Source organism: Lingula anatina, chromosome 3 (assembly GCF_051362555.1).
Source record: "Lingula anatina isolate TDL-2025a chromosome 3, LinAna3.0, whole genome shotgun sequence".
Classification (NCBI taxonomy): domain Eukaryota; kingdom Metazoa; phylum Brachiopoda; class Lingulata; order Lingulida; family Lingulidae; genus Lingula; species Lingula anatina.
The window spans coordinates 402,745-648,343 of record NC_141769.1 but is presented as its reverse complement, the minus strand read 5'-3'; the positions used below and the strand labels follow the sequence as shown (position 1 = coordinate 648,343).

General features: G+C 36.6%; 7 protein-coding genes across 17 annotated transcripts; 4 read left to right on the top strand and 3 right to left on the bottom strand.

Moving 5' to 3' along the window:
• Positions 1 to 386: 386 nt before the first annotated feature.
• LOC106179525 (uncharacterized) lies at positions 387 to 38,600 on the bottom strand. 2 transcript variants are annotated; one of them, XM_087008229.1, is made up of 10 exons: positions 38,020 to 38,600; positions 19,642 to 19,757; positions 17,223 to 17,348; positions 16,847 to 16,978; positions 16,214 to 16,354; positions 10,264 to 10,398; positions 8,756 to 8,890; positions 8,382 to 8,516; positions 1,165 to 1,299; positions 387 to 615 (listed from the first exon to the last, which is right to left on the bottom strand). In XM_087008229.1, the coding sequence occupies exons 2-10, from the start codon at positions 19,712 to 19,714 to the stop codon at positions 602 to 604; spliced, it is 1,026 nt and encodes a 341-aa protein (XP_086864355.1). In that variant the 5' UTR covers positions 19,715 to 19,757; positions 38,020 to 38,600; the 3' UTR covers positions 387 to 601. The 2 variants fall into 2 exon arrangements, with proteins under 2 accessions (XP_086864355.1, XP_086864356.1); XM_087008230.1 differs by lacking the exon at positions 38,020 to 38,600 and adding an exon at positions 32,275 to 32,342 and having other exon boundaries at positions 388 to 615.
• Positions 38,601 to 41,714: 3,114 nt separating this feature from the next.
• LOC147762759 (uncharacterized) lies at positions 41,715 to 55,212 on the bottom strand. Its single transcript, XM_087009502.1, has 5 exons — positions 55,099 to 55,212; positions 45,798 to 45,932; positions 44,989 to 45,123; positions 42,942 to 43,076; positions 41,715 to 41,880 (listed from the first exon to the last, which is right to left on the bottom strand). Exons 1-5 carry the CDS (start codon positions 55,172 to 55,174, stop codon positions 41,720 to 41,722), a joined length of 642 nt encoding a protein of 213 aa, XP_086865628.1. The 5' UTR covers positions 55,175 to 55,212; the 3' UTR covers positions 41,715 to 41,719.
• A 33,457-nt stretch (positions 55,213 to 88,669) lies between these two features.
• Positions 88,670 to 199,131, top strand: LOC106166962 (uncharacterized). Of its 10 annotated transcripts, none has more exons than XM_087009533.1 (11): positions 88,670 to 88,954; positions 114,425 to 114,567; positions 167,691 to 167,864; positions 171,884 to 176,531; positions 177,906 to 178,009; positions 189,722 to 190,555; positions 193,887 to 195,032; positions 195,279 to 195,426; positions 195,735 to 195,836; positions 196,158 to 196,331; positions 197,247 to 199,131. In XM_087009533.1, the coding sequence occupies exons 1-11, from the start codon at positions 88,832 to 88,834 to the stop codon at positions 197,508 to 197,510; spliced, it is 7,860 nt and encodes a 2,619-aa protein (XP_086865659.1). In that variant the 5' UTR covers positions 88,670 to 88,831; the 3' UTR covers positions 197,511 to 199,131. The 10 variants fall into 10 exon arrangements, with proteins under 10 accessions (XP_086865659.1, XP_086865658.1, XP_086865667.1 ...); XM_087009532.1 differs by having other exon boundaries at positions 171,884 to 176,558; XM_087009534.1 differs by lacking the exons at positions 88,670 to 88,954; positions 114,425 to 114,567 and adding exons at positions 131,116 to 133,441; positions 165,339 to 165,407 and having other exon boundaries at positions 171,884 to 176,558.
• Positions 198,127 to 206,182, bottom strand: LOC106155137 (deoxycytidylate deaminase-like). The gene is made up of 5 exons (XM_013529815.2): positions 205,862 to 206,182; positions 205,360 to 205,459; positions 204,681 to 204,816; positions 200,316 to 200,529; positions 198,127 to 199,926 (listed from the first exon to the last, which is right to left on the bottom strand). The coding sequence occupies exons 1-5, from the start codon at positions 206,026 to 206,028 to the stop codon at positions 199,833 to 199,835; spliced, it is 711 nt and encodes a 236-aa protein (XP_013385269.2). The 5' UTR covers positions 206,029 to 206,182; the 3' UTR covers positions 198,127 to 199,832.
• A 1,288-nt stretch (positions 206,183 to 207,470) lies between these two features.
• On the top strand, positions 207,471 to 215,408 carry LOC106155135 (organic cation transporter protein-like). The gene is made up of 9 exons (XM_087007700.1): positions 207,471 to 208,558; positions 209,040 to 209,143; positions 209,509 to 209,663; positions 209,825 to 209,993; positions 211,138 to 211,371; positions 211,530 to 211,764; positions 212,906 to 213,096; positions 213,513 to 213,731; positions 214,599 to 215,408. Exons 1-9 carry the CDS (start codon positions 208,139 to 208,141, stop codon positions 214,732 to 214,734), a joined length of 1,863 nt encoding a protein of 620 aa, XP_086863826.1. The 5' UTR covers positions 207,471 to 208,138; the 3' UTR covers positions 214,735 to 215,408.
• Positions 215,409 to 216,834: 1,426 nt separating this feature from the next.
• Positions 216,835 to 221,493, top strand: LOC106169123 (organic cation transporter protein-like). The gene is made up of 9 exons (XM_087007694.1): positions 216,835 to 217,396; positions 217,627 to 217,719; positions 218,057 to 218,203; positions 218,340 to 218,560; positions 219,207 to 219,440; positions 219,584 to 219,798; positions 220,399 to 220,507; positions 220,669 to 220,887; positions 221,345 to 221,493. The coding sequence occupies exons 1-9, from the start codon at positions 216,977 to 216,979 to the stop codon at positions 221,478 to 221,480; spliced, it is 1,794 nt and encodes a 597-aa protein (XP_086863820.1). The 5' UTR covers positions 216,835 to 216,976; the 3' UTR covers positions 221,481 to 221,493.
• Positions 221,494 to 231,218: 9,725 nt separating this feature from the next.
• Positions 231,219 to 235,465, top strand: LOC147762758 (uncharacterized). The gene is made up of 6 exons (XM_087007404.1): positions 231,219 to 231,565; positions 231,844 to 232,155; positions 232,713 to 232,894; positions 233,763 to 233,935; positions 234,167 to 234,333; positions 234,625 to 235,465. Exons 1-6 carry the CDS (start codon positions 231,556 to 231,558, stop codon positions 234,672 to 234,674), a joined length of 894 nt encoding a protein of 297 aa, XP_086863530.1. The 5' UTR covers positions 231,219 to 231,555; the 3' UTR covers positions 234,675 to 235,465.
• Positions 235,466 to 245,599: the final 10,134 nt, after the last annotated feature.

Here is a 245,599-nt window from a genome sequence, read left to right as displayed (position 1 = left end):
TTTCCATGTGTTTGAAATCCCCCACAGCCATATGTATATCTTGTAAGCTTTTTATGTTTCCTCAATTCCGACTCTAGAGACCCCAAGACAACAGAGACCCCTTAAATAAGGGTCATTGTGTCATAATTATCTTCTCTGCCTCCTTGAGTAGCCATTGCCAACTTGCAACATCTCTATTAAACATGGTGCAAGGACGCTATTTAAAACTACTCCTCATTTTCTTGTGTGGAAAGAAGGCAATGCTTGTGACCACAAATGTCATTTATTATGACTGCTTAGTCATTTTAACTAAAGTCTTCAATTAATGGAATAAAACATGGAATCCAAATACTAGGACAGGCCTTGCTCTTTACCCAGAAAAATTTATTTTGGTAAGAAAGTCCAATTGAGTAGCCCTTTATCTCTATTGGCAACATAGAACATAAAAAAGTACCAAATGCAATGCCGTCAATGTTTTATTTTCATCTGTATGACACAAAATTCATACACTAAATTCAATGCTTCTGTAAAGAAATATTTCTTCCATCTGTGATTCTAAATAATAATACAGCTCTAGTTACCTTTTTTAGCAACAACTTCATGATATTGATTTTGGGAAAGTTTATACAGTGGTCCCTGCAAGAAATGAAAAAGTAAATGAGCAGTGTGATTTCATTTTGGTTCATTCATAATAAACCATTAAATATCTTAATGTATACTTCTTTTGCAAAAGAAAAAAAAAATAATGATAAAAAAAATAAAAATAATAATAATAATAATAAGTATAAAATAAATAAATTAAAAAAACTCTATCTTTAAGATAATGATAAAACAATGGTCGTTAAATGTTCGTTATTGAGTTCCTTACATTGAACAATTTTTTCAAAACTTTAGATGTGTAAACTGCAGACTACTAGTACCTGCAAATATTGTGCTGCTCATATTAAATAAATCAGGCTAAACATATACTTAATTGCAGGATCAAACCTTCATGCTTTATAAAACACAACAGCAATTTAATCAAAATGTTAATTACATACCATGGATCATTTGTCACAATACATGTTTTACCTAAAATTGAGTAAATTGAAAAAATATGAAGTTGATTAAGCTTTGATTATTTAAAATCACATATTTCTGACCCATTCAATCATCTGAATAATTCGTGGAACTCGTGGAACTCACTGTTGCAAGTAAATCCGTCCCCTTCATAACCTTGATTGCAAACACATTTGCGGCCCATAGCTTCAAAGCACTGATCAGTAGGCAATATTTGAGACGTATTTGAATCAATACACATGGCATTTGTATCACACTTCTCTGGAAATAAATTCAAAAAAGAAAAACAGTAAATTGACATCATTCAGCTTATAATCAGCATCATCATATATCTTGCTTACACGATATAATATCATCATTTTTATTAAAGAGGAAGTCATCTGGTCCCGGTCATGAAAACAAGTTTGCTTATGTGTACCTTTAAGGGTAAGGTCATCCTTAATTATCATCCAGATACCGAAAAATGAGTTTTTTCCTGCATCTAATTGTTCAATAATGCATCCATCTTTGTGCTGGTTCAAAACAATAAAAATCCCCTTGAAAATATAAAATATCAGCATTTATTAGTATCGCTGCAATGTATATCAGCATAGGTAATTCCAATGTAATCATCAGTTTAACACTGCTCTATTTTGACCTGAGATAGGAATCGGTGTGAGGCGTAACTCCATCCCTGAAGACTTTATCACAAAAAATGTGCCAAGGTCACCGGATTGTAGCCATCATTTTTGTTTTAATGGTTTCATTTGGGAGTTATGAGCCCCTAACTACAGATTTTCATTAAACAATGGCAAGGTTTCTTGCTAAAGGTAACAATATCCTTAAGCAGCTAAAACTTACTTAACTGGCGTCAGAGTTTGGATTAAACAGTGCCAAATATTGGGGCTGTTGATAGTGCTGTCATTCTTTTAATTTTATGCTTTAAACAAATTTTCTGCTTCCTTACTCTTTCATGGGCTTAGGAACTATAAAATTCATCAATTTATTACACTCTTCTATTCAATTTAATTTCTGTACGTTTTCAATATTAGGATGTTATGAAGTGTATGTCTTATGAATATATATATATATATATATATATATATATATATATATATATATATATATATATATATATATAATATTTTTTAAGAATTAAAATACCAGCAGCTGAGTAAGTCAAATGTCTCTTCAGGGTGTATAGACATACATGCACTTATGCAATCAGTTGACAGGTTTAAGAAATGGATGTCAATTTGTAATGATTCATGTGACATACAGTTACTCAAGATCAATTAAATGAGAAGACATTTATTAAGGATAATATATTCTTTTTATTCATTTAAAAATGGTGTGCTATCTAATAAGTTTTGTTATCAACGTATATCTAGGAGTCATTTGGTACCCATTCTGGTACACCTCTATACACATACAGCATTGGTAAAAAAGGTTGTCCCACCCCCATTTCCATGTACTTTTATTTACTAATGATCACCTTACAGCCGAAAATTGTTAGAAATAGCGCTTTTTATTACAGATACCGTGTCCTACATGATTAATGGTTAAAAAAATACAGAATAGTAAAAATATACGCATTTTATACCATTTAGTAAAATTTATAAAATGTACCCCCTCAAATCCACTGTTTCACTGTGACTTCTAGAGATGTAAAGAAATGTCTATTTTAATAGATTTAAAAATTGAAAAGATGCCATCAAATGTCACCAAATACAGACACCATTAGTATTAGGGTGTGCTTGTTAAAGGTCACGTGCCTAACAGCATAAGCGTCTACTGTGTACTGCAATTATCTCCTGTAGACGGCGCGACAAGCCTTCAACACAGGTAACAATTCTGTTATGTGGGATATTGTCCCATTCATCTAAAACAAGTTGGGGGAGTTGGTCCACGTTTTTATGGGTTTGGTTCTCCTTTGCATTGCACACTCCAATTCATGTCACAGTTGATTAGTACGTTTAATATCAGGGTTCAAATATGGTGGTTCCATCCTTAGAGCATTGTGCTTCTTCAACAAACACTTGCCAGGCGAGAGGTGTGAGCAAGTGTGCAGTCATGATAAAGCATGGAGTATACCCCAAAGTCGGTTCTTAAAGATGGAATGAAATATCAGCTAAGAATGCTACGTTCAGTGATCCCACAGGCACCTGAACCTGGCCATCCATCACTGGAAGGAAGTCGGTTTTGATGCAGAATCAAATTATTTCTTGTATCCCATTCATGGTCAAATGAGGGCCCCTAGACATGTTAAAAAATGCCTCTTGGAAGGGTGTGTGTAGGATAATATTGCCTGAGGTGTTAGATCAGTCCGCATTTGGAGAACATTCCAAGCCCATGGTATTAGTACATTGTTCCTTTTGGTACAAAATGTAACAGCGGCATTTTACTGTAACATTCTCAACAGAAATCTCACTCCATTTCCAAGAAGTGGCTTCAGGGATGCTACTGTCTTCATTGTGACAACGCACTTGCTCACAGCTCTCGTCTGGCAAGCAATTTGTTGCAGAATCAAAGGGCTCTGAGGATGAGACAACCATCTTTGAGCCCTGATATTAATCCTACTGAGCACCTGTGGCATTAATTGGAATGTGCACTACTTTACAGATAAGATCAAGAGCATTCGAAATGGTCTCATTTCGTATTCTTCTGTAGAAATCTCAGAAACCCCAGTTACCTGTACTCATGCAGTATTGACTGAGTTTTCACCTGTATCAGAAGAAGATGTTTTAGCATTAATGAAAAGCATGAATTCTAAATCTTCTGCCTTAGATCCTGTGCCAACACATATTATCAAAGAGTGCATTACTGTTCTGGCCCCAGTTATTTTAAAGATAGTGAATCTCTCTTTTACAACAGGCATCTTCCCATCCAACTGCAAAACAGCAATTGTTAGACCCTTGTTAAAAAAAACAAGGCCTGTGCAAACAAGTGTTTAAAAATTATCGACCAATATCAAAATTGCCCTTCTTAGGGAAGTTTCTTGAGAAAATGGCATGTATACAACTGAATAACTATCTAGCTCATAACAGTCTATATGGCAAGTTTCAATCAGCTTATAGAGAAGGACATAGCACAGAAACAGCTCTCCTAAGGGTTCATAATGACATCATGCTTTCCTTAGACAAACAAAAAGATGATATTTTAGTCCTTTTAGATCTGTCTGCTGCATTCGACACCATTGACCACAACATACTTCTGCACAAACTACAGTACTGATTTGGAGTAAATGATCTAGCACTTAATTGGTTAACCTCATATCTAAAAGATGGAACACAAAAGGTGTCAATTGAGTGGTTGCTATCAGAGCCCACTATTTTAGAGTATGGTGTCCCTCAGGGGTCTGTGCTAGGTCCATTGCTCTTCTCATTGTATATGCTACCAATACAAGACATAATAGTTAAACGTGGTCTCAACACTGTCATTTTTGCTGATGACACTCAAATTCATGTCACAAGTGAAAGTAATCGCTCCATGGCTATCACCTCAATAGAAACTTGTCTAGTTGAGATTCGGAATTGGATGAAAACAAACATGCTAGCACTAAATGATGGAAAAACTGAACTAATATGGTTTACATCAAGGTCAAAGTCAGACAGTGGAAATGCAATGAAATCTGATATTTGTATCGGTGGTGTCAACATCAATCCATCTAGCTATGTGAAAGATTTAGGTGTCACCTTTGATCAGTATGCAACTATGGATAGACGGATCTCTGAAATTTGTAAATCGGCATCATACTCACTTTGGCGAATTAGTAAGATACGTGACTTACTGACTGGACAAAACTTCAACTGAAAAACTAGTCCATGCTTTCATTACTTCTAAGCTTGATTATTGCAACAGTCTCTTATATGGTTTAGGCAAAAATCATCTGAACAAACTTCAATTAATTCAAAATTCTGCAGCTAGGCTGGTAACTAAAATGGGATGGAACAGCCGAGAGCATATAACACCTGTTTTGATGGAACTTCACTGGCTTCCAGTAAGAGAGAGAATTTTATTTAAAATTGTATGTGTCATTTTTAAAGCAGTCACTGAGAATAAACCACTTTATATCTCAGAACTTATGAAGCAACATCAGCATGGAAGAGTTACCAGGTCTTCAACTTTTAGTCATTTACTTTTAGAACACAGTGTCTTAGAGAAAAAAGCTGGTAAATTTTAAGGTGAAAGAGCATTTATGATATATGCACCCAAAGTTTGGAACACCTTACCCTCTGAAATACGAGCAGCAGGTGACATAGATACTTTTAAAAAGCTTTTGAAGACTCATATTTTTAGAATCGCCTATCAGTAACTATCATATAATTAATTTTAGTTTTTAATAAGGTGTACTGTAATTTTATGATTAATTTTAAATGTTGTCACTTTAGTTTCTTATCATTTTAGAATATGAAATATTTGGTTCTTTAAATTAGCTCTTAGTCCTTTAAAATTGTAATGTGTTCTTATACTAGTATTGTGTTATTTAGCTCTTTTAAGTGAATGTTGTAAGGCGCATTGAGATTTTTAATTTTTAGAAAAATAAATTATTATTATTAAAGGGATAATAACTCTTCATATGAGATCTATATTTCACAATAAAAACATTGTGAATAACTCATAGAAATATAATATATTCTGTTTAACCACAAAAACGGCAGTTATAGCTATTATTCTGATATCTGAGCTTGTCTTTAGACCACGTGACCTCCATTGATGGCTCTACTCTGTTAAAATCTCTTAAGACCCTATTGTAACATTTCTTTGGAGGACTTTACTAGCGATTCTTAAGAGATTTTAACAAAAAACCAAACTTTTTACAAAAAAACCAGGGACTAACTTTGAATGTAAAAAAGGATTCATTAACCATTGGTAAGTATGGGAAAATTGTTGTTCACTCCAGGAAAATTCATTTTTTGGCCGAAACGAAGACTTATTATCACTTTAAGTGATTCCCAAATAGTCTGGACAGATCCCGCCAAGCTCTTTAGGATGAATGGGACAATATCCCCCATAATAGAATTGTTACCCATGTTGAAGGCTTGTCGCGCCATCTACAGGAGATAATTGCAGTACGCGGTAGATGCACACGCTGTTAGGCACGTGACCTTTATTGAGCACACCCTAATGCTAATTGTGTTTGAATTTGGTGACATTTGATGGCATCTTTTCAATTTAATAGACATTTCTTTACATCTCTAGAAGTCACAGTGAAACAGTGGATTTGAGGGGGCATCTCTTATAATTTTTACTAAATGGTATAAAATGTACATATTTTCACCACTATTTTGTATTCTTTTTAACCATTAATCACGTAGAACATGGTATCTGTTATAAAAAGGACTATTTCTAACAAGTTACAGCTGTGAGGTGCTCATTTGTAAATCAAAGTACATGGGAATGGGGGTGGGACAACCTTTTTGACCAATGCTGTATACAGGGTTACTACTTAATATGCAATATTTTTTATCATCGTGTTTGAGTGCTATTTAAAATTTTCTCGACTTGATTCACCAAAAAAGTATGTCGTTGAGTGATAAAAATATCCAGTCTTCTGTTGTGAGGTATTTGGGTCAATAATATCAAATCTGACATAAGATGTCATTCAAAATAAAGGAACACCCCCAGAAAACCATATCAACAGTTTGATGTCAGTATTAACTTAAAGCTAAAATATTAATGAAAATTGTAGCCTCCGGGCAAGGATATGTTACACAGGTAAAGAACTTATTACAGTAAATCATGAAAAGTCATCAACAGTATGACCTCCAGCAGCCGCTTGCAGCGCCCTCATCTTATATGGCATACCCTGTGATAAGTTTTTCAGAATTTGGATGGGGATATCATTCCACGTAGTGATATTTGCCTGTCGCTGTTCATCACTATTTACCGGCCGATGACCATAGCTATTAATTCTGTTAGTTACTTCCACCCACAGATTTTCAATTGGGTTCATATCTGGGGAGTTTGCAGGCCAGTGCAGTTGCTGAACCCATTGGTTTTGAAGAAAAACAGTGATTCTGCGAGCTCGATGTGGGGGTGCATAGTCGTCATGGTACACAAAGTTGTTCCTGAAGATGACTCTTACAAAGGGAAGCATTGTTTGCTGTAGACTGTCTCTGTAGGAATCCTGGTTGAGGTTGCCTCCTAGAAAAAAACAACTGGTTTTGGGCACCGGCATGAAATGCTCCCCAAACAGAGACGTTACCACCCCCTGCTTACACCCTAGGCAGTACACAATCATCATTTTATGCCTCTAGTACACGTCGGCAAACACGGACCCGACCATCAACCCTAAAAAATCCATATCTGGCATCATCACTGAAAATGACGTGATTCCAGTGTTTTGGCTGCAAACGCACGTGGTCTCCAGCCCATTGCAGACGTCGCTGTATATGACCTGCTGTTAACAGTGGTTTCCCTACTGGTCTATGTGCAAAATAACCGGCTTGCAGTAATCTCCTGTTCACGATGGACCTTGGAACGGGCGTTTGAATGACATTCTGCCACTCTTTTTTGAGGACACTGGTTGTCTTTGTACGACCAGCACAGCGCACTCCAAGGAGAAGGTGAACCTGTCTTCTTGGTGTGATACGCGGACATCCTGGTCGAGGTATTGGAGTAGGTGCCCCTATTGTAACATTTCTTTGGAGGACTTTACTAGCGATTCCTGATAAACGCTGAATTGCCTGACAATGGCTGTCCGTTTCTGGCCATTTTCTCTGACAGCAAGAATCCCATAGTAAACTGCGTTGCTTAGCTGTCGAACCATATCTTCTCTAAGGTACCTGTCAAGTTTCAGAGTGATCCCTTTGTTGCTTCTCTAAATACAGCCCAAAGATTAACCAAACCCATGCATTTTTATACGAGGGCAGAAATTGCTGAAAAGACCACCCCTCACATTTCTGACCACAGAACATGCAACTGCATGCATCAATTGTTTCAAGAGTTGTGTGGTAATTAGGTAACACACTTGCCTACACAGGGAGTGACAACTCAGTTTTGGATTTAAAATAGTTAGAGAGAAAATAAATATTTTATAGAAAATTTACTCGCCAAAAAATGATACTCCATATTAAGTAGTAACCCTGTATGTATATCAGTACAAGTAAATTAATATGATCCACCTTGCTATCAAGTCAATACCTCATCTAGTACACATAAATGTATTTATTTTGCTTGAAGATAAAGATATTTGTATAGAAAGAGAGATTTATATGGGGAAACAAGAGGGGATAGATAAATAAAGGTCTGAGAACCATGCCTCACTGACAAGTAATATTTCAGATATAAACTTGTAGAGCCTGGGTAGCTAATTTCTGACCCTATTACATGTAGTAATGTGAGGAATTTATAAAACTTACTGATACAATTAACTCCGTCCCCTCCATATCCATGATTGCAAACACATTTGAATCCAAGATCTTCATTGCAGTGGTCACTAGGCCCTCTTTCACAACTGCCTGCATTAATACATGTGGCATTTGCCCCACAGCTCCCTGTAAATAAGATTTTGAAAATGCAAATTGATAATATTGCAGGATCAAACCTTCATGCTTTATAAAACACAACAGCAATTTAATCAAAATGTTAATTTTATACCATGGATCGTTTGTCACAATACATGCATTACCTAAAATTGAATAAATTGATAAAATATGAAGTTGATTAAGCTTTGATTATTTAAAATCACATATTTCTGACCCATTCAATTATCTGAAGAATTCGTGGAACTCACTGTTGCAAGTAAATCCGTCCCCTTCATAACCTTGATTGCAAACACACTTGCAGCCCATAGCTTCAAAGCACTGGTCAGGAGGCAATATTTGAGACGTTCTTAAATGAACACACATGGCATTTGCCCCACACTTCTCTGGAAATAAATTCAAAAAAGAAAAATAGTAAATTGACATCATTCACTATACATCAGCATCATCATATATCTTGCTTACACAATATAATGTTATCATTTTTATTAAAGAGAAAGTCATCTGATCCCGGTTCTGAAAACAATTTTGCTTATGTGAACTTTTAAGGGTATGGTCACCCTTAATTATCATCCAGATACCGAAAAATGAGTTTTTTCTTGCATCTAATTGTTCAATAATGCATCTATCTTTGTGCCGGTTCAAAACAATAAAAATCCCCTTGAAAATATAAAATATCAGCATTTATATTTTTTGCTGCAATGTATAAGCATAGGTAATTCAACTTTTACTATCAGTTTAACACATTTCTATTTTGAGGTGAGAAAGAAACTGGTATGAGGCGTAACTTCCTCCCTTAAGATTTTATCACAAAAAATGTGCCAAGGTCACCAGATTGTAGCCATCATTTTTGTTTTAATGGTTTCATTTGGGAGTTATGAGCCCCTAATTACAGATTTTCATTAAACAATGGCAAGGTTTCTTGCAAAAGGTAACAATATCCTTAAGCAGCTAAAACTTACTTAACTGGCGTCAGAGTTTGGATTAAACAGTGCCAAATATCGGGGCTGTTGTTAGTGCTGTCATTCTTTTAATTTTATGCTTTAAACAAATTTTCTGTTTCCCAACCCTTTCATGGGCTTAGGAGCTATAAAATTTATCAATTTATTGCAGTTTTCTATTCAATTTAATTTCTGTACATTTTCAATATTAGGATGTTATGACGTGGATATCTTATATATATATATATATATATATATATATTTTTTTTTTTTTTAAGATAAAATACCAGTAGCTGAGTCAAATGTCTCTTCCAGGTGTATAGACATACATGCACTAATCCAATCAGTTGACAGGTGTAAGAAATGGACGTCAGTTTGTATTGATTCACGTGACACACAGTTACTCAAGATCAATTAAATGAGAAGACATTTGTTAAGGATGATATCCTCTTTTCATTTATTTAGAAATGGTGTGCTATCTAATAAGTTTTGTTATCAACGTATATCTAGGAGTCATTTGGTACCCAGTCTGGTACACCTCTATTCTCGTATATGTATATCAGTACAGGTAAATTAATATGATCCACCTTGCTATCAAGTCAATACCTCATCTAGTACACATAAATGTATTTATTTTGCTTGAAGATAAAGATATTTGTATATAAAGAGAGATTTATATGGGGAAACAAGAGGGGATAGATAAATAAAGGTCTGAGAACCGTGCCTCATTGACAAGTAATATTTCTGATATAAACCTGTAGAGCCTAAGTAGCTAATTTCTGATCCTCTCAGTAATGTGAGGAATTTATAAAACTTACTGATACAATTAACTCCGTCCCCTCCATATCCATGATTGCAAACACATTTGAATCCTAGATCTTCATTGCATTGGTCACTAGGCCCTCTTTTACAACTTCCTGCATTAATACATGCGGCATTTGCCCCACACCTCCCTGTAAATAAGATTTTGAAAATGTAAATTGATAATATTGCTTCATTTTAATCATGATTTGACTTGCTTTAACATAACATCACTTAATCACTTGAATTATGTAAGTATGTTATCAAACAGGAAGTCTTCTGATACCAGTATGTAGAAACAAGTTTGCTTTTTCATGGCAGATGTATTGCTTGGAGGGTTCAGAAGATGGTTACCTCATGTAGATCAGGTAGTTACCAAGCATCAACAAATAAACCATTAAACAGGTCATTATGTGGCCTTGAGTTTTCTTTAAGCAACTTTACATAAATCGGACATGAACCATGGAATGGCAGATTGTGTTTTACGCATTATATGGTAGAATTATGAAAGTTTTCATTACAATATGCCTTATTAATTTAGATATTTGCATATTCCAGGTCTAAAACATTACATAATTTTTATTACTTGACATTATTTAAGGTTATATCATATTCACACCATTTATGTTACTTTCAGTAAAAGCAGTGTCACCAGCCAAATTTTGAGTACATACATATGTTTGTCCTTTACTTATGCTTTATTAACAGAGCATAATGTTTTCCTTCAAAAATATATGTTGATAACAAAATAACATTGAATAAATCAATGTAATGTTTCATGCAATATAAATATTGAACTGTTAGTTTGATCATTCTTAAAGGGAAAATAACTCTTCGTACGAGGTCTATATTTCACAATAAAAACATTGTGAATAACTCATAGAAATATAATGTATTCTATTTTACAGCAAAAACAGCAGTAATAGCTATTATTCTGATATCTGAGCTTGTCTTCAGACCACGTGACCTACACTGATGGCTATACTCTGTTATAATCTCTTAAGAGATTTTAACAAAAAAAAAAAAAAACAATACCATACTTGTTTGTCCTTTAATTATGCTTTAAACAGAGCATAATATTTCCTTCAAAGATATGTTGATAACAAAGTAACATTGAAAACATCAATGTTACGTTTCAGCTAATAAAAATATTGAAGTGTTAGTTTGATCTCTCCTAAACTATATGCCTAAGCATTTCATTACATAAACCCTTTAAATATATGCTTATTTACCCCTTTGGTACGTTCCAAGAGAGCTGGAGATAGTTGAGAATGCTTTACTGCCAAATAAAAAGAACCTGCAGGATTCATTTGTATACCGAGCGAGACCCAGATGGAAGCTGTTTGTGTAATGAAATGGAAAGCTTGAGGCAAGTAATTCTACGTCGGGGTAGTACATTTGTGACTGCCCAACTAGAAAAGCAGTCCCCTTTGCAGTCTGCTTGCAGTCTCCTTTACAGTCTCCCTATGGAGCCTGCCTTGCAGTCTCCCTAGAAGTCCCTGCTCCCATGGCAGTCTCTTTTGCGGGTATCCTTAAATATGGAGGGAGTCCCCTTGGCAGTCTTAATTTGCATTTTTGGAACGCGCTGCCAGGGGGACTGCAAGGGCAGTCCCTCCCCTAACGAAAAAGTCCTATAGGATCCTATAAGATCACAACCACAAACAGAATTCAAAGTGCTGGGTGAAAGATTAACACTTTCCAAGGCTCTATGGATCCTCTATGGATTCCTGACATAGCTTCTGGCTTAGATTTTTGAAACAGCTCAACGGTTGCCCGCTTAATACTGTGCTATGTATAGTTATTTGACCTGATTGAGCAAGCTGTAGGCGAACTGTTTATATCAAGCTGACAGTTAAGATAAACATGCCCCTGGCTTGAAATGAATTTGGCCTATTGAAAGTTACCAGTTAATTTTAATCACAAGCCCAACTTAATTTGATGCTAACTAACCATTCTCCAACATTGGCACAACGTATTGTATGAGTTTAATAATAGAATCGTAATAGAATTATATTAACAAATGTTTTAAGCTTTTAACTTATTCCCAAGGGAAAATTACAAATGTGACCAGTAAAGGTCTTCAGTCCCATGAGTCACACCTTAAAAAGATGCAGAAAATAGGTCATTTTCTCAATTTTGATACAATATTAAATAATACTTATAACAGCACAACCAAGACTTAAAGGGATAATAACTCTTTGTATGAGATCTACATTTGTATATTCTACAATAAGACATTGTAAAAAACTCATAGAAATATAATATATTCTGTTTTACCACAAAAATGGCAGTTATAACTATTATTCTGATATCTGAGCTTGACATTGCACCATGAGACCTCCACAGATGGATATACTCTGTTATAATCTCCTAAGAGATTATTACAAAAAAGAAAAAAACTTTTTAGAAAAAATTCACGGACTAACTTTGAATGTAGAAATTGATTCATTTACCATTTTTAATTATGGGAAAATTGTGGTTTACTCCAGGAAAATTCAATTTTTGGCCAAAACGAACAGTTATTATCCCTTTAAATTTAATCATTCACAACAGGTAACGTGGTGAAAAAAATTACATTTTCAGGACCATATGTGAGAGTTCAAATTCACATAATGAAAATCTCAATATGTGAAAAATGATGACAGTGCATAAAATAATATTACATAATGTTTAAAGACATAAAAATAAATACAACTGCTCATGTGGAAATACGGAAAATGCACAGCACTTCTGGAGGATGGGACTTAGAAGACACATTTTGAAGATGCTAGTGTTTGAAAAATAATAAAATTTTTTTTAAAGAAAACATAACAAAAAATTCCAATAAAGCTGCTATTCAAACTTTTAATCTAGCTGTATTAACATGATATGAATAACCCCACTGAGTTTGAGAAAAATAAGGTATTGTTATTCATCTATAGCATGTTGGCATAACACAATTTTTTTCTGTTGTAAATTTATTTGCAATATTAAACAACATTTACCTGCATAATTATCACCAAATCCTAATTATGTGACACAGTTAAGAAAGCTAAACCTATGGGACTTAACAGGGAAATCTCAACAGAGTGTTCTATGTAATCTCATTTAATGGCCAATTGAAAATTAATTACTAGGCAAGACTTTATTGACCTTAATTTAATTAGCGATCACCCAAGGGACAATTCCATAGACTGCCATCCATACAGTATCATCATATAGCACTCTATAGAACTGCATTGCTTACAAAACAGAAAACAATCACACTGATTTTCCAACACAAGATGCACTTTTCAGTAAGTACCACAAGTAACATGGTTTTCCTTTGATGGTCATCAGTGTCCAAAAAAGTTTTTTTTCCATTTTGATGCAATATTACATAATGCTTAACAGTATAATAACCATCAATTTTAAATAATAAAATAAAAGTATCATGGATATTCAGAAAATGTGACATGAAAAGGTCTTCAAGGCCATGGAAGTTAAGAGTCACACCTTCAAAATGCCAAAATGTAAACAAGAGACAACTGTACTGAAATGATTTTCTTACCATTTTCAGCACCTTTTTTACATAAAACAAAATAATCAATTTACTGTCATTTTTAAATGATCAACTAAAAAAATTGTTGACATAGGAAAAATATCAGTAGAACAATTTTAAATGTCTAATTTGCTCCATTCAGAGATTCTGAACATAGTGAATGATTGAATCTGACAAACTGTAAAGATATGATTTTATTTCCATTTTTGACACTTTATTACAAAATACACAATAACAGGTTTACTATCATTTTTATATAATCAACTAACAATATTGTAAAGATGCAGAAAATGTCAAAAGAACAACTTTACATATCTAATTAGTTACAAAATGAGACTGTTAATGTGCCTGAGGAAAAAACACTTATATACAAAAAAATGCATAACTTCACCAAAACTTAACAAACCAAGCTTATTTTCAAGACATAATCTGTATTTTAGTAACACTGGTCATTCCTGCAAATTTCAAGACAATTGGCCAATCAATTTTCCTTAAAATGTGTAATAGGTGTTGCATATATGCTGAAAAAGTGAAAAAACAGCATAACTTCCCTAAAAATGACCTGATCGTGCTGATTTTTGAACTTGACCTGCCTATTATGAATATTCATCAATTCTGTAAGTTTCAAGGCAAAAGGTAAAACAGTTTTCCACTTATCATGTTTTCAGTGTTGCATATATGCTGAAAAAAGTGAAAAAGCAGCATAACTTCCCTAAAAATGGCCCGATAATGCTGATTTTCAAACTTGGCCTGCAGATTATGAATATTCATCAGTTCTGTAAGTTTCAAGCCAAAAGGTAAAATGGTTTTCCACTTATCGTGCTATCGGTGCTGCATATATGCTGAAAAAAAAATGAAAAAACAGCATAACTTCCCTAAAAGTGACCCGATCATGCTGATTTTCGAGCTTGACCTGCGTACTATAAATATTCATCAATTCTGTAAGTTTCAAACCAAAAGAGAAAACGGTTTTCCACTTATCACGTTATCAGTAAAAGTGCACGGCGACGACGACGATGACGACAGACGCAGGTGATGGCTATATGTACAGACACAGATGTGTCTGTACATAAAAATGGAAATTTATTCGATCTGAGTTACCGGCTTGGGCACGCGACTCGTAATACATGTCAATAGAAGTTTATAGCTCTTATCTAAAGTTAATCTCTTTATCTTATCTCCTTTAATTATAGTAAAGTCTCAATAAAAATACAAGTCTGTCACGCAAAGTTAGGTATAAAATCAGGCTGCGACCTGGCAATAAACGAGTTTTGATTTTTGTAACTAAACAGTGGCATTACTCTTCTCTCCGGGCATAACCCAAGTCGGGAATCGCGTACCGTACCTATAGGATCTTTCAACGGTGGATTAGAGCCCCTAGCGTCTAGATTATACCCGCGGTATATCTAAGAAGTTAGTACAGTATGCATGTTGTCTGGGTAAAAACTGTCCATGATATACAATTTTAGTCAGTTGCCGGTTTCGATATGAGAGCTATACAGGTATAGTGGTGTCAAGGTGTACACAATCCTCTGAAAATGTCAGTTATTTCAGTTTCGTTTGCAGTCTCCTGCAAAATGTTTAAGTTATTGCAGCCCCCTTTGCAGACTGCCTTCTCAAGGAGAAAGCACACTGGAGCCCCAGACTGCAAAAGAGCAGTCTCCCTGGCAGTCTCTATGGCAACCTGGGCTCCCATGGGCAGCGGGGTCTCCCGTTTTAGCTGGGTGGTATTGTTAACGTGGGGGCTGTAGCAATAGTCCAAAGGTTCAATAGTCCGAACGTTGATTGGTGCGAATGTTCACTACAAAACCTTTGGACCAACGATGCCTGTAAAGGGGTCACCACCCTAGTGGTTCAGGGGCTTATTTATTAGGCAGCCAAGTTCACAATAGTAAACCTGACCATTTATTATTTTTATTATGACTTGCGAGTAACCTGGGGTGGAAATGATTTATAACATTGAATATTTTCATCACATGGGGTATATCCCCATTAAATATAGTGCAGTTCATTTTCATTTACTTACGGTTGAGAGATATTTCAAAAATTGTTGCTGTTGCAGCTGTTTTTATACAGCAGACATTTCTGCCACAGCTGATACCTGTATGTAGAGACAGACATGTAATCAACAAAAGAAGATTATAAAATAGTTTATTTCACCCAATGAGGACTGCTGGCATTTTGTTGCGTTAAACTGCACAAATTCAACTATGTGCAGCCGTGCCTGAAGTCTTAGGCATTGTAATTATGTAAAAACTGTGTACACAGAACTTGGATGAAAACTTAACAAACAAATATTTCAGATACAGAATCTCAGTACAGGAAGTGTCATCAACTCCTACACACAGGCTCACTTATATTATCTACTATTCCACCCCATCATTTCCATTATTTTAAATCACATATTTCCAACCATTTCTATTATCTGATGAATTCATAAAACTTACTTGTGCAGTTTATTCCATCTCCTGCATAACCAGAATTGCAAACACATTTGTAGCCATTTACATGTACTGCTGGACATTCCCGAGTATGCAATATTTTAGATGTGCCTGGATGAATACACAGGGCATTTGCTCCACATGTCACTGTAAATTAAGTTCCAAAAAGAAAAATGTAAGTTGATATAGTTTACTTTTAATCAACATCATTATATGACTTGATTATATAAAATATCACTTAATCATTTGGTCACTTGAAATGTGTTAGGTATGTCATCTGAATGAGGTCTGTAGAAAAACATTTTATTTCTGGTGGGTGCATTGCCTAGAATAAATGAATTCTATTTTGGACCAACGACCATTATACATTTTTAATTTTAAGAATTTATGACTTTAAAAATTCAGTATCTGTCAAATTCACAATTTCCTCACTAAAAAGATAAACTCCTTTCCGTGTCATTACCAAACGCGTTCATCAACATTGAATAAATGGTACCACACATATACATGTTGTAAATGAAGCAGATCAGGAGGGTCAAATGCAATTGCTATATTTATTTACTTAACTTCTGTCATTGTTAATTTTTTGCATTATAACCTGGAACGTTTTGCTTTTATGTACAGCCCTTATAATCTTACCTAAGTCACAATAGTCTCCATGAAAATTAGCAGTACACTTGCATGCCTGTTTGTAACTATGATGTATATTATCATATGACATTATGCAAGTGCCATTATTAAAGCAGGGGTATTCGCCAGGGTCACATTTGTCTGAAAAGGAATTTTGTAATACCAATTACATGTTATACATGCTATTTCAGTTTGCAAAGTTTATATTTATGAAATTTTATGATATTAGTTATTTTAATAATTTCTTCCAAGATGCCATTTATTTACAATTATTATGAATCCCAGTTTCATTTCTCGCATAAATTTCTCGCAGAAATATTTGCTGTTATCTACTGTCTTTATAATAAAAGGTCGGCATATCCAGAATTTAGCAGGCAAAGCTTACCATAATGGCAAATTATTCCATAATAACGTATGGGACAACTGCACTCGAAGTCTAATCCAAATTCAGATCCATATCCAGTGCGATTGCAAGACCCACCATTACGGCAAGGGTTAGGCTCACATGCGTCTGAATTATGATTAAACTAAAGAGTGAACTTTGCTTATGAAATGCCAGATATATAATTAAATGATGTTTATCTATATAAACGTAATTTTGTTGCTATTTATTTTTGTAATTTTTCTTGCACCATTTATATATACTGAACAAAAATATAAACGCACAAAACTAAAATGGTCGGTTGAAATGGATAATCATGAAATATGCCCAGCTTGATGGTTTATTTGTGAACTGATGGATTTGTTTGGATTAAGTATAGTGGTCTGGTTTCACTTGGCCGCTCCCAGTGAGTATACTCAAAGGTTCAGTTTTTACACCCATAAGACTAATGGAGCATCACAGAGTGGAGGTCAATCTGCAAGACCAATACACAGACACTCTCTACCGTCTAGGCAATAAAAGGGCACACCAAAATGTGTATTTCTGTCACTTGTCAACATGCCACAGATGTCTGGAACTGTGCAATCAGCATGTTCAGTGCTGGCTGGTCAGTATCAGAAGTTGCAGCATGCCTGAATGTGCATCATTCCACTGCCAGTCGTCTGGGAACACGCTTCAGAGACACTGGTAGCATTAGGAACCACCCTCATGCACCATGTCGCCCATCAAACACCTGTGGAATGTTCTGGATCAGAGTTTTCAGCCATCATGTTCCAGCTCTCGAGAATGTTTGCAAACTGCAAGTAGCACTCCAGGAGGGATGGGATAATATCCATCAGGCCTCTATTGACAACTAAGTGATGTCCATGCGCCGCTGGTGTACTGCTCTGCACAAATTTAATGGTGTCTGTGAACTCAGGATGTTGACCCCCATGGTGTATTTGATGCCATAACTCTTGGACTTTGCATTTAAACTTCCCCTAATGCTCTCAAAGTGATGTCTGTTCGTCGAGAAAAATATGCTGTTATTTTTGGCTATATATTCTAGTTCCATATATGAAAATAAATCTACATATTCTTTCGTGTGTTTATATTTTTGTTCAGTATATATATATATATATATATATATATATACTGAACATATATATATATATATATATCATAGCAAGGCATCAGTAGGCCTAAAATGATCTTAATCTTACTTTCAGATCACAAATGATTTACATGATCTTAGTCCAGGGGCGAAATCCAGGATAATTTGAAGGGGGGTCCGCGGATACAAAGCCACCCTCATCCCAGTTGGTGTGGGCCCGGGTTCAGGGGCTGTTGAAGGGCCCCGAAAATTTTTGGTATTTTAAAGGGTGAATGGTGCCATTGGGTATGGTTTAGTACTATAAATCAGCTTATAAAAATCTAATTCTAACGGAGGAGGAATATTATTATGATTAGTTTCATTTTTTTCAGGAACCGAACGGGGTGTCAGGACCCCCTGACCCCCACCTCTACATCCGCCACTGTAGAAATGATCTTACCTTGGACTGACTCTGCTTTTAAAATCAAACATTACCTCAACCTTCACAAAAACTAAGTAGCCTCCCGGGCCCTCACTCTGGGGGATACCTCCCCTTCACAATGGGGGAATGTGTGCGGGGAGACATTTATCCAATTATAGTCCAATAATAGATTTACTCATTTGTTAAGAAGATGTAAAATAATAAGTGTTCTGAAATTGCAGTTAAATTGCAGATAAACACCATTTGAAGCGCACTAGTGAGAGTGAGACTCACAACTGGCTGAAAAGAAATTTACTATTTAACCAATTACATACTTAACATTTCATTCAGTTTACAATTTAGCTACATCTTACATATAGGGAATTTAAGTATTAATATTAATCTAAAACATCCTCTTATATGTGTTTTGATGTCCACACTGTCACCATTCTTATAGTTCATCAGATTAATTTAAATTTACTTCACTTTCACAGTAAAACCTTTTTTTTACATTTGATATATCATTCATCATATTTCCTCTCCAACTCCCCTGAGCAAAAAACAGAATTAAACAAAACCAAAACTAATATAATTAATTACATTATCAATATGTTTTCCTGATGAGTAATGCAGTATAGACCTTTTATCCGTCAGTTTGGCCCCTTTATTTACATGTTCGGCAGAACAGTCCGTCAATCTACGTATATATATATATATATATATATATATATATATATATATATATATATATATATATATATATATATATATTCTCTGTCAGTCTTGTCCCTCTACTTAATTAATGAGTCTCTCTCTCTCTCTCTCTCTCTCTCTCTCTCTCTCTATATATATATATATATATATATATATATATATATATATATATATATACATTTATATATACTCTTTCAGCCTGCCCTTTTACTTACCTGATGAGACAGTGTGGCGGACCAAGACACACCCCATCAAAACCAGAAGAAGCCGCCAGAACAACAATCCCATCACTGATTGGCTGATTTTACACTTAGTGCTTTATACTTCTATGCTGGAATGAAACAAAATATGAACAGTTTGCTTATCTTTCTTCTGCAATATTTTACATCCTCAAGAAAATAAAGATGCAGAAAATATGTCATTTTGTCAATTTTGATACAATAATAAATAATGCAGTCAATCAACACTGAATTTTAATCATGCACAGGTGGCATGGTCAATAAAAGGAGCGGATCCAGATATATTTTCCTACAGAGTTCCAAATTATCTATGTTGATCCATCCTCCATTTTTGATGGTCTTCCTACAGAAAAAATAGAAACCCGTCAATGTAAACTTTAAAATCTGACCGTCTTTCAGAAGACCCAGAATATGGTCTCAATCCGCCTCTGCAATAAGATTACAGTTTCAGGACCATGAGAGTTCAAATTCAAATAAAGAATCCCAATATTTGAAAAATGATGACAGTGCATAAATAAATATAACATAATGTTTAAAGATATAAATACCAATACAACTGCTTTTGTGGAAATACAGAAAATGTGCAGAGCTTCAGGTGGATGGGAGTTAAAAGTCACATCTTAAAAATGCCAGTGTTTGACAAAAAAATTAAAAAGAAAACATAACAAAAATATTCGAATAAAGCTGCTAATCAAACTTTTACTTACTGTATTAACATGAATAACCCCATTGAGTTTGAGGATAATAATTCATCTATGACAATGATAATTTTTTGGAAAGCTTATTTGCAATATAAAACAACATTTACCTGCATAATTATCACTGCTTACTTATTATGAACACTTATTTGGCAAAGAATTTAACCTATGGGAGTTTACAGGGCAATACAAGTGGTGTTTTATGTAATCTCATTTCATGGCCACATGTATCTTAATTGAAGGCAAGTGACTTAATAGCCCTGAACTTAGCTAATGATTACCCAAGGAAAAATGACAGACTGACCACCCAAATGTGACTAGCAAAGGCCTTCAGGCCCATAAGTGACACTTTAAAAAGAGGAGAAAATAATAATACACAAAATAGGAGACTGTCAATTCTCATGCAATAATTCATTATGCTTAACTGCACAGTCAATATCAAATTTTGATTATGCACAACAGGTGATACCAATGAAAGTAAAAGCACAAGGCTTCAGACCCATGAGAGTTGAAGTTCACACTTAGAAAATGCCAGAATGAGAAAAATGAAAATTTCACAAATAATGCATAAAATTAATAAAAATGATAATCCAATAGAGCTGGTTTTCTAATTTGACCTGAGTATTATAAATTTTCAACAGTTCTGTACGTTTCAAGCCAAAAAGTAAAACGGTTTTTCACTTGTTATTGGTATTGCATACACGTATATGCTGAAAAAAGTGAAAAAATAGCATAACTGCCATAAAAATAGCCCGATCATGCTTATTTTCGAACTTGACCTGCGTATTATGAATATCCATCAGTTATGTATGTTTCAAGCCAAAAGGTAAATTGGTTTTCCAATAATCCTGTTATCAGTGAAAGTGCACTGCAACGATGGCGACGGTGACGACAGACTCAGCTGAAAAAAGTAATATGATACTGTCCATCAAATAACAATATAATATGGAATACTGACAAAATTAATTTAACTTGTATAAATCAAAACCAGGAATATATGAGAGGAATCAATATGAATACTTGCGGTTTTGCCTATCATCGAAGATAGTATAAAATCAAACACGATTGTGCATGATTTTGAGAAGATTGGCGTCAGATATAATGGTAGACCTGTCAGAACAGAGCTACAATGAGTGGAAATTACTGACTGACTTTATTGAACCAATTTTTATGCATAAACAAAAATCTAGTTGGCTAGTTAATGGTATAGGGGAAGACGGAGGCAGTGGCAGATTTAAGGTTTTGGGGTCAAGGTCGTCCTCACTCCTTCAATTTCTTTAAAAAATCACACCAATAGTCCTCCTTGGAAAATTAGAATTTTGGCTAGCAGAATCATAGTTGTTAACTGCACCAAATGGCACCGTTCAAATGGCAAAGTTCTAAAATACCAAATTTTGGGGGCCCTTAAGAGGGTCCCCGAAACCCCACACCAAGGAGGGGAGAGGGTGGGCTTCACATCTGCGGACCTCCCCCTTCCAAGAATCTTGGATCTGCCCCTGAAGAGTGCTCCATAATGTACATTTCATGATTTCTTACAGGGCTGAAACCTTCACATATATGCATACTGGAGCAGGATCAGCATTAAGAAAAAAACATTTTATTTATTCATTTTTATCCCCACACTTTTGAGACGAAATCCTGATATCAAATAATCCCGCCCATTCATCGACCATTACAGTTATGAAGTTGAAACTTGAGTGATTGGTAGACCTGGCATCAGGGCTATACATGGGCACTGTAAAATTTTAATGAACCTAGTTGTCCCTGGAGGGAGGTTAATTCTAATCTTTTCTCACAATGTGTTACCTGCAATCTCCTCCTAGACCATTAGAGTGAGGTAGTTGACAAACATACACTCTTGCCCAAAATGGTTGGTACACGGAAATTTTGGAATGCATTTTGCTCAATTTCTTTCATTGTTATTGTTATTACCAAAATTATGCCCTTTATATTGCTAAATATGTGAAGCTGGAGGATAAGCAAAGTGAAAGAGAAACAAAAAATGCAAATCTAAGATAAGCATTTATTTATTAAGGGTTTTTTCCTCATGCCCCCCCAAAATGTGTATTTTTTATACAACAGGTACAAGTGAAAAATTAAACATAAATTTGTACTGTGATTGCCAAATAATATGAAATTTGGGGAGATTGTAATGAAAACCCTTCAGACTTCATTATTAATCTCAGTAGCGGGAATACTTCACCGCGAGCTTGGATTATGGCCGCCAGACGGCGTGGCATACTGTGAACTAGAGTTACAGCAGTTTGGAGAGGAATTCTGGTCCATTCAACTTGAAGTGCATCTCGAAGTTGATCTAAATTTGCAGCGGAAGTTCCACTTGTGCTTAATTGGGTATGCATCTGCGCTGCTTGCTGGCTGTGGCTTTAGCTGAATGTTGTTTTGGTGGATATAGTCGTTAATTTAGCGGGCTGTATGGGGAGTTGCATTGTCATGTTGCAATCTAAAATTGTCTCTATATATCCCTCTTGCGAATGGCTCCAAGTTCTGTTAGAGAATGCCCCTGTATCTTGCAGCGTTAAGGTTTTCATTCAAAGAAGCAATGGGCAAGTGCCGTTGCTGCAAATGGCACCCCAAACATGTACAGAAACAACTCGTCCAGCTAATGTTTCTTGGATATTTTCAGTCAACACCCATTCTCCAACGAGTCTGTACATTCTCATTCTTCCATCTCTTTGATACAGTAGAAAACGGGACTCATCAGCAAGCACCATGCGATTCCAATGTTGGACCATAAGGTTACGGTTCTGCCGCGTCCACTGCAGCCTGTTTGCTCGATGTGCAGGTGCCGATAGTGGCTTCTTCAACATTCTTCTTGAAGGATAGTCGCGTTCCAACAGCCTGCGGTTTACCGTCTGGCGAGACAATCGAGCCAAATGTTGGGCCTGTTGCTCCAAGGCAATGGCTTTGGCAGTTTTGGCCCGCTCTCTTAGGTGCGCTACATGTACCTTGTATATACTGACGAAATTCGTGATCATCCCGATCATAAGAACATCTCTCCTGAGGAAGCTTCCCCCGAGAGCTTATCATATTTTGTTATTCATTATTTCATTTCTCTTTGCTGATTTATCCCTAAAAGTTGTATTTGATCTATCAAATCCAGTCCAATTCACAGTCGTCTCAAAAACCATTTTAAATTAATACAGATTGCTTGGAAGCGATATCAAAGTCTATATTTAAAACATGATCATTATTTCCATAAAATTGCAATTAATTATAATGAATAAGACTTGGTCAATTCCATGCTGTTTGATTATTAAAAGTTTGGCCGCGGCCTTGAATAATGCAACTCTGGTTGCAGCAACATAACCGTCTAGCATTTAACTTGTCGCTTGTACTATAGAAATTGTTAATCACAGTTGCGCTTACAATCTGGATTTTATAGGATACGTTTTAAGGTGTCTTCAGAGTAAAAATCATTTCACTGAAATCATGATACACAGTCAGTGTATTTTCAATTTTTATTTTTTCAATTAATAAGGTGTATTTTAAAATAAAGATTCCTTAGACGATCGCGATTTAGACTGCGGCAGTTTAAATAGATCGTAATGTTTATTACACTGATGGACGTAGTGCTTATGCATTGAATCAGCGTGTGCAGTGGTGCAACCAATCTTCAATTAATAAGGGAGTTGGAAGAACCAGCGGGTGACCGTTAAACGTTCTAATATTTAATCAACACTGAGCGGAGAACAAACAAAAAAAGATAAAGAGGTGTCACTCTATGCGCTGTTGGCCGGGGAAATTTCAACAAAGCCCGACTAACAACAATGTACGTCACGGCCACCTTCAATATTTCATCCAGCTAAAAGACGAAAACAAAAATACTTTAATACCAATGTTGACTGGAGATGCATTAGAACATTTTTTTATTTTATGAATAAGTATTGCCCCACAACTGATCGTAGTACATCCCGCGATACGATTTCGCTCGATAGACCCTGTCTAGAACCATTAGTAAACCATTAGTTTTAAACTACCTGTCATAAAAAACCTTGTTTGAAAAACTGAATAACTATAAGACCATTGTTATTTTGCAAGTTTAAGCAGCGATAAATATGTTGATATATAGCAAACATTATAAGTATGATGTGCTGTAATACGTATATAACAGGAGTACTTTTCTATTGATGATGATATCTTGCTCACAGTGGGTGACGAAGAGAGGGGGGTGGTTAAACCACGTAAGTGAAGAATCACTGCACATTAAACGTGCATCGTGTGTCACTTTTACACGGTTTCTGCTAATGAAAATGTATCATATCGCAATATACTGATTTCTTCATAGAAATTCATTTTTCACATGAAGATAAGTAAATCGCCGCAAGTCAAAAACGGCTATTTTGTTTTTAAGTTCTGGGATTTGACAGAGAAGGACAGGCCTGCTTTAGATGACAGCCGGATTCGGTTGTATTTGTATGGGGATTGCTACCAGTAATTAACACAGTTTTCACATGAAGTACCATTGAAACACGGTGGTCGAGAGATAACTCATGAGCAGAGGTCAGTATAACAAGCAGCATGGTGGCCAATAAGCTATTTAACCTTTTATGTAACCTCTTTCCAACCGCGGTGATGAAGGCTTTAACAAAGTTTTTTGGTTTCTCACTTCTTTGCTTAAGCACATCCCCCCCCCCCTCTTTTTTTCAGGACTCTGCAGCTGATAAAGGTCACTTGTTGACCGAAAAGCGCTTTCTGCAACCAGTCCAACCCCCCCCCTTTTTTTCGTTTCCCCCGCCGCACTGTGTGTATCTCGTACAGTCGGCCCTTCAGGTCAAACACAAACAGAGGCGAGACACCTCTCTCACAATATACCGAAGTGAAACAACAGCCGATAATATTGAATACGGCAATAAATAGTTATCTAACATAATTCGAATCAGAATTATAAGACGGACACGTTCTATCACCGTTGTCATCTCTTCACAAACACGTGATAACGCATCTAAGGGACTTTTATACTTCAATCTAAACTCTAACGTCCCAAAAGCAATCTCAAAGCTTTTAACCAGGGGCGCTGTCAAAACACACGTCCCCAGGGGCCCAGTCCTGGATCGTGTTATTTTGATAAGAGTTATTTTAACTAAGACATGAGCCGACCACCCCTAAACAACGAATATTAAATCGCAACTACAAAGCGGAGGATGTGGTGTGGTGTGAAGATAGCCACAGAGACAGAGTACAAAGTATATGTACAGGAAAAACGAGAGGATGAAGACAGTAAGTGGTTTTATTCCTTTTGTTATTTTCATGATATTCATTTATTTTCATTTTTAATAATTGATTATCAATGTGTGTTGATAAATTACCAAGTCTTTGATTTTATTACATTCTCCATGTCTGCTGTAGTGGTACATGCATTCTTGTAATTCTCAATCCTGATACTTTCTCTGAATTTTTTTTAGTCAGACATGCTGTTCCCTTTACTCAGTTATGTTTAACACGTCATTACACATTATATATATTTATATATATTTATATATATAGATATCTTTTCGTTATATCTGCACAAAAACCATTAAGAAAGACACCGCACTGGAAAAAGGAAAGGGCGATAGAGCACTGAACAAGAGGAAGGCGTTGAAATGGGCAACGGCAGAAATATCTGACGCGGGGGTCTGCCAGGCTAAAGAAGTGCTCAAATTGATGTGTGGAAAATAATTTACACGCAAGGGCGATTTGAGTCCACAGTTGTAGATTAGATATCACGGTATTCAACTTGAAAAATGTTAATATATCTCCTTTACGGTGATTAATTTTTATTTACTGTTTTTATATATATTGTTATTACAATGAGATCAGTACTTCTTATATTTGAACATATATTTGTATATTATTTTGCTGTGATCCCAAGTAAACTGATATATTTTAATTCAGGCCCAGTCTTGAAAGTTCAATTGGGGAGGGGAATGACCACAGTACGCGGGAAGCTAAATCATCAATACACAAATCATAGTGTATTATTATCTCACTGATAGTAGGCATTTTAAAAATATCCTGAAAATCACGTATCACCGGGTATAATGTCTTCGTTTCACGAAGAGCGGAGAATAAACAATTGCATTCACAAGTCGCGTGAATGGGGTGCTTCAAGAATCACGCTAAATAAGATGAACGTTTCACACACCTCAAGAAATAAATAGCTGTATTTTCTACAGATTTATTCTGAAAGTACATTTTTCTCTTAGAATTTGAGCAGCATTTATTTGATTTTGATTAAATACTTTAAGTTAGTCGGATATTTCAGGTACATTATGTGTTGCGTTTCTCTTCTTTTTAATTTTATTTTATGTTAATGTTATTTTATTTCTTTAGCCTACGCATTTTTTAGGGGTTTTGGTGACAATATTTCATCTTTCCTTGGAAGCTAGGCTTCATCGCCTTACTCAATGTGAACAAAAATACCTAATGAGTGTAATTTTTAAAACGGGGTCGGGCAATTAGGGCACACATAATTGGCATGTTATTTAACGAGCGGCCACTCTCTGCAAATACATTAAGTCGATGGATAAGTAGTAGTCGTTTTCGTTTTCATCATATGTTTACCAGATGTCTGATAAATAATGGAAAAAGCCTGACTACTTATGAATCTGTGACATTCCTGTAATTGTACTTTTGCTTAGATTTTGTTCTGGAAATTTAAATGTAGTTCGTATTTATTCGTATTTATTTGCGTAATTATTTTACTAGGTAAATTTTTTAATGGTATTCGCTATTGTTTAGGGTGTGCGTATAATGAGTGTACAAAATAATACATTAGTGTTAGATTACTTTCCACTTGTGAAAAATAGTAGCTGTATTGCGCTTTATAAACATAATTCCCACTGCATTGTAATGGTTATTGTTGTTTTTTTGCAATAAATTACTATAATTGAAGATTCACAAGCCTTCCTCTCATTAAAAGAAATGCTACATGAATTTGAAACATTATCAGTGCTATAAGTAATTGAAATAACTATAATCGTCCATATTTGATTAGATAAGGGTAGTAAAGACTTACCTAAAATCGCCTTTATTTGATCGGAAAGGGTTATAATGACTTACCTCATATCGCATTTACTTCATCGGAAAAGGGTTATAAAGACGTGTCAAAAATCGCCTATATTTGATAGGAAAGGAGTTGTAAAGAGGTTGTTTTTAGACGCCTTTACTTGATCGGAAAGACGTAGTAATAGTGCAACTACAATTTTAAGCTTAGGCATAAAAGGGTAGTAAACCCGTAGACCCTGACCTTTCCGGTAGAGCTTTACACCGTTGAAAAGGCTTGTAAAGAGAATATTCAGACCCATTTCCTGAAGAGTAAAACAGCTGAAAATTGACTTTTTGTGCTGTGACATTTGCATATGCAACCATCTAGTGCCGTATTATCATATCTGTAGGTCGCAGCATGGTCTCAGTAATCGGTAGACACAGTTACTAATATTGCAAATTTCCGCAAAAACTGACAGAACATGACAAACGCACCCCACCCCACCAGCACTGTCCCAAAACTCTGTGACATGTTTCACACACCCCAGACATTCCAGTCATAACCAGTGGAGAGTGACTGACTGAAAAGTGTTCATAGTACACATGCATGTTACTTAATGTCGAGCCAATTGCTGCAACGACTCCTTTTTTGTACCAAGTATTACGTTTTAGAAATAAGAGTAAAATATTCCAAAAAGTAAACTTATTTTCGACGTGTACCAACCATTTTGGGCAATAGTATACATGTATATTAGGCATATCAAAACTTCGAAGTTGCCATATACACATTAATTCCTGGTGATAGGCTGATCATTCCCCTGTGTTTCAAGTTTCCCGTTATATGCAATGTTTTCTAGCTGGAATCTGGAATTTGGAATTTTACACACCACACCCTCCCCCCTCGGTAGCTTCGCCCCCTCGTGTCCGCTTACTGCCCCCCCTGGCATTTTGCTCAGGCTACGGCCCTGAATTAAGTAGTGTAATTCCCTTTTTATGCATCTCATGTCACTCTATCTAAGCCACATAAGGGCACTGGTAGTTCGACTAAAAGCTTTTATCGATTTTATTATTTTGACTTGTGGCACTGTCAGCAGTAAATAAAGTTCATATTATTGCAAAACAGATCGTGGAGCAAGAAATGCAATCTTTACCTTCCAAACTCGATGGAAAGATCAGCAGAAGTTCAGTAAGATCTATACCTGTGTTTCATAGATTATTCAAAGGCATTTGACAAAATAAAATATGAAGACCTCTTCAAAACCTTTGGACAGTTGAACCTGGATTGCAAAAATCTAAGAATTTCACAAAACCTTTACTGGAAACAAGTAGCAACATAAAGATAGACAGTGAATGCAGTGAATTCAAACCAATCTATACAGGAGTAAAACACTGGATATGCGACGTGTGTCATCACCATATATCTCTTTAATATCTACTGGTACAGTGAAATGATTCTATGCAACATCTGTGATCATGATCATGATGGAGTGATAGTAAATGGCAAAAACATCAACAATCTAAGGTATGCAGACGACACAGTACATATTGCAGTCTCTGAAAAACAACTCCAAAGAATGCTCAATACAGTGTCAAAAAAAAAAAAAAAAAAAAAAACTGGTAACTTCCTAGAACATAAAGACTTCCTTGTAAACCTGCTGCAAACTCAAAGGTACAATTATGAACTAAGCATCAGTGGAGAGTGGATTCCCAGTAACACATAAAAACCACTTCTACTGTAGTTTCTTACACCACTCAAATAAATTTAACATGCCAAGAGATTAACTGAATAAATCCCTCGATCAGCCATAAAAAAGCTTTAGATGGCTCCTTTCCTTAAATTTTTGGTCAGAAATTTAAACTACTTATCTGACCTAATTTTCTGCCCCATATATATATACAGTATAGAAAGCTAGCAGAAAAATCCGTTCAAATATCACTTTTAGGGTAATATTGAAGAATGTATTTTGGTAATTCTCTTAGTTAAACTATTTGAAACTATTTGCTGGTATTTGGGTTAGTCTTTTGTGGCATAAAATTGAACTCATATGCATCTGTAAGATGTTATTGCAAAGTTGTTACTGGAGATATGTGTTTCTGTCCTCATTATAAAAGGCAGGTCTGGTTGTGCTTAGTGCAAGTAAGTCAGTTTACGATGTAGTTAAGTGACATTAATTCATTTAGTTGTCTATAAAAATTTGAAAAGTTATATATACGTATTAAGGAAGGTGTGTTAATTGGAGCTCACAATTAACTTATTATTGATTTTATCATCTGACTTTTCAGTTAGTAAAATGCACAGCCTTTGATATTTAATTCAATATTTATTTTAATATTTGTCTGAGTACAATGTAACAAATTAAATGGCATGACAAGATACTGTGCACTCATAAGGTTCCACATTCAGGTATACTGTATTTAATTAACAAGTACATAAACAATATATATACGATACTGCACAAAGACAATCAACTTAAACAAGGCAGCAAAGCTGTCAAATGTACAGACAAAAACAGAAAATAAAAATGCAGAAAATGGGTCATTTTGTCAATTTTGATGCAATAATAAATAATGCTTATAATAGCACTGTCAATCAACACTGAATTTTAATCATGCACAACAGGTAACAAGGTATATAACAGGAGCAGATCCAGAGGTATTTTCTGACAGTATTCCAAATTATCTTTGTTGATCCATCCTCCACTTTTGATGGTCTTCCAACAGAAAAAAATGATACCTGTCAATGTAAACTTTAAAATCTGACCGTCATCTGAAAGACCCAGAAGACGGCCTCAATCCACCCCTGCAATAAGATTACAGTTTCTGCACCATGAAAGTTCAAATTCACATAATGAAAATCCCAATATTTGAAAAATGTTGACAGTGCATAAAATAATATTACATAATGTTTAAAGACATAAGAACATATGCAACTGCTTATGTGGAAATACAGAATGTGAAGAGCTTCAGGTGGATAGGAGTTGAAAATGCCAGTGTTTGAAAAAATATTAAAAAGAAAACACAACAAAAAATTCCAATAAAGCTGCTATTCAAACTTTTAATCTTGCTGTATAAACATGATATGAATAACCCCAATGTGTTTGAGGATAATAAGGCACTGTTATTCATCTATAACATTAATGTTGGCATTACACAATTTTTTTTTCTTTTGTAAACTTATTTGCAATATTAAACAACATTTACCTTCATAATTATCACCGATTCTTAATTATGTGACACAGTTAAGAGAGCTTAACCTATAGGACTTGAATGGGAAATATCAACGTGTGTTTTATGTAATCTTATTTAATGGGCACTTGAAAATTAATTAGGCAAGTGATTTTATAGCTCTGAATTGAGCTAGCGATTACCCCAAGGGACAATTACCACCATCCATAAACAGTAGCCCCATATAGCACTCTATAGAGCTGCATTGCTTCCAAAGCAGAAAACATTCACACCTATTTCCAACACAAGCTGCACTTTAGTCCTATGAAACTTTTCAGTAAGTTAGAATATCATAAGTAAAATGTTTTTTCCATAATGGTCATCAATTGGCCAATTGATTTTCCTTGAAATGTGTTATCAGTATTGCATATATGCTGAAAAAAGTGAAAAAACAGCATAACTACCATAAAAATGGCCCGATCAGGCTGATTTTCAAACTTGACCTGCATATTATGAATATTCATCATTTCTGTAACTTATAAGCCAAAAGGTAAAACAGTTTTTCGCTTATCGTGTTATCGGTGTTGCATTTATGCTGAATAAAATGAAAAAATAGCATAACTTCCATAAATATGGCCTGATCATGCTGATTTTTGAACTTGACCTGCGTATTATGAATATTCATCAGTTCTGTAAGTTTCAAGCCAAAAGGTAAAATGGTTATTCACTTATCGTGTTATTGGTGAAAGTGCATGGCGACGACGACGGCAATGACGGCGATGACGACAGATGCAGGTGAAGGCTATATGTACAGACACATCTGTGTCTGTACATAAAAACAAAAGACAATTCGATTGAGAAGTAGTACCCTATATCTACCTTGCCTACATTATAATTGAATACTCTGTGATGAACAGAAGACAATTTGACATTTATATATGTTGCAAGCTGTCTTTCTCATCAGTCATCACACTAAATGAGTAAAATTTCAATTCATGAATAATCTATCTCTCTCTCGAAGTCAAAATTGTAGTAATGTTAATGACAGTTCTCTTAACCTCTGCAACAAGACTTTACAAGTACCAATGTCTCCAAATATATATTTTAAAATACAATATTATAGGCACTGGTTCACAACTGGATATGAAGGAAACAATATATTTCTGATCCAGATGTGTCATGCAATCTCAACTTGATGGTACATGTAAATTAAAAGCGAAAATTGCACTGATAATTTTTTCCTAATGACAAAATCTACCTCATCAGATCAGGCAGGAAGACCTCACAGTAGCAAGTCAGTTTTACTCTTATAATAGGCTGTGCCAGTGATGTGATAAAGCTTACCTCACCAGATCAGGCAGTAAGACCTCACAGTAGCAAGTCAGTTTTTCTCTTATAATAGGCTGTGCCAGTGATGTGATAAAACTTATCTCACCAGATCAGGCAGTAAGACCTCACAGTAGCAAGTCAATTTTACTCTTAGGCTGTGCCAGTGATATGATAAAACTTACCTCATCAGTTCAGGCAGTAAGACCTCACAGTAGCAAGTCAGTTTATCCCTTATAATAGGCTGTGCCAGTGACATGATAAAACTTACCTCATCAGATCAGGCAGTAAGACCTCACAGTAGCAAGTCAGTTTTACTCTTAGGCTATGCCAGTGATGTGATAAAACTTACCTCATCAGATCAGGCAGTAAGACCTCACAGTAGCAAGTCAGTTTTACTCTTAAGCTATGCCAGTGATGTGATAAAACGCACCTCACCAGATCAGGCAGTAAGACATCCAAGTGTCAAGTAGGTTTCACTGAATACTGGGACAGTGCTGCAGTGTTCCTCTTAGTGGAAGTAGCACACAAAAAGCCATCCAATCACAATCAAGTTCATTTGAATACATCTGTTCGTTTCCGCATCCAATTTTCCTAAACCATTCGCAGGTAATGTACAGACCCGCTTTTTCTGTTCAGCATGAAACATGTTTTATCCATTTCGAAAAAGGAGGTGACTTTTAGCAGTATGCAGTTTAATACTATATACCCTGAAATATATCATTATGTGACTTTATTTGAGTTCTTTAGTTCATTTTCTTCTTTATATATCAATGTATTGTATTTTGAATATCGTAAGGGACAGTGCTGATCAACACATTTATAATACTTACAAACAGGGTTCGTAATGTACTAATTAATTAAATTCATTTTACTTACTGAAGTACCTGAAAATAATTTTCAGCCATCACTGAGTTATCCTCATTGGTTGTAGATATAGCAGTGTGTTCAGATGATTTAACTATGACAATTGCAAATAAAGCCACCAAAATTTGCGTAGTTATAGACAAAGTGGTAAAGAACAATCCAACACCACCAATACCACTTAGGTGACATATTAACAGCAGGTATTGTTTATGTCCCCAGATGGTGGAGAACCCACCTTCTCTGGCTCCAGAGGTTGACCCTTTGGCCTAACCTTAAGATGGTCTGTATAGAGAACAGCATGGACAACACCATGGAACCAAAACAGCACAGATTTCACCCTAAAAACAACTAGTATGATACCGTGACAGCAAAATGACAATTATACTTTTTCTCAAGCAAAAAATGTCCATGAACATTATACTGTACAGGCCCGTAGCCAGCAATTTGAAAAGGTGGTTATTTTTCTGAAGAAGTGGACCTTTCACCCTGAAACCTCTGTGTACCTATAGATTAAATTTTACCCTGAGGGGACCTTTTCCCGGCAAAAAGGGGGTTCTTTCGAACCCACCTAATCCCCCTGGCTACGAGCCTGTTATATAATATAACTGTGTAACCTCTAGTTTTATATACAAGTTGTTTTAAGTCTAATTTTGACTACCAGGATATATAACCACCTTAACCCTCATCCACAAGGAAATGTAACCCTACGTAAACCCTGAAACCGGGCCTCGGAGGCCCGGTGTACCATGAAAATCTGACTCCCCTAAAATGTGACTCCCCAGTCAGATTTTCATAATGAAAATGTGACTCCCCCTATGAAATTTTGACTCCCCCCCCCCCCCCCCCAAAAAAAAAAAAAAAAGTTTGCAGGTAAAACGTTTCATGAAAAAAAAAATTAAAGATTTGTATTTTACCACCCAAGGAATCCCCTATGAAAAAGCTATTTATATGATATTTTATTATCATTCTGACATCTTTTCTTTGAGGATACTTTATGAAGAATATATTGAAAGTATTTGAAAGTTTGATGGTAAAAAATTGGGTGAAAAAGAAAAACACATGAAAAATAAGAAAAATTAAGGATTTGTATTCTAACACCAATGACTCCCCTATAAAAAAGCTATTTATTTGATATTTGATGATCATTCTGACATCTTTTCTTTTAGGATACTTTATGAAGAATATATTGAAAATAATTGTAAGTTTGAATGGTAAAATACTGGGTTAAAATTATTTACGAAATTCTTCATTTTCATATGCATGGGATTTGGACTCCTATGGACTCCCATTATATTTTCTGTTGTTTTTCTCATTTTTCCCAAAGCTGAATGAAAAATGGGGATTGATGATTTTAAATGGATAATAAATTTGCATTCTTGTACCCATAGGATTTTGACTCCCTATAGTCTTTCAAATATTTCCAATATAATCTTCATAAAGTAAAAGTTAAAGAAAGGTGTTGAAATGATCATCAAATATTAAATAAATAGCTTTTTTATAGGGGAGTTATTGGGTGATAAAATGCACATTTTTAATTTTCTTATTTTTCATTTTTTTGTATTTTCACCCAATATTTTACCATCAAACTTTCAAATATTTCAATATATCTTCATAAAGTAAAAGTAAAGATTTTGAAATGATCATCAAATATTAAATAGATAGCTTTCTCACAGGGGAGTCACTGGGTGATAAAATGCAAATTTTTAATTTTCTTATTTTTTCATGTTTTTTTCTTTTTTTTTTTTGTTTTTTCACCCAATACTTTACCATCAAACTTTCAAATATTTCCAATATAATCTTCATAAAGTAAATTTATAGGAAAGATGTAGAAATGATCATCCAATATCAAATAAATAGCTTTTTCATAAGGGAGACAATGGGCGGTAAAGTGCACATTTTTAATTTTCTTATTTTTCATGAAAATTTTCACCTGCAAACTAAAAAAAAAGTGCCAATGTATCTTCCATTTTACATACTTTTGTGGAGGGGGAGTCAAATTTTCATGGGGGGAGTCAGATTTTCATTATGAAAATCTGACTGGGGGAGTCAGATTTTCATGTTACAACGGTCCTTTGCTTGCTTTACCTCCACCTGGGTGAGTATACACTGTGTATGGAACATGCGAAAAAAATTTTTTTTCTCAAAATGGAAAGTTTCGCAAAGGTAGCGCAGTCTATCAGGTATGTAATAATGATAGATTTAAACTGATATCTGCATATCAGGTGACCAAGGTGACTGATTACTCATAAATAATAATTCCTCCAGGTCTTGAATCTTTCACAGGCAGATTTCATTGACCATACTGATAGTCATAGCACACATGATATTGCTTGTGTAAAACATTTGATAGCAAAGATATTTGAGGTTACATAGACTTATTTATCCCATGTGGAAGTAAAATTAACAAGGGACCGGGCCTCAGAGGCCCGGTTTCCAGGAAATGGGACTAACCTTTGGAAAAGTTAATTTCTACATATGGTGTAAATTATTTCAAAACTAATTATTAATCCATTGATGGGGTATAAGTTGCTTGAGGATTACATGAAAGGACCAGGCTCAAAACCTCATGCGAACGAAGAGAGAGCAAAAGATACTTGGGTCCGGGCCTGCGAGGCCCCTGAAAGGTGATTGAGGGTTAAATCATCATTGAACAGTTTGTACACTGTTTCAGGGACATTGACTAGAAACTCAATCTCTCTTAATATCAAGGTGTGCCATTAATATCATTCTCATGAGCCTTCTGGCTCAGGGGTGGACTCTCTGGTCTGACCACAAGATGCATGATCTGTACGGGAGCTTCTCAATAGTCCGAAGGCTCATTTGTCCAAAAAATCGTAACATTTTCACCAGTTTATTAATCAAGGGCCCTATAGTGAACATTTGGACCAATGAACCTGCAGACTATTAAACCTTTGCAGTATTGCTATGGCCCCATCTGAAGACAACATCATAGAGACACCAGGGAACCAAAACAGCACAGATTATACTTTTTCTCCAGCAAAAGAAGTCCAAGAACATTATGTTTTATTACATGTGTAACCTCCAGTTTTATATAAAATTGTTTGAAGTCTGATTTTGGCTTACGGGATATAAATAACCTTAAATCATCATGGAACAGTTTGTACACTGTTTCAGGGAGATTGACTAGAAACTCAACCTCTCTTAATGTCCATTTAAAATTGCAATGTGTGTCATGGATATCATTCTCATGAGATCTCTCTCTTCATTTGTATTAGCCCCTCTCTATTTTCTCTCAGTATAACAGTATGAAAGTTGGACTACAGCATTTCACCTGCATCTGTGATTTTTGCATGAAACATTTTTAAAGCAAAACCTTAATGGAACCAGAATAAGAGCATATTCATTTTAGTGTTGAATCCCCCCCCTTCTCTCTCTCTCTCTCTCTACCTGAAACATTAGCACATCCGTAGCTAGATTAAAAGCTTATCAACCCTATTATTTACTTTCACAAAATATTCTACCAGGACAACTAAATAACTAAGACAAAACCTATAGAAATGTCTGCATTACATCTCTGAATCTCATTACTTATGGGAAAGAAATGAAGCATTATATTTCCCTACGTAACAAGTACAGTACATAATGAAATAATGATATGAAATAAATAGCTGTAGAAATAACCTTTTATAAATAAGCAACATATTGGTATATATCAGTCGGTTAAGAAGATATCCACTTTCCTGGCAGCCCCTGTCCACAACCTAACATATAAGTGTGATATGTTTAATACTGGCTTCCCCTAAGTATACCGTCTTTTTTTCTGTACAGATGCAGCATATCTGTAAATACGGCCATCACCTGTGTCTGTTGTCACCGTCATTGTTGTTGTTGTTCTGCACTGCTTCAGCGATAACACAATAAGTTGTCACCTGAAAACCAGTGAGTTGTCATGAGCTGTTGTCTTCAAACTAACTGAACTGATGAATATAAGTAAAATATAGGCAAAGCTTGAAAAGCAATTTCATCTGACCATTTATGCAAAAATAATGCTGTTTTTAATACAGTAAGCTTGTCAACATTTTGATCTTAGTATGATTGTCACCTCGAGGACTCTCTTTCCAAATATTTGGTACTTGTGACTTAGTGCCAACACCTTAAAATCTGGTTAAATATTCTTTCTTAATGAATTCTTTATTTGAATCCATACTCTTAAAAAGCAGAAACATTGTTTGCCCGCAAGATAGATTATTTATTTACTGTACTTCTTTCTTATAAATAATTTTCCATATGGAAGATGTCTGTCACTTCTTCTTTGTGGTCTTCACTGCCGCCTTGGTCATTTTACCCGTCTCAATAAATTTTATTTATCTGATGAAAATTTTAGATAATGAATCCAGAAAAAAGGTACCAAAAAATCCCGGAAGCTATGTATTTAAAAAAGCAAAGGAGCACGTCTGAACAGAAATGATGAAGGCACTATCGCTAAAAATTACCGTTTTCAGGCCACACAGATGAAATGGCAGTTCGCGTACTACAGTCCCGGGTTTGTGATCGACATATTAACGCCCAAACCGTGATGTCATGGCGCAAACATTAAATAGTTGTCACGAGCACTGCAATGGAAATCAGAAATCGCAAACAGTAAATCTGCTCATCTAGCAGTGCGATATTTTCTTTTTTGATAGAGGACTTACTGCATTCCTGGACAGCGGTGACTTTTAAACTTTAAACCTCAATTGAGTAGCCCTTTATCTCTATTGGCAACATAGAACATAAAAAAGTACCAAATGCCAAGCCATCAATGTTTTATTTTCATCTGTATGACACAAAATTCATACACTGAATTCAATGCCTCTGTAAATAAATCTTTCTTCCAATTGTGATAATAACACAGATCTAGTGTCCTTTTTTAACAATTACTTCATGATATTGATTTTGGGAAAGTTTATACAGTGGTCCCTGTAAGAAATGAAAAAGTAAATGAGCAGTATGATTTCATTTTGGTTCATTCATTGTACACCATTAAATATCTTAATGTATACTTCTTTAACAAAAAAAAAAAAAGAAAAAAAAAAAACTAAATCTTTAAAATAATGATAAAACAGTGGTCGTTAATTGTTCATTATTGAGTTCCTTACATTGAACAAATCTTTCAAAACTTTAGATGTGTAAACTACAAAGACTCCTAGTACCTGCAAATATCCCAGACAGCCTCAGTAATCTGGCCCACGTCTGGCCCAGATCTGGCAACGTCTGGCAATATCTGGGCCAGATTTTGCCAGACACTTGCCAGATCTGGGCCAAGTCTGGCAAAGTCCACCCTGAGCTTCAGAGCTAACTTGACACTAACCTTTTCACTGTAGCCTATCTCCATCGTGTCAAGTAACCTCTGACGAAAATAGTTTGACCTATTTTATATAAGCCAATCGAATCCATGTTTCAAAATTTTTCACCAAAGTTTGGTGAAAACGCTGATTGGTTGATCGTCAATCGGCAATCCTCGGCTGATTCCGCAAGCTCCATACTAACAACATAGTTATTGTCGAGTGCGGAGACATCCGAGTAGTTCCGAGTGGTTCCGAGTGCATAACCGTACACAAAGAAAGCATGGAGTATATCGGAATTGAAACCAGAGCAGTATGATGCCCTGCATCATTATCTACTGAGGGATGATGTATTTTGCGTGCTGCCCACAGGTTACGGCAAGTCCCTGATATTCAGCCTTATCTTTGATTGGTCCGGATTTGAACAAAGCGCGCTTTGACTCGTTCGCGTTCATTGGCTAGATCGTTCAATGAGTCATTGAGTGCGGGCTTTAAATTTGATTGGCGGGCGGCGGGGGCACTCGAATCTGGTCAGAGGTTACTTGACACGATGGAGATAGGCTACAGTGAAAAGGTTAGTGTCAAGTCAGCTCTGAAGCTCAGGGTGGCAAAGTCTGGCATTTATGCCACATTTTGCCAGACACTTGCCAGATCTGGGCCAAGTCTGGCAAAGTCTGTCATTTATGCCACATTTTGCCAGATGCTGCCCAGACTTGGGCCAGATATGGTACTTTCATTTTCAATTTTTATTTTCTATTTATTTATTTTTTATTGACCAGTGAGCTGAATGCATTGAACTGACGTCATTTGATAAATTTTGATTTAATTTATCTCTCTCTTTTTTCTTCAAAGTCCCCTCATAAGTGTGCTATTTGTTTAATTTGACTTGACATTTGAATGAATTCACTGATCTAAAACTTTTTTGGACTACTCGTTCCGCTGTTGTAAGATTCCGCTTTTTATGCTAAGCCGGTCAAGGACCCGGATGTAGCGTTTCTTAGACTTATGGATATGAAAAAAGCACAAGCGTATCAAACTGATACAATTTCGTTGAGTGATTTGATTCGTGGTGCGATTTATTTCGAAGGCATCAACACTGGCGACGAGGATAAACACTAGTGCAAAACTGTGAGTCAAGTTTCTTTGAAAAAAATGGAGAAAAAATGTGAAATTACGGAATTCGAACCGTACAGAAGTCCGGAGACATTAGGGTCACGCTCGACGCGATGGCTAGACAGTTTAAACTCTTCGCTGACGGAAAAGATTGATCTTTTCAAAACCAACGAACGGCATGAATAATGAACAAAGATAGAAAATTAAAAATACATGACAAAGGAGACGCGCGCTTATGTTGTATTCAGCAGGGACAGGTGTACAACTTACAAGATATTTTCAGAACTCTCCCAAACACAGGTTAGAAACATGAATATACATAAGACAGTTAACGCTTTGAATGAAATTGGAACACCAGAAACTGAGTATGATGAAACTGAAGTCATTTGACAAACCAAGCCAGTCTAAACATTACGAGTTTAGACATGAAAAACGAAGTAGAAACTCCCTGACTGAGAAAACATGGAACGTTGGATCACTTTGCAAAACTCTGCAAAACTGAAACTATTATTCATGTAAATGACAGCTTTGAACATGATAATCCAGGAGTGCATATACATTTGGTGTGGGAACCAATGCACAGAAGACATGGAGGATATAGAGGAGGTGTTAATCTCAGTGTATTACCAGATTCAGGTGCATATTGTAATATCATTGATGAAAATACATGGAGAATGCTGAAGTCCAAGAAAAATAAATGTGGCTCTTGTGGAGGACCAGAAAACAAACAGTATTATTCATACACGTCTGAGAAACCTTTAAAAGTGAAGGGAACATTTGAATATGACGTAAAGGCAAGCAAAGGAAGAGACCAGTAGTAGTGAAAGGACATGGGATTTGATATGAGTTGATTAGTTTTGAGAATTTTCAGTGTGGTTTAAGGAATAAAAGTTGGAGTTCATATGCTATTCTGCAAATGTTTGAAAAGACATTTTAAAGACTGAACTGTCAATTAACATGTTTTGAAAGGACCGTTTCTCTCCAAGAAAGGAAGGGATGTTGTGTTTGGACTTGACATTTGAATGAACTTTTGTTAACTTGGTAGAGTTACTTGTTCCATTGTTAATTATAAGCTTGTCAAGGAGGCGGGTGTATCATTTCTTAGTGTTATGGATTTGAAAAAAGCGCAAGCATTGCAAACTGGTTCAATTCATTGAGTGATTTGATTGGTGATGTGATTTAATTCAAAAGCATTGATACTGGGGTTTGTTTTTGTGCACATGTAATTCTCTTTTAATTGTACATCTATATCTGTGCTGGAGTATACATATTTTTTTTTTCAGAATTTACATGTATGTACAGTATTGTAGCCAGCATGCAAGTTGAATTGAAACAGTTACTGCATGGTTATTTATAATTTTGTTATAACTCTCCATCATCTAAAAAAGAATGTTTTTTCATTCATTATTCAAGATTTATTCATTACAAAACTATATTCATTAGTGATTATTATTATTAATGATATGTTTGAATTAGTTTAAAAATGACAATGTATAATATTATTTAGGTTGAGGTGTGCAAAAATATTTCCCCCTCAAATCCCCCCCCCCATGTACATGCATAATTAATTACAATTTTTGTAATTTGTGTTAATTCAGATTCGATGAGCAGCTTTGTGTTGAAAAAAAAATTGTTGTTATAACTGTTTTCTTTACATGTATGTAAGTGACATTTCCTCCTGTTAAGTGTCTGTATATTTGCCTTTTTGCAGTGTGGTTTTTTTTTTTTTTTCAAACATACAAATTGTTTTGTACAAAAAGACAAGGAGTGGCCCTTAATTTGTTGCATGTTAGTTGCCAGCAAGGTTATATAATGTGTAATAATTTTGTTTAGGGTTTTAGCACAGAATAAATACTTGAATCTTGAGTCTTGTATGTCTTTTTTTATAGTTATCTTATTGAATAATTGAAAATAATTAAAAAAAGAAAAAAAAAAAAAAACAATCTGGGCCATATGTGGTCCATGTCTGGCCCTAATCTGGCCCACATCTGGCATGCCATACCTTTGCCAGATATTGCCAGATCTGGGCCAGATCTGGCCACATGAGCAAATGTGAAATAATAAAAAAAAAACAATCTGGGCCATATGTGGTCCATGTCTGGCCCTAATCTGGCCCATTTAAATATGATCTGGCCCACATCTGGTCCACATCTGGCATGCCATACCTTTGCCAGATATTGCCAGATCTGGGCCGACATCTGGCCACATGAGCAAATGTGGACTGGGCCAGATGTGGCAATGTCTGGGCCAGATCTGGCCCAAACATTGCCACATCTGGCCCACATCTGGCAAGCCATACGTGGGCCATACCTTTTGCCAGACATTGCCAGACGTTGCCAGATCTGGGCCAGATGTGGGCCAGATCACTGAGGCTGTCTGGGATTGCACTGCACATATTAAATAATCCAGGCTGAATATATACTGAATTGCAGGATCAAACCTTCATGTTTTATAAAACACAACAGCAATTTAATCCAAATGTTAATTTCATACCATGGATCATTTGTCACAATACATGTTTTACCTAAAATTGAATATGTAAATTGATAAAATATGAAGTTGACTAAGCTTTGATTATAATTATTTAAAATCACATATTTCTGACCCATTCAATTATCTGAAGAATTTGTGGAACTCACTCTTGCAAGTAAATCCGTCCCCTTCATAACCTTGATCGCAAACACATTTGAGGCCCATGGCTTCAAAGCACTGATCAGTAGGCAATATTTGAGACGTGTTTGAATCAATACACATGGCATTTGTATCACACTTCTCTGGAAATAAATTAAAAAAAGAACAATAGTAAATTGACATCATTCAGCTATTAATCAGCATCATCGTATATCTTGCTTACACAACACAATGTCACCATTTTTATTAAAGAGGAAGTCATCTGATCCCGGTTATAAAACAAGTTTGCTTATGTGTACCTTTAAGGGTATGGTCACCCTTAATTATCATCCAGATACCGAAAAAAGTGTTGTTTCTTGCATCTAATTGTTCAATAATGCATCTATCTTTGTGCTGGTTTAAAACAATAAAAATCCCCTTGGAAATATCAAATATCAGTGTTAATATTTATCGCTGCTATGTATAAGCATAGGTAATTCTAATGTAATCATCAGTTTAACACCGTTCTATTTTGAGCTGAGATAGGAATCGGTGTGAGGCCTAACTTCATCCCTGAAGATTTTATCACGTAAAATGTGCCAAGGTCACCGGATTGTAGCCATCACTTTTGTTTTAATGGTTTCATTTGGGAGTTATGAGCCCTTAAATAAATATTTTCATTAAACAAAGGCAAGGTTTCTGGCAAAAGGTAACAATATCCTTAAGCAGCTAAAACATATCTAACTGGCGTCAGAGTTTGGATTAAACAGTGCCAAATATCGGGGCTGTTGTTTTAATTTTATGCTTTAAACAAATTTTCTGTTTCCCTACCCTTTCATGGGCTTAGGAAATTAAAAATTTATCAATTTATTACAGTCTGCTATTTAATTTATTTTCTGTACATTTTCAATATTAGGATGTTATGAAGTGTCTTATCAATATATATAATATTTTTAAAGCATTAAAATACTAGTAGCTGAGTAAGTCAAATGTCTCTTCCAGGTGTATAGACATACATGCACTTATGCAATCAGTTGACAGTTTATTTGAAGATAAAGATATTTGTATAGAAAGAGAGGTTTATATGGGCAAACAAGAGGGGATAGACAAATAAAGGTCTGAGAACCATGCCTCACTAACAAGTAATATTTCAGATATAAACCTGTAGAGCGTGAGAAGCTAATTTCTGATCCTCCCAGTAATGTGAGGAATTTATAAAACTTACTGATACAAACAACTCCGTCCCCTTCATATCCATGATTGCAAACACATTTGAATCCAAGATCTTCATTGCATTGGTCACTACGCCCTCTTTCACAATTGCCTGTATTAATACATGTGGCATTTGCCCCACACCTCTCTGTAAATAAGATTTTAAAAATGTAAATTGATAATATCGCTCACTTTTAATCATGATATGACTTGCTTTAACATAATATCACTTAATCACTTGAATTATTTAAGTATGTTATCAAACAGGAAGTCTTCTGATACCAGTATGTAGAAACAAGTTTGCTTCTTCATGGTAGATGCATTGCTTGGAGGGTTCAGACGAAGGTTACCTCATGTAGATCAGGTAGTTACCAAGCGTCAACAAATAAACCATTAAACTGGTCATTATGTGTCCTTGGGTATTCTTTGAGCGACTGTACGTAAATCTGACACAAACCATGGAAATTACGTATCAATTGTGTTTTGCACGTTATATGATATAAGTATAAAGGGTTTCATTACAATATGCCTTATTTAAATTTAGATATTTGCATATTCCAGGTCTAAAACATTACATAATTTTTATTACTTGACATTATTTAAGGTTATATCATATTCACACCATTTATTTTACTTTTAGTAAAAGCAATGTCACCAGCCATATTTCGAGTACCATATGCCCCCATTATATATAGTGTAGTTTATTTTCATTTACTTTAAGGTGCGATATATTTTAGTTGTTACCGAGCATCAACAATGGCCAGAGGTGACTTCAGAGATGCTACTGGCTTCATTGTGACAATGCACTTGCTCACAGCTCTCGTCTGGCGAATGATTTGCTGCAGATACATAGGGCTCTGAGGATGGGACAACCATCTTTGAGTCCTGATATTAAACTTACTAATCAACTGTGACATGAATTGGAGTGTGCAATGCAAAGGAGAACCAACCCCATAAAAACGTGGACCAACTCCCCCAACTTGTTTAAGAAGTTTGGGACAAAATCTCACAAAACAGAATTGTTACCCATGTTGAAGGCTTGTCGCGCTGTCTACAGGAGATAATTGCAGTGCGCGGTAGACGCACACGCTGTTAGGCACGTGATCTTTTATGAGCACACCCTAATGCTATTTGTGTGTGAATTTGGTGACATTTGATGGCGTTTTTTCAATTTTATAGACATTTCTTTACATCTGTAGAAGTCACAGTGAAGCAGGGGATTTGAGGGGGTACCTCTTATAAATTTTATTTAATGGTATAAAATATGTATATTTTCACCACTATTTTATTTTTTAACCATTAATCATGTTAGACACGGTATCTGTAATAAAAAGCATTATTTCTAACAATTTACAGCTGTGAGGTGATCATTTGTATATAAAAGTGCATGGGAATGGGGGTGGGACAACCTTTTTGACCAATGTTGTGTGTCGGGCTAGTAAATTTGTGACTGGTATTGTTTTACTTAAAATGTGTGCATTTATGCTCTCAAATCTAAGGTTCGTGTTAGTATATTGCAATAATTGTTCATGACGCCAGTAAAGGGGTTACCACCCTGATGGTTCAGGGGCTTATTAATTAGGCAGCCAAGCTAACAATAGTAAACCAGACCATTTATTATTATAAATCTAAATTCAAAATCCACCGTCTGCACAGGGTGCAACTTCAGTAGGAAGTTCTATAAGTAAAATTATGAAAAAACACAATTAATTAGAAATACTTAGAATTCCGCTTAGAATGTATATTGTATAACTTCATATATGTACAATTTTCTTTTCTAATTTATTTACTAATATTACTATTTTTCCACATATATATATATATATATATATCATTACTGTGCTCAATAAATTATAATTATTATAATGACTTGCAAATAACCAAATAACCTGGGGGGAAAATAATTTATGGAATTGAATATTTCCATCACATTTCATGGGAAATATGTACTTTGGATATATCCCCACTTACATTGTCCACTAAGTAACCCCCATCATTTTCATTATTTAAAATCACATATTTCCAACCATTCAAGTATCTGTTAATTTCATAAAACTTACTTATGCAAGTTACTCCATCTCCTGCATAACCATGATTGCAAACACATTTGTAGCCAGTTTCTACTGGACATTCCCGAGTATGTGATATTTCAGATGTTTCTAGATCAATACACAGGGCATTTGCTCCACATGTCACTGTAAATAAAGTTCCAAAAAGAAAAATGTAAATTGATATAGTTTACTTTTAATCAACATCATTATATGACTTGATTATATAAAATATCACTTAATCGCTTGAAATATGTTAGTTATAGGCCTGGGTGACTGGGTGAGGTCTGTAAAAAAGTGTTATTTCTTTCCGGTGCATTACTGCATGAGAATGGATGAATTCTGTAATGGGCCAATGGCCATTATACATATCAAATGATCTTATTATTTTTGTTCTATCTATTATATTTCCACATTGCTACCTAGCTATTCGCTGCTATCTAGTCCTTAACCAATGCAGATATGTTAAGTCTTCAAGCAGGCAAAGCTTACCTACCTGGCATCAGAGTCTGATTCAAACAATTTTATGCCATATTATAATTATGTTAAGGTCTGTTTTCAGAGCTGTAGCACTTTTAATTTAAATACCTCTAATGGTAAATACATGCATTTATTAGTATACAGTCTTTCTTTATTAAAAAGGTAAAGAAACAGAATCTCAGTACAGGAAGTGACATCAACTCTAACACACAGTTGCACTGAAAAGGAGGCTCACTTACAGTACATTATCTACTATTCCTACCCCATCACTATTTCCATTATTTTAAATCACATATTTCCAACCACTTCAAAAAAAAAAAAAATAAATAAATAAAACTTACTTGTGCAGTTTATTCCGTCTCCTGCATAACCATAATTGCAAACACATTTGTAGCCAGTTTCTACTGGACATTCCTGATGATGCCCCATGTTAGATGTGGCTGGATGAATACACAGGGCATTTGCTCCACATGTCACTGTAGATTAAGTTCCAAAAAGAAAAATATAAATTGACATAGTTCACTTTTCATCAACATCATTATATATGACTTGATTATATAAAATATCACTTAATCATTTGGTCACTTGAAATGTGTTAGTTATGTCATCTGAATGAGGTCTGTAGAAAAACGTTTTATTTCTGGTGGGTCCATTGCCTAGAATAAATGAATTCTAATTTGGACCAACGACCATTATACTTATAGAATTTTAAGAATTTATGACTTTAAAAATTCAGTATCTGTCAAATTCACAATTTCCTCACTAAAAGGATGAACGCCTTTCTGTGTCATTACTAAGCGCATGCATCAACATTAAATAAATGGTACCACACATACATATGTTGTAAATGAAGCACATCAGGAGGGTCAAATGCAATTACTATATTTATTTACTTAACTTCTGTCATTGTTAATTTTTCTGCATTATAACCTGGAACATTTTGCTATTATGTACAGCCCTTATAATGTTACCTAACTCACAATGGTCTCCATGAAAATTAGCAGTACAGTTGCATGCCTGTATGTAACCATGTATATCATCAAATAACACTACACAAGTGCCATTATTAAAGCAGGGGCTAGCGTCACATCTGCCTGAAAAGTAATTTTGTAAAACCAATTACATGTTATACATGCTCTTTCAGTTTACAAAGTTTATATAAATGAAATTTAATTATATTAGTTATTTTAATAATTTCTTCCAAGAAAGCTTTTGTTTACAATTAATATAATTATAAATCCCAGTTTAATTTCTTGCATAACAACCTAGAAATATTTGCTGTTATCTACAGGCTTTAATCAAAGGTTGGCATTCTTTAGCAGGCAAAGCTTACGTATTATGCATCGTCCTCCAAAATAATCTATGGGACACCTGCAAAAGTAGTCTGATTCATTTCCAAATCCAAGTCTAATGCAAGACCCACCATTGAGGCAAGGGTTAGGCTCACATGGGTCTGGATAAGGATTAAACCAAGGTTCTAACCTAGCCTCTGAAATACCAGATATATAATTATATGATGTATATCTATATATGTAATTTTGTTGCTATTTATTATTTTATTTTTTGTACCAAAACTATTACAATTATACCGGTATCTTTATATTTTCACTAGTTCAGTCTGATGTTAAAAGTAATGTATATACATGATATTTTTAAAGATGTTTAAAAGACGTGTAGATTGATTTAGTAACATTTACTAAAGAAATGTTAAATTAAAGGTGGGCTCCATTTGTTAGTGTGTTATTTTAGTTATCTAGATTTTATACAGATTATAGGAAAAAGTCTGTCCTTTAATGTTTTGTTGACCTTTTGGGAAAATCTGTATTTTCTTAAGGATAAATTACAAAGAAAGGTGTGAATTAATAGCAAAACTTTGCTCTATTATCATCCCCGGATGTATTTTACAAATCACAGCTAATGAATTAGTGAAATACAAGTATATCCCATTTGCCACACCTGTAAGTATCATAATATCTGCCTTGATCTAAGACATCCCCTGCACATGCCGTACAAACAAACTGGCAGCTTGGCCAATTAACTTGGTCAATAAACTTGCCCATTATGCTGTTTACAATGCAAAGGCACCATAAAGAATCGGCCCAGCCAACATGGGGTCTGGGCTTTTTATGCATAGGACTAGATTTGGTCCGGGCCTTTGATATATATATACACACACACACACACACACACACACACCGCTCACCCCCCATTTGGAAGGAGGACCCCAGGGGGACCTGTGACATAAGTATGACATAACAGCATGTAATCATCGTGAAGGGGCCTCAGGTGGATCTGTTACGTAATATCATGTAATATTATAAATCATTACATAACCTTATTTACTATTACATAATCAACTCTTAGCATTTAAAGGGGGACCTGTTATGTAAGTGTGACGTAACAACACGTAATCATTTTGTTCAAATAGCCACTATTTCATATTTTTGAAAAACCCGAGAGATGTTCTCCAAGTACGAACCTTAGCTACACAAATGTACGGAGAAGCAAGCGGTTTTCTTGACGTGTTCAAACAGGCAACAGAAAAAACCAAATGGTTATCTACGACCGAACTTTTTTGTTCTGACTTTGTTGTGAAAATGGTTATTCCTTGTTCTTTCAGGTATGCCTGGAATTTTCTATTTGTAAATTCTGTTCTGGCATCTGTTTGTAGGATTGTCGGTTTTTGACCTCCGGCTAAAATATTGCTAAAATCTTGTTTGCTTCTCAAAGTTTAAAGTGACCATATCGTTTAAATTGAGTCGAACCCCAATCAAGTTTCCATCTAACGTGGTGAAAAACTTCCCGACTACATTTTCTTAAGCCAGTCCACACTGGTTTAGTCTTAATGTTGTTGATATGGAGACCTGACATTTTTGAGAAACAATCTAATGTACGGAAAGATTCTGAGAAAGAAGACCTATTACCATCTAATATACCTTGTAAGGGTGGTGTCATCAGCATACTGGGCTATTTTAAATTCGGTGTCACCAAGTTTTATTCCGCAAATATCTTTATTATTCTTTATCATGATTGTGAGAACCTCAGCACAAAGGAGAAAGATATAGGGTGACAAGTGGTCCCCTTGACGACAGCCCTTCAAAATTTCGAAAGAATCTGACAAGTGATTAGCGGTGAAATATTTGTACATGTGAGATTTCAAGGTTCTGTCAAACCGTTCGACGACCGAACTTTTTTGTTCTGACTTTGTTGTGAAAATGGTTATTCCTTGTTCTTTCAGGTATGCCTGGAATTTTCTTTTTGTAAATTCTGTTCTGGCATCTGTTTGTAGGATTGTCGGTTTTTGACCTCCGGCTAAAATATTGCTAAAATCTTGTAGCACGCTATCAGCAGTTTTTGATTTAATGGCCGCGGCCCACGCGTACTTTGAAAATACATCAATCACAGTTAACAAAAATTTCATTCTTTTATTGTACTTTGATAATTTGGTGAGGTCAGCTAAATCGGCTTGCCATTGCTGATCCGTACGACCAACAACAACGCGATTGGTACGGAATCGTTTTCTGATGCCAGCGTGTAGTGTATACGTATCTTGCTTGGCCAAAAACTCCTTAATTTGTTTCAGGCCGATTTTCTTTTATCTTTTCTCGCCACTTCATATAATTTCAATGCTCTTCCAAAACTAGCTGGATTGGAAGGGTCATAATATATTTTCTTTAAGTAACCATCTATCTTACTGTTTCCTGATGGTCTTTTTCTCATGATGACGTTTTTAGTTGTCTGCGTTTTGTTTCACACTACAGAGTAAAGTTTTGATGTAATGCCATATTCTTGTACATGTGCTAGGTTGTTCCTCAGTTTCTTTGTCGCATTCCGTTTCATCTCTTTGGTCATTGACTACATCTGTCTGTCCCTGACAACATGCAACTACACATCTTATTTCGTCGCACTCGATTTTAATGGATGGACTTGCCATAACAGTTCTCGAAGAATGCAAAATGTTAAATAGACACTTATTAAATAATGCCTTTTTTAAAACAGTCTCTGGAGTAAATATTTTTAACCAATCGGATCTACACAAAATCTAATCAGAATAGGGTATACGGCTTAGGCCACGGAGCAGGGTCCACTTCATCAAAGCCTATGTTCAACAGTGTTTTCATTGTACTGGGTGTGTAGTTAGATTTTTTTCTATCGGGACAAACTAATTCGTGTCGTTTTTCGGAGGTCAATGGAACATTTAGTGGGTTCTTGAGTCTCTTGTCAACGTTATTCATGGTACATTGTGGACTGTGGCACTCGTGTTCGACATCAGCTGCATCTTTCAATGGATCCTAGTTTCTAAGGCTTCATTCACATGCAATGTCTATTTTCTAAATTCTATTTTCTATTCGCAGTATGTCTTATGATCACGGTCTTTGCCCTGAATATCCCGCGGCTTAATTACTGGCAGCGCGAGCCAGTTACTTATAGTAATTTATAGTAACTGGCTCGTGCTGCCAGTTATTACGCGGTGGGATATTCAGGGCACAGACCGTGATCATAAGATAGCGCGAATAGAAAATAGATTTTTAGAAAATAGACATTCCATGTGAACAAAGCCTAAGACTGACCCGACAGTTAAAGCAAAGGACCGCTTCGTCTGTATTTGATGCCTCTTGATCCCTGTAAAACCCGCTGATGGCTAGAGGTATGGAGTTGATAAGAAATATACCGAGCCAGTTTAGATAACTGAGTATTCGATCGTCTTCCTTGCAAAAAGGCACTCGAGAATGCAAGGGATGATTTTCGGGAGCACAATCAGTGAATACTTCGCTGTCATCAATTCTTTAACTGCCTGGTGAAATTGTACATTTGTTTAAATATTCTGTTCAGTAACCAATCAGAAACGGGTGTTACCTGAAACTCGCTATTTGATCTTCCTCTTTCGCAAACGGTGGGTTCATCGTCATCAAATGTTAGATACGTTTTGATTTTGATTATAAACGAAATGGTTTTTATTTAGCCATCCATCCAACCACAAGTCAGTAACTATCTAAACCGATCAAAATAAATTAACGTTTTGCAATGAACCAATCAGACAAAGGTCTAATGTCTATATTCTGGTGTTTCTTGATTTCAGACATACCGCAGCCATGGCATACGCCTGTGAACACTGGGGAGAGATGTTTTGTTTGAAAAGGTCTCTATCTCGCCACAAAGGTGTGGCTCATGGCAATAAACACTTGAGCTGCGACATCTGCCACGCGACGTTTTATTGAACTGATCACCTCAACAGACGTCGACTGACGCACAACAAGAACAAACCCTTTGAATGTCCTACTTGTGGAAAGACATTTACAAGTGCAGACAACGCAAAAAATTTTAAATGACCAACACACCGCCTTTTATTTTGTATGGATTCTTCTTAAGAAACAGCAAGACGGGGGTGTTGCAGTACTACCATCCCAGCAGCAACAATCACTGTTTTTTTGAAGAACAGTTCATGATACAAAAGAGCCACCAAACTCGAAATGGGTGGTGGATATGGTCACCAACGCTACCCTTTATGTGACAAAACCTAAAGGTCACCCAATTGGAGCAGGTATACCTTTACCATATCACATTTTGAACAATCTAGATGTGATCGCACTGCAGGGAGATAATCATGGACCGTACAACAATAATTTGTGTATCTTCAGATGTCTCGCCTTGCACAGGGGCTGGCCTGTTCATGGACTTGAAAAAACTACCAAACGGTTGTTTGAAACATATGCAACAGAGACGGGATGTCGAAGTAAAACCCTTAAAGGCGTCCCTCTTCAAAAGCTTAACACACAAGAAGACATCTTTGAGGTGAACATCACAGCCTACGAGTTAGAGGAATGTGAAGATGGCAAAACCATTGCACAGCTTGTCCGTCGATCTATGACCAGGCACAAAGAGACAATGGTAGTAAACCTATACGAGCATCATTTTTCCTACATCAGCGACATGGGTAAATATGCCAGTTCTTTCTGCTGCTCGAAATATGACAAAATGTTTAAGCATAAAGGCGCCCTGCACCGAACAGACCTGTAACGGCACCATGGAGTACTGTTTCCCTGGGAAAGCATACGTGCCACAGCAAACAATCCTCGAGCAACTGGAAGACGAAGGCATTGTTGTCCCCGAGGAAGACTGATTCTACTGATATTGAGCCACATTCGACATCGAGTGCCTGTTGTCTAAACACGAACACCACGAACACGGCCAAAAGCTTCGCTTGGAAAACGAATACCAGTTTCTAAGTGTAAGCGTGTGCAGTAATGTGCCTGGATATGACAAACCCACGTGCATTATCTCCAACAGTCAGCCGGCAATAGCTGTGCAACAGTTCATCGCTGTCTTACAAAACATGAGTCGTGCAGCAGACAAGACAAGATTCAATTCAATAAGTTTGCCTGAGTTTTTGAAAAATTAGACCAAGAAATTGCAAAAGATTTGGAGAGCGAGACTGAGAACACGGACGATGACGATGGTGACGATGACACCGATTGAAAGGGACATTATTTAATTAAACTAAGCTAAAAATTCCGGAAGTATTTGAAAGAATTACCCGTGTTAGGGTTTAATAGCGGGCATGAAAAAGTTGTTTTTTTCCCACTGTTGTTAAATGCGGAAGCGACATGTTTGTGGTAAAATGAAACAACAACTTTATGGTGTTGATGTCTGATAGCCTTAAAATTTTGGATATTTGCAATTACCTAGCTCCGGTTTGTAGTTACTGGCAATTCCTTAGGGTGTTTGAGTGCAAAGAGTCCAAGGGGTTCTTTCTGTACGAATGGATGGCCTCCTTGGATTAACTCGAACACTCCGACATTCCTCCTCGAGAAGCTTTTTATTCCAACTTAAAACAAACCACCATTAGAGAAGAAGATTACGCATTGTGCAAACAAGTTTGGCGGGAGAACAACATGAAAACAATGCGTGATTTTCTTACATGGTATAACAATAAAGATGTTGTTCCAACGTTACAAGCTGTGGGCAAAATGTTTACCTTCAATGAAGAAAGAGGTATTGATATGTTCAAAGATGGCATAAGCGTGCCTGGGTTGACGTTAAAATACCTTTTTCAGAACGTGGGAGATGCCTATTTTACCCTTTTGGACGACAAAAATAGCCACCTGCACTATTTGTATAATACGCCATAGTGGGTGGACCCAGCATAATCTTTCATTGCTACCATGAGTGGAATAAGACCTTTATTACGAAGACAACCATGGAAACGAGTGGACAAGCACCGAAGGTATGCAAAAAATCATTGGTTACGATGCCAATGCTTTATACCTTTGGTGCTTGATACAACCCATGCTCACGGGCACACGTGAGGAATCTAGGTTCAAACGTGAATATTCCCATCATCGTGGTAGGGAAGCTACGATGTGGTTAGACTGGGTTGCCCATTCTGATGGCGTAAACATCAGACATCAATTCAACAACACCAAAAAGCGCGTTGGGTATCGTCCTCGTCTACCGGTTGATGGGTATTGTAAGAACTCGAAGACCATGTACCAGTACCATGGCTGTTATTTTCACGTCCACCATTGCCATCTCACCCAAAGAAATGACTGAACGTTTTTAGAATTTAACGAAACCAAAAAACTCTCAATGGAATCCCTACGAATCCAAACCGGAAAAAAAAGCAGATACAAAAAAAAAAATGTGGGTACAATTTAATAGAAATGTGGGAGTGTGAGTGGAAACGACTTCAACGTGAAAATGTTGACGTCCCCATGTTTGTCAACCGATACAAACTCCCCACGGAAAACAAATTGAGGCTAAAATTTGAAGAAATTGTACAAGCCATTCAAGGTGACGAATTATTTGGATTCATCGAGTGTGACGTAGAAGTACCATCGGATCTACGATCACGATTTTCCGAAATGCCTCCTGTCTTTAAAAATAGCACCATCACCCGAGATGACATTGGGCCTTTTATGAGAAATTTCACCGAAGAGAACAGCATCATGAAAGTTCCGAGACGATCATTGATTGGTAGTTTCTTTGGGGAAAAATCGTTTTGGCCACCCCTCTTTTGAAATGGTATTTGGCACACGGTCTTCGTGTTTTGTGGATCTATCAGGTAGTCGAGTACACGCCGAATGTCTGCTTTGAATATTTTGGTAACACGGTCAGCAAAGCTCGAAGAGAAGTAGACCAAGACAAATCAAAGACTATCATTGCCGACACCATGAAACTCATTGGCAACTCGGGCTACGGTAAGACGGTGACAAACAAAGAAAAACACCGCGACACCGAATACTGTGGAGAATCAAAGGCCTCGTAAAAGTGTGCAATCCTCGCTTTAGGCGCTTAGACCAAACAACTCAAAATACCTACGAAATAGAGTTGAATAAAAAAGTAATAAAATTTGATGTGCCTCTGCATATTGGTGTGATGGTGTATCAGTATACCAAGCTACGGATGTTAGAGTTTTATTACAACTTTATGATGAAATTCGTAGATCCGTCTGATTTCCAATATTGTGAAATGGACACGGATTCGGCATAGATCCACCTGAGGCCCCCTTCGCGATGATTATGTGCTGTTACGTCATACTTATGTCACAGGTCCCCCTGGGGTCCTCCTTCCAAATGGGGGGTGAGCGGTGCACATATACTACTTACATATATATATATATATGTAAGTAGTATATGTGCACCGCTCACCCCTTTACCACATCACATATATATATATATATATGATCATAGCAAGGCATGAGTATGCCCAAAATGGTCTTAATCAGCTCTTTCAGATCACAAATAATTTGACATGGTCTGGGCAGAATCCAGAATGATTTGAAGTTGGCGTGGAGTTAGCTGAAGTCACTGTAGAAATTGTCTTACCGTGAACTGACTCTGCTTTTAAAATTAAACATTACCTCAACCTCCACTGAGTTCTAGTAACCTCCCCTCACTATGGGGGATAACTCACCATTACAACGGGGGAATGTGTGAGGGGAGACATTTCTCCAATTATAGTCCAATAATAGGTTTACTCATTGATTGAAAATGTTAAATCGTTTGTGATCTGAAATTGCAGATAAATTGCAGATAAACACCATCTGAAGCGCAATAGTGACAGTTAGGATTGCAACTGGCTAAAAAGAAATTTGCGATTTAACCAGTTACATACTAAGCATTTTCATTTAGTTTACGATTTAGCTACATCTTACATATAGGGTATTTTATTATTAATATTAATAATAGATTATTAAAATATCCTCTTATATGTGTTGTGACGTCCACACTGTGACAGTTCTTATAGTTCATAACATTAATTTAAATTTACATCACTTTCACAGTAAAACCCTTTTTTACATTTGATATATCATTCATCATATTTTCTCTCCAACTTCACTGAATTAAACAAAACAAAAACTAATATAATTAATTACATTATACATTATGTTTTCCTGATGAGTAATGCAGTATAGACCTTTTATCCGTCAGTTCGGCCCCTTTTTTTTACATGTTTGGCAGAACATTCCGTCAATCTACGTATATATATATATGTATTCTCTGTCAGTCTTGTCCCTCTACTTAATTAGTGAGAGTCTCTCTCTCTCTCTCTCTCTCTCTCTCTCTCTCTCTATATATATATATATATATATATATATATATATATATATATATTCTTTGTCAGACTGGCCCTTTTACTTACCTGACGAGACAATGTGGCGGACCAAGACACACTCCATCAACACCAGAAGAAGAAGCCGCCAGAACAACATTCCCATCACTGATTGGCTGATTTTACACTTAGTACTTTATACTTTATGCTGGAATGAAACAAAATATAGACAAAATATGGACAATTTTTTATGCAACTTTTTTATGCAATATTTTACATCCTCAAATTGGTTGAAAAGGCAGCAAAGCTGTCAAATGTACAGACCAAAAAAAAAAAAAAAAAAAAAAACAGAAAATAAAAGATGAAGAAAATAGGTCATTTTGTCAATTTTGATGCAGAAATAAATAATGCAGTCAATCGACACTGAATTTTAATCATGCACAGGTGACATGGTCGGTAACAGGAGGGGATCCAGATACATTTTTCTACAGAGTTCCAAATTATCTCTGTTGATCCATCCTCCATTCTTGATGGTTTTCCAACAGAAAAGAAAATAGATACCCGTCAATGTAAACTTTAAATTTGACCGTCTTCCAGAAGACCCAGAAGATGGTCTCAATCCGCCTCTGCAATGAAATTACAGTTTCAGGACCATGAGAGTTCAAATTCACATAAAGAATCTCAATATTTGAAAAATAATAACAGTGCATAAAATAATATTACATAGTGTTTAAAGATATAATTACCAATACAGCTGCTTATGTGCATGGGAGTTAAAAGTCACATCTTGAAAATGCCAGTGTTTGAAAAAAATTAAAAAGAAAACATACCAAAAATATTCCAATAAAGCTGCTATTCAAACTTTTAATCTTACTGTATTAACATGATATCAATAACCCCACTGAGTTTGAGGATAATAATTAATCTATAGCAATAATGTTGGCATAACACAAAATAATTTTTTGAAAACTTTTTTTGCAATATTAAACAACATTTACCTGCATAATTATCACTGCTTCCTTATTATGAACACTTATTTAGCAGAGAGCTCAACCTATGGGAGTTTACAGGGAGATACAAGTGGTGTTTTATGTAATCTCATTTCATGGCCAAATGAATCTTAATTCAAGTCAAGTCACATAATAGCTCTGAACGTAGCTAGTGATTACCCAAAAAAAATTACAGACTGACCACCCAAATGTGACTAGCAAAGTTCTTCAGGCCCATAAGTTATACTTTAAAAAGAGCAGAAAATAATAATACACGAATAGGATACTGTCAATTCTCATGCAATAATACATTATGCTTAACTGCAAAGTCAACATCAAATTTTAATTATACACAACAGGTAATACCAAGATCACACTAAGAAAATGCCAGAATGAGAAAAAATGAAAATTTCAAAAAAAAAAAAAAAAAAAAAGGCATAAAATGAATAAAAATGATAATCGAATAGAGCCGTTTTTTTTTAATTTGACCTAAGTATTATAAATATTCAACAGTTCTGTTAGTTTCAAGCAAAAAAATAAAACGGTTTTCACTTGTTGTGTTATTGGTATTGCATATATGATGAAAAAAGGGGGAAAAATAGCATAACTTCCATAAAATGGCCTGATCATGCTGATTTTCGCACTTGACCTGCGTATTATGAATATCCATCAGTTATGCAAATTTTAAGCCAAAAGGTCAAATGGTTTTCCACTTTTCCTGTTATCGGTGAAAGTGCATGGCAACAATGGTGCTGTGACGACAGACGCAGCTGAAAAAAGTAAGATGATACTCTCCATCAAATACCAATATAATATGGAATACCAACAAAGTTAATTTAATATGTAGAAATCAAAACCGGGAATATATGAGAGGAATCAATTTGAAAACTTGCGGTTTTGCCTATCATCGAAGATAGCATAAAATCAAACACGATTGTGCATGATTTTGAGAAGATTGGGGTCAGATATAATGGTAGACCTGTCAGAAGAGAGCTACAATGAATGGAAATCTCTGACTGACTTTATTTTAGCAATTTTTATGCACAAACAAAAAACTACTTATTAACTAGTTTATGGTATAGGGGAAGAGGGAGGCCGTGGCAGATTTAAGGTGGTGGGGTCAGGGTCGTCCTCACTCCTTCAATTTCTGAAAAAAATCACACCAATGGTCCTCCTTGGAAAATTAGAATTGGCTTACAGAATCATAATTGTAAACTATACCAAATGGCAACGTTCAAATGACAATGTTCTAATATACCAAATTTTTTGGGGCCCTTAAGAGGACCCCCGAAACCCCACAGCAAGAGGGGGGGAGAAGGGTCGGCTTCACATGTGCGGACCTCCCCCCCCCCCCCTTCCATGAATCTTGGATCTGCCCCTGAATAGGGCTCCATAATGTACATTTCATGATTTATTACAGGGCTGAAACCTTCACATATATGCATACTGGAGCAGCTTTCCACATTGATTTTCCACTATTTCCTAGACCATTACAGTTAAATAAGTGAAACTTGAGTGATTGGTAGACCTGGCATCAGGGATACACATGGGTACTGTATTGCATGCCTGTACACCCCCACATCCTAAACCCAGAGGCCCAGGGATTGCTTACCCTGCAACATTACTCCCCTGCATAAATACTACCGGGCCAGTGCTGGACTGCAATGGGGAGAAGAAATGATGCAGGGATGAAACGATATGGGTACTCTCAAACATGTATTAATGCAGGAAAAGATAAATATGACCCTGACAATTTTGCAATGAAAATCAGTTTTATTTGGAATTATATGCCTTGCATATATACTCCTTCATGATTGCATCTGTTGAGCAATGTATCATGGATCACTTTGATCAAATCATACCGTAACATAGAGCATGTGCAACTGAATGAAAGAATTATTGAAATACTTGAGTGATTTATATATGACAGAAGGTTATTGAAATTAGGCCAAATAAAATTACTAAGCATCGACAAAAAGTTTTTTTCATGAAAATCAGCATATGTCTTGATTGGAAAATCTGCTAAGAATCTGTACAAGCAAAGGATTCCAGCATGTCTTCAGCTAAAACAGCCAGACGTCCAAATGATAGCTCGACAACTTGTTAGCTATAAACTCCTTGAACTTGATGTTACCTGTAGTACAGAGTACATCACATACAGTGATGTAACTACATCTCATTGTTAACACCATGAAGGACAAACTGGCTTAAATATTATTTTCAGTTTGAAAGAATAATTCATTGGATAAAAATACAGTTTTAGTTAGAAAACCATGGGACTTTTAATTTATTTACAAACACAACATGTGACTCAATATGAACTCAATATGAGCCAAATCCCATGAATGGATTACAAGCCCCATCTCATCTCTCTCTCCCGCCCTCTGACTTCTCCATCTTTTTCTCTCTCTTAATGAAATTAACTATATTAAAAGGTTTGACTACAGCACATTACACCAATGTATCTGCAGTTTTGCATTACAGATAAGTGAAACTGTTTAAATGAACCTCAGTGAGGGCATATCCAATTAAATAGTGTATTTCCCTTTCTATGCATCTCATGTCACTCTATCTAAACCACATAAGGGCACTGGTAGTTCAACTAAAAGCTTTTATCGATTTTATTATTTTGACTTGTGGCACTGTCAGCAGTAAATAAAGTTTATATTATTGCAAAACAGATCGTTGAGCAAGAAATGCAATTTTTACCTTCCAAACTCTGATGGAAAGATCAGCAGAAGTTCAGTAAGATCTATACCTGTGTTTCATAGATTATTCAAAGGCATTTGACAAAATAAAATATGAAGACTTCTTTAAAACCTTTGAACAGTTGAACCTGGATTGCAAAGATCTAAGAATTTTACAAAACCTTTACTGGGAACAAGTAGCAACATAAAAATAGACAGTGAATTCAAACCAATCTGTACAGGAGTAAAACACTGGATATGTGACGTGTGTCATCACCATATATCTCTTTAATATCTACTGGTACAGTGAAATGATTCTATGTATCTATTCTGTGATCATCATCATGATGGAGTGATAGTTAATGGCAAAAACATAAACAATCTAATGTAGCAGATGACACGGTACTTATTGCAGTCTCTGAAAATAACCCCAAAGAATACTCAATACAGTGTCAAAAAAATAATAATAAAAATAATAAAATAAATAATAATAATAAATAGAAAATAACAATAATAATAAAAAAACGAAATGCAAACTTTCTAGAACATAAAGACTTTCTTGTAAACCTGCTGCAAACTAAAAGGTACAATTATGAACCGAGCATCGGTGGAGAGTGGATTCCCAGTAACACAGAAAAACCACTGCTTCAATAGTTTCTTACACCACTCAAATAAATGTAACATGTCAAGAGATAAACTGAATAAATCACTCGATCAGCCATAAAATAGCTTTAGATGGCTACTTTCCTTAAAATTTTGGTCTGACCTAATTTTGTACTTATCTGACCTAATTTTCTGTCCCATATATAGAGCATAGAAAGCTAGCAGAAAAATCCGTTCAAATATCATCTTTAGGGCAATATTGAAGAATGTTTTTTGGTAATTCTCTTAGTTAAACTATTTCAAACTATATGCTAGTGGCATAAAATTGACCTCATATGCATCTGTATGATGTTCGTGCGAATTTGCTGCAAACTACAGGGTAGTTGCTTCAAACTTTTATTTTGCAGCAAATATGCTGCAATATTGCTGCAAACTTTTCATTTTACTAAGAATTATGTTATGTTATTTACTGGAGATCTGTGTTTCTGTCCTCATTATTAAAGGCAGGTCTACTTGTGCTTAGTGCAAGTAACTTGTCAGTTTATGATGTAGTTTAGTGACATTAATTCATTTAGTTGTGTATAAAAATTTGAAAAGTTATATGTATAATATAATATAATATAATATAATATAATATAATATAATATAATATAATATAATATAATATAAAGGAAGGTGTGTTAATTGGAGCTCACAATTAACCTAAAATTGATTTTATCATGTGGCTTTTCAGTTAGTAAAATGTCGTTTCATTCTTTTCCGTGTGCAGAGTTTAAAGCATTGAAACTGGGAATCTCTGTTGCAGTATAAAGCATTATCCAAAGATGAGTCAAGAGGCGAGTGCACAGCCTTTGATATTTAATTCAATATTTATTTTAATATTTGTCTGAGTACAATGTAACAAATTTAATGGCCTGAAAAAATCCTGTGCACTCATAAAGTTCCACATAGGCATATTAATTAGCATCTATTTAATTAAAGTAATAATCATATTACTTAACTGAGGACTAAGATGTTAGCAGATACTCTGTGCATTTTACAGGCTCACTACATGACGCATTTTTCAAAATACACAAACAATATATATATACAAAGACAATTAACTAAAAAACAAAGGACAATCCGTTTGAGAAGTAGTACCTTTTATCTACCTTGCCTACATTATAAGTGAATACTAAGTGGTGAACACAAGACTATTTAACATGTACATGTTTCAAGGTGTCTTTGTCATCGGTCATTAAAATAAATGAGTAAAATTACAAATTGTAGTAATTTTAATGACAGTTCTCTTTAACTTTCCAACAAGTACCAGTGTCTTTAAAGAAATATGAATACCAATATTTAAAAATGCTCACAATATTATAGCCGCAGGTTCACAACTGGATATGAAGGAAACAATATATTTCTGTTCCAGATATGTCATGTAATCTCAACTTGATGGTAAATTAAAAGCGAAAATTACACTGATTTATTTTAATGACAAAACTTACCTCATCAGATCAGGCAGTAAGGCCTCACAGTAGCAAGTCAGTTTTACTCTTCGGCTATGCCAGTGATGTGATAAAACGTACCTCACCAGATCAGGCAGTAAGACATCCAAGTGTCAAGTAGGTTTCACTGAATACCGGGGCAGTGCCGCGGTGTTCCTCTTAGTGGAAGTGGCACACAAGAAGCCATCTAATCACAATCAAGTTCATTTGAATACATCTGTTCGTTTCCGCATCCAATTTTCCTAAGCCATTCGCAGGTAATGTACAGACCCGCTTTTTCTGTTCAGCATGAAACATGTTTTATCCATTTCGAAAAATGAAGTGACTTTTAGCAGGTGTGCAAGTTAATATTATATACCCTGAAATATATCATTATGTGACTTTATTTGAGTTCTTTAGTTCATTTTCTTCTTTATATATCAATGTATTGTATTTAGAATATCGAAAGGGACAGTGCTGATCAACACATTTATGATACTTACAAACAGGGTTGGTAATGTACTAATTAATCAAATTCATTTTACCTACTGAAATACCTGAAAATAATTTTCAGCCATCACTCAGTAATCCTCATTGGTTGTAGATATAGCAGTGTGTTCAGATGATTTAACTATGCCAATTGCAAATAAAGCCACCAAGAACGATCCAACACCACCAATACCACTTAGCATCTTAACATCCTACAGCAGGTATTGTTTATGTCCCCAGATGGTGGAGAACCCACATCCTCTGGCTCCGGAGGTGAACCCTTTGGCCTTACCTTAAGATGGTCTGTATAGAGAACAGCATGGAGAACACCATGAAACCAAAACAGCACAGATTTCACCCTTAAACAACTAGCATGATATCATGACAGTAAAAAGGACAATTATACTTTTTCTCCCGCAAAAAATGTCTATGAACATTATATTATACAGGCCCGTAGCCAGCAATTTGATAAGGGGGTTATTTTTCTGAAGAAGTGGACCTTTCACCCTGAAACATCCGTGTACCTAGATTAAATTTTACCCTGAAGGGACCTTTTCCCGGCAAAAAGGGGGTTCTTTCGAACCCACCCAACCCCCCTGGCTAAGAGCCTGTTATATTATATGACTGTGTATAACCTCTAGTTTTATATAAAGTTGTCTTATTTTGACTACCAGGATATATATCCACCTTAAATCATCATTGAACAGTTTGTACACTGTTTCAGGGACATTGACTAGAAACTCAATCTCTCTTAATATCCATTAAATATTGCAAGGTGTGCCATTAATATCATTCTCATGAGTCTTCTGGCTCAGGGGTGGACTCTATGGTACTGACCCCAAGATGCATGATCTGTACGGGAGCTTCTCAATAGTCCGAAGGTTCATTGGTCTGAAAAATCGTAACATTTTCACCAGTTTATTAATCAAGGGCCCATTGGTCCGAAGGTTCTATAGTGAACATTTGGACCAATGAACCTGCAGACTATTAAACCTTTGGAGTATTACTATGGCCCCATCTGAAGACAACATCATAGAGACACCACTGAACCAAAACAGCACAGTTTATACTTTTTCTCCAGCAAAAAAAGTCCAGGAACATTATATTTTATTACATGTGTAACCTCCAGTTTTATGTAAAATTGTTTGAAGTCTGATTTTGGCTTATGGGATATAAATAACCTTAAGTCATCATGGAACAGTTTGTACACTGTTTCAGGGAGATTGACTAGACACTCAACCTCTCTTAATGTCCAATTAAAATTACAATGTGTGTCATTGATATCATTCTCATGAGATCTCTCTCTTCATTTGTATTAGCCTCTCTCTATTTTCTCTCAGCATAACAGTATGAAAAGTTGGACTACAGCATTTCACCTGCATCTGTGGTTTAAGTGCATGAAACATTTTTAAAACAAAACCTTAAAGGAACCAGAATGAGGACACATTCATTTTAGTGTTGAATCCCCCCCTTCGTTCTATCTCTCTCTACCTGAAACATTAGCACATCCGTAGCTAGATTAAAAGCTTATCAACTCCATTATTTACTTTCACAAAATATTCTACCAGGACAACTAAATAACTAAGAAAAAAACCTATATAGAAATGTCTGCTTTATACATCTCTGAATCTCATTACTTGTCCGAAAGAAATGAAGCATTATATTTTCCTACGTAACAAGTACAGTACATAATGAAATAATGATATGAAATAAATAGCTGTAGAAATAACCTTTTTATAAATATGCAACATATTGGTATATACCAGTTGGTTAAGAAGATATCCACTTTCCTGGCAGCCCCTCTCCACAACCTAACATATAAGTGTGATATGTTTAATATTGGCTTCCCCTAAGTATACTGTCTTTTTTTCTGTACAGATGCAGCATATCTGTAAATACGGCCATCACCTGTGTCTGTTGTCACCGTCATTGTTGTTGTTGTTCTGCAATGCTTCAGCAATAACACAATAAGTTGTCACCTGAAAACCAGTGAGTTGTCATGAGCTGTTGTCTTCAAACGAACAGAACTGATGAATATAAGTAAAATATAGGCAAAGCTTGAAAATCAGTTTCATCTGACCATTTATGCAAAAATAATGCTGTTTTTAATACAGTAAGCTTGTCAACATTGTGATTTTAGTATGATTGTCACCTCGAGGACTCGATGTATTTTATTAGTGTTAAGGTGGGGAGGGGGGGTTACGACCCCAAAGACCCCCCAAAATGCACCATTGAATACTGTCTGTAAATATCTGGTCGGACGTTTACACCACCATATTTTTCTGTGCAATTCAGAAGAAAAGGGCCGCATTTTGTTTTTTGTTTCGGTGATTTTATCATTTTGTGCCCTGAATTGAGAAAGGTAAGTAGCTTTGCAGGTTATGTAGACAAACTGGAATATTTTCAAAGGTGTGTGATTTGACCTTGAACATAAATTTTGTATCAAATTTGATTGTAGATATGAAGATTTTCTGAAAACTACCCTTTCATTTAAAGATAAATAACAGCAAAATACTGTTTTTCTGTTTTTTTTACTAATTTTTAAATTTTATTTCAAGAGAAGTTTTTTTGCATTTTGCCGACCTCTGGTTCAATTAATACTATGGAATCTGATTTGAGGTACTGTTATAATCTCAAAATGGCCACGGAATGGAAAGGTGTGGTACTGATGTGGAAGTAAGATATCGACAGGGGTGGATTCAGGATTATTTATTAATGTATTTTAAATCCATATTCTTACAAAGCAGAAGGGTTTTGTGCTCTTAGTAGTCTGGGTTTCTTTTTCAAAAAAAAAAAAAAAAATCTCCATTTATCATGTGACTTTAAAATTGGATCTCATCCATCATTACTAAAGGTTGACTTTTATATATATATATATGTTTGACAGTTTTACTGCTTTTTTTCCTGTATGGTGTCTGTCTTTTTGGCCAGCTTTGCTGTTAAGTCTAGTTTAATTATTTTTATTTTTTATTGATTTTGTGTGAGTACTGTCTAAACAAAATGTATGTGTCAAGTTTTATTCGGAGTTTTGAACAATGTGCTATGTTATTGAAACATTGAAAAACAATCCATTAAAGGCCCATTCCTCAGGATTTTCCTGCCAAAATGAATTGTTAGAGGTTCTTTAACCCCCCCCCCCCACAACCATATGTATATCTTGTAATCTTTCTTTAATTACCTCAATTCAGACTCTAAAAGGCAATAAGGACCCCTTAAATAAAGGTTTATCTGAAGAGTACCTTGTGTCATTATTATCTTCTCTGCCTCTTTGGGTAGCCATTACCAGCTTGTAACATCCCTATTAAACACGGCGCAAGGACATTATTCAAAACAAACCCTCATTTTCTTGTGTGAAAACAAGGCAATGCTTGTGACCACAAATGCCATTTATTATGACTGCTTAGCCATTTTAACTAAAGTCTTAAATTAAAAATGAAATAAATCATTGAATCCAAATACTAGGACAGGCCTTGCTCTTTGCCCCAGAAAAATATATTTTGGTAAGAAAGTCCAATTGAGTAGCCCTTTATATCTGTTGACAATATGAGAACATAAAAAAGTACCAAATGCCAAGCCGTCAATGTTTTATTTTCATCTGTATGACACAAAATTCATACACTAAATTCAATGCTTCTTTAAATAAATCTTTCTTCCATCTGTGATAATAACACAGATCTAGTTTTCTTTTTTGCGATTACTTCTTGATATTGATTTTGGGAAAGTTTATACAGTGGTCCCTGTAAGAAATAAAAAAGTAAATGAGCAGTATGATTTCATTTTGGTTCATTCATTGTATATCATTAAATATCTTGATGTATAGTATATTATTACTTCTTTTACAAAAAAAAAAAAAAATAATAATAATAAATAAATAAATAAATAATAAAAAAAGATAATAATAATAATAATAATAATAAAATAAAATAAATAAAAAATAAAATAATAATAATAATAATAATAATAAATATTTAAAATAATGATAAAACAATGGTCGTTAAATGCTCGTTATTGAGTTCCTTACATTGAACAAATCTTTCAAAACTTCAGATGTAAACTGATAAAATATGAAGTTGATTAAGCTTTGATTATTTAAAATCACACATTTCTGACCCATTCAATTATCTGAATAATTCGTGGAATTCACTGTTGCAAGTAAATCCGTCCCCTTCATAACCTTGATTGCAAACACATTTGCGGCCCATAGCTTCAAAGCACTGATCAGTAGGCAATATTTGAGACGTATTTGAATCAATACACATGGCATTTGTATCACACTTCTCTGGAAATAAATTCAAAAAAGAAAAACAGTAAATTGACATCATTCAGCTTATAATCAGCATCATCATATATCTTGCTTACACGATATAATATCATCATTTTTATTAAAGAGGAAGTCATCTGGTCCCGGTCATGAAAACAAGTTTGCTTATGTGTACCTTTAAGGGTAAGGTCATCCTTAATTATCATCCAGATACCGAAAAATGAGTTTTTTCCTGCATCTAATTGTTCAATAATGCATCCATCTTTGTGCTGGTTCAAAACAATAAAAATCCCGTTGAAAATATAAAATATCAGCATTTATTAGTATCGCTGCAATGTATATCAGCATAGGTAATTCAAATGTAATCATCAGTTTAACACCGTTCTATTTTGAGCTGAGATAGGAATCGGTGTGAGGCCTAATTTCATCCCTGAAGATTTTATCACGTAAAATGTGCCAAGGTCACCAGATTGTAGCCATCATTTTTGTTTAATGGTGTCATTTGGGAGTTATGAGCCCCTAAATAAATATTTTCATTAAACAATGGCAAGGTTTCTGGCAAAAGGTAACAATATCCTTAAGCAGCTAAAACTTACCTAACTGGCGTCAGAGTTTGGATTAAAAAGTGCCAAATATTGGGGCTGTTGATAGTGCTGTCATTCTTTTAATTTTATGCTTTAAACAAATTTTCTGCTTCCTTACTCTTTCATGGGCTTAGGAACTATAAAATTTATCAATTTATTACACTCTTCTATTCACTTTAATTTCTGTACGTTTTCAATATTAGGATGTTATGAAGTGTATGTCTTATGAATATATATAGAAAGAGAGATTTATATGGGGAAACAAGAGGGGATAGATAAATAAAGATCTGAGATCCATGCCTCATTGACAAGTAATATTTCTGATATAAACCCGTAGAGCCTAAGTAGCTTTTTTCTGATCCTCTCAGTAATGTGAGGAATTTATAAAACTAACTGATACGATGAACCCCGTCCCCTCCATATCCATGATTGCAAACACACTTGTATCCAAGATTTTCATTGCATTGGTCACTAGGCCCTCTTTCACAACTGCCTACATTAATACATGCGGCATTTGCCCCACACCTCCCTGTAAATCAGATTTTGAAAGTGCAAATTGATAATATTGCTCAATTTTAATCATGATATGACTTGCTTTAACATAATATCACTTAATCACTTGAATTATGTAAGTCAGTTATCAAAAAAGGAAGTCTTCTGATACCAGTATGTAGAAACAAGTTTGCTTCTTCATGGCAGATGTATTGCTTGTAGGGTTCAGAAGATGGTTATCTCATGTAGATCAGGTAGTTACCAAGCGTCAACAAATAAACCATTACACTGGTCATTATGTGTTCTTGGGTATTCCTTGAGCGACTTTACGTAAATCTGACACAAACCATGGAATTGCGTATCAATTGTGTTTTGCACGTTATATGATATAAGTATAAAGGGTTTCATTACAATATGCCTTATTTAAATTTAGATATTTGCATATTCCAGGTCTAAAACATTACATAATTTTTATTACTTGACATTATTTAAGGTTATATCATATTCACACCATTTATTTTACTTTCAGTAAAAGCAATGTCACCAGCCATATTTCGAGTACCATATACCCCCATTATATATAGTGTAGTTTATTTTCATTTACTTTAAGGTGCGATATATTTTAGAAGTTGTTACCGAGCGTCAACAATGGCCAGAGGTGACTTCAGAGATGTTACTGGCTTCATTGTGACAATGCACTTGCTCACAGCTCTCGTCTGGAGAACGATTTGTTGCAGATACATAGGGCTCTGAGGATGGGACAACCATCTTTGAGTCCTGATATTAAACTTACTAATCAACTGTGACATGAATTGGAGTGTGCAATGCAAAGGAGAACCAACCCCATAAAAACGTGGACCAACTCCCCCAACTTGTTTAAGAAGTTTGGGACAAAATATCACAAAACAGAATTGTTACCCATGTTGAAGGCTTGTCGCGCCGTCTACAGGAGATAATTGCAGTGCGCGGTAGACGCACACGCTGTTAGGCATGTGGTCTTTTACGAGCACACCCTAATGCTATTTGTGTGTGAATTTGGTGACATTTGATGGCGTTTTTTTTTCAATTTTATAGACATTTCTTTACATCTGTAGAAGTCACAGCGAAACAGTGGATTTGAGGGGGTACCTCTTATAAATTTTACTTAATGGTATAAAATATGTATATTTTCACCACTATTTTATTTTTTTTTTAACCATTAATCATGTTAGACACGGTATCTGTAATAAAAAGCATTATCTCTAACAATTTACAGCTGTGAGGTGATCATTTGTATGTAAAAGTGCATGGGAATGGGGGCGGGACAACCTTTTTGACCAATGTTGTATGTCGGGCTAGTAAATTTGTGACTGGTATTGTTTTACTTAAAATGTGTGCATTTATGCTCTCAAATCTAAGGTTCGTGTTAGTATATTGCAATAATTGTTCATGACGCCAGTAAAGGGGTCACCACCCTGAAGGTTCAGGGGCTTATTAATTAGGCAGCCAAGCTAACAATAGTAAACCATACCATTTATTATTATAAATCTAAATTCTAAATCCACCCTCTGCACAGGGTGCAACTTCAGTAGGAAGTTCTATAAGTAAAATTATGAAAAAACACAATTAATTAGAAATACTTAGAATTCCGCTTAGAATGTATATTGTATAACTTCATATATGTACAATTTTCTTTTCTAATTTATTTACTAATATTACTATTTTTCCATATATATATATATATATATCATTACTGTGCTCAATAAATTATAATTATTATAATGACTTGCAAATAACCTGGGGGAAAAATAATTTATGGAATTGAATATTTCCATCACATTTCATGGGAAATATGTAATTTGGATATATCCCCACTTACATTGTCCACTAAGCAACCCCCCATCATTTTCATTATTTAAAATCACATATTTCCAACCATTTCAAGTATCTGATGGATTCATAAAACTTACTTATGCAAGTAAATCCGTCTCCTGCATAACCATAATCGCAAACACATTTGTAGCCAGATCTTACAGTAACTGGACATGCCCGTGTATACCGTATTTCAGATGTGGTTGGATCAATACACAGGGCATTTGCTCCACATGTCACTGTAATTTAAGTTCCAAAAAGAAAATGTAAATTGACATAGTTCACTTTTAATCAACATCATTATTTGACTTGTTTATATAAAATAGCACTTTTAAAATCATTTGGTCACTTGAAATTTGTTAGTTATGTCATCTGAATGAGGTCTGTAGAAAAACGTTTTATTTTTGGTGGGTGCATTGCCTGGAATAAATGAATCCTATTTTGGACCAACGTCCACTATACATTTATTATTCTAAGAATTTATGACTTTAAAAATTCAGTATCTGTCAAATTCACAATTTCATCAATAAAAAGATAAACTCCTTTCCGTGTCATTACTAAACGCGTGTATTAACATTGAATAAATGGTATCACACATACATGTTGTAAATGAAGCAGATCAGGAGGGTCAAATGCAATTGCTATATTTATTTACTTAGGCTTCGTTCTCATGCAATGTCTATTTTCTATTTTCTATTTTCGGTATGTCTTATGATCACGGTCTGTGCACTGAATATCCCGCCGCGTAATTACTGGCAGCGCGAGCCAGTTACTTATAGTAACTTATAGTAACTGGCTCGCGCTGCCAGTAATTTCAACGAAGCCTTAACTTCTGTCATTGTTTTTTTCTGCATTATAACCTGGAACGTTTTGCTATTATGTACAGCCCTTATAATCTTATCATACTGACAATAGTCTCCATGAAAATTAGCAAGACAGTTGCATGCCTGTGTGTGATCATGTATATTGTCAGATAACATTTTGCAAGTGCCATTATTAAAGCAGGGGTTAGGGTCACATTTGTCTGAAAAGGAATTTTGTAATACAAATAACATGTTAAACATGCTATTTCAGTTTGCAAAGTTTATATTTATCAGATTTTATCATATTGTTTTTTTTTATAATTTCTTCCAAGAAAGCTTTTGTTTACAATTATTTCATTATAAATCCCAGTTTTATTTCTTGCATAACAACCTAGAAATATTTGCTGTTATCTACAGTCTTTAATAAAAGGTTGGTATATCCAGTCTTAAGCAGGCAAAGCTTACCATATTGGCATCGTTCTCCATAATAATCTATGGGACAACTGCAGTCGTAGTCATATCCAAATCCATGTGTAGAGCAAGACCCACCATTGAGGCAAGGGTTAGACTCACATGGGTCTATATAAGGACCAAACCAAAGAATGAAGCTAGTTCGAACTGAAATACCAGATATATAATTATATGATGTATATCTATATATATATGTAATTTTGTTGCTATTTATTTTTGTAATTTTGTACCATTACTATTTCACTTATACCGGTTTCTTTATATTTTCACTAGTTCAGTCTGATGTAAAAAGTAATATATATATATATATATATATATATATATATATATATATATATATATATATATATATATATATATATATAATTAAATGGTCTTAATCAGCTCTTTCAGATCACAAATGATTTGCGTGGGGTTAGCTGAAGGGTCCAGATTTTTTTGATATTTTAGAGGGCGAATAATGGTATTAAGTACAGTTTAGTACTTTAAATCAGCTATTCAAAATTCTAATTCCCGGGGGGGGGGGGATATTAGTGCCTGTTTTTTTTTTTCAGAACTAACGGGGGGGGGGGGGGGGGGGGCGGGGGGGCTCTAAATCCGCCACTGTATAAATGGTCTTACCGTGAACTGACTCTGCATCTAAAATCAAACATTACCTCAACCTCAACCTGAGGGGAGACATTTATCCAATTATAGTCCAATAACAGGTTTACTCATTGATTAAAAATGTAAAATCATTTGTGATCTGAAATTGCAGATAAATTGCAGATTAACACCAGCGCAATAGTTTTCACAGTTCTTACAATTATATATATAGCTGTATAAATTAGACTTATCTCTCCATTTTATTAAATAATGCCCTACGGCCGTTTCGGCCCTGAGGCCTCGTCAGGGTTTTGTTTTCGCCCCTGACGAGGCTTCAGGGCCGAAACGGCCGTAGGGCATTTTTTTAATAAAATGGAGAGATAAGTCTAATTTATTCGTATCTTTGCTTTTATATACCAGCACCCCACGGGCCGCCACCATGGGTGGAGCATTTTTTCATGGTGTATTGACTTCATTCTCCGATGTGAACCTGGCCTTTTTACTTACCTGATGAGATAGTGTGGTGGACCAAGACACACTCCATCAAAACCAGAAGAAGAAGCCGCCAGAACAACAATCCCATCACTGATTTGCTGATTTTACACTTAGTGCTTTATACGTCTATGCTGGAATGAAACAAAATTTGAACAGTTTGCATTTCTTTCTTCTGCAATATTTTACATCCCCAAATTTGTTGAAAACTCAGCAAAGCTGTCAAATGTACAGACAAAAAAAGAAAAAAAAAACAGAAAAACAGAAAATAAAGATGCAGAAAATATGTCATATTGTCAATTTTGATACAATAATAAATAATGCAGTTAATCAACACTGAATTTTAAGCATGCACAGGTGACATGGTCAATAACATTTTCCTACAGAGTTCCAAATTATCTTTGTTGATTTATCCTGCATTTTTGATGGTCTTCCGACAGAAAAAAATAGAAACCCGTCAATGTAAACTTTAAAATCTGACCGTCTTCCAGAAGACCAAGAAGATTGTCTCAATCCGCCTTTGCAATAAGATTACAGTTTCAGGACCATGAGAGTTCAAATTCACATAAAGAATCCCAATATTTGAAAAATGATGACAGTGCATAAAACAGTATTACATGATGTTTAAAGATATGAATACCAATACAACTGCTTATGTGGAAATACAGAAAATGTGCAGAGCTAACAGTCACATCTTGAAAATGCCAGTGTTTGGAAAAAATTAATTTGAATGACTTTATTAGAAAGAAACATAACAAAAATATTCCAATAAAGCTTCTAATCAAACTTTTACTTACTGCATTAACATGATATGAATAACCCCATTGAGTTTGAGGATAATAATTCATCTATAGCAATAATAATTTTTGAAAACTTATTTGCAATATTAAACATTTACCCGCAAAATTATCACTGCTTACTTATTATGATCACTTATTTGGCAGAGAGCTTAACCTATGGGAGTTTACAGGGAAATACAAGTAGTGATGTTTTATGTAATCTCATTTCATGGCCACATGTAGCTAAATTCAAGGCGAGTGACTTAATAGCCCTGAACTTAGCTAGTGATAACCCAAGAAAAAATTACAGACTGACCACCCAAATGTGACTAGCAAAGGTCTTCAGTCTCATGAGTCACACTTTAAAAAGAGCAGAAAATAATAATTCTCATGCAATAATACATTATGCTTAACTGCATTGTCAACATCAAATTTTGATTATGCACAACAGGTAATACCAATGAAAGTAAAAGCATAAGGCCTCAGGCCCATGAAAGTTCAAGTTCACACTTAGAAAATGCCAGAATGAGAAAAATAAAAATTTCACAAAAAAAAAAAAAAAAAAAAAAAAACATGCATAAAATTAATAAAAATGATAATCTGATAGAGCTGGTTTTCTAATTTGACCCGAGTATTATAAATATTCAACAGTTCTGTAAGTTTCAAGCCAAAAAGTAAACGGTTTTTCACTTGTCGTGTTACTGGTATTGCATATATGCTGAAAAAAAGTGAAAAAAAAAATAGCATAACTTCCATAAAAATGGCCCGATCATGCTGATTTTTGAACTTGACCTTCGTATTATGAATATCCATCAGTTATGTAAGTTTCAAGCCAAAAGGTAAAATGTTATTGGTGAAAGTGCACGGCAGCGATGGCGACGGTGACCACAGACGCAGCTGAAAAAAGTAATATGGTACTCTCAATCAAACACCAATATAATATGGAATACCGACAAAGTTTAATATGTAGAAATCAAAACCGGGAATATATGAGAGGAATCAATTTGAAAACTTGCGGTTTTGCCTATCATCGAAGATAGCATAAAATCAAACACGATTGTGCATGATTTTGAGAAGATTGGGGTCAGATATAATGGTAGACCTGTCAGAAGAGAGCTACAATGAATGGAAATCTCTGACTGACTTTATTTTAGCAATTTTTATGCACAAACAAAAAACTACTTATTAACTAGTTTATGGTATAGGGGAAGAGGGAGGCCGTGGCAGATTTAAGGTGGTGGGGTCAGGGTCGTCCTCACTCCTTCAATTTCTGAAAAAATCACACCAATGGTCCTCCTTGGAAAATTAGAATTTTGGCTAGCTGAATCATAGTTGTAAACCGTACCAAATGGCACCGTTTAAATGGAAACGTTCTAAAATAGAACGGCTTCACATCTGCGGACCTCCCCCCCCCCTTCCAAGAATCTTCGATCTGCCCCTGAAGAGGGCTCCATAATGTACATTTCATGATTTATTACAGGGCTGCAACCTTCACATATAATGATATATGCACACTGGAGTAGGATCAGCATTAATAAAAAATCATTTATTTATTTTTTTTTGTCCCCACACTTTTGAGACAAAATCCTGAGATCATGTAATCCCGCCCTTCATGGACCATTACAGTTAGGAAGTTGAAACTTTTGTGATTGGTAGACCTATAATCAGAGATGTGCATGTACTTTTCGGAATTTTAGTACACCTGGTGTTGGGTTGCCCCTGGGGGTGGTTGATTCTATCTTTCCGCATTGTTTTTCCACTATTTCCTAGACCATTACGGTAAATAATTGAAACTTGAGTGATTGGTAGACCTGGCATCAGGGATATAAATGGGTACTGTAAATTATTAATGAACCTAGTTGTCCCTGGAGGGAGGTTAATTCTAAATTTTTTCTCACAATGTGTAACCTGCAATCTCCTCCTAGACCATTAGAGTGAGGTAGTTGACAGACATACATAAATATTAGGCATATCAAAACTTTGAAGTTGATATGTACACATTAATTCCTGGTGATAGGCTGATCAGTCCCCTGTGTTTCAAGTTTCCCATTATATGTAATGTTTTAGGAGGAGATAGCAGAAATAAAAAAAACACCTGCTAATGACTAAATCTTGATATTGCTTACGCATTATGTAGTATAACATCAAAATAAACAATTCTGTGCACTGTCTGTGCATCTGACAGTTTTGCTGCTTGTTTTCCCAGCAATGTGGGGTGTGGCCCTTTATTAAATCCCTGTACACCCCCACATCCTAAACCCACATACCCAGGGATTGCTTACTCTGCAACATTACTCCCCTGCATAAATACTACCCGGACTGCAATGGGGAGAAGAAAGGATGCAGGGTTGAAACTATATGGGTACTCAAACATTAATTAATGCAGAAAAAGATAGATATGGCCCTGATAATTTTGCAATGAAAATCAGTTTTATTTGGAATTATATGCCTCGCATATATACTCCTTCATGATTGAATCTGTTGAGCTATGTATCATGGATCACTTTGATCAAATCATACCGTAACATAGAGCATGCGCAACTGAATGAAAGAATTATCGAAATGAATACTTGAGTGATTTATATATGACAGAAGGTTATTTAAACTAGGCCAAATAAAATTATTAAGTATCGAAAAACGTTTTTTCATGAAAATCAGCATATGTCTTGATTGGAAAATCCGGTACGAATCTGTACAAGCAAAGGATTCCAGCATGTCTTCAGCTAAAACACCAAATGATAGCTCGACAGCAATATGAACTCAATATGAGCCAAATCCCATGACTGGATTACAAGCCCCATCTCGTCTCTCTCTCCCTCTTCTCCATCTTTTTCTCTCTCTTAATCTAATTGACTACAGAACATTTCCCCAATGTATCTGCAGTTTTGCATTACAGATAAGTGAAACTGTTTAATTGAACCTCAATGAGGGCATATCCAATTAAGTAGTGTAATTCTCTTTCTATGCATCTCCTGTCACTCTATCTAAACCACATAAGGGCAGTGGTAGTTCGACTAAAAGCTTTTATCGATTTTATTATTTTGAAAAAAAAAAAAAAAAAAAAAAAAAAAAAAAAAAAAAAAACGAACTGCAAACTTGCTAGAACATAAAGACTTTCTTGTAAACCTGCTGCAAACTAAAAGGTACAATTATGAACCGAGCATCTGTTGAGCGTGGATTCCCAGTAACACATAAAAACCGCTTCTAGTATCGTTTCTTATACGACTCAAATAAATTTAACATGCCAAGAGATAAACTGAATAAATCACTCGATCAGCCATAAAATAGGTTTAGATGGCGCCTTTCCTTGAAATTTTGGTCAGAAATTTAAACTACTTATCTAACCTAATTTTCTGCCCCATTTATATAGAGCATAGAAAGCTAGCAAAAAATCCGTTCAAATATCACCTTTAGGGTAATATTGTCTTTTGGTAATTCTCTTAGTTAAACTATTTGAAACTTTATGCTGGTATTTGGTATAGGCTTTTGTGGCATAAAATTGACCTCATATACATCTGTAAGATGTTCTTGCAAATTTGCTGCTTATTACAGGAATACAAATTATGGAGATCTGTAAGATAAGATAAGATAAGATAAGATAAGATAAGAGTTTAATTAGCCAATTATAAAAATCGGAAATCATTTTCCTTTTGGAGCAATATACAGAGTAAAATAATAGAATAATACAATAAATACATAAATGTGTTACTGCCTTCAGGCCTGGTTGTGCTTAGTGCAAGCAACCTGTCAGTATATGATGAAGTTTAGTGACATTAATTCATTTAGTTGTGTATATAAATCTGAAAATTTATATATAATATAAAGGAAGGTGTGTTGGTGGGAGCTCACAATTAACTTAAAATTGATTTTATCATCTGACTCTTTAGTTAGTAAAATGTCGTTTCATTCTTCTCCATGTGCAGAGTTTAAAGCATTGAAACTGGGAATCTCTGTAGCAGTATAAAGCATTATCCAAAGATGAGTCAAGAGTCGAGTGCAGTGCACAGCCTTTGATATTTAATTCAATATTTATCTTTATATTTGTCTGAGTACAATGTAACAAATTTAACGGCCTGACAATATACTGTGCACTCATAAAGTTCCACATAGACATAGGCATATTAATTAGCTTGTATTTAATTTAAGTAATAATCATATTACTTAATTGAGGACTAAGATGTTAACAGATATTCTGTAGATTTTACAGGCTCACTACATAACGCATCTTTTTATTCACGAAAAACAGGACATTTACAACACAATAAGTGACAAAGACACCTTCCACACACCATTCATACACTGCTAAAAAAAAGAAAGAAAGCTCTTACAAATGTTGCCTTAAAATACATGTAGAATTTTTTTTAATAAAAGAAACTTAGTAGGCCTAGGCTACGACAAATGTTCTTTTCTATTCATATAAATATTTTTTCTATGCTTTCCCATTTTTTTCTTAGATCTTTTTCTTAGATGCCTTTTGAGGACCCAGTAGGTTTAAAGATTGAAAATCTATTTTCTTTTGCTTTTCCAAATACTTTTTGCTTCCACTTTTCACTTGGAAAATCAATGTTCAGCTTTTCCCTCCACTTGTCATGGATGTTAAAAGGTGTTGCTTCTTTATCTGAAATAAATTTCGGGTAAAAAAGCTTTGTGAATTTGTTTTTCGATTTTAATAATACGAGATTTTTATTTGTTATTGCTGCAAGGTTCTTTTGATACCCTCTTATAGCAGAAGGTAAAGCGCTGATGACGCCTTGATAGTCAAGGAAATTACAATCTATATTATATTCATCACAAAAAACGTCTAGACTTTTTACTGAACCAGCATTATCAATCAGGTCATTAACGTAAAGCACTCCTTTTCGAAACCAAGGTTTATAGAAGATTATCTTTTTATTGATCTTAATGTGATCATTTCCCCATAAAGGTTGTGCAAGAATATCATCCGGAGATGTTGTAGAAATTTCTTGCACAGAAGCCCATATTCCTAAAATCTCTTTCCAGAAAGTATTTAGTTTATTTATATTGCGTATAGACTGTAAGCCCTTCAGTGGAAGTAACAATACGTCAATTCCCCCGATTTCCGCAATATCATCCATCAAAAGAGTTTTCCACGAGGAACAATTATGTGGCTTTACCAATTTCTTTAGCCATATCAATGTAACGGCGTTACAGAAGGATTTTAATCCTTTAATCCACCGTTTTCATAAGAATAAATCATAAATAACATTTCTCTTGACTTTATCTATTTTACTGTTCCAGATAAAACAATAAAAAAACTCGCTCCAATTCTTTAAAGAAATGATTAATATTTAGTTATATTTGGATGATGGTAGGGAGTGCCAAGGATTTTAAAATAGTCACTTTACCTAGGAGTGAAATATGACGGAACGACCAATCATTTAACAATGATTTGATGGAATAAAATTTTTCTCTAAAAATTTCTTCATAAATGTCATCCTTTGCTAGGTTATACCAAATACCCAGTAGTTTAAATTTCCCACTATGATTCCAAAATATACTTTTAGAGGTTTGATACTCCTCACCACAGCCGCGCTTTGCTCCAATCCAAACAGCCTGGCTTTTTTTTCAAAATTTATTTTCAATCCTGAACATTGAGAGAACAATTCTAGCATATCCAGAGCTGCATTCAATGACTTTCTGTCATCTGCTAGATGGAGCGTGGAGTTAACTGCGCATTGTGTAATGGCGTATTATGAGTTATTCTGTAAGATCCCTTTTATGTTTTGATCAAATTTGACCGCAGCGCTGAGCAATTCTATGCAGATAATAAATATGTAAGGGGACAGAGGATCACCCTGTCTAACACCCCGAGTGACATTAAAGAATTCTGTTAGATGTCCATTATTTTCCACTGCAGTGGAAACATTAGAGTAAAGGGTTTTGAACCAGTTTTGAATACCTTCACTAAAATTAAAAATTTTAAGACACTGCAAAATATATGGCCACTCTACAGAATCAAAAGCTTTTTCGAAATCTAGCATTAATAAAATTTGTTAACAGATACTCTGTACATTTTACAGGCTCACTACATAACGCATTTTTCAAATACATAAACAATATATATGATACTGTACATGAGACAATAACCATAAAAACAAAGGACAATCCGTTTGAGAAGTATTACCTTTTATCTACCTTGCCTACATTATAAGTGAATACTAAGTGATGAACACAAGACAATTTAACATGTACATGTTTCAAGCTGTCTTTGTCATCGGTCATTACAATAAACGAGTGAAATTACAATTCATGAAAATCTCTCTCTCTCTCTCTCTCTCTCTCTCTCTCTCTCCCGAAGTCAAAATTGTAGTAATTTTAATGACAGTTCTCTTAATCTTTGTTCACTCTAATCACAAGTACCAGTGTCTCAAAAGAAATATGAATACCAATATTTGAAAATGCTCACATTATTATAGGCACGGGTTCACAACTGGATATGAAGGAAACAATATATTTCTGATCCAGATGTGTCATGTAATCTCAACTTGATGGTAAATTAAAAGCGAAAATTGCACTGATCTTTTTTTTTTTTCTAATGACAAAACTTACCTCATCAGATCAGGCAATAAGACCTCACAGTAGCAGGCCAGTTTTACTCTTAGGCTGTGCCAGTGATGTGATAAAACTTACCTCACCAGATCAGGCAGTAAGACATCCAAGTGTCAAGAAGGTTTCACTGAATACTGGGACAGTGCCGCGGTGTTCCTCTTAATGGAAGTAACACGCAAGAAACCATGCAATGACAACCATGTTCATTTGAATACATCTGTTCGTTTTTGCATTTAATTTTCCTAAGACATTCGCAGGAAATGTACAGACCCGCTTTTTCTGTTCAGCGTGAAACATGTTTTATCCATTTCGAAAAATGAGGTGACTTTTAGCAGGTGTACAATTTAATATTATATACCCTAAAATATATCATTATGTGACCTTATTTGAGTTCTTTAGTTCATTTTCTTATTTATATATCAATGTATTGTATTTTGAATATCGTAAGGGACAGTGCTGATCAACACATTTATAATACTTACAAACAGGGTTGGTAATGTACTAATTAACTAGAGGATCAGAGAGGCGATACCGCCTCCTGATATAGTACCACCAGCTGGAGCAAGCGCATTCATATGGAACCCGCCCCCCCCCACCCCCCACCCCCCCCCCCCAAAAAAAAAAAGACACCACCACCAGTCTTATGCTTGACAAGCTCTATAAAATGCAATCAACAAGAATTCGCAAAATATGCAAAAAAAATATAACCAAAAATGGTACAATCAAAATTCATTTTATCATAAAAAGTAGGTCAAAGGTCAATTTTAAAGTCACAGTTAATTGCCAGTATATGACTTCCTATTCAAGTTCAATAGTAACTATGGACCTATCTCTGCCAGTTTTGGAGATAAAAGGAAACCAAATTTTACAAAGTTCAATTCATGATGAAAAGTAGGTCAAAGGTCAATTTCAAGGTCACACTTAGATTGCCAGTATATGACTTCCTATTGAAGTGCAATAGTAACTATGGACCTATCTCTGCCAGTTTTAGTAATAATAATAATAAGATTCTTGTTTTGGAGATAAAAGGGAACAAACATTTGCAAAGTTCAGTTCATGGTGAAAAGTAGGTCAAAGGTCACTTTTAAGGTCACAGTAAATTGCCTCTAGTGACTTTCTATTCAAATTCAATAGTAACTATGGGCGTATCTTTGCCAGTTTTGGAGATAAAAGGGAACCAAAATTTGCAAAGTTCAAATCAGGATAAAAAGTAGGTAAAAGGTCAATTTCAAAGACACACTTAGATTGCCAGTAAATGACTTCCTATTCAAGTTCAATAGTAACTATGGACCTATCTCTGCCAGTTTTGGAGATAAAAGGAAACCAAATTTTACAAAGTTCAATTCATGATGAAAAGTAGGTCAAAGGTCAATTTCAAGGTCACACTTAGATTGCCAGTATATGACTTCCTATTGAAGTGCAATAGTAACTATGGACCTATCTCTGCCAGTTTTGGAGATAAAAGGGAACAAACATTTGCAAAGTTCAGTTCATGGTGAAAAGTAGGTCAAAGGTCACTTTTAAGGTCACAGTAAATTGCCTCTAGTGACTTTCTATTCAAATTCAATAGTAACTATGGGCGTATCTTTGCCAGTTTTGGAGATAAAAGGGAACCAAAATTTGCAAAGTTCAAATCTGGATAAAAAGTAGGTAAAAGGTCAATTTAAAAGACACACTTAGATTGCCAGTATATGACTTCCTATTCAAGTTCAATAGTAACTATGGACCTATCTCTGCCAGTTTTGGAGATAAAAGGGAACAAAAATTTACAAAGTTCAGTTCATGGTGAAAAGTAGGTTATAAGTCTATTTTAAGGTCACAGTAAATTGCCTCTAATGACTTTCTATTCAAATTCAATAGTAACTATAGGCATATCTTTGCCAGTTTTGAAAGTATAAGCATTAAAAAAGTTGCAAAGTTCAGTTTAAGGTGTAAAGTAGGTCAAAAGTCAATTTCAAGATCAGAGTAAGATTACCAGTATATAACTTCCTATTCAACTTCAATAGTAACTGTGGACCTATCTTTGCCAGGTATGGAGTTAAAAGGGAAATAAATTAGCAGAGTTCAGTTCATGGTAAAAAGTAGGTCAAAGGTCAATTTCAAGGTCACACTTAGATTGCCAGTATATGACTTCCTATTCAACTTCAATAGTAACTATTGACGTATCTCTGCCAGTTTTGGAGATAAAAGGGAACAAAAATTTGCAAAGTTCAGTTCATGGTGAAAAATAGGTCAAAGGTCAATTTCAAGGTCACATTTAGATTGCCAGTAAATGACTTCCTATTCAACTTAAACTATAACTATTGATCTATCTCTGCCAGTTTTGGAGATATAAGGGACTATATGTTACAATTCTGAGTTACAATAATGTGCCACCACAATGTACTTTTTAATACAGCATAACACGAAAACCGTATGAAATGCAAAAAAAAAAAACGGACACCACATCCAATGTTGGGCCTTACATGCTCTACAAAATGCGAAAAAGAATGGGTCTCTAGCATTAACGGTTTCTGAATTAGAGACAGTTTTCAGTTTCGGAATCTTATGGCCGCTACTCCCGTGAAAATGCACTGATTGACCCCAAATTCACGGAGATGAAAGATAACCCAAAGGGTAACACTTTCCAATAATATTATTGGTTAAGTCTGTGTAGTGTCTGAATAACACCGCAAATAATTTTTTTTTTTTGTAAAAAAATTTTTTTTTTTTTGAAAATTTTGGCCCCTTTGACCTTGGAATAAAGGTCAAAGGTCAAATCCAAGGGCATATTTGTAATGTACACATATGACTTTTGGAAGGCCGTCTGTACAAATTTTTCCCATAATTCCTTCCGTAGGGTAGATAATTGGTATTGAATTTTCAAAAATTTTGACAAGGGTGCATTTCAACGAGCGTCATGCCCAGGTCAATGCACCGACTGAGACAAAAACTGAGACAAAAAACTGAGACAAAACCCACACCCGCTGGGTCTAGAGGTTGACCCTTTGGCCTAACCTTAAGATGGTCTGTATAGAGAACAGCATGGAGAACACCATGGATACCAAAACAGCACAAATTTCACCCTAAAACAACCAGTATGATATCATGACAGCAAAATGACAATTATACTTTTTCTCCTGCAAAAAATGTCCATGAACGTTATACTGTACAGGCCCATAGCCAGCAATTTGAAAAGGGGGTTCTTTTTCTGAAGTAGTGGACTTTTCACCCTGAAACCTCCGTGTACCTAGATTAAATTTTACCCTGAGGGGGACCTTTTCCCGGCAAAAAGGGGGTTCTTTCGAACCCACCTAATCCCCCTGGCTACGGGCCTGTTATATTATATGACTGTGTTATAACCTCTAGTTTTATATAAAGTTGTTTTAAGTCTGATTTTGACTACCAAGATATATAACCACCTTAAATCATCATTGAACAGTTTGTACACTGTTTTAGGGACGTGACTAGAAACTCAATCTCTCTTAATATCCATTAATAATCGCAAGGTGTGCCATTAATATCATTCTCATGAGTCTTCTGGCTCAGGGGTGGGCTCTCTGGTCTGACCACAAGATGCATGATCTGTAGGGAGCTTCTCAATAGTCGGAAGGTTCATTGGTCCGAAAAAATTGTAACATTTTCACTAGTTTATTAATCTGGTCCGAAGGTTCTATAGTGAACATTTAGACCAATGAACCTGCAGACTATTAAACCTTTGGGGTATTACTATGGCCCCATCTGAAGCCAACATCATAGAGACACCAGGGAACCAAAACAGCACAGATTATACTTTTTCTCCAGCAAAAATGTCCAGGAACATTATATTTTATTACACGTGTAACCTCCAGTTTCATATAAGGGTACGTACGGATAAAATTTAGTCCCAAAATATTACACGTCCCTATACTCCCGTTACCGATAGATACATAAAGGAAAAACTGAAAAAAAAATCGTCTTTTTTTATTTATATACCAATAGATCCGATTTTTTACCACAGTCCTATGCACTTGCGTTCTTATAGATACGACGTCCACATAAACCCGCGTACTATAAATCCTATTGATCCACGTATTTTCATATCCAAATACCGATAGATCCATTACAGGTACACTATTGCTCAAAAAAGTTTGTTCTCGAAAATGCTCATAATTTTTATTTATATGCCAAGTTTACACTCCCGTTAATTTTGTATTTATTTATTTATTTATTTTTTTTTTGGGGGGGGGAGGCAGTGCGAGCAAGGGTAGCAAAAGCCAGGGGAAGATACATGAGCTAGTTATTGGCTGCAGCCCCCTCCCGCCCCCCCCCTTCCGACGGACCCTTGTAAACAACATAGTTTGTTTGGAAATGCAATTAATCGACAACTTTTACATAATTTAAGTAATGTGTAGGTTGGGAGAATTTGAAATCTGTCATAGTATCTCAAAAGACATCGTAAGAAACTCAAAATAATTGTAAAAGTGCTCTTGGATAGTTTGGATTGATGATTTAGAACAAAAATGGACTGGTAAAATTAAGTCCAGGAAAAACGCAGTTTACCCGGGTGTAAATTCGTTTTCTAAGGGTACTTGCGCCTTTTTAGAGCTTACCATACCTTCAAGGTAATAAATATCAGGTTGTAATTAAGTCAGATCACTAAGTGGGTCAGTACTCGCAGTCAATATATCACTTTAAAGACTCATACCTGTATCTCAAGTTGATATCGGCATTTTAGCCGATTATACGATGTCAGATAGATGGATCTAGCGGTACCTGGATCTAAAGATACGTGGGCTTATAGGAATCTGTTGGTGGATCTATCGGAACGTAAATTTAACGAGATGTAAATCTATTGAGACGCGTATGTATAGAGACTTATCTATCGGGACGAATATTTTATTAGGACGTTTATCTACATGTATATGGCGGACCCCTCATATAAAATTGTTTTAAGTCTGATTTTGGCTTACGGGATATATAACTTTAAATAATCATTGAACAGTTAACTTGTACACTGTTTCAGGGAAATTGACTAGAAACTCAACCTCTCTTAATGTCCATTAAAAATTGCAAGGTGTATCGGTGATATTATTCTCATGAGATCTCTCTCTCTCTTCATTTGTGTTAGCCCATCTCTATTTTCTCTCAGCATGGCAGTATGAGAAGTTGGACTACATCATTTAACCTGAATCTGTAATTTTTGCATAAGTGCATGAAACATTTTTAAAACATACCCTTAATTGAACTGCAATGAGGGCATATTCATTTTAGTGTTGAAAAGCTTATCAACTCCATCATTTACTTTCACAAAATATTCTCTCAGGTCAGGGAATTATATCGGATATAATTCCCTGCTCAGGACAACTAAATTACTAAGACAAAACCCTTGTAAGGTATAGAAATGTCTGCATTACATCTCATTATTTGTGTGTAAGAAATGAAGCATTATATTTCCCTGCGTAACAAGTACGTAATGAAATAATGATATGAAATAAATAGCTGTAGAAATAAGCTTTTTTAAATATGCAACATGTTAAGAAGATGTGTGAGATATCTGATACTGGCTACCCATAAATACTGTCTCGTTTTCTGTACAGACGCAGCATATCTGTACATGTGGCCATCACCCGTGTCCGTTGTCACCTTCATTGCTGTCGTTGCCCTGCGCTTCTTAAATGATGGCAAAATAAGTCCTCGCCTTCAAACTTACAGAACTGATGAATAATAGTAAAATATAGGTCAAGCTTGAAAATCAGTTTCATCTGACCATTTATGCAAAAATAATTCTGTTTTTAATACAGTAAGCTTGTCAACATTGTGATCTTAGTATGATTGTCACCTCAGGGACTCTTTTTTCCAAAGATTTGGTACTTGTCATTTAATTACCCAAACGTTTTTTTTTTCATGCCCACCCCCTCGGGCCCCTGCTTATCAAGACTGTTCAGATGATCATAGAGTGTCTGGGGCAACCCCACAGTCGGCATTTCAAATGGTCAAGACTGTTCATATCTTAAACCGATAAGGTGTGAACCGCTTTGGCTCCCGTGGTGCTCCATAACGTCCCAGGTGAAGTCAAAATCAGTGTAATGTCAGTATAGTGTAATCTCTCAGTAATCTCATTGTAAAACAAAATGAAAGTAAAAGCATATGAAGTCATCTAACTACTAGGAACTTTCCGGGCAGACTTATCAATAAAAGCGACCAAACTTGAATTGATTCAGTATATATCCCGCCATAACACCAAGTCATACATTGGCATATTAAGGGGGTTCTGAAGAAATATTCTTCCCTTGAAATTAGAATTTTGGTTAGCTAATTCATAGTTCTAAACCGTAACAAGTGGCACCGTTCTCCCTCTGAAATACCAATTTTTTCGGTCCCTTCGTTCTCTCGGCAGATATATACATGTTCAGCCAAACTGGCATTCCTTGTGAGAAAGCAGAAAGTTTCCATTGGATCCGTACCTTACCAACAAAGCTACAATGTTTCCTTGGAAAGTCCGCCTTCTTGGACACAGCAAGACATTTATATGTGGGATTCGAATTCCAAGATATTCAATGTGATTATTTTGCTCGAAATAATTTCTAAAATTTGCATTTGATTACTATATGAGGGGGGGGGGGCAGTCACGGCGGAGTCAGTAACATGCTTGGATGCAAAATAATACCAAACCATCAGCAAATCATTGTAATGGCAAGACATGGGTTCAAATCTCAGAAGACGCATGTCACCACATCAACGAGCTGACCCTGCAATCGAAAACAAATGCAGGCTGTCGTGTGTCCGGGCTAATTACCTTTTGCATAAAAATCCGGTATAGTTTAGAGTGAGTGATCTTTTTTGACAAGCTATCTGCTCGTTGGGATTATCAGCAAGAAAAGTTTTTTTCAAAAGTGACATTGCCGCTATTGCTTTACTTATGCTTTACCTATGGCACTGTTTGCCCTTTAAAACACCCCAAGGGGGCCGAGGGTCGGCTTCTTTTTCGAGTCATTCCTAAAAAGATTGGACCCCATTCAAATAATCCTGGATCCGCCCCTGGAGAGACTGTCAATTTAAAGGATTCTGGCCACGTAAAAATCCATTTCTCGAATTTTGATGATTCAGCACTCAATCTATACACTAGACGTTTTAATCAATCCCCACCATTTAAAAAGTATAAAACAATCTATTAGTAGAAAAAGAGCGTTTTAGTAAACGTCACCTCAATATGCAAAAATGAAGCAACAGACATGGGTCACATGTTACTGTGACGACATAGACGATAAAGGTCTTTGAGACTGAGCTGAGCTGCATGCTAAGTACAGACAGAGAAGTTTAGGAAAGTTGTGCTGAACGGGGTCGTGCAATTTCCGTTATGCCTCAGTGTGTTGCCGTGGGGTTCATCAAAAAAGCAGCAAAGGGTCTGGCATTTGCTGACAATCTTCTTTCTTTGTTGCACACCTTCTTTAACGCACAGCTTCCCAGCCAGCTAGCCATTGCCGGGCTGAAAACGCGAGTATCTGTCGAAAGTTCTAAGTTTTGTGCTCTGGATCCCATGCCAACATATATAGTGAAAGAGTGTATTAGTGTGTTATCTCCAGTTCTCTTGAGATTAGTAAATCTGTCTTTCTCAACAGGTATCTTTCCATCAAACTGCAAAACTGCAATTGTTAGACCATTACTTAAAAAGCAAGGGCTGTGTAAAAATGTCCTGAAAAACTATAGACCAATATCAAATCTACCCTTTTTAGGTAAATTTCTTGAAAAAATGGCATGTTCCCAACTAAGCAGCTATCTATCTGAAAATAAACTCTTTGGGAAATTCCAGTCTGCCTATAGAGAAGGCCACAGCACTGAGACAGCTCTACTTCGAGTCCACAACGACATAATGCTTGCCCTGGATAAACAAAGAGATGTCATTTTAGTTCTTCTAGACCTTTCAGCGGCTTTCGATACCATAGATCATAATATTCTTCTTCACAGGTTGCAGCATCGTTTTAGAGTGAATGGACTTGCACTTAGTTGGTTTACCTCTTACCTGAAAAACAGAACACAAAGGGTTTCAATAGAGTCGGTTTTATCTCAGACAGTTAACTTGGAGTACGGTGTTCCACAAGGGTCTGTGTTAGGTCCGATCCTATTCTCATTATACATGTTACCTGTAGAAGATATCATACTAAAGCATGGTCTGAACACTGTTATTTTTGCAGATGACACACAAGTATATATTACATGCAAGAGCAGCCAGTCTGCAACAATCACTTCTATGGAGACTTGTCTTGCAGAGATTCGAGAATGGATGAAAGTGAACATGTTGGCTTTAAATGATAGTAAGACTGAGTTGATATGGTTTACATCAAGGTTCAAGGCAAATAAAAAAAATGTAGCAAATGCCAACATTTGCATAGGAGATGTTCTTATAAAACCATCTAGTTCTGTAAAAGATCTGGGAGTTACCCTCGATGAAAATGGCACTATGGGCAAGCGTGTATCTGAAGTGTGTAAATCAGCATCTTATGCACTATGGCGCATTGGAAAAATAAGGAAAGTGTTAGATAACAAAACCACTGAAAAATTAGTACATGCATTTATATCATCAAGATTAGATTACTGCAATAGTTTCCTCTTTGGTATTTGTGACTATCAGATTAAAAAGTTACAAGTTATTCAAAACTCAGCTGCAAGACTGGTTTGTCAAATTAAGTACAATAGTACACACCATATCACTCCCATTCTGAAAGAATTACACTGGCTGCCTGTGAAGCAGAGGATTGATTTTAAAGTACTCTGTATTATTTTTAAGGCGATCCATTCACAAGGACCATTATATTTATCTGATCTTATCTGTTTTAACTTACCACGGCGGTCCACACGTTTTAATACTGAGAATGATTTTATTTTAGAACATTCTGTTTTAGAGAAGGGGTGCCTAAAAAGTTATGGAGATCGTGCTTTTATAATCTATGCCCCAAGAGTGTGGAATGGTCTACCAAATTTTATTAGGAAAACAGAAGACTTTGACAATTTTAAATCTCTTTTAAAGACCCACTTTTTTAATTCTGTCTATATCTCTTAGATTTTATTTTAATATATATATGTTTTTTTTTTTTTTTTAATAAGATTGATTTTTAGTAGTGTAAATTTTAAATGGTTTCCAATGAGAGTTTATGATTAAAATATTGTAGTCATTTTAATGATTTTAGTATATTAGCCATTATTGTAAGGCGCCTTGAGATAGAATGTAAGGCGCCATATAAGAATCTTATTATTATTATTATTATTATTATTATTATTATTATTATTATTATTATATTAAGGTACGGCAACGCGTTGCCGACGAGATCATGCAAGACCGTTCTTGCCGATTGCTCAGGACTTCTGCACATTTCTGTCGTAATAAGCGTAGAAGATAATGTGATTGACAGGCTCAGTCAAAAGTTTTTTGGTTTTCAATTTTTCATTGTATTTATTTTAAAGTCAGAGCGTTTAAAACACCACTTCTCGTCGAATTAAATTTTAACAAACATCTCTGCGATCGGCCCTCCAGTGATTTTCAATAGAATTTTTCTTATTTCGATCATTTTGCAATATAACCATTATAATGACAAAGTTTCTGATCTGCTGTGACACCTAAAAATTGAGAATTTGGTGGGTATTTTTTCATTTCTCTTTATTTTAGTTAAGAAATATTTATCTTAAAATGCTGTAAAAAATTTCACACACCAAATCGAATTTTCCTCGAATTTTCCCCGTGAAAAAAAAGTCTTACACACGCATCATTGATCGACCGGTCCCTTCACATAGATTCGGTTTTCAATACGATTTTTAAATAAAAAATTCTCTGTAAATATCTCTGTAAATAGGTTTACACCGCTATATCTTCCTGTGCAATTCAGGAGAAAAAAATCTGCTTTTTGCTTTTTGTTTCAAAGGTTTTATCGTTTTATGGCCTGAATTGAGAAAGGTAAGTAGCTTTGCCGGTTATGTAGACAAAGAAAATGTAACTGGGAAATCTTCAAAAGTGTGTAATTTGACTTTGAGCCTGTAAGCAGCGAGCCTGCAACTTAGGCATAAATTTTCTGATTTTGGACACAAAGATTTTCTGAAAACTATCCTTTCATCTTTAAAAAGATAAATAAACAGTTAAAAATAGTTTTTTTTTAAAAATAATTTTGTATTTTTTATTTCAAGACGAAAGTTTTTTTTTATTTTTCATTTTGCCGACCTCAGGTTCAATTGATTCTGTGATACCGGTAAATGATTTTGTGATTCTGTTATAATGTCATAATGGCTAAATGGGAAGACGTGGAAGTAAGAAATCACCTCCCACAAGCCATCAACTAAAAGAGTCAGTTTTGAAATAGACCTACAAATTTGTTGAAAAAGACAGACTGTTTCATTAGAGCTGTTGTGGTGATATAATGTTTGCATACGTGATTTTTCTTGTAAAGATGTCTTATGGAGAAAAGAAAAGTTCAAATGCGTTAGTTGTGACATGCAAGCAATGCGACGAACGCCCAACAAATGGGATGTATTTCAGAATGCTAATTGCATAATTAAGAATAGTATCACTGAGCATGCGCAGAGTCCCAATTTTCCTCGCCTTGCGTGACACACTTTCGGCATCGGGCAAACCATGAGTGAAACTTGGAAGTTGATCACAGACAAAAAACTTCGCCAAAAGTTGTGCCGGATTTACAAACAAGCTTCAGAACAAGTTTATGTCGATATATAGCGTTTTCAAAGCACACGAGCATGACAGAAGGGAGCAGACGACTGGAAGTACGGGCTTTGGAGGTAGTTTTGAAAGGGGGTAGTCCGTGGGGATTTTCTTTAAAGGGAGGTGCGGAAATCCGTTCAGCTTTAACAGTGTCTAAGGTGAGTTAGAACATGGTTATAATCTTATTTGTATGGATTTGATGTTATGTTTATTGTCAGATTTATCGTAGCGCTTGGTTGAGATCTGGATCACAGTGTAAAAGTCATTCAAACCAACTTTTATTCAGGCCTGAGAAAAAGTTCACAAGCGGCATTTCAACCGGACTTCGTCACGTTTTCTGCAATTTCAGTAAAACTGTGCAATGAGTCTTGCCATGGAACGCGCATTTTGTTGACATCATACGGTTGTATTTTGGTCTGTTTTAGGCAGATAAGAATATTTGCATCATAACCTGGTGGTTGAGATTCTCGAAATAGGTTTATCTACAGATAAATGTTTGTTTTGATTGAATAGATGAATGAATGGAATAATAGTAAATTTATAAATATAGTAAGTGCAGATAATGTAGGTTTTCATACATGATTTAGGAAGAGTGAGCTGTAATTTTGTTTTATCAGAAACATGATCTTTGTCATGTAGAATGACGAAACTGATGAAACTAAAATATTAAAAATAAAAATGATAAACCAATTTAAATAAATTTATATTTAAATAAAAAACATTTTAAAGATACGTAAAAGTTATATTAAAGAGAGAGAGCCCACATACATAAAGGCTAGTATTACACCCAGTATATTAGCCCCATTAAGAGAGACTGGACCCAGCTGAGCCCTAGATTTCCATACAGTGTTTGTATCCAGTGTTGAATTCACTGTGCCTCAGCTCCACCCAGTGTGATATACCTACATGTATACTGCCCTGGCTAATCCTTGCCTCTCTCATAACACTGGCTAAGCCAGGTGAGAGGTTTATGGAGTAAACTTGGTCAGGACGGGAAGGAGATTGCGCTGGTGTAACCCAGGGACACACCCCATGAATTGTTTTATCTTTCCTTGACATGTTTGCGATGTGATCAAAGACAATACAGACACCGAAACATTTTTATCAAATTAAAACTGGTTAAAAATACTATTCGTAGGCCCCATTCAAAATAGGGTACTAACTAGTCCAAGGGTCAAATATGGCAACCCAATACAAAGCTTGCCGTCTTATCCGCTAATACACACTGAATAGATATCCCGTGGGGAAGTATTCAAGTGGGTCGGCCATATTTGATCCTGGGACTAGTCAGTCCCCTATTCTGAATGGGGCCATAGTAGTATTTATTTCCATATATATGATTAAAATGTTCCCCCTGTAATCAGTTGACATATCAAAAAAAAAAAAAAATCTACAAATATCTGAAGCTAATGATTCTGTGTATCACAAATCTACTGTGCACTGACAGGGTGCAGATGAAGGGGTTCCCAGTGCTGGGGCATTTCTGTCCCCTTCTAACAGGGCCTTATCTTTCTTTATTGTGACTTTGATAAATTTGCAAGTAGTTAAAAAGAAAAAAAAAAATATAGAGTGCATCTTTTGTGAAATATTTCTAGTTGCTGGGGTTTAAGCGTATTTTTTACCTAGGATATGTTATGTGACGGCCAGGGACAAGGTACATTTAAATCAACCATGTTTTTATCCTCAATAAATAAAGTTTAATGAAAAAAAATTAATGCTGTGACATTTTATTTAAATGATATTAACAAAATATATAGTTTTTGAAAAAATGGTACTGCAAACCACAATATATGTTGTTGTTTGGTATTTTTTAAACTGGCAGTGATTTTTTTAAAATGAGAGTTTACATAACTTAAGATATTTGACTAATGCTTGAAAAAATGGGAGGAGGCTTGTAACTTGTGTCTTGTAACTTATGAAAGGGTTACTGCTTACTTAAAGATAACCTGGATCAGACAGTCCATAATGGTTCTGTTTGGCTTTCGCGTATTCCTGATATATCTTACCAAATGCTTATCACTAATTTGAGACAGTTGTGGAAAAAAAATGGTGTGAGGGAGGGAGAGTATAAAATATTTGTCCTTTTGTGTGTGTGTGTGTGTATGTGTGTGTGTGTGTGTGTGAGTGAGAGAGAGAGAGAGAGAAAGAGGGATGGGAGGTGAATTATCTGACAGTTGGCACAGATTTAAATACCTGGGTTGTCAAAGGGAATGCAAAGACACCATGTTTTGCTGTTTAAATGAAGCAAATTATTCAGACTCGTCTAAATGCACTCTATCATGCTATACACATAAACAGAAAGATGAAAGAATGAAAGAAAGAGAAATGTTGATAAACAGTTCATCAAAGGAAAATTTAAGCCGTGGGTAAACTCATCTCCACTCTGTCCAAGCATGGAATTCCAATATTTTGGTTGTCACAGTGCTTGCAAACATGTTCTAAAGATATCTCAGAGAGAGAGAGGAAGAGAGAGCATGTTCAGTAAGAGAAAAGATTTTTTATTCACAAATACTCCACTTATGTTGCGATAAGGTACATTGATACTGTTACAGAGATCTACTAACTACTGCACTAATCATTTTAAGCCTGGAGACAGCAATTTTTAGAGGGGGGTTCTTTTCCTGAAAAAGTGAACCTTTCACCCCCTTAGTTAACCCATTTTTGAGAATAGAATAGAAGATAGATGAAGTTTTGATTCAGAGTGCACCTTTTTGGAGGACAGTTCTATTGAAACTCCACTCCAGAACCCCCTGCCTACATAACCTGACTGGAAACAACATCTCCCCCAGTACAGTGTCTGGTCCTGGAATGTCACCAGAAATCTTCCATCTCAAATGACCATGATAGCCAGGTAGCAGACAGACTGATAGTACAGCAGTAGTATAGCTGTCATCCACCCTGACTGTCAGAGGTCACTAGGACTCCATCTGTTATAATGAGTAGTCTTAAGGCCGTATCCAGTGCCCCCTGGAACGCGGGGTACTGTCAGCTGCACTGGAAGGCCCATTCAGATGTAGACAAGTGTGGCTAATTAGCCAGTCCCATAGAGAGGTCCTGAGAAGGTGGCTTGATTTCCTCCCTTGACCACTGTCCACTTGAGTATGGATGGGTCACACTGGTCTAGGTGGCTGATAAAAACTTGAATCCTTGATTTTTTAGATAGGGAAAAAATTGGGAAAGTGGTGCTCTCAAATAGCATAAAGATTGAGTTAATAGATCAAAAATATGTATGGCATCCTGAAAAGTTTTAAAGTTTTAGGAAACTACATTTTAAAGTCAGCTACTAATATTTCCATTTGTGATATGATAAAAACTTTAATATGGATTTCTTTTGGATCTATAGTGTAAGATTGTGATATTCTTCATTTCAGGTTATTTTACATGAAAGTTATCAAGTTTGGAGGCTGTGCTTACTGTACTTTGGAAATCAACACCACTGCTGATATTTTGATTTATTACATAGATTCGTCAACCCATCATCTATTTTGTCAAAATGATGCTGCAATTTGAATGAGTTAAGGCATGTAGAAGATAAAAGTTAGAAAAGGAACGCTGACCCAAGCCGCCCTGTGTGTCGTCTTTAAGTCACCTGTACAAACTTAAAGCAGTCATGGTAAAATTGATGAATAATAATGATATAGAACTTTGCTTAACCCAGCGTTATGCCTTTCAGCTGTAAAATTCCTGTCTGATGGCTGTCAGGGTGAATCCATCTTATTGAAGCTTTGGACAATATGGCAGACGTCAGGGGGTGAAATGGATATAATGGCAGTGACCACAATCTTGTTAACTTTGAGTGTGAAGTAATATTTAATGTTGGAGAGATATTGAAATTTATGATATATTATTAGGAAGTTAGCATAGTGTTTTACTCTTGAGTTTTCTGCTTAAATATAAGTTGGTTTGCAGAAAAAAGAGCTTATTAGAAAATAAATATTGTAATTTTTTTAATGAATTAGAGTGGAACATTGTCTTAGGATGAAAAATGATGAAAGTGTCAATCTTTGACTCCGCAATATCAGGCAATATCTGGCAAACATAGACTTGTTCATTTAAAAGAGATACAGTTTTTTGCTAAAAGTCACAGTTTTCACGCATTTCACTCCTGTATTATTTCTTTAAAGGAAATAAATTTTTTTGGTGAAGTCTGTATAAGATCCTAATGAACCCTCAAGTAGGAACCCTGACAATATGTATGGAAGATTCTACCAGTTAGGCAGTCTTGGTGTGTGTGAATGAGTCATAGTGAGTTGATAGGGATACGGTAAACCACAGGTGACAGGTTTAGTTACAAAATGATTATCTTTGTTGGATTGGTGATATGTGGTCCACTTTGTAAATATATTAATAATAGAAGTGACGTTACTGTGTGACAGAGGATTCAACATTTTGGCTTGAGGGTTTTCATTATCTTTCTCAGGTGCAATGATGTCATATACAAAATAATAAAGCGAGAGAATGAATTAAGATGTAAGATCTGCCCTGAATAGTGTCTAAGGGAAATAATGAATAAAAACTATGTTTATGCATGTCACGTCCATGTGAGATAAAAAGTGGAATAGTGCCTGGTTATGATAATAAGATGATAAATATGTGCTCATTATTCATTTGGGTACAGAATGTTTTGTAAATGATATTCTCTTTTGAAAGTCAATAGCAATTTGGCTGGAAGGGATTTGTGCTAATATTCATTGTTGTGTTTATGGACTTTGAGCTGAAATAGGTGATGTGTATGTAGACATGATTGTATACCAACTACCAATAATGCATGCATACTTCAATAAAAATGGCAAAAACACTTAAATGTTGTTCTTAATATTACAGAACTGGTAAATGTGTAGAACATCTTTGTGAGTACTAGTCTAGACTGGGACCTTTGTCACCTTGGGAGTGATAAATGGGGAATAAAACCAAAATTAACCTTTCAAAATTAGCTGTCACATTCCATAAACCTAAAATACCATGAAAGAAAATTGAGATCGGGGGGGGGGGGGGGGGGGGGGGGGGGGGGGATGATGTGCAGAAAAGATGTTTAAATGGAGAATTAAGATAATTGAAAGTTTAATTCACTTCGGAATGCATTCTGATTTGATCGTTTTTATTTTAATTGTAAAAAATGGATATGATTGAAATGAAATGATACACGTATTAGCCTGTTGAAGCTCCTTGTTGATAATATGATATTATCATTGTAATTATCTGAACTATGTTCAACCATTCAAGATAAAAGTGCCCCAAAGTACAGAAATGATATCCAGAATTTTTCCATAAGCTGAACTACCAGGTTGGTGCAACTCGTATTTCCCAAGTTTGGCCAAGTGCAGATTAAATCCTCATAACAACATAGTCTTTGATATCTCAACATTGTGCTTATTTCTTCCTTGGTACGTACGCAATGGGTACGGGCACGCACAATAATCCCATGCCTTGAAGGTGTATACACACACACACATAGCCTATACACTTCAGTGAATGCTGCACATCTTCTAGTAGCATGCCATGGGGGTCTCCTGTGTCTTATGGAAGTGTAAATTTGGGATTAGTCTTTTGTTAATACAGTAGTTTTCAATGTTTTTGACCCACTCCAGCATTGGGCCTGGTAGTGAAGAGGTGCTTACAGCGTGTGAGGAAATATTTTCAGACTTAACTTTCAGTAGCACATGTTGAAGTACTTGAGGACAGTTTTATAAAGACTGTTTACACACAGACACTTGAGCTCTGTACGATCCTGGATCTGCTTTATCAAAGCTGTTTTTTAAAGGCATCCTGTACTCTGGTTCTCTCAAGGTGTTGAGAGAAGTTAACCCATAGTTTATTAGATACCATTGATTTAATCAAGCTATTTCATTTATGGATGTGAATTCACTGAACTAATGAAGATGCAATTAAGTAGCTGACACACCCGTGAAACTTCTGGTCAGATTATGTTGTATTTAATGATTACATCTTACAGAAAAATAAATGGATAAGTAGAAAAAAAAAACAAAAAATATTCATAAATAAATGTAAAAAAATAAGATAAATTAAAAAAAGATAAATTAGCATCAATATCCACTCTCCTCTTGATAGTAAATTTTGTGTTACCAACACGTTTTTTTTATCAGCCAAGCAAATAATTTGTCCAGTGTCCTTCTGCCTTGTTTATATAGTGCGGTGTTTGATAAAAGTTAGATTGTGTTGAATGAAAACACATCGGAAATATTTGAAGCCTGATAAGGTATCTAGCAAAGATACCCAAACTATTTCCCCTCTCTTTACATGATAAATATAGAACTTCTCTTATTTATTTTCCAAATAGGGAGATGGGTTATGTATGGTAGAAGTGACAGAATAACAATTGGAAACATTTATAATAAAATATTTTTCAGAATTTTTTTAACTGTGCCAAGTTTATGTGCATATATACTAGTACAGTTGTGGGTGGGGGTGGGCGTTACAGTTATTTTCCTGTTTCCACGGCTGTGTTTTTGTCCATTCCCGTGGATCAGCAAAAAGTTTGTTATTTTATGACTGTGGCTGCATAGTTAAGAGGTTTATTTTAAAATCATTCCTTGTGTATTCTGCTTAAGGGCAACAAAAGTATTTGGTTAGTTTGTTCAGTGAAATTACAAAACCATTTGGTTTCTTAGTGAACAATTTGGCAGGTATGACTTTGTACCTGGTTGGCAGAACTGTTTAGAGAGCAAACAAATTTGGAAAATTGATCTGCCTGATATTTGAAGTTGTTCACTGGTGTGTTCCTGGGGTAGAATTTCAGTCCTATGTGAAGTGGCATTGGAGTCCGGTACCAATTATTGTGCATCTCTGATTTTATATTTCTGTTTTCAGATGAGTTGCTGTGCATGGTGATTTTGATAAATAAGAGAAATTAATTTGAGGAAGAGCAGGAAAAAGAAGGCGGAAGATTAGTTCAGTGTATTCACGTGTAAAGTTGAAGTTAACATAACTGCTGTTTTGTTCTCTTCACTTTGGAATCACAGAAACAATCTCAACATTTGTATTTGTGTTTGTTGTAAGCTAGGTTATTAAGATTAATTAAGTGAGAGATGAGAGGAGTAATTTTAGTAATGAATTGCAAGTTATTTGGTCCAAACATACCTTTTATTTGAAGTGCTTTTTGCCAAACACAGAACACAGGGTATCAGAGTTATGTTGATTTGTTGCTGTATAGGTTACCATGGCAACTTTGCTTAGTGGTGACAGGACTGATTTTAGCAAAGATGGGAAAAAGCTTATTCCATCGCATTTTTGTTTTTAGTTTGCTAATTAAATTTGGGTTGGCTTTGGGGGCGTTCTACCCCCCCCCCCCCCCTTAGGATGTTGGGTACATTTAGACCAAGACCATCTTAACTGCTATCTAACAGAGCAGTTTTATTTGAGAAAAATTCTAGCCAACCAAAGCACTTCGCTGTGATGTTGATTTTTATTCTGAAATGACCCTGATCTTAGCATAGCTGTAGACTCATATGTCTATGCACATGTATATCATCATTATCATAATAATAATAATAGTAACAGGTGTGGCATATTTTGATATGCATGCACAATGCATACTTGGGAGTAAAGTTACAGTATTAACACTATAGTCTCTGTAGGACCAGGTAACCTGTTGATGTCCATGTCACCTTGTCACTGACTGAGAGCACCTGACACCTTTGTACCTGGGTCCTGGGTTAAATGACATTGGTTTAATTTCACTGTAATGATAATAATCAATGCAACTTGGTGATTAACAGTCTAATTACTTCAGTCATTTATTTGGGAACCAAATTGCTGACAGATTTTTAGTTAAAGAAATAAAATTTGTTAGGGGGGGGGTGGGCAATATCTTCAGGTGTTAGATAGAGGTTATGGCTCTGTTAAAAGGAGTTGACTGCATCACCCTAAACAGAGAAGTTGTATAGATACTGTACAACATCAAAATTGATGTGAAAATTCATGTTTTTTTTCATCAGCCTCAAGGCAATGTGTAGAAACTGTTTCATATCCACCAGATACATACTAGTATGACTGTGGACTCCTGCAGTGCTAGCAGAGGGCAGTTGTTATAGGGAACTAATCTGATTACTGACATTATAGACTGTTAATCCTGTTATAATCTTGGTGATAGAATATTTTCAATGACTGTGGTACATTGGCTGTGCACTCACTGCAGGGAGTTTGAACTGAAGTGTACTGGATAACTTCTGATTCTATTCTTCCTGGGGTCTGCCTCCTCTTTAAGTGGTTAAGGATTACTGAGTGACCCAAGGAGTGACCTTCAGGTGTCACTGTTAGATCTCATTTAAATTCAGGTGATTTCGGTGATTCTGTCAATCTTTCTGATACAAATCTGATATTTCATTCAGGGGTGTTTATAAAATTAGCTGATGATTTTTCATGTTTGTGAAGATAATTTGATACTGAAAAAACTTTCAAACAACAGCTGATAAAAAAAAACTTTCTTAAGCTTTTTTTTTTTAAAGTTGCAGGTAGCCTTAATGTACCCTATTGTGACACTACCTGTCCCCTCCCCCCTATCCTCTCCCCTCTCCTGTCCAGACTTTGTATCTTGAAGTTCTAGACGGTCTTATTGTTGCAGACTGTCCATTAAAGAAAAAAAATACAGGCATTGTTACTGTCCATAAGTGTGTTCACATTAGGTGTAGCTTAAACCAAACGTTGTTGAAATGATGTTACTATGCAACCAAGAAACTGTTTTGCTGAAGTATTTAACTCTAAAAGTTTGTCTACACTTAAAGACCAAAATATCAGTCTAATTTGACCCAAAATAAACCAAATGGTCTGTTAACATAAAATATTTTGCTTGCATTTTATACAAAAGATAAAGCTCATGTTTTAAACTGCTGTTGCCTAATTTAAGCAAATTGTCCTAAATAACTTCAGAATTGTTAGCTTAACTGTAGACTAAAAATTTATAGCAACTTTGAGTATGAAGTTATTTTATAAGAATAGGCCTCTCGTGATTGCATGAAGATCTCTTATGTGCTGAAGTCTTTTAAACACCACCTTCTGAGGGCGTCATCTTGTTCAAATGAGACCTGGTTGGAACACGATGTAAAGATGCCAGACAGGTCTCACAAAGGTAAAGTACTTGTCAGAATGATCAGATTAAGATTCTGACCACAAAAATGGACACCTTAATTGGTCAGCGGATTTGAAAAGAGTCATGTATTGGTCAACGGTGACTTAAAAGCCAGGAAGAAATGGGCGGAAATGGCTTCCCTAAATTGTTTATAGATAGTGAGTTCATTGGTAGTTTTGTCTCAGCACGCCTTATCCCAGAGGCATGTTATGGTAGGAGGCGTTCTGTAAATACTGATCAACAGTACTGAGGGGTGAAAACCCTGTCCTGCAGTCACCAACTAATAACAGTGTCGTGAACCTGTGATGTGCTTTTATTTGGGATGACTCTGAATCACGTTTGATCTATGCCCTTTTCAGGGCCACAAGAATTTGATTTCTGGTTATCAAAATAAACTTTTCTGTGTGGTTTGTCTTTGCATTGGTGTGTGTGATAGGAGTCCGAGGTTTCTTTATATAAGATGGTGTGGTAAAGAACACCTGAGTAATTCATGGCGTTTTTTTTTTTTTTTTTTTTTTTTTTTTTTGTGGTTTACATGCATGAGGACAGAAATGGTGAATCAGCCCTGTAGAAAGGAAGGGTGTTATGAATTATATTTCCAACATTTGGTTTAATGTGGTAAAGGTTGCAGGTGGGATGTTTTTGTTTCGTGTTTGAATAGAAAATCTTTCATGGCAAACATAACAAATACACATATTAAGCTTTTAACTGATGTGTGCATAATACCTCTGAAGTTCACTCTATATATACCAAAACATGTTGGTTCTTGCCCAAAGTGATTTTTTCATTTCCTCTGTTGTTCATCACATTAATGACTGTAGACAAGCTCAGGCATGGAACAATTGTTGCATTGTTTGGGTTTTATCTTTTTTCTTGTTTAAATTAACATTAATTCTGGCATGAGCTCAATTAACAAACATACTTGTTTATATGAATATTATTGCTGTACATAGTGCTTACATAGTGTTTACATGATGTACATTCATTATTTGAAGGACTTATGATTTTAAAAAGAAAGTAAAATTGAATGTTTGTAAAACAGATTAAAGTCATTTAGAAGGTACCATTATAAGTGGTTTTATTGGACAGGATGCCATATTAAGTAACAGATCTACAACCAAGTTGTATTTTAAAGGTACTTGATACTCATTTCTCAATTTAGATAAAAAAGATCAAGTCAAAATGTGAAAACGATATTCCAGTTACTAAAAGGATTTGGAAGATTTTCATTAAATATCCATTACAACTAATCTCAGGAAGATTTGGTTTCGTTGTTCCCAGCATATCAAAAATCACCCTAAAAAACAACTTCCATCTGATGATTATCTTATCATCAATTTTTTTCTTTTAAACCTTTTAGGTAATCTGCTTAAAAGTATGATTTCTGATCAACTTATTATCCAAATTATAATCTATAAGTTATTTAGAGTTTTCTTATATATAAGTGCATTCAGAACATATGATCTGTGGACCAACAGGTGACTTACTAAGGCTGACCCCACAAAAAAGCAATGTTGCTAATTTCCTGATTCCCCCCCCCCCCCCCCCCCCCCCCCCCACACGTGCCATCGCTGCAGGGACATAGCAATTAAACCTCTGAGCTGAGATTTTATCTGTGTAATAATGGCCCATGTGGAAGCGGGGGGGGGGGGGGGGGGGGGGGGGGGCATCAGGGGATTAGCAACATTGCTTTTAAGTGGGCTGGCCATATTAAATCCGCAGATCAGTTAGTCCATGGATCATCTGTTCTGAATGTGTTCTATGTAGATCAGTTTTTGAGATCTTAGATGTCTTGAAGTATTTGGGGAATTGTTCACAGTGGATCCTCAATCTCCATATTGTGTTTACACTTGTGTTAGGTTAGATATAGCCAGACGTAGCCTGCAGTAAAAAGTGGGATTTCCTGAAGGTAGAGAGTGATTCATTGATATCCTGAAACAATTCAGTTACTTTGCTAGAGGAAACAGTTTTCAAAGCATGTATTGACTGCAAAATTACTCATAAAATTGTTGTCATTTTCAAGGTTATGATATATGCTATAATGTTCTGCGCATTCCTGTGTACAAAAAATATCAGTGAAAACTGGGATTTAACCCTAAAATAATATTGAGTGAAAAAACAACTTGGGTGAATGGAGACAAGCTGATCTTTCAAACTGCATGTATCCAAACTCGCAGCTTTGCAGGAACACGCCATAATAACTCACAGATGGTGATTAGATCCTGTATTGAAACTTTGGTAAGGATGACAATCACTAGAATTTAACTCATGTGGCAATGACATAGAAGCATGCTATATTTTTTTATTCCTCAATGACATATTTACATCATCCAGGGACAGACCATTAATTAATGTAGACTCTGGATACATTACAGCATACCAACACACTCTGTTTACACAATACAACTATTTTCATAGACTTTTTCATAACAAATTGTCCCCAGATCCTAGAATAAATTTCCTTTTATTTACCTTGTCTCACCCTTGCAGACACATTTTGGGTGACAAATCTGTTTATCAGTTGTTATCATCTTGTAAAGGGAACATAATTGCTGTGTATTAAAGTTGACAAATGGCCATTTAAGCAGGAATGATAAACCCAGCACTCCCCTGGGATAGCAGGTTATTGAAGGGATTATATTATATTATATTATATCACTTCATGCAACCCAGGCCTGGATGGAATAGGGCTGTTTACACTGGATGCACTGGTGCAGACATTTGCAATCCTGGTTTCTCATATTGGTTGTTTGTATTTTATTGTACCACCAGCGTTAGCGCTGGCGGTACACATGGTTTCGGTCTCGTCCGGATCGTTCCGCCGGCTCCGCCGGCTCCGCCGGACGGCTACCGTTACCACTTCTCCTCCTAGACGGTAAGGCCCCCCATACCCATCTCATGGATTTAGGTCACCTATAATCTCAACTCGTTCCACGTAAAATTTGGGCTTTGTCGGTATTGGGGTCTGGGTGTGGCACTCATTGCAATGCACCCTTGTCCAAAAATGGCAAAATTAAATGCTAATTATCTACCCTACGGAAGGAGTTACGGGAAAATTTTCTACAGACGGCTTTCCAAAAGTCATATGTGTAGATTTCAAATATACCCTCGGATTTGACCTTTGACCTTTACTTCAAGGTCAAATGGGCCAAAATTTTCAAAAAAATGAAATTTTTTACGAAAAAAAATTTTTTTGCCCTGTTATTCAGACACCACACAGACTTAACCAATAATATTATTGGAAAGTGTTACCCTTCAGGTCATCTTTCATCTCCGTGAATTTGGGGTCAATCGGTGCATTTTCACAGGAGTAGCGGCCATAAGATACCGAAACTGAAAACTGTCTCTAATTCGGGAACCGTTAATGCTAGAGACCCATTCTTTTTTGCATTTTGTAGAGCATGTAAAGCCCAACACTGGAGGTGGTCTCGGTTTTTTTGTATTCCATACGGTTTTCGAGTTACGCTGTATCAAAAAGTACATATTGGTGGTGAAAGGAAAATGTACGGAAGCCCACTGGTGCCATATGTAGAAAAAAAAATTATCTCGAAATTTCGAGATACTATTTTGAAATTTGAACAAAAAAATTTACCACCAGCGTTAGCGCTGGCGGTACACATGGTTTCGGTCCCGTCTGGTCCGTTCCGCCGGCTCCGCCGCCATGTTACCGTTACCGCTTCTCCTCCTAGACGGTAAGGGCCCCCGTACCCATCTCATGGATTTAGGTCACCTATAATCTCAACTCGTTCCACGTAAAATTTGGGCTTTGTCGGTATTGGGGTCTGGGTGTGGCACTCATTGCAATGCACCCTTGTCTAAAAATGGCAAAATTAAATGCTAATTATCTACCCTACAGAAGGAGTTACGGGAAAAATTTCTATAGACGGCTTTCCAAAAGTCATATGTGTAGATTTCAAATATACCCTCGGATTTGACCTTTGACCTTTACTTCAAGGTCAAATGGGTCAAAATTTTCAAAAAAATGAAATTTTTTACGAAAAAAATTTTTTTTGCCCTGTTATTCAGATGCCACACAGACTTAACCAATAATATTATTGGAAAGTGTTACCCTTCAGGTCATCTTTCATCTCCGTGAATTTGGGGTCAATCGGTGCATTTTCACAGGAGTAGCGGCCATAAGATACCGAAACTGAAAACTGTCTCTAATTCGGGAACCGTTAATGCTAGAGACCCATTCTTTTTTGCATTTTGTAGAGCATGTAAAGCCCAACACTGGTGGTGGTCTCGGTTTTTTTGTATTCCATACGGTTTTCGAGTTACGCTGTATCAGAAAGTACATATTGGTGGTGAAAGGAAAATGTACGGAAGCCGACTGGTGCCATATGTAGAAAAAAAATTATCTCGAAATTTCGAGATACTATTTTGAAATTTGAACAAAAAAAATTTTTATCTCGAAATTTCGAGATAGCATTTTGAAATTTGAACAAAAAAAAAATTATCTCGAAATTTCGAGATAGCATTTTGATATTTGAGCAAAAAAATTTATCTCGAAATTTCGAGATAGTATTTTGAAATTTGAACAAAAAAAATGCTATCTCGAAATTTCGAGATAATTTTTTTTTTCAACATATGGCACCAGTCGGCTTCCATAAAAATGTGCAGTACGGTAATGGATAATAAATTTTGAACTCCGGAAAAATAAAACATAATGCTTGGCAAAGCAGACAACTTGTGGTCAAAAATGACATTATTTTATCAAATTTAAACTTCTGCAACTTCAGAGAACCTCCCATTTCAAGAACTTTGACCAAAATGACCTTTTCTTTATTTTAATTAATTTTTTCTGTAGGAAATTTATGGCACATTATGGTAACTCCAAAATTATAACATTTAGTCCCTTATATCTCCAAAACTGGCAGAGATAGGTCCATAGTTACTATTGAAGTTGAATAGGAAGTCATATACTGGCAATCTTACTGTGACCTTGACATTGACCTTTGACCTACTTTTCACCATGAACTGAACTTTGCAAATTTTGCTTCCCTTTTATCTCCAAAACTGGCAGAGATAGGTCCATAGTTACTATTGAAGTTGAATAGGAAGTCATATACTGGCAATCTTACTGTGACCTTGAAATTGACCTTTGACCTACTTATCACCATGAACTGAACTTTGCAAATTTTGCTTCCCTTTTATCTCCAAAACTGGCAGAGATAGGTCCATAGTTACTATTGAACTTGAATAGGAAGTCATATACTGGCAATTTTACTGTGACCTTGAAATTGACCTTTGACCTACTTTTCACCTTGAACTGAACTTTGCAAAATTTGCTTCCCTTTTATCTCCAAAACTGGCAGAGATAGGTCCATAGTTACTATTGAACTTGCATAGGAAGTCATATACTGGCAATTTTACTGTGACCTTGAAATTGACCTTTGACCTTCTTTTCACCATGAACTGAACTTTGCAAATTTTGCTTCCCTTTTATCTCCAAAACTGGCAGAGATAGGTCCATAGTTACTATTGAAGTTGAATAGGAAGTCATATACTGGCAATCTAAATGTGACCTTGAAATTGACCTTTGACCTACTTTTCACCATGAACTGAACTTTGCAAATTTTGCTTCCCTTTTATCTCCAAAACTGGCAGAGATAGGTCCATAGTTACTATTGAAGTTGAATAGGAAGTCATATACTGGCAATCTTACTGTGACCTTGAAATTGACCTTTGACCTACTTTTCACCATGAACTGAACTTTGCAAATTTTGCTTCCCTTTTATCTCCAAAACTGGCAGAGATAGGTCCATAGTTACTATTGAACTTGAATAGGAAGTCATATACTGGCAATTTTACTGTGACCTTGAAATTGACCTTTGACCTACTTTTCACCTTGAACTGAACTTTGCAAAATTTGCTTCCCTTTTATCTCCAAAACTGGCAGAGATAGGTCCATAGTTACTATTGAACTTGCATAGGAAGTCATATACTGGCAATTTTACTGTGACCTTGAAATTGACCTTTGACCTTCTTTTCACCATGAACTGAACTTTGCAAATTTTGCTTCCCTTTTATCTCCAAAACTGGCAGAGATAGGTCCATAGTTACTATTGAAGTTGAATAGGAAGTCATACACTGGCAATCTAAATGTGACCTTGAAATTGACCTTTGACCTACTTTTCACCATGAACTGAACTTTGCAAATTTTGCTTCCCTTTTATCTCCAAAACTGGCAGAGATAGGTCCATAGTTACTATTGAAGTTGAATAGGAAGTCATATACTGGCAATCTTACTGTGACCTTGAAATTGACCTTTGACCTACTTTTCACCATGAACTGAACTTTGCAAATTTTGCTTCCCTTTTATCTCCAAAACTGGCAGAGATAGGTCCATAGTTACTATTGAAGTTGGATAGGAAGTCATATACTGGCAATTTACTGTGACCTTGAAATTGACCTTTGACCTACCTTACAATGAACTTAACTTTGATTGCACCATTTTTAGTTATATATATTTTTTGCATATTTTGAAAATTCTTGTTGATTGCATTTTTACAGCTTGTCAAGCACAAGACTGGTGGCTGCACCCCTTATTTTGTGTATGTGGGGGTCTATACGAATGCGCTTGCTCCAGCTGGTGGTACAATATTCGGAGGCGGTATCGCCTCTCTGATCCTCTAGTTTCTTCATAGAATCTTGACATGATATAATGTGCTGATTGGACTGAACTTGGCAGTGCAGCCTTTTGTGACCCAAGTTTGCAAACTAAAGCTTCAGATGTGTGGTGTGGAGAAATAAGAAGTAGGGATAATTCTAATTGTGCATACCTCTGTGAAGACAAAACACAAATAGTAGTGATATCAAGAGACCTACATTCTTTCCTTGACTGTGTGTCCTGAAAATTCCATCACAATAAATTTATGAATGACTTGAGGTATCTTGTCTGTTATATTAATTAACAGTCAGGGTGATGCTGATTCAGGTTTTAGCATTTTCTTCCAGTGTAAACATGCCAGCCTTCTTTTCCATGGTGTTATACAATATCAACTAAGTGTTACATTACATTATGCAGTTATGTATTATAACATTAACCCAGTGGTTAGAGACATGGTATCCAGTGTATACAGTTTGGTCACCTCTAGTTCCAAAACCATGGGTCTTAATCCTGGGGTCTTAACCCTGGGGTCTCCTTCACAATACAACTTTATCTTCAAGCAATAATAACTCTTCCTTTGAGATTCAAAATTCCGCAAGAAATACATTGTAAACAACGCATGGAAATATATTATATTGCATTTCACCACTAAAACGGCCATTATTGTAGTAAAACTAAAATCTGTGCTTGTCAACAGGGCTTTCGATGCCTTTCTTCCCAGTCATCAAGGCATCCGTTGCTAATGACGTAAGGGTGTCACGCGGATTCTCGTGTTCATTCGAGACCAAAATAACATGCCGCGAAACACTTTGATGCAGACGCAGACGTAAGTTGCAAGTTTTTGTACAGTGCGTCAGATAACGAAAAGCCCAGAATGGCACACATTGTGGATATAAATGCATTTTTAACAAAAAGACAAATATATCTCATGAATCTAATATTATTATTATATAGTGTTGTTGTTGTCTGCTTTTCCCGCGGTTTTAAGTAGGTCACCAGTGACTATGCAATGTCAGAGAGGGCTCCGTCAGTTAAAATCTCTTCAGAGATTTAAAAAAAAAACTGTACGTTTAGGAAAAAAAAAAACCTGGATTTACTTTGAATGCAGGAATGGGGTCTTTGACTATTGCTAAGTACGGGAAAATTGCCGTTTTTTTCCAGGAAAATCCAATTTTTGGCCAAAACGAAGAGTTATTATGACTTTAAGTCTTAGGACTCATTCCCAATGTAACTATCATTGCACGTAGATGGATCCAACTCAGTGGGGACTCAGTATAACACGCCTCCTCTTGTTCTAAAGTACTCTTGCATCACGAAGTATTCTGTGTTGTACTCAATGCCAGGAGAAGTATTAAACTGTTGTCCTCACGTGTTTGTTGAGGACTAGGTAATCACACCTAAAGTATCTAAACACTCTGGTACCCGTAAGCCATAGAACCTCTGGTCCTAGCCCTGGGGGTAGAACACGTGGAAGGGGGGTCCCCCTTAGGTGGTGAGAACCAGATTTTAAATACAAGATGTTAGAGTTTGATCTGTGCAAAGGAACAATCTTTTGACTCACAATTCGGTATAACACATTCTTCATGTGTGGGAGGAATTTTGCTGCTTTTGTCATGAATAGGTTGGATAGCCAGCCTTTCCCATCCCAGTTGGATGTTCAGGGTTGTTATTATAACAATATGGCACGTTTGGAAGTGTCATGTTTTGTTGATTTTCAATTTTTCCACCTGATGTGCTTCTACTGCAGCCTCTTAACACAAAAAGGTAGCACTTGACTAGTGATTAAGAATTGAATTATTACTTAAAACACATTAGATAGTGAAGGAGTTGGGTAATAACCCATATCCAAGGTTCTAATGTTTGAGTTCAGAAACAGGCAGACGTCAATAAAGCTCAGGATAAAAGTTGTGTTGATTTTAAAACCTGTTTTTATTTAAACTAAAAAGGAAGTTGAATTTAGGAGCGGTTCAATTGTCTCTTTTTTCAACTACCTTTGATAAGTAGGATCTGTTAAATGAACTTGAAAATGGGGTTATATCCAATCTACTGCTTTACTTGATAAATCCTTTATCCAGGGACAAATGAAAAAGAACTCCACGACAAGGGGAGGATAAGGTGACACGCAGCTTTGGTTTTGCCAATCGTGAAAAGCTTAACATTCATAGGAGTGCCTGCGACAGAAGTCTTGAACTTAGATTTCTTTTTTGTAGGGACAACAGTAATTTTTTTATGGGGAAGATTAACTGTGTTCTTTTTTCTATGCTGTTTTTACCTGTCTGTCTGTCTGTTTACAAGTATGTCTGTATTTTTTGTAGACATTGGTCCATTTCTCCATCTGTCTGTGCGTCTGTCTGTCAGGCAGAGGACAGAGCTCTCACAGTGAGAGCGAGGTATAATAATCACACACAGTGAACAAGGGATAAATCTCAAAGATCCCCAGTTACTAGTATTTTGTGTTATATCATGTATTTGTTTGTCTAAGGAGGGATGTGGAATGCTACAAGAATTTGTTGTCTTACACAAGTACAGTGCAGTGTGCACAGAGTTGAACCAGATAGATTGCAATCAAGCCATGGATGTGCTAAGTTGCAGTGCATGCAAGGTGTAATGTATTCTACTTGTCCCCTCATTGACTTAACACAGACTGGTTTGCTTTGAGAGTAAAGCAGATAATCCAGTGTAAACACACCTTAAAGTATGTGACAAATTAATTTCCCCATCAACATTCCAGTTTTATGTAACCCAGGAAGATATCTGAGACTGTAGAAAGTTGTTGAACTTGGTGTTAAGGCGACTATAGTAAAGATAATATAGCAAAGTTATACAGGATTGCATGGCAGACAACTTTATAATAATGATGATAGAACAGAAAAAAGGGAAATCAAATAATAAAGTAAAATAGTTTATGAAAGAAAAGAATACTATGGGATACAATAGAACCTGTGCATGCTAGCATTGATGTATGTGGGTGCATGAATGTTGACAGAAATGAGGATTTAGGAATTCTGCATTTCAAAGAAAACTTCACACCTGAGCACTTTGGCAAATCCACCTTGTTACAAAGGATAAAGTTGTGGTGTCTTTCATTGTGAAATAAAACTGATTGTCTGTTTAATACTCCTGTCTTCTTTGCCTCCCAAACACATATTTCTGATATCTCTACATGTTAAATAATATGTTACATGACAATATGTGTTGCAAAACTGTACAACATTTACTCCCCAGCTGTACACATGTCTAAAGCCTAGTTCACACTCACATATGAGTGTACATTGGTTATTTATTGGCAGTTACATCAGTTCACTTTGGTGACGGTGGAATGTGACATGAATTGCAGCGTGATACTTGTACAGAGATTGTTGAAACTAAGAGCACAATAAATAGTTTGCTCAAGAATTTTATCAGGATTATGTTTGCCCTCATTGTTCACAGTGAGACATTCTGGTCGTAGCTTCAAGTTGTATTTAAAAAAGTGAAATATTTTGCTGACAACTTTAATTTGGTGAAATTTATGTTTCAATTGAATTGGGTAATGATTTGGAAATTTGCTGAATGCTTTGGTGACGGGTACGTACGGATAAAATTTAGTCCCAAAATATTACACGTCTCTATACTCCCGTTACCGATAGATACATAAAGGAAAAACGGAAAAAACATCTTTTTAGATTTAAATACCGATAGATCCGATTTTTTTCTGCTGTCCTATATATTTGCGTTCCTATAGATATGACGTCCTCATAAACCCACGTCCTTTAAATCCGCATACCTATAGATCCACGTATTTTTAGATCCAAATACCGATAGATCCATTACAGGTACACTATTGCTCGAAATGGTTGGTATACTACTCAGTACATAAAATGCACTTCTTTAAAACGGCAGTACGCAGTCAGCAATATATTATTCTACTAGATCGTTTTCACACAATACTCAGTGAAAGAACATAAAAAGAACAAAAGTGTGTTCTATATTTCACAACGCTTAATTACTGTTCTAGCGTCAGAACACTGTTTAAAGCGTTCTCAAAATGCAACATTCGAACACGTAAAAAGTGTTCTGAATTTACATGTAAATGTGTTCTAAACAAAACAAAACAAAAAAGAACATAAAAATGTGTTCAAAATTTCACAACGCAAGTTGATATGGGCCTTTTAGCCGATTACGATGTCAGATAGATGGATCTAGCGGTACCTGGATCTAAAGATACGTGGGTTTATAGGAATCTGTTGGTGGATCTATCGGAACGTAAATTTAACGAGACGTAAATCTAGTGAGATCTATTGTATGTATAGAGACGTATCTATCGGGGCGAATATTTTATTGGGACGTTTATCTATATGACAGACCCCTTGGTGACATGTTGTAGTTGTGACCTGTCTCTCTCTCTAACCCCCCTGTCTCTCTCCCCACCTCTCTTTCTCTCTCTCTCTCTTTCTTCCCACCCCTTCCTCTTTCTCTCTCTCAAAGACTTAATTCCACTGTACCATTGCACTGTGCTGCCTATCACTGTACTGGTATGTTATATTCTAGTGGTCAGATATTAGGAGGCTGAAGGAGTGTCAACAGCCATGTTGAAGACTATCAGAGCCTCAGATAAAGACCTCCTTCAATGTGAACATGGAAGTTTAGACATCAGGACATTGAACTGCTAATAAAGTTGCTGTCATAAGCTTGTCACACATATAGTGATAGGTTGATATGATCAGAGGATTATACATAGGACAGGGAAGCACCATGTTGTATTCGCGTCCTGTATGTACATGTATCTGTGACTGGGTTCCCGTACCTAGATCAATCCATCTGGGGAGTCTCACTAAATTGCTATCAACTGAACTGGCTTAAATGTCTGTCACGCCTACTGAATCAGCTATAAAGGGTAAAGATAATAACCCCCTAACAGCTTTACTAGGCATGACAGACATTTAAACCGGTTAGTTTGATAGCAATTTAGTGAGACTCCCCAGGGAGATAGATCGATCCAAATATCTGTGGGAATGGTCCCTGTATGTGTGTGTATATTTGTACAATTGTACCTAATACTTGTAGTTTCATGTGTGTGTTTATTATCTTTTGTTTGAAAAGAAGTTGCTTAAAATACATGGTTGTGAGTTGATGTGTATGTTTTAATGTTTATTATTTTGTACAAATGCTACCAGGTATAATTATATGAGTAATTAATGTCTTATAGTATTTTAATTCATCGTAATAACACATCTTATGTATCAGAATCACATAAAAGTGTACTTACAGTTTGAGGGGCGCATGTGTAATTTCAAAATAATAAAGCAGTGGAGACCTGTTGTGTAGGCACATCTATTGAATTTTTTATCAGCGGTTACTACATGATAAGACCTTCAAGTGTTCCTGCCAGACATTTTTAGTATTAAAAAGTTATCCATTAAGACATCTTGACAACCTCATAATGTCTATCAGTATAAAGGGTAGGATGTTGTTTTTTAATCAGCGAACTAAGATTAGGTCACACGATAAATAGACTGTGTTTGGCCTTGTAAACCCTGAAGGTAAAAAACAGTGCGGAAGACTTAAAGAGGATTTTGTGAACCTTTGTTATAGTTTTCAATAGAACTTATTGATTATGTTTGTTATATGGTTTAATTGTCCCTGTAAGTTGACTGTCATGATTTTAGTTTAAAAAAATAAGACAACTTATTGGCAGGGCTGAAACCCTTGCTGCTGATCTGTGTATAACTTAAAACATGATCATTAGCCAAAATGTAGTGGTAGGCAATGTAGGATGTGTGTGGTCATTTCCATTATGATATATGTAATGTTGAAATAAAACAATGCACTGTTGTATTTGTAGAATGAATATAGCTACCTTACATGAAGATGGTGATTTTGATGGTTTTCACATGCATGGCAAGATATAAAGACAGGATATGTGTTACTTAGAGTAATGTCTCTGATGCCCCAACTGTCATTTGGAATCCCTGTGAAGAAAGGTGTCTATTTGTTATTTTGCTCCTTTCATTAATAGTATACCTTTTGGGACTAGAAATATTTTCAGGTCACTATTTATGATGATGATGTTCTTAATAATGATAATAATAATAATAATGATAATAATAATGTATTTTGTTAACTTAAGGTGGTTTCCCACTCATAAAGTAGTAAACCTGTCCCTGTTTGATAATCAGTGAGTTTTAGACCAGTAGGGTGTGTCTGAACATTGCTGTACACAGAAAACTAAGTTTTACATGGAACATTCAAATCAAAATAGCAATCTGCATGTCGGTACATGTTAAAGATGTTGTCAGGATTAGGGGTATGATCTGCCCGTGGCAGTATCCTTTGGCATAATCTGAAGTTACATCTTATTACATCATGTGGTAGATGTTTATCACTTGAAATTGGCATCTTAATAAGTGTATTTTTGTTATTATGTATCAGTTTCTTCTCTATTTGCTGAGGTAGAACCTAGAATTAAAGTGATATTGGGTTTACAAATGTGGGGATGGAAATTGTTTGGTAATGATCAGTTTTGAAGGTGTTTCACATATAAATTTTATCAGTTTTTTCAAGTCCCTGGGAAGAGTTGTTTTTAAAACTGCTGTGATTTTGTTAGAAATGTTAAATATTCATTTCTTAGAAATGCAAAGAGAAGAAAAAAGAGAGAAAAAATGTTTTGATTCTTTGAAAATACTCTTTGAAAAAGTCAGTTGATGGATTGCTTCTAGGAAATAAACAAAATATTCATGGCAATGTTGTTTTTTTAATCATGTAGAATTATATCTGCTCTTTTATCCACTCACACACGAACACTGTAAATTTCATATAATAGCATATTTTACATTCTTTGGCAGCCAAGCATCTTAAAAAAAAAGACACCACCAAGATTTCTGCTGTGACAAACAAACCCCAAGTGTCAAGTGGAAGTGATTGATTGAGTTCTGCAGTGGTACAGGAGCGTGATGTATGGGCTCACAGAAAAAAAAATTAACCATATGAAGAAGAATATGAAGATGTAATTCAATTCCATTTTCACATGCAGACTCCCGCATCAAAAGTGGCTGGATTTCTTAAAGAGTTCTTTTAAAATATGAGTGTGTGTGGGGTAAACGTTTGATGATCTTTCTTTAGGATTGATTTTTAAATTGCCATGATGCAAAAATTCTAAGATTTAAACTAATAAAAACAAAAAAATTAAAGGTTCCATTCTTTTGGGCAGATAAAGTAAACACTAGAAACTGATGATTCATAGATGTGATAGCACAGAGAGAATCTATTATGTATATTTTTAACTGGGCAACTTATGCTGGTACCTTTCAATCTAGGGCCAAATTTCTTTTATTTGTGGTCCTGGCCCCAGAACCATTGTTAGTGAGGCTGTGCAAAGACCATTTGAAAGTGCTGCGTGTCTGTTGTGTAATGAGACATGGTTTGTCTACTGGCATGTCACCAGAATATGTCTGCTGTGTGGTATGTCTGTGTTGATGTAGATATTGACAGTCCCCTCTCCACCCCTCTCCCCCTCCCCCTCCCCCCCCTCCCGGGGACGTGTGTGTGTGTGTGTGTACGTGCCTGCTCATTGCTGTGTATGGGCTGTGTGTGTGTTTATGTAACAGATCTTATATATTTTTTACATAGGCACTTTTAAGACTCTGTTTATTTCACATACTAGTGATCAGAGAGTTTTTAAAGCTATGCAGAGAGTAAGGCTATATTCTAAATCTTCAGCTTATACCAAAAAGAAAAGCGTTTTCACATTCCAAGGTGACAAGTTATGGAGAGTGCAGTGTATGTAACAGAAGAACATCAGTGTCACTTTCCACGATGAAAACAATAAGGAAAAATGTGACACCCAATTGTCTAGCTGACATGTTTATGATCAAGTCGCTCTTGGACTGGATGGTCACACTTCACTTGGGGCGTCCTCTTTTCACGCTCTGTGAGCAGTGGCCAGGGGGGCATTTTTGACTGCCTGGGCCCTGTTGTGAGACGTCATAAGTTTAAAGAGTCCATTTAAGGTGACAGGTGCCAATTTTGAAATTAATAATAGCCAGGTGTGACTGTTATAGCTTCTATTGCATTGTTGTTGTCTGTGTCACTGTCATCATGGTATTTATGAGTTTGTGGATGAGTGTCATGGAAGAACTTTTCGTGGAAACTTGGTCAAATCTTTTAGACTAAAAATTTGTTAATTTTCACCTCATGATAATTCACAGTTTTGATCTGCTATATTAACTTTGTCTTTCTTGTTATCAAACAGATGTACTATTTCATTTAATTGGACTTTTTACTAACTTCTTGTGGGTTGGAGGGATGTAAAGTAAATTAAGTTTTTGGTCTAAAAAATTAAACCAATTTTTCAGCTTAAGCTCTTCTGTGTAGAAAATGCCATCATGTAATTACATGATTTACTAGGAAACTTAAGAAGATGTGTTTGGAATCGAGTGAAATGAAGTTTTGTAGAGCATAACCTTGACCTCAGACCCCGACCTGTGACCTCCTCTGCAGGTCAAATCCAACTTAATACCCTGCAAATATTGTAAAGTATAAACTGTCTTCAATAACAAATAGTGGTAGACGGGTTTTAAATATTTGCTTTCTAATTCAAACATGTTGGCAGGTATACAAGTATGTCCTTGAAGGTCCAGGAGAATAAAACTTGGTATGGTAAAAACTCTGAATTCAAACTAAATGAATTGATGTATTTGATGTATTTTCACAAAATCATGTTCTGTTGCATATACTGATTTTTAAATATATAATAATTTTGAAAAGCAAACTTTGTGTCATAAAGAGCATTTTTAAGAACAACTAGAAATTAAGTACTGAAAATATATAATAACTGGCAGAGGTAAGATGTTTCAAAATCTTTGCATACTAAAGTAAGTCATTCCAGCAGAAAGGTAGTGTCAAGTTAAAAACATCGTCTTCTGTTTAACAATGTTTTCATTTGTAATTGTGGGAATACTTTCAAATTGTACTTAATAGTGGAGGTTCAAGCAGAAGTAAAATATAAGAAAATGAAAAACTGAAAAATATCTTGTCAGTTTTTTTAAATGTTAGAAAGATAATGTTTCTCCATGACTTGTGTGCAACAGTTTTATTTTGTCCCCAAAAGAGTTGTGTTAAGTAGGACAAAACAATTACGTCATCTGTGAAAAAACTGTTTATGATCAGGCTTGACAGAGGTGTAACACATTGAATCATTGTTTGTTTTCTGGGACAACAAGAAAAAAAAGTTTTCTCACAAACAGGTATAAGTTGCACCTGAAGTCACATTGATAGTGCATCTTTTATTTGCTGTAGGTAGAAATTTTATGAATACTTTTGGAGCTGTAAATGTCAAGAAGAAAAGAGAAGAAAATTACCTGCAGCATAAGAAACCTGTTTTTTAAATGGTATTTAAGTGAGTGAGAGAGAGAGTGTGTGTGAGAGAGAGAGAGAGAGAGAGAGAGAGAGACAGACAGTGAGGGGTATGATTGTTGCCCTGCTATTTAGTGTATTAGATGATATATTAAATACCATGAGAATTAAGAATACACTCTTTCTTCAATCCTAAATTGCAGTAGCTGAGATCAAGATGAGATCACTGCAATGACAGACATTGTTTGACCAATCACTTATATCCTCTGCTGTATTAACTGTGGATTTACTACTAATAATATCTAAATTTCAAGTTTAATTTAATTTTCACAGACCTGCTGTAAGCAGTAACACCTACCATTACCTTTATTCCATCTCAGGACAGTGTAATATAACATATAGCACAGCCTTGGTTCTGTATTCTGACTTTTGCTCTGGTCAGAACACTGTGTCTGCTCGTTGTTCACAGGATGACTCCTGCCACTGCTATCACAGATATTGATTGAAGCAAATAATTTCTTCTGAGTTGTTTACAAATTGATTTATTATCATTGTTATTATTATTATTATTATAATTATTATTATTATTATCCCCAGGTTGAACCAGATGGTAAAGCCAATGGTCTACTGGAGGCCGGGGACATTCTGCTCAGCATCAATGACGTCCACTGCCGGTCACGTGCTGAGGCCATTCAGCTGGTCAAGAGTGCCTTCAACACCCTGACCCTCACCGTCTGGAGGTAGGCTGTCGTTTGCAATCTTGTTTGTGCCTTTTTTGTCATTTTGATAAAGTTATAGTGTTCTTGACTGGTTGCAGGAAATGGGGATCAAAACTAATATTTTGTCAAATTCCTTTCTGTTCTCTCATTTTCTGGTGTTTAACAGATTTCCTTTATTGTAAACCAAAATTATTGTGGGTTCAAATTACTGTTTTATTTGAAACCATTATGAATTTGAGAATAATCTTTGTTGGAATACTGCAAACACAAATGAGACATATTATGTACTAAAACTAGTCATTGATAACTCACTGATAAAATATTTGTTTCCTAACTTTATTTTCACACTGACTGTGTGCCAAGCAAAGATTGAAATAATATATATTATCATTTAAGATGTCATCTTATTGTCACTAACTCATTGTTTTTCAGTGTTGCTCTAATGTGTTACATTGCTTCTGTATTTCTGTGATTGCTGTTGTTGTGCTAGCTTGACATTGTGACCTGTCTCACCTAACACAATTGTGACTTGTCACCTCATCATGTCTGATTATATGTCACACTATACATATATTGGCCTCCTTTATAACAAATGCACTGTTCCAGTCAGTCTGGTTCATGAAAAATTGATGAAGAATTCATGTGATTTTGATAATGCATTTGTGAATTGAAAATGATATCTCTTTTATCTAGGTCTAAGTGAATTGAAGCAATGTTGTTTATTGTTCTTTTGAATTTTAAGATCAATTATTTTACATATCGTATCATTGATCTTGATGTGATATTTTTTTCCCACACTTTTCTGATCACTCATTAGCCGTGACATTTCTGGCATTCCACCTTTTAGTGCCCTGTATATATTTATCCATATGCTTAGGCTCCTCTCGGTAAGAGACCATTGCCCTTAAAAAAAGCATATTGGACTCTCTTCTTAATCCTCTTACCTGCCAAAGCATATTGACAAATACTGCATTATGAGAAGACAAACCTATGTTAATATTGCTAAACAACTCTGCATCAACAGCAGTGTGTAGAGAGTCTGGTCAGGAAACTGAATGTTGCTGAAAGAATTAGCACTGACATGTCACAGAGAGTTGCTTCAGAACCAGACACAGATTACACAGCCGTGACATCACTGAAGTGTGTACCTTTACATCAAGGACTGGTCTAGGGGGGCTGAAGTGCCCAAATTGACGCCTCCTTCATGTTAAAGTGGTGGAAGAAAGGAGGGGAAGTGAACTGTAGTAGATTTGGGTGAGTGAGGGGGGTGGGGGTGGTGGTGGGGGTGGGGGTGGGAGGGGTGTGGAGGGGGTAATCACTCTCTATCTTATGATGCACTAGATTCATAGTACCAGTATGCATAACACATTTTATTCTGTCAGATATAGGAGAGAACTGTTCTCCTTTTGTCTTTGAAGATTTTTTACGCAATGCATTGTGATCAGTTATTCCTTTTAATTCATTGCAATGAATAATAGACGATGGATATATGACTTCTGTATCAATACATATGGATATAATTTATACATAGGCATAGTATCTGTCTTTATGATGTAAAATAAGAAGCCTACATTTGATGGCGTAGAAGGAGACCGAGTGTGACACTTCATGTTAGAAAGAGACTGAGTGTGACACTTGTATATATATAAATCATGAAAAACTGCCTGTATCATACTATGCACAGGTGCACAAATCAGGTGCCATATTATCTGTAGTGATTTATTGGTGTGAACAAAGCTTTGACACATCTGTAAGAGTGATTATTAACAATATCAGCTATAATATATTTCTGGATGAACAACTCATGCTAAATTATTATATTTTTGTACACAATTGTCCCTCCATTTTTGACAAAGTTGCCACACATAATTTCTGTGAGGTGGCCAGTCTCTGGCAAGGATGACAGCGAAAGCACTCCACTTAATGTCAGTTGTGATGTCTGCTCATTTCATTCACCAGAGATGTCCTTGCACTGACAACCCTCTGTAAGCCTTGCTTTCATATGATTTATGTTGTAGTCAAATTTATATTGTTAATATCTTCTAATCGGTGTGTTATTTGAAGGAAGATTAAATTATTTTAACACACAAGATCACCAAGTTCAAATAATCAGAAAATCTCAAAATTATTCAGATAACTCGCCAGCCCACTTTTGCTCCTTCCATAACAGACTCCAGAACATGAGGACATCAGGTGGAAAGAAAAACAGGCGATAAATTAAAAGATCAGAAAAGTCTTTTATCCTTGTGATCAGTAATAAAAACGCTGGCAGAGAATAAAATACATAGCAGCATGTCTGCTGAGGTGAGTCATAGCATTCCTGGGTGTAGAAATCCAGGCCATTTCAGAGTTAAAAGTGGAGTTAAAAGGGGGAAAACAAATGAGGAGGACATAAATAAAGGATTTAATTTTGAGAGGGGTTCTTAACTTCTGACCCTAATTCAACAAACCTGGGCTTTTAAGTAGCGAGAGCAAGGTAAAAGAGGTGCTCCTTTTTGAAAGCGCCTGTCAGTTTGAAATGACATCTCTTTTCTGGATGCTGATCACATCTTAGGTGGCCATTAAATAGCTTTGGCCTTAAGTTAAGGTGACTTATTAACAGAAGTTCATCTTTGACGAGGTATTTTAACTATGTATATGTGTGTGTTGGGGGGGGGGGGGGGGAGGGGGGGGGTACAGGGTTAAAAGATTTGATCAATGGATTATTACAATTTCTGAATAAACCAAGAATTGAGCTCCAGATAGTAGAAAGCTAGGTTACAGAATTAGGAAGCCTGCTTGCTGTTTGGCACAAGACTTGAAAAATCATTTCATCACTTTTTCCCTGAATTCTTTCCTTGAATTGCCCTAGATGATATGAGATTTTGCTGTTAAACTGGATTAGAAGGTCTCCCAAGTTTACAAATATTTTAAAGGAATAGTTTATTTATTCTAAGGAAGATTTCATAACAGTTAACTTTCTCAGAGAATCAGATGGTTTATTAAATGTAAGGAGATTTCTACAGCATTTCAGTAATTTTGTTCTCCTTAATAAGTAACTTATGGTTAATGTTGTCATGCCATCTAGGTATCACTGGATTTGACACACACGCATGCATGCACACACACTCATGCACACACACACACGAGCCCATGGGCTCACACATTACAGTAATATATAATAATGAAAGAACACTAGCCTAAGGACAGAAATGTGATGTACGGAAGATACCAAATTGATAAAGAAACAATTGTATTCAAAACTCCACTGCAAAGTGAAAATGTTATAACAAAGAGGTGCCATGTAGAAGAATACCATTACACCTTAGATTTTATCATTACACAACCTAGGGGAAGATGAATGTTGTTCTGTGTATTTACTCCTTCACTAAACTACTCTTCAGTAACACCCATGTTCTTTGTGCCTTTGTCTCGCCCTTTAACTTCTCAGCCCGCGGAAGGCGACACAGCCAAAGGGCAATGTGAAGGAAAACACTACAAACACAAAGGGTAAACCACAAATGGATAATGCCTAATGATTCGATTTTCTGTCTAAATATCCACCAAAAATAATCGCATTGTTGCTTTATATCCATGAAAAATACCTGCATTGAAGTGATCTGTTTGCAGGTCCATGTGACCGATATTCTCCGCCAGGGTGTCGGCAAGGGTTGTGGCTTTCCACTAATTAGCTTTCAATGGTAGATAACTCGGGTGTGTGAATTCGGAGTCTCGCTACCCTGGATGTACGACAGGGTTTTATGGAGAACAAGGTGTCGTTTTTGAAGAGGGAGATGCAGCATTGTATTTCATCGTGAAGGAATTAAGATTTCTTAGCTCAGGTGCTCTGTTGTTTGCCTGTAAAGTTAAAAAGGAAAAATATCAAGGCAGAGTACACATCACAGGAGCATTTTTCTCTTTTCCTTTGTAGATCTTATAAAAACCTCCTTGTTCTCTTACCTGTGGATGTTTTAGCCAGGTGTGTCTCTTTGATGATGATGTGGACACAGAAACATGAGGAATCCTGCTACAATCATACAGTTATAACAAAAATAAAATAATTTATTTATTCCTTTTGTGTGATGGTAAACCATATATTTGACTAGCATGATCATCTTTCTGCTATGAATATTTAAGATTGTAGATGAAGTTTATAATTTATACACACTGCATTCCATCCAAGCCAGAGATAGACATTGATAACAACACAGGGGTTGGTCTTCCAGTGTGTATTGTCACAGAGTTAATATTCAAAATTTGCAAAATGTGTCTGAAAAGATCCTGAAGAATGGTAATTTTTAGGGTTGGTTGCACGCTGCTTTTTTAAGAGAAGTAATTCAGTTCAGTTAGCAAACATACATAAAATGCTGGAGGCCGAACATTGTTTATCTTGGGTATTGACTTGCGCCTCAATTGACGGGCAATTTCTTAAAATGAGGTCGCTTCTAACAAGTCATTTTTTGATTGATATTGACCCCCAATGACTGGCCTATACAAGTTGTGTGTGGAAGGTTTGAGAGAGAAATAATAACTCCTTGTTTGACGCTGTACTTCGTGTACGGAAAAACTGAATACCGTAGAGCATTCTTGGAGTATAAAGTGGAGCATTCTTAATCAGTCAAAGTGGAATGTATGCCTTCAAAGTTGAAATCCAGGTGCATTTTTAATAGGTCCAGGTGTTGTACTTTACTGAACCTGAGAGCCAGAGTTTCTTTAACCAAGCACCTACGACATTTTCTGATCTTTGTGGTTTAAACTGATGAACTTGATGGGGCGACACTGGAGACACACTACTTTTTAATGTCACCAGTCCGTAACTGGGGATGCTTGCTATTGTTGTGACACGAGAGAAACATGAAAGAGACACACATAGTGATACAGACAGACTAAAAAGCTTAACAAAGTGAAAATTTTTCCCAATTTCACACCTGAGCAACTAAAAGGAATCCTGCTCTTGATATATTGGTTGATACTGGTGCTTTCAACCTGGAGTGACACCATTGGCTGGTGACTTTCTTGGTTTGATCCACCTCTGTAGAAGAATTGCACCATCATATCGTATATCCAGTCAGAATGCCTGTGGATGAACGGCCGCTCATGACCAAACCTGGTTTTGTCGCCAGAATGCGTGCAAGCTGGGCTGAGAGGTGGGTTCTGACACACTGGCTAATTAGAGATGCCTGGGTTAATTAATGGACCTGTCAGCTTTTGTTTTGGTAATTTTTTGGAAATTTAATGAACAACTTTTATCCTTTTTACATTCATTATACCTAAAGGTATCCTTAATGATGATAGGTCACCAGAAAGAGTGGTACAGAAGTGCATACAGTTTAGATTGAGAGGGCATATAATATAAATAATAGAACAAGTGCTTGGTTTAATAAAATATGCATATACCATAGTAAGTCTACCATGTTTTAAGACGTATTTTTATACAGGATGTAAAAATACACTCACATATGAATTCACACACACACACACGCACACACGCACACGCGCTGCCTGATAAAATCTAAGTACCATCATACATTGCCATGGAGAACTACTGATTGCTGCGGAAACCATATGTTCATTGAAATGGAATTTTATTAGGAAAGTAGAACTTGTCAGTGTTTTGATATCTCTTTCTTTCCTAGCATATAGGGAGAATACTATATATTTATTGATGTGTTGTCTGTAATTGATGGAAGCACAAATATCAAATCATCTATTACAATACCTACTCAACAACTTGAAAAAAATAGTATTGATTATCTGCAGTTGTGAGACCTAGGATGTGAATACTCAGTGGAGATATCTGCAGGTTGGTTACCTGGTGGTTTTGTCAAGTTTGCAGTTACGTTGCATTACTGTTGAATGTCAGAGTTAAGTGTTATTATGAAGCAGTTTTCTCTCTGCTAGGAAGATAACAGATTACCTGCCAAGAATGATAATTTTTGTGGGGATTTTATGTTAGGATCTGATTTCAGAGTCTACGTATACCTGTGTCATTAATATATGGTATTAAATCTGTACTGAGGAAAGAATGACAAAGTTTACATGACAGAGGAAAGAATGACAGTAGTACAGGAGGAAGATAGTCACCTTATCTAGGAATTGAATCCTTAGCAAGGAGATCAAATTTGGTCAAGGAGGTCAATTTTGGTACTAATTATCCACGTGGTGAAGTCCTTTTCCTGTTCTCAAAATGATGCAGGTTCTTCTTTATCGTCTTCTTAGTGCACGCGAGAACAAGAACAAACAGAGAAGACAGAGGTAAGACTTGGAATGACTTTCTGTGTGGTTTTGTTTAAGACTCATTATCACTTTAGTGAATAGTTTGTTTTAGACAGTTTTCACTCCATTCTTGATCATATCACAATATTGGTGTCTACAGCACACTTGGGATTATATAGGATTTTCACTATACTGCACAGTGCTAAATACACAATATCATAATTGTATTTTGTTGGAAAATTTGTGAAAAAAGGGATTGAACAGATATTTTTGTGAGTTATTAAAACTGAAGAATCTTTTAGATTGGAGTACTGTCACAGGTGGGCTGTTTTAGATTCGTGAGTAATTATCTTGTCAGGAATTTGTTGTATTGGGATATTGCTCATTTATTGTCCTTTAGGTAATTTTGATTAATATAAATATTTCAGTAAATCAATTTCATTTTATTCAAACAAAACTGAAATGTTTACTTTATTTCAATTGGTAATCAAAAAGATGAAAAAAAAATGGACATTGATTTTTCTGAAAAGATTCCTGTATAATGGCATGGTGTTTGAAAATATTTCTCCTTTTGTGCAGTATGTCTGTCATCCATTGTGTTGTAATTATTGATAGTTGTATAATCAATGTGCAAGGAATGTAGGTAAACTCCGCCATTGTCATCATGTTATGTACGGTGTGATGATCAATACATGAGAGAGAAGATTGCACCTGGACAGTTGGTATAGAGATGGCATAAAAAATGAAATCAATATGAGGAGGAAACACTGCCTGGTGATTGAAATGTTAAATGTCTTAATGGATTAATTTTCCTGTTGGAATATTAATTTCCCGTCCCTTGTATTTATCTATGGTGTTGATCATCTCAGGTATGGCGTATTGATTAGTTCATGTCATTAAGATTATAACTGCACAATAGATGATGCCTATATGGGCATGTTGAAAAAAAAAAGGATATTATTTATCAGTATTAAGGGGGAAGTCTATTAGTGTAATAACTTTATGATATGGTGAGATTGGCTTATCATCTTTAAAGGCATCTCACCTGTCACATTTGAAGAGATGACCCAAGACAGAGATAACAGGAACACTGAACCATGCTCACTTAACACTACATAGCTTATGGAATGACATGAAAAACCACCAAACTTAAATACAAGTATCAGCAGAGAATTTTCAGAATACGTAGAGAAAGTATACCAATTTTTGGATAGGATTTGCCATAAGTGGCTTGGTATATTTGAGGTGACTTGGTATTGATATAACTTTCTTTCAACAGGTGCTTTAAAAACTTCATTGTACTTCTCGTCAGTTAGTCTTTCATTCATTCCTGTCCTAAGTGAAAATGCACAAACAGTGACCTGAACAAGGTTTCCTGAACAATTCATTTATAAACATGGCTGTCTTCTTTGAAACCAAACACTGTTCTTTTGACTTTTATTGAAATCTGATGCTTCTGTTGTTTTCAGTTTTTCTAACATAAAGAAGAGATTTCCAGTTTAGCTCTACAGTAAGCTTTGCTTTTGTGAAAAGGTGATGTGATATTCCCTCCTTTATTTCACTGATATAATGAATGAATCATATAAATACCTTGATGATGTTGGGTAGTAGGATAAGAAGGGGAGAGGAGACCACCCATTATGCCATGGTGCCATGGTGCTTGGCAAAGGAGTTCCTTCTTTCTTAATATGTTTATTTCTTCTCTTTAAGTTATTTTATTTATATATTTTTGTGGGTGGGTTGGTACATTTTAAGGAAATTTATGGCATGTTGTTTTTAAAAGAATATGTATAGCTAAAAGAAAGATAAGACAATAAACTAAAATAGATAAATAAATGGTCTTTTAGGAGAAAATTTATTGTGAATTTACTTACATGAAGTTTCCTGATCATTTTACCTGGTATTTAGCACTTACACAGCAAGCTAGTAAAACTATAAACCAAGACAGAATTCATGGTTCTCTTGTCTTCAGGCATTTGAATGCTTAACATTCAGATTTTAATCTTAATAACATGTACTGCTTCACAGTTGAACTGCCAGCTATTACCACAGCAATATTATGGGGACAGTCATTTTCTTCCTCCAATATAATATCATAAATAAGGAAAGTTAGACATATTGTACTTACAACTGCTGGTATAAGAGCCTGTCAGATAAGTATGGGAATTTTTAGAGAAATATTTAACTATATTGCAAGAGCTATAGATAATAATGATTATAGTGATGTAAATATTAATTTCTTATATAGTGCATTCCATTTTCATACATTTTAAATACACTTAACAATTAATATATAATATTTCAAATAATTATAGTACTAAATATAAACTTAATTCACAAGTTTAACAACAATCAAAAGACGAGTCTTCGGTTTTATATAACCTTGATATTTGAACAATAAAGAAAAAGTGCCTTCAACTTAATATATATGTGTGTGTGTGTGTGTGTGTGTGTGTGTGTATATATATGCTACAAGGAAAAAATTGAGACTTCACAACTTAATATGTCATTAACATTAATTAACAAGTTTAAATATGGAAATCACATAGTAGGTAATGACTTGGAAGTGTTGAGAGAAATGAGGAGGGGAAATCCCTTTGTGTGGGATGGGGGAAGCTTGAAATGAAGCCAGTGCTGACATCTATCCAATTTTTGTAGCTTTAGTAAATGAAATATGAACTAAGATTTGGAATAATTCTGCACTAGCACAGTTCAATAGAGTTAAAACTTTTGGTTTGCAGTGGTAGCCATGTTTAATTTCTTGTTGTAGAAAGGGTGCAATATTTTATTAAATTGAACAGCTACTGATATATCTCAAGTTTTGTCAAAGCCAACTAAATAGTTTAAAGGTTATGACAAAATTTTTGTCCAAAGTTTTGTGAAGCGGAGGGGGGGTGGGGGGGTGGAGCAGGGGTGGATGGAGGCCGTCTTCTGGGTCTTTCAGAAGATATTCAGAATGTTCAGTTTTACATTGATAGGCATCTTTTTTTTTCCTCTATCAGAAATGGAGGATGATGGGTCAACAAAGATAATTTGGAAGATTGTCAGAAATGTCTCTGGATTGTCGGGGGGGGGGGGGGGATGGGGGGGGGGGCTCTGTCCTGTCATCTGTCTACATTCCCAGTGTGACTTGTGGATATTGTTGTATCAGGAAGAGATCATGAAGACCCAAGGCAAGAGGGCTGCCAGTTTCATTTGATGGAGCATTTTATTTTTATGCTGAAGTCATTCTGTCATGATGATTCCAAAAGAAGAGGGATTTGTTCTAGAATAAATGACTAAAGTGGAAGAATTAGCCATTCACAACTCTGATAAAAAATATACAAATGATAGTGAACTTAAATAGTTCCACGTATTCATAAGCAAATCATTTCAAGTTTTTAAAGCAATAGATGATATGAAACTTCACAATGATCAAGCAATTCAAACATAAGAGCATTGTTTGGAACATATATATATGGCAACCATTGACCATAACACAATCAACAGACCTCCTAACTTCACCAGAATAGAAACTCCAGTGCTATAAATGGAGGCCTCTCCCTGCTAATGAGAAAATTATACACACAATGGAATGTGGGATGCTAATAATAGAATTAATCTGTCAAAACACTGAGGCGTAGCCTGGGCATCTATTCATGTTAAATTGTGTGTGATTGACAGAAATTTTGATTTTATTCCTTATTTCTTCTCTCTGTCCATCCTTATTAGTGTTTGATATTGGCGGTAAGCAATTCCCATTACCTGCTTGGTATGCCTCCTTATTGTCTAGCTTGACAGATTATGAATATATATGCCTTCCTTGTACGTTTATCTGGAAGAAACTCAAAAATTTTTTTATGATTGATATGATTTGACCAATAAAGATATATCTTTCAAGAACATAACCCACAGACCCATGAAGAGTGACATTCCACGTGGTGTTCTATTTAACTTGAGTGGGGGTTGGACATGGTACGGGGGGGGGGGGGGGGGGGGGGGGCAGGCTTCGCATATCATTAAGATAAAGAAGCCATAATGATGTGACTAATGGTAGTTCCAGGGTCTGATATTCACATGGGAAAGAGGGACCATGTTGGTGGATGGTTGGACTGGGTTGGAGCTGAATATTCAGTCATGATGTGATGAAGCATGCATTTTATGTACGTACCTCAGCAACATTTAGAAATCCCCCCTAGGACATACATGGAGGCAGCCTACAGTGGGAAAGAGATGTTTTTAACCTCTGACACAAATGTTGGCAGTGTTTGATGCATATGGGATTGAACTGTATCTTTTTCAGGTGATATATGTTTAAGAATAAGTGGCACATTTTTCACCTGCAGGAATTCCTTGCCTTTAGACAAGCACCTGCAGTTTTGTTTCTGTTCAAAGGACAAGATATTGTCACCTGTTGTACAATGTGGATGCGGCAGATAAATGAAATAATAAAGATTGTTACCTTCACTGCTGTCTGTCATGGTGAAGTCTCATGGACATGACACATACACATTAGAGTGATTTGTAACATTGCTGGAGGAATAATGAAGTCTTGTCAGGAACAAGTTGGGAACCTTCTGTTGTAGAGGAGCATTCTCCGTCATGGAGAGGAAAAAGTCAGAGATAGAAGAGGGTTGGTTGTGTTTTTTGTCCTCCAATTCCTGCTCTCACAACATCACATGTTGGTTTGGCAAGTAAGTAGCATATATGTGCAGAATGTTGTGAGGTATTTCAGTGCAATACTTCAGTGTTTTATGAAGGCTCTACGTGATGTGTGTGCATGTATGCATCCTGGCATATGTTTGTTAATTTATTGTATAATAATAATAAATAGCAATGATAATAATAATCTTAAATGGTCCTAACACATTTTTACACATAAAAGCTATAATTTAACTTAAGTGTATTTTCAGACACATGATTTTGTCAGGAAAATACAATGCTCTGTGAAGTGGTAGTTCATCAGTGTATGTGAGGATGTTTGTGCATGTTCATAATTAGTATGTGGATGTTTATTTGCAAACATGAGCACATGTTAATGTAGGTCTCAGTGGTATAACGTTTATCATGCCTCTTAGAAGATTTAGGCAGTAGAGCCATGAAGTCAGATTGGTTGATATTTATACAACAACCAATGTGATTCTCAAGACAATATCAGTATCAGTATATTGTGTATTTTCATCAGAGTGCATCTGTAATATGGACCTGTTATCATACTATGGAGAAATGATGTTACAACTTTGTTTTTGATCTTACCAAAAAGGGAGTTTTAAATTGGCTAAAATGTAATATCAGTAAACTTTTAGGGGGGAAATGCTTATATTATGAGTTAATGGTCCTCTTGAACCTCTCCCCCCCCCAACTTCCCCCTGTTCCAATAATGAGATTCATGCCATAGTTGCCCGAAGGTATAGAGGTAGAACTTAATGATTTGGATAATACTCCATTTGTTGAAGATGTGTCCACTGAGGAGCAAATGACTTGTCATTATCTAAATGAATGAAATAATGTATTCATTTGAAGTAGGTGACAACTACTTATGTATAATCTAATTTAGGTAACATTTTCCTTGTCTGAAACAACAAAGATAACAATAAATATTCCTGAGAACTTTCTTTAGGTTAATAACTGTAATATGCTTTCATATTTGTTTTTTTTTCTCCTCACAATTGAATTCCTGTTGCATTTGTACATTTTCTTATATTTGAAGCTTTAAAAACAATGCACAGTTTTATTGCATGTCCTATTTTTTAAAACAGAGCTCACATTTTAATGCGTATTTTATTTGTCCAATTGTTTTTCATTTACTATTTATTTCAACTCAAATATACATTAAAAGATATCCAGTATTTTTATCAAATGGACAGACATATTAACCTAGTTTAATTCAACAATTTATCTTTGTTTATTTCACATTTTTTCTGCAAGAGTTGGTTTCAATTTATTTATTCTGCCATTCTAATTGCCAAATCTTTTCATCTCACATTATTGTAGGGCAGGAATGCATTTTTGTAGGCATTTAGATGTTATTGTCAGCAATATGTCTTTGTTATTGGGGTTGTTTTTCTTCATTGTGACAACTCCTTGCTGATCTAGATGGGTTTTCAGCTACCAAATCTCATTGATGTGTGATTATGTATTCAAAAGGGAGTCTGATATTTCTTTTTTTTTATGAAATTGCAAATTTCACTCACAATCTTACATGTATGAACACATTTAATCACATACATGGGAAATTACACACACACACATACACACATACACATATACACACACACACACACACATACACACACATACACACATACACATACACACACACACACAATATTACTTTTATATTCATACTTTTAAGGAGAAATGACAGTAATTCTTTGCTAAAAAAAATGGAAAATGGCAATTTTTAATCAGTTCTTAATTTTCCATCAAAGAGATTCTCTTTGGTATTCGACTACATAAACACTAGAAAGATTAAACTTTCATGATTCAGCCAAAGAAATCAAAACAAAACAATAAGTAGTATAAGATTAGACCCTAAATGTTCAACTGTAAACATTCCTATAAACATTCTGCCTGTATACAGGTGAGAAGCAGGGGGGGTGGGGGTCAACACATTAGGCAGGTGAATGCTTTGAAGTAGCCTAACTCATAAACACACTGTAGACTAGCATGGTGTGCACACATTACTGGAATACCTATTCTGCTCTTAACTATTAGTGTTTACTGTAACTGGATGGTCATTTCAAGCCTAAGTTTACCTGTGTATATAGGTACTGGATCCACTTGAGATGACCAGATTAATGCTAGTGGTTAATAGGTCAGCTATTATGATACATACACTGGAGTGGAGTTGAGACAACAGAGCCTCATCACAGCCAGTGTCACAGGCAACAGAGCCTCATCACAGCCAGTGTCACAGGGGCAACAGAGCCTCATCACAGCCAGTGTCACGGGCAACAGAGCCTCATCACAGCCAGTGTCACAGGCAACAGAGCCTCATCACAGCCAGTGTCACAGGCAGCAGAGCCTCATCTCTCAGTTAGATCACTGCTGATTTCTTCTTGGATCAGTTACAACCAGTGCAAGAAGGCATTGCCAATATTTCATCTGCAGTGATCGAATTTTCATCCTTTTTCTCTCCTCTGTTAGAGCTTTATTATATTATTAGGAGAAGATTAACAGAAAGACAATGGAGTGAATCCATCGTCAAATGTTTAGAATTTGTATAGAATTGTTTACCCAGTGATATATTGTTTATGCCAGATGGGTTCACAGCATGGCAAAGCAATCGACTTTGATCAACTGAAAACAGCTTTTAAAATGAACACTGAGCAAGATGTAATGCAATCAACATGAGAGAGACCATTAAAGGTCCAGCTCATTATTATCCGTTATTTGGAAATCTTCCTCATTTTGGTCTGAGATGGTCCACTTGCCCCTCATCCCCCTCCCCCCCCCCCCACCCCAAAACATGCTTCCACCTATAGGCTGGTTTTTACTGTTGTTTCCAGTGAAGTCAGAAGATTTCATATTTTTCAATAAACTCATTGGTTTGTACACAACAGCGATGATCTGGGGTATAAATAAAAATATGATATGCTATAAAAATCAATGATTTGTTTGAAGTGTGTTGTAATTGTCTGCTGCAACATATGTGAATGATTTGTGAATAAAAAATATTGGCAATTACTTCAACTGCAGCCATGAAATAAATACCTTAAGTTTTTCATCACCAGATGAAAAGATATTATTAGAAGACTAAGTACATCCAGCTAAGATAATGGAGTCCAGTATTTTTAAGATTTATTGCAGTTATCTTAAAATGCTTTACCTTTGTGTACATTATTGATTGTAAGAGGTGGTAAACTGTGTCATATATCATCCATATCAGGGAAAAACTTGGGTATAGTTTTGATGTGGGCATTAACTGGGGAGTAAAGTAGGGTGTTTTTACATTGTCAGATCGTAAACTTTCCTTACTTATGCATTGAGTGGATGTGAGTCAAGAAAGAGATATTTTTGTTATTATTAAGTTTGCTGCTGTGCGTGTGTCTGTTAACGTTCAAAACTGAAAACATTTGATGTGGTCACAATGTTCCTCATAGCTTTGATTCATATCTGAGGTGGCAAAAACAAAGTTTGAAATTTATATGGTTTTTAACTTTGATTATTTGCATTTAACCTCATAGCAAAAGAAACCAATAAGCTTGTCAAAATTAAAGCTGTTCTTTTTTAAATAAGATGGCCCAATTGTAATCTCCAACTCAAGGGTCATAAAAAAACTTAAGTAGCAATAGAATTACAAATTAATGCTTTGATTCTTCTGAGTGGAAAACATTAATAAAAACTGTACCATAAATACATGAGTACCAAGCTGGGCAATGTTCTTTAATGTCAGTTGTAATTAAAAACGCCCCCATTTCCTGTAACGACATGGCTCCATTGCTACTAGAGACACATAAATTTTCAGCTGTCTCATTTTTACAAGTTCTCATACCTGTGGCATCAACTTTCACAGAGTTTACACTTGCTGCTTGGACCACCATAGCAACATTCCTGGTGCGGGCCAATTTTTGTTCAGACGGCAGTGTCATTGGTTGAGTGCTTTATCTCTGGCAGAGATTTTACACTCTTGATAAAAATTGAAAGATCTCAAAGTAGAGAGCATATTTGCCTGAGGGTGGGGGGGGGGGGGGAGTGCTACTGGGTCACCTGGGATAAGATTGGTAGAAGTGGGAGAGTTACTCAATAGATTTTCAATTTGAATACTGAAAATAAAATAATTTGGTGTAGTGGCGTCTGCGTCCCCTTGATGGCTGTCAACAGGGACAGCGAGGTGGGGTGTTTTGGGGACTTAATAGGATTATCTTTTGACAGGAAAAGGTCCAATTTGACATACAGGAGTAGAGTCCTATTCAGTCTGACGCCCAACTATGTGTGTAGAGTCTGTGATTTAATGTAGATTGAATCCTTATATCTCTGTCATTGTTAACATAACAACATAATGTTCATCCATATAAAGTAATTGAAGAATGTTAGTCAGTTCTTTTTTTTTGCCATTTTGGTGTTGATTTTTCTGTTGATTTGTTAGGATTTTGTGTATATTTACTACAAGTATTTGATGTTGTTATCAGTGTAAAATCTCTGATATGAGTTGTGTAATAGTTGGAGGGTGTGTCTGAGGGCTCCCAAGTACAAGTGTTAGACCAGGACTGGCTGGGGAGAAGGATGGATACTAGAATGGATTGCAATCAGTCAGAATATATGAATATCTATGACTTTTGCTTCATTGAATTATAATGTCCCATGTGAATGAACAGAAGCCTGCTGCTATACAGGTATCATCTTACTGGTCCCCGACCCCAGCCCAGAATAAACAAAAACTCTTTGGCGCACATGAAAAGTAGAAGAAAATGTGTAGTGGGTCGGAAGAAAGGGCCGTGTTATGATCAGGGGCCATTTACAGTCAATGTTTTCATATAAAGCAAAATAAGAAAAGAGGACATTCGGCAACTGAAGTGTACGTATCAAACCACTGGGTTCGCGCTGTACACTGAGTGACAGGCAGCCTCCGAGCAAAGCACGCTGGGACTTTTAAATTATAAAACACGCGACTGTCATTGCAGCACTTGTGCCACAGTGCGTCAGTGAGTTAGCACTTGACTGCGCAGTGGATGGGATATTACATGTAAGGTGCATTCTACTCAGCCACTACACTATCAGCATAAGGCAGTGGCTATACAATACAACAATCAGCTCACAATTGAAGAGAAAACATCAAGGTATAGCATAAGGTATCCGACAGGGCAAAAGACACCAGTCAAAACTTGACAATATAGTAGTCATAGAGGCTGACTGCATGGGTGGAACTTCATTGAGAACACCTCATTATTACCTTATAGACACCAGGAAGAAAAAGTTTTAATCAAGGATTTTGAATTCCTCGCACACAGTGTAAGCGTGAATCCAAAGTGCTTGCAGCGAGTGCATCAGGTGGTGCTGGAGGTATTATGGGAAGGTATTGATTCTGGTGGCGGCCGCGGCCCCGTGTCAACTCCCTCCAGCCATTGGGTTTGATCCTGTGATTGTGTAGTACTGTTACTGTGGCGTAACTTTGTCTAAACAGTCCATACCACCGAATAACAACTTGTTTGCTTTTGCTTCTCCCCTGAAGTGCATTGGATTGCGTGGCTCTAACTCAATCAAGTGAATAGCGTACTCGGGGGGACTTATAACTTACTGAGCTGCTGGAACAGAATTATTTTCACCAAATCTGAAAAGGGTCATTTGGCTGTGAGAGAAGAGCTGAAGAGAGACAAAACATAGGAAGTGAACTAAGAAAGTAGAAAGATTGGCAAGATTAGGCAGTTAGAGCCCTCTGCTGGACTTTTCAGGAACTACAGGTCCTGGTGATGTGAATGTGACATTACAGCTGCACAGTTTTAGCTTTTCCACAACAATACAGATAAAAGGTTCAGTAAGTCGGTTAAAGCTCAGTCGGACTTTGTCGATATCAAGTGATCAAAGTGTGAACGACTCAATCTGTGGCAATCCCTGCGATCAAAAGGATCTGCCATCTCGACCCAAGAGGGATTAAGCCAAGACGCCCTACCTGTTGGTTTGGCCAGGTACTTGTAATGACATCATTTAACCCGTCTTAATGAGAGCAACAGGTAAACCACTGGTGTGCTGTTATGACTGTTTGACCAGGAGGATTACAGACACAACCTGACTACCTTCAGGGAAAGGATGACAATTCTAAGGTGTACATCAAATCACTGTAGTTACTTTATCAGATTATTGACACAACAGGTTGGTGAATTGAAAATGGATATTTGGTTATGAATTTGTGAGGCTGTTTTAGGGATTTGGGTATACACTTTTTTAGGCTGCAGAAGTAACATTGCTTAAGCTCCAACCAGAGATAAGAAGTTGGAATGTGGATATTAAGTTTCTAGTCATGTGGAAACTATGTTGTATTTCAGCAATTTGATATAGAATGCTAACATGGTGGAATAAGCAGATTTCATATGCTCTAATACACCTGGAAGATATATATCAAAAATTCATTTTGTTTTCATGTTGTAGTCTGAATCAAGAACACACCTGTAACGTATGAAATTCTAAGTGTAGACTTGTGTTTTAACCTCCAGTTTAGTGATTGGTAACAGTTCATACAGGTGCTTGAAATTCTTATTGGACGAGGCATCCATAATACATCACCAGTATAAGATCACTGTTGATCCTGCGAGAATTGTTTACCACGCCTAATGAAATACTGTAGAAGTTGATAAATTTGATGCTTTTGAAACATAGTCACTAATTTGGGACGAGACTTTGCCCAGGTAACTATATTGCATCCACAGGTGAAAAAATTATGCAAATATAAAAAAAAAGGATAAAAGACTAAGTTATCTACCGACTTTAAATTACAACCGTGTCAGCGGAGAAATTCCTTTATAAGAAGAGTGAAGATTTCCCACATGATTAGAGAAGATTTGCTGTACTGGAAGCAATGTGCAGGAACAAGTAAACGTTCAGGCATTTCAATCAGCGCCATTAATTTGTAACAGTTTAACATACCACCAGGTGAAATACCTTTTATGCAAGAGAGGAGTGGAGAGACAGAAGTGCTTTGCCTTTCAGCCACATCAGCTCACAGCAAAGGTAATCGGCTGGGTTAGGAGATCATAAGTCACCTCTTCAAGAGAATTACCTGTCATATTCACTCGCCTCTGACATGAAGGGAGCAGGCAGGCTGCTACGGGAGAATTAAAGCCCATCTTAAGTTTCACTGACAACCAGATTAACTTGTAGGCTACATAAAGAAAACAGTTACCGGTGCCCATTTGTGGCCCATTGGAGAGAAAATGACTCTGGCAAGTTGATGTCTGAGCTATTGGTGCCCATCTCACACTAACACAGCTTGGCCTAGGTGGTCTCCACAGAAATGGTGACACTTTGGGTTGAAAATAAGTTGCAGGAGCAGGATATTACTGTACTAAAATTGTTAACTTTTGAAACAATGGTGAAAAGTGTGCTGACAGGTAAGGAACTGCACAAAGAAAATTAACTGTTGAAGGATAGCTGTTGTTGTAGACAAGCAGAGCTAGAGACGAAGGTTAAGCAGCGGCTTTGACTGGCAGACAACAGGGAGAAGAAATACGACAGGTGTCCCCCCCCTGTGATCAGACTGCTAGTAAAGGTCAACCAAGGTCCATCTAGAGGAATTTTATCGTTATCAAGACACAGATTAACCAGACACTTAGGATTTTAGGCTAGATTTCTTCTTGTCTGGACTGATATAATTATACAGCTTATCACAAGGTAGCAGGTAGAACGTATACAACGTTATCGTAAGTTATATATACAAGGAGCAACAGTTTGCTGATTCAAACTGAAGACTGCTCTCAGGGACTGGTGTGTCACAGCAGATTACGAAGATGAGAAAATTTACGAGTGGGTGAATTTGAGAGAAGGAAAGAAAAAAAGGACATCAAAATCTCCTCTCCTAGCTGGTAGCTTTGACAGCATGGGAGACGTTTAACACGGCAAGTTAATTTCCTAAGAAAGCTACTCTTAGCTCAGACTTAAGGAGGAAGTGAAGTGCTTTTACAATCATGATGTCAAACAAATTGGAACCCAAATCACCCAAGTGTGAGGAAAAGCTTCAGCAGCGGAGGAGACTTGCCATGGCTTTAAAGATTCAAGCTGTTCGCAAGTAAGTGTTTTTTGAGTGTACCAGAAAAAAAAATTACGCTATTTTTTAACACCCATGCTAGACACCCCATGTGTTGCAAATTGAAAAGAAATAAATAAATAAAAGTGGTGTCAGTATTTAAAAAGGGAGAATACTTTTTTCTTAATGAAGAGCATAAAGCATAAAGAGGGTAGACACCCTTAATGACAGTACGACTTGAGGTTAATAACTAATTATTCCATTAAGACTTAGAGAGTGGGTGTAGCAGTTTGTGAGGACACCTTGCTTACATTAGGAGGGAATGTAATGGGGATTTAATTGTAGAGGAAAATTGATATGCAAATTTTGGTGCTGGTTGAGAAAGGATTCCACAAAAGGAAAAGAAAAGAAAATCTGCCATAACGGCATTGTTCAAAGGATCAGAATATATTATTATCATGAAATTGAGAATGAAGTTGCATACAGGGACAATACAATCTATAAAATATGAGTGCTTTGATGGATTGAAAAAATATCAAACTTTTGCTAGTCCTTTCTCTTTGTAACTAGCACACAGTGAGTGGAGAATTCCTCAGGTGTGTAATAAAATTAGGAACGGGAAGCTCCAAGTTGGTTCTGGATCAGGTGTGGCAATATGAAAGTGTGAGGTGTTCCATTTCGCTGGCCAAAAATTCCTTTTGCCACTTGTGGCCATTGGACATAAATCACTGAACCAAGTGCTTTGAAGAAGTTTAACAACTTCAATTCATTTAAGTCCATTTGTCACAGTTATGGCTGCTTATTGTTTTTAATGTCCTTTAACATGGTCATTGTTATCACATAAAATGCAATAAATCTTTGATTGTGGTAGGGTAGGGTGTTGAGCTGATAGGTGCTGAGTTGGTGGAAACAGGTAGCACTTGTTCTTCTGACAGCTTCATGGCTGCCAATATTTTACTTGTTTACTGGGTCAAATTAGTCATTTCAAAAATTGAAATTCTTCAATTTAAACCTTGTGAATAGAGAGAGTTTTACCTGAATTACCTTTACAGCAAGATTGACACTGGCTTTGACTGTGTTGCTGGAATTTTTGTCTTTGTTTGTATAGAAATGTTATGAAAAGTGGGCTACAAACAGGGGGTTGCCTGGTATAAAAAGCTGCTGTTTTGATTGGTGCACTTCATCAAGAGCTTTATAGGTGCAGGGTAATCAGCCAAATATTTTCCTTTACTAGACAGCCACGGAATTTCTTTTTCATGTTTTGTACTGAATATGTTGACTGGAATATAGACTGAAATTATCAGCTATTCTTTAGTGCTTATGAATATTTCAACATTTGGCCCTACATCAGTATGTGTAATTGCTCTGTTGTAATACATGGTTAGGGCAAGCATATTTTTATGCCAGGGCCCCAGATATGTATAAGAAAATGACTGTAACTGTAGACTTATAATAATGCAACTGCATGACTGTCACGTAACTCCTGTGACATTTTTGAAATGTGGGGACCCCTTGGCTTCAGCAAATTAGGGGTCAGGATATATAGCTAGAGTGGGTCAAACCAGATTAATATGGTAATTATGTCAAAATTTTACACATTTCACTTTTTGAAATAATTTTCTTTTTCAAAATATATAATTTTTAGTCACACACATTGATGCAATTTCTGATGCAAATTAAGCCAAGTTATTTTTGAGGAATATAAAATCAACGTTTATTTTTGGACATGATTAAGTAATCTTTTTCAAATTTGTTGAATAATTACCTTATTTTGTTTTTTGTTACTGATTAAATACATCTTTTTATAGAGATCCTGTAATTGGGAAATGGCACACCTTTCGAAAAAAAAAAATTCATGGGATAGAAAAACAGGTAGAAGAATGTAAAATGAGCATGCTTGAGAAGTTATTGTGCTATATTTACTTCACAACTAAGAATGCCTGAAGATGTGATATAATGCTACTGATGGTTTTAACTAAAAAAATGGTGACATCTAATAAAGAAGCCAGAAGGAACAGTTCACCTGGAATTTCAATTTTTGTGACAAGAGAATGGTTTAAAATGAGGTAAATTGAGAGGAGCTGAGTGGTTGTTACCTAGGTATTGTTATAGGGTTTATTTGTGATGAAAGGGAGACAATTGAGGGCTGTGATGGCATGGATGTAAAAAGTAGGTAAAAATTGAGGGCTTCTCAAGAACTGTTGATGAGAATAATAGAGGAGTTGAAAAGGGATTGAAGTTATGTTAGTACTTGTAATCTAAAAAAGATGAGTTTTGTAATGATGTGATTGAAAGTTGATTGCAAAAAAAAAAAAAAAAAATGGATACCACCATTAAAATGTTTTGTGAATTTAATGTTTGTCCACCCCTGCAATAGGTTAACACTCAGTCGAATTACCAGCTCTGGTGTTCTTATTATGATTGTGTTTTTGTTCAACACTCTCTTCAGAAGGACTCGTAGCTTGCCAAAGGATGTTTAGGCAGGACAATTTAAGAAAACATTCACCAAGCACTGAAGCAGTGTTCAGAAGGATAATTTAGTTTCATGGATACAAGAGCTTTATTATCCTACAGCACAAATCAAATCATCCACAGCAAACATTGATATTTTTCTGCTGTGCACTTGATTTAAAAGCGCACGTTGTCGCATTCGGGTGTTTGTGTTGTTTTCTTGCCATGTTGGTGAAAGGCAGTCAGTGTAGCTTATAGAAGGACAGTTTGTGAGACAAGGTTGGACATGCAGTTGTATTATTGTTGATATAATGCTGGCTCTCATTTGTCAACAAGTATTAAGACTGGATTTCTAAAGTCCACTTTAAGTTAATTTAAAAGACAGGTGGTGTAGTGAGGAGAGAGGGGTTTGTTTTAGGTTATATCACAGAGTGTTCCTGTGACAGGAGCGGATTCAGAGATATTTTCTGACAGTCTTCCAAATTATCTTTGTTGCTCCGTTCTTCATTTTTGACCGTCTTCCGACAGAAAAAATTAGATACCCGTGAATGTAAACTTGAAAATCTGACCGTCTTCCGGAAGACCCAGAAGACGCCCTGAATCCGCCCCTGTGTGACGTGGCTTGGATTGATATTGATTGATTCTTATCAATAGATTTCACTTTGCCTATCCTCAGTTCTTCTCCTAAGTACACTTTACACACACACACACACACACAGTGTGGTACTTTATTGCATTTTATTTGCATTTTTGGTAACTGAAACTTGAGTGTGTTTCTCCCTGCCCGCTGGAAGCAATTACATTACCTTAAACACAGCAGTTGAAATGCTTTCTAGTTAATGTTTTTTCTCTGAAACAAAGATTGAAATCTGTCATTTTCAGCTGTGCTAGATTAGGAGTTGTATATCAATACAACCAACCAAAGGCATGGCCTGATATTTTTGTTAAAATTTCAACATTTTCTCTTCTCAAGACCTCACACAATGTGGTTTAAGCTTGTTTCCGTTTTTAAGCACTGCTCTTTTTTTCATTTGGTTTTTTGTATAAGAGAATTTGGTCGTCAATCTCCTTAGGTTATGCACTCTCATGAATGTCTTTGTATAATCTTATGTAAGTGGTAGTGTAAGAAAGGTATGAGTCATTGAACTATGTAAAGTCTGCTAACTTGGCCTTAATTGTTCTAATGTTTGTTATCAGTTGATAGGAGCTGGAGTAAGGAGGCAGTGGGTATATTAATTCAGGCTAGCTACATGTCTGCATGTTCAGCCAACATCATCAAATATTCGAGTTTAAGAGATCTATGACTTAATTTTAAGAAAAAATTCTGATTATGTGCGTCTGCCAAAGGTAAATGGATAAACTGGTGAAATATGTTATTTAATGAATAAATTGTTTAGATTAAAATTTACCTCTGCTATTATAAGACTTCAGGCCTACATTTTCATAAAAATATACTTCAGATGACTAGTACTTTATTTGTAATATATATATGTTTGTTTAATGATAATCCTTTATAATAATAATAATTAAGATATTAAGATACAAAAATATAAAGATTATATATAATTGATAAAGATCAGAACAAAAAGGCAGCCTAAACTTAAATTGAAAAAGAAATAATAAAAAAAAAAAACTTGGAATTTTTCCACATGGGTTGCCCCAGACAGGCTTTGAGATAGCCATCACCAAAATGACAGTTTGAAAGTCTTTTCTTCAGCCATTACTGGCAGTGCAACACAGTGTTAAGCTACAAATAGGAGATATATATCTGTGAAACACTACACGCTATACTGCATACACAGCGGAATTTCAATTGTTGACAAATTTTCCTTTGAAGTCTTTTTTCTCTTTTGTATTTTATTTTTTGCATTCATGCATACTTTACATTAAATTTCTTTTCTATCACAGAAATAAAGTTCTTGAATATATTAACTTAAAGATAATACTGAAACTATAAAATCGGAAAGGAAAATAAATGATTGGTCTAGTTGGGTTAAAGATAATACTGAAACTATAAAATTGGAAAGGAAAATAAATGATTGGTCCAGTTGGGTTGGTTCTTCCATTGTTACACCAGGGTTATGAAGGTATACATTCAAAGAATCCCATCAGAAGTCTAAGTTGCCACAAAACCCATTGAAGAAATCTGATGAAACGCCTTTAAGTCTCATTTCTGTGTTAAGTGGCCTGACTTAAAGAGTTGTATAGTTTGACCCTGGTATAGTTACCACCCTCTGTACTATCATCAAACTGGTATTTCCTTGTTCTTTATAAAATATAAACCATAACTGTCAAGCTATTAAATTTGTACTAGCTTCTTGCATGCATGTTGTCTTATCTGGACTATCTCAAAGTAGTTGAATTTTTATAAGAAAAGTGATGCAGCCAGTAGAAGTTATATCAAAAGGGGGTAGGTAAAAGTTATATCAAAAGGGGGTAGGTAAAAGGGAACAACACGAACAAAATTAGAATGCTGTGAGTTTTTATTTTATTTTATTTTATTTTATTTTATCTTTGGAAGGTGTCAACTGAATTTTATAATTTAAACTTTTTCAAAGTAATTTGTGCTGACATTTGCTGAATCAGATGTTAGAGTGCCTTACTGTATCAGTGACATATGCAACCTGGTGTTTTATGGGGTGTCACATTTTTTATGTCATTTTCCAACACAAATTCATTTTTTTCTTTGGAAGGGGGTTGTATTTTTTACTCTATGAAGTAATGACATTGAGTTCCTTCTCTATACGGATTGATAAAGCTGGGAAATGATGTAGTTTGGCAGTTTGTGTGAAAGTTGACTTGTTAAGAAATGGGTCCATTGTATTTTGCACCTTGTGGCATGTTTACTGGGTTCACAATGTAATTTATTTTTGATGGAGTTAGACATATCAAGTCATGCATATGGGATATTTATTAGATCAGTATTTCATTTTATTAACACTTTCTCAATTTTTATATTGTTATTTACTTTTTTTCACACAAAGTTTTTGAGTTCTGGGATTGTTAATGCTCCTCACAAAGAGGTAAGCATTGTGGAAAGGTGAAATCAGTTGCATAATCACAAATCCACATTCCATAAACATAAAAAAGACGTGTGTATACGCTTGAGTTGCTAGTCAGTTGTATGGCATTCTGATCCCTAAAGGCAAGTGACAGTCAAACATTGGCAAACATTAGCTATGGTGTACATGTTGTGAGTTGTGATTTGCCACAGAGGATCATGGGTAACCTACAGCATCAAACACAACGATACATCTCACAGCAATGAATAGTCTTTGAAGTATTTGTCAACATAACACGATGTTTCCATTGATATTAGATATCTGAACACGTGTTGGATGAAAGATGGGGTTGTCCTTGTAACTCCCACGGGACTGGGGTATTACTGAAGAGGACACCATTGCCTGCTATAACAGCAGTGTTGTATTATGATTGAAAGGCTGCTTTTTTATCAACTTTAACATGCAATCGCGTGTGTATATTTATATCTTTGATCTGCCTACGCTGTGTCTTACAGGGTAATGTACCTGACATATTTTATACCACAGTATGGGTCCATGTGGTCCTTAGAAACTTTTAGGATAAACTGTCTCTTCCACCATCTATCTTGTCTAGATGTCATTCAAGCATTTAAAAAAATAATAAACGTCTGTGTATCGGCTATTTTAAAGATTTTTTGAAAAACGATTGGATTTGATTCTTCAAACACAGTACATTTTGATACGCTATTGGAATTTAACTCTTTATGCAATACCAGAATGAGAAATGTAAAATATAGAGTTTAAGAGGTATGCAAATATGAATTTGCACAAAAATCTCAACTTGGCCCAAATGTATGTTTGTTCTAAAGCCTATAATTAGGTGTACGTATGACATGAGAGTACAGAAATAATAAATACTCAGATGTTATACATCTCAAATCTATAAAATTTTCATCAAAAACAACATGAATGAGACATAAGTATGATCAGAGGCACGTGAGTAGCTGTTGGCTGAAAGGTTCACATCATGGTTTACCAATTACAAGATCCCGTCTTTATTAACTGAAGGCTGAAACCAGGGAGTGGACATAAGGTCCACCAAAAAATGAGGCCAGCTTTTTATTACAATTTGATCTTAATTGACATGTCTGGCCTTAAATTGCTGCTGCTTTTGACATCAAAGCAACTGCTGCATCAAAGTTTTGTTGGATTAGACTTGGACATTTTTATAATTTAAGATATCAAGTTTCTGATGAAAATTGAAAGTTTTTTTAATGTGAAAAGAAAATTAAATCAATATGTTGAATTCTGCAGATTTGCTGAAATAAATATCCAATTTTCTTGGCAAATGACAAATGTGTTTTCTACTTGGAAGAAGTAATATATGACTAATATCATAAATACTAGTAAGAAGTGACAGTGAAAGGATGTTTAAGTCGTGTATTAGTACCAACCTGTGACTTCGACTTAATTTTTATTTATCTTTGAAGTATGTATTTTTTGGACAGAAGCTGCCGTGGTGACAGCCAGTAGAAGATGATATCACAGGTTATTTCTGGTACAAGGTGTGCTGACTAATTGCACCCATGTTAACCAGGGTAGACATCCCTTAGGCTTGTTTACATTTAGCCAAATGGTGTAGCCCCAGTTCAATCCAGGATTGGTAACATTTTTTTTTGCGTACATACTAAAAGGGTAAATGTAACTATTTGTCAATATCCAGTGACCTTCAGAGAGACTATATGTAAAAACATTTTGATTATTAGGTGGTTGGTTTAACATTTCTGCACACCAGGTGCATTATTGGAACAGAGCAAAGAAATTACATGTAAACCCTGCCCCAGACGTACCTGGACCCCAGTAGCTTTGTTTGTGGCCATTTTGTGGTTTTTCTCTCTATCCTAGCAATGGGGACAGTCGAGATAGGAAAATATTCTGAAATTCCAAACTATTTGCTCAGCAGAACATTAATTCTAAATGAACCAGAAACTATAGAAGTTGAGTTTGCCATGTAAACATTAGGTTGGAGACATCTGGGGTCTTGTCTGGAGACTCCATGCTACACTTAATGAACTATTAGAATTGAAGTCCATCAAGTCTTTAAGACTGGGGCCACTCTGGTCTTGTTTCACTGCTGTTTCCACTGTAGTAATTTGTTATTTTTCATCTTTAACCTAAGGGCAAGAAGTTTAACAGAAGATTTGCAAACATGGATCTTTCTCTTTATGTCTGATTTACTTCAGACGGAGTAATTATAAACAAAGAGTCATGTTTTACTGGATATTTCACCTGTCTAATCTGTTAATGGGCTTGTAAGGGACTGGTATGAATTTCACCGTTTTCTTAACCTGAAGGGAATTGGCAAAAAATGTAGAGAAAAATGTAAAGAAGATAAAAATTTGTCGAGGGATTAAACAGGTGGAATTTTGGAAGATTAGAGGCATGACCAAGGTATTTGTTGGTCTCAGAGCTACTCAGGTGTGTTCCACAGTAGAACTTAAGCTCAGAAATTGGTCTACACGTTTACATAAATATTAGTCCATTTTGATCAGAGATAAATCAGAAGTTTTCTAATTAGATGAAATATTGTGCGTGCGCTATAACAAGAAAGACATTGCTAATGTTTCAGCTCAAAACTTCATTTCAGTAGACTGCTATGAACTGATGTAAACCAAATTTTGGGGCCGAAATTTAAGACTAGTTTTCGGGTTAAAGTTATTGTGTGAAACCTCTAAAACAGGCCAATGTCAGGGTGTGATAACTCCAGTGCTAAACATGCATGTCTTGTTCAGGTGTACTCTTTTTGGATTAAACTTCATGTTTAACCTCAAGGTACAGAGTTAACTGGGAGATATGTTGAGATAGAGTCCTCCCTTATGCCTGATTTAATCTTATTTAAAGACAAGGATTATCTCTGCTCTCTTCTCGTTAAGTTTAATAAGGATAGAGTCCCCTCTATCTGGCACATTTTTAAGAAAAGAAGATAATCCACATTATTTATTTTGAATAGGAAATTAGGTAAATATTCTCAACAGAAGAAATTTCTGAATGTTGCCCAGGTTTGATATGTTCCATGTCATTGTCTTTATTAAGGTTGTACTGGATATTGTCTGTTTTTTTATTGTCATATTTACAGATTATTTTTTATCTATTTCATTGGAATTTTGTTGGTCTGATTGATAAATGATTTTTTGCTTTATCTTATTCTCTAAGAGATATTTTCCTATTTCTGAACCAGTGTCATGCCTGTCTTCACTCCTGATAAAGGAAAACCCCCACTCACCCAGAATTTCACCCACACTCCGTACATAGACCCCCCCTCCTTTTTAGGATGCCAGCACGTGCACTTCTTCACTTATTTCTCCCTTTATTCCCCGCAGACCAAAAGAGGAAATAAAATAAAGAAAAACCACATCAGTGAAACACTTCATGATATGATGTGGCTTCTGAAATAAAGGGTACAATTTTGTCTGTATTCAGATATCAAATGGAGGTCTTTGATCAGTTTGTCTTCTCTGTGGCAGAGAGTAAAACCAGGTGGAGAGATCACCATTCACACAGGGTCGGCTTTGAACCGGCTATCATTAAACCCATACCTTACCAGATGGATCAGTCAGGAATTTAGATTTTGAGTTCACTGTAAATTCCTTCATTGCCTTGTCATCAGAATGTGAAAGTTAATTTCACTGCAGACTTTCAGACCTGTAGTACATCTATCTGCCTATTTGATAACACAGTTACGACCATTTTTCAGTCTAAAGAAATTCTTGCTTGCACTGGCAGTAGATAACACGTGTAGGAAGTACAGGTGATGGCCACCACTGCATTGTGCCTTTACACTAGAACTTTTTGTGTATTGTTTCATGTTTCTTTGACATTTCTTTCTTTGTAAGGTGACCATAGACACATCCTTCATGGCTGTCTGGACAATTTTTCTTGTACTTAACTGTCCCATGTAAAATAGTTCTGGAATAAAAGGAAGGTTTGCAGCAAGTCTTAAGATTTGTTCCCAATATGTGATTCTGTAAAAAGCAAATGTTTAAGAGATGCTGAGTGATTTTATCACCTCGATGTCAGTTTTGTTGACAGAGATTTCAAGACGCTCATTTTTACTGATCCATCGACACTAACTTCTACATAGATTTCATGTGGTTGAAGTACATGATGTAAGTAGCGTATTACAGTTTTATCAAGTTCTTCTTGATTTAGAGTACAATCTAGCAGTAAGATAAACATCAGAAAAGAACTTCTTGACTTACATTGTTTTATTGTACATCTTTAGACTGCCATTCAGATTGAGAATGACAAGTTTATTGGATGTTGCAGCCAATTAAGGACATTAACTGAATATAGCAGTGTGCGAATGATGTAAAACACAGTTAAGTGCTATCTGAAAAGTCCTAACTTTTTATTTAATACTGATTTAGTTTTATCTCGTATTCAACAATGCCAGAACTGGTATCATAATGTTGGTGCACAACTACAAATTGCTGTTAACACAGGTTACCATGGTAACGAAAGTTGAAGCAATGAGACTTCATCTCATCGGCAAATGTGATCATGTGAAAATCCAATAGTAATTAGCACGTGAGATTAATTGTATGTGTTGAACTGATTAATAGCAAAGTCTACTTAATAGGTAGCTGTGATGTAAGAGCTTTTGATAAATACACTGCTACCATTTGTTTACCTTCTAAATATTGCTGCCAGTGTCTCTCTCTCTACCTCCATCCCTCTCTGCCTCCTTTCTTCTTTCCATCTTTTCTCTCTCTCTCTCTCTCTCTCTCTCTCTCTCTCTCTCTCTCTCTCTTATTCTTATTTGTCATAATTATCCAGCATCACTACCACACCTTGGAATGCCATATATACTATAAATGACAATTATGAAATGGTAAAAACATCCCATTAAGCTGAGCCACTTAATCAGATTGTGTCATTGTCTTGGATTGATGTTTCTTGTTCAAGTAGCTGCTGTACACAGTAGTTAAGACATCTATTCCATGGTCAACCTAATGACTGCCTAATGAGGCTGGTTACCTGGATGAGGGCTGACACCTGTAGTGGACCCTTACATGTCCACTTGTAAGGCTGTCAGTAATTAAACCATTACCAGAACCCTGGACATAGATAATGACTTCATCAAGACTAAAGGTACACATGTAAAATGGGGTAGAGCTTCTTAAGGAGAACAGACCCAGATAAAAAGATGGAGTTTCATCATGCAAAATGACAATACAGCATGGGGAGCGTGTACAATGAGTTAGTGCTGCTGGCTTTCTTTACAGACACATTACTATTCTGATGGAGTATTAGGATGGTTTTTGATTGGCCTTTTTTGTGCAGTTTTGATACATTGTTATTTAGTCGTAGAAGTGAAAGGATGTGGGCGCCTCTCACAGTTTAGTTTTGGGTACATTCTGGTGACAAGGATCAAGGTAGAGAGGGGAGCTCCATCTTAAAAGAATTGTGACAGATTTGACATGAAGATGAGTGTAACAGCGCTGTGATTCTGCAGGCACTTGATGAAATAGATCATCCTTTTATTTGGTTCTTACACAATTTGAAGCCTAAAGAAAACTTTATTTGGCTGCAGATGGTTTTATGTTTTGGTTTGAAGGAAGAGGAGGTTTAGTTTACAGTGATTGAAAAAGAACTCACCTTTTGTTGAAGTTACCTGCTAGCTTGACATTGAGAAGAGGGGAGCAGCATTGCTTGACTGCAGTATATTACTGTGATTTGGAGAGAAATTTACTGTGTATCAGAGGTCTTAGAATGTGGTTCTGTGTCAAGTCCTACGACAACTATGGCAGCTTTGGCAATATGGCAAGGTAATTATAAAATGAGGTGATAAGCAACATATTATTTTATTAAAGAGAAAGACTCAGTTTAAGACTCAATTTTCCTAATATAGCATCCTTCTTTATATCATTTGCACAAAGCTAGTCAGTGTATGCAGTAAGGAGAAGGAGTGTATGTTGTAATGAATGAGGCTGAAACTGTGAAGAGACAGTGTTTGGAAGCATTGATAGAATGGGTGATGTATGGTCTGGATGTGTTTATTTCTACTGTAAATACTCATAATATTTAAACAGCATGGTTTTTATTTGTTCATTTAATAGATTAATTTATTGGAGGATTTAACCTTTTCAGTTGCTCACAAAAAGAGTTAATCTCTACTATAGAAACTTTAAATCCCTTTCCAGGTATAACTTACAAAACACAATTTGGGTAAAATAAAATTCATCTTGTTCCATCTAAGAGATAATTACCACAGTGCATAGTACTTGAGACAAGTGAAGATTGAAGCTGACATTTATTACTCTAGTTGAAGTGGCAAGCTGGGGCAGGGTTATTGAATGAGTGACAAGTGACAGAGGTGGTCACACTTAACCTCTCTGACCTCCTCTACTTGAAGCTGCCCCATAGAACAATCATTATCTGATATATTGTTTAATATATTGCCTTCAGTTGAACTGGCACTGGGGGTATGATGTATGGAAAGCAGGATGACAAGAGGCATCTGTGCATTTGTAGGACATCAGCACTTGCTGTGACTTCTGCATGTCTCCTCTGCCCTCTTTTTATGCAGAGTGAAAAAATCAACATTACGTAATATTGTTTTGGACAGTTTGTTTGCAAGAAAAATTAGATTTTTATTGGGGTTGCAGAGTTTGTTGTCAAAAAAAGTGCAAGGTTCAAGCTGTCTTTTTGTCAACATGTCAACATTAATCCTCCCAGTACAAGGTTTTTATTCAGAGATAAATTTATGACAATTGCCATTGATTTGCGATGGTCAAATTATGAGACATTTTTTGTGAAATTTTTACTTTTAATCCCTCAACACATGCCTAGCTCAGGAAGTCAAGACACTAAAAATCATTTTCTTTTAAACAATATCTTTGCATGATTCTGCACTTAAGCATCTTAGTTATAAGTAAATATAGGATGCCAACATGCAGTACATCAGGCTAAGTTATTGTTACATTCTAGCTCCAGACAGGGTCAATATTAACAGAACCCAAGCATCTGCTGCCTCCACAGACAAAACAAACAAACCTAAAAGACTACTGGACATAGTAACCTAGAAAGTTTGAAGTTGTTTCAATATGGTGGTGCCCAGAAGGCAGAAAATGCTAATATACTCCATCTTGTCCCTGTCAAAATGTCCCCCTGTCTTACTCTTCATACTGTTGTAGTTGCAGGGCAATATTTAGGATGCCTTTTCTATGCCAGTTTTTATGATGTATGGATGTAATTTAGAGATCGGTTAATGTTGCAGATGATTTTTTTTTGTTTTATTGTTTTTTATTATTTTATTATTAGATTTTTTCCATCAGGTTCATTTTTTGGTCAGGGAAAATTCTATGTGACATCCACAAAATGGGGACATTGTGTTCACATAATAATAATAATAATAATAATAATAATAATAATAGTTTATTTAGCTTTTAATTTTTCTTGCACAGATATATTTATCTTAAAAAGCATCTATTATATGCACCAGGACTATTATTATAGGAAAATCACATATTTCTTTTTTCTTGTTTTTAATGCATGAAAATATTACTCTGAAGCACACATTGTCATAATTTTATCCCCAGTATTTGTGGTCTCCTTGATTATATGTTTATATAGATATAGATGACAGTAACTGCTGGTTAATTCCTTTACTTGTCTCCTATCTCTAGTAGACAATCACATCATTATCTTCATTAATGGCAATACAGGGACATCTCCTATAGCAGAACAATAGAGCAGAGGATGAAAGAAATCCAGCATTTGGATACTTTAAATCAAGTGTGCTCACGTTAAGTAACATGTGTATATAAAATTAAATCAGGTAATGTATAGCCATTAAGACATCCAGTCAAAGAACTGGTGGCCGTCAGGTCCTGGATCAAACATGTTCACGTGCGTGCGTGTATGTAAAGGTAAGTAATCATTGACATTACTAGCATACCAGCGTGGCAGAGGTCAGTCAAACAGCTTATCAGTTCAAATACAGAGATCTGGTCAGACGGAGAGGTCTGCGGTGGTCACCGTCACCACAACTCTCTCTTTGACCACCACCTGCAAGGTCGAGAAAACTAGGGTTTTTACTTCTGGTGCTAGCTAGTGCCATTATTATTTTTAAAAAAATCTTTTAGAGATAAAGATGATGCCAGGGGAATGGAGGAATTATGAGCAGATTCGTTACTGGTACTCTCACTACAGGTATGGGGTAATTATTGACTTGAGTTGACATTTTCAGTTTAACAAGGTCAGTTATCAAGAAATTGATATTATTATCTCATGAAATTGTTTGCTAAACTGTCAAAGTTTTGATGACGTGAGAAACCTGTCCATAGCCTGCAAACTTGATGGCATTTTTAATGAATTTAATTTTATGATTTCCAAAGTGTAACTTTCATATTTTGTTATAATCATTATTTTAATGCAGTTAAAGCCCCAGCTATTGAATCAGCAATGTGGATACATGACATGGTTCAACTCGTCTCAATTCAATCAAAATTTGAAAACTAAAAAAGTTACTGGTTGAGGGAAGTTTTTGTCCAATTATTCTGAAAATGATGCCAGATAAAATAGTCATTGTTACAAATTTGTAGCAATTGTGACGCAGGCAACTCCAAAGAAATGTGCAGCTAACAAAGTCATTATGTCCGAACTTAGTTATTCTGTCAGTGATATACTCTTGATAAAGCATGTTAAAGTGGCCAGATCTTGTCGTATTAAGTATGTGTATTGTCTCTTTAGTGTAGGATTTAGTGATGAACAGGATAACATGAATAGAAGGAGGTGCAAGATGATCATGTTGATAGGGACGTGACTTGATTAAAACTTGATTGGTTTATACAGTTATCTCTTTATTGGTACCCTGAAGATTCAAGGGCAGTTCATGAAAACCATGCTTGATAGAATAAAGTATTGGTATTGGGTTTTAAAACCTGGCAATTAGGGTAAACTTATAATAGATCATATAGTGTATTCTTAGTAAATTAAAAAAAAAACAGTGACATGGATAGGGTAATGGCTTGAACAAATCTGTTGGCATGGTGATATAATTCTGATTTCAAACAGTAAAAATGATGGGTTTGACTTTTTTAGTAGTGGAAAGATGAGGATCACAGTTCACTGTTCTATGATTTGAAACCTTGCACCAGGTAATACTGTACCCTCACAAGTTAAGTATACACAAGAAGTTATAATGAGAAGGAGTAGAAACGGGACATCAATTATCTCTCTCGTCCAATCAGATCGCAGCATTCTTTTCAAAGCGGCGTCCTTTGAAATTCGATCCTCGTAACTGGTCTAATCCTCCGCTCGCCTCCGCGTGACTCAAGACGGAGAAGCTGAACCAGTGCGTATACGTCTTGAGTTATTCATGTTTAATGCGAATATTTGGAAGTTATACTTAGAAAAACGCCAAGTCGAGCGATATAAAGGTGAGTGAGAGTTGATAATCTGCTTTGAGCATTGTTTTATGTTCATACGGTGGCTGTCAGTCAAATTTGTCAGTGCAGAAAGCAGCGTTAGCTCGAAGATCTGAGGCCGATTCAGTGGGACCTCCATCTTTAGGACTTTTTTCTTCTTAAGTGCGTGATGAATGCACATAATTTATGTTTTTCTGGTTAGTTAAGCACGTGCATCATTGCAATACATCACTTTGGTATTAAATGAATCAATCCTTTAGATGAAAAACGTCGTTTCAAATAGACAACTTTTCATCGGACTTTTTCAAAATGGCGGGTCACAAGAGACAGTTGGGTGACAGTTTGGGACAATTTTTGGTAATTTTAACGTGATGTATGCATATAATTTATGTTTTTCTGGTTAGTTAAGCACATGCACCATTACGATACATCATTGTGATATTAAATGAGTCAATCCTTTAGATGAAAAACATCGTTTCAAATAGACAACTTTTCATCCGACTTTTTCAGAATGGCGGGTCCCTAAATTGGTTAGAGACAGTTGGGTGACAGTTTGGGACAATTTTTGGTAATTTTAACGTGGTGTATGCAGATAATTTATGTTTTTCTGGTTAGTTAAGGACGTGCATCATTACAATACTTCACTTTGGTATTAAATGAATCAATCCTTTAGATGAAAAATAAACAACTTTTCATGGGACTTTTTCAAAATGGTGGATCCAAAATTTGATGACAGGGAACTCTCGGAATTTTTTTTCAATTTTTTTTTGCAATATGATGTTTGCAGAGTTTCGTTTAGGATATAGAGTTATATTTTGTAATGAATTCCGCACTTACTATTTTCAGGTTGAAGAGAATGCAGGTGAAAGATCTTTAGTTTTGCTGGCAAAATGATTGTTTCCAGCAGCAACTTGATGAGGCACAAGGCTCTGTTTTCTTACCACCACTAATATTAAACTATAGTGCACAAGAGGTGCAAGTTTTAAAAGGGAATTTAGTGGTCCAAGTTTTAAAAGGGAATTTTGTGTTCACGGGCTAATTGTCTCAAGTATAAAATAAAATAATCACCACATCAAAATAAAAACTAACCATGTTTGTATTGTTTTAATCACTGTTGGGTGTAACAATATTGATATATTTTCATTGCTGGTACTTTGTTTTAGATATTATACAAGTTGCTCGAATGTTGAAATAAAGCAATATCAATCAATAAAAATATTTCTTTGATTTTTTTCTTCTAATGAATTTAAACTATCAGTCTATTATTAGTTGGCCTCATGTAATAGACAAAGATATAAACAAAAATATGTATTAATGAAATTTTATTTAGAATCGTACTAAGTGCAATAACTTTTCATTTCCCCAATTTTCCTGTTTAAGCTCTACCTGGTATATAAGCAATAATGTGCCAAAAAAGAAAGAAACGAGGCTGGCATACGGAAATTGCAAATACTTCTGTTTTGTGTACACGGCTGTGAATTGAATGTGTCATTTCTAGATGAAGGTAAATTTCCTTTACACACCTTTACACGACAAAAATAATTTAAAATAAATATGAGACTTCTACAGGTGCAAATTTTAGCGTTGAAGGTGGGTTTGTGAAATTGTTCTCATACATTCTTGATGTGAAACTAATTTTTGTATGACTGATCGGCTCTAGATCAAATGAAGGTGTATCTCGTATGATTTGAGTTTTATTTCCCGAAATGGTTGCTTCCAGGCTTGAAATCTCTCTCTACACCTTTCTGTAATCCCACCATGTTTTCTCTGTGAGATTATTAGAGACTTCGCGAGGCTTTATCCCAATTGGCTGAAGCAACCCACGTGAATGGTCTTTTGAATATGTATTAGGCACAAGCTCTCCCTCAGACCACAAGCTGGGTAATTATTAGGATTAAGCCCGTTACGAGGATAGGATGAAAGGAAACCCCTTGTTTCTACTCCTTCTCATTATAACTTCTTGGTATACACAAGGAGCATCATCAGTTGCTGAAACATGTTAGAGTATGAACCCCAGGGTGACAGCATTGACAAGTTTGCTTTGAAGAAAGGAGGTCATGCCCTTCTACCCCATCTCTGGCTACAGTTTGATTTCAATTTAATTTGTTTGAATATGTCTGTCACACTGTGATGAATTGGCTTGTTTAAGGGTGTCTTTCCTTCAGCATTCAGATATGTCCAACTGTTTTGTTTTGGTTGTGTTACTTCAAAGAGGACAACCTTCAAATGCAATTCAGTTGATAAAAAGATTGAATTATCTGTTGAGGAATTCAGAACCTTACAGGTGCTGTTATTTACTGTTACTGATACAGAATGTAGGTAAACATTACAGCTGTCTACCCTTTGATTAATTTTGTCATAAAGAACATGGTTATTTTATCTCTTTGATTAGTACTTTATCATAGGAACATCTCAATTAATTTCTTTTGCAAAAAGACTAAATAAACACCCTTGATATGAAGGAGGAAGTTTGTGTGGGCTAAGGAATCAAAGTTGACAACATCCTCTGTCACTTCTCCACCCATATAAGTACTACCTGTACCATTATCTTATAGTGATGACAGAGAAAACAGTAAAAATAATTAGTACTGGAAAATATACAGCCAAGAGTATATAGTTAACTTCTTTCTTCTTGCCTTTATTATCATCCCTTATGTTGCTGAGTTATGTGATCATGAAGTATAATAGACTAAGTTATGCTGCAGCCTGATGTGGTGATAATTATGATGAAAACCATAAGAATATGAATCAAGATTCCCCAGCTTTTAATGTATTCATCTTGTCCCATCTCCAGGCCTACCCAACTACCAGACTCGGCACCGAATGATCCTGAATTCACCGGTAGATCAGACCACACTACCCGTTTTCAAGGTGTGTGTCAGATCGCATTACACAGTATCAGACGCGACACCGCTCTTGCCTAGTACGCGATGTGATAGTGACGATTCTCAGCGGGGTTGAAAAGCATTGCATCACCACTCAAAATTTGTTCAGGGTATGATACTGTGTAATGCGATCTGACACACACCTTGAAAACGGGTAGTGTGGTCTGATCTACTGGTGAATTCAGGATCATTCGGTGCCGAGTCTGGTAGTTGGGTAGGCCTGATCTCTGAGCTCAGGTGTTCACCTCCCTTGCTGTAAGTCAAGATCAGGTTACACAGTGTACACATAAGCCTAGTACCAATACCACACTCAGCTGACCATAGAGAATTAGTTTAGTGCAGGATTCTGGGTTTTGTCTACGGACACACATGCATGCAAACACACACACACACACACACACACACACACACACACACACACACACACACTAATGGTAACATGTATACAGACGCCCACACATACACCTATGAACACACACACACACACACACATGCATGAACATATAAATACATACCTGTATATATATATATATATATATATATATAGAGAGAGAGAGAGAGAGAGAGAGGAGGGTGAGAGAATTTCTGAATCTCTTTCTTAAGACTGAGTGTGATTTAAAGGTATAAACATCTCTATTGATTTGAATACATAGGGCTGAAACAAGACAGGTTCAGAGCTTGTCATCTATTGCCCTATGTGAATTCCTTGTTATAATTGATTTTAATAGCTGTGGACTTGTAGTAACATACAGGTCTCTTAGTGCAGTCTATCCCCTGCCTGGCTGAACATATTGTGCGTGGATGGTACGCAATGTTGATGGAGGACAGTCCTATGTTATACCTTGTAGTATCATAAAGTGGACCTTGGTCAAACATTGGGGTCGGGCGGGCGGCGGGGGGGGGGGGGGGGGGGGGGGGGGGGGGGGGGACTGTGTCTACAAGTCACTGACCCATAGTTTGGAGGGGATGCGGTTGAATTGGGGTGGGGAGAGAGAGGAAAGTGCAGACATGCCTTGCCCTTATGATATTAATAATTGTATATTTATCAGTGGCTATTAAAATGAATAGTTTATTTGTATATTTCAATATTATGAGTTTATGAATGACTTACAATGTTTTACCTGTGATAGAGGTAAGGACAGTAGCAGTAGTGATGGATAGATACATATGACTACAGTGATGGTGAGAAGGGTGTGCAAGAACTTGTTTAGACTGAACACTGAAACTAATCAGGCATGCCCTAAGAATACATTGGTATAAGGAGTAGATAAGGAACAACAACAATGTCCATGTAAATGTTGATGTTGATGAGGGCAATGTGTAGGTGTTGTTAGACAACTCAGGTGAGAGAGGAACAACCAGAGGTAGCCTTATTTGTGGTCATAGGACAGGTGTTTGTTGTTATAATGAAAGTTGTAAAGGGACTTTGCTTTATGTCTACTTCCGGAAATTATATAAAGTTGTAAAGATGATGTTTGGCAAATGATGTAGGCGGTGGTGAGGCGAGTTGTTCTTGACAGAAGCGCTGTTATTTAGAGTTGGGTAGAATTAGAAGGAAAGGCGTGTGAAAATATTTTTGTGCTGGTTTCATAAGATGAAGCTGGTATATATAAGCACTTGTCTGAAGGTTTAACAGAAAGTCGTGACACATTTCCATGGGACAAATAGCACTGCCAGATTATATGGGGTGAGTTGGCCATAAACTTTTAAAAAAGTGCTGAATAATTTTTCCTTGAAAAAAAAACGGGCTTTTATTTGTGTGTGTGTACATATAAAGATAGATGCCTGTATATTTATGTAGTAATTGGAATGTGCTTATCAAGAGATTTATTGTGTTTGATATAATGTGAAGAGACACCTCATTTTTTGCTAAATGTATAGAAGAATGAAGGGTTTGTTCTTGACATTCCACAGTTCATTGTTATCATGCAATATTGTGACTGAAGGTTTATCTGTTATCTTCTTATTGTTACAAATGACTCTGCTCACGTTGTATTAAGTATGGGGTGATATTTCTTTATTGGTTACATGTTATTTACAGCTCAAGATTGAATAACTCTAGTTTGCAAAAAAGAACATTCATCATTGTCATGATAAGATAAAAATTTTGGATGATTTGGGAAATTGGCCAATATTTGTCACGTGAGATTACTGGGCGTACCTCAAAAATGTAATAAATGTGGACTTTTTCCAAACTGTGGCACTGAATAACTACAGCCGGTGGCAAGTAGTAGTATTAAAGTACGACAAAATTTTTTACCCTTAAGTAGAAGTTTTCACCTAACATGCCTTAGTGTGCAACATGAATGGTGATAAATAAAAACCACTTGTACACCTGGAGATGGCTGTAGGGGGAGAAACATGACTTGTGACAGAAGAGAGAGACATTCTAGCTACCTCAGGGGAAGCATTGGGACTGTGAAATAACTGCCTGTCTTAGCTGGTCTAGACGCCATATATCATGTAGAAATAGTTGTACTGTAACTTTGAACTGTTGCGTGTGCTTAGGTAATCCTGATTATAGGAGGCTGATTGGCGTGGCTTCCTGTGTACTTAGACCCAATGATGTCTTCCACGCATGCTGTGAGGACATGTTCATCCTTAATTTAGCAAAAAAAAAAAAAAAAAAGAATGATGTATTACCTGTAAACCTGTTCCAAGGCCAATGTTTCTCCTTTAATATTTCAGTTTTGAGATTTGTGAAATGTGTATCTTTTCTTGGTGCATTCTGTCACCTTTTTTCATCATCTGTCTGTTCTTATCTCTTATTAATTCATTAATTTTTTTATTTATTTGTTTATTTATTGATGGTAAAAAAAATGGAAAATGTAAAGTTTACCTTCCTCATGGCCTTCAACTCAACACTCACTCTCTCTCTCTCTCTCTCTCTCTCTCTCTCTCAGGTGCTCACTCTGTCAGTGAAATCTACTTGTAATCTAAATAGAACACCGAGTCTTACAAGGAAAGGCACTTAGTAAATGAATAGAGATTTAAGTAGCTTTCAATTATTTATAATTTATTGCTCTTTATGTAGCAGACCAGGAATGTCACAGGTCTATGTCAGTGCTATGTTAGACTTTCAGCTCAGGTGACATAGTACTTATCAGTTTGGAATTACTGAAGAATTTTTGATGCGCTCGTTAGAAACTGAAAGGATTTGTGAATGGGTTTAAATAAACACATTTGTGTCTTTATACCATCAGTTATTTTGTTAAAAGGTATGTATATATGACTATTTACATAGCACGATAAGTAAATAACAGACTATTGAAAATAAATGTATGTATTTGAAAGCCTGTCTCTGTTTAAGACTGATCACGTTATTAGGGGAATGTTTGGAATTGTTAAACAGGTTTTATTATGTAGTATGAATTCAAAGTCCAGTACTTGGTCCACTGCCTGGGAGGTCACTTAGGATGACAGTAGGAAGTGACCAATATCCACAACAAGTTACTGTGTCCTATCTCAAGGAGCTGAACTTGACACAGAGGGAGATATCTTAATCTGAATGTTGGGGTTCGTGGTCAGTTATACTTTATCTTAAGCCAGTTGTTTATCTGGAGTGACCTTTCTGCTGACCTTGTCACATCACTGGACACTTGTCATGAGGGCTGGCCAGTGCATTCATCTATCCATCCCATAATTTCTAGCTCTCTCTTACTTGTTATAAAGCTATGGCTGGCTGAAGACAATCCATCACTTTGATAGGGGGTGTGTCTGTATTAGTTACCTTTAAAAGTATTTAAGTGACCACCAGTAAACCATTACTGCACCTTAAGACTTACAATATGAAACTTTATTGAAATCCTCTCACTGTTACCTAAGCCCTGCACAGATTTATATGGGATAATCTCATTGGGACTTTACTGGATTAGCTAGAGGTTTTATAGTATAAGATCCTGAAAAGGTTGCACAAGTGCAAAAATTTGGAAAGAAGCACGTTGCAGCTAGGGTGTAGTGACTAAATTTTTAGGAGCTCTGATTTGATGTAATTAATTTCTGAATTTGAAATTCATTTGTAACCTTGCTTTTGTTGTGACAAATTTGCAAGACCTTTTACTTTTGATATCTGAAATTGAAAGTCATATTATGTGCAACTCTAGGGGTGTAAAAATGAGAATAGGGTTCTGAAATGCTTGGTTGGAGGCTGTGCATTGACTGGAATTGAAGCAGGTTGTGTAAAGAGATTATAAAATGGGAAGTATAATGGATCACATAACCCACTCACGTTATAGAACACATACCTGCATGTGACAAGGTTTAGGTTATAAGAAAGGTGTGAGAGATAATTTCTTGATGAAAGTTTTTAGATCAGGTACAATTTTAAAGAAGGTTGTTATCAGAAACTTGGAAATGGATATGGTTATCCTGTCTGTTAACCTGTCTGCCCCCCCCCCCCCACCTGATGCCCCCCCCCCCCCCCCTCCTCCACCTGATGGCCCACCGTATGGTCAATTAATTGGCATAATTAGAACATACGAGGCACATGCACACTTGACATTGCTGTTAAGCTGGACCTTTACTCAGTGTTATTGTAACTGTGAACCCTGAGTTAGGTATCAAACAGGTAAATAAAACCCTGTTATTGTCCAGACTTGTTAATCTTAATTAAATGCTCTGATGTAACATTAGCCAGCCACTTGTGCTGAGGGCCTGCTCTTAATACTGCATTATTAATACCTCTAGTGACCACTCCAGTGCAAATACTGACTGACCACTTAAGCCAGGATCTGATTGGATAATCCATCAGCTTACCTGAGCTATGTTGTTTGGACGTTGTGAAAGGCACTGAGCATGCTCAGATATGAAAGCGAGGGCTAGGTATGCTGTGAGTGGGATTTGTATACTGAATACATTGAGCCGGTTTGAATGAACGGAATGAGATGACTGACTGTGATCAGGAGGACCAAAGGAAGGTCTAGTTTGCTGGCTTACAGGGTGGATGAATGAACGCACACCTGACATTTATTACCTGTGAGGAATTTATTTAATGGCCAGCTGTCACTTCTGAAGTTTAGGAGGGAAACAGGTAAATATGTGTGGCTCGTAACTGCTCATTGAAAATACTCCAAGGTTTTTTAGTACTACGCCTATACTTCCTGAACAGCAGCATTATATTATAGTACTAGTGGTGTGATGAAGTTAGTGAGATCAGATATTGGTGTTATATTGATCTGAAGTACATACATATAGAAATGCATTCCATGAATCTTGGATTTGTTGACTTGAGTTGAGAGGTAAGGGAATACCTTGCTCAAGTAGTTCAAACTGAATACAGAGGAGGCAGGTCCCTGGTGATGGATCTAAAGTGTCAGCATACTTATGATTGCCTATTGATATAGCCCATATCTTCTTCAGTATATCTGATTGATCTATAATGGATGACCAGAGAACAGTATCAATGTCAAATTAACATGATTTAATAGAGGTAAGGGCTGTCTTGGATAGTAGCAGTAAAAGTAATTCATTGATTTCCACCTCTTGATATTATAAATAAAGTACTTCATCTTCAAGAAGGAATGAAGGGCGAGGTGAGAGAACACCTTGTTCTGTGTTGTTAATACCTCTCAATGTTGAAATAGTGAGCCGAGATTTCCTTTGCATTCTTATTCCCTGTGATGTTTTTCCTCATGATGTTTTAATAAGACTAAAGCAAACATAGCAGACTGCAACAGGCACAGTTCACAGTGGCACATTGGCTTTGTTCTGTACTAAGATACCAGGCAGGAATTTCACTTCTTTCTTTTGAACACACTTCAAACATCATTGCATTTTAGGTTCTGGCACTTACGTGGTTTTTTTAAAAAGACAGAAATGCTGCAAATAATGGTTGTTTTTTCTTTTACTTTCACAATGGGACATACCTTCCTTCTTGGACATTTTTGGTGCTTGTCTGGGTTGTATGCATACAAAGATAACAATTGGTTTTCTTTCGTGGAAAAGCAGAGGTTTTTGGAGGGCAAGAGCTCACTCAGTTATTCACAGCTAGAATGTATTGTATTGACTTAATATCTAGTTTTGTGAAGTTTGGCACCAAGTTCTGGTGATTCTCAAAATCTAATATTTCCATGAGTAAAAAATGTAATTACTGGTTACTCCACAAGCCCCATCTGTTACCAAGTTGGTTATTACTCATGGCACAGCTGAATGTGATGGAATCTAGTTAGACCTCCAGTAAGACCTGGTCTCTGCTACATGGTGGGTATGGCACCAGAGGTAGGCAGTATAAACCTATACATAATGCATGGAGGCCCTATCTCTACAGACTGGTACAGGAAGTGACATAGGAAGTTCTCAGTAATGTGAAGATCATTTTGAATTGCCTTAATTTCCATTTTGAATTGCCTTTCCTTATTTCTTGTGCATAATTTGTTAATTTTTTATCAATGGAATGTCTGTAGTTTATATTTAAGCTGGTATAGTAGGCTGGTTATCTATCAGTAAGAAGTCAAGTCATTGTCACTGGTAAAAAAAAAAAAAAAAAAAAAAATTCCAAAAATCCCACATAATGAGTTATTAATGAAAAATTCTTAAGATATTTTCCATCAAATATTACAAGACAAAGATTGCAAGATTCTGTCAATACTTATGACTGAAAAAAAAGGTATGCTGAAAACATTTTCTGTCAAGAATATGAAGTCTGCCTATTGAGTATTGGGTGCTATCCCAGTAAAGCGGCCGACTGAGGGACCACCTGTTAGTTACGTTCCTTGGGGGACGTCTTCAAGGCAGACGGTGTTTATTGTTATCAAGTTATGCCATCTTTATGCTACTTAGCCCTCCCTCAAATTGATACAGAAGTCTTTAATGGCATAATTTTGTAATGGGGTACTTAGCTGGTCTGTCTGTTTTGGGGGAGGGTCACAGACTGGCACTAAAAGTGTCATATGACATGTCGCAGAGTTGAAGTCAGGGATCAGGCGGATACTTGGAGATCATGTGTCACATATGGACTGAAGTTGAAGGAAAATGATTTAATATGTCTGGCAAAGCAACATAGGTTTTCTGTGTTAATGTGTATCATATTTTATACAATAAACTGGTATAATGTAGGTTGAAACCTCATACATGTATAATATACCAGTTAGTGAAGTGTTCATTTTAAAATAAACTTGACTATATAGGTAGACTATCAGAAATATAAACTTTCAATGGGCTATACAAGGTATGCATCAAAATGTCCAAGTGTCTGCATATTTAAACTCAGAACAATGGTTTATTGTATTTTTTTCTTCTAAAAAGACTACAGTCTGGTATTATAGTGATGATGACAGTCTACTTTAAATCATCACAATACCTGGCCGCGTTGGCTGACTGTGTATCCAAGTCACCACACTGGAACATTGTGTGTCCAGGCTACAGCATGGCGGAACAGGCAGCAAGGAATTTTTGGCTTTGAATACGCTGCGTTGAGGTATTGATTTCCAATTTCCCCGTGACATGCAGAGCAGTGCAGGGCATGGTTGATGAAGTGAGACTAGATATAGTCTGGAGTGAGGCATGGGTAGACAGGTTTTTATAGTAATCTTAATTAATTCTAGGTGTTATTTTGTTTAACATGATATTAGTAGTTGTACACAGCATCCCCAATTATAGTAATTAAAGTGTATATACAACTTTTACACATACGGTGAAGTAGTAATACAACATGGTCGGCTAAGGTAAGCAGGCAGAGAATTGGCTGATACTGGCTTCTGCCCCCCCCCCTCCCCCCATCCCCTTCTCTTCATTTTCCTTTTCTTATCAATTCTGATGATATATCTGTTGACTATGTGGTTGACTGACAGTTGCACTTAGGATGACTTCTGTCCTCAGTGGTCACTTGATGTATGTCCATAAATAAATAAGTTTGTACATATTTATTGGAATGTTTTTGACCAGCATGTAAGCTAAAATGTAAAGATTGACAATATGTTGTATATGCAATTAGATGATACCAAATGACAGTGATTTTTATAAGTGTGTATGTACATTATATTACGATGTGCATCCACATCCTTGGTAGAGGGGGCAGCATCAGACGTAACATGTCCCGGGGGGGTGGGGGGGTAAGATCTGTTTTGTACACTGATGTCACCACCAGCAACAAAATGATTTATCTGCTGTGAAGTTGGCTGAGAATTGTATGTGAAATAAAAAGAGGCAAGGGAAATAAATAGAAAAAAATCAGAGGGGGTAGAAAGATGAAAAGAAGAAATGCAGGAAGTAATCTGTTTTTGATGTTGATTCAATAGATTATCTATAAATACAGGATGAGCGAAACACATTTTTTTATCAAAAGTAAATACTCCATAGACATGCAGGAATCAAAAGAATTCAGGTACAGTAATGTAATACATATCTGTTACTGTATATGATATAGTTTTGATTTCAATGGTACCTAGTGGCCCACTGTAGTTGAGAAGTGATGGGAGGTCAGGGGTCACAGAGGTCAGAGGTCACCCCCATTGAATTCAGGGGTTATTCATTCACGTCTCTATTATCAACTCGTCATTCTTATTGTCATTTATCACATTGTTGCTTTCACTTGTAAGATTTCACTCCACTTGTCAATTTCAGCCCATTTGTTCATTTCACTGGGGATTCCATTGTCGATTTCTTTGCTGATTTCATATTCTATTGATCTTATATCTATATTGATCTTATATCTATATTGATCCATGGACTCCATTGTTGTTCCTGATCAAACATGGCTATTGGTACAGTTTAGACCTGGGTCTCACATTGTGCATATATTGTGTATTTCTCCCTCTTCTTTGGTGCATTGTGGGGCGTAGAGTAATGGTGTTATGAATAGTGTTCGTGATACAGTAATCCTTAGGCAAATCGATCACTGGGTGTTGTGACTTTGTTGTTTCTACATGAAAATGTGATGAAGTTGCAGGCTATGGTAGTGCTTCTGTAGCTCTCTGGTGTATTTTCTTTACATTCACAAAAGGTGATACAGAATATTAATTATGTAACACTGGTTCATAAGCCTTTCTGTTTAGTTCTGTTGTATGCTATATGAAAGGATATGATGTGTTACCTGTTAATTTATTATATATTATGTAGAATGAGGTGGATACCACAGACTGCTATGTGATCCAACTCAGACCCTGTAGTTGTTAAGAATGTGTTTCCATTACACATGCTGTACAGTTTACTCAATCCTAGACTTGTGAATTACCTGTCACAAAGTGAGGTTAAATTAAGTACCTTATGTTTTCTCTAAAATTACAATTCAACAAATTTGTACTTCTGTTGATTTGAAGAATCAAACTGTTATAATTTTGTATATGAATATATTGTCTGTGATATATATTTAGATAGAAAAATTAGGATACTGTAAATGATTTGATTGAAGATGTCACATATTGACATTAAGACAGCATGAAGAAGGTGGTTATATCTTATGGTTGTTGAAACAGGTGTATCTGCTGATGGAGGTGGATCTAGATGTCTAAGCCTGCATTACCTGGGGGGGGTCTCGATAGTCCGAAGGTTCATTGGTCCGAAGGTTCATTGGTCCGAAAAGTGGTTACATTTTCATCGATTTTTTAATCAAGGGTTCATTGGTCCGAAGGTTCTATAGTGAACATTCGGACCAATGAACCTTCGGACTATTGAACCTTCGGACTATCGCTACGGCCCCATTACCTGTGTGTGCACATGTTTTAGACATTCTCTCAGCAAGATACTGCTGCTGTAACTCGTTAGGCTGAATTAATTAAACTTTAGTTCTCTGGGATTACTTGCATGGACAGAGACAAGACTGTCTTTCATATCTTTCGCTGCCCACTAAATGAATGATCTGGTCATTAGTACAGGTAGATTGTTCTTTGAGGACAGTTTACATGTGGTGACCTTTCATCTGATCTTGGTGCGCTTAAAAAGGAATCTAGCTTTAAACTGATTTAGGCATTGTTAAAGAATCTTTTGATTTGTAATATTTAACACATTATAAGTTCTGAAGGTGGTCAAGATTTCTTTTTGCTGTTGAAGTGTAATTTGAAGCGATCCTGGTTTGGAAATGGGCTGGGTCAATTACACAGGTGTAAACCCATCTTAAGCCTAAGAAGTCCCTCAGGAACAGCAGCTGTATTCAAATGTAACATGTTGCTTAGAAGATCAGAGTAATGAAGAGATTAACAGCATGGCAGTAATTACTTCTTGATGCTATCTTTTTGATTGGAAAGGGGAAGGGGGGGAATTAATGAAAGAGGTGAAGTGGGTTTGTAATAGTCTACCTTCACATCCAAAGAATTGTGGGAAATTATAGTAATTATGATATGTGATTGACTGTCTATTGAATATTGATGGCGAAAAATAGAGATGAATTAGACTAGTTGTTTGTAATTATTTTCTTTTCATTCATATGTATCATTCTGTGCATTGTGTTCACTTTTACTAGTCTAGTTATTTCTGCAGATTGTAACCTCTTCTCAATTTCTTATAAACATCTTTCATCCATCCGAAATTTTATTGTTAACTATTCAAATATGAGATTGAAGATTTTGAACAAATTAATGATACAGGATTATAGTTATCATTTATTAATTTATATTATTTGAGTAATCAATGGTTTCTGCATAAATATATAGTGTAGAGAGTTGGCAAATATAACAGTGTACCACTAAGAGCTTCATAAAACATTAAAATTTCTAAAAAAGGTATTTTCTCCTTCCACTTTTGTCTTCAACCACCAGACTTGGTCATCTGTTGATGACTTCCAGCAGATGACTATGCCTTGGAGGTGAAGACTTTCTACCATTACGGTTATTGATGAATGTTAGCTATGATATGAATGAATTTAGGAAGAAATTAAACCAATACTCCTTACCTTCAGGGAATTGTCGAAGAGTAAGACCAATATTTCTAAGCTAATGGCAGTATTGCATGTTTGTCTACCTGAAATCCCTGGAGGTTTTTTAATCATCTATTTTTTCTCTAAAGAATGAATCAGTGTTGGCTAGGTGATTGGTGTCCAGGATTTTTGCTGAGATTTTTATCTTCTTAATTGCCCAAACTTTCCCCTGGAGTAAATATAAGATAATATTGATAGCATAATATTTACCTATAAGTTAAAAATAGGGGAAAATGAATCTTCTCAAACTGACTTGAAATTTTTGCAAACAAATGGTTAGTTTTGAGTTTGTTTTTTTTTTTCTTATATATCATTTGATCCCACAAGACATCAAGCTTTATCAGCCATTTTGGTTATTTTTCTGTTAAGAATTACAACATTTCTTGATCCATAGATATTTATGTGCATTGGTGTAGAAGTTACTTTTCAATGTTAACATGACACTTTAGGATTTGTTTTCTAGTGGTTTGGTTTTGATGTTAATTCATTGCTCAGAAAATTTGAAAATCCCACATGTGATTCAACCAATGGCCTCGGCTATTTGTGTAATTGTTATAGCAGAGTAGGTTCATTCATGAAGTCAAATTGCTTATGGAAGAACCCCAAGTTGTTTTGTCAGTTTGATACAATGTTGCATTCCTCCAGATAGAATTGGGCGATTACTTCTGCGTGCCTGCCTCGTTGAATTTGCATTATGTATGTGCGTGGAATCCAGGTGGACAACGAATCACACGAAACATGCTGCCCTAACTAGCTAGAACAAACAGCCCAGCACACTTGTTTGTGTATGCAGCGTAAAACAGCAACACAAAAGGGTAATTTCCCCCAAAGAACTACCAGCGACAAGCTGCTTTAATGGAGCTGGCTATTCCTTTCTGAAGCCGTAAGTGTTTCATGTTGCAAATTCTTTTGTTCCGTCACCTCCAAGAGCATGAGTTACGTCTGGCTCAAACATTGTGAATGAAATCAAAACACAGCGTCTTTACATTCTGTTTCTTGTTTGCAACACAAATATCGGTGCCATTGGAATGGAAGTTTTTAATTGGAGCAAAACACTGGCGTTTGTTGTCGCAGCAAAAAGTTGGTTGTTCTGCCGTTGCTCCTGAGGTCATCATTCCCAAGCACATCACCGCTGCTACTTTGCTCCCTGAAAATATTTCAATTCAATCCCTTTTATGTTTGCCTTTAATAAGCAACCTTTGGAGTCCATTATGCCTCTTGGCTTTCACATGTAAAAATGCAAATTGTGATTCAAAGTAGCCTGGAGAATGATGTAAAAGCCACCGAACTAAATTGACTGGCTTTTTATATTGTTGGTGCAGCTGACTGAAGGGATTTAGCTACTGTTATAGGTGGTCGAGTTTGAGCTGCTGTCAACTGTTTAATGGCGGTGAATTAAAGACGGCAAGATGAGGAAGTTCTGGGTTGTAGGAAGGTGTGTATATACTTAATGTTAATGTATTCACACTGCTTGCGTACTAGTACCACAGCAGTAGACATTTCTGTTGGAGCACAACTTGTGACAGAAATTTATGTACTATGTAGTTGTCAGTTCATTCACTTCTGCTTTTTATAAGGGTAGACACATGCTGATGTCATCACAGTAACTTCTGTTGCAGTTGGCTTAAGTTCAAGTAAGGGCATGGTTTGTAAAGGAACTTTTTTTTAGCATTATAACTATCCATTATGTTCTTAGGGCAATGTTTTGAGAGGGTGTTTATAAATTATGTACATGCAGTTATCTTTTACCTTTGTTTTTTATGGTTATATGTTTAGTTATACTTCTTTTGGCACAGCAGTTAATATTTTAAGTGGTCAGTTGCACAGGATAGAGATATAGCACATGCACAGTGATATAGATGAACATGCATTTTTGTCTTGTTTTCAGCTAATTAGTTTATTTATTGTGTTTATGCTGTTGGAAGTAGCATTGTTTTGCCCATTCTAGAACTAGAAATAAGAACGGCAAGTTATAGCAGACAGCTGCATTTATCCTCAGATTTATCAAGATGTTTCAGAGTCTCAGTGTGTGTTTGGTATTGGACCACATTGATGCATTTACCAAACATATATAAATATATATTAGTAGACTACCACAGTGCTGCCTGCACCAGCCAACAAGGTCTTGGGTTCTAAAATGATTGTGGCTGAAATAATGAATAGCAACTATTTCAGTCTGTCAGAATGTGGTGAGCTTGCTGCTATGAAGTGGCTACATTCTGGCTCTAGTTTCACCACAGCGCATGTCGCGTGTTAAACAGGTCATCTGAAGACTGAATGTACATGTCTTGTTGGCAGTCGCTGGATTTCTTTGGTGCTTGTTTAATAGCATGCTCTCTTTGCATTTGGCTAATATTTTTGGATTTGATTAAAGAAAATTAGGAATATTTATTTTAATTTGGAAATTTGTTGTAGATTTGACCACAAAATTATATGAAAGTAAATCAAATGGTTTAAAAAATACCCACTGGATCCAGATTTAATATGTAAGCAGTGTCTCAGGAAGCTTGGTGGTATGTATATGCTGATTCATTGAAACTGAGCCAACTTCTGAGCATTTCACAAATTATTGACGATATTTTCACCAATTTTGAGCAGTAGGAGGGCATCAGGAGGGGGGAGATTTTTAACTTAGAGGTGGTGAAATATTTGTGTAATTTCCGAAAGAATTCCTACAGAAAAATGGCCAAAAAATGGCCACCTGGTTCTTTACACATTCTGAGTAAAACTAAATAGGATGTTTGTATTGAAACCATTTTACATAGAACAATTTTAAAGATTTTTTATAGCTTTAAGTAATAATTGAATTGTGTTTTTGATGAAGACATCACCCTTGTTGCTTTAAAGTTGAAATTATTTTATGGATTTCATTTATCGAAGTCAGCATATATTTTCTACCATTTAATATATTGCATGATCACAAAATGTTCACCAGTTACATGTGAAGGCTGCATTCATTAATAGTTAAGGTGTTCACTGCACTGCTATATTAAGCTTCATCAATTTTAAGAGAAGCCATGAGTACATTAATTGCTAAAGCAACATTCCATAAATGTCAGTTCATTTATATTTAGTAATATTTAAAATATTAAAAATTGTTTCAATTGATTTCATTGATTGCTTGGAAGAACATCAATTAACTGTTTAATAAGTAGTTGTTAATAAGTATTGAAATATTTATCATTTGATTAAATTGTAGTCATATGATCTATTGTGTATGATTACATATATGAAAAGTTAGTGTTTAGTTCAAAAGGTGAAGCATTAGCTGAAAATAGTAAAACAGACATTTTGTTTGATAGATCGTCAAAGTATTTACTGCAAGTACTTATGTTGTTTTTTCAGAACTTCGACTTCAAGTAACAGCCCCTGCTCTGCTCCGAATGAGGGCATGTTTTCTGTCGTTGTCGTAGGGTATGCATTTTCATGTGTGGCTTGTTTATTCAAACACATGTTCACAGTGTGCATGCACATGTTTTGATTTATTGCATGTTATGCTGAATTTTCAAATTTTTGCATTGGAAGAGTATTCTAATATTTTGTTGCTGTTGCTTTTTATCATAAATCCTTGGAGACATTCAGTGGGATTTCATTTGTCCTTAATTAGTCTTCTGGCATAACATTTGAGGTTGCAAAGCATGGTATTTCACGTTTCACAAATAGTTTGTTGCTTACATTTTGTGACAAAATGACAGGAAAAGGTTGGTAAGCTCTTATTGTTTTTTCCACAAAAGATTTGTTCAATTTTCTGCACGGTTATTATTGCTTCTGAGGTTATACTGAGTGTAACAGTTGGTGAGGTTATTGCGTGAATATATATATATATATATTTTAAAGATTACTAGAATGTTTTGTAAAAGGTCATACAAAATAAATTGGACGGTGAAGGGTATCAAACAAGAGATCCACTCTCAAGCTACCAAAAAAAAAGCCCCCAGCAATGTTTGGCGAGCTAAGAGTTCCATCGCTGCTTTGACACAGTTATATTTGTATCCAATACACATCAGTGTAGCATGGCTCAGCCGTTTTCCCCAGGCTCTACGTCCACTTCAGTCTGTGCTTCAACCCTCTCCTGCTTGTTTGCAGTGGCAATCAGAGATATTGACGCACCACCCTCACGGTCACGGGGCATGCTTTCATGTTGAAGTCCTTTGTTGCGGGGTGTTTTCATCATTTATTTACAGAGTGATGTGCTCAACCTGCTTGATGTGGCATTCCTGGAAACATTTTGTTCACGTGGGATGAGTGATGAAATTTGATTTTAATGAAGGCGGAGTCCGATGCTGACTTTCTTTGTTGTATGGTGTTCTCACTGCGTGTGAAGTGAGCTTAGCTTGCAGAAAGCACTAGGGTTGGAATATTTTCCTAGAAAGGATTAAATTTCCAGGATGAAGTCTGAGTAATCAGCTAAACTCTGCATACCTGAAAGCTGACCAGGAATGCTTTGATGTCTTAAAAACACCTTGTTTACCTTAGTACAAAGAGCTCTGATACCGAAAAGCTGACATAGTGTGCCAGGCATTGATACTAGTTTATGTGAGAGCATCTATAATGATTATAACATAAGACATGTAGGTCATGGGAGGGAAAGGTATTTCTTGTTAATGATGATATAACTTGTTTTTTGTCCAAGTCCATGAGTCAGACAATTAGACTTACTGTTAAGTCTGCTACCTGAGTAAATAATGCAACATTTCTTTAATAAAAGGCAGTATAGTTCATCTGAAGAAGTTAACTTTTGAAATCAACAGATATGCCTGAATTCATGATAATAACAAGTGAATATTACCTAAACATACACCTTTAAAATGCACATGTCATTTAATTGTTATTTGAGCCTTTATTTTGCTTTGAATGTGCCTGGCAATCATTGCTTTAATATTCGCTAGGTAACCACAACTGATGCTTGAGGAAATTATTGAATTTTTCTTTTCATGAGAAAGATCTGCTTTAAACATTGTTGAAAATATTGAGTTTTTCTCATTTGTTGTCAGTAAAACTTAGTAATCATACAGCAGTATGTAAATGGCACTCATACAGTAGCATGTGATTGTATTCTGCCTGCTATGACGTCCAGACCTGATATGAAAAGCTACTGTATCTGAGCCTGCGTGTGATGGTGCTATGGCCTGCTGTGAGAGCAGGATGTTTTTTAATGGAACCAAGTAAGATTTAATTCTGAAATATTCGCACCATCTGCGTGTCAGCAGCCTATGTACACCTGACATGATTTCTCTACATTGCAGAGTGCTGGCAGCCTGCCTTCTGAGAAAAGGTCATGTATTTAGATAGCCCACCTTGGAGATGAAGATGTAGAAATATTTAACTTTATCCTCTTCAATGTCTGATACACAGGACACTCTGCAGCAGCAGATTTTTTTTTATTACTGATAGTTGTTCTAGGACTTATCAAAAGATAAAGGTTGTGGAGAATCTGGAAAACATGGTAACAGGCACATAAGTTTTGAACAAGAGGTAGATATTTTCTAATGAATGGTTTATTTTGTTTTTAGGTACATTCCATGTAGGTAATATGTATGATGTTCATATAACAAAACATACCATTTCATGTTAGTAGAGAATATTTTCTCTGTCACACACTGATGTCACATTGTATGAATGTTATGTGATATCTATTGACAGGCAAATTGTAATTATTTTTTCTTTGATTCATGCCCATATCTTCTGCTTTTCCAGGGGTAGCGTTGAGTCAAGTGCCAGTAGCCCAAGTCCCTCATTTTTAAAGAAGGCCCAGGAAATTAAAGATAAGGAACGTAACAAAGAAAAAGACAGTAAAGAAAATATACCTGCACCCATTGAAGAAGAAACAACAAAACGTAATTCTATTGAAGTTCAAGTGCGATCCCCAAGGTATATTGTTTTTTGTCCCTTTTTGTTATTTTCTATTTTAATGAATAATATAAAAGATGGTTAAATTAACAAGCAATATAATTTATTTTCATTAATTTAGTTTAAAAGATTCATGAAGACAAAACAGCTATTAATGAAAGTTAAATTTTTTTGTGAGATATATTTTGAATGTACTCATTGCCCCCTTGCGACATGAACATTATTATAATGGTGAAGTATAATATTTCCCGCCTGTTAACCTCAGCACAACATCAAATAGGGAATTCCTTTCCAGCACATTCTTGGTGTTGACCATCTCACAGTAAGTTCAGTGCACATGGGGTGTGTCTTTTCTTGAAGTCTAAGGCCCCCTGGTGAGCAGAGACCAGTAAGGGCACTTAGAAGTTGCATATTTTACAGGTAGATCAAAAGAAAATAGATTTCTGCTTTTTTGTGCTGTACAGTTCCAGATATTGTTTATGCCATTTAGTTCCACTAGGTTTGTCCAAAATGTAAGGTAACTCTGGATCAGAGATATCAGATTGGTGACTGTAAAATAGGCTGGTTCAAGTAGTTTTGTTTTTTAATATCCTTACAGATAAGAAGTGATAAGGTATGCCTTATTGTTGATGAAATAGTAAATTATTTTTGAAATTTTAATTAACTAAAGATTAGAAATTTAAAATAAGAACCTGTTTTGTTGGAAAAACATGCTTAAAAAATTTAAGTTTCTGTGCACAAATTGAAATGGGGTGCACAGCGGTTCTTGTTGGTAAAATATTTTTTGAAAATTATATTATTAACTTACAGGTTGGAACTTTGAAATTTGATCTTATTTATTGTTGAAACAAATTAAGAGTTTTCTGAAAAATGATTCTCTTTTAAGCTTGTGAGACTGAAATATATAACTTGTTCAGTTAAGAAAATAGCCTCCCCCCCTGTATACCCACCTGTAGAAATGTTAAAACTCTGAGATAGTGAACTGTTGTCATCTAGAACATCTCAGGTTGAGTTCAGTCGTGTGATACTTGGGAAAACATGAAAGTTACTTACATTGAACAAACAAGATATCAGTGCTCACATGTCAATATACACACACTCAGTCAGGCACTTTTCCTAGCACACAAACACACTCACACTCCAATTATGTTATTAAGCTCATTAAATACAAATTAAGTAGCCACGCCTTACTTAGATATGTCCTTGATTATAAAAGCTATCATACAGGGCATCATAGTTGGTCATTTCTGCTGTAGTCAGTAGAGAAAGCTGGGACAGAAAGCTGCGTCTCCTGTATGTTACAACTGTTCTTGCATTCCTCCATGTCTTGTCAAAGTCAGGTGAGCAGACAGAATGGGCCTTGCATGGCAAATAGAACAGGTTTTGAAAGCCATTACATTCCGATGTTTATAACAAAATGTATATAGTCTCAAAATCCCTGAGCTGTTTTATGTGTGTTTTTGTCTGGCGAGATCATTTTCTAATGTGTCTCGCAAGTTTAGGTATGTCCGTTAGCAGGTGAATATGTTTGCTTCTCCGTGATGCAGCTACAAGATTGGAAGTAAGTCAGTTCTCATGTTGTGTCATGGTGAGCTGGGTTTATAGACAGTTCATTTAGGACAGTCTCAGTGGCGATAGACTTGCTGAGCGCCAGTCATTGGTTGTTTAGTCTGATCACTGGTTACGCACAGGTGAATTTGTGTCTCAAATTAACCGTGCTTTTCATCTCTCACCAGAATGTGGAGGGTCTCTGGATGTTCTTGTCTGGGTGTTTGCTACCATGTTTGTAGAAGGGAAAAGTTCACCACCACAAGACTGTGGTAAAGAGAGTGATTCACTCTGTACAAACAGCTGGCAGTGTAGTCTGCAGAGCTTGGCAGAAAGGTAGATCAGGTAAGAAAGGATCACATCAAGAGAGAGAGAGAGGGGGGGGGAGTTCATTGTTTTTATGACTAATAAAGTTACTATTTGTGAGGTAAATGTATTATCATTTGGTAGGTGAGTAATTTACTAGAGTTCATGCATTCTTGTTGGTGGTTTGGGGGCTGGGTTGAATGGGCTGCAGCTTTTTCTTATCTACTTGTGGTGGAAGTAATTTAACAGTGAGTATAGTACAAAGATACAAAAACAGTTTTATTATGTCAGAGAACTGAGCATCGTGTCTGTGTAGAGTATAATGCAGGCAGTGATTACGGTGGAGGACTTAGTTTAAAAAACATACTGGAAAGGATAGGTTGATGAAAGTTAAAAACAAATACTATACCTGTTGAAGGTAGGATTAGTTAGATGTTGCATTAGATGTGTACACTTAGATGTATATGTAGAAAACCAGCAATGTCATCGTGTAGGTGTCATGTCTGTCTAGTTTACCGTAGGGAGCCGAAGCACTAGGTATGAGTTCAAGTATTTGAAATAAAATTCTTTTTGTGTACAATTTAGAACCCAAGTATTGGTATATAAATCTCATCGAAGAATTTCTTACTGTTTTAAGGGTCAGAAAAAATATCAGTGGAGAATATACAAATACACCACGGTGCTGTGCATATATCAGCTTTGTACATATGCCGTGTACAGAGAATATTATGGCAGGTGTGGTTCTCATTATTTAAATAAGACAAAAAGTTAACCGGTGCAGATTTGAATATAATAAAGCTCTTGCAAAGTAAACACAAAGATGTAAACTGTCTGCATTTAAAAGATACACCTTGGCTGGCCAGTTTTATTGAGTGCTCTTTTTATGTTCAGTGGCCCCGCATGAGGAAGTTAATGTGACTTGATTTAAATCGTAATCTACAGAGTGACTCACACTCAAAATATGCAAACTTGTGTAGGTGCACTGTTAACTATTAAGACTCAGTGAATAAAGGTATTATTCCGAGGTGGCTAAAACTTTGTTGACTTTAGCAGTAAGAGCATTTTTATGCTTGTTTGTCTTCTTTATATTTTTTCTTCAGTGGGAAGTATTGATAAAGGTTTCTATGTAGGATTTAAGCAAATGTGAATTTAAAGTGGTGGGTTAAAATTGAAATATTTCTGGGGCTTAAGGAATTTAAAGTTACTAATCTGATCCAGAAAGCTGGAATGTTTAAATGGGTTCATTTGCATTTTTTACTTGATTTTTTTACCTGCATTTCTCATGACCTTTCATGCTGTCACTTTTAATTACAAATTAATTGCCAAAAGAGATGTTAAATTGATATGGTAAATGCTAACTGAGGCACATTTCTTACTCTAAATAGCCAACTACAACAAATAGCCTCAGAAAATGTAGTTAACATGAGTCTGCTTGCTAGACTTGTTACTGTGCTGTAGCCTGAAAGCATACAAGTCTTGTTTCTTTATACAGTATAGGCTGTAACTGTCTATCAGTGTAAGTATAAGACAGCTCAAAAAATGTTTGAGGCTGTAGATACATAAAGGTAATTTCTTTACTGTTCCTGAACAAACATAGATTTATAGACTGAGTAGTATTTTATGATGCAATAAATGCAAGAAATGTGACTTTCTCTGTATGAATTTGCATTGGATTTTTCTTACCTTTTCTTACTGAAGAAGAAATTAGCCACATGAATTATGCACAGGCTTATTACTTCAGAGTGTCTGCAGGTACTACTCAGAGTTCAGAGCACTATGGTGTCTGTCTTAGTGCAGGGCTGCATGGCAACTAGTGCTACAAATCAGCACACAGATTGAGGTGTAGTTGGATATTTGTTTGATGCCATAATGGGAGTTGTTCTCAGCTGTTGTCATGGGACTCTGAGCCTGATGAAGTCTTTGCTGATACTGATTGTTATGGTAACCCTTTAAAGTCTGAGAGAATTGCTGGCAGATATTGGAAATAGAAGAGAGACAGATAGGTTTGTTTGAAAGAATATCCCTCTTTTCTAAAGAACAGCAAAATAGCATAAGTTTTCAGTAAGGTCCACATGTTAGTCTCCATGATGCAGTTTTTATGCGGCAAAGTGAGCAGGGGTTTATTGTTTTAGAACTATCCCAAATGTTTGATAATTTTATCAGATTATCCTCTCTTTTCATTTCAGTTCAAGATCCAGGGTGCGACCTCGTTCATGGCATCCAGTAGGGGGCGATGGTGACACTGCCAAACTCACACTTTCACCACTTGACGACAGTTCTTTCAACGAACTCAGCAGTCCCACTGCACGCACACAAGGCACTGCACATGACAGTCCATTCACCTCGCCCACACGAACGCTAGCAGAACTAAAAGAGAGTGCGGCTGAGGCTGAAAATACACCGAGCAATAATAATGTGAACAAAAGCAATAATAGCAAAACACTGAACACTTATCATAGTGCCTATAATCTGAGTGACTATCCTGAGGAAGCTCAATCAAGTGCAAATTTTACAAATAAAGACTCTGACGTCATGAAGGGGACCAACAGACGCTCCTATGGTGGTATGCCAACACGGACAATGCACACGGCCTACTCCACGCCAAATCTGGATAAAGAAGAAGCAGATCGTAGTAGGCTTTCAATGTATAATGCTCTGAATACGCGATCTGGATATAAATTTTTGCCTACGAAGCAACAGCAACAGGGACCATGGGAAAGCAGTGTGGGATCATGGGATACAAGGCCTTTTGAGGCATCGCCACAGTATGGAGGGTTCCAGGATAGCCCGCCTCGGCAGATTTCACATTCCATCCAATGCACAAGGGGACCAAACTATCGAAGATCAAACAACGATTATGAAAATTTCTACAGAACTGAATATCACATTGATGTTGATCATAGTCGCCATCCAGAGCCACAAGAACAACCGCCAGAGATTCCTCCACCTCCAAGAGAGGAAGACCTTGTAGACTCATCGTCTCAGCAACAATCCCCTCCCATGCCTCCTGTGAGGGATGCCTCCAGTCTGAAATATTTCAAAGCAAGTCACAACATGGACAGCAGTCTACAGCAGTGGACTGCTCCCAGTGTGAGTTCTCCAGTGGAAGGGAAACCCCCTGAATCTCCTGGCTATGTCAGTGCCCCCAGAACAAATAACGCTTGGTCTGAGCAGACAGGAACCACAAATAATAACGACTTTTCCAAAAGGTCGCGGGGTGTCTTGTCAAGGTCATATGATTCCACACTGAATCCTGCCTTCAGTGATGTCAGTAATAGATTGTCACATGATAGAGGATACGAAGATGTTGTAAAGAGTCCCCAGGAGCTGGAAATGAGGGCAGGGAATGTTCATCGTGCAACAGTGGCCAAGGTTCATACTGTGGAAGAAGACAGGAAGCTGAACAGCACATTCCCCATGGATTCTAAATCCAGCAACAGTATGGAAATCCAAACTGATTACTCTGAGTATCAGTCATCATCCACATACCCTGGTGGTAGGATGGGAAGAGGGTATGAGGATGAGGATGATTATTCAGCCCCATCTTCACAGCGAGATGTCATTGTTAAACAGAATGGCGAAACTCAGACAGAGCCTCAAGAGGAAAGGAAAAGTTTTTCAGATCTTGTTGCGCGGTTTGAAGGTCAGAAAGGTGGCAGTCGAGGTAGTGGCAGTATGGAGGCAAGGCGCACTGTGGTCAAATCTGCATCCACTTCTACTATAGGGTCACAGAGGTCACAGCAGGTGAATTCCCCTCTTAATGAAAGTGACAGCTATACGTACATTGTGCGTAACAAACCTTACTACAACACCAGTACACAAACAGACGACCTTGACACACCTGTCACAGAGAGGCAGCTCCAACAACCTCACGCACCCAGCGTTAACAATAAAATGAGCTCAAGTAAAAGTGAGTCCAGTATTAAGAAACATGCAGAGGTTCAAGTGGACACAGATTTCACTGGAGTCTACCATGCTCAACCTGTGATGAGTAGCAGTGGGACTCAGGTGGACCCTGAGTCTCCCACCCTGAAAACTACCCAGGCAACCACATCCACACATACAACTGCTCCTGCAGGAACCTCAGGACACGGGGCGATTTATCATGAAAATGAACCATACAGGAGAATTCAGGCATGGATGCAACATGCGGAAAATCATAAACTATCTGATGTGTCGAGTGGATATAAATCTGATGATGGAGCTAGTAGGTTGGCTAAAAGTATGACAGATATCGCAGATGAGGATCACTATGAAGACAAACATGATGACCATATACCATCACAAGAGGAAGATCAGGTGAATTCTGATTCCACGCTTGTGAATAGTAAAGTAGAGGCTGATGAGCCAAAATCCTCTGATAATGATAATGAGACTCAAGTCATTCCTTACCATTCATACAGTGACAGTACAGCGCCTATGCTGAGAAAGCTGTCAGCAGAAATGTACAAACAACAGATAAAAGAACAACAGCAGTATGACCAGCTGCAACAGGAGCAAGAGCAGCAGCAAGAAGAAGAAATCAAACAACAAGAGCAGGAGAAATTATTAGAGGAACAGCAGCAAGATACATTAAAATATTTTCAACAGCCACCTGCTGATGTTACAGCTTCACAAGTTCAGAAGCAAAAATTACAAGATGAACCCAATGTGCAAGGAAATGAAAACCAGTTTGATAACTGGCAGAATGTTGATATGAAGGAATCTGAAAATAATTATAAGGAAGACAATGCCAAAGAGGTGTCAGACACCCCAACACAACAGCACACACAGCAAAACACAAATAATTCTGATATGGAAACTACTCCAGTTGCGCCAAAACGTAAAAAGCGGGAAGAACGTTTGAGAATGAAGCAGGAAAAGTTGAAGCAGGAACAAGAACACAACAATCTCAACCAGTCATTGCAACAGCTCTCAAAAAATCAAAATTATCCTCAATCCCAGCAACAACAGCAACACTTAGAGTCTCCTTCATATCATATGCATAGGTCACATGACTCAGAAAATAATTACAATAGGGGGAGACACTCTCTAGGAGAGACCCCTAGAGACAAAGAAAGAGACAGTCCTGTGAGTCCAACACGTAAGACTTCAGTCATGAAAGCTTATGGCATTTATGAAGACAGTTATGAAAATAACCCTGATAGTAGGCCAGTATCAGAACAACAACGGAGGTCTTCTCAAGGTGACCAGAGGTCACATGGTGATGCTAGGTCACATGGCGATAGTAGGTCTCATGGAGAAAGCAGATCACACAGTGATCGAAAGTCATATGGAGACTCTAGGTCACATGGTGAAAGAAGGTCACATGGTGAACCTAAACAATTGAGTACATTGCCAGAAGAGTCATCCAGATCTAATCAAAAGGGAGATTCTTCTCAATATAGGGAGCGAGGTGTCAATGTTCACCCGCAAAGAGATATTCCACCAGAGCAGGATAGACGCAGACGGCCATATCAAGCTGGTTATTATGATCAGGATCATGGCAGACATGCCTACGAAAATGTCTACCAGGGCCAGCAACCAGAAAGACATGCACAGTCTCGACCTGCTCACCATCATCACCACAGCCACTCCAAGAGCATGCAGCATCCTCACAGGACAGACCCCCAGGATACACACCTCAATGCAACATTCCCTGTCAGTCATGGCCGCTCACATTCCGCCTCCTCTCTGCAGCCAGGACCAGCTCCACTGCCCTCTCCGCAGCAGTCATATCCTAGCCAGTACGAGCCCAAACCACTGGGACAGATTGCTGAAGTCAACGAGAGTCGCGGGTCTGAGGAATTTGATCGTGATCATTGGAAGAACCATTTGGATAGAATGGCTAAAGACTTGAGCAAAGTGCCTCATGAGAGGTACAGATTAAAACGTACCACTTCAGAACAAATCAGGCCAATCAAGGAGCGTGAAAAGGGAGGGAGTGTTGATTCTCAGAAAAGTACAGATTCAGAACGAGAGAGGCAGAATTCGGATCCCAATAGGGAACCAATGAGAGTATCACGAGGGTCAGACCCGACAAAGGAAAGCCCACGTGAAGGAAGTAAGATAAAGCGACGAGAGTCTGACAGATATGATGTTTCTAGAAAACAGAGATACATGGACATAGCAGAGGAGAAATCTAGCCGTGAAAAACGATATTCTGAAGGAAGTGACAGTTTGAGGCGGCCTACAAATCCAAAACGTCGCCCCATGTCTGGTTCAGTTTACATCGGTGGACAACAAGATCCAAACCGGGTGCGTATGTCTGATCCCGACCAGAAGGTACAGGTCCAACAGGCACTGCTGAACTTCTATGAAATGAAGACTGGTAAACGCATGGACATTTCCAGTGGCAGCAGTAGCATGTCTGAGGAAAACCCCTTGAATTTTATCAGGGACAGGTATGGAACCCTGCCCCCTGGCTGGAAAGATAGGACACCATCTCCTGGAAAACGCCGGGAACATAGTGAGTACGACCCTCTGAGCAAGTCCATGCCAGTGCCAAGGGAAAGCCCTGGTCAGCAGCGACCACAAGAACGACCTTCCAGTCAGAGACGTACGCGGAGCGGTGAAGATCCTCGTCAGTATAGATATGAACGTGACATGCAACAGCAGCAAATGCGTCCTGATATGTTATCACCATCATCGACATCATCAGCAACACAACAACAGCAGTACCGGCGACAAGATTCAGCAGAGCGTGGCGATGAACGGGGAAGCAGACGTTCAACATCTTCATCCACAGCCTCCAGCCATGACAGAAGTTCTAGGAGTGGAGAGAGACCGGGGTCGTTATCTTTGCCAGGACCAGAGGAGAAGTACCCGCCTCGTATGGCGCCTCTCATGCCACAGGTGACCAGGCCGAGATTCAGGAGACAGGTTTTTAAGTTTTTACTCATTTATCCACTAACAGAATGTTTATATTACATATATTAATGTTGACATATTTGGGAATATACCTAGTTGTAAGGACTGAAATTTTTTTTTATGGGTGGGTGGAAATTTTACCTCAGAAATTGACCATTTTATAAGTAATGTTTTCAAGTGTAACCAAATAATAAGATAATAAGAACTGTAACCTTCATGTAACCAAAATGTTGTAATTGAATTACTTACAAAGTAACCATTGTTTGAATAAGAGGATGCACCCTGTAGGCTAGACAGTATTTGTGGTATAGAGTAAAATACCTAATTCCCTTTAAAAAATGAAGCATTTTAATATTGAAAAACATTTAAACCTGTAACTCTGTGTTAAAATATTCCTGACATGATTTTTATTCTCTGTTTATATTTCTTTTACATGTTTTCTCAGAGTGAATTTTCTTCTAATCACATGTGATCCAACTTTTACATCTTTATTATGGTGACTCTGAAACTTTACTTGAAACCAATCTTGTTTTATTTTGAGTTCTCTGAACACAAGTTCAGACGGGTATTTGGCGTGTTGTTTTTTATATGGGGTCTAAATGGTCCTTACATTCAGTCATTAATTATTTAATTGGTTTGTTAGTGGATAGATGCTACTGCTTAAGAACTTGTATCTCTGTGTTTGTTTGTTTGTTTATATGTATATTTATATTATTGATGTGTTATATCTAATATTTTGTGTTCTTTTGTTTATTTCTACTTCTATTAGAATGCTTTAGAATAGAGATATATTATTAGTTGAGACTTCTAATGATGTTTATGTTCAGTGTGTTGCTTTTGCTTTTAGAATATTGCTAATTTCTAGTGTGTCTTTCTTAGTGAAAAATATTCAGTCTTTTAAAATCTTATTGTGAAAAATTCTAAACATTTAAGATATAATAATAAGTTAGCAAAAAAGAGGTGGCAATTATGTCAGAAGATGAAACATGTTGAAATAAGCTTGTAGATATACTGCATAGAGCATGTTGCAATGATATTTAGATATACAGCAGGTTTTTCTCAGTTTAGACTTGGGACATATTTTGTCCTGAAATGGGGCATTGTAAGATTTAAGAGTTATAGAGCGTTACCTGGTAGTGACTCATAGTTTTTGTTTTAAAGTAAGTTGTTTGTACACGCTTGTGTTGCAGTGAAAACAAATTGCCAAGTTTTGGAGCAGATACTGTTTTATATTATTTCATATTCAAAATTCATATTCAGAAAAAAAGGCCAATGGTTCTAGTTTGAGCTCCTGCAGTAACAGCTTGATTAGGTTGATCATAAGATTGTTTATTACATATAAAACCTTGCTGTTTCTAGTATGCGTCTGTGGACCAGGCAGACCGGAGTGACCGAGGAGGCGAGCGGGGAGGCGAACGGGGAAGTGACCAGTCTCGCGGGAGACCACAGGAAGTCAGCACAAGGTGAGTGGACATGGTGTGAACGAGTGACCTCAGGGTGACCTCTGAGTGACCTCTGGGTGACCCTAAGGTGACTGTACAACATCAGGAAGTACTGGGAAATATTGAAATATGTGGTTTCCTTTTTTGAAGATGTTTATTCCATATAATATCCTCCCTTCACTTTTAAGAAGTTAAGTGCTGTGGGGTCATTCTTCCTTCCACAAGGTTAAAATGTGTCTTCATATTTCTTTGAGAACAATGATGACTCAGATTAGGAATAGAGTAGATTTGGCTCTGTTGAAAATTTTAAAGTACCATATATGTAGGCCTGTTTACAACTTGTGGCATATTAGTTTGTAAATAGAATTATGCATTATGTGTGTTTGTGTGTGTGCTAGCGATCTCAGAGGTAAAAAATATCCGTGTGTGGAAAACATTTTATGAATGACTACAGTACCATGTAGTCCTTGAGGCCATACATAGATCTATATGGATTGTAACTGCAGTCTGTGTCAGTTACACAGATAGAAATGGGAACCTACAACATGGCTGCAGGCCAATGCATTGCTAGTTTATTTTCACAAATGTAAGCACTTCACTTACGTAATACCTTGATTCATGTTAGTTTATGTCATTTCCCAGAGTAAAATAAGAATATAATCTATTTTGGCCAGTTCAAGATTGAGGTGCATAGCAAGTTGTGATTTTGAAAATTTAAAACGAAATAAAGTTCTGGCATGACTTGCTTAGGATTCAGGTGAAACACACAGGACTAGAGAAGATTAGAGTACAGAAATTATGAAACCATATTACAGGTACAAATTAGTGATGAGAATTAGTAAAAAAATGTATACTACTACAGATGAATGTTATTTCCTCTCATGGATAGGAAGTTTATTGCAGTAAGCATGTTCATGCAGAAATGGTGACCAATTTGTAAAATGCCCTTCCTTTTGTCACTGACAGTCTTCTGTGTCAAAGGAATGTTTTAAAGTCAATGAAATACGGCCAAAATTGTAGAGTAATCTTGCTCATTTTGTGTGGAAAAAAGGCACCTGAAAAGTACAATTTGTACAGCTGCTGGCTATGTCCTTGAAAATGATTAGTGTCATAGTAAGGTCATAGGTGGCAGCACTTTACAGGTGCCTCAGTGCAAGGAAAAAAATACCTTTGTCAATGAGAAGCATTAAAAATTGTTCAGTTTATAACAGTCTGTTGCTATGGTTGATTCTTTAAGCTTAATCCATTTAGGAGACATTGGACTCCGAATTCAAATTTAAAAAAAATGATTGCTTTCAGATTGCTGTCAAAAAACAATTTTGAAAATTTGGCTTAAAATTTAGCATTGATTTTCCTTTGTTGAATTATAAGCAAGCATGTTAGTTTCACATAAATTATTAGTACCACCAGCGTGTACGCTGGCGGTACTCATGGTTTTAGTCCCGACCCGTCTCGTACGGCTCCTGCGGCTCCGCCGGCTTCTGCGGCTCCGCCGGCTCCGCGTTCTGGCGCCGGATACAAGTCACCGTTACCGCTTCTCCTCCTAGACCGCAAGGGCTCGTGTCCCCATCTCTTGGGTTTTGGTCACATATAATCTCAACTTGAACCCCCTGGTTTTTTTGTCTCAATTGGTGCAATGGCCTGGGCATGGCACTCGTTGAAATGCACCCTTGTCAAAATTTTTGAAAATTCAATGCCAAATATCTCCCAAACTGAAGGAATTATGGGAAAAATTTCTATTGAAGTCTGACCAAAAGTCATATGTGAAGATTCCAAATTTGCTCTTGGATTTGACCTTTGACCTTTATTTCAAGGTCAAATGGGTCAAAATTTTCTAAAAATGGGAATTTTTTGCAAAAAAATATTTGATTCTGCCAATTTTCAGAAACTACATAGACCTAAGCTCTCATATTACAGTGGGGGGTTGCAATTAGGGACTTCTTTCATTTTCAAGAGTTTGGGGTCAATCAGTGCATTTTCACGGGAGACCCAGCTATTAGAAAATCTAATGGCAAAACTGAAAACTCTCCATAATTCTCAAACCAAAAATGCTGTAGACCTATGGCTTTTTGCATTTTATAGAACTTGATAAGCGCAATACTGAAGGTGGGATTCTTTTTGTTTCGATATAGTTTAAGAGTTGCGCTATATCAAAAAGTACAATGCTGCAATATTCATTGGTGAAAGTAAAATGTGAAATAATCTAAAATTAGCAAAGATATGCCCATAGTTACTATTGAACTTGAATAGGAAGTCATATACTACTTGCTACCTTACTGTGACCTTGAAATTGACCTTTGACCTATTTTTCACCATGAACTAAACTTTGCACATTTTTAATCCCTTATATCTCCAAAACTCACAGAGTTTTGCCTATAGTTTCTACAGATTTGAATAGGAAGTCATATACTGGCAATCTAACTGTGACCTTGAAATTGACCTTTGACCTACTTTTTACTATGAACTGAACTTTGCAACATTTCAGTCTCATATATTACAAAAACTGGCAGAGATAGGGCCATAGTTACTATTGAACTTGAATAAAAAATCATATACTGGCAATCTTACTGTGACCTTCAAATTGACCTTTGACCTACTTTTCAACATGAACTATCTTTGCAAGATTTTGTTCCCTTATATCTCCAAAACTGGCAGAGATAGGTCCATAGTTACTATTGAAGTTGAATAGGAAGTCATATACTGGCAATTTAACAGTGACCTTAAAATTGACCTTTGACCTATTTTTTACCATTTTTTACCGTGAACTGAGTTTTATGTCTCCAAAACTGGTTGATCAAACAATTTTTACAAAGGTTATGCAGTTTTTCGCTTCTTTTGGCATATTTTAAGAACTGGTCTATGGCAGTTAGTTAATTTTGTCAATCACAGCACAGGTGGTAGTGGTTGTGGTGGTGGTGGTGGTGCTTACTCCAGCTGGTGGTACAATATCCGGAGGCGGCATCGCCTCTCTGATCCTCTAGTTGAAACAGTGGATTAAAAAGATAAAGAAAAAACACTGTACTTAAGTAGCTTATGATAGGAATGCAGAGGAAATTATTGGAAGTGGTTCCAGCAGAGTTCCCGTCATGTTCCACATTCTACACTATGTTTTCTCACCATCTCAAAGGGGCTGTATTGGCCCTCGCTGCCCTCTAGAACACCATTTGTGGCCTTCCTGAGGAGAGCATGCTGCTAGGAGGATAACAAATCAGTTATCACAGTCACACTGCAGGAAATTTCCTTCAGCTACTTTGAAAATCATTTTTGGAAGATTTATTTTCTATTTCCTGGTGTGTAAACAATGTTAACAAGTTTGCCAAAGGTTGGCTTACTCTGGGGGGAAAGGGCGCTTGGGACTGAAGTATAGTAAATGTGATTTATTTTGAATTTTATGCAACTTGTAGAAGAAGGTAATGCTCAGCTCAGGCAGAAATCTTATTATGCTTGTTTTAAACTTACTCTTGTTTTTATAAAAACTGCTTCGAACTTGAAAAGCCCAGTGTTTCTTATTTTGAGGAATGTTTATTGATTTGTAAATGTTTGGTAATGTGAAAGTGAGGACTGATGTAAACAGTGATGAGGTCAACTGTTGGGGTACACAAATTAAAGTGGAATATTTCTGTTGCTTGTATCACTTAATAATTTGGTAAGTTCATACTGGAATATTAAGCAGTTTCTTATCAAACTGGTGAATGGATTTTTTTAAGAATCAAACATTGAGCATGATGGAGCATGTGATTACTTTTAAATATTTTTAAAAAGCTGGATGGAACACATTATTTCTGTGATTTTCAAAGCAACATACTCAAGTTTATTCTGGCATAAATATTCAGCAAGTATTGCTCATATAGCATGATTCAGGCATCATAATTTCCATATTGATTAGTTATGCAGCAATTAGGAATAAACATCCCCATTTGCCAACAATATATGAAATACTGAAAAGATTGTTAAATTCATTGATAAAGTGTTGATCTCAACATTAGAAATTAAAAAAGACACTCATGATTTTCCTTAGGTAAGTAAAAAAAAAAGGTCGAATGAAAATTTTTAATTTTTTCCTCGTGTTTTGGTGAGTCACCAACCGTTTGATTGGCTAGAACGCATTTTTGTTGGGGGATCATTTTTGGAAACAAATAAAATTAAATCAAAAATGAAATCAAACGTGACCTATTTAGTTTTGATTTGGTGGTTAAATGCTTGAATTATCCCATATCATGAAAAATGAGAATCCAAAGCTGAAATGTGAAGTAACATCTCTAAAGCCACAGTGTTATTTTCCTCCTTATCTCCCCAAGAGATTGGACCTGTGATTGTGTGTCTGTACAGTCCAAGCTAAAGCTGTGCTAGTAGTACAATTACTGGGTCCCATATGTTAAACCAGTTTGTTCAGGACTAGAGTAGTGAGTGACCTTTATTAGAGAGGGCAGTCTGGACTCTAATGGACAGAAGGTGGACCTGTCACACTACCAAATGACCATTAGATGACCAATAAAATGCCTTTAATGTTTGGACGACAGGATATTTATCGGGTGGACCATGTAAGAAGAAAAGCTAGGTAAGAGTTGTACACAGATCACTGGGGGTATTATAGCATGTACTGACATGTAGTTTGTGTGGACTGAAGCAGATCACAGGCCTGGGTGGATGTTAGCATTGGAGCTTGTTAAATTTTAAACATTGTCCAATTAGGAACAGGGAAATTTGAAATATTTTACTGTTTATTATCAAATTTGTCACTGATTCAGTTGAAATTATTCAGCTGTTTGATTTAAATAGGTTTCATCAAAGACTGAGCTTAAACCAGGTATGTATGTTGTGTTGTACGTAGCTGGAACATGCGTAAAAAGTTCGTTATTAAATGCCTTGAAGAAACCTATAGAATCACATTGAGCAGATGTATAATTTGTATGATAAAAGAAGGTCGGTGTTAGTACATGTTTACAGTGGTAAGAAAATTCTTGTTACAGACAGATCTACTTGATCTTTTACCTCACTGATCACTTCCCAGAGGACAAATAAAATTATGAAGAAATTGAAGAAATTATCCAAAGTTTGATCAGTTTTTAGAAACCATTGCAGCTCTAATCAGCTTGATTTGGGAAGGATTCATTAAATCGAATGTAAATGGGACACACATTTGTATACACTAAAGGTAATTAGTGATGGGGAGTCAGCTACTAGTACATATACATGCTGGAAAGGTTTGAGCTGTGAGAAATATTACCAGTTTTGTTCCTTGATTTAGTATGTTTGCATGTCAGGTATTTCAGCGTGTATGATTTATGCAGGGAGTATGTAGACAAAAGGTAATCAAGCTGAAAATGGTGATGGAGTTGGAAATCAATGCTGTGAGATGTACGTATGTGAGCAGGTTTGGATAATGAAGTGAAGCATCGAACATTATTCAGTAAACTGTAGCTAATACAGAATAAAATTGATATTTCTCATTTGGGAATTTGTTGTCACAGAAGTCGGAACAAAAGAAACCTAAACAAGCTACATGATACCTGTGTCTATATATTACAGTAATGAAATATTAGACATTTTTAACTTTCCCATTTGCTACTGTTTCAAGTGTGTTATTAGGAGATGGAGTTTGCTTCTGTGATGTGTATTTATGCATAAATACCATTCCACTGAGGCAGTAAAGCTCACTCATTATAGATAAGAGATCTCCTGAAGTATCACTGAAGTATACTACTATTCTATATGTTGTGGTGAATATCTTGAAGACCATCTGCAAGGCTAAGTGTAAAAATGTAATATTGTTGTTATTATCAAACACTTTCAACATTTGAACTCAGTCTGTGGTAACAGTAGGAAGAGGAAGGCAGAGAATAAGAAATGGACTCAACTCTGTTGTCATTGTGTGTAGTACCAGATAATATAATCATAGAACAAAACCCATTAGTTATTCCTGTGTGGATTTAGTCTTTGTCTGCTAGTTAGAGGCTAATGTACATGTAAATGTGATGGCATATGCATTAGGATACGGAAGACATCAACTCCAGTATTAATGTACACCAAACATATCATGCCCAAAGCAAGACATATATTTTGTTATCATATTCATAAGATCCATAGATGTTAGGTTAATGGTTTGTATAATACACCCGCAAGCTTTAAATTTCAGAAAGGTACCAGTAGATTTATATAAATGCCATATATAATGTTTCCTTTATATGAAATGCCAGAAAAGGTTAAATAATTATCAAAACTTGTAATCCTTTTATTTGTTTATCATCAGGACAATCTTGCTTGACACATGGCCTGTACACCTTAATGGGGTGTTTATTCAGGTGACGGAAAGTAATTAGACCTTTCTAAAAATACCTGTTCTAGATATGACAGTTTAATATGAATTCACAGGTCTCATATGAATACCAAACTCTGAAATGATGGAAATATCAGACAATAACATGCTGCAGCATCCGGGTCTAGATATGCATTATAAATGTTTATGGCATACCAATTAATGAAGGGCAGGCTTTAAATAATTTTTCTGTTGAAATTGGTACATGCACTGGTAACCTGTGTAATATGTGAAATACACTCATATTTGAACACATTATGCTGTTTTGTCTTTAGAATTACTAGTAAACTTGGTATCAGAAAATAGACCCAGTGACGCACAGGTAACACAGGTTATTCCACCCTTCAGACCCCCCCCCCCAACACACACACACACACACACACACACACACACACACACACACACACACACACACACAGATGGCTGGCCAGGTGACAGTTATAGTGATCACCTGGACTTCATGTAGGTGGACATTGTAGGAGGTAGAGGACCAGATGACATGGACAGTTGACCATGCCTTTGTTAGCAGAAAGAATTTCCTGATTGCGTCCATTGTTTGTCTGTACATTCAGATCGGGATGTGTGAAGGCTCACTTGATGGTTTGACTCACTGCGACGGGTATTCTACAGATAATGTTTACTTATATGGTTAGGTGTATTGTGTGAAGGAATAGGTGACATATGGGAACTTGTTATACCAGTAGCTGCTTGGTATGTTTAGCAGGTGTTTTTGCCTTTTATTGTCTGAAAGTATTGGGGAATTGTCATGTTATCATAGATGTTAATATGTGGTTATGTCTGATGTAGAATTTAACCTTGATTCGTCCCTGTCAGAATAAGTGAACTAATTTCTGTTAAAAATGTGTTATTGTGCTGTTAGAGAAATAGTCTTAGAATACAGGCAGGTATCTTGATTATCAGTTAATTGAGTAAAATTTATCCTTTATTTCTGAATTGTTGAAGTAGAATTTTGTTTGGGAATTGGATCATCATTTTATTTCAAAATGGAAATCTGGTCCATGGAATGTATGCAAAATATGTGTTCATTGTCTTCAGTGATTTTTTTTTTCTTGTTTGTTTTCTGGAACAAATATGAACCCCATGCCACTTAATTTGTTTGTAACGACATTCTTGTTTGACTCATTGTTATGTGAAAAAGGAAAAACATTACATCAACTTCGGACTCTGCTTTGTTAAGTGTACTATAATTTGAGACCAATGGTTCACAGTGTATAGTATTCACCAAGTAAAGCAATAGTGTAGTGCTTTATGAAATTAGCTCCTGGGGAGAAAATTATGCATTACACGTAGTTGATCACAATGTAGATGAGCAATTGTGCCTGGCAGGGAGTCAATAAATGAAAGGAAATTAATTGAAATACAAAGTGTCCACACTTTCACCTGTATGTAGTGACTGCTGGTCATTTGGTCAGGTGTGTTAGTGGTCTGTCCCATGGGGGACACTACTCTGTATGTCCAGGTTTTGGCATTTGGACATTTTTTTCCAAAACAAGTTGTTGCAGTGCTACAAAACTAAGTAGAATAAAATTCCAAAAGTAGAGTTCTGAAGGACCAGGCTGGTTAAGGCTTCCTGAGAACTTCCTTCACTCTACTGGCAACTTCTAAAGTTTACCATGTCAAAGTGGAAGACCTCAGCCTTGAAGGTCAGGCATGTCTGATAGCTTATATAGTTTTAACAGCTTATGTTTGATAAAAAGTAACCTAGGATTATAATACATATAGATTACCAGTTTTTATTGAATGCTAAATTAAAAGCAAAATGATACACAGCATAATTTTGAAATAAAATAAAAAACAATACAGTGATGTGCCTTGGGGTAGATAAGACAGTATGGTGTCCATTAATTGTAAGGTAAACTGTGACTGGGTTCAAAGGAATTTGTCAACCAGAATTCATTGGCACAGTTTTAGTGTCTTATCACCAAGAACTGATAAGCCACATTCGAAACATGCTTAGAGGGTTAGTAGGTGGAAGTGGGTGTTTGGAAGATGACAGTACTTCCTCGAATTTTGGGTGTACTGACATTGGTTGTATTTTCACTGCAGGTTTATTAACACATCGTTTTGAATTTGTATATTTCATTCTCAAGCATTGTTGTATTAAGATGCATTTATTTTAGTGGCTGGTAGACAATCCTGTTCAAAGACTTGGATTTAGCAACCGTGTTGCTCGGCTCAGTCAGTACTAGTATATATCCTGGCAAAGACAAGCTATGAAATTAGTGTAATTTTCTTCACTTCTTATACGGTGAATAATACTGTTTGATAATCATATCTTAGCATTTAAGATGTCACAGTTGCTCACCAACTCAACCTTGCCCAGGTATAGCCTCTTTGAACAGCTAGGATTATAGCCATACTGGTCTACTACTTGTGAGGTCAGCATCAGGACACACACACAATCTCTTAGTGGAAATTAGTCTGCTGTTTGCATTATTACATCACCTGGCCTGGTACAGATCTATCTCCATAACTGTTACCTGAAGAGACTAAATTCCTTTGTTCATCAGCCCATAAAAACATTGTCTCCTCAGTAGCCAGGTAAGTTGTATGCAGAGAAGTGGTAATTAGAGTTCCTCCTGGTGACTCAGTGGAGCACACAGAATGACAGATGTTTTCAGGTGATTAACTAAGTGCATAATATTGTAGTATCTCTTAATTTTACAAAAGGTTTGTTGTCAGTCACAGTAATGTTCACTTGGAAGTGGAGATTCTCAGCAATGTTTGGGTAGATTGTACTGGGAGAGAATTGATCAGAAGCTCTCACTGTTGACCTCATATTTCTGTGGTGTTCCTGTCCCACATAGAAATCAATGCATTGTCAAGCCAAGGGTTAGTAATCACCAGAATAAACCTTACTGAAGATAGATAGGATGTGGAGTTAGGGAGAGAAAGTAACACTAAGATATTGATTTTGTTAAGTGGAGAAGTGGGGGGCTGCTCTTCACTGCCACCACATGTTTCAGACATCACCAAAACTGCTCATCTCTGTATCATTTCTGGAATTGGAAAATAGAGAGTCACTGTTTTTTTTTTTGTTTTTTTTTTTTCATGAAGTCTTGTTTTTTTCCCAGTTAATCTTATTTTCACCTACTAAATTTAGAGTTAAGAGTACATGGTAGATAATTAAGCTTCTCATTTTCTACAGCTTTATTGGAAACTCTATTCTTACTAGTAAAGCATTAGACAAATGAATTCTTTGTGAAATATATCTGAGTCATACATAGGTGTAGATAATAGAAGAAAAAACTGGCTATTGTCAAGGTTTATGTGCTTGATGACATTTTGCCAAACAAATCAAGTACGCACTGCCAACAGAAGAGGTTTGAAATAATTGCTGTACATAGCTTGATAGATCTACAATACAGAATAGGATGTGCTGCCACCTTTATTATGTCACACTGGAGATATATGCAATCTCTGTATTTCTTCATTTTATAACAGTTGTGTATAGACATCAAATGGACCATGTTTGTATGGGAACCTTATTCTTTTCAACAGGTTAATGGATATTTTTCTAAAACATATTACTGTTAGTTTATTCAGGTTTAGTGGTAATTGTTGCCAAGGTAACTTCATCTATAAATATGATAAACATAACAATTTGATAAAGTAATCAATCACATTTAATAAAATAAGAGCTTTATCTCTTAACAAATTTACATAGAGAAAAAAAGAAAACAAAGAGTTCAGAAAGTAACAAACAAATATGAACAATATTTAAAACAGTACAACATTCCTCAAATGTTACAAGACATTTTCACTGCAGTGTTTGCTATCTGTGACCATTCTTTGATATCATCTCTGTCCACTTGGTAATAATGACTGCAGGAGGAGGTTTCTAATGCTTGGAGTGCATGCAGACACTCAGAGCTGAGAGGGAGGGGGGGGGGAGGAGGGGGAGGGAGAGTAGCAGCAGATAGGATCAGGTGCCAGGGATAATAGCCTGGAAGTTATAGGATACAGATATACACTGTGATATAGCATTGGCTGGTTCTATATTGAGTGTATATGGAACTGACCTGCTGGACATGATGACCAAATGAAGTGGACATGTTGAGACATGCTATCTTCACTGAGATCACTCACCTGTATTGACAGGTAGGATAGAGCTAGGAAGACATCTTGAGGAATTTATTTCTGGAGTTAGTCACCAGATGAGATTGGTGACTTGGAGACATATCAGATGTCACCTTTGTTACACATCTTGTAATGTTAAACAGCTTATAAGGACTTGGTGACTTAATACATGCATTTAGTTTAAGATATATTATTGGGTTAATAGCAGGTATAGATAGGTAGAAATGGTGAGGTATATCTGCATTCCTGCAAACTGTTTATGTTACAACTTGATGGTTGTTTATTTCAAGGATTTACAACAAAGACCTTATGCTATGGGTTACAGTCACTGTGGTAGAAATGATGGTTTGTAAGAAAAGCAGATAGTTTGTATAACAAAAGGATGCATGTCCTCATTTTTAAACAACCATTCCTGATTCCTGTTTGGATTGCTTTTTTTGTGACTGTCGTGAAATGATAAATTGCGAAAAAGGAAATATTTGAAAAAGTGAGACTTTGAATTTAAAGGTAATTACCATATATGATAACTTTGTACCACGCATGCTGGCTCCATGCTCAGAGAGTAGTACAGCATTGATTAAACTAACATGTTCTGGCAATGGTATCGTGATGAGAAAGCAATATGAAGGACTCTCTGCAGAGAAGTTGATGTCATTACAGTGGCAGTAATACAAAATTGAATTTCTGAGAGAGTTTGGAAATGGTTAAGATAGATCTATCACCTTGGGTCTATTATTCAGTCCTACTTTAGCTAAATTAGTTAGTGTATTGATCCAGCTAATGATGTTGTTCTGGCTGCAGCAGTCATTGTGATTCGCAACCTAGATATGGTGTGAAATGGCTTGTCTGGGATAAAATGCTGGTTTGGTGCCACATTTAAAGATTTCTCTCTCTCTCTCTCTCTCTCTCTCTCTCTCCATTTCACACATACTTGCATGTGTGTGTTTTTATTGACAGAGCCAAGTTTACCTTAAAATATTAATTGAACAGCAAACTGTTAAACAGGATTTTCATGTGTTGAAATTGTACTTGTAGACCTTTTTAGCTGAATTGAATGAAGTTGTACTAAAACCTACATGAGTTGTCACACAGTATTAACAGAAAACGCCTTTGATCCATCTCGGAATACAAAATGTTCATTGTTCGATATAAGGTCGTTTGTTATTCAATTTTTTTATGTAGAAAAAGGAAAAGAAAATGATTCTAATATAATGCGTAGTGTGAGGCTTCCCTTTGTGGTGAACCTCCATACACCCACCTCCAGTAAAACTGTGATCAGTGATGTATCTCTAAATGTATCATTTCCTCTGTTCTAGTTCAAGCGGAGGAGCTTCACCTACCAAACCCACTGATCTGCAGCGGTTCACCTTCACCAACCCACAGGCCCCGTCACATCAGCAGAACACCAGCTCCAGCTCCCTGGAAGACGATAAGCCTCCTCTGCCACCGCGGAATTACAAACCTTCTGGTGGCGACAGGCGCAGTCAAGGTCCGGCTGATCCCCACTGGTATCCTCCACACATGGATCGCAGGCAGGACCGCATTGAGACCCGCTGGGGGGATGGGCGACAGGTACAGAACTACGAGAACCTGGGGCAGGAGGATTCTTATGCTGATCAGCTGCGTCACCAGGCCAGGAAGTTATCCCAGTCTCAGTCTCAGCCTAAACTTGTCAGTGCACCAAGTTATATTCACCATGGAAGTGGAACACGGATGAACATCTCAACATCGCGTCCTGTGGAACGACCACAGGTCATGAACGAGGCTCACCAGCCTAAGTCTGCCTTCAGACCAGTTGGAACGAGCAGTCCTAAGGAAGAACTGTCACAAGATAGCGACAGACACCAAGACATTCCACAACCACAGAAGAGGATCTCTACCTCTCATAACTACTCCAATATTGACTCATCTGGCAGGATAACAGAGGGTGGCAGCCATCTTAGAAACAACAGAACCAATGGGGAGCCAGGACTGGCACCGCCGGCGCCACCACCCAAGAGTTATCTGAGCGCTGAGTCTTCAGGATCGCCAGGACTGACGCCAAGTTCTGTGGGTCTCCAGCCAACTCCAGATGATGTTTTCAGCGAGGATGAAAACAGAAAATTTAATTTTGACAGGGTACCAAGTTCTTCCAGAGAAAGTTCCATGAGGTAAGCTAAGAATATTATTTATATTTTATTGGTTATCAAACAAATAATGATAAAATGGGTTTTACTCATTCATGTACGTAACATTAAAAAAACTCTTCCAGGCCTGGAGTTTTAAACCAAGTACGTTGTATCAACTTCCTGCCCATGATGGATCTTATGATGCTTTAGCTTCTCTGTACCACTTGGTAATTAAGAATAACCTAGACCTTAGAAACCAGATGACCTTTTTATAACAAGAGTTGGTAAGATGACTTCAAGAATGAGGTGGAGGATTGTTTTGGTATTAAGTTTAGAAATAAGTTAAGTGTCTTTGTTTTTAAGTACCCAAGACTGATTTGAGGCACTTGATAATTTTTGATGGGGGGAAATCTGAATGGTTAAGGTATGGGAACATTTTAAGTGGAGGGAGAGGCTGAAGTGAAGCTGACCTTTGTCAAAAGTTATTATTACAATGCAGCTCTGAAAAGTGTACAAATTGGGCGTACATCACCTTATTCCACCTCACCTTGACTTTGGCTGGGTATTTATTGTAAAAGAGAAGAAGAAAATAACAATTGGAGAAATATATAACCTTGAGATTAAAAAGGAACAGAAGAAATCTTGGATCTTGATATCAGAGTTGACATATTTGAGCCATCTTATTGTATGAAATAACCCCTTGGCTTATGATCTGACCACTAGCAGACATTTAAAAATGTATTGTATCACATATATTTTTATTTTGTATATTAGAGGCCCCTGATTTCATGTTTACCCTCAGCTATGATTCAGGAATTTCATAATTGCTCACTGTATTCCTGGTTGTTCTATAATATGGATATGAACACAGAGATTGCCAGAACAGAGGAATGCATTGTGGCGTTCCAGTCATAAGAGTTATTACACCAATTAGTTACAAAAACTGGAGCCAAAAATAGAGAGGTGAAATAACTGACCCTGAAAAATGTTAAGGGCCTTTTGTTTTCTGTGGTAATGACTTAAGCAGTCAGCATTCCAGCCTAATCACTTGATCGCTCTTTATTTAGATATATTAGGCGGGATCCCCTTCTTGTCCTAAGTCCATCCTTAGTTGAGTGTTTTTGTATTGTTGTTGTGAGTTGCCTTGGTAACAGTGTGGCAACATTCATTTTGAGACAATTTATTGTTTTGCATTGTGCCTGACATTTTTGGTTGATTACAATTGCTTAGAAGTATTTTGATATTAGATGGGTGAGGATGAAAAATAGAAGTATGATTTATACGAAGCATTTGACATTTATTTTGACTTTATGTCAGATATGTTCATTGGGCTCAGAGTAACTTTGTAGGGCTAGAAAATATATTGGAGTTAGTTGAAGATTACATTTACTTGATTTTCATGTAAATGTCAGCCTATACAAAGGAAAGATGTTTTCCAGTAATTATTTGAGATAAAAGATAAATGGAGTTATAAGGTGACTGGTCATGTAGGTTCCACTGTAGCCGTTTACATCTACAACATGTTGAGAAATCCTTGCACGGCAACATAATGATCATTTCTGCAGCATAGGATATTTAGCTAGAATTCCACCTCATATTGTCCTTATGTGAAGATCAGATTCCATCAAAAGAAGTGTGAATAGCACATTTGTTGTTATGTTGGAAGAACTGCGGGTCCACCCTGACACATTTTACATTGTGTTGGAAAAAGTACAAGTCACACCTAACGCAACTGGTATGCAAAAGCCACCAAAAAGAAAGAAAAATGCTGCAACTGAATCTCATTAGAGATAATTTATAGTAACATAATAAATAACACTAGACAAATAATTAGACACCTTTGTAATAAATGGTGTTTCCTCTTTAGAAATCTAATCCACATTTTGGCTCTGCCGTGGAATGCTAATGGGTCATTAATAACATATTCAGGGTGATTACATTATTGGCTGCAGCACCAAGAGCTATGTGTGAGAGGGCTGAAATAGTGCATATCTGACAGATTAGACAGACAAGGGTCAGGGAAAGGATCACGTCTGCTTTTTTCACTGTGAGGAAAGAGAATTCAGTCAGCATCCAGGTGTCATTTGATCCCTTCTTCTGGATTTTTTGTTGTCATGTTTACTTTGTGTATCTTTTTTTGAAAGGAATGACATTAATTGGTTAAATGATTGAACTGCTCTGCTATTTCCTTGTGATCTGAGAGTTACAGAAGTTTGAAAGATAGCAATATCTCTGCACAGCGGGAGACCAAACACAGGCTGATTGCTTGCTGTTATGGTATGAAGAGTCTCGGGAGAGAGGAATAAGATTTCAGTCTTGTGCCATAGGTTTATGGGGATCATAAGGAGTTGAGTATTTAGCTTAAGAAAAACAGGGGATTGAGAACTATGGACTGTATACCGAGGAAAGGATGCTGAATAAGATGTGGAACCATGTTGGAATTTCAAGTTAAATTCCAAATCAAAGAGATTTGTTACATGTGAAGAAAAAATATACTTGTATGTGTATATTGGGATAACATGGAATGTGAAGGATTGGGACGATACAGTAATTAGGGTCTTCAGAACTCTCTATTGTTGGAAGGTTACTTCTGTGCCATTAGGAATAGTTTTATCTGAGAACATGGTAGACTGAACTAACATGGGTTACCATAAGATTTGATGCTGAGGCGAAAATGAAAATTCTGGATTTTTTAAACAAAGAATACCAACAGAAGAAAAAAGAGAACAGAGATTTCTTTGGCTGCACCTTTATTCTTATGCAAGGGATGTACTGATATCTTAAATGAAGCATTAGGGGTTCTCATCTGAGAAATGTTATTGTGGTTTGGTCAGAGATAGGAACTAATATTGATATGTGAGCACAGATTTAAATGCTGCAGTTTGAACACAGCATTTAAACCCTGACTTAATTTAAACTACCACAGGGAATGAGCACAGGGAATGAGAATTTTGTCATACGGTTAATTTGTGGAATTTTTTCCTTTGAGCATTGGATCTCCTGAGTGCAAATATTTTCACTGTCTAGTGACCCTTTCAAATTTGGCATGGCAGCAAGAATTTGGAAAAAAATCAAAAGGAGGCTAACATGGAGTAGTGGGTATGGGAACCACTGAGTATACATACACTGTTGATTTATTATAATGCATTGTCATTGTGAATGCAGATGTAATTGCTTCTACTTTTGTAAATTAAACCAGTATAGTTAGTGAGAATAAGTGACTTCTGTGGGTCTTTTTGATAGAAATTAATCACTACTCAAATAGGTTGTTCTAACTAAATCATACTTTGAAAGGTGTTTTTTTAAATAGGCTATGGGTACACAATGTTTTTTTTTTCTTTGTAGATTAATATATATCATTTGCTGTTTTTAGGTTCCCAGAGCCTGAGCCAGTGAAAGGAGAAAAACCCATCCCTAAGCCACGCCAAAGTCAGCTTCGACGTCGACCTTCTCTCAATGACGGCCAACCAACGCCCCAGAGCAGTTCCTCACAAGTGAGCACAGCACCACCTAGGGAGGAGAAAATCATCAAGAAGTCCCCAACTGCAGTCATCCGAAATAACAACAGTGAGCGAGATTCCTACAGGAATTATGAAAGACTCTCAGAAGCAACTTCCTCTCCACCAACAAGTCAACAACAGGTGGTCAGGTCCCCAAATTCAGCTTTCACGTCAACAGTTCGCTACAGAAATGGCACCCAGGAGAGTAAAGATAGCGGCATCTCAGACATGGAGGCATTGTCAATCACAGCAAGGATTGCCCATTTGCAACAATCAAGAGAAAATACTTTTAGACCAATTGAAAAAATATCTCCCCCGAAATCAAATGTTGCTGAGATTTCTGCCAAGTTTGGTGGCAGTAGAGACAACTTGCATCTAATTGGACGTGAGAGCTCACCTGAGGCCAATGAAGATGGCGACTCCAGTAGGAATAATTCACAGCAGTTGTCGTCTGCACAGAGAGTAAATGAGACTACAACGCCTGATAGGAGACTAAGCAGTGACCGTCTGTTGTACCAACAACAATTAATGCAACAACAAAAGTATGAACAGGAGCAACAGTTACGTCAGCAGCAGTGGTACAACCAGCACCACGCAAGTGACAACTACGATAGCCAGCAGGTGGCAGCACAAGATCTGGGGCGCCATCGACCTGCTGAACTCGACTTGAGACAACAGCAACCAAGACCAGGCAAGGGGAGTGATGGAGAGAAAAGAACAATTGATGATAATAATGCTGCACCGGTGATATCTCATCGTCGTCAAGTATCGCAGGAAGAGCTAGAGTGTGATGTGGAGGCTCAAAGGCTGGCCAAAGAGCTTCGTGAAAAAGATGAGCAGCTGTCGGCAGTATTAGCGCCCTCTTCTGAGATGAAAAAGACAACTGATTACATGAATGGACTGTTTGAAACTGGATGTGTTCCCACAGGTAATCGCAGGCGAGGGGCTGATGGGAAATCTCCACAGGCAAGATCCAACACAGATGAAAAGGAAAACAGTTTGAATTCAAGTGATGCAAAGTAAGTGAATAAACCTGAATTTTAAGTGACTCATTTGATTTGGCAATAGAATTTAAAAGAGGATTCAGTAAATGACCCATTTTTCCCCCCGACTTCCCTTGTTTTATTGGCATGCCCATTCTCCAAACCAGAATTACCATAAATTATACACTTTAAGGCTTCTTTTGATTATCTTTTCTTGGTCACCTTGTCATGACATGTGATATACAATCTACAGTTTTATTGAAAAAATCTCACTCTTTCTAGGATGTCTTCCCCCCTCCCTCCAACTTCTCCATATTGGAGCTCTCCTGAAACGGCCAAACTGGAGAACAGAATGAGAGAAGAAGGAATCAGTAAAGACGAACGACTGAAAGATCTATGTAGTGACACCAATGATCTGGAAAAGAAAAAGGTATGAGAAAGTTTCAGAGTATAATACTTGAAAGTGATAATTGGAACTAAAATTTTTGGCCTTGGGCCATTACCCTTGTTAAACATACAAGATAAGTGGTTTGTAGGAATTAAATTAGCTGTAACTGATCATAGAAGAATTTTCAGAAGTGGTTGTAAAAAATGGGTCTTACATTGGAGTTCACTTTGTAAGGTGTTTATTGATTTATGAAGACTCAAAAACACCAGTTCAGAACAACAAGGCCCTTCCATGAATCGCTTACCTGTACCAACTATTTGTCTTTAACTATTTGTCTTTATTTCTTTCAGGAGGAACTTATTGATCGTATGCAGAAAAAGCTAGATGTTTTGAAAGAGGAAAAAGAACAACTGGAAGAGGAAATACAACAGAACAATGATCTTGGCAAACATGTAAGCTAAGAAAACAAACATCAACTTCTTATATTTGTGCTTACAATTACTTTTCATGTTACTAAATTTGTTGAAGAGGAGTTATTATAAAGCGTATGAAGACAGCCAAGAAATTGTAGAAATCCAGAAATTACAAATTATGTCACATTTTGGAAGATGTGAAGGTGTCATTGTTAATAAAAAAAAACTGGTATTGACTTCCAAATTGTTAAATTAAGAAGAGAAATTTCATTATCATATTTGCTAAAAAAAAAGTTTTCTAAACTTTAGAAAAACTAGAACTAAATTGTTTATAATATAATCACTATGTTCTCACTTTAGGTCACTGCTTTTGTGGAACAGAAGTGCCGGCAGCAGAGCGAGATAGACAAATACAAGTCGTACATTGATGAACTTGTCAAGATCATGCAGTTGTTGTTCAAGCTGTCTGGGCGTCTAGCCAGGGCCGAGAACGCTGTCATGAGTTTGGATATAAATGCCGACGAAAAAGAGAAGGTACATTTACAGAGCAGTCGCATACACACAGTGTGGCCTTGGTATTTCCATTAGTATGTTGTATAATTAAAACATACATGCATGATAGAATTAGTTGATAGAGAAGCTTTACTTTATGAGAAAAAGGGCACCTTTAATTTCCTGTGTAATAAGTGTTGAGTGCTGGTTTTGTATGATCTTCCCCATTTCACATCAAATGTAGAATGTTTATGGAGCAAATAGCAGTTTGATCTTTTTTTCCTACCCCTGTTTCTGCCACAGGACAAGATTTATGAATGTACTGGTATTTTAATCATGTCTAAAGTGTATTCATGGCAAGATGGTGTTTTCTTTGGAGGGTAAATGTATAATTTGAAGTCATTGTTTACACAAAGGTCTTCCCCGTTGTGTATCTTTGTTGATTGGAAGGCCAGTAAAAGGATCAGATATTAAGAGTGCAGTTTTAAACAAAAACATGATGTTCTGGTTTAAAACCGTCTGCTGTGGGAAAACATCTTTTCATTCCAATCTATTTCTTCAAGAATTCCGCAGACCAAGTTTTTCATATGACATTATAAGGTCAACTGTTAGTTGAAGTCTTCAACTAACATGGATGAAAATGTGGAAGAAATATAAAGCCTGGGTCCAATGTTACTTTTGATAATCCCTCACAGTTCATGTGTGTGGCTCATTGCTGTGTACTAGCTGCATGGCGAGTGGTATCATAGGCATATCCCAGGGCAAATGGTGAGAACAAAAGACACAAAAATTGGTGGATCTTAAATTCATACATGACGTATGTTTGTGTCAGACGGACACCAGGTCTGAGTCTTTTGTTCTCCACTTCCTCTGTGGTAAAAAATAAAGGTATTTACTAGTAGGTTTTATTTGCAGAATACCCTGCCCATTGCTAATGTCCAGTTTTCTTTCTTACAGTCTGTTCTGGAAGAGAAGAGAGACAAGCTCAGCAAACAGCATGAAGATGCCAAAATGTTGAAAGAGGGAATAGATCGTCGTAGCAACCAAGTTGCCAAATTTTTGAAGGAGTATCTCTCTGAAGAGGAGTTTGAGGATTACCAGCATTTTGTGGACATGAAAACTAAGCTCACTATGGATTATCATGAGTTGGAGGATAAAATGAAACTGGCTGAGGAACAGCTGGATGCTCTGAAAAGAAGCATGGAAAAAACACATAGATAGATGGCAGTATCATGCAAGAAGGTCCTTGGAAAAAATGTTTAACTGCCGAGGTTCTTTGGTTTCACTTGCATACAGATAATAGATTGGATAATGAAACTCCTGTAATCTCTCTGGCCAATTTATTGATTAATGTTGCTACAGCAATTATTAAAATGTCCATTATATATTTGCAAGTTTATTGTGGAGGCGGTATGTGTGCATAACATTTTTGCCAGTGTGCTTTTGGTGAAAGGTGGACCTGCTTAAAAGGTGTATTTTCACATGAATGCCTCTTCGAATTCACAGAATTAAGAAAGATGCTTGAATACTGCATCATATTTAAATAAGGTAGAAGTGCAGAGCACTTAAAACATGTACAGAACTCTCCAAAGCCCACTGAACTGAACATTTGAGGAATCTCTGGTTTAATAAGCCATTTATAATTATATAATACATGTAAGTGCTTGCAGTTAATAGGGAAACTATATTGCATAGTATAGAAAACCCAAGCATTCCCACAATAAGGAGTGTGAAGTATTTTTTCCATCATATTTTTTTCATACATAAGAACTGGATGATTATATCTTACTTGCCTTATGTTGTTGGCATGGGACTTGAATTGTTTTAGATATATAAATTCGTTTGTACTAAAATCTTTGCACATATGCAAAAGTTGAAAAATAATACATCCTTTTTGCTTAGTGTAGCTATTTAGGATGCAGTGTATGGGAAAGGCAACATGGAAATATTTGTAGAAGACAATTGTCAGATTTCAGATTTATTGTCAGTCATTACATTGGAATTGAAAGTTGTGATGCAATGAAAAGAGAAGAATCTCCCCAACCTTATGTACAGTATATAATTGATGTTGTTCATGAAATGGTCTGTTAGCTTCAAAAGCTCTTCCAATTTCATGTTATAACCTGCCACCAAGGGGGCATATCCAGGTCCATGTAGTCATGGACTTTGAAGTTGAAATTGTTTGAAGTTTATTTTCATCATATTTACGGTTATTATTACAGTCAGATGAAATTGGGACATTATAGGTTCAAGGAGCTAGCAGGACCAGATTGTCCAGTTTTAAACCCAGCTTCATATCTTGCAATATTCTTGGTTGTTATGTACTGTGCCACAATGCACTTATGACTCTGCATTTCTTCATTTTGTGTTAAAAAGATTTGTGAAATTGCCATAGAAACTTTTAGTGTGTGTAGATCGAGGAACTGTGGAGGAGAGATGTACCACAATGTAACTTTCACTCCTTTTATTCCATTTTTTCCACTGGCATCCACTACTGTATATTAAAAGTCAATTTCCTACACCTGAAGTGAGCTCAATGATCACGTGTGTTAACTGTTTTCTTTGGAGGTGTTGTTTTTAAAAATTGTACAAGTTAGAAAGTAATTTATAGTTTATTGAATCATGTCACATAATTTCACATTATTTACTTGAAGATTTTAAAGAGAACTTTTGATTGTCTTTTTAATGTGAATTTCTTTGCAGTTAGAAACACCCTCATGTTCCCTCTGTGAAGAGAAAGATTTTGAAATTTTTAAACCATTATCCGTGCAGACCAGTCCACGATGGCCTCCAAGGAGTATATTTTTATAACTTATTCTGTAAATAAATGCTGTTGAACTCATTATTTGTTTTCATCCTTTTCATTTTATTTCTGGAAGAAATAAATGTTTTTTAATCACAAACAAACAATTATAATATCTCATACAATAAAAGATTCGCGTGGTAAAGGATTCCCATAATATGGGTCAGCATAATCAGATCTTCAAATTTTAACGAGAAAATAACCTGGGCATTTTCTCTTGATCTTATTTTGAAATTTAAAATCCAAAAGGATGAGAAATATTCTCCTCCAATATCTGAACAAATTTTGTGAACAATAAATTGAATTTCTCCTAAATGTTTTTTTCAATGAAAATAAACATTTTCTATTATGCGATTATACTGCTAGAACCACCAAGGCAGTGCAAGATGAACACATAAATCAAATCATAGCAAGCATTGCCTTTTAACTTCATAGATTACCCATGTATGAGTGAAAAAAGATACCAAATAAAAGTGAAACAAGGGAATCTGATTCACAAAATAACAAGCCCAAAATCTGATCCTATGTTACAGATTAAGATTCCTGGTATACCCTGATCCACAACAGTCCAACCTGGTGAAACATTGTGACTGTTGCATAACAATAGCAACATGGGTCATGTGACAGGCCATTACTTCACTAGGCTAGTGGACTGCCATGAATCTACTGAGTTAAAAGGGATGAAATTCTTGGTCTAAAAATTAAGACCAATTCTGTTTTAAGTTTCCTCCCATCTTGTATTATGGTGAAGCAATGGACTTCAAAGGATTGGGCGGTTTCCCGTCTATTGCTGCAAAATCTATCACAATCTGCTTGGATTTGGGCTGAAACTGCCTGGAAGTGGAGACAAAAACATTTAAGATTACAGCTTTCTTTCTAAAACTTAAAATATCTTTGGAACTGATATAACAAAGACAAATACAACCTAAGCTAGTCTTCGCAACTTGCAGGTACATGGTACATATTATTAGAACAGTTAGGAATATTAAGGTAATTCCCGTCAACACGTCTTCTTCAGTTGCATACAGGACGTGTAAATATTTCAGGGTATTCAAATCATTTTATTTTTGCAGGATTATCAGAAAATGATTTCATGGTCAAACTAACCACCCAAGCAACTAGTATAAAAACAAAACCTTGGAAGATATGGCTTTTTAAACATACTTTGCCTAACATATCTTTTTGCTTAAGTCTGGCAAAAGAATATCCCCAAATTACTGTACCTATATTTGACACCTGCCATATCCAGAAGTTTCCTAGAGGCCACCATTTCCGGAATGTCGTGATACTTGTCAGACACAAAGATCACTTCCCTGATCCCTGATTGGATGATGAGCTTGGCACATTCATTGCAAGGGAACAATGCGACATAGATCGTACAATTCTTCACATCTGCAGAGTTCTTATTCAATATTGCATTTAGTTCCGCATGACACACTGAAATAGAAGGAAAGTTCAATAAATTCAAAAAGCACACATTTATAATCCTCCTCCAACCAAAAAGAAAAAAGTTTTGAAATCTGACTTCTAGTCTGCAAGTCTTCTTGTGAATGTCTAAAATGATAAAAATCTTGAAAAAATTAAAGCAATAATAACTCTTCGTTTCGGCCAAAAAATGAATTTTCCTGGAGTAAACAACAATTTTCCCATACTTACCAATGGTTAATGAATCCATTTTTACATTCAAAGTTAGTCCCTGGTTTTTTTCTAAAAAGTTTGGTTTCTTGTTAAAATCTCTTAAGAGATTTTAACAGAGTATAGACATCAATGGAGGTCACGTGGTCTAAAGACAAGTTCAAATATCAGAATAAAAGCTATAACTGCTGTTTTTGTGGTAAAACAGAATATATTATATTTCTATGAGTTATTCACAAGGTTTTTATTGTGAAATATAGGTCTCATACAAAGAGTTATTATGCCTTTAAGTATATGAATAAACATGGCATTTGGAGTTTGAAGCAATTACCAAATATAGCAGACAGCACCATCTCCTCTCCAACCTCAAATATCCCTCATCTCAAACAAATCTTATGGAATGAATATTTTCTTTGTTATTAGCTAACACGATAATCAACATTATATTTATTTATTATGTCATTATCTGACATTTATTATGGCAAGTTTTCTCAAGATGAATATTTATCCGAATACATACAAAAAATTGCTATCAGTCAAGTGTGATGGTATTTTTTATTTTAATCTTTTGGGGCAAATGAGTCTTTTTTATTTTAATCTTTTGGGGCAAATAAACAAGCAAATATGCATTACTTTAAAAATAAATTTAATTTCAATTTGGGGAAACCCTTATAAAGTACAAGAAAACAAAAACAAATTTAGCTTTATTCTAGCTGTTTAATAATAATGCTATAAGTAAATAATTCAACTTCAAAAGCATCGGTTTAAAAAAATCCAAAGATAATCGTTACTGACTAGTTGAAGCACATCTTTCATATTTGCAATGGATTTTTGACACCCATTATTGAAAAGAAATAAAATCTTTGTTAGATACTTTTATTATTCTATTATATATCTATATTATCAGAATTATAATCGTAGGATATTTTCATCTCCATTTAATATTGCACTTGCAGAACCTAAAATACTTCGAAGAATCTGTTCACAAAAATTGACTGTGACCCAATTTATTTAAATATGTTTACTAGGAACCCAAAAATAAATGTTGCAGCAGTGTAAGTACAAAATTTGAAAAAATTAAAAAGTTCAGTGTAAGTTATTCCAACATTTCACCAGAGAATAGCGCAGGAGCTGTGATAAACCTCTGCGAGATCTTAAGACCTCATGAGTGGTCTTCTTTTTGTACTTATCAGGATAAAGTTTATTATTTAAAGACATAATCTCTGTCTCTTTCAGTTTCTTAACCAAGTCCCCCGCCTCACTCATCAGTTCATTTGGGTTCAGCTGTATCCAAGTACTGACACCTTTTACTTTGTGATATCTTACAGAATTCTGGGAAATCAGTTTATCAAGAATGGGAACAGCAACAGCGCCCCCTACCTCAGACCAATAAAAGGGGTCATTTCCTGTCTCAAGGCTTTTTGAACGCTGATCAAACTTGGCATGGAGTTGTTCTAGCCATTTCTGAGTAAAATTTGTGTGTGCTCGGAAAGGACCAAGGTTTCCAAAATGAATGCTGTCAGTATAGGAGCTCGCCCCCATGACGTCGTAGTGACGGAGATCTCTGTACATGTTGCCCATGCCTTTAAAACTAATGGTGTCTGAGTCAAAGTAGACACCTCCATAGTCATTAAGCATGGCCACTCTAAAGTAATCAGCTTTGTGGACCATACTGAGATTAACAAAGCTTGGATGAACATTTGATACTGACTTCAGAAATTCACTCTTGTTCAGTATTCTTACATTGAACTGTTTATGGTTATGGCACACAGTGGTAAGCAAGCAGAGATCAACATAAGCTGGTCTCTTAGGCCCCTCCCAGAATATCCAAAGAAACGGCAGCCCATTTTCTTCAAGTGCTCCAGTCACTTTATTCAGCAGCATTGTTTCCTTATGAACACCATCTGTCTTAAAAGGGAACTGTTTCTGTAAGAAGTCCACAATGTTATCCATGATCTTGAACTGTGCTTCAGTCTGCGCATTGGCAAGCATGGTGGGATCTGGTCTGTCAGCCTTTCTGCTGGAGTTGGCTTTCTTCCTTCCCCCAAGATTGTCTTCAGTGATGGTAGTGACATGACTTTGAGTAGTGCCAGTAGAAGTGGCTGTAGCAATGGTGCTTTGGCTAGAGGTGCTAAACAGGTGCCCCTCTGAGGTAGACACTGGTTCTGCTGGAGGTAATACAGTCACTTGTTGACCACCTGTTGTTCCACTTTGGGTCACTACTCCAATATCCCACTGGACTTTGATCAGGAATATCACCGCAGCAATCATCAAGTAGAAAAACATCCATTTGACATAACCGCGTTTGCCACAAGGACAAAGTGAACAAATACAAGACATCACATCCATTATTTTTCACCTGTTGAACTTGTATTTGATGTATTAGAAAATCACAACTTTTTTTTTTTTTCAGTTAAAGTTTAGTAAATGTTGTGAAGTCAGAGAAAACATGGGAAAAGTCAGGAGATAAGAGGGTCTTACACCACCATATTGCAGTCCTACTCCACACAAGGTTGTTTATATTTCCATATGTGATTTCACCAGACAGTGATGTTATCTTTAGGTAACCAAGCTCCTACTGTAGCAGTAGCAATACTCCACTTCAATTCCTCGTTCACATTCAAAAATCCTCAAGTCCTATCCAGTGGTAGAAAAGTAAATCAATATGAAGATGAATCACACTGCAGTTCAAAAGAATTTGTCCCTACCAACCTGTCAACTCAAAAGGACTTGAGTTTGATCAAGGAATATTTCATATACGATACCCAGCTGTGATTTATTTTCCAAAAATTGTTCCTAAATTTTCCTCTGCAACTTTCCTTGATAATCCCAAATAGCCTGCATGCTAAACACTACAAAATCTCCGCATCAAGGTCTGCAAAACACATCACATGAACAGAACACTCCATATCCCTCCATATCCTGATATGCTACTGTCCACTCACTCTCATTATCTCAGTAAGATTTCATCTCCACGTCTCATCCTCCTCCATGCAGTATGTCCACTCTCAGGCCTGGCCTTGGTGGAGCCTCTCATGCATATCTGTCCACCTGATTTATAACCTTTCATATGCTGATTTAATGACCCGTGGCATGCAACTCATCAGAGGGACCAGACTACTGCAGTCTACATCTTATTGCATAACATATAGAGCAAGCGTGTATGTGTCCATCTTCTGACCTTTTACCCCACTTTAATATTTTACTTTTCTAATTTTATTTATCATTATAATTCTAATTATTTGCTTTGATTTGTTTTAGTCTGCATATTTTTCATTAATTGTTGATAAACTGAAAATATAAGTCAAACATTTTGCATTTTCCTTGACCACAGTTAATTATCTTCTGATCATATCTAATACATATTTAATTATCATATCTAATTTTGCTTAATGTTTTCTCAGCAAAATGATAAGTAATAACACATAAAGATATGTAAATTAAAACCTTAAAAATTATCAAGCAATGACATCTTTATAGTTGTTTAAGATCTTTCCACAGCATTTAAATTTATGTTAAGACAAATTCCGTGTAAACACCTATTGATATTAGTGAGCTTTATATGCCTGTCAGGTGTGTCTGATATCATAAATTAAGGGGCGCATAATGACCTTGGTGTCACCAACTCGGCTGCATTTCAGCTGTGCAGATGTTATCAGCAGTCCATTGTAACGCTTTTGTCACACATGAACTATTTCATTAATATGCATGTAGAACTGATCAAATGTGTGATTTTCTAATATAAATATGAAGGATCTCAAGAAAATTTCATTTAGTGGAAGGGTCTGTTGTTTGTGGTTTACATGATTGATGATGGTATTAAAAAAGTACATGATGCACATGATGTTGCAAAAATAACACATTATAAACATTCTACTCACTTTAAATTATTCTGTTTACCCTGACAAAGTGAATTATAGCATGACATTGATGTTTAAGTATTAAACTCTTACCATATGGATACTTGGTGTCCAGTTTGTTCTCCGCTACTCTTCTCCAAGGCAAGAAGTCATCGTTGCAACCGTTGGGCATTCCATTGTAGCCAATACCCACTATTTTGTTCTCCTGGTTCACTATACACGCCCCAACCTGGGAGAGAGACAGTCACTGTTTGACTAACAACTCTGAATGATCTCTTTTCAATACATAAAATTAAATCCTGATTTTACGACAGAAAATGAATTTTATTTCAAAATTCAACAATTTTTATTACACACCAAAGTATATTCTAATAAAGGCCGTTCTGCAAATAATAATCTCTAAACCCTCTCTATCTACTTTATCATTCTGTTTTCTATATTTTCAATTTGGTAAGAACATCAAACATCAAATAACTTTTAAATCAATATCAAACAAGCTGACAATTCTACTTGAATTTTTTAAACCAAATTACTAGGTTTAATCACTGAATAATAAAAAATACCTTAGAAAAAGGGAAAAAGAGAAGTGCACAGGACGTACAGCTTAACCAATGAGGGCCTTGGGAAGATCATTTTATATTTACCATATTTTTATCCTCAATTAATACATACACACATAATAAAGAAAAAAAGAAACATATAGAAAGAAAGAAAGAAAGAAAGAAAAGAAGGAAAAAAAAGAACGAAATGGTCTGGCTGTGGAGTGGCATGCCTGAGAGTTGGGATCCTTGCTGCGCTGTGCTGACAAGAAAGCTATGGCCATAAAGTATTCCGACCACTCCAGATAGTCTTCTCTCTTCTTGTTCTCATCTCTGCCAATACAGAATCCAGGCAAAGATTAACATCATAGTTTTAAATACAATTTTTCTTTTTCATACAGAAATTCAAGAAGTATTTCAACCTCAGCTAAGTACCAGTATCTGCATGGTGAAATAATGCAACTTAATATTTTGGAAGATAGACATTTAATTCATTCTGGAGCAAAAATTCGCCTCGGTCGACATCACTTTTCTGAGGTCATCAAAACAATATATTGTCCTAAGCCAACAGTCAAAAATGCACAGTGTACCTTGGTCTGGAGTTCATGATATATGATATTATAGATAACGTGGAAAGTTCACGTGAAATTAGATAACAATTTATGTCAACGCTTAGGTGAGCAACCCAATGACATGTTTCGTAGAATTGCCACCTTAAGCTAAGATAACACTTACCTGCTTGTTAAACACGGTTTCTTCTCCGGGGTGGACTGAAGTCCATTAGTTGGCGCTGAGCTACAGCGCTTCCGGGTCTCTTCTTCTCGATCTGCCATTTTGCAAGTTGGCGCGAAACTGTATGGGTCAAATATAAGATAATCGGACCTTCGTGTGCTAAAGAGCATGTCAGTGCTTAACGGTCTCTTCTCAAGTTTTACTTTCGTTTCTGCTGTCAGTGTTACGTCTTTTTACGATGCACAATCCAGTTTATATAATAACCGTGTGAAATATAACTTTGTGTTTAATTGCTCATACTGGAAAAGTCTTGGTCATACCCTTAGAAAGATCACAATAGACGCAACCGCCACACTACAGTACTGTACTAGTAGCTCTCTGCACCTGTCCTGGGACCCCAGTGAGAGGCAGTACGTACGTAGCACACCTGGAGGAGAGAGGTGGAGGCTGAACGAAGAGAGGAGGATCGGGGCCAGGATGGAGAGGGGGTCCTGTCTGTGGCTGGTTGTGGTCCTAAGATTATTTTAATAATTTTTAAATTTTCCAATTTTACAAAATGAGGCATGGGGAAATCCACCAAACCCAATTTTTTCTACTTTGTAAATTTCCTTTTTAAAATTTTATTTATTAATTTATTTACTTATCTTGTCATATGCCTCATCTTGTCTCCATGGTTGGCGTCATTGGTTGCTGAACCTAAAAATATCTACGTGTAGGCTATAACCCTTAAAACAAGGGCCTACCAAAATAGTCTACCCTAATGAACAATAATATCAGACATGTATGTATAATCGAACGCATGCAGATATTTCATGACTTAAATGTAGGCCCTTTTCTACACAGGATTTACCCATCAAAATTATTTGTTTTCTCGAGAAAGGAGCAAATTGCGCTTACCATTCATTACAAAACCCGTCCCGGCACTTAATTAGATTCGTTGCTTGAATACAAGCTTAATGGGGGGGCAGTAAGCAGACATAAGGGGGCGAAGCACCCGAGGGAGGAGGGGGTGGGAGGGGCGTGTCCCCCTCCGACGGTGTGGAAAATTTTTAAAAACTGTATGTATAATACCGCATTTTGGTGCATTTTAACTGTTATTTATTGCTCAATCAGAAGTCAGAAATTGTGGGTTCTTTTTGCCATAAGTACAGTCATTTTTTTGGCATGAACTGAGTTAGCTAAAAACAGTACACCTTTGTAAACAGATTGTTGAATGATTGTCTAGTGGCCATGAGTGCATTTTCTCACAGAATTGATACCAACTTTGCAATTATTATTTTTTTACCTTTGCGATTATTATTATTATTTTTTTTTTTTTGCACCTCAAATCCCAGGGGGGGCAGCTGCCCCCCCTGCCCCCCCGGAGGCTACGGCCCTGGTCGTCCAGAGGCGGATCCATGATGAGAAGCCGAATGAATGGCCCCGAAAATTTTGATATGTCAGAGGGCTACCTAATGGTACCATTTAATTGATTCGGTTTAGAACTGATTTAGCTTGTCAAAATTCTTATTTGAAGATTGTACCATTGGTGTGATTTAAAAAAAAAATCGAAAGGAGGGGGGGTGCAGGCCCCCCCTGTCCCCTCTCCCAACATCCGCCACTGTCTTCCATTATACGCACAACTTACTCGTATTAAACCGCCCTGTTTTCAGCGTATTAGAATGAAGATAAAAGCAGCGCCATCTCCCTCCGGTTTGTGTGCGTACTCGAGACGTATATGACGTTAAGTCTGCGTATGGGCAATATTTCAGGCTAGGTGTGACAGTGCTTTAACTCCAAGTTTACAACCGCATGGAAAATGAATTTTGGCCCACTACCATGATCACAATTGTTGCAGGTCCTGTGTGACCAGCAAAAATTCATACGATAAAGCAGTCTTTGCACATACTTACTGTTAATATAAGGTCTGGGTCCTAAGCAGCCTAACTGAAACTAAACTAAACTAAGCCCAAACTTTTCATTCAAAAGCAATGCAGTATTCACATGTTTCCATCCCCATTAAAACAAATCAAAGCTCGTCGCCGGGTCAAAACACTGTCATATTTTATCAACAAAACTGCTATTAAGATTTTTGTGAAATGCACAGTGCAAAGCGATGAGTTGACAGTGGGTGCCATAAGTATGGTGCTTAGCCACGTCATTTATATAATGTGATATTATCTAGCCGCAGTTTGCGTGTGGCGACAATATGTCTCTACAAAATATATATATACGTGCTACAACTTCATAACTAAAGAATCAAGTGGAAAAAGAGAGAGATCCACTTTTAACTCTAAAACAATGCATTTGGACGGGCTTCTGCAGGTTATCGGAGAGTTTGGTACTTACCAGAGACGACAGTATTTTCTGGTATGTCTTGTTGGGTTATATGCAATATTACCCCTACTGGCGACGGTGTTCCTGGCGGCAACGCCCAAACACCACTGTAAACTGCCCGCTGAGCACGTGGCGCGCGCGGAGAGGGTCTACGGCAACCTTTCCCACGAGGAGCTGCTCAACCTGTCCATCCCTTGGGAAGAAAACGGCGGCCAACTGACTAGAAGCAGTTGTAAGCTTTATCCATGGACAAGGCCTAACCAAACTCTCACCTCCTATAATGAGACGCACTCTGTTCCAAGTGTTAACGAGACAGAAAGCATAGCGTGTCCTCTGGGACTGGAATATAGCCAGGATATTTATACATCAACGGTGGTGTCAGAGGTAGATGTGGAAATGTATCTTTTAGACTGGGTTCCCATCCCTAGATCGATCTAACAGGATTGGTCCATCTCCACAGAGTTTCTCGCTTAATTGCTTTCAGCTTAAGTGGTTTAGATGTCTGGGACGCCTACTGCTATACGATAGTTAATTACCCCCTATCAGCTTCAGTAGGCGTAACAGACATCTTAGCCACTTTAGTTAATTGCAATTAAGCGAGAATCCCCTTGGAGATAGATCGATCCAAATATGCAGGAACCCAGTCATAGTCTCTGGGAAAGGTCTCTTAACACACTTAAGATTTAGATACATGATGTGCTCGTGTGTAAGTTGGTATTTTATCAGCATAGTGATCACAGCGGCTAGTTTATTCTCAGATCGTCCTGACATTGACAAACTGTACATATCTAAAACAAGAGCTTCCTCATATACCAACTTCATTTGATCTTATATAAGATCGATCTATCCCCTGCGTTATCTTCAGTTTGATTTGAGCTGTGGAAGAGAGTGGATGGTGGGCGCCAGCCAGTCCGCGTTCTTTGTAGGGAAAGTGGTGGGAGACGCTTTAAGTGGGACCATAAGTGATAGGTGAGTTTGCTTTGGACCAAGTCAATTAATTATGGACATTTTAATTCACTTTCATTTTTTGTTAGGTATAATTATATGGTTTTAATGTTCTCCTTGTTTGTTATTTTACTGATGGTGGGTATATACATGTATGCCATGGCAGCACTGTTCTGAAAACGCCAAACATGACTCGAAAACCTTGGTGATAAAGATGCACCGTTCAGTGGAAAATAATGATTATCTATAAACGCAATTTTGGAGTTTAGATACGTGGTTATTTCAACCAAAATAACAATTTACAAACGGGAAGTATTCCTGACATGTTCTTCTTTAAATATCCTTTATCTTTCAAGAACGACATATTTCAGAAGTGATGTCTGTTTCAGGTTCGGCAGACGACCTACGTTCCTGGTGGCCGTGATGTTGTCGGTGTCAGTGGGTGTAGTTACCGCTTTGTCTCCCTCCATGACGGTGTATATAGCGTCTCTAGGTCTGCAGGGGATCATCACCGGATGTGTTTTCTTTTCAATATACACTCTAGGTATGCTGAGGAGAGACAGAGAGATTAACCCCATGTTTTTACAGCTAGCGACGCATTAAGATACCTTTTTCCTGTAATTTATTAAGTTTCTGTTATTTACCCTACGCTCTCAGAATTTCTTTCTTTCTTTCTTTCTTTCTTTCTTTCTTTATTTTTTGCAGGAGTTGAATTTGTGGGCCCGAGTAAGCGTAAACTAGCCGGTTTTGGTATAATGTATTTCTTTAGCTTTGGTTACTTCTACATCGTGCTGTTTGCCTACTTCATAAGAGACTGGCGCCACCTGAATCTGGCGTTGATAGTGCCCGGGTACCTTTTTGGCCTTTATTATTTGTAAGTAAGATCAGAATATTAACGATGTTAATAATAATAATACTTATTTATAGTCTAAAATCCATATAAAATGTTTAATAGGCTTGGATAGCACTTTGGGTTGCACGGTGCTTGTGTGATACTACTCTTAAACTGCTCTATCAATAATAATCATCATCATCAGCAGCTGATCTTTATCTATTTTCGTTCTTGTAAATTTAGCAATCGTTCTCTTGGCTAAATTCATGTCGTTTGCATTTTCACTTCGATTAAAAAGTATTTATATAACATTTACTAAGATCATATGTGAAGGGAGTAACAGGCCTAGCCACAGTTGTTGAATAAGAAAGCTTAGTCAAACTGACTAAAGTTTTGTCCTCGGAGATACAACATTGGATGTGCATTGCAGAAGAGAACCAGTTCCCAAATAATCTGGACCAATACCGCCACGCTCTTTAGGATGAATGGGACAATATCCCTCAAAACAGAATTGTTACCCTTGTTGAAGGCTTGTCGCGCCGCCTACAGGAGATAATTGCAGTACTCGGCAGGCAGACACGCTATTAGGCATGTGACCTTTAACGAGTACATCCTAATGCTAATTGTGTGTATATTTGGTGACATTTGATGGCGTCTTTTAAATTTAATAGACATTTCTTAACATCTGTGGAAATCACAGTAAAACATTGGATTTGAGGGGGTACCTGTTATAAAATTGACTAAATGGTATAAAATGTGCATATTTTCGCCACTATTTTGTATTTTCTGAACCGTTAATCACGTTAGACATGGAATCTGGAATAAAAAGCAGCGTTTATAAAAATTTACATCTGTGAGGTGATCAATTGTAAATATAAGTACATGGAAATGGGGGTGGGACAACCTTTTTGACCAATGTTGTATTACACGTGCTAGTTTTTCCCCAAGATATCCTGCTGTCTATATCTTACATAGTACAAGTCATATAGAACTCAAGTTTTATCCCAAGATAACCCGATGTTAATATTTTGCGGCATAAATCTTAAAAGAATGTCTTCGAAGCCTGTTTTCACCTCAAAGCCAGGACAGGTGGCGTTGAAGTTACAGGTACCAAACCGTCTACTGATTTAACTTTCCTTTCATTTCAAACCATAGAAAACTGCAGTTTCATCGCTGTTAATTTCAGCGTTCTTCCCGAGTCTTTCCGTTGGCTGCTGTCCAGAAATCGCACCGAAGAAGCAGTCGACTTGATCCGGGCAATTTCTAGGACAAATATCAAATCTGAGCCTGATGCTGAGACTATTCAGTCCGTTCTAGAGGACGAAGATGAGGTGGTCCTTTCTCCCCGGACTTACTCCCCTATAGACATGGTGCGAACATGGAGGCGGGCGGCGTTGACAGCTAACGTGTGCTTTAACTGGTGAGATGACATTTAATTTAAATCATCCGCGGAGCAGTGTGGCGTCTCTTCAAGGCGTAAAAGCAATCCAATCTACTTCTTTATATCTTTTTTCTTTAGTTATTGTTTAATTTTTCAAACCGAGTTCATTTCTGTCTCAGCTGCTGTTTACTTTCCAGGATGGTCAACAGCATGGTGTACTACGGCTTGACGCTGAACCTGGAAAGTTTGGGCGGTAATCTGTACGTGAACTTCCTGTTGATGGGGGCCATTGAGTTCCCGGGCTATACCCTGGCTCTGGTCCTCCTAGATAAGATCGGAAGGAGGAGAACGCTGGCAGCGTTCATGGTTCTCGGGGGAGTGGCTTGCATAGTTTCCGGCTCTCTACCTGCAGGTGCTTTAAGTTACCTCTTGTAATTTTACAGTATGTCAGATTTTATCCGTCTGCAGAAGAACCACATTAACATTTGTTTTAAAATCTCAAATATCTTACTTAGTTTGGATCCTAGATGCCCTGCACCCTCTACCAGGGCGACAGATTGATTTTTCACACGATATTTACAGATAATGCGGCCATTCAGAATGAGAAGAGTCGAGTGCTCGCTAGGCCACGACCTAAATATGGTGGTGGACCTCATGAAAGGAAGACCGCTTAAGCCGGTAATGGCTTTTCCGCCTTTCACATGCGTCGTCCCTGCAGGGATACAGCAATTAAATCTCGGCTCAATTCAACCAGTCGAAGGACGACGCGTGGGGAGCCGTGAGAGAGGCGAAGAGACCATTACAGGATTAAGTGGTCTTCCTTTCATGTAGGTCCGCCATATTTAGGTCGTGGCCTAGCTAGGACTCGGCTCTTCTCCTTCTGAATGGCCGCAATGTCTTTAGATAAAGCTCTTGTTTTGGAAAATTGCCCTATAATATCTGCCACCCTGATAGAGAATAGATGGTCTATCCCTCCTTGGTATGAACTTGGTGGGATATCCCACCCATAGTCTCGTTATCAGAGTTTGAAAAATACCTTAAAATGGACCATCTGTGTCACGTTGTTATCCTTTGAAGATTTAGACCCCATTCCCAGAGATTAGATCGATCCAACTAGATCGACCTAACTCCCTGGGGGGTTCACGTTGAATAGTTGTCAGCCGAGCGGGAACGAAAGTTAATTACCCCCTTACAGCTTGTAGTAGGCGGGACGGACAATTAAGCCGGATTATCTGACAGTAATCTAGTGAGACTCCCCACGGGGATAGATCGATCTAAAATCTATGGGAATGCGCCCTTAGGCTCATATATCGGCCGCTTACCTCCGTGTCAAATTAGTAGAAAGGGCATAGGGGTATTGTGTTCTCGGCTAATTTATAGTGAGCCACCGTTTACATGTTAAATATGAGTGGTTTTAGGAAACACAGCGCTCTTAAAGGAGCAATCGCACTCATTCTCATTCATTGGGTCTATTCTATTCTATTCTATTCTATTCTATTCTATTCTATTCTATTCTATTCTATTCTATATCATATTACCTCAGATTTACACTGGTTAATACTGACGCTAACAGTCCTGGGTAAGATGGATATTATATTATATTATATTATATTATATTATATTATATTATATTATATTATATTGTATTACTTCAGATTTACACTGGTTAATACTAACCTTAGCAGTCCTCGGTAAGATGGGCATTTCCGCGTCTTTTACCATCATCTACGTGGTGACGGCCGAGGTTTATCCGACGGTAATAAGGTAAGGCGTCCTCAACTAAGGAACCATTCCCAGACCCTATCATACTAACTGTGGATCGATCTATCTCAAAGTGGATTATTGGTGAATTGCAGTCAACGTAAGCGGCTGAGATGACTGTCACGCCTGCTGAAGCTGTTAGGGTGTAATAAATTATCGTTTAGCAGCTTCAGTAGGCGTGACAGACATCTGAACCGCTTAAGCCGAAAGCAATTTAGCGAGAAACATCGTGGAGATGGATCGATCCTGTTAGAAATCTAGGTATGGGAACCGAGTCCAATATATCCAATGTCTCGTGCTTCGAGTGGTAGCTACAGCTAAGTTACTGCGACGAATTTTCCAGTACGATCTTCAGTAAGGTTTTATCTTTAGTTTGTTTAATTTTTGTCAAGCACATAGCAGGTACTTGAATTTTCCAGAACCATAGCTGTGGGAATGTCATCTACCTTCGCCCGAGTCGGCAGCGCCGTGACACCTCAAGTATTTTTACTTAAAGAAACAATTGCTGCACTGCCTTTTATCATCCTTGGAGTTGAATCGATCCTCGCAGGACTGCTGTCGCTGCTGTTACCGGAGACCATGTGTAGAGATCTCCCACAGAATATAGAGGAATTTGACAACATGTTGGCGTCTCACAGGTTGTTAAACTTAACACGGATGTCCGTTTTTTTTTTTTTTTTAATTTTTTTTTTATTTTATTTTTGGTTGAAAACAGTAATAAAGATTGGAATCAATAAATGTGTTAATAATACTGCGTTAAAAAAAGGTTTATTCAAGAGAAAAAAAGGTACATTGCAGATAACAGTATATGCTTTCCTTAAGAGTGCAAAAGAAAAATACACATTATATATAAGTCAGTATATTCAAAAAGGGATGATAAGAATGAATACAGTTACATTTAAAACTAGAAAAGCACTCCGAGAGCGTAGACCTCCGCCAAGGCAGCAAAGTCTCCACCCAATGCCGTTTCACCAATAAATTTTCATTCTATAATGATTTAGTTTTTTTTTTTTTTTTTTTTTTTGATTATTGATTATAGATTGATTATAGATCCGGATCACCACCAAATATTAATCATCTTTTCCTTGGCCCACTTCTGACAGTTCCTGAAAATTTCATGGTTTTTGGTTTTTGAATATTGATTATTGATCTGGATCACCACCAAAAACTAATCACTTCTAAGTTAACCCATTCGAAGTTCATCCATAACTTTTTGAGTTATGTTGATGACAAACAAACAAACAAACAAACATGGGGTAAAAACATAACCTCCTTGGCGGAGGTAATGAATATGCTAATACATAGACATGCAAATAAATTAAAAAAAAGGAACAATGAAATGTCCATAGAATCATTTACACACATAAAATTTAAAAAAAAATAAGACTAGTAATGACTGATAAATTAAAGATAAAGGCCGCGATAACTATACAAAAACCTGATAAAGACCTTTTTTTTCAAATGATACTTAAATGTTTTAATCATATTATCATTTTTACTTACAGAGTCTGCAAGGGAACAAAACTGAAAGAGTCAAGAAGGAAGACGAGAAATATAAAGGAAAATATTAAGACGGCAGACAACGAGTGGAGCGATGCTAAAGACTTCTGCCTCGCGCACGGCAACACCACTGACATCTAGCGGAAATATTGAATTCACAGCAAAAATATATGATTATACAGTAAAAATAAAAAGACGTCGTGAACTGGACGTCTGCAGTCTTGTGTCATCTGTTTCTTGAGGTGAAAATCAACATATCTACAATCAGCGTCGTATCCAGGGACTTTTTCAAACAGTTTTGAAAATCCTGACACAAATATATGCATGCATTAATCATTATTCATCATCATCATTACTACTACTACTATGTTTATTAATATTAGCTTACCATTTATCAATAGATTTTCTACTTTTTCTTCTGAACTCGGGGGATTTTATTGTAAATATATTCTAAAGTTTTTGAGACCTTGCAAGTAGCTTTACTTTCTAAAGATATGTAATTTTTCTTCATTCGCAAATGCAATTTTAACGTCATTTGTATTGGGTGTCCTTTTTAAATACTCACGTAATCCAGAAAAAACAGAACTTAGAGGATTAAACTTGTAGTTTATTTTTTACAAAGAGGAATTTTACAATGTTATTTATGATACTATTTATGCAAAACCTTTCACAGAATATAGATTTAGTAAAAGTTGTTCCGGATTTTCATGAATTTCATCCCAAAATCAATAACATATTGTTAAAAAAGGGAAATACGTGGTTTGAGGGGTTTGGCAAAGTAGTTACTGTTTACACTAATAAAGTTTTGATCTGTGCTGCCTTCCTTATGACTGATAATTGTCTCAAGACCGAATTTGGTTGTCAAGGTTACTGGCTCCCTCATCATCAGTTCCCTCTGATTGTGTTTAGTTGTCAAGGTTACAGGCTCCCTCATCAACAGTCCCCTATGACTCTGTGTTTGGTTGTCAAGGATACCCCATTTCTTAGACGCACCCTCTGAATTAAAACTGCAAACCATATTTGATAACAAATTGCCTTCCACGTCATTGAAGATTCCGATTTTGACTTAATACCCTTGTCACACTAGAGGCGGAATAAGCTGGAATGTAGTCGGAATGAGAATTCTTTGTATATTCCTGGATATTCGAATCGCGTTCTAAATTTCTTGAGTGCATTCCAGATATATGGGCCCATTATTGTGTCCGGTCGTCATGTTTTGCTCGTGCTCAAAATTTTCCAAGTGCATTCCAGGTGGAGAAATATCAAATTGCATTCTAAGTGTATTCTAACTGAACTATGAGTGCATTCTTAATATTCTTACGGCATTCCAACGGCTTTCGAAACATTCTGATCGCGTTCGAGGGAGAACCAAAATGGCAAGACACTTCAAACCCTGCTAGAATAGTCTGCATGTGCCTCAAATGAGCCGGAATGCAACTCGAATGCATTTCGATGGCTTCTAAATATTTTGACTACATTCTGACAGCATTATCGATATTCCTAGTTTTCCAACTACATTCGAGCTGCATTTGAGAGCTAATACACCTGAAAAGTGCACGAATCATTCCGGGCGGCTTCAAAACACACACAAAACTAAACACGAAAAAACGTCAGATTCCAAGGTAGTTGAACTCCAAAGACACAAGACACTCCTGCCCCCAAATCCGCCACTGTCGTCGATTAAACGCACAACTTACTCGCATGAAACCACCCTGTTTTCAGCGCATTAGAATGAAGATAAAAGCAGTTCATTGAACTATTTTAAACATGCTCAAAACACTTAATCTCCTTCCGGTTCTAGACGTATATTACGTAAGGTCTGTGTAAGGGCAGAATTTTCAGGCTATAGGTGTGACAGTGCCTTAACTCCAAGTTTACGACCGCATGGAAAATAAATTTTGACACACTCCCATGATCACAATTGTTGCAGGTCCTGTGTGACCAGCAAACATTCATACGATAAAGCAGTCTTTGCACGTACTTACTATTCATATAAGGTATGGGTCCCAAGCAGCCTAATTGAAACTAAACTAAACTAAGCCTAAACTTTTTTATTTAACAACAAAGCTGTACGCACATGTTTCCATCCCCATTAAAATGAACCAAAGTTCGTCTTCGGTTCAAAACACTGTAATATTTAAACAAATCAAAAAGAAAAAAAAAACTGCTATATAGATTTTTGTGAAATGCACAAGAATTGACAATGGGTACGATAAGTATGGTGCGCAGTCAGGTCATTTATATAATGTGACATTATCATTGCGTGAGGTGACGTAATGTCTCTACATAAAATATATAGGCTACATAGGGGCCTATACGTGCATAAACTTCCTAACTAAAGAATCAAGTAGAAAAACAGATATCCACTTTTGACTCTTAAACAATGCATTTGGACGGGCTTCTGCAGGTTATCGGAGAGTTTGGTACTTACCAGAGACGACAGTATTTTCTGGTATGTCTTGTTGGGTTATATGCAATATTACCACTACTGGCCACTGTGTTCCTGGCGGCAACGCCCAAACACCACTGTAAACTACCCGCAGATTACGTGGCACGCGCGGAGAGGATCTACGGCAACCTTTCCCGCGAGGAGCTGCTGAACCTGTCCATCCCTTGGGAAGAAAACGGCGGTCAACTGACTCGAAGCAGTTGTAAGCTTTATCCATGGACAAGGCCTAACCAAACTCTCACCCCCTATAATGAGACGTACTCTATTCCAAGTGTTAACGAGACAGAAAGCATAGCGTGTCCTCTCGGACTGGAATATAGCCAGGATATTTATACATCAACAGTGGTGTCAGAGGTAGGCGTGGAAATGTATCTTTTAATTCAGTTATCACCATGATGTGTACGTGTGCAAGTTGGTATACTATCAGGCAAGCAGTGTATAGTGATCACAGCGGCTAGTTTTCTTTTTGGTTTATCTTTAGATCGTCCTAACATTCACAAACTGTGCATATCTAAAACAAGAGCTTTCTTATATACCAACTTCATTTAATCTTATATAAGATCGATTCCCTGCGTTATCTTCAGTTTGACTTGAGCTGTGGAAGAGAGTGGATGGTTGGTGCCAGCCAGTCTGCGTTCTTTGTTGGGAAGATGGTGGGAGACGCTTTTACTGGGACTGTAAGTGATAGGTGAGCGTGCTCTGAACCAAGTTAATTAATAATGTACACTTAAAGTCTCTATTTTGTTTTTTTGGGTATAATTATATGGTTTTAATGTTCTCCTTGTTTGTTATTTTACTGATGGTGGGTATATACATGTATGCCATGGCAGCACTGTTCTGAAAACGCCAAACATGACTCGAAAACCTTGGTGATAAAGATGCACCGTTCAGTGGAAAATAATGATTATCTATAAACGCAATTCTAGAGTTTGTGATTATTTCAACCAAAATTACAAGTTACAGGTGGGAAGTATTCCTGACATGTTTATTTTTAAATATTCATTTGTTTTCAAGAACCACATATTCCAGAAGTCATGGCTGTTTCAGGTTCGGCAGACGACCTACGTTCTTGGTGGCCGTGATGTTTTCGGTATCAGTGGGTGTAGTTACCGCTTTGTCTCCCTCCATGACGGTGTATATAGCGTCTCTAGGTCTGCAGGGGTTCGTCAGCGGATGTGTGCTCCTCTCTATATACACTCTAGGTATACTGAAAACTGAATGAAAGCGAGAGAGAGAGAGATTAACCCCATGTTTTGACAGCTAGTGACGCATTCAGACATCTTTTTTCCTGTAATTTATTAAGTCTCTAGTATTTACCCTATGCTCCCAGAAAATTTTTTATCTTGCAGGAATTGAATTTGTGGGCCCAAGTAAGCGTAAACTAGCCGGTTTTGGTATAATGTATTTCTTTAGCTTTGGCTACTTCTACATCGTGCTGTTTGCCTACTTCATAAGAGACTGGCGCCACCTGAATCTGGCGCTGTTAGTGCCCGGGTACCTGTTTGGGCTCTATTATTTGTAAGTAAGATCAGAATATTAATTTAACGATAATAATATAGAAATAAAATAATAATAATAATAATAATATTTATTTATAGTCTAAAATGCATATAAAATGTTTAATAGGCTTGGATAGCACTTAGCGTTGCACGGTGCTTGCGTGATACTACTCTTAAACTGCTCTATCAATAATTAGCATCAGAAGCAGCTGATCTTTATCTTTATGTATTTTCGTTCTTTTAAATGTAGCAGTCGTTCTCTTGGCTAAATTTATGTCGATCGCGTTTTCACTTCAATTAAAAAGTATTTATGTGAAGGGAGTAACAGGCCTAGCCACAGTTGTTGAATAAGAAAGCTTAGTCAAACTGACTAAGGTTTTGCCCTCGGAGATAGTAGATGCTCAAGTCCTATAAAAGTCGAGTGTTTTTCCCCCAAGATATCATGATGTCTATATCTTACATTGTACAAGTCATATAGAAGTCGAGTTTTATCCCAAGATAACCCGATGTTAATATTTTGCGGCACAAATCATGAAAGAATGTCTACGAATCCTGTTTCACCTCAAAACCAGGACAGATGGGGTTGAATTTATAGCGTATACTAATTTAACTTTCCTTTCATTTCAAACCATAGAAAACTGCAGTTTCATCGCTCTTAATTTCAGCGTGCTTCCCGAGTCTTTCCGTTGGCTGCTGTCCAGAAATCGCACCGAAGAAGCAGTCGACTTGATCCGGGCAATTTCTAGGACAAATATCAAATCTGAGCCTGATGCTGAGACTATTCAGTCCGTTCTAGAGGATGAGGATGAGGCGGTCCTGTCTCCCCGGACTCACACCCCTGTAGACTTGTTGCGAACATGGAGGCGGGCGGCGTTGACAGTTAACGTGTGTTTTAACTGGTGAGATGACATTTAATTTAAATCATCCGCGGAGCAGTGTGGCGTCTCTTCAAGTCGTAAAAGCAAGCCAATCTAATTCTTTATCTCTTTTTTTAGTTTTCAAACCGAGTTTATTTCTGTCTCAGCTGCTGTTTACTTTCCAGGATGGTCAACAGCATGGTGTACTACGGCTTGACGCTGAACCTGGAAAGTTTGGGCGGTAATCTGTACCTGAACTTCCTGTTGATGGGGGCCATTGAGTACCCAGGTTATACCCTGGCTCTGGTCCTCCTAGATAAGATCGGAAGGAGGAGAACGCTGGCAGCGTCCATGGTTCTCGGGGGAGTGGCTTGCATAGTTTCCGGCTCTCTACCTGCAGGTTTTTAAAGTTATCTCTTTTAATTTTTTAAATAGCTCATAGTATGTCAGATTTTATCCGTCTTCAGAAAAACCAGAGTAACATTTGTTTTAGCATCCAAAATATCTTACTTATTTTGGATCCAAGATGTATCCTCTTCAAGGGCGACAGATTGATTTTTCGCAAGATATTCACATATATGTCTTTAAATAAATAGGTGGTTCTCTGGTTTTAGAAAATTTTTCTATAATATCTGCCACCCTGGTAGAGAATAGATGGTCTGTATATCCCTCCTTGGTATGAACTTGGTGAGATATCCCATCTATAGTCTCGTTACCAGAGTTTGAAAGATTTCTTAAGATGGCGGTAGACCACATGTACGTGTCACGTAGTTTTCCTTTGAAGATTTAGGCTCATATATCGGCCGCTTACCTCTGTGTCAAATTAGTCGAAAGGGCATAGGGGTATCTGTCCATTTTTATTTTAAACGTGTTCTCGGCTAATTTATAGTGAGCCGGCTTACATGTGAACATATGAGTGGTTTTAAGAGACAATGCTCTTAAAGAAGCAATCGCACTCATTTTCATTCAGAGGGTTTATTGTATTATATTAATTCTTCAGATTTACATTGGTTAATATTAACGCTAGCAGTCCTGGGTAAGATGGGCATTTCCGCGTCTTTTACCATCATCTACGTGGTGACGGCCGAGGTTTATCCGACGGTAATAAGGTAAGGCGACCTTAACCAGCATATCCACATGTCCCTTTCTTTGAATGGTAGCTAGTGTTCAGAGTTACAGCGACGAATTTTCTAGTGCGATCTTCAGTAAAGATTTATCTTTAGTTTGTTTAATTTTTGTCAAACACATAGCAGGTACTTGAATTTTCCAGAACCATAGCTATGGGAATGTCATCTACCTTCGCCCGAGTGGGCAGCGCCGTGACACCTCAAGTATTTTTACTTAAAGAAACAATTGCTGCACTGCCTTTTATCATCCTTGGGGTTGAATCGATCCTCGCAGGACTGCTGTCGCTTCTGTTACCGGAGACCATGTGTAGAGATCTCCCACAGAATCTAGAGGAATTCGACAACTTGTTGGCGTCTCCCAGGTTGTTAAGCTTAATACGGATGTCCGTTTTTTTTCATTGAAACACTAATTAAAATCGGAATCATTAAATGTGTTAATAATACCGCGGTCTTTAAAAAACAAGGTTTATTCAAGAGAAAAAAGGAGGAAAAAAAAGAGAAAAAAATTGCATATAGCAGTATTTGCTTTTCGTAAGAGTACAAAAGAAAAAAAAAAACATTATATATATAAAAAACAGGAAAAAAGGAATGAATACAGTCACATTTAAAATGAGTATGCTAATACATAGACATGCAAATAAATTTAAGAAGGAAGAAAAAAATGTCTATAGAATCATCAACACACATAAAGATTTAAAAATAAGACTGGTAATGACTGATAAATTAAAGACAAATGCCGCGATAACAGTAAAAAAACTGATAAAGACAATTCTAAATGAATTTAAATGTTTGTAATCATGTTATCATTTATATTTACAGAGTCTGCAAGGGAACAAAACTGAAAGAGACAAGAAGGAAGACGAGAAATATAAGGGAAAATATTAAGACGGCAGACAATGAGTGGAGCGATGCTAAAGACTCCTGCCTCGCGCACGGCAACACCTCTGACATCTAACGTCAAACTTAATTTCACAGCAAAAATATGCTCATACAGTAAAAAAAAAAAAAAAAAAAAAAAAAAAACGACGTGAACTGGACGTCTGCAGTCTTGTGTCGTCTGTTTCTTGAGGTGGAAAACTACATGTACATATTTATTGCCAATTATCTACAATCAGCAGGGGATCCAGGGACTTTTGCTGACAGTTTTGAAAGTCCCGACACAAATACATGCGTGCATTTATCATAAATCATCATCATTACTACTACTACTACAGTGTACTACTACTACTACTACTACTACTACTACTACTACTACTACTACTTTTTTGTTTCTTAATATTAGCTCACCATTTATCGGTAGATTTTTCTACTTTTTCTACTGAACTTTGAGGATTTTATAGTAAATGCAACTGGAAGGCTTTGAAACCTTTCAAGTTAATTTGACTTTCAGAAGATATTAAATTTTTCATCATTCGCAAATTTTTTACGTTGTAAAATTTGATGTTCTTTTTGAATACTCATGTGATCCAGAAAAACTTAGCGTAGAAGATTACACTTGTAGTTTAATTTTTTTCCAAAGAGGAATTATTCAGTGTTATTTATGATGTTTTTTTTGCAACATTTTTCAAAGAATATAGTTCTATTAATAATTTGAATATTGAATTTTACCATAGCAGTTAGGAGAGGATTCCTCTAGGAGTTGCTCCGGACTTGTGTGAATTTTACTCCAAAAATCAATAACACTTTAAAAAAAAAGGGAAAATAAGTGGTTTGAGGGGTTTGGCAAAGTAGTTATTGTTTACACTAATAAAGTTTTGATCTGTGCTGCCTTCCTTATGACTGATAATTGTCTTAAGAGCCCGTTTGGTTGTCAAGGTTACAGGCTTCCTCACCAACAGCCCCCTCTGACTGTGTTTGGTTGTCAAGGTTACAGGCTCCCTCACCAACAGTCCCCTCTGACTGTGTTTGGTTGTCAAGGTTACTGGCTCCCTCACCAACAGCCCCCTCTGACTGTGTTTGGTTGGCAAGGTTACAGGCTCCCTCACCAACAGTCCCCTCTGACTGTGTTTGGTTGGCAAGGTTACAGGCTCCCTCACCAACAGCCCCCTGTGACTGTGTTTGGTTGGCAAGGTTACAGGTTCCCTCATCAACAGTCCCCTCTGACTCTATGTTTGTTTGTCAAGGTTACTGGCTCCCTCATCAACAGTCCCCTCGGACTGTGTTTGGTTGTCAAGGTTACAGGTTCCCTCATCAACAGTCCCCTCTGACTCTATGTTTGGTTATCAAGGTTACAGGATCGCTCTTCAACAGTCCCCTCTGATTCTGTGTTTGGTTGTCAAAGTTACCCAGTGTCTTAGAAGCACGCTTCGAATTAAAACTGCAAATCACATTTGATTAAAATTGCCTTGCACATCATACAAGATTCCGTTTTAAACTTTTAACTTCAGTATAGTTTGTGTCTTTATTGATCTCTGCCTGTACTTGACTCAAGTTTCGCAAATAGTTTGTGTCACTAAGTTTTCTTCGTTTGATGAACGGGGAACTTCTACTGACAGCATTTTTTTAAATGATGAAAAGCACACTCAAAACTGAACATGAAAAACGTCAGATTCCAAGGTTGTGGAACTCCACAGCCACAAGTACGTTAAGTACAAAGCTTGTTAATCTTAACGTGCTTTTTTTGGTAAAGATAAGGTGTCCATTCAAAATTATATGTAGACGGAGTAATCACATATCTTTACTGTATTCCTCCCAAATGTACCCACAGAATATGGAACAGGTGCTGAGCTTACATGTACTTCTGCCTCGATCTAAGTGGTCGTTTAATTAGTAAGTCTTCCGATGCACACTGAAATCGGGGCACCCAGTAACTCAGTACTGGGAATTATTTATAGGCACTAAGATATGTAGGCCTACTTATTCCGTGCACATATTATTCTGAGTGTACAGCCGGACGAAATGGTTTTGGCTCAGGAGATGGACCTTCTTGAATTTATTATCTCTTTTCTGCGCTTAAGGGTGGGGTATACATACGTAAAAATGTCGGGAACATTTAAAAATTCATCAGCAATTTCGGTAATTTCACGTTACGTCACGTTATGTCCGTAAATTCTTATAATACGTTGTGTCAATTCTAAAGAGATAATGTAGGCTTGTTAATTAATCTGATTAAGAAGTTGAGGTCAAGAATTCTGGTTTGATATTAAAGAGTGGGAGTTCCCCAACAGAATGTACCTGAGCAAGCAACGAGTGAACATTAAATGATAGAATCTGGTTATTGTCCTTAGCGTTGGATTTTCTCATTACACGTAAATATTTTGACCACGCATCTGGAAAGTAGAATTGACTCGTTATCCAACCTAAAAGTAAACAACGGTGTCCGCATTTCGAGCCTGTTTGTAATTTTTATTCATCGCAAAATTTGCGCGCTTCCGGACAATACAGTGTCACCATATCAAATATTACTCTCTCATCCAATTTTGTGACAACAAGCTGGTTCCTGAACATTACAGTATATTTGTCTATTACAAGGTCTGCTGAGTTTGTGATGAAAGATATTTAGATTGTAACTAGGGGGCCTACAAATAAATCCAATGTAATCCATTTGTAACCACGACGGGTGCAGTAGACCGTGAGCTGTTGACTGTTTGACCGTTTCCTTTCTCTTATAATCGTTATATATGAAGATGAGTTTGCATTTAAAACTATTTCGATCTGTAATGGATCCTAGGTTAGACCCAGTAAAAAGTAATATAACTGATGCATAACACGTTTCTTATCCAAACATTGCCGTAAATATCACTCCCATTAAGAGTACGGCATGTTTCCTGGTGGCAAGCTCCTGTGTATTGTCATTCTGTCTGTTAACATATTTAACTTGGGTAACTGTTCCATTCGTAAGGCTGGGCAGTGTGAAATACATTGTGAAATACAGTGGGATTTTTTTTGTATAATTTAATGCGTAAAATATACTTTCACACGGACTAATAAGCCCTGGAGATAACTGCAACTACATGTACTTGTCATAAATGAAAATTACCAAACACAAGCCGAAATACTTTCATACCGTTAGCTTACGGCCAACCTGGACTAAGGCTTTCATCAGACTGATGTGAGAAGGTGTTGACACTCACTGACCGCTAGGAGGTAAAGTAGCCAGGACCCTGACGGTATGAAAATATTTGGGCTTTTGTTTGATAATTATCATTTATGATTCAACTACCAAGCTAATGGGCATTTTTGTACATGTACTTGCTTTTGAAAAATCAATACAAAGACCGTGTCAATTCAACAGATGAATTATTAAACCGTATTTTGTAACACTTTGTTACTGATAACCCAATTGCCGATACACTATGCTATATAACATAATACATTGGCGAAATTTATGCAACAAGACACGCAGACATATTAAAAGGCAGCGAGGCTTTCATATAGACAGACATATTAATAAACTGATACTTAGAGACTGCATGTAGATAATGCCTGTCAATATTCAGTATATTATCTCCATTATAGGGCGCTGTTGCATACTCTAAGATAGTTTCATCAATTATCTGCTTTACCATATCGGCATACTCACTTTCATATAAGCGGGGGTTATTGAATTTCCAAAAACCTTTTCCGTGTTTAATTTTCCTTTTTAACTAATATATTAATAAGTCCAGTGCTTTGATCATGGAACAAGATTATTTCTCAAAAATATTAATGCAATTTTACAAGATGTTCACAGCCCCTCGTCATCTATTTTTTATTATGTATTGTGTAAATTATGAAAATATAAAATACCTCAAAAATAAATGAAAAAAAGTACTTTGAAATCCTGTCGCTCATTTCAGTAGCTTTGAGGAAATAAGTTTTCCCTTTTTGTGCCCCAGACGCCGCCAATGGACATAAGTCCAGAGACGATTGTTTAACACCCAAAGAGCCCATTGTCGTTTTTCAAATAATCCAATTACGGCGTCCATTGAGGGTCGTACGGTGTAATACGATCAATAAGTTAGATATCAACACACCGTAAATGAGCGGACGTGATTAAATGTCATTTTAAGGAATGCGCCACCTGTCGTCATATATATTTATATTTACATATCAGTGTCTGTGTCACCCAGCAGTTCTCTCTGTATTCAGCGGATTGCGCCGTTTTGGACCAGTTATGTTTTGGGGAAAGATGGTCTCTCACTGTACACCACTTAGTTTTGGACCAGTTATGTTTTGGGGTAAGATGGTCTCTCACTGTACACCACTTAGTTTTGGACCAGTTATGTTTTGGGGTAAGATGGTCTCTCACGGTACACCACTTAGTTTTGGACCAGTTATGTTTTGGGGTAAGATGGTCTCTCACTGTACACCACTTAGTTTTGGACCAGTTATGTTTTGGGGTAAGATGGTCTCTCACGGTACACCACTTAGTTTTGGACCAGTTATGTTTTGGGGTAAGATGGTCTCTCACTGTACACCACTTAGTTTTGGACCAGTTATGTTTTGGGGTAAGATGGTCTCTCACGGTACACCACTTAGTTTTGATAACGATTGGAAACGAGCAAACATTGAATATGTCAGAAATACCAGAAGCCCAAAAGGTTCATAGAAGAATGTTTACCTTTAGCTAATTTATTATGTATTTCCGAATTAAAAACTGGATAATCAGAAAAACAAAGCTTAATCTGCTGTGCTATGGTAGCGATATTTCTGGTATTAAAATTTAAAAACATCTGCATCAAGATGTAGTTCAAACACGAGCTTTCCTAAATTAAATTATAGTGAGATTGGTTGCCAAAGTAACCGAATTTATTTCAAATATGTGTGTTAAACAACAAAATATTGGACAAACGATTTTTTTCTAGGCGTCGTTTTTGGGTTTTTGCTTCGGGTTACGGCCGGCCAGAGCGTAAAATCAGCAATGTTTGATGTTCATGACCAGCTTCGAATGCCAGTTAACCGTTTACCTCTCGGCGTTAACGGTTTAGAGACCTTTACGACGAATTCTGTCGTGGAATGTGCGTTCAGAATACAAAACATGGACGGGGACACTGCCCAGTATTGTAAGAATGCACAAAATTGCACCATATACGTAGCCAGTAATCTTCATGAAGTCATAACGAACGCAGTGACAGATGTCGACTGTAAGTTACTCGTCTCAGCTGACGCCCCTACAGGTATGTATATGTGGTATTATAAATTAACAGGTATACACTTTGGTATTGTAAAATATATTTGCATGCAGTCAAAAAATTAAGCTCGTCGTATGTGCGTATCACGTATCACTTTACGTCAATATGTTTGGACCAATTAATTTCGCACGTGGGTAAATTTCTACCATGTGATGTCAAAATTTGATGCTTTCATGTCGAAAGTGAATGTATGACAGAACACGAGAGATCCTGGAGAGCTATTAACGTGAGGATATTTTATTCTCAGTTCGTGTGAAGAAAATTGAATTTTTGGGGTGGATGGCACGGATCTTGTAAAGCAGGATCCGAACATGTTACTTATAAAACCAGTGTTTAGAACCAACATACACAGAAAGTTGTTTTTCATTGCAGGGAACGAATGGACATTGATTTTCAAAGCTGTAGCAAGAGCTGGAGGGAATGTTTTAGATCTTTGGAACTCTTCCCAGCCACTGAACGAAAACAATGCAGAAGCACGAAAACTCAATTCCACATTGCATCAGCACTACAAGTCGTCATCTCTTGGGGCCTGGGAGACCCTTGGTGTAACACGGGTATGTATTATATTGTAAATGTTAAATGTATTTAATAGGCTTTATGGAGTGCTCATTACTTCCTGAACTAAATAATGGTTTCAACAATACCAGCTGAAGCAAAATCGACAGAAAGATAGCTTTGTCTTAATTTAAATATAAGCTATTACACTTATGGTGAATATACAAGTTTTCATCTGATGTTCAAAACAATGGATTCACGGGCCCAGAAAGTACACTTCAGCCTCTGAGTAGATGTACACCATTGTATGAATAATATATATTTCCACTTATTCCCTACTGATTTTACATCAGTAATTGGATACGCTGACATTTAACAAAATCAATGAAGATTAAGTAACATCATATTGTTACACCTTATGGAGGTCGGAAAAATCCGCTATTCCGGTTTTTGCCTCTGGTTTAGAGCACATGCGTTTTGGTGGCTATCCTCGGCCGAAACCCACTCTCGTGAGAAAATAATCTATGTACAACCGAATTTTTATTGATCTTTTAAATGCTCATGAAATCTTTCCAGGCAAAGGTGGCGCTGTATGATACTAATGGGGTAGAAGTCGTCCAACTCGTCTTTAATGCGTCCGGCACGAATAAATTTTCATGGTTTGCCAGAGATCGTCTTCTCTCCTCTACTTATGTCGATATTCTCTCAGCCGATACTAATGTGTATGGTTACCATTTCGGACTTGTCGGGTAAATCTTTCCCTTTTCCAATTTTTAAAGATGAAACGATAAATATCATGGTCATGTCACTATCATTTTTCATCAAAGCTACAGATCTAACAGCAATGCACAATTGACGTATAATTGCACTGCATGAACCCTGTCTTTCTTAACTGAAGTCATACTAAAGATTTCTGAAGTCACACTAAAGATTTCTGAAGTCATACTAACGATTGTCAAGTCAAGGAACAGGAATATTGCCGAATGTTTCATTATTTTCCAGTGTTCCAGATACGCGCACCTTCTACATCAGTAAAACGTGGGTTAATTGCCCGTGGGACCATGGCTGGCTCCTTATAACCAGTAACTCAGGCTGTGGGTATGAGACTTATGCCGAATATCCAATGTTTTTGTACGCAAAGGGGACATCGTTCACACATTTCGCACTAGGTACGCCAACGTGTGTTGATCATGTCAAATCCTATCGATACTTTGAGACCACGTGGTAGTCACGTGGCGCCAATGACCACGCAGTGACAGTGTCGTTTATAAAGTTCCCAGTCCTTGTGTTTATTTATTATTCTGTCCAGGTGGTGGCTGAATTAGCTACATATTTAACGTGAATTAAATCCCAAAAATGTAAAAAAGAAAAGTGAATTTAAAGTTGCTAATTTTGAACTGGTTGAAACCTAAAACACCTTTTTTTCCATATATATTACCGCATATTTCAGTGGAAGGTTAAACCTGCGCGCCGCTCATCTTGTTTTATTAATTGCAGGTACCCATGGAGAGGCAGATGTGTTTGCCACCTTAAAATTACAAAGATGTGCAATATGTATCCAATATCAGCTGGGACTTGTGTATTGGTTAATATTTCACAAACATCTGTTTTTATTAATTGTAGGTACCCATGGAGAAGCTGAAGTTTTTGCTGTCTTCGTGTCCGATGACTGAATACCACGGATTCGAACCTCATACCAAATAAGGCTAGCCTTACGTAAACCATCAGCTTAACTACACAATAAATGGTAAACCGTTTGATCTATTGTCTTCAAACTTGTAGAACTGATGGATATACATAGAATGCAGGTCAGGTTTGAAAATCAGCTTGATAGGACCATTTTTCCAAAGGTAAAGGTGTTTTATCACTTTTTTCAGTATACATGCTATACAGAAAACATAGTTCAAGGGAACCGATAAGCCTATTGTTTTCAAACGTACAGGAGTAATCAATATTAAGTTCGAAAGTTTTTTGTTTCTTGAAGTTATAATTGTTTTGTGAAATGTGTATTTCATATATCTTGGCATCTTATCTTGGTGGTGCTTTTGCTGATAAGCATTATGTAAAATTGCATCAAAATGAGGGAAAACCTATTTTTGGTACTCCCACCACAGTGATATTCAGAGGAAAACCTTACTCTTCTCAAATTACAGAAAAGAAACACAGGACTAAAATACAGCTTGAGTTGGAAAACAAGTCTTATTGGCGTCTTTTTCTGATAGTTATTCAGATTGTTTTGTGAAATGTTAATATTTCACATATTGGCAATTTCAATGTGTGGCTTTGAACTTCCATGGGCCGGAAGAGCTTTGTTAATAACATGTATCCAATATTTATGTTACCAGCAGTGCATTATGCTGTTGAGCATTATGTAATATTGAATTAAAATTGAAGAAAATCCCATTTTTGATAGTACCGCCATAATGACCAACATTTTACTTATGATTCTCAAACTTACATAAAAAATTCACGGGATTGAAATGCAGCTTGAGTCGGAAAAACAGTCTGATTGCCTTCCTTTTCTGGAAGATGTGCATTTTTTTGACATTTTCATTTTTCACCTATTGATATTTTCTTTACGGGACTCCCACAGATATGAAGACAAATTGTATATACAAATTGTATTTACATTTTCTTAATGTCCATGTTATGCATAGTAGCTTATTAAACGATGGTGATGATTATGCTATCAATCATTATGTAATATTGCATCAAAATTGACGAAAAACTTACTTTGTGCACTGCCACCACAAATGTTATGAAGCAAGAGCTGTGCTTCTTATTATTTTGTAACTTACAATGCTGCTTACTATAGGATTGACACATACAGCTGAAATTGAAAAAACAGCTTGATTATTATTGTTGTTGTTATTATTATTATTATATTTTAAAATTTATGCAGTGTATGAACTTGAACTGTAATGTTTCTGAAGCCTAATGTTAGTTACATATTCCTAATATCCGTATTACCTGTAGTGCATAATATAATTTAGTGTTGATTTTGTTGTTAAGCATTACGTAATATTGCATCCAAATTGACAAAATAACCTTTTTGTGCATCATTCTTTTGCGCTTTTTGTCTGTACATTTAGCAGCAGTGCTGCCTTGTTTGAGTTTCATGATACATCTCTTTATTTTTAGTTAATGTGTAAGTAATACAAAAGGAAAGAATGATGTAACGTCTTATTCACACGTGTATATTAATATATGTCAAAGGCCAGATCCCAATCTATTCCACTTTCTAACTGGCCCATCCCGATTGATCCTTTTGATTGTTAACAGCATAATGAGCATGTAAATTGGCCATGTAATTTACAGGTGAGCTGCCAGTTTGTTTGTATGCATATGAATATGTGCAGTTGATATCGTGTGGCTGTAAGAGTAACCAGCTGCCCACGTGGTAAGGTTATGTCCAAGACATGTTAAACTTCTTTTTAGATGAGTAAGATTGTATAAAAATTTATTTATTTGTATTGTGATCACCTTTCATATACACTTTATTTTGATTTCAGCATTTTACCTATGATCGCCTTGCTTGTATATACAATGTACAAGGTTTATGTTATCTTTAGTAAATAACTATCAATCAATTAATCAATAACTATCAATAAATTAATAACTGTGAAAATGTTTATAGTGCGTTTGTCAGTGAGATTGAATGCACAATTTGATTTAATATTTTATTCCACAATAAAATTGAAGAAAAGTTTGATATTTTACAGAAAAAATGAAAGTCGTTTTCTATATCTACAGATACTTGTCAGTTCAAATTATATTGATAACTGTGTTGATGTGTGTAAAAACTACAAGCCTAAAATAAATCGATGTTTACGTTATTACGACATGTCTGGATCACATTGCGCCACCTGTCGTGGACATGTCATCTTAGGTTGTGGAACAGACACCCGGGAACCGTAATTTCCAATGTTTGAGTGAAAAGCTCTGAATTAAAACTGGTAACTATATTCTAATTTGCAAAATATGACAAAGTGCCTTATTGACTCTAAAGTGAAAGATATGCAGATTGTAACTAAACAAGGGACTATATATAATTTACTTTTGAATCATTTCAGTAGATTTGAGAAAAACAAGTAAGACAGTTTCCTTTTATTGTGTCTGCGAGTAAGATCTTTTGTAGGCGTCCCAGAGGCAAATGATTGGTATTTGCTTAGACAAGTTTGTTTGAGAATGAAATTTCCAGTTGTCGTTTTGCAAACAATCGGCGTCTACGCGAAAGGGGGCGTGCAGAGTTAAACAATCAATAATTTAGAAATCAGCGCACCGTAAATGAGTAAATGTAATTAATTGTCGTATAAACGATTGCGCCACCTGTTGTCATATATATTTGTATCTACATATCAGTGTCTGTGTCACCCAGCAGTTATCTTTGTTTTTAGCGGATTGTTGCGTTTTGGACCAGTTATGTTTTGGGGTAAGATGGTCTCTCACTGTACACCACTTAGTTTTGGTAACAGACGTTAAAGATCAAACATTAATAATGTTAAAAATACTTGATAATCGGGAATTACCGTTCATCTGCTGACAGGCTATGCTATGAGAAAGACCGTGATATTTCTGAAGTTAAAGCTAAAGCTTAAATTCAAAGACGAATTAACTAATGAGAGATCCAAAAGATTGCTAAAATTATCATATATAAATACAAAATGTGTGTCAAGCAGTTATCTATTGGGCATATTACCATTTTTCTAGGCGTTGTTTTTGGTATTCTGGTTCGTTTTGCGGCCGGACAGACTGTAGTAACAGCAAGGTTCGATATTCATAGCCATCTTCGAATGCCATTTTACCGTTTACCTCTCGGCGTTAACGGTTTAGATAGCTTTACGACGAATTCTGTCTTAGAATGTGCAGTAAGAATACAAGACCTGAGAGGGGACACTGCCCAGTATTGTAAAAATACACAAAACTGCACCATATACGGAGCCAGTAATCTTCGTGAAGTTATGACGAACGCGGTGACGGACGTCGACTGTAATTTGCTCGTCTTAGCTGACGCCCCTGCAGGTATGCAATCTACTGGCATATAGTATTTTAAAACAACAGCTAGTTTAATAAAGCAACATATATGAATGTTTATATGGTATTGTTAAACAACAGATATGCACATCCATTATTATAAAACAACGGGCATGTACAGGTATAAGTAGTGTTAAAATAAATAGACTTCAACGTATTTACTAGGATACGTATCATCCGTGTATCAACATGTTTTTAAAGGTTCTGCTTAAGATACAAGATATTCAATAGCGATCAGTATTCAGTGAATTTGTGCATCTGTTGACACAGCTCAAATGCAGGGCACCTGCACCAAACTGGTGTGGAAGTAATGCGTCCATATGATGTGAAATTACCTGACAATTGTAATTATGTCACAGGTAAACGTATGACATAGCACGAGGGTTTCTGGAGAGTTATTAGCGTGATGATATTTTATTCTCAGTTCGTGTGAAGATAATTGCATCTTTTGAGGTGGATGGCATGGATCTTGTAAAGCAAGATCTGAATATGATACTCATAAAACCAGTGTTTAGAACCAACATACGCAGAAAGTTGTTTTGCAGGGAACGAATGGACATTGATTTTCAAAGCTGTAGCAAGAGCTGGAGGGAATATTTTAGATCTCTGGAACTCTTCCCAGCCACTGAACGAAAACAATGCAGAAGCCCGAAAACTCAATTCCACATTGCATCAGCACTACAAGTCGTCATCTCTGGGGGTCTGGGAGACCCTTGGTGTAACACGGGTACGTATTATATTATATCAGCAATACAAGTCGTCATCTCTGGGGGCCTGGGAGACCCTTGGTGTAACACAGGTATGTATTATATTATATCAGCACTACAAGTCGTCATCTCTGGGGGCCTGGGAGACCCTTGGTGTAACACAGGTATGTATTATATTGTAAATGTTAAATGTATTTAATAGGCTTTATGGACTGCTCATTACTTCCTGAACTAAATAATGCTTTCAACAATACCAACTGGAGAGAAATCGACAGAAAGATAGCTTTGTCCTACGTTTCAATGTAAAGCTATTGCACTTATGTGAAAATGCAGGTTTTCATCTGATGTTCAAAACAATGGATTCATGGGCCTAGAAAAATGCAATTCATTCTATGAGTATATGTACACCACTGTATGAATAATATATATTTCCACTTATTCCCTACTGATGTTACATTAATAATTGAAGATATGTTAACATGGCAAAGGAAAGCGAGTTGCTGACATTAAGAAAAATCATAAAAGATGAGGTGACATTATCCAGGTGTGGACGGAGGCCGTCTTTTGTGTCTTCCGGATAACAGTCAGATTTTTTCAAGTTTACATTGATGGCGTCTAATTTTCATCTGTCGGAAGACGGTAAAAATGAATGATGGATCAATTAAGATAATTTGGAAGAATGTCGGAATATATCTGTAGATCTGCCCCTGTTATCATATCGTTGCACATTATGTGGTTGGGAAAAATCCATTATGCCCCTGGGTTAGGCTGCAGCTATATAGCACATGTCTGATACCTATCCTAGGCCGAAACCCACTTTCGTGAGAAAATAATCTATGTAAAACCGACTTTGTGTTGCTCATTTAAAAGCTCATTAAATCTTTCCAGGCAAAGGTTGCGCTGTATGATGCTAATGGGGTAGAAGTCGTCCAACTCGTCTTTAATGCGTCCGGCACCGATAAATTGTCATGGTTTGCCAGAGATCGCCTCCTCTCCTCTAATTATGACGATATTCTCTCAGCCGATACTAATGCATATGGTTACCACTTCGCAATTGTCGGGTAAATATTTCTCTTTTTCAATTTGACAAGATGAAATGATAAATATCATAGTCATGTCACTCTCATTTTCATTAAAACTACAGATGTAACACAACAATGCGAAACTGTCATACACTTACACTGCATGAAGTCTTCTTTTTTTAATTTAAGAAGACAAAAGGTAAAGTCATAATAAAGATTGTCTTCTCGAGTCATGGAACAAGAAGTACCGGATTTTTACTTATTTTACAGTGCTACAGAAACCCGCACCTTCTACATAAGTAAAACGTGGAATGATTGCCCGGATGACCATGGCTGGCTCCTTGTTGCCAGTAATTCATGGTGTGGATACGAGACTTATGCCGAATATCCAATGTTTTTGTACGCACAAGGAACATCGTCCACACTTTTCGCACAAGGTACGTAAACATTTATCATGCCACATCCCGTCAATACTGGTACTTTAAGACCACGTGGTAGTATATATATATATATATATATATATATATATATATATATATATATATATATGACCGTATGTTTCAGAGGAAGGTTAAACCTCCGTACAACTCATCTTTTCTTTTATTAATGCAGGTACCCATTCAAAGGCCGAGGTATTTGCTACCTTAAAATAAAAAATATATATCCAATATCAGCTGAGATTTGTGTATTGGCTTATATTTCTCAAAGTTCTGTTTTATTAATTGCAGGTACTCACGGTGAGGCTGAAGTGTTTGCTGTCTTCGTGTCCGATGACTGAATACGATCTTGGTACCAATAAGGCCGGTGTACAAGTAAAAATATGAGCTCAGCTGCTGTACATTTGTTTCCTGTTTCTTTTCCTTAATTGACATATTTGTTCATTCGCTTGATGCAAGCATGTCGAAGTGCGGTTCAGGAATCATGCTACATACAATTAATTATTTTTCTGTAGTTTTTAGTATTCAATTGGCTTAATATTTTGTTGAATTTAGATCAAGGGATGCCAGAAAAACTCTTAAAACAACTCCGATTTTACAATATAATATTTTACAATATTTTCTGAAGCACACAAACTACTGCTCCCTCAACGATATTCATTCACAAGAATAAGTAGTAACCCTTGTATCTCTCTGTTTTGGTAGTTTTCTCAAATGAATCAGCAAACTGATATTACGGTTATGCTGGGTATTATAAACGTTGTGCTGGAAAATATACATATTTACGTGTTGTTCTGAAAAAGGACAGTAATACATTTTACATATAACACGGACTCACACAGCCGCTGAGATCGCAACAATATTTCAGTAACTCATGTGCACGTGTAAGGGGCCATTCAGAATGAGAAGATCCAAGTACCAATTGGTCCACGGCTTAAATATGGACGACCTACATGAAAGGAAGACCACTTAATCCTGTGATGGTCTCTCCGCCTCTCACACGCCTGCCCATGCGTCGTCCCTGCAGAGGCACAATAATTAATCTCGGCTCAATTGTAAAAAAAATAATATTTCGATGTAGAATATGTAAAATGATGTATAATAAATAAAAATTTGGTACAAGAATTGTTAATCATATGTATTGCACATCATTTCCTAATTTTTATACCTTAAAATATAAAAGATCTATCAACTATTGACCTATATTAATCACCAGAAGTTGTACTTCTTTTGAGAAAACAAAGGAACAAGAGAGTGCTAGAAATTTGGGCATTTAACATAACTTTTAGTTCTGAATCCAACTGTGTTTAAGTAAGTGGCGAATGCTTGTCGAAACACTCAGGTTTGCAAGTTTGCAAATCAATATATGTCAGCATTCTTTCATTTTCTTGAATTACAATGGGGGTATAGTGATTATAAACAGATTAGAAGTTAAATCAGAAGATTACTGGTGGGTTTTGTGATTTGTCTGTCAGCAGACATTCCCCTTTTTGTCAATCCCCAGTTCCCACTGTTCTGAAAGGGCACAAAAAGGAAAAGTGCCCAAGGTTGTCATATATTATGGGAAAGTTCCATTAAGTCTATTAGATTTCCATTTACTTCTGGTGATCAACAGAGTTTTATTCCGAAGAAAACTTTGTTTTGAAGTCGAAGCGAATGCAGATTCCAAGTATACAGAGCCATTAAGATATTTTCAACAGTGTGCAATGAAAAATTACCGCATCAAAATAAATAACCACACAGCAAACCGATTATCGGTAACAATAAATCAAAATAGAACTTCAATAAACCAGACCTTGTCTTGTGCTACACGGTATACTCTAAATTTTTATTTACTACCTTTATGATGTTTTATTAGTATAAAGACTTACTTTAATTACAATTCTTGGCTGATGTAAATAAAAACGAGTCACATGGAATCACTGGCGCTCTTTTTTTGGTTTCCGTAGTCGGTGAAGTCGAATCTCCGTATGCGCGGGAAATAAACACACCTTAAGACGACACTTACACAAACCATAAGACTTATCCCAAATTTAGGGTCAACACGGAGCAAAGGTACTTCATCGGTCTAGTAGCCTTTATAAGTTAGATCCTTTCTCGGAAAATGGTGTTTTGAGAGTAGAAGGGAGATTATTTTACCTCACAAATGCCATGTGACAACTCAATGATTCGCAAAGCACATTCAATTCGCGGACACGCAGGACGTGATCACGTACTCCGCAACAAGTACTGGATCATCAAAGTCAATTAATGCCGCAGAGCGGTCAGTGCTGTCAACGTGTGTTACCTGTGGTCTCACTAGAGGCGTAACGCAAGAGCAGAAAATGCCAGGGCCCCGTATCTCGAAAGCTTCGCTATGTTGCGAGCGGGCGCAAGCATGGCGATTCCTCGCTATCCCATATATCGAAAGCCTCGCAAATAGCGACCGTGCGCTAATAGCGAAATCACCATTAGTTTCGAGGCTATTATTTGCGGTGATACAAACTAGTTGCAATGGCCTCTGCGTATGCATAATTCGTCATTTTAATGTGTCTTTCATGTAATTAAACATGGCGGCAAATTTGGGTTGCTAGTCATAATAGCATATAACAAAACATATAATCAAAACATGGAAGCTTATAAAAGATCGAATCACTCGGTACCTTGCGGTAAATATTCACATGAAGAATGCTAAAGTCATGTTTTATTATGCATAAACATTTCATACATCACTTTATATTTTCTGATGAATATAATTCATCTGTGTAGTCTATTGATAATAATCATAAATTTAAAAGTGTCATTTTCTACACAAAATGAAAAAGCAGAAACAAAGCATTCGGTCGTACCGTGACCTTCCTCAATGTCTATTATTGTGAGACTGAACACTACTCACCAATGTGTCAGTAATTGTGTCAGTTCAAGCTTCGCTTATTGAATTGTTTTTTTGACATTTTATTGGTGTCAAACACTTCAAATATCAGTACAGTATTTGTAATTATGATATTCCTATAAACAAAAACAACCTCTTGATTAGGGTCATGGTGAAAAAAATATGTGTAATTGTATTATGACGTCTTTACTTTATGCGGCAATCGAATTTTAGTAGAGTTTGAGGTTATAATTGCGTTGCGTTTGCTAAGGCTTCAAGATAGCAGGTGGTTGAAATAGCGCGGACTCGCAAATAGCGCGGAATCGCCATGCTCGCGCCCGCTCGCAACATAGCGAAACTTTCGATGTACGGGCCCAGGGCTGGGGGTAACGCACGTGCGACGCATTCCCGGTGTGTTCTCGAATTTGTTCGTTAGTTGTGAGGGCGTGCGCCTTACTAAACACGCAAAGGGCACATGCTCCTTCATTGCTTGCGACGTGCGTTTTGCACAACGCTCGTCTTACTTTCTAACTGCGTGCGAGGGGAGCAAGTTACGCTTTGCGGCCTCGCTGTTCGCTGGCTATTCGTGAAATCTTTTGGACATGTCCAACATCCTCCGTACGTGCTTACGGACTGTCTGCGAATTCGAAATTTCGTAAGAAGGACTTGCGTGGGACGTGAGATTCTGTGTAAAATTTTGGACGCAAACAGCCCGTAAGAGCCCGCACAGCCGCTTGTGTTCGCGGATTAACGATACAATTCCTCTATTTAGCCGATCTGCTGGAGTCGACTGTTTTGAGCGTTCATAATCAAAGAGGTCCGGAAAGACGTTTCGTGCTACGGTGTTCTTTTCACGTCTTTAGCAAGCCGAGCTGGGCTCCATAACTCGAAAGTATTGCAAATCGCGACCGAGCGCTAACAGCGATATCACCTTTAGTTTCAAGGCTATTGTTTGCGACCAGTAAATACCGTCGCAGTGGCCTTTGCGCATGCATGATTCTTCCTTTCAGTGTCTTTCATTTAATAAAACATGCCGGCAAGTTTGGGTTGCTAATCACAATAGCATACAACAAAGCAAGAAAGCTTATAAAATATTGAGCCACTCTGTACCTCTGATAGAACATCTTGCGGTAATTTTTCACGTGAAGAATGCAAGTCATGTCTATTATGCATAAAAAGTTCAAAATGAAACATTTGATACATCATTTTATATAAGTTTATCCTTGCAGTCTTTTGATAATAATCATAAGTTTAAAAGTTTCATTATCTACACAAAACGAGAGAGCAGAAACAAAGCATTCGGTCACACCATAACCTTCCTCAGTGTCTGTTATTGTGAGACTGAACACTGCTCACCAAAGTGTCAGTAATTGTATCAATCCAAACACGTGCGCCTCGCTTATTGAATTGATTTTGACATTTTATTGGTGTCAAACACTTCAAATATCATTATTTGTAACGTGATATTCCTATAAATATAAAAAAACCTCTTGATAAGCATTATACTGAAATGAAATTATATTACGTATAATTTTGTTATGACGTCTTCACTTTATGCGGCAATTTAATTTTAAGCTAGATCTGTCACAACCGGCCGTACGGGCTCTTACGGGCTGTTTGCGGCAAAATTTTGCTAAATTTCGAGTTTGCAGACAGCTCGTAAGCACGTACGGAGGATATTGGACATGTCCAAAAGATTATACGAATAGCATGCGAACAGCGAGGCACCAAGCGTAACTTGCTCCAGTAGCAAGGACTTCGCAAGTGAGAAGTGCGCGGTCCAAGACGCACGTCGCAAACAATGAAGGAGCTAGTGGCCTTTGCGTGCTGGGTACGGCGCAAGCCCTCACAGCTGACGAACAAAGTCGAAAGCACACCTAAAGCCTAGGTCCCAACTACGTTTTGGACGCACGGTGTTTAGGTTCATTGCGTTCGGCTAGGACGCAGCTAGATTGCACGTAGCGGCTGTTGATCATGTTGAAAAGTTTCTTCGTGCTGTTTACGTCCTCCAAAAGTCGCACGATGGACGTGCTCCTCACGCACGAACTCCCACGTTTTCCCCATGTTTTTGGCCGTAGACTACAGGTAGCAGCCCGTACGTTCGGTTGGGACCTAGGCTTAAAATGCGTCGCATGTGCGTCACCCCCACGCCTGAAGTATAAAAGGTGTGCACACGACGCACTCTCGTGTCTCGACAATAAACGTCGATTGTGCAACGGGTACAACAAATTACAAAAAATTCAAATTTCACTCAATTCTACTTCTAATATGCCTCCAAAAGACAAGAGAAAGAAGCTGAGAGAAAGGAAGGGGGAAGGTAGAAGAAAGAAGGGGAAAACAGGAGGCAAAACTGACGTACGCCATCAACACGTCATCATAAGTGTGTGAGACAAGTGTGAAGCAAAAATGACGCAAAAGGGAACTACTTTCGCCGTACGTTGCATTCTATTCGTAAGTGGTTAGTGCGTGCCACGTATGCAGGTGGCAAAACAAAGTCAGGAAATGAGTACAATTTCCACAGCCATCGCACCTTGCAATTAGCGTCCCGGCTTGAAAGGACATCTCAAGTGGCCCATCCGACTCGCAAGGCAGACTTGCGCCTTTCCATTGAAACCTTTCCTCTACCTCTACGAACTCCACGTCCTGCACTGCACCCAAAATTCGTAGGGGACGTAAGGTCCTAAAATTCGTGCGTCCGGTTGTGACCGAGGCTTAAGTAGTTTGAGGCTATAATTGCGTTGCATTTGCTAAGGCTTCGATATAGCAGGTGGGTGCAATCGCCATCGCAAATATTGATCGCTGTGCTGACTATTTGCGAAGCTTTCGACTTATAGACCCCAGGGGCACAGGCATAGCGATTTGCAAGTTTTTTTTCTCAGAGGTACAGAGTGACTCAATCTTTCATAAGCTTGAAACCGATGCATTTATCAATGTTTTACGACGTTTTATTGCGCGTCGTGGGAACGTTGCAGAACTGTGGAGCAATAATGGAACTAACTTCAAGGACACCCACATAGAACTACAGCAGGCATTTGAAAACATGAAGCACGGTGTCATTCACAACGATATGCATAAAGCTGGAGTATTTCATTCCGCCTACAGTAAGCAATATGCGTATTATAATGTTTGCAGAGATGGAAATACATCTGTTACTATGTACCAGTCAATAACTCAAAAACAAATCTTTAAATTTCACTTTTATTGTTCACGCACATTTGTAGCTATCTATAGTGAATTCTGAGTTAAATTCTGGAGTGAGTTCTAAAGTGAGTTCTGAGGTGTTTTCTGATGTGGTGAAACTAAAAAAAAAGTAAAATAGATAGATAATAATAATTATAATAATAAATACATAAATATATTACATTAAGTGTACCCACAAATGCAAAATAAAGAACGGAGAGAGATAGAGAGAGAGAGAGAGCGATACGAACTCGCAAATATCGACAATATGATTAAAACTATGAAATTAAATATATAGAACGTTTCGCAATTTGCGCAATTGCGCAAGTCCCTTTTTGCGAACAGACCCTTTCACGGACGTTTCGCAATGTAATTTTGCGCAAAATAATGCGCTATTTACGCAGGATATTTGGTACAGCTCCGACCGTGTCGCTAAGTCTTTGCGCATGCGTAACTTGGCGTTCACCTAGCGCAATGGCTGCAGCTTTTCTTGTCGTGCGAAACGGCAGTAGGCGGATTTACATGCCGCGGCGTGATTTCTTAGAAGAGCAGACAGAGAGGGGAGTACTGAGGAGGTACAGGCTGTCGAAGAGGGGCATCAGGATGCTGACGGAGAAGATTGAAGGCCAGCTGCGGCGTAAAACAGCAAGGTCCCAAGCACTCTCCCCCACCACACAAGTTCTTGCCTGCCTTGGCGTGCTTGCGACCGGTAGTTTTCAGGCTGTGATTGGCGACAGCCTAGGGATCTCTGCTGCCTTTGTGTCCCATTCAGTCCATAATGTGGTGGGAGCCATCTTACCATCAGATTCCCCACAACACAAATCGAGGTCAGAGCCGTGAAGGGTGGCTTTCACCTCATCGACGGATTCCCAAATGTCACTGGGGCGATAGACGGAACATTAGTTCCCATAGCAGCGCCACATAGAGTGAAAATGTATATGTTTGCCGCAAGGGCTATCATGCTCTGAATGTACAAGCCGTGTGTGATTCTACACTAAGGTAAGTGCGCTACTTTCGTTATATTGTTTACATTTTACACTTACGCTACTATCGCAATCACAACTGTCGCAATCACTTTATTTAGTTACAATGACGATGACTTATTATGCTAAATAAAGGAGAATGTTATTATTCTCGAACATTTAGTAGCAGGGGTAGATTATTTTAAGGGAGGTCCTCGGATGCAAAGCTGACCCCCCTCCAACTAGGCGTGCTGTTCGGGGCTCAGTGAAGGGGCCATAAAATGTTTGGTATTTCATATGGCAAACGATGCCATTGATTTATAACTTTTTAATTTCAATAGGGGGCCGGGGGGGGGGGGGGGGGACCCCTGCCCACCCCTTCTAAATCCCCCACTGCAGTACCATCACTGTCCGCAGATTTTGAGCTGCGCGTGCACACTGGCTGAAGCGACGGCCATTTTCGCACTACTTTCAGCAAAATCGAGTGAAAATGGACGACTTTTGAGCTCTTCGTATTTTCATGTGTATTTTTGTCAACAGTTGATGAGATTAAACGATAGGTATATAAAAGGAAGCGGAAATGTCTAGGGATTCGGAATTTTAAGGTTAGTTGTCATAAAAAATAGATTTTAAACTGTAAAATGGAAGATTTATCCACGCGGGTGATTGCAAATGGTGTCCCGTTTCAGGTGTCCGAAAATTTCTATTTAAAGATTTCTATAAGAAGTTTAAATTGTACAAAGTTTTAAAAATCATGAAAGCTGGTTAAACTGGCTTTCTGGCAGTATATATATTTTGTGAATTCAGCTTTGTCCATTTTTTTAAGTGCGAGGTGAACGCGACGCCAAGCACTCGCATTTTTGAAGCGTGTGACATTAGGGCGTTTAAATTATAACAAAATTGCTATAATGTTTATATCACCAGCGTTTTATATAAATTCTAAACAAGTGGGCGTCGTGTTGATATGAAATATATGTTGCGTTCGGCTCCCAACTGGTTGACAAAGGGTTAATAATCCCGTGAAGTCGGTGTAAAAGTTGGCAAAACCGATTTTTTCAAGTGCAGTAGGTTACTGTTATTATGTATCGCAGGAAACGCAAAATATTTTCAAACAATTACATTCTGCAGAAAGACGAAATCATAAACTTTCAAATGATATATAATAAGGTATGTCTCCTACAATTTTTACCCATTTTGTGAGGGGAAATTAGTGCATCTCCAAAACGACGACAAAAATGGAACCCCATTTTCATCATAATTTATAGCGTCACGTGACCAACCTGACTCACTGACCCGACTTAGCAAGACTACAAGTTTTCTAAAATATTCTGAATATCAGAGCAACAAGTCACAATAAAATTAAAATACGAATAAGTGCAGTACATCTAACATCAGAAATATTCCAAGAGTTATATACTTCATTCTTAAAACATCAAAGTTACGATCCAATCCACAAGAAATCCAGTGTGAATTTTGACCACTATAGAAAGATATTGCTAGATTTAGTTATAAATAAAACAATATTTTTTTTAATTGAATAAATATTTACAATGAAGTTCTGGCCTATGACCAGGTTGTACTTTTTAAATCCTGAAAGCTAGGGTTTTGATAAAAAAATTATTCAACCCCGGTTTAATCATTATATTAAGATATGCACTTCTGCCTTGTTCTCTTATTTTACTGCTCAAGATTTATTTCTATGTATTGTACTAGTACTATTTTTGTCTCTTACATATTAAACTATTTAAAATACAGGGTAAGTCCCTTCCAATTATAATTTGAAAAAATATCCCTAATCTATTTAAAATTTACATTTGTTTTTAAAAGTGCAAAATATTGAAATCTGTTTGATAAACAACACTAAGTAAACATTTAAAATTCATGTCCTTAAAGCACTGTCCCTGGGAAATGTTCATTCAACCTCATGAATATGCACTGAACTTTTTGAAAGTTTTTTTTAATCTTTTTGCCTTTTAAATAAAAGCAGTTAACAAGGCCCCAATAAACTCGTTGGCCAACTTGTTCTGTCTATTCTGAGGGCAGGAGAAGCACCTGTCTCAGCAAGTTATGAATCTTACTTTAGCCAAAACTGACATACAATCAAGATCATTGTCAATGAACAGAAAAGATACTATGCAGATTTATATTCCTCAAAAGGTACTAAAATCATTAAAAAACATTTTGACATTTTCTTTAACGATAAAAATCCCTATATCACTAAACTCCCGCGAGAAAATGAAAATATAGACGCGAACATCACAGAACAAGAATGCCTAGCCGCTTTGAAACAAATGCCAAACGGTAAATCTCCAGGAATTGACGGTTTCACCGCTGAATTTTATAAGATGTTTTGGCCTGACATAAAACACTATTTACTACGATCGTTTCGATACTCATACCAAATACAAAGCATGTCCATATCTCAAAGACAAGGTCTGATAACATGTCTACCGAAGGGGGAGAAAAAGAAAGAATATTTAAATAATTGGAGACCTATAAGTTTATTAAACGTCGACTATAAAATTGCGTCCGCGTGTATCGCAAACAAAATAAAACCTTTTCTCGAATTATAAGTGAAACGCAGTTGGGATTTCTAAAAGGCCGATATATTGGGGAGTGCACTCGGTTGGTGAACGACTTGATAGAAAAAAACTGAAAAAGAAAACATATCCGGAGTTTTACTACTACTTGACATGGAAAAAGCTTTCGATTCTTTGGAATGGGTTTTCATTGAAAAAACACTACACTTATAATTTTGGGGAAAAAATAGTAAGATGGTTTAGAACACTATATAAGGATATTTCAAGTTCAATTCAAAATAACGGACATTTGTCCAATTTCTTTGATATCAAAAGAGGAGTAAGACAAGGGGACCCTCTGTCCCCATATCTATTTATCTTATCATTGGAATTACTCAGTTCGGCACTAAAGCATGAGCAAGAAATAAAAGGAATTACTATCGAGGGAAATGAATATCTACTAAGTCAGTACGCAGACGACACAACGGTTATATTAAGTGATGACAGAGTTTCGCTGGAAAAAACTATGGAGATCATAACCTTATTTGCAGAATGTTCTGGACTACGCACCAATTTTAATAAAACTGAGGCAGTTTGGATTGGATCAAAAAGGGGGGAAAGGGAAACAATAAAAACCAAACTAGAACTAAAATGGAATCTTGAAGGAAAATTCAAGCTCCTAGGTATAAAATACGACTTGTCCAAAGAAGATATATACCATGAAAACTTCTCTGAAAAACTTCATAAATACAAAAAAGTACTCGATGATTGGTCCTTTAGAACTTTATCCTTGATAGGTAAAATAGTAGTAGTACGAACGATTGCTATGCCACTGCTAATACAAATGCTCACAGTTTTACCAACTCCCGAGGAAATCTTCTTCAAGGAATTAGAAAAAATAACTTTTGCTTTTATTTGGGGAAGCGCAATTGATAAAGTAAAAAGATCAACCATGAAAAGAAATTACGACGAGGGAGGACTGCGCGCTCCTGACTTTAGGCTTTTAGCAAAATCCCTAAAAATTACGTGGGTAAAAAAGTATCTAAATGATAATCATAGATGCGCATGGAAAGTACTTTTGAAGAAAAACCTAGAAAAAATTGGGGGACGTAATTTTTGGTATCTCACGAAAAATGGCCTTTCACAAACAAAATTTATTTTCAATCCATTTTGGAAAAACGTTATTTCTGCATGGGCAGAATTACAAGATAGCCCCGCAGAGTCGACAAGCGACATTTTATCACAACCTATTTGGTATAACGAAAACGTGAGAATTAATGATGTCCCCTATTATTGGAAAAGGTGGTGTGATAAAGGTGTCTTTTTTATATGCGATTTGATTAATGCCTCAGGCGAGTTTTACACTATAGATGAGATCAATGCAAAATATCAATCTAACTTTAACTTTCTCGAACACTAAAGTATAAGAAACTCCGTACCACAAAATTGGAGAAAACTAATTAAGGCATATGGTCATAACATAACAGAAGCTAGAAGCGAAAACATTTCACTGATTCAGATGAATGAAAAAGTATCACAGGTATTTTATAAATTGTTCCTTAAAAAGACGTGCCCCAGATATCAGAATCGCTGGGAGTCCAGTCTGCATTACCATAGCGACGATGATATATGGGGGGCGATTTTTGGGGCACCGTTTGAACAAACCGACGATACTCGACTACAAGCCCTCCAGTTTAAAATTAACCACAAGATTTTTTGTACAAATTCTTTTCTATACAAAGGCAAAAGAAGGG

Excerpts from the sequence above, each read along its gene's own strand:
- LOC106179525 (XM_087008229.1), bottom strand. The coding sequence starts at position 19,714 with ATGGGATTGTTGTTCTGGCGGCTTCTTCTGGTTTTGATGGGGTGTGTC. Across the intron at positions 8,517-8,755 it reads GGACGGATTTACTTGCAACA|GGAGCTGTGGGGCAAATGCC; the intron begins GTGAGTTCCACG and ends TCTTATTTACAG. Across the intron at positions 1,300-8,381 it reads GGACGGAGTTAATTGTATCA|AGAAGTGTGATACAAATGCC; the intron begins GTAAGTTTTATA and ends ATTTATTTCCAG.
- LOC147762759 (XM_087009502.1), bottom strand. The coding sequence starts at position 55,174 with ATGGGAATGTTGTTCTGGCGGCTTCTTCTTCTGGTGTTGATGGAGTGT. Across the intron at positions 43,077-44,988 it reads AGATGGAGTAACTTGCATAA|AGAGGTGTGGGGCAAATGCC; the intron begins GTAAGTTTTATG and ends TCTTATTTACAG. Across the intron at positions 41,881-42,941 it reads GGACGGAGTTGTTTGTATCA|AGAAGTGTGATACAAATGCC; the intron begins GTAAGTTTTATA and ends ATTTATTTCCAG.
- LOC106166962 (XM_087009532.1), top strand. The coding sequence starts at position 88,832 with ATGACAGAAGGGAGCAGACGACTGGAAGTACGGGCTTTGGAGGTAGTT. Across the intron at positions 190,556-193,886 it reads TCCAGAGAAAGTTCCATGAG|GTTCCCAGAGCCTGAGCCAG; the intron begins GTAAGCTAAGAA and ends TGCTGTTTTTAG. Across the intron at positions 196,332-197,246 it reads ATGCCGACGAAAAAGAGAAG|TCTGTTCTGGAAGAGAAGAG; the intron begins GTACATTTACAG and ends TCTTTCTTACAG.
- LOC106155137 (XM_013529815.2), bottom strand. The coding sequence starts at position 206,028 with ATGCTCTTTAGCACACGAAGGTCCGATTATCTTATATTTGACCCATAC. Across the intron at positions 204,817-205,359 it reads GCAAGGATCCCAACTCTCAG|GTTGGGGCGTGTATAGTGAA; the intron begins GCATGCCACTCC and ends TCTCTCTCCCAG. Across the intron at positions 199,927-200,315 it reads ATGGCAGGTGTCAAATATAG|GCAGTTTCAGCCCAAATCCA; the intron begins GTACAGTAATTT and ends CTCCACTTCCAG.
- LOC106155135 (XM_087007700.1), top strand. The coding sequence starts at position 208,139 with ATGCATTTGGACGGGCTTCTGCAGGTTATCGGAGAGTTTGGTACTTAC. Across the intron at positions 208,559-209,039 it reads CATCAACGGTGGTGTCAGAG|TTTGATTTGAGCTGTGGAAG; the intron begins GTAGATGTGGAA and ends CGTTATCTTCAG. Across the intron at positions 209,144-209,508 it reads AGTGGGACCATAAGTGATAG|GTTCGGCAGACGACCTACGT; the intron begins GTGAGTTTGCTT and ends TGTCTGTTTCAG.
- LOC106169123 (XM_087007694.1), top strand. The coding sequence starts at position 216,977 with ATGCATTTGGACGGGCTTCTGCAGGTTATCGGAGAGTTTGGTACTTAC. Across the intron at positions 217,720-218,056 it reads GAGACGCTTTTACTGGGACT|AACCACATATTCCAGAAGTC; the intron begins GTAAGTGATAGG and ends TTTGTTTTCAAG. Across the intron at positions 218,561-219,206 it reads CTGTTTGGGCTCTATTATTT|CGTGCTTCCCGAGTCTTTCC; the intron begins GTAAGTAAGATC and ends TCTTAATTTCAG.
- LOC147762758 (XM_087007404.1), top strand. Across the intron at positions 232,156-232,712 it reads CTTAGCTGACGCCCCTGCAG|GGAACGAATGGACATTGATT; the intron begins GTATGCAATCTA and ends GTTGTTTTGCAG. Across the intron at positions 234,334-234,624 it reads GTCCACACTTTTCGCACAAG|GTACTCACGGTGAGGCTGAA; the intron begins GTACGTAAACAT and ends TATTAATTGCAG.